At 41.6% G+C, this 254,025-nt stretch overlaps 10 protein-coding genes, 1 long non-coding RNA gene and 1 pseudogene across 19 annotated transcripts; 8 read left to right on the forward strand and 4 right to left on the reverse strand.

The window, feature by feature from the left end:
- Positions 1-8,735: 8,735 nt before the first annotated feature.
- On the forward strand, positions 8,736-16,598 carry LOC136691092 (zinc finger protein 665-like). Of its 2 annotated transcripts, XM_066663405.1 has the most exons (3): positions 8,736-8,875; positions 9,869-10,777; positions 14,827-16,598. In XM_066663405.1, the coding sequence occupies exons 2-3, from the start codon at positions 9,972-9,974 to the stop codon at positions 15,617-15,619; spliced, it is 1,599 nt and encodes a 532-aa protein (XP_066519502.1). In that variant the 5' UTR covers positions 8,736-8,875; positions 9,869-9,971; the 3' UTR covers positions 15,620-16,598. The 2 variants fall into 2 exon arrangements, with proteins under 2 accessions (XP_066519502.1, XP_066519501.1); XM_066663404.1 differs by lacking the exons at positions 8,736-8,875; positions 9,869-10,777 and adding an exon at positions 12,161-12,242 and having other exon boundaries at positions 14,602-16,598.
- Positions 16,599-30,585: 13,987 nt separating this feature from the next.
- Positions 30,586-51,586, forward strand: LOC136691087 (zinc finger protein 850-like). Of its 2 annotated transcripts, XM_066663394.1 has the most exons (4): positions 30,586-30,644; positions 32,757-33,524; positions 33,774-33,857; positions 49,522-51,586. In XM_066663394.1, the coding sequence occupies exons 2-4, from the start codon at positions 32,860-32,862 to the stop codon at positions 50,756-50,758; spliced, it is 1,986 nt and encodes a 661-aa protein (XP_066519491.1). In that variant the 5' UTR covers positions 30,586-30,644; positions 32,757-32,859; the 3' UTR covers positions 50,759-51,586. The 2 variants fall into 2 exon arrangements, with proteins under 2 accessions (XP_066519491.1, XP_066519490.1); XM_066663393.1 differs by lacking the exons at positions 30,586-30,644; positions 32,757-33,524; positions 33,774-33,857 and adding an exon at positions 38,703-38,788 and having other exon boundaries at positions 49,131-51,586.
- Positions 51,587-53,715: 2,129 nt separating this feature from the next.
- On the forward strand, positions 53,716-56,750 carry LOC136691094 (zinc finger protein 660-like). Its single transcript, XM_066663407.1, has 2 exons — positions 53,716-53,801; positions 55,190-56,750. Exon 2 carries the CDS (start codon positions 55,265-55,267, stop codon positions 56,114-56,116), a length of 852 nt encoding a protein of 283 aa, XP_066519504.1. The 5' UTR covers positions 53,716-53,801; positions 55,190-55,264; the 3' UTR covers positions 56,117-56,750.
- Positions 56,751-71,991: 15,241 nt separating this feature from the next.
- LOC136691091 (zinc finger protein ZFP2-like) lies at positions 71,992-76,370 on the reverse strand. 4 transcript variants are annotated; one of them, XM_066663399.1, is made up of 3 exons: positions 76,140-76,370; positions 75,787-75,823; positions 71,992-74,166 (listed from the first exon to the last, which is right to left on the reverse strand). In XM_066663399.1, the coding sequence occupies exon 3, from the start codon at positions 74,095-74,097 to the stop codon at positions 72,943-72,945; it is 1,155 nt and encodes a 384-aa protein (XP_066519496.1). In that variant the 5' UTR covers positions 74,098-74,166; positions 75,787-75,823; positions 76,140-76,370; the 3' UTR covers positions 71,992-72,942. The 4 variants fall into 4 exon arrangements, with proteins under 4 accessions (XP_066519496.1, XP_066519498.1, XP_066519497.1 ...); XM_066663401.1 differs by lacking the exon at positions 75,787-75,823; XM_066663400.1 differs by lacking the exon at positions 76,140-76,370 and having other exon boundaries at positions 75,787-75,961.
- A 30,196-nt stretch (positions 76,371-106,566) lies between these two features.
- LOC136691093 (zinc finger protein OZF-like) lies at positions 106,567-111,459 on the reverse strand. Its single transcript, XM_066663406.1, has 2 exons — positions 110,970-111,459; positions 106,567-110,394 (listed from the first exon to the last, which is right to left on the reverse strand). Exon 2 carries the CDS (start codon positions 110,330-110,332, stop codon positions 109,364-109,366), a length of 969 nt encoding a protein of 322 aa, XP_066519503.1. The 5' UTR covers positions 110,333-110,394; positions 110,970-111,459; the 3' UTR covers positions 106,567-109,363.
- Positions 111,460-112,646: 1,187 nt separating this feature from the next.
- On the reverse strand, positions 112,647-204,754 carry LOC136691099 (zinc finger protein 585A-like; annotated as a pseudogene).
- Positions 130,316-134,239, forward strand: LOC136691089 (zinc finger protein 665-like). The gene is made up of 2 exons (XM_066663398.1): positions 130,316-130,390; positions 132,042-134,239. The coding sequence occupies exon 2, from the start codon at positions 132,148-132,150 to the stop codon at positions 133,378-133,380; it is 1,233 nt and encodes a 410-aa protein (XP_066519495.1). The 5' UTR covers positions 130,316-130,390; positions 132,042-132,147; the 3' UTR covers positions 133,381-134,239.
- LOC136691098 (zinc finger protein 501-like) lies at positions 176,644-181,494 on the forward strand. Its single transcript, XM_066663410.1, has 2 exons — positions 176,644-176,737; positions 180,203-181,494. The coding sequence occupies exon 2, from the start codon at positions 180,307-180,309 to the stop codon at positions 181,036-181,038; it is 732 nt and encodes a 243-aa protein (XP_066519507.1). The 5' UTR covers positions 176,644-176,737; positions 180,203-180,306; the 3' UTR covers positions 181,039-181,494.
- On the forward strand, positions 191,600-198,595 carry LOC136690792 (uncharacterized). Its single transcript, XM_066662773.1, has 3 exons — positions 191,600-191,617; positions 192,704-192,785; positions 193,681-198,595. Exons 1-3 carry the CDS (start codon positions 191,600-191,602, stop codon positions 194,496-194,498), a joined length of 918 nt encoding a protein of 305 aa, XP_066518870.1. The 3' UTR covers positions 194,499-198,595.
- A 2,172-nt stretch (positions 204,755-206,926) lies between the features above and the next one.
- LOC136691095 (zinc finger protein 3-like) lies at positions 206,927-209,721 on the forward strand. The gene is made up of 2 exons (XM_066663408.1): positions 206,927-207,035; positions 207,290-209,721. Exon 2 carries the CDS (start codon positions 207,362-207,364, stop codon positions 208,202-208,204), a length of 843 nt encoding a protein of 280 aa, XP_066519505.1. The 5' UTR covers positions 206,927-207,035; positions 207,290-207,361; the 3' UTR covers positions 208,205-209,721.
- Positions 209,722-212,040: 2,319 nt separating this feature from the next.
- LOC136691096 (zinc finger protein 436-like) lies at positions 212,041-216,684 on the reverse strand. The gene is made up of 2 exons (XM_066663409.1): positions 216,574-216,684; positions 212,041-214,123 (listed from the first exon to the last, which is right to left on the reverse strand). Exon 2 carries the CDS (start codon positions 214,021-214,023, stop codon positions 213,271-213,273), a length of 753 nt encoding a protein of 250 aa, XP_066519506.1. The 5' UTR covers positions 214,024-214,123; positions 216,574-216,684; the 3' UTR covers positions 212,041-213,270.
- A 7,624-nt stretch (positions 216,685-224,308) lies between these two features.
- Positions 224,309-240,688, forward strand: LOC136692901 (uncharacterized). Of its 4 annotated transcripts, XR_010801996.1 has the most exons (4): positions 224,309-224,575; positions 225,146-225,281; positions 235,249-235,303; positions 239,978-240,688. It is a non-coding gene; the product is annotated as an uncharacterized lncRNA (long non-coding RNA). The 4 variants fall into 4 exon arrangements; XR_010801995.1 differs by lacking the exon at positions 235,249-235,303; XR_010801994.1 differs by lacking the exon at positions 239,978-240,688 and having other exon boundaries at positions 235,249-236,311.
- The last annotated feature ends 13,337 nt before the right edge of the window (positions 240,689-254,025 follow it).

The following is a 254,025-nucleotide window of genomic DNA, read 5'->3' on the forward strand; positions in this document are numbered from 1 at the left end:
TTCTTAAACTATTTTTTGGAAGGCAGATTGGCATTCAGGAAAACCAAGTGTCTCAGCTTGGAGGGTTGGAGCTTGCCTTAGAAAAAAATGGCTCGGTCTTAGACGGGAACCGGCTCTCATCGTTCACTTACAAGAGCCGGCTTTTTGAACTGGTTTGTTCGCAACCGACACATCACTAGTTACTTCTACACTTTTCTTTCACACTTCTTTTTACGCTCTTCCTTTTGTGTAGCTGACGGAGCCGACACTCAAGAAGACTCTTAAAAGACTGATCTTCATGCAAACTAATAGGGGATGCTTTGTGTCAGTTAGCATTGCAATATAGAAGTTAAAACGGTGAAAAAGTTGATTAGCTCTGTCAGTAACTTTCAACTTATCTTTTATTTCGTGTTCAAAGTTTAATTTCAATCAAAGTTTAATTTCATGACTGATCAAAGCAGGTGAAACTTATTTTGGCCAGAATAAGATACCACCTCTGAGATTAGTTGATAGCTGATATGTTAGCGTTATACTCTGACTTCTGAGGGTGTCGCTTCTGAGAATTTGAGGAAACAGCGAGCTTCCTTTTGATGGCCCCCCTCACTCCGGGGACTATCCAGCCAGGCCAGCAGTTCTCTATGAAGGGAATCCCCGACTGACGTCATACCGTCTAAGGATGCCAAAAGTGGCTTACTCATCCTGGAGGGAATCTCCTCCCTAGCAAGCCTACCTTCAGCCGTAACAGAACCAGAGAACGGAGATTAAATCTACTGGACCCATCGGCTTGTTTATAATAGCAACAAGAGTAAGCAAGCATAAATTCCTCATTTTCAGAAGCTGATGCCTAATTAAGTCTCTTGATAAATTTACACATTAATTAAATCTCATTTAGCAACACATATTAGTCAGAAGTTATATAACCTAGCCAATTATTAAAACCAGAATGGTTTCACCTGCATTGATTCTGTTGAGACTTTTGATGATTATGCTATGTTTATCAGATTATTATCATTCCTCTTAATAAAGTATTTTTGATTTGAAATAAAGTTTTGAATAAAGTCTGAAAATCCCGAAACTCACCCCTAGCGTTGACAGTATTTCAATCTCTGATAAATTATTAATATTGTTATCTAAATTCAGTTATAATAATAATGATTATAAGTTATAATCACAATTAAACATAACTAATTCAAATACTGTTACTACGCTACAATGGGACTGCAGTACGGACAAACTAGGTCTGTTTAGTCCTTACTTGCTGTTTTTAATTATTTTCTTTTCTTTCTTGGTACCTCTCTTATCGTGACGTCATCACGTGTGCAACCTTTGAGTCCTGCCTGCTCCTTGCTAAGTGAACCCTCACTTTTTCAGCCGTACCCTCCACACTTCAACTCAAACATCCTTTCCAGACTTACTAATTTTTAATTTACAATTTATTTATATTTTACACAGCAGTCAGTGTGTTCTGGATCCTTTACACTCCATGTGCACTTGCTGGGTCTGCCCAGTCTCTGTGTGCCCTTACCTCATGATTTACAAATTAAGCACTACTCACTGCTACTAGTGCATTAATGTGTGTTTACTGCCACAGTTGAGTTAAATGCAGAAAACATTTTGCACAAAAAAGTTTGTAATGTTTTAATGTTTATTTTTTTAACCAATCTCTGATAATCTTACAGGCATCAATATCTGTAAGGAATGAACTGAATACCCCAGACCTTTCTTCGTTTATTCAGCAATGTTACTGTCCCTTTATCACCCAAGCCCACCCAGAACTGACGTCACTCAAGGGGCATTCCCGGTGGGGAGTGTTTGCATAACAGAAACGCCCTTAGTTGGTGCTGCAAATGTACCTGTAAGATGATCAAATAAAAATCATAATTGAAAATAAAACAAATGTCAACTTGTTTTATTTAAAGCCAAAGGTTATAACTGAGGTCAAAAAACACTTTTCATAAAATTCAGAAGATGTTTCCTCACCGTTTGCAAGTGGTCTGATGTATTTATGAAGCCCCAGTGTCTGTAAATGAGTGAAAAGACAGACTGGCTTTGTTTGGTATGCTAGGTTTTCTATCTCTCTTTTTCTGCTCATGGCAGAGGCATCTGGAATAGTGTTGCATGGTATACCGATACTAGGAATGTATCTCAGTACTAATAAACATGGTACAATACCCCATATAATAAGTACCAGTACTTTAAGAAGGAGTGTTTTAAAATAAGAGTGGTATTTCTAGCAAGCACCACAGAGGGCCAGTGTGTGCCTGCCGCGCTTTGTCTCCTCTCCCTCCCTTAATGATTTTGCCACTAATTTTATTGACTTTTCAGACCTTCTAGTGAGTTATTTAAAAAACAAAACAGCCGACTTGCACCAGCGACTTTCTGTTCAAACCTTAGCTACTTTTAATAGAAGAGAATTGCTGGTAGCACGACTCCTTAGAACATCAGGACTGACTGTGAGTGGGAGAGACAGCTCACTCTCCGTGGCTTCTCTGCTCCCGAAGACGGAGCTCAGGAAGACAGCTCCCACGACATGGCTCGTCTGCTCCAGAGATGGAGCAGCACATTTGATCCGCGCAGCAGCACATACAGATTAGAATGAGCAAAAAGTGCTACCAAAGACACATTTGCTTTCTTTTATGTGTATTTCTTTTCTTTCTTGGTACCTTTCTTTGAACTCCTGAACTGAGATCACATAATTGATTGAGGCATTCAGCTTTATCAAAAAGTAAATACATCTTATGAATGTATGACACGGGACTGAAGACAGGATTGGACCCAGAAATGGCACAATGTCACGTGTGGCGTCACCCTTAACAAACAGATACCAGCGATTTTGCCGACCGCCCTCAGCTTGTACAGAAAGTACAATCATTTTCCTGGCGTCTAAGGTTTTTACCATGGTTTCGTTTCAGTATCTGTATCAAGATATTTAGGCATGTATTGTATCAAAAGCCATTTTATACATTTTAATCTGGAGTATTTTTATACAATATAGAGACCTCCAAATGTTGAAAAGCATGAGTCAAAATTAGGACATTGTTGTGAATGCTCCATAGATGGGTATTATAGACTTAATGTTGTTTTGGATCACTTAAGGTGGAAATGTCTCTAAACTCAGCAGAAAACTGCTAAAAAACTAAACAACTCAAGTTACAAATGAGTTTCTGTGGTAATTCAATAATTGAATAAAAACTTACTGACGTTACCCTTCAGATATGTACATACAACAGTCGTTTTTTCTATCAAACATGCTGTTCCACATTAAAAGACACTTAGCCCGTAATAGCAAGGAGCTGACAGACCACTGTTGTCAAAGTTGGAGGTCCACTAGTTTTACACAGCGTTTTCTGATTAAACAGAATTTTAGACAAAATGCCACATTTTAGCACTTTTCCATTCACACTGCAATTTACAAATTTTTCCTTCATTAGGTTCTTTTGTTATTGTTTATAAATAAGATTAGCAAATAATTTTAATCCAGGAAAGTGTCAACATTTTTAGCATTTAATAATTTTATATCAGGCTTATACCCATTATTATATCTCTCATAGTTGTTGGTAATATTTGTATTAGTGTGTTTTTCAGAATAAAAGTCCCTGTGAATTTAAAATCTGTTTGAGGAGATTAATGATCTAAATGATCTTAAATGGCACTGGGGAACAGTGGCGGATGCTGGTCGTTCTAGGAGGGGAAGCTCAATTTTGGCCTACAGCATAAAATGTGTCGGTTTATTTATACGTAGATTTTACCTGTCATGATTAGCAGGGTGGACTGACGGAGGCGGACGCACTTGCTAAAACACAGTGAGATTTAATTTAACAAAAGATATACCAAAACAAAGACAAGCAACAGTGGAAACAACAAGACTAGAAATTTAAACTAAACGACAGGACTTGGAATGGAGAGAAACAACAGGACATGAACAGGAACAAACAAAGGTGAAACAACACGACTGGGAAACTAAACGAAACGACATGACTTAACTTGGACAGAGCAAAACAACAAATGGCCGATAACAGGAAGAGATACAAGGGGACTTAAATACTAAACACAGACATGTTACACCTGGACAGCTAACGAGGGGGCAGGTTAACAAATGACACAGACGAAGAGGCGGAACAAGGGCGGAGACAAGAATAATAACAGACAAAGCCATGTGCAGATAAAGCACATGACGGGGAAAACAGACCTGACAGGACGAGGGCGTGACAGATGCTCCCTCCTGAACGCGTACACCTAGACCCCGCAGGAGAGAGCATGGAAAACAAGACAGACTAAGACAAGACAAGGAACCATGGGAGACAGGACTCAGGACAGGACAGGAACAGACACAGGAACTGGGGGCACGACAGGACCGGATATATGAGACGGGACACGGGACCTGACAAGAGACTGACAAAGGGGAGCAACAGGAGACTGAACAAGAGACTGGAACAGACTGGACAGGACGGGAGTGGACACATAAGACTTGACTGGAGACTGGGGTTGTATATTAGACAGAAACTGTGACAAGACTGGGGACTGAACAGTTTTGGGGACAGAAGACTGGACATGGGCAGGTGACAGGACAGGGGACTGGAATGGAGACAAGACAGGTGACTGAACACTGGGCGGATACAGGGACTGGACATGAGGCAGGACAGGTGATAGGACTGGGTGCTGGGAATGGACAGAAGACAGGGCAGGACCTGGGACGGGACAGGGGCATGTGGCTGGACAGAGGCTGGGTGCTGGGACTGGAATGGATTAACAGGGGTCTGGACATGAGACGGGACTTGAGACAGGACAGAGGGTTGAAAAAGGGACTGGACTGGACAAACAGGGGACTGGACATGAGACAGGACAGAGGGTTGAAATGGGGCCTGGACAGGACTAACAGGGGACTGGACAGGACTTGGCAGGGGAACAGGGGCCAGAACATTTACAGGAACAGACACAAACACCGTGACAGGGACTGGGACAGAGACAAAGGCAGACACAGGTACAGGAACAAGGAGAGAGACAGGAACCAGGACAGGGACAGACAGGGGAACCAAAATAACTGGCGGGTGCCCAAGACTGGCAAATGTCTGTGGGGAAGTCTGATGAACCAGCCTGGGCACAGTTCTGGAGGTCGGCCCCGAAGTCCTTGGGGCCGACCTACAGACATGACCAGGAGCGGCTGGGGCCACAGTCACGGGTGTAGAGGCGGCCGGAGCCACAGTCACTGGTGCAGAAGCAGCGGGAAACGCCGCCTTCTCGGAGACAGGGGCGGCTGTGGAAGCGGGTGCCGCCTTCACGGAGACAGGAGCGGCGGGCGCTGCGTTCACGGAGACAGGAGCGGCTGGAGGCGCCGCGTTCACAGTGACAGGAGCAGCGGGCGCCGCTCTCACGGAGACAGGAGCGGCGGGCACCGCGTTCACGGAGACAGGAGCGGCGGGCACCGCGTTCACGGATACAGGAGCGACTGGAGGCGCTGCCTTTGCTGGGACAGGTGCGGCCGTGGGAGGCGCCGCTTTCACTGAGACAGGAGCAGCGAGTGCCGCGTTCACAGAGAGAGGAGTGGCTGGAGGCGGCGCGTTCACGGAGACAATAGCGGCCTGGCTGGCCACCTTCTCGGCCTTGGCCCATGTGAGCCTGTGCTCCCACGGATCTTTACACCAAAGGATCGCTGATTTGCTCACTTCGCTGTCAATCAAAAAGGGATTCAACCTCAGACAGATCATCCAATCATCATGCAGAAGCTGAGCGTCCGGGCCAGCCCACTGCCCCATAGACCCCAACAGACGCATTTATCCAATGACTCGTCTCGTTTCGCTGCTTCGCTATTGAACTCTGTCCACACTGTTTAAAGCACTGTGAAGCTGCGGGAATGATTGAGAGGAAAGCCGTGTCTTTACCAGTGACAAGAATTCTGAACAAAAGTTGAGCGCATTGTAGTGCATATTTATTCAATGACATGTACACACAACAGTATACACTTTTGGAAATTAACATTCACTGCACAAACACCGGATTCACGCATCAGTTCGACTTCAACCAGCTTCCACCAGAGATGATCCGAACACCGGGACCAAACGATTCAATCTTGCCGACCGGAAGGACCCGACAGCGACGACGCCAGCGTAAACAAAGACGGGGTAAGTGCGGTGGCTTACGTGCTAAGCTAAGGCTAAACCCACACCGGCCAGCATTACCTAGCGTTTTTCTCGCGAATGTTCGCTCACTGCCAGGGAAGCTGGATGAGTTAAAAATTTGGACCCTCACACAGAGCTGGCTCAGGCACTGTAATTTAATTTTTTTTTCACGGAAACGTGGCTAAGGGACGATGTGGCGGACAGCGTTGTGGAAATGGAGGGATGAACACTGTTCGGAGCTGACCGGACAAGCACGACTACGGGCAAGACCCGCGGCGGGGGAAACTGTATCTACATAAACAAAGCGTGGTGCATGGACTCTGTTGTTATGGAAACCCACTACTCTGCAGACCTGGAGTTCCTGATCATTAAATGCAGACCCTTCTACCTGCCCCGTGAGTTCAGCTGTGTTGTTTCAGCCGTATACAAAATACACAACGACGGAGCTTTTATTGTATCAGGATCTGGACTACCAAAATTTTTTTCAGAATGTCTCCTGCACCACAAGGGGACAAAAAAACGTTGGACAAAGTTTACACAAACGTGACAAATGCATACAAAACAACACCCCTCCCCCATCTTGAACTTTCCGATCATCTTTCTTTGTTCCTGCTTCCCAAATACACTCCAGTCATGCAGAGGATTAAGCCTTCAACCAGAACTGTAAAGATCTGGATGGATGGGGCTGACTCCTTCCTTCAGCAAAGTTCCAGCACACCGACTGGAGTGAGTATGCTGCCCGAGCCACCACAGGCTCACACATCCACTTGGACACCTACGCTAACTCTGTCCTGAAACACATCAACAAATGTGTGGACAGAGTGACATCACAAAAGACAATAATAACATTCCCTAATCAGAAGCCCTGGATGAACAGAGAGGTTCGCACTCTACTCAAAGCCAGAGATGCTGCCTTCAGATCAGGTGACCGGGAAGCATACAGCTTGGCCAGAGCTAACCTGAGGAGAGGAATAGCTATAGCCAAGCACTGCTACAAACGCCAGATTGAGGAGCACTTTACCTCCTCTGACCCTTGGCATATGTGGCAAGGAATTCACACCCTGACTGACTATAAACCAGCTAGCTTTGTTCCATCTACCAAGAGTGCTTCACTCCCTGATGAGCTGAACAATTTCTACGCTCGGTTCGACCAGGGCACATCACATCACTCTGCCACTGGATTTTAGACTTCCTGTCTGACAGACCCCAATCTGTTAGATTAGGCAACGTTCTTTCATCAACCATCACCTTGAACACTGGCGTTCCACAAGGTTGTGTTCTGAGCCCGATTCTGTACTCTCTCTTCACCCATGACTGTGTACCTGCCTATGGTTCAAACACCATAGTCAAATTTGCAGATGACACCACCATGATAGGCTTGATTACAGACAATAATGAAACAGCCTACCGGGATGAAGTACAACATCTGTCATTGTGGTGCCATAACAATAACCTGGTACTAAATACGCTCAAAACAAAGGAGATCATCATGGACTTCAGACGGACTAGGAACCAAGCTCATGCCCCCATTTACATCAACGGAACTGCAGTGGATCAGGTGTCGAGTTTCAATTTTCTTGGTCCCCACATTTCCAATGATCTCACCTACTTGAACTCCTCCGTCCTCATCAAAAAGGCGCAGCAGTGCCCCTATTTTCTTCGGAGTCTGAAAAAAGCTCACTTGTCTCCCAGGATACTGGTGAACTTTTACTGTTGTACCATCAAGAGCATACTTACCAACTGCATCTCTGTATGGTACGGCAGTTGCTGTGCTGCAGACCGCAAAGCTCTCCAGCGGGTGGTAAAAACAGCACAGCGCATCATAGGCACCGAATTCCCTACCATCGAGGATATCTACCATAAACGCTGCCTGGGCAGGGCAAGAAACTCCGTCAAGGACATCACCCACCCAAATCATGGACTTTTCAGCCTTTTACCATCTGGCAGACGTTACAGGAGCCTCCGTTCCTGCACTAACAGGCTTCGTAAAAGTTTTTTTCCTGAGGCTGTTATCCGGATGAACACTATTCAGGCACTTTAAACAAACATTGCAAAATCATTTCACTGCACCTTCTGTAAAGTTGTATTTATTTTATCCTTCAGTACATAATGCATCACCTACACAATGTTACTTTTTTTTTGTTACATGTTTTATATTTCAATATGTATATATGGTTACTTTAACTTCCATAATCACAATGTCATATCACAACTGCACTTTAATCACAATCCATAATCGTAATGTCATATCACAACTGCACTTTATGTAAATTATGTAAATAATGTTATATATTCCACTTCTGGTTAGATGATAACTACATTTCATTGGCACTGTACTTGTACTCTGCACAATGACAATAAAGTTGAATCTAATCTAATCTAATATATCTGATCACTTATTTTTTTGACATTTTAGGGGAAGCTGAGCTTCCCTTGCAGTCTTAGAGCAATCGCCTCTGCTGGGGAACAACCACTGTGACAATATCACACAGCCAACAGGAAGATGTTTAAAATGGAGCCTGTTCCTTTAAAATAAATTTCATTTTGAGTAGCAGTGCTTTCTAACCTGCTGCCGCCCGCTCTCCTGTGGACATGCCCTATAGTAACCCCCTGACAACGGCTATTAGCCAATCAGAGAGCTGCTTCGATGAAGCCCCAGCCAATGGTAGCGCAGGAGGCGGGTGTTATGGGAGTGCACTGTGTGAGGAGAAAGCATCAGAAGGAGAGCGGTGTTTTGGAGCTGAAATAAGGACGTGTTTTTACTGAAGGGAAAGAGCTGTGTAAGACTTTTCTACGCTGTTTACACTGGGTTTGGGACTCTCTCTCTCACAGGAACAGGGGGAGACATGTTCTCTTTTGAAGAGGAGTTTGTAAAATGGGGGAAATGTGGGAGCTTGGGCAGTGTACACTTTTGAGAATTTAAATTTGCTAATCCAGAACTCTGACAGCTAAAACCGAGAGACTCAATTTATAAATTGTATTTTACAAAACGTCCAAACGTTTAGGAAAACGATGTTGTAATTGCAGTATGTTTTTACAAGCATTCTAGATAGGAGTTCCATACAGGGATCCTAAAGGGACAGGGGAAAGAAAGATTATGGATGTTGTGTTTCTTCATATATGTTCTGTGTTCCCTCGCAGATCTGGATAGGGATATTAGCTTTGTTCAAACAAAGCTGTAGATTAAATTAAGTGAGACTTCAAGTGAGAAATGTATCATGTCAACACAACTATGGTTATGTTTACATGTTTGTTTTGTTTTGTTCAGATGGGATTTGGGATTTATAAAAGAGTTTCAGTGACACTACGTTTGGGAGAAAAAAGTCAGATCGTTTCTAGATTGAAGTTGGAAAAAAACTAATTAAAATTGGAATAATTCAGATAAAGTCAGAGTAGTTTGGAAAACACTGGATTATGAGATATATCTAAATATCCAAGAGATATACTCCCAGTTTTTGCTTGTGAACAGTATCAACAAAATTTGTTATACTAAAGTATAATGAAATTAAAGACTCTTATCTCTCGTTTTACTCACCAAGAAAGACTCAAAGTTTAAAGGCCTCTTACTAAGATTATTATTATTTTTTAATTATTAGCTTAAGATCCCAAATGCTAGCGAGAGTCTCAGTGTTCAGACCCACTCTCAGGTGTGCACAAAACACATGGCACATAATAAACATGTTCTTACACATGCCACAGTCATATAAAAATATTAGGACTCACCAAATGCAGATTCACATAACACTCATATCCGTGTTCTTTATCTCTTCCAGAAAATATGACCATCCCATTGCATATCGTCTATTGAAGCCGATGTCCTAAACAGTTAATCTTTCACAAATTCATGAAGAACTTCACCAAGAGGAATATATCACAATGCTGAAATCAGAAGATATTAAATGTGAGGATACCATGTGTGGAAACTCCACTTCTCATGAATTATCTTCGGATACACCAAACACTAACACATCTGCCAGAGAAACACAGAAAATTACAAGCAAATGGAAAACATACTCCTGTTCAGAGTGTGGGAAGAGTTTTACTCAACAGAATAATCTCCAAAAACACCAGCGCATTCACACAGGAGAGAAACCGTTTCAGTGTTCACAGTGTGGGAAGCAGTTTAATCGACAGTGTAATCTCCAAAATCACAAGCAAATTCACACAGGAGAGAAACCATATTCCTGTTCAGAGTGTGGGATGAATTTTACAAGAATTAGTTCACTCAAAGATCACCAGCGCATTCATACAGGAGAGAAACCGTATTCCTGTTCAGAGTGTGGGAAGAGTTTTACTTTTAAAAGTATTCTCCAAAGACACTGGCGCATTCACACAGGTGAGAAAACATATTACTGTCCAGACTGTGGGAAGAGTTTTAATACTGAGTATGCGCTCCAAACACACCAGCGCATTCACACAGGAGAGAAACCGTATTACTGTTCTGAGTGTGGGATGAATTTTGCAAGACTGAATACTCTACAAACACACCAGCGCATTCACACAGGAGAGAAACCCTATTCATGTTTACAGTGTGGGAAGAGTTTTACTCAACACAGTAATCTCCAAAGACACCAGCGCATTCACACAGGGAAGAAACCATTTTCCTGTTCGGAGTGTGGGAAAAGTTTTTCTGCACTGAGTAATTTCCGCAAACACTACTGCATTCTACCTGAACAGAGACAGTAAAACTGCACAGATTGTAGGAGTACATTTTACATGTCTGAATTTAAAGAAGCATAAATGCATTAAAAAAAGTTTCTGATGAAGCTGTGCTGCTGATTGAGGCATTTTAATAAGTGTCAGTTTTCGTTTTAATTGATCTGATGAAGTTATATAAACTTTAGTGAGTTAGAAACCAGCCAGGTTATGTGAACCGTTATCCACTTTTGGTTGATTAGCCACGTTTTGCTTAGCCACAATCATAGATGTTCCCTTTAAGACATGAACTCTCATCTCTGCCTCGTCTTCTATTCTCAGGACCAAATGAAGATAATACAAAAAGGAAATTCTAAATAGGATCTGGCTTCAAAACCAATGTGATGATATATTTAACAGTAATTGTTAAATATCAACCCGGTCTCACACTTACTCGTGATATAGTCACATATATAGGAGACCGCAATTTTCAGCCTTTTATGTGACAATACCACGATCATAAGTGTATGGTAATTACATACAAACACTGTGCGACAGTAACACTCTTACTCATTACAGGTGTCATTACTCATAACATAGAAAAAGGCATAATGAGAATTATAACATAGGTTGTTATTCCAACAATGGCATAAAGTATTTTATTATAATATTTACCTTAAGCAATGCTTATTATTGGTGTCCTACTTTAGCTTTAACGCTAACTAGAACATTTTTTTTCACTTAACATTATTTTGAATAATTTTCAAAAGGTTAATACTGAAAAGGATTTTTTGCTTCGATATTTTAGCAAATAAATTAGTAAGGTTATATTTCCTTAAAAATAAGTCGATAGTATTAGCGGATGGTAATGACGCCTTAATGAGTAAGAGTTTTCCCAATGAGGAATGAGTTAGTTTACTATCGCATAACATGGGGCATGGATATGACAGTTTGTATGGTAATTACCCATTCACTTATAATTGTGATATTGTTGCAGAAAATGTCGAAAATATGTGACTATGTCATGAATTGCAGTCTCCTATATATGTGACTATATCACGAATAGGTGTGAGACCGAGTTGTATATATGGGTAACTGTGTGTGTGTGTGAGAGAGAAAGATAAATTGTCCACAGGTGTGAGCGTGTAAATGTTTTCTGGTATATATTAAGTCTAAATAAACTTAAATAGCACTGAGGAACAGCCAGTGTGACAATATCACACAGACATCTGGAAGACATTTAAAATGGAACCTGTTCCTTTAAAATTCGTGCGAGCAGCAGCGCAATCTAACCTGCTGCCGCCCGCCATCCTGTGGACACGCCCATAGTAACCCCCTAACAACGGTTAAAAGCCAATGACAGAGCTGCTTCGATGACGTTCCAGCCAATGGTAGCGCAGGAGGCGGGTGTTATGGGAGTGAACTGTGAGTGAGGAGAACGCAGCAGAAGGACAGCCGTGAGTTGGAGCTGAAATCAGGACGTGTTTTTACTGGGGAAAGGAAAAGAGCTGTGTAAGACTTTTCCACACTGTTTACACTGGGTTTGGGTCTCTCTCTCTCACGGGAACGGGGGAAACGTTCTCTTTTTGAAGAGGAGTTTGTAAAATGGGGGAAATATGGGAGCTTGGGCCGTGTACAGTCAGAATGAGGTGTTTACCAGCTCCACAGAGTCCAGTGTTTACAGGAGAAGAGCGGGAGAGTATTCTGACTGGATGAGTTTACTACAACATGGTTATATTAAAAATCTGCCTGAGGACGGCTGTGTTTATACTATAATTTGTTTTCACTGTGGGAATTTCAAGACACTATCTGGCATTGCTATTTCTCCAAATTCTCACAGTAATAAATATACTTTGTACCTAAAATAAATAAATAGATTTTTTTTATTGTATCTTACAAAATGTTCCTACTTCTTAGACATTGCTTATGGCATACTGCAGAAATTTGGATTAATTGGATTTAAATTCTAAAAAATTGCTGCGTAAAGTTTCATTTGACCAATATTAATGTTCTAAAAACTGAATTCACCGGGTGAAGGATCCTCTGCATTATTGAAAAACACCATCTGACCATACACTAAGTTGTGGTATTTTTTGTAGATATTTCCACATAAAATGAAGTATATTTAAAATTACTTTCTAAAATGTGCTGTCTTGTAACTTTATAGTCTTAGGTCAGCACCAAATGGTTGATTGTCCAGTCTAGCCCAGTATTTACAGTGTAAATATAAAGAAGATCATTACAATACCTGCTCTCTGCATTATTAATGGGAGAGGGTGCATTGTTCCTTCCACTTTTCAAATACTTATGTCACAGAATAAACTTATTCGTTCATTTGTTCGTTCATTCATTCATTGTCTGTAACCACTTTTCCAGTACAGGGTCATGTCAATCCGGATTAGTGTTGCACAGTATACAGATACTAGAAAATAATCTCAATATTTTGTCTGTACAATATCCTATATAATTAGTACCAGTACTTTAAAGATGAAGTGTTTTAAAATAAGAGCAGTATTTTCAACAAGTTCCACGGGGGTCAGTGTGCGCCCACAGTGCTTTGCCTCCTCTTCCTCTCAGTGATTTTGCCAATAATTTTAATAACTTTCCAGCTCTTCCAAAGAGTTATTTTAAAAACAAAAATACCTGATTAGCATCAGCGACTTTCTGTACAAGCCTTCACTAATTTATATAGAAGAGAATCACCGGTAGAACACCGGGACTGACTGTGAGTGGGAGGGACTGAGCTCCTTTTATGTTCAGTTTATTCCTATTTTTTCAGAACTCCTGAACTGAGATTACATCATTGATAGAGGCATTCAGCTTTATTCAAACAGTAAACACGTCTTACAACCGAAGGCACGATTGGACCCAGATATAGGGAAACGTCACGTGTTGTCACATTGAACAAGCAGATACCAGCGATCTTGCAGATCGCCTTCAGCTTGTAGAGAAAGTACACTACTTTTCCTGATGTTTTAGGTTTTTGCCATGGTATCATTTCAGTATCGGTATCAAGATATTTAGGCAAGTATTGCATCAAAAAACAATTTTGTTATCGTGACAACACTAGTCTGGAGGCTACCCGGAATCACTGGGTGAAAGGCAGAAACGCACCCTGGAGGGGGAGCCAGTCCTACCTTATATTTTAAATGTAAATAAACCAACGCATACATAAACAGTCTTGCATTTTCCTTACAGAAATCTATTTTAACTCAGGACAACATATACCTGAAAACAAATATTGGTGGGCTTAATGTGTATACTTATTCTAAATGCTATTAATGCTTGTTTCTAATCTTCTCCAACACCTGAAGCAATGACTCTCATCATCAGAAACATAACGCAGAAATGTAATCAGATATTTAACACAGAACAGCTCATGAATAAATGATGTATTATAATTTCATTTCATGCAGTTATTTTATTAATTGATTTTGTTGGTTTTAGTTTGTTTTTGTATAGGGGCTATATTCCCTCCCTTTTCTTTTTGTATGGGTATGTGTTCACAGCCCCTAATGCACTAGTGTGTATGTGTTCACTACTACAGATGGGTTAAATGTGGAAGACACATTACGTTGTACGTTGAACAATGACAAATAATTATACATTATTACATTATCAATGTCAGACAGCTTTTATAACAACTTTAAGGTACAATACTGTAGCAGATTGTTTATAAAGTTACACTTGTTGGTTTCACTTACCAATAAAAACTGCCTCTTACTAGATTATTTCTTTTATGAACTTGATATCACAAACTCTGGGGAGATTCTTGGTGTTCAGACTCCATACCACATACCATAGTCAAATTTAAAAAATGAACACACATGACTTGCCTGACTTTGATCAGCCTGATCTTTGTCTTTTCCAGAAAAGAAGAACATCTCTTTGCAATTATTCTCCTGCTGATGGTGTCAATGACAGTTTTAACATACAACCACAAATACATGAAGAAACATCATCAAGAGGAATATGCCACAATGTTGAAGTCAGTAGAGGTTAAATGTGATGATACAGTGTGTGGAATCTCCAGTTCTCAGGAATCATCCTCGGCTGTACACCATAGCAACACATCTGGCACACGAGCAAGGAAAAGTCCAGGCAAACATAAATCTTACTCCTGTTCAGAGTGTGGGAAGAATTTTACTTTACAATGTCATCTCCAAAAACACCAGCGCATTCACACAGGAGAGAAACCGTATCAGTGCTCAGAGTGTGGGAAGAGGTTTAATCAACAGGGTCATCTCCGAATACACCAGCGCATTCACACAGGAGAGAAACCACATTCCTGTTCACATTGTGGGATGAATTTTACGAGACTTGATTCTCTCAGAGTACACCAGCGCATTCACACAGGAGAGAAACTGTATTCCTGTTCAGACTGTGGGAAGAGGTTTAGTCATCAGCATTCTCTCAAAACACACCAGCGCACACACACAGGAGAGAAACTGTATTATTGTTCAGAGTGTGGGATGAATTTTGGAACACTGAGTACTCTCCAAACCCACCAGCGCATTCACACAGGAGAGAAACCGTATTACTGTTTACAGTGTGCAAAGAGTTTTACTCAACACAGTAATCTCAAAAAACACCAACGCAGTCACACAGGAGAAAAACCATTCTGGTGTTCGGAGTGTGGAAGTATGTTTACTGAACGCAGTAGTCTCAAAACACACCAGCGCATTCACACAGGAGAGAAACCGTATTCATGTTCAGAGTGTGGTAAGAGTTTTAGTAAACTGAGTGCCGTTCAAAGACACCTGCGCAGTCACACAGGAGTGAAGCCGTATCAGTGTTCAGAGTGTGGAAGTATGTTTACTGAACACAGCAGTCTCAAAGTACACAAGCGCATTCACACAGGAGAGAAACCTTATAATTTTTCAGACTGAAGAGTTTTACTAGAGTGAGTAAATTCCATAAACATAACTGCATTCAACCAGAACAGAAGGAGTAAAACTGCTGTTCACACATTGCATTACCTAGTGTCCTGGGGATCTGATCGTAAGTGGTTAGCCCAAAGTACAGGTGTGTACGGAGTACAATGGGTCTCGAGGACACATAGCTATGTGATTGTTCAAACCACATTTGGAGGTGGTCAGAGATGTATATGGCCACGTTATTCCAGTAGTGTGAAAAATAAAGCATCTCAATATGTCTCCCACAGCAATAAGCCTTGCCCACATCAATCCTGTCGATGCACAAGCCAGTGTTTTATTAATACATGAGTTTCAAGCCATAAGTGTTTGTGTGTGTGTGTCTATACGTCCATCCATCAGTGAGAGTGTCTTTGTGTGCGAGAAATGTGCCTCTAGTTCAGGAGTAGCCAACCTTAAGTTTATTATCAGACACATAATAAAACATAAAGCTGTCTATTCAGTGTGTTCGGTACACAAACGGTTAAGATCTCATTCTCTACTGGGAGTCCTGCCTCCCAAACCCACATTGCTAACAGCATTGGCTTTGCAGATTCTCGCTAACTGTGCCAAGGCAGTGTGAGACGCCATGAAAATCACTTCTCGTATTGACTAAGGAACTGTGCACTTTATTTTAAAATGAGGAATGATTCCATGGTTGTTATATGGAACTGGTGGCAAACCTATACGTTTGTGTGCATTTGTGTTTGTGTGTATGCTCAGTCAGGATGGCATCCAAAAAGAAAAAAGTGGATATTATGGTAAGAAAACCATGTTTTTCCAAGCCCAAATCTCCCCACAGATTTCACACACAATCTCTTCAGCGTAGACCTGAAACTGCACAGCCTTAAAACCACAGCAAACCCCAAAATCAAAAAAAAATAAATCAAATTGCAAAGACAGGAATAAAAATTCCATGGATCGTATGTAAAAATTGCTGTAGTATCGCAGTTATGTGCGCTATTTGTGTAAATAAAATATTTGTGGCTTCTTGTAGTAATGTGTTTGTTTGTCTGGCTCTTTATGTCTGATAGGTTGGCCACCCATTCCCTATGGTGTGTTTATTGCCAGTGTGTGTTTACATAATTATTGTGAGCAGTGGTGGACAAAGTACACTAACCATGTACTGAGTAATAGTACAAAGGTAAAACAATACTCAAAAAAATGTATTTACCTTCAAATGTACTTAAGTATCGAAAGTAAAAGTAGCGTGACTTATTACGGCTCTAATGTTCTATTAGCATTTTTGTAACAAGACTCATGTTTAACACTGTAGGTGAAAAGGCTCGAGTGTCGCTCTTGGTTCTACAGTCTTTTAATAGAATATCATTAATGAGTCTGACACTGAACACTGAAGTTGTGGAATGTTTCTTCTGGTTCTGACCTCACTTCACGTGTTGTTTAATGAACCTCCAGCTGACTGTCGCCCTCTGGGGGTGATCTGTGACATCTACAGCTCCGTACACCGTGTTTATGAATGAATAGTAGTCACTGACGACTCAAACACAGCCCAATACTAAACGCTACAGTCATTGTGTTGATTCATAACGGCTAAGAACTGAAAGTGATTACAGTCTCAAATTCACTCAACACTTGATAAAAACAAAGTCTGCCTTCGGTGTTATTGGTTTTAGGCGGAGAAACATTTTCACTTGTTTTAGAGCCGCGATTGTGTTTGTTTGTCTCCTAGCAACAAAGTCACTGTGTGTCGTGTGGAGAGCTGTGCGGAGCGTGGAGATTTGTTCACGTTACGGTTTTATTCACACACACACCAAAACGTAATGGCAGATTTTCATAACATAGTGGAGGAAAAAGTAAGATGTTTGACTTTGAAATGTAGCGGAGTTAAATGAAAGTCGCCCAAAATGGAAATACTTCAGTAAAGTACAGATACATGGAAAAAGTACAGTAACGAATTACATTTATTTTGTTACTGTCCACCACGGATTGTGAGTGCACACTGAAAGCTACAGAGTGACTGAAAGTAGTTTGTATTAAAAAACAAACTATAAAATAGAGTGATTTTCAGTAAGAGTCAGCGACAGGAGGGAGTTGAGCTCTGCAAAGTGCTTGAATTCAGCGACACAAACCAGTACAGCTCTGCTTAACCAGAGAACAGGCTTCCTCAGAACCGCTCCACTACCTTTGGTTCAAACTGAAGGTTTATTTCTTTCTTAAAGTGAATAAGATCTGGATAATATTTAAAAAAAATTTTATTTTTTATTTAAATCTGCAGTTTATTCTCCTTTCTACGCGAAAAGAGTGTTTTAGGTCACTGCAAGCAGAATTTGTAAAAAATGCAGGTGAAAACTTACTGCCATATAAAGTACTTACTCATAAACACAAATAAAAAGTGGTGTTTTTAATGTTCCTTTTTTCCTGTTCATGTTTAGTCCTAATTTAGACATTAAAATTAAATAAAAATATGCTTGTATCCCATGATCCATTTATTCATGTGACCTTTTGCATGATTAAAGGGTTTTTCTGCATCATGAAGGGGTTCCTCAGATTGATGGAGAATGTGCTAAAAATGGTTCTATATACCACCTTTCATCAAAACAATTTTTCTGTTGTTATAACATCAAACTGTAACAAGAGAAGAACCATTATTGATGCTATATAGAACTCTTTTCCAAAAGGTGCTATATAGACCCCTCTATAGAATATATCATCAGTCTGAAGAATTTTAATCAAGGTTCTTTGAGAGTCCAGGGATCTTTATCAAACCGTTTCTTTACTAAAGAACCCCTGAAGAACACTAATTTCTAAATGTGTACATTGTGCCCCACGGAACGAGTAAAAGACTGAGACGGAGGAATACGGGGCTGGTGTCTGTCATCTCTGATACACTACAACAACTCAGCAGTGAAATAAGATGATGACTGAAGCTTGTGTGTGAATAACTCACTCAGATACAGACAGAAGAGCAGAGAGTTGTGCTGGAGGCTGACGCTAACAGTTTTCCATTAGACAAAGTTGCTAATGACTAATGGCTAACAGCGGATAACTGTTTTTCTCTTCATTATGCAACACACTTTGATACTTTCTACCCTGACATGAAGAGGTGTACCTAATATGGTGTCCATATCAAAAATATTATGTGACTAAAACCATAATTACGAGCAATCCTGTGACAGGATATAGTGTACTGTGTCTGCTGTACGATATTGGCTCATGTGCCTCTGCTTCAGAGTGTCAATTCATTTAATACCTTTCTTTTGTGAATACAAACAATGTCAACAATAGCTGCAAAATTTTACTGACGATGTTAAGAATTTGATTAAACACTTTTCAATAAATGGTAATATTTATATATTCACTGTCCAAACGTAAGTGTATGTTTAAAGCTATAAAATAATAATAATACAAATCAGGGAAATAAACAAAAACAAATAATTCAGATGATGAATTTTAAAATGACTGATAAAACGTCCAGCCCTACTTTTACTTAGTAAATCTGCACACCCCAACACTGCAGTGAAAGTTAAGAATGTCTTCTGAAGTGTCCTGTGTTCACTGGGTGGACTTTAATGAGGACCTCCGGGCTCCATTTAGGACAGCGCTTTAAAATGGAGCCTGCTCCTTTAAAATAGAGTTTGAGTGAGCAGCAGTGCAGTCTAACTTGTTGCCGCCCGCTCTGCTGTGGACACACCACGTTGAAGCCTCCTGAACGCCTGATTGGCCAATCAGAGAGCTGCTCTGTTGAAGCCCCAGCCAATGGTAGCGCAGGAGGCGGGTGTTATGGGAGTGAACTGTGTGTGAGGAGAGAGCAGCAGAAGGAGAGCGGTGTGTTGGAGCTGAAATCGAGACGTGTTTTTACTGAAGGGAAAGAGCTGTGTAAGACTTTTCCACACTTTGCACTGGGTTTGGGACTCTCTCTCTCACAGGAACGGGGGGAGACGTTCTCTTTTTGAAGAGGAGTTTGTAAAATGGGGGAAATGTGGGAGCTTGGGCCGTGTACAGTCAGAATGAGGTGTTTACCAGCTCCACACAGCCCAGTGTTTACAGAAGAAGAGGGGGAGAGTATTCTGACTGGATGAGTTTACTCCATTTAATGGTTTCATTAAAAATATGAAAACGGCTGTGTTTTTACTGTGATTGGTTTTCACTGTGGGAGATTTGAGTAATGTTTTGCATTGTTATTTCTCCATATTCTCACAGTAAAAACTGATGACATGTATAAGCTGTGTACAAGAGAATATATGAGATACATTTTTGTATTTTACAAAATGCAACAACTTCTCAAACAATGGGTTTGTTACTTCATTGTGTTTGCTCTACAGGAATTCTTGTTAGGATTTTCAGGCATTTTTACTGTGGAACTTTTTAGAAATGGATCTCAAATTCTTGAAAACAGATGCTCAATTCTTTGTGTCAAATTTTAATACTCATAATTTAAGATAAGGTAAAATAATTATTTGCTAACAACTCATTCTTGGTGTGTTTTGTTTTGAAGGTGATATTCAGTTAATATCAAATGTATTTAATTATTTAACATAACATTAAACCAAATGATACAAGACACTGAGATCATTTCAATACCAACTTTCTCCACAATGCTATTAGCATCTACATAGACCATAACCTGGGTGTGGGGAACATGAACTGCCAACAGGTCACGTTTCAGAGCATTGTATTATCTCCCCCAACTTCCTCACATCTCTGGTTTAAAGGCAATGTCTACGCTTGTAGGGGAACTGCCACTGATCTTTCTGGTCTGTTTATGTTCAGAAGCTCCCAGTCTCTTAAGGTGGAACGGTGCGTGGGCCAGTATGTGGATTGTTTTAGTTATTGTAATCTGTCTGAATTTTAGCCAATATTACATCTGATATCTTGCCGCATATTTTTGTGCTTGCGCATGCACACTGATGCCTGTAAATGGACATATTTCTGCTGTGTGGACGTTTTCACTGTTTCTGCTGAGAACATTCTCTGGGGTTAAATTTCTCTGTGGTGAAAACTAAAATATCAGCAGTACCTAGTACATGCACAAACAGCAGGTGAGATAAAGATACTTTAAACCAGCACAGTACATCAGCCCTTCTGGTGTAAAACACTTGAAAATAGAATTATTCAGTGTCTGAATTTATTTACTGAAATAATGATAAGTGATAACTCACACTCACTCATTCAGAGCCGCTTTATGCCGCGCTCGAGTCTCTCCCTCACTCTTCAAAACAAACCTGGTGTTGCACTAATACCACCCCTCAAGAAACCATTCATGAGGAACCAGTAGTGAATTGTTGATAGAAATATAAACAGAAAACAACTAAAAGAGGAAAAGGATTGTCCTAGGACAACCTATGATAAATGTAATTAATTTTATTTATGTAATTAATTTTTTTTTTATTTATTTATTTTTAAATGTTCTCAGTCCAAAAAAAGTTTCTTGATGTTCACACCCACGGGTGCATAAACACATATACGTGCCTCACACGTACAAGCTGTGGACTCAATTGACTTTTCTCTTATCCCTTCCAGAAAAGAAGAACGTCCCTTTGAGAGTCTTCTCTTGCTGTTGGTGTTCGACAGTTCTACATTTACTTCCAGAAATACAGGAAAAATAATCAAGAGGAATTTGTCACAATGTTGAAATCGGAGGAGATTAAATGTGAAGATACAGTGTGTGAAAGCTCCAGTTCTCAGGAATCATCCTCAGTTACATCTCACACTATATCTGGAAAACAAACACAAAAATGTACAGGAAAACGGAAAAAATATTCCTGTTCAGAGTGTGGGAAGAGTTTTAATGTACACATTGCCCTCCAAAGACACCAGTTCATTCACACAGGAAATAAACCTTATTCTTGTTTAGAGTGCGGGAAGAGTTTTACCGAACGCAGAAATCTCAAAACTCACCAGCGCATTCACTCATCAGAGAAACCATATTCTTGTTTAGTCTGCGGCAAGAGGTTTAATCATCCAACATCTTTCAAATCACACCAGCGCATTCACACAGGAGAAAAACCGTATCAGTGCCCAGAATGTGGGAAGAGTTTTAGTCATCAGAAGTCTTTCATAACACATGAGCGCATTCACACAGGAGAGCAACCGTATCAGTGCTCAGAGTGCGGGAAGAGGTTTACTCAACAAACTAATCTCAGAGTACACCAGCGCATTCACACAGGAGAAAAACTCTATCAGTGCTCAGAGTGTAAGAAGAGCTTTACTCAACAAACTAATCTCCAGACACACCAGCGCATTCACACAGGAGAGAAACCATATTCCTGTTTAGAATGTGGAAAGAGTTTTACTACACAGAGTAATCTAAAAACTCATCAGCGCGTTCACACAGGAGAGAGGCCATATTCCTGTTCATTGTGTTGGAAGGGTTTTACCAGACTGAGTCGTTTCCAAAAACATCACTGCATTAATCTAGAACAGAAGCAGTAAATGTGCAGTGTGTGGATGTGTCTTCAGACGTCTGGATTCCAGGAAGGGAACACAATCCCCCAGTTTTTTTGTGAAATCCATCTAAAGAAAGCCCAGTTTCAGTTGCTTACTGGACGTAAGCAAAGGATAGAGACAGACGTGAACAGTTTGGACATTTATAACGCAAAGGAAAAAGCAGAATCAAGAAAAAAAGCCCAACACCAAGCCTGAGAAATACTCTGGAGCCCAGAAGAACTAAATCCAGAGGCAAAATGAGAGAGAATGCTGTACACACAAAGACAAAACAGGAAAATGCTCAGCTGAAGGGAAAACCAACACGGCCATTATTTGCATCGTTAGAGTTCTTAAATAAAACTTTACCACAGTGCTGCGCCTCTATCACCTACTGCTACAAGCGCCAAGAACTGCTATGACCTGCTAGAAGCGCCGAGAACTGATGTGACCTGCTCCCAGCGCCACATGGTTTTCACCTGTAGCCTATTAAATCTAACTGATATTAAATTGACTTCTAATCATTTTTTATTTCTTTCAAAACGGTAATTTCCCATAAATATTATATGTTCTCATATATTCAGGTCTATTTCTGTCTAGTTTTTAGTAATTATTTTATAATAATTTTGTGTAACATAAGTGTAAAGTAAAAAGAGCAACAAAAACATGCCAAATTTAAGCAAGACTGTGCCTTGTGCCCCCACCTGCCTCATGAACAGAGGAACAACCAGGGCTTCACATGATTTTGTGGCAAGACTCATAGATGGTACTTGGGGGTTTGGTTTAATAATGGTTGGTACTTGGTCTAAAAAGTTACCACAGTTGTCATGCAAAATAGACTTTACAGTGACCGTAACAAACCTCTTGCATATGTCTGTTCTTTTTGCCTTTACGGTAGTAGCATTGTTAAATATCCAGCTGTCAAAATGTCGAGCTCCTATTTTGCCAGTCACCCGCTTGCTGAGCAAATGTGATATAAACAGAAGTAACCAATAAATGATCAAGTATGTTTACCAGGACCTTTTGAGAAATAAATAAGGAAAACTATTTTCCACGGATTTAAAACACTTGCCTGAGGTGACATGCCCTGATGTGTATCAGCGCACACACTGTTTCAAAGAGGTAATACTTGTTCTCATAGTGCCAAGGGCATCAGTATTGCATATTGTGAATTTGGAGCAAGTCAAACACTGTCTAAAACATACTCTGCATTGTTTGTGTTTGTAGTTAAGGAAGGAAGGATGTGCATGGCATTGTGAGTCAGTGGTGTGACCCAGACATGTTTAAAATCAAGTTGTCAGAATTTGCCAACTGTATCATTAACAAATGAAAGCTTCATATACATTTATAGAACTGACTATACTTACAGTATATCTGGAATGCATTCTATTACTAGCTCGGATGTTTGTTTGTTTTTTTTAATCGCTGAAAGTGCTTATATACACCATCAACCAAAGAGCAAAAAAGATAAGACATTCACACTACAGAAACTAAGTATGAGACATATACATCCCTGAGAGCAAGGAGGCGGTGGACCACTGTTGTTCCACTGAGGGCAAAGTTGGAGGTCCACTAGAGTTTTACACAGCGTTTTCTGGGCGGACCACTGCTAATTAAACAGAATTTTAGACAAAATGCCACAGTTTAGCACTTTTCCATTCAGTCCAATTTACATTTTTTTTCTCCTTTATTGGGTTCTTTTTGTTATTGTTTATAAATACGGCTAGTAAATAATTTTAATCAGCACAGTGTCAACATTTTTTATCATTTAATCATTTTATATCAGGCTTATACTCATTATATCTCTCATAGTTGTTGGTAATATTTGAATTAGTGTGTTTTCCAGAATAAAAGTCTCTGTGAATATCCTGTCCTTATATACTGTACAGGACAGTAATCTGAGTGCTCCGATGGTGGACCAGCAGTGGTTTACAGTCAGTGGTGCGACAGACTTTTTATGACAGTGGACAGGTTTCATTGTTACCAACTTGGTGATTTTTGTCACTAGACTTGGTGATCTTTCAGACCCCTTTAGTGAGTTATTTTTTAAAAAGCAACTGGCGATGTTTTGTACAAACCCTAACAACTTCCCGTCCAAGAGAGTCTCTAAATCTGCCCCCGAGAGAGACTCGGTTCTCGCACTCTCTCACCGTCTCCTCTCACTGCCTAGTGCCGACAGCAGCTCACACAGATGAGAATGAGCTGCGCATGTGCAGACACTTACATGCTGCTCCTCCTCTTTCACATTTAGTTCGTTCCCATTTCTAAACTTCTGAACGGAGATCAGATGATTTCTGTACACATCTGTACGCTGTATTTCATAAAAACACAGAATACGTTCAAAATTAAAATTAAGATGAATGTGGCTTGGCTATTGTGGGTTCAAACACTGATTAAAAGCTTTTGTTTTTACATTTTCTTTATGCAAAAATATCTTAAATCTCATAAACCCTCATCTCTCTGTCTTTCTCTCTCACACACACTGCTGCTGCTTCGCTCTATAATAAATTTGGTGTGTTTCTGCTCCTCTTATAATTTATATTTCTCAGATGTTTAAAGAAGTTGTCGTTTGTGAATATGCACATAGTTTGTATGGTTGATCCTGTACCGCTGGGGTGTCCTATCTTACAAGTTAAATGCTGCTGTAGCTGCTGGATTCTACAGCATATCTTATGGACCCCATTTGTAGTTAGTTTTCATTTTAAGTTAAAGTTGGTCTCAGAGTAAGAAGTTAAGATCAGTGCCAGGTTTAGGGTCAGTGCTCAGTCCCAAATGTAGGGATCTCAAGTCTCTTCTTTTAATGAAGTTAATTTAAGAATGCCTATAAAGACATTCCTGTTGTTAACAAAATTTACTATATTCTCATGGCAAAGAATAGATTAGTTTTCCTCACAGTAATTTAATTTTTTCCATTATTTTTTTATGCGGTTAACCTTTACTGTTTTAATCTCTTTATTTATGCCTAAGTCTAATGTTGTAGAGGTTTCAGGTTTTAAATATAATCCTTCATCAGGCTTAGACTTGGTATGTGAGGTAGTTCAACATTCCCAGTCATCTCCAATTAACAGAGCTCAAAAACAGATATTTCCTGTAAGTCTTTTTCTCATTTTCAGGTAAATACTGAATTCTCATTGATAAAAATACATCCATATTATTTACTCTCCTCCATTTCAACAATATTCTCCTCGATAAGAATATATCGGTCTTATTTATTTTTTTAAGGTAAGCATATATTTACAGGAAGAACAATATTCTCATGGATAAGAATATGTTCATTTTACATCTGTTACCATATTCTTTATTCTTATTGATAATATGCTTTTCAAGGTAAATCAGTTTATTTTTGTTTTATTTTATTTATTTATTTATTGTTTATTTTAGACCAGCTACTTACTGTCACAAGAAAAATAACCAATCCCTGATTATATATTTATTTACTAAATACTTTGTTTTGAAATTAATGGTTTAATAACCCTTTAAATTCCAGTTTTGGAGGAAGAAATGGTGAAATAGAGAGCATGAACAGGTCCAGGATATCCAGAACTGTCCTGCATCTCTGTTGTGTCTGCCACACTACCCTTACTTACCACTCCCAAATCAAAATCCTCAATGTTACATAATACATGACATTATATATACAATACATTGTCACCAATCACAATCTACACATCATCCCCATGTTCCCCTTTGCTCCTGTCCTGAGACACTGTAATATCCTTTTCTGCTCATTCAGTCCCCAAGGATGCATTGATCCCAGTTTGCTAATTTAATTATTTTCAATCTTTTTTCTGGTGGTGTGAGACCATAGTGTGTTACACTGTAGTCCCATCACCCACAGAGATTCACAACCATGGCTGATAAAATGCTGGACCAAATAGGTGTGAGCCTCTTTCCTGTTCTTAATGTTATGTCTAAGCTGATACATTCTCGTGGCCAAGGAGTTCCTGGTCTCCCCCACATATTGTTTATTGCATTTTATGCAGTAAATCAGATAGACACAACTTGAAATACTAGGCTTTAGAGCCGGCCAAATAGAAAATGTGTGTTTTGTGCATGGATTGGAGATCCAGCGTTTAGATCCAAATTCAATGATATTAGAGGGTTTGGCCCTCACCCCCTGTGTCTGGGGTAACTTAGTATGGACCAATAAGTTCTTCAAATTCTTATTTTTGTGGTAGGCAGAGATCATCCTGTGATGGTCCAGCATTCCGTCAGTCATGGTGAAGTTGGTATAATTATCCTTCAGTTTTTTATTTAATCCCACACTCCCTTTAGGGAATGTGGTGATTAAAGGATCTTCTCTGTGTTCTGTTGTTCCTTTTTGGACAGAAATTTCTCCAGGCATTCCCGGAGGAATGAGCGAGAGTATCCCCGATCTCTGAGGGCTCGGAAGAGAATTCTCTTTGCCATCCAGAAATCCTCTTTTTGGGTGCAAATTCTGTGAAATCTCAATAAAATTATGATTAGGGTGATAACTGGATTTGAAGAGTAAGGCATGTGTGTCGGTTTCTTTAAAATAGACCTTGACATGAAGTTTTAGGGAAGTCCCTTCCTTTATATGTGCCCGTGTCTAAGAATTCACCTCTGTCCTGTGTAATGTAAATTTTATTTTGATTGACCAAGGTTTGGTTTGCAACGCAACAAGTGCCGCTTCCTCCCATTGAGCCATAAAGATGTTGGCGTATGAGGGGGCAAACCTTTTCCCCATCGCAGTACCCTTGACCTGAAGGTAAAATTTAGAGTTGAATTCAAAATCATTTTTAGTTAGGTGGATTTCTAGTAATTTTAATAGAATGTTATCTGGTCTGGTTTTGTCAGGGTACTAAGAGAACCATTCCTTTACTGCTTCCAGTCCCACAGGAAGCAGTCAGATGGGAGATGGATGTTCTTGATCTATAAAATCATAAGTGTCCTTAATGTAGCTAAGGTGTCTGGTACTAATCGGATTCAGAAAGTGTTCTATGTATTCTGTGCCGTAGGTCTCACTGCCACAGTCAGAAACGATCGGACGGCCCGTTGGCATTTCAAAAGGAATGCCAGGACAGAGGGTCTTTATGGATTTTGGGGAGGAGATAAAAAAATCTCTGACATGGACTGTCAGGACCCCTCAGGTAAGTCTCCTGTTTTATATATATATATATATATATATATATATATATATATATATATATACCCTTTCCCGTAATTCTGTGAGGATGCTGTAGATTTCTGGGACTGGGTTCAGGGAGTGTTTTGTAATAAATCTCCTGTTGGAATTGTCTTTCTGCTGTTGTCCCAGAGCCCGCTGTTCCTCCTCCGCTGTTCACCCCCTCTGTTTAGACCCGGTTTCAGGTTCACAGGGCTGGGAAGTGTTTCCCCCAGTGCTCTAGCATTGCCTTGCCACAGTCTCGTGTTCAGTGTATCATGTCCTTTGTTACACTGAACTGAGCGGCTGGAAGCAGTCGAAGGTGAGGCATGTTTTTCATGATGTGTTTATTTATGCCTGTTAAATTAATTTATTCATCTGCTTTCAGGGCCCTGGAAAAATTGATCAGGGCGATCCAGATGATTGCATCCGGTAATCTATCCTCTGCTGCTTTTAAAGCCCACTGAATTTGTTTGACCGCGGTCTCCTTACATTTTTTGTTTCAATGATTGATCCCAAAAGAAAGGATGACCGTTTCCACGTTTGTATGTTCCTTTGCCCCGAGAATGATACTCTCTGCGTGTCTAAATGTAGCCCCTGGTAGCTATCTATCTGCACATCCTTATGGGTGTGTTCTGTGATTCTCATTAAGGTTCCATGTGGAAAGTTTCCTTAAAGGTCATTGCTGTATTTTTATGCAACACCACTGGTTCAATGGGGGGGTCCAGCAAGAGGCTCACCTCCCGTTCCTCCCTGGGAACACTGCCCAAACGGTCGAACGGTGAAATAACTTCATCCAGCTGGGACCCTCTAGTCCTCCCCATTGGAGTGAAGGGTATTTCCGCATTTAATGCAGAGTCAGAATCTTCCAGCAATATCACCCGAGGGTCCTCCTCGGCTCCCTGGGTCTGTGTGGGAGTGCTGCTCTCTGCATGCACCTCCACTATTGCTGGTGACAAACACAAGGACTCCCTCCGTGGCTCCTCAACAAGCGGCAGGTTCCTCGTCTCTTGTGTGTCAGCACAGGGCACAATCTGAACTAAATCCAGACAGTCCTCTGTATGGACGACTGCTGGATTTTTAATTACAGGCTCTTGTCTCTTAATTTTTTGTCTAGGCTGTTTCCTAGGTGGACGAGGTGGCAGTGCAATAGGGGAAGGGGTGAGAGGTCCCCATGGCGTGGACCGTGGTGAGGGAGTACCCACATGTTGGGGTAAAGGTGGAAAATCCTCTTCATTCAGAGGAATCTCTGCCACTAGAGTAGAATTACCCCCCTCTTCTTCCCTTATACCCTATGTTGTGCTTTTTAATGTGGAAAGAATTTTTTCTACACTTTTGATTGCACTTTCCATGTATTTCTTCATGTATTCCATGTATTTCTTTGGACCTCTAGTGCCTCCCTTCCGTGTTGCACCCCCATTTTTTTTTCAGCTCTGCAGTTTCCTGGCTGATATGTGTTAGGTAATGTTCTGTACGTATGAGCCGTGTGGTGTAGGCCCAGTTTTTAGCATTACCCTCTAATATTGTTCTGGTCTGGGGTGTTATATTAGCAGGTTTCACCACCTCTGAGAGGTAAGTCGTCAGTCTGGAGAAGGTAAGGGGCTCTGGTTCAGCGTTAGCCACAACCTTCTCCATGTGGTGGTGAGACCACATTAGATTGAATAGAGTCCTCACCAGACCGGTACATTTTTTGTAGTTAGGGTTATTTTTGTCTTGTGTGTTAGTTTGTGGGTGAGAGGAATTTGGGTTTGATATCAGTTGACAGCTCAGCACCTCTCTTCACCCGAGTGTCCAGAACATGGCCACAGGTCCGATGATTTAACTATAAAATCGGTCATCGAAGTAACTGCTCGGATAAGCGGTGGAAAATGGATGGATGGATGAGTAAGGTTTCAGTTCAGTTTTAGGGTAAGGTTTTGGTTTAAGGGCTTTAGGATTAGGGTAAAGTTTAGATATAGGGACTTTAGGTTTAGGGTAAGGTTTAGGTTTAAGGATTAGAGTAAGGTTTAAATTAAAGAGTTAGGGTTGGGATTAGGGATAGGGATACTCGAAAGTAAGTAAGTAATCTTTATTTGTATAGCACTTTTCTAAGACAAAGCTACAAAGTGCTCCACAATTTATAATGTAATGGACACACAATAGTAACAAAAAAAACAACAACTTAAAAACATTAAAAATGGGTCTAAAGGCGTTTCTTAAAAGATGAGGACTAATTAGATGATAGTCTAATCCAGGGGAAGGTTATTCCACAATGTAGGTGCACACACGGCAAAAGCACAGTCTCCCTTTCACTTTAGTTTAGTTCTTGGAAGAACAAGCCACCCTTTATTTGTGGATCTCAGTGACCTTGTACTTAAGCAGGGAACTGACAATTCATAAACATATTCAGGCTCCTCACCATGTAATGCCTTATAGGTTAGAAACAAAACCTTAAAATCAATTAGATACTTCACTGGCAACTCGAATTGTTTTAGTTAAAAGCCAAGCGGCTGCATTTTGCACCAACTGAAGTCTTGCCAAAGTTCCTTGACTAAGGCAGGGTTAGGGGATAAAGGGCATTACAATAATCCAAAATGTGAGGAATTAAAAGCATGGATAACTCTCTCCAATTTCAGAAAAGACAAAATCCATTTGATTTTTTGCAATTTTTCTTAGCTGCAATAAACAGGACTGAACAAAATTGTAACCAGGGATCAAAAACAACACCCATATTTTTAGGAAAAGCATTCATTCTTGATGTGAGTGAACCAAGAGTTACCTCCAAAATCCCTAGGAATGCTGTCAAAACCAACAACCATTACCTCTGTTTTGTCATCATTTAACTTAAGAAAGTTGCTGTTCTTCCACACTTTAATAACGTCAATGCACTCAGTAAGATTAGCTCATCTACTGAGGTCTTTCCAGCCAATGGAGAGATACAACTGTGTATCATCTGCACAAAAGTGAATAGAAATATTAAAATGACTAATAAGGACACCAAGAGGATGCATATAAAGTGAAAATAAAACTGGACAGAGAATGGAACCTTGAGGCACTCCACATGTAAGATCAGCCACAGAAGACAATGTATTTCCAAAAGCCACAGAGAATTTTCTATTTCACAAATATGATAAAAACCAATCTAGTGTAGTCCCTGATATGCCAACCCATTCACTAAGCCTGTTGCTCAAAATATCATGGTCTACTGTGTCAAAAGCTGTACTAAGATCAAGCAGTACCAGAACAGAGAGCTTGCTCCTTTAAAATAGAGATTGTGTGAGCAGTAGTGCAGTGTAACCTGCTGCCGCCCGCTCTCCTGTGGACACACCCCTTATAAACACCCACACAACGGGTATTGGCCAATCAGAGAGCGACTCTAGGGTCTTCCAGCCAATGGTAGCGCAGGAGGCGGGTGTTATGGGAGTGAACTGTGTGTGAGGAGAAAGCATCAGAAGGAGAGCGGTGTGTTGGAGCTGAAATCAGGACGTGTTTTTACTGAAGGGAAAGAGCTGTGTAAGACTTTTCCACACTGTTTACACTGGGTTTTCAAAAGAAGAGTGTGAGATTATTCCAAGTGGATGAATTTACTCCAACATTTAATGCTTTCATGAAAAATCTGCTTGAGGACAGTTGTGTTTTTACTGGGATATCATAACTTTTTTGGTATTTTCAGACAATTATTTACCTTATGTAAAATAAGAGGTTCATTTTACATTTTGAAGTGTTAAGACATGATATTTTGTCAGTTTATGCTATTTTCCTTGCTATGGAAATTTAATTGTATTTGGTAGTTAGCATTTAAAGCTAATCTGAGGGTTAAGACTTTAGCTTAATTTAGAGATACACTGCTAAATAATTAACCGATAATTAACCTGGCCAAGTATGAACACTGAAGGCTTTCTGATTCATTTTACATTAGTCTACAAATAAACATATGCTTGTTCTGGACAGCTGGATGTTTCTATAAATTTGCTTTGTTTTAAGGTGGGTTTAAGTGGTACAATGCTACAAAAAGCAACCAAGCTAACTTTGAATAACAATAACAATATTTTTGTATGTGGGCACATTAATTAATATAATGCTTAACCCACTTTATATTTAGGCTTCTTGCAATGATTGTGTAAATATATCTTTCACATTTGGTCTTTTTTTCAGCTTTAGTCAGTTTGGAATAATTTTAGCCCAACTCTGTGTTTCAGTGAGGAGTTTAATAATTTTACTGCACTCCTCAGTGACAGAATTTAACAAACAATATGGATACTCTTAATTTACAGACCTCATTTACAACAGTAAAGAAATAAAAATAAATATGTTGTTGAGAACCATATTAGAATCAGCTAATCTGCCCCATATTTTTTTCAGTGACAAATTGACAAAAAACAGGAAATATAGACCTTACTAATAAACTAATTAACTAATAAAGTAAGTGCATGGAATGGAATTACAATGAATTCTTGGTTCATGAACTCATCTGAGTTAAATATCTTAAGTTTCTGATGAGTCATTGTTTCAAGTGATGGACAAGAAAGCAAACAAGCATTAATATAAGCTAATAAAAAAAATAATTCATTCATTCATTATCTGTAACTCTTATCCAGTTCAGGGTCACGGTGGGTCCAGAGCCTACCTGAAATCATTGGGCGCAAGGCGGGAAAACACCCTGGAGGGGGCGCCAATCCTTCACAGGGCAACACACACACATTCACTCACTCAATCAGCCACTCACTCACACCTACGGACACTTTTGAGTCGCCAATTCACCTACCAACGTGTGTTTTTGGATTGTGGGAGGAAACCGGAACACCCGGAGTAAACCCACACAGGCACAGGGAGAACACACCACACTCCTCATAGACAGTCACCTGGAGGAAAACCCACTCAGTCCGTAAGTGTGAGTGAACATGTGTGTGTCACCCTGTGAAGGACTGGCGCCCCCTCCAGGGCATGATCCTGCCTTGTGTCCACAGAGTAGGCTCCGAACCCACCGCCGCCCTGAACTGGATAAGATTTACAGATAATGAATGAATAAATAATGATATGGGCAAATAATAAATCAGGTCAATATATATTAAATATACCTGAAAACAGATTTTGATCGGCTAAATGGGTACAACACAGACACATTTTGCTTAATATTTCAGTGCATCCTACTTATTTAGCAGCTTCTCACACATTTGTTTCCATGGTTAAACTTGTTGCTTTAGCTGGTTAATGCTTTATCCTGAACCATGCCCACATACATGTTATCTGCTGAGTGCCCTCATAACAATGCAGTATTTTTTTTATACCTTATGCAGTGTGGTGTTTGGGATAAAGCAGAAATAATGCAGTGGGGATCATGGTTGTTGAACTTTTTATATCCTGACAAGAGCATCATGTAATGAAAACAAGACAGTAGCTGTGTGAGACTGGTGAATGGTGGCATTTTTAATTTTATTATTATCATTATTTTTATTGAATATTTTATTCTGCCTCCTGTTAATAAATCTGAACCTTAAAACATGATTAATTACACTTAATCTGCACTTTAATTAAAGCTTATACATTGTTGACAACCTCCAAGAAAATAAACTAAGTTTCATTGTACTCTTAGAATTTTATCTTCCTGTTCTTTATCTCTTCCAGGAAACAAGAATATCCCTTTGAAAGTCATTGCTTGAGCTAGTGTCCAAAAAAGTTACATTTCCACCAATTATTGAAGAAACGTCACCAAGAAAAATATACCACAATGCTGAAAGCAGTAGAGATTAAATGTGAAGATACAGTGTGTGGAAGCTCCACTTCTCAGGAATCATCCTCGGCTACACCCCACACAAGCACCTCTAACAGAAAAACGCAGAAAGCTACAAGTGAACGAAAAAAGCACTTCTGTTCAGAGTGTGGGAAGAGCTTTACGCAAAAGTGTAATCTCCAAGCCCACCAGCGCATTCACACAGGAGAGAAACCATATTCCTGTTCAGACTGTGGGAAGAGTTTTAATCATCATAATAATCTCAAATATCACCGCCGCATTCACACAGGAGAAAAACCTTATCAGTGCTCCCAATGTGGGAAGCAGTTTACTCAACAGGGTAATCTCCAAACACACCAGCACATTCACACAGGAGAGAAACCGTATCAATGCATGGAGTGTGGGAGTGTGTTTGCTGAACGCAGTTCTCTCAGAATACACCAACGCATTCACACAGGAGAGAAACCGTTTCCCTGTTCAGAGTGTGGAATGAAGTGTACAACACAGAGTTCTCTAAGAGTACACCAGCGCATTCACACAGGAGAAAAACCTTATTCATGTTCACAGTGTGGAAAGAGTTTTACTCAACTGGGTAATCTCCAAAAACACCTGCGCATTCACACAGAAGAGAAACCCTATGAGTGTTCAGAGTGTGGGAAGAAGTTTACTGACTGCAGTCGTCTTGAAATGCACCAGCGCATTCACACAGGAGAGAGACCGTATTCCTGTTCAGACTGTGGGAAGTGTTTTACTGTACTGACTAATCTCCAAAAGCACCAGCGCATTCATAGAGAAAAATTGTATTACTGTTCAGAGTGCGGAAGGGGATTTACTGAACAGAGTTGTCTCCAAACACACCAGCGCATTCACACAGGAGAGAAACCGTATTACTGTTCAGATTGTGGGAAGAGTTTTTCTCAACAGAGTAATCTCCGTACACACCAGCGCATTCACACAGGAGAAAAACCGTATCAGTGCTCACAGTGTGGGAAAAGGTTTAATTATCAAAATTCACTCCAAACCCATGAGCGTAGCCACACAGGAGAGAAACCATATTCCTGTTTAGAGTGTATGAAATCTTTTACTACACAGAGTAATCTCAAAACCCACAAGTGCATTTACACACGAAAGAGAACATATTCCTGTTCAAAGTGTCAGAAGAAATGTACTACACTGAGTAAATTAGTAAGACATGAGTGCATTCCACCAGAACAGAAGCAGTAAAAACTCTGGGAGTGCCTTCGGACATCCGGATTTAAAGAGGCATACATGCATTAGAAACTCATTAAAGAGAATCTGATTAAATTGTGCCGCCAGTCATTTGCCTGCTCTACACACAGAGAACCGCAGAGCGACCAGAAGTCATTCATTTTCATGTAGAGTCAGGGACTCTGGTAGTGGCCACCATCCCAATCAGAAAACTAGTTCTCACGTTCTCAGGTAGAGACTTATAACTGCTGGTTCTGGATTGTTTTGAATATACAGTATGTGTAGTCTGTAGTTTGTGCTTAGTACAACAAAATATTGTTTATTACAAACTGAAATATTGTTACTTTTGAATGAAACATCCCAAAGTTACAATGAATATTTTTTTGAGTCAGACTCAAAAGACCCAAACCCCTATAAATTTCATACTTTTTTGTTTTTCTTTTTTTTTTTTTTTTTTTTTTAAAGATAATTAATATTTTTACCTGAAAATGACTGCTTCACAATCATTGTGATGCTTCACTGATGTGTAACAGGGAGAATAGAGCCCGTGCCATTGCTACTCTTGGCTCAGCACTGCAGAAACACAGCTATGTTGCTTTTAGAGGACAGTAGGAAGCAGTGAAGAGGGGTTACAGGGGCAGGTCTGTTAAAGTTCAGGTTAAAGGCATTACCAGCTTTGTGCCTCAGAGGATGTTAGATGGCACTTCTAGCACCGAGCAGGTCGTCTGGCCAGTGAGACACTCCATAACAAAGAGAAGAATGTTTAATTAAGAACATTTAGTCAACTTTTGTACCTTTTTATTGTACTGTTTAGATTTTTTGTGTAATAAATATTGTTGGAAATAAATTACTCTGTGTGTGAATTATGAAGACAATATATTAATGGCAGCTTTAAGTCTGTAGGGAAATGGAAAAAAAATCACAAAATGCATCATTTTAGCCACAGCTGCTCTGCCCACAAGTTGATGGAGAGTCTGATACTTCCAATGAACTAATATGGGCTTGCTGTCAGGATTCGCCAGTTGCGTTCTAATAAGCTCCATGTACGTCCACGCATATACAATTCCATGTGTTGTTTTGTCCTGGCTCTTACTGATCTGACGTGAATCACAAAGACTGTCTCCTTCTACACGTCATATCAACAGAGTAGAACTTTTATTGGTCCTTTTGTGTGTTAGTCACATTTCTTTTCCTGCAGAAGTAAGCAGTTCTTGGACACATTAAATGGCAAAAGGCACCAGACAATACTTAGAGATTTTGGCAATGCATGACTACACACCTACCTAACATTAACTTTGTTTTATAAGGATATATATATGTGAGCCAATCAGTGCTTCATACATTGAATGATCAATCAGGTTCTGATTATTTATCATATGACTGCAATGCTTGGTGGCTGAGGTAAAAGCAGAGAACAGCCCCTCAGAATTTGCCTTCCGAATTGGAAGTGAGAGCTTGCCACAGGAATTGAGGGGTGGAGCAATGAGAGGATCATTTGAGAATAGCTCTCCATTTACTCCCATTCATTTCGGGGTTTTTTTTAACTGATTTTAAAGGTATTTCTGAGCCATTTCTGATTATGAAACTGCCCAGGTTCTTTTCTACAGAAAATGGATTTCTATCATTTATTCCCCAAAGTAATGTTTATCCAAAACTCTGCTAATTGTTATGTCATGAATCGGTGACCCCAAACACAGTGTTGTAATCTTTGAAGAAGAAGCTCACAGATTTGCCCAGCGCTGCTCAAAATGATTTGACGGGCTTGTGTCAGTGGAAAGTGTAGATTTATTTCACATACCTGTAAAATGGCTGTTCAAAAGGCAATAAAACTGATTGTGACAGACATTTGCTGCTGTTCATTTTATGAATTCATGCTCTTCATTCCTTTTGTAACATTCAGATGTTCAAATCTATCTGGATCTTCATTGAAGACCATTGTTTGTTTGTTTTATAATATCATCTTAATATTTCATTTAATTTCTATGTCAAACCATTCCCATTATTTATTTGTATAAGAGAACAGCCAATGCCTGGCTCAACAAAACAACATAAGAAACTTGCTAAATGCAGTGAGAATGAGGAAAACACCATTGTGAGAATATGCCAGAATTATATGGGGAGAAAAAATATGATTAAATTTCCTATAAGGATCCTTGCTGGTGATACGAGTTAGCATTGGGAAAATGCATCGGTAATATATTTTAATGGCTTGGTTTGGTAAAATTGGTCACATGGTGGTGCTTGAATGCACCAGTTCCTATAACCTTGACTCTGAGCCATTGCCATATCTGTAGTGCACATTAACATTGGGATATTCTGTAATAAACAAAATGAATTTGACTTTCAAGGAACTGATTCCAATGCATCTTAGGGTTGTCCGTTTGCTGGAAAATCATCTACTGTGGTGTGGTAAGCCACAAGTGTCTGTTAGCGCCAGCTGTGATTCTAAATTAGATTGTGTCTTATTTTGCTTTTTTTTTAACTCCTGTTCCTCTAGCACCCATCTCTGAAATTTGCTCTCTCATAATCTTTTTTTTTATGATCATGACTGTGTGCACTGCCGGGCTTACAAAGCTGAACTGCACAGTGCCAAAAACCCTTTGACTCACACTCTTAGATATGATGCTCACGCAGCCTGACAGTGCACACCCCCCACCTCGCTGTTATTCTATATACCATGTTAATATTTGGAGATGTTATGAAAAATGAATTAATATTAAAAATTATAAAACTTATTACTTTAAAATGTAAAAAGAAAACTACAAAGTATACATACATGTGTAAAACATGTATATAAAACTATTAACCTAATAACAAATGTCGACACCTTTCAGAAAGACCAGCTACCTGGGGAGACTCTCCCTGCACTGCCAGCTGGAGGGCTACCACCTCTGTGGCTTCCTTTGGGTCATTCAGTGGCACCTAATACTTTTCTGACAATGACTGTGAGTGGCATATGGCCCGCTCTATCCTCCTCTTTTTCTTGAGCTTAATGTTTTTTGTCTAAAAGAGAAATCACAAATTATAAACCATCACATGCTAAACATGGCTCTTCTATTAGTGGCAAATTAATGTATACTTACATGGTGGAATATGGTAATTTGAAATTGGTGGAAGCTAAACCTTCTGCCAAATCCCATCCTGCTCCATGCTTGTTGGAAATACAGAAGGATTCTGGGGCATGGGATACCCGAGGTGGACAAGAACACAAAAAAGTTGAAGCAACAAGCTTCCAGGAGAATGTCAAGGAGTGGTGAACTAAGCATAGTCATCCATAGTCATATTGAGCTGGGCCAACCCATAGGTCCCAGCAGATTTAGGGTGAGCAACCTTTAGACACAAAAACACATAATCAATAATCCTAAGCCAACCTATAAGGAAATAATTACTTAAATATAAAATTTACACTAATCACATTTCCCTCTCAAACTACTGCATCGAGGACCTCAGACTCTGTCATGTTTTTCTACAACACCTATTAGGTGCCCTGTGCCCACAGTAAAGTACCTTGCCAGCAGCCCGAACAGTTGGGGCACCAGGTAAGTGGACGGCTCCTTTGCAAATTGTTCTATACATAACACAATCCAACTTATGTTGCTACGAAGGCAGAAGGACTAATTGTATATGGACCAACACTTTCTCAGCTTCTTTGGGATGATTTTTCTGGCCTCCCTACTGAAGGTCTTGTGGTCATCCTGAATGATGAGCTTTCTGGAACATAAACACAAATAAACATATACAAGTCAGACATCAACAATATAAGATAAGTTATAACCCAAAATTGTTCTCTATTCAATATGATATTAAAGATGAGTCACCTTTCTTACATACTGGAAGTGGCTGGTGACACAGCTCTGAGCTCCATCAGCTCTTTTTTCGTGGATTCAGCCACGGAAAATCTGATGCCCCACACTTTATTTTTGTGGGGTAGTTAAAAAAAAAAAAAAAGAAAAAAAATCAAATTTATTAGGTTCACCCTAATTCTTTCACAACCATCACCTGCTTGTCCTCCTTCTGCATATCCATAAACCTCCTCTTTGGCCTTCCTCTCGTCCTGCTGTCTGATGGTTCCATCTTCAGTGCTCTTCTTTCAGTATGACTCATCTCTCCTCTGCACATGCCCAAACAATCTTAATCTTGCTTCCCTAACTTTGTCCCCAAAACCTCCTACTGTCGCTGTCCCTCTAATCAACTAGTTCCTAATCCTATCCTTCCAATGAAAACTTCAGCATATTCATCTCTGCCACTTCAAACTCCCTCTCCTCTCTTTTTGTCAGTGGCACGGTCTCCAGGCCATACAACATAGCAGGTCTTATAAACTTCTGTTAGGGAAAGTAAGGGTCAGTGTTGTCCAAAGTCCAGCCCCTTGCTGTAAAGCCCTGTGTTAGTTTGTAACTTCCACTTGGACCTGCCTTCAGCCTGCAGATACACTTCTCGAAAGAAAAGCTTAAATTGGAGGCTGCTCCTTTAAGAGTTTGTACAAGCAGCAGTGCAGTCTAACCTGCTGCCGCCCGCTCTGTTGTGGACACGCCCCATAGCAACACCCTGTCAACGAGTATTGACCAATCAGAGAGCTGCTCGGATGAAGTTCCAGCCAATGGTAGCGCAGGAGGCGGGGGTTATGGGAGTGAACTGTGTGTGAGGAGAAAGCAGCAGAAGGAGAGCGGTGTGTTGGAGCTGAAATCAGGACGTGTTTTTACAGAAGGGAAAGAGCTGTGTAAGACTTTTCGACACTGTTTACACTGGGTTTGGGACTCTCTCTCTCACAGGAACGGGGGGAGACATGTTCTCTTTTTGAAGAGGAGTTTGTAAAATAGGGGAAATATGGGAGCTTGGGGCATGTACGGTCAGAATGAGGTGTTTACCAGCTCCACAGTCAGGGTGCGAATTATACAATGACAATTTGGGGGGAGTAAACTTTTTCTTCAGGTCAAAATTAGAAGCTGAAGTTTTACAATCCTTACTGAATCTTGCTTGTTTACTGTAAATGTCTGCTGTGCATTAATAATAAATCCATTACCTCAGCTAATGTGTCAAATACCACAACACAACCTTTGTAGTCAGGGGTCACCAACAGTATATTATAAATCACACAATGATACTGTGTACTACCAAAACAACTGAGGTCTATACGTGGCTTTCATTAAAAGCATAGACCACCCAATTATCAAAATCTGTCAGCAGTTTTCATGCCCTGAAAATGAAATTCATATTATAGAGAGTCTCTTCCACAGGAACCATGTGTTCATTAATTCAGAATAAATGGGAGTAATGTCACTGAAAGTCACTGTAGCTGAGGCTTGTGTCCTGTCTCCTCCATTCACACTGGGACTGATACAGTGTGAGATGTTAAGGGGTGAGTGGTGGAAGGCCTTTTTATAGACGCATTGTTAGTCTCCAAAGTAATCTTTCATTTAGTGAATCAAAATAAGTGAAACAAGTTTGAAAAGAAAAAAAAAACATTGAATTTATTTAGTTTCATTCCAATCATCTTAAAAAAAACAGTGGTGGACACACTCAGATCGCTAAAACAAGCTAATCTCAAGTCTAAAACCAAGTAATAAAAAAGGCTGGCATTTTATTTAACTATAGTGTATATTTAAGACGGTAAGTAATCACTTGTTTCAGTTCTAATTTGTACTGCTTAGTTAGAGTCAGAAATGACTACTATTCATTCATATTACATTGTTTACGTATCTGTAGGCATCATTAATGACTCCAAACCGAGAGGGAGACTCATTTGTAGGTTTATTAGAAGTGGTTAACAACTTACAAATCAAAACCAGAAGTATTCCAAAACCTGTAAATTAGTACAGTGAGTTAAACAAGTCCAAATGGCATATCCAAAAGGAAACAAAACAAAACACAGTATTAGGCAAAAGTCAAAAAAACTTATTCTTAAAAATTATTTAAGAAACAGATGGCTCAGAATTACAGAAATAGCTCAAACAATAGTCCTGCTTTGAAACTATGCATAGAATAGAAAAAAATAATAGAATAGCATAATTGTCGCTGTGAAAACAGTGTTAAGAACAATGTTAAAACAGTGAAATACAGTTTAGCATCCTCTCCAAGGCAGTGGTTAAAAGAAAAAACTACATGAGCAAAACAACAATAAGGATAATAAAAAATATATTAACACTAAGAAAATATACGCTAATAAGCTTGAGATTATTTAAAGTGATGTGTGCAATCAGTAGGGAGCCTGAGCCTGAAGGAAGAAGCTGTGTTTCAGCCTGTTTGTGTTTGCTTTTAATTGACTAAATCTCTTTTTAGAGGGAGGGGATAAAGAGTGTCCAGGGTGAGTAGTGTCCATTGAAATGCAGATAGGCATTTTCTGGAGTTGGCTGTTGTTAATGTCACTGGGGGGGGGGGGGTTTCTCTCTCACCACATGCTGCAGGTATTTCCTGTCCTGTGCTGTACAACTGGTGCAACAAACTGTGCAGCAGTAGGTCAGGAGGCTTTTGATGGTGGGTCTATAAAAGTTCACCAACAAGTGTTGAGGTGGAAGTGCTTCAGCTTCCTGAGGAAGTAGAGTCTCTGTTGTGCCTTCCCCACTTGGAATCGGGTGTTGAAAGCCCAGGTGAGGTCAGCAGAAATGTGCGCCCCAAGGAAGTTAAAGCTCTCCACTCTCGACCATTGATGTAGAGAGCTGTGGTCTCAGTGCATGTGGATCTTCTAAAATCCACAACCAGCTCCTTGGTTGTGTTAGGGTTCACTTCCAGATTATTATTATTGCACCATGCTGTCAGATGTTGGACCTCCTCCCTGTAGGCTAACTAGTTGTCCGTGATCAGTCCTACAATGGTGGTGTCATCAGCTAACTTGATGACCTTATTGGAGGTGTGAATGGGGGAGCAGTCTTATGTGAAGAGTGAGTAGAGGAGGGCACTTGTAGGGTACCTGTTATCAAGATGAGAGTTGAGGATGTGCGGTCTCCCGCCCTGACGAATTTGTGTCTAATGCTCAGGAAGTCCAATATCCATAAGCATAGTGAACTGCCCAGGCCCAGATTGCTCAGTTTTTGGCCAGATTATGTGGAATAACTGTATTAAAGGCTGAACTAAACAACATCCTTACATATGGATTTTTCCATTCTAGATGGGTGAGGGCTGAGTGGAGAGCTGTGATCACAGCATCCTCTGTTGACCTGTTGGTCCTGTAGGCAAACTGATGTTGCTCAAAGTCAGCTGGGATGGCAGATCTAATATGAGGAACAATTAGTCTTTCAAAGCTTTTAGAGATGATGGGAGCAACTGGGTGGAAGTCATTTAGGCAGCTAACTGCGTTTTTATTTTCCACTGGGACGATGGTGGCTGATTTGAGGCAGGTGGGAACTACAGATTGTTGCAAGGTGAGGTTGAAAATTGTTGTGAACACTCCTGACAGCCAGTGTGTGCAGACATTGAGAATACGTCTGGTGACACCATCTGGTCCAGGAGTTTATTAATGTTTATCCTATGCAGAGCAGATCAGACCTGGTTTCGGTGTAGGTGAATGGGGGTGTCTTCAACTGCCCGCCTAGGCTGAGTGGTGGCTTCCAGGTTGCTATTGTTCTTATGGTTGAAGCGAGCAAAGAAGTGATTCTGTGTGTCTGGGTGGTTTCTGTCTGGCAGTTGTGCATGTGACTCTGTTACCAGTGAGTGGATTTATTCCTTGCCACATACCTCAGGAGTCATTTTGGTTGAAGTGCTCCTGGAAGCGCAGTTGGTATTTGTGCTTGCATTTTATGATGCCCCTCCTCTGGTTGCTCCTCGCTCTCTTGATGGTCCCCTAGTCTGAGATCAAAGTTCCTAGCTTTGAGCAGGGACCTCAGTTCTCCGTTGAACCATGGTTTCTGATTGGGCAGCATTTTCACAGTTGTGGTCTTGGTCACACATTCAGCGCAAAAGTTGATGTTATCCAGCACAGCTGATGTGTGTCCATTCAAGTCTATCCCCTCAGTGTCCTCATAGCAGTCCTGCAAGGCTGAGGTGGCTTTTTCAGTCCATACTCTAACTGTCTTTGTAGCTGGTTTTTGTCTACAGATGTGTAGTTTATATGCTGATGTTAGAGACAGGGTCAGCTGATCAGAGAGACCCAGATGTGTTAAGGGTCTAGCTACAGTGATGCCCTAGACCTAATCTAAAATGGACGACGGAGTTTTAGGGCCACAGCGTTAAAAAAAAAAAACAAGATTCTGAGATTAAAGTCAGAATTCTGAGGAAAAAAACAAGGAATAATTCTGAGAAAAAAACTCGGAGTAATTCGCTCTGTATAATGGAACGGACACAGTGTAACTTAAGTTATGCTATGGTATAGATTTCAGGAATAAACACTCTTCTCTTCCATATCAGGGTCACAGTGCGATTAGTGTTTAAACCCTGAATCGGTGCACGAATTCATGGCATGTAGTTTCACATGATACAATTAATGATCACGAAAATGATGGATCCAGAACGAGTAGAACTCCGTTGCCCATGAGGCTCCATCGCGTTACGGCTCGGACTCGTACAAAAAACTAAAGCCTTATGCATGAATTATTTATTAAACACATTCACACGACATGACGCAGCCCCTGACTGAAATGCATAAAGGCTTTAGTTTTTTGTACGAGTCTGAGCCGTAACACGATGGAGCCTCGTGGGCGCTGGAGTTCTACTCTGTTACACTATGTCTGCTCCATTATACGCAGCAAATTATTCCGAGATTTTTTCTCAGAATTATTCCAAGTTTTTTTTCTCCGAATTCTGACTTTAATCTCGGAATCTTTTTTTTTTTTTTCTCAATGCTGTGGCCCTAAAGCTCCGTCGTAAAAATGTTCCTCTCTCTTGTGGGAAGTTTATATATTTGTGCAATTTTGGCAGGGCAGATTTCAGGTTGGCGTTATTAAAGTGTCCGGCTATGATGACCATGCTATCTGGTTGTGCCGCTAGATGTTTACTGATGGAGGAGTATATTTTCTCTATGGCTAGTTTAGCATTAGCCTGCATTGGTACATAAACAGCAATGATGTTCACTGATGTAAACTCTCTGCACAGGTAGAATGATCTGCACAGCAGCATAATAAATTTAATGTCCAGAGAGCAGTAAGTGTCTTTAATAGTGATGTTGCTGAAGTCAACATGAAGGTTAAAGTCACCCAGCAACAAGATAGCAGAGGAACTAGATGAGACTACTGTGAGTAATTAATTTAACTCAAACAGAAAATTAGATGATTTGGGAGGACAATAAATTAACAGAAGCAACATTAAGTAGGGGAGATTACCCTCAGAGTTAAGTATTCGAAGGAAGTAACATCAAGCTAGTCCAACTCTTGGACCTTCAAGTTATTATGGAACACCGCAGTTAGTCCCCCTCCTTTACCTCTGCTGCGTGGCTTAGATATATAAGTAAAGCCTGCAGGGGTTAGGAGATTCAAATTCAGGAAGTCCCCTGTTTGTTGCCATGTGGTACGCTGTGCTGTGTATGTGTATGTTTTCTCTCTCCCTCTCTGTCTCCGTAGAACCCCGTAGGTTCTGCAGTCTGTTCCAGTGTGTGTGTTTGTTCACCCATCTAGAGTTCGTTCCAGATTCCAGTTCATGTATTTGTTCAGTGTCCTGAGTCCGTTCCACAGTCCAGTCCATGTTTTCCTCTACGTCATCTCGGCTGGAATTATAAATACGTCTGTAAGCTGCTAGTCAGCGTGTTTTTGTGCTCTGTGCTTCTGTGATTTTGTTGTGTATATTGAAATCTGTTTGCTTGGCTTTGACATTAGATCTGTTGTTTGTAAAGTATTTTAAACACTGTGAATATATTTCACTAGAGTAGGGTTGACTGCTGTTTGTTTTGGCAGTGTGTTTTTGTGTATATATAGAGAGTGAGGTCATTGGAAGACATTGTCTTTTGTTTCCTTTTGTTTTCACTTAGGTAAGTTAGAGCTGTCTGTGGGTCAGTTAGGAGGGTGTGTGTTTGTTATTTTTGTCGGCATAAGGCCATCCCGATGTTCACTGGTGTTTGTATATATATATTCTATTTATTATACATTCTCTGTTTCAGTTTGGGTCCTTTTCGTCCACATTTTTTTTTCACATTCTCATCTCTGCTACAGTTATTCCTTTCCCATACACACCTCATTCTGTTACAGCTCAACCCTAGACTGGGTTGTAACACGTTTCAGTTAAAAGAAGCATGTCCAATTTTTGTCAATGATCAAGTCATTTACAAGTGTTGCCTTATTAGTGATGGAACGAGAGTTCAGAAGGCCTATGTTCGAGGGAGAGGGTGCAGCAGGCGTGAGAGACCTCAGACTTGGCATGGAGTTAAGATGAAATTGGTTAATTCCTCGTGAGTTTTTATAGTTCTTAGTAATCCGTTTATGGAAATCCAAGACATAGTATACAGAGGGAGTCCGCAGGGACCTGTGAATCTATCTAGGTCCATGTGTAATTCCCAGACAATTACATAATTTAATGATGAGACGGGGATGAGTGTTCAAACATTTTAGTTCAGTTGGAGTAGGTGGTAATTGTGAGTAAAAAGCAAAGCAAAACAATCCAAAACATAGTTTGCGAGATGAGGACCACGCCTGATGTAAGCAGGGCAAGGAAGGGGAACTCAGAAGATATTGGGCTGGAGTTCTGGGCAGCTTCTGCTAGTGGAGAGTTAAGCTGGACCCCCCTTGCCTGGCAAATTCATTGGTGAAATTGGAGGAGTGGGGTGCGAATTTCATCACGAGAAGGTGAGGAGAGACGAGTGGTTTTTATAGGGTGCGTAATGGTGAAAAGGAGGAGACTTGGCGTAGTCCTTCTCCCAAACTTAAGTTATTTCATAACTCCATTTTGCGAGGTGAAGACTATGCCTGATGTAAGCAGGGCAAGGAAGGGGAACTCAGAAGGACTTGAGCTGGAGTTCTGGGTGGCTTCTGCTAGTGGAGAGTGAAGCCGGACCCCAAAAGCTCCAGTTCAGAGAGAAGCTAGTCTGAGATCATTGATTTGGCAACGGATGTAGCTGTGGTACGCATGAGTTCTGAATGATTCTGAATGTATGGCCTGAGAAATGGCGTGGAGAGTAACCACTGAGGAAGAGAACATGACGGAGATGTTATGCAGGGTATGGAAATTCTGGAAGAGTTTCCATTCTGACCAGTAGATGGAGAGTGTTTATGGTGAGATAGCTGAAAGTATTGTTTCCTGGGCATGAGATATAAGTTGTTGCAGATGGGAGTTAGGTAGTGTATGGTTTCCGAAAATGGTGGCACTGGCATGGGTTGATGGTCCGCTTGAGGTGCTAAGGTTCTGCATTTCTGAAATGAAAACAAGAAAGTGATTCAGCTATTGCATTTGAGTGGCCTGGAATATGAACTGCCTTAAGAATTCATTGGTGGAGTATGGAGTGCCAGGTGAGGCGACGTATGAAGGGCATGAGTGATAGGGATGTGGAACGGCCTTTGTTAATTATTTGAACAGTTGCAGAATTGTCTGAGTGAACTAGAATTGTGTTTCTTGTCCACTCGTGGCCCCAGACAAGTGCTGCGATGACAATGGGGTAAAGTTCCCAAAGAGCAGAAAAGTTGTTGGTTTTGGCAGCGAAGCTAACGAATTGTGCGAGCCAAGGAGAAGCGAACCAATGGCTTCCATAGTAACCACAGAAGCAGATTGAAGGAGCAGCATCTGTAAAAAGCTGGACATCCAAGGGGTTGGAAATAGTATCATTGTAAAAAAAAAAAAAAAAAAAAGGAGATGCCATTCCAGTGGCGAAGAAGGGTGAGCCAGAATTTCTGCTCAGAAAGGCAAGAGTCGTCTAAAGTGACTGAATGGTGCAGTGAGCAGACTGAAGAGGCAAGATGAAGGAGATGGGAGATAAATGAGCGTCCCTGAGGGTTGATTCGAATGGCATAGTTAAGGTGGCCCAAAAGAGAGAGGAGTTGCTGTTCTGTACAGATAGGATTGTCGATAAATGCGGAGAGAGAATGGGTGATACGTTCGAGTTTATCCTGGGGAAGGGAAGCTTGGAAGGAGACAGAGTTTAAAGTGATGCAGAGAAACTCGAGAGAGGTTGAAGGGCCTGCAGTCTTTTCCCTGGAGAGAGGAATCCCGAGATGGTAAAAGGTGCTGGATAAGGCAGTGAGGCCTCGAGCTGGAGGTGAAGAAGGGGGATAAATAACAAGAAAATCATTGAGAAGGTGGAGAACGAAAGGCAGTTTTTGTACATTGAGCAGAATCCAATAGAGGGCTTCTGCAATGGTATTGAATATTTTTGGACTGGTTTTACAGCCAAATGTAAGATGGACGGCAAAGTAATATTTATTGTTCCAGCAGATTCCGAAAAGATGCCAAAAATCTGGGTGGAGAGGCAGAATCTTGAAGGCAGAAACAATGTCAGCCTTAGTGAGCTAGGCGCCATGACCAGCAAGTTTGATAAAGGTGATGGCATGGTCCACGGTCGCATAGTGGAGCGAGAACTCAGAACTGGGAATGAGACAGTTTATGGAAGGTTCAGAGGCACCACGTGGAGCTGAAAGGTTGATGATGATCCGCTTCTTGCCTGAATATTTGCGGGTAGCAATGCCGATAGGGTTAAGTCCTGTACGCTGAGAAGGGGGGAGAAGAGAAAGGCCCGATCATGAAACCGTCAGAAACTTCTTTAGCCAGAAGGGATGAAACGACGTCAGGTTCGGACAAAGTGGAGAGAAGGTTTGGGCAGGTAAAAAACGAAGTGTTACAAGCCCTGAGAAAAAACAAAAAGTAGACCATCCAAGAGGTAACAGACGAAAGTGGAATCGGCATGCATGGCTAGATCAGAGGCTAAACCGGGCACATTAACCGGGGTAGAGAGAAACCGAAGAAGTCAGCTACTGCCAAATTTAGGAGGCCACTGGGGGCAGGTAATTATGGCCAGGTAATCATCCAACTCCTGGCGACGAGAAGGGAATACGGAGCACAAGATGTTGCGGTAGGTGGAGAAGGCGACAGCAAATTCTGGGACTGTGAGGGATTTGGAAACTTGTGCTTCAGAGGGTCGTAAAATGAAGGAAACATCACAAGGGTAATCACGGCATCTATGGTGCGGGGAGCAGAAGGAGTGGAAGATGAGAGCAACATCTGCACCTTGGATAATGCGTTGCCGTAATGAAGGCGAGACGAGAGGTGGGTTGAATATGCATTAGTGGGTGGCACAGCTGGAGGAGCAGTGGAGAGGGGGAATGAAGTATCCGCAGAAGCAGTCCAGGGTGGAGCAGGAGGCATGGCAGCAGGAGGACCTGGAAGAGAGACGGGGAAAGAGTTGGAATGATTTGAGGGAAGGGGACTTGGGATGATTGAGAACAGAGGGGGTGGGGAGAGCGACGAGAAAAGACATCAGAACCAGGCAGAGGGCCAGAAGAGGCAGGCATGGTGCGGGTAGTTATGGCAGTAGAGGTAGATTCACGCCACGTTAACGCGGAAGCGGCAGCGAAATGACACCCAAAAGGAGCCCGGAGGGATCGACTGCGCCAAAGCGAGCGGGAGGTGTGACGTCATTAGTTTGCGTGACCGGAACTGCGACGCGCACCGGTTGTTTTCCTCTGAGGGAGGCCAGGTACAAGGAAAAAAGTTCGGCCTTGAGGGCGGTGCCAGCGAAGGGAACATTGGCTAAACTACAAAAGATTCTGAGGGAACGCACTGTCCAGTCCATGATGCGAGATTTGGAGGAGGAAGCACGAGGAGGATCGGGAGGCAGGCAATGCGATGTCGAGCAGGCAGGAAGAACGTCTCGGGCAGGCAGATCGGCCTTGGGAAGCCGGGGAGGCAGGTGAAGATCGGCGGGAGCACTGAGACCCGGAGTGAGGTAGACAGGAGTGGCCATGCCAGGAAGATGATCCTGACGAGGCAGGAGTAGCAGGGACATAGACAACTGATCTCAGACGCGGAGTAGAACGAGGGGGAACAGGAGGAGGAACGGGTTGGCTATCCGAGAAGAGTTCGGTATCTGAAGCGGTGATGTCGAGGTCCATGACGGAAGAGAAAACACAGCTGAATGGGAGACAGCTTCGTCGGTGAGAATTTTGTCGTAGTAGTAGGTGAGGAGAGAGGAGTGGTTTTTATAGGGTGCATAATGGTGAAGAAGAGGAGTCTGGGTGTGGTCCTTCTCCCAAAACTTAAGTTATTTCATATCTCCATTAATCCACATGCAAGAACAAACAGCTATCCAAGGCAAAACATCATGGCTTTTAATTAACCATCTACTAAGGCCAGAGAATAAGCCACAACAGGTGCACTATAGCTACAAGCATGCACAACGTTAGCCAACCCATCAACTCAAAAACCAGCAACTGATTGAAGGGAAGTAGTAAATATACCCAACACATCAGATATACAGACAGCAACTTAGCAAGAAGTGGAAATTCACTCAACAGGGAGAAGGTAGCGGGCTCGTGTGTAGCTAGCTAATAGTGACAAAAGTTGGGCAATCGGTCCAAGAGAAACAGTCCACAAAAAGTTCAGAGGAAACAAAGGGGCAAAAATAGGCTGACGAGAAATGTCAAGACATAGGATCAGAAGGGGAAAAACAAATGGACAAAAAAATACCAGAGAGAAGAGGCAGCAACAGACACGTACTTCGTCCTCTCGACCGCTGTATGTACTTACTTGGTTACCGCATCCGCCTCCCTGCTGAATGTAAGCTGCACTAATGTGCCATGTTTTCTGTTCTATCCCAGCAGCATAGTGACTCTAGTAGGGTATGAACTCTATTGACCTGTCTTGGCATCCTTTACTAAACCTGTGCTGTACAGGCTCTTGTAGAGGTTGTAAAGTGAGATGACGTTTACGATAAGTCTGACAATAATGGTAATCTTTAATATACTAAACACCATAAAATGACTAACCTTGCAATTACACTTGTTTGTTTCACTCACCAATAAAACTCATTTAATACTTGCTTATTTATTAAAATTAACTATTTTATTTGTTTAAGATCACAGGACATCCTGGTGTTCAGACCCACCATCAAGTTTATAATAAACATTTTTCTCATATACATAAAGTAGTTACATAATTAAATTAACACACCAGCTGCAGACTTGCTTGACTTTCATCTTCCTGTTAATTATCTCTTCCAGAAAAGGAGAACATTCCAGTGTGAGTCTTTTCCTGCTGCTGGTGTCTACGAAAGTTCAACTTCCTTCCATCCTTCATCTGCCACTTATTTGGGACCCCATAAAAAAGAAAGGTTGAACATCAACAAATACCTGAAGAAACATCAGCAATGTTGAAATCATTGGAGGTTAAATGTGAAGATACCGTTTCTGAAATCTCCAGTTCTCAGGAATCTTCCTCGGCTACACCCCACACTAACACATCTGAAAAAAAAACACAGAGACGTACAAGTAAACGGAAAACGTTCTCCTGTTCCGAGTGTGGGCAGAGTTTCACGTTACAGAGTCATTTCCAAAGACACCAACTCATTCACACAGGAGAGAAACCATATTCATGTTCACTGTGTGAGAAGAGGTTTATTTATTGGAATTCTCTCAAAACACATCAGCGCATTCACACAGGAGAGAAACCATATTCCTGCTCAGAGTGTGGGAGGAGTTTTACTCAGCAGGGTCATCTCCAAACACACCAACGCATTCACACAGGAGAGAAACCTTATCAGTGTTCAGAGTGTGGGAAGAGATTTACTGAACACGGTAGTCTAAGAATGCACCAGCGCATTCACACAGGAGAGAAACCGTATTACTGTTCAGAGTGTGGGAAAAGTTTTTCTCAACACTGTAATCTCCGAACACATCAGCGCATTCACACAGGAGAGAAACCATATCAGTGCACAGAGTGTGGGATAAGATTTAAACATCACAATTCTCTCCAAACACACCAGCGTATTCACACTGGAGTGAAACTGTACTCCTGTTCAAACTGTGGAAAGAGTTTTAATGTAAAGGGTAATCTCCAGAGACACCAGAGCGTTCACAAAGGAGAGAAACCATATTCCTGTTCAGATTGTGGGAAGAGGTTTGTTCATCCGAATTCTCTTATAACACACCAGCGCATTCACACAGGAGAGAAACCCTATTCCTGTTCAGAGTGTGGGAAGAAGTTTAATTATCAGAATTCTCTCAAAACACACCAGCGCACTCACACAGGAGAGAAACTCTATCAGTGTTCAGAGTGTGGGAAGAGGTTTACTGAACATGGTAGTCTCAGAATACACCAGCGCATTCACACAAAAGAGAAACCATATCAGTGTTCAGAGTGTGGGAAGAGTTTTGCTCAACAGGGTCATCTCCAAACACACCAGCGCATTCACACAGGAGAGAAACTGTATCAGTGTTCTGAGTGTGGGAAGAGGTTTACCGAACAAGGTAGTCTCCGAATGCACCGGCGCATTCACACAGGAGAGAAACCGTTTTCATGTTTAGAATGTGGGAAGAGATTTATTCAACAGAGTAATCTTCAAACACACCAGCGCATTCATACAGGAGAGAAACCATATCAGTGCTCAGAGTGTGGGAAGAGGTTTAAGTACCTGAATTCACTCCAAACCCATCAGCGCAGTCACACAGGAGAGAAACCGTATTCCTGTTCAGACTGTGGGAAGAGTTTTAATATAAAGGGTAATCTACAACGACATCAGAATATTCACAGACGAGAGAAACCTTATTCCTGTTCACTGTGTGGGAAGAGTTTTACTAGGCAGATTCAATTTCAAAAACATTACTGCATTCAACCAGAACAGACGCAGTAAACCTCTACAAAGTGTGGGAGTACCTACGGACATCTGAATTTAAAGAAGCTGAAAAGAATTAGGAAATAAATATTCTTATGATGTTGTGATCCTAACTGGACAATTTTATTGTCAGTTTTATTTTAACTAGGAAAGTAACATAATTTTAGTAATTAATAAAATTGTTATTGCTCTCTTAATTAATGTGATGGACTGGCTCTCTGATCAGCGTGTGTTCTTTCCTTACATCCAGTGAACCCTGATAGTTGACAGTCACGTCTCAAACTGTGACGCAGTGCCGCAATTCGTCAGTGTCAGACGGTATGAAAGACAAAAGGCATTTGTTTACAAAACTTGCATTTTTCTAGTCCATAAAAACTGGACTCGGTCTGAAAAGGTCTTAAGTTTGGTTGGCTGTTCAGAGACCTTGTCCAGTTTCATTAGTTGGAAAAACAGCAAACTATCATTACTTTGCTTTATAAAGTATACAGTTCTGTGCAATGTTTAAGTAATTAACATAAACAATCCCTGCAATTGTTCTTTTTTTCATGATAAGTGAAATTAAACATTCTAAAATGGCCTTTTCTAATAAATAGTGAATCCATCAGATATACATTCATATGTGGTATGAAGTGATTGTACTGCAGTTTTTAATTTAATGGCTTCCATTGCAAACATCTGCATTTTTAGATGGAGATTGATCAAAATATTTAGATATTTTGACTCCAACTCTGTGCCATAGATTGAGTTGCGAATGAATTGACAGTTAACAGAATCTTATATCTATGTTTAATGTTTATTAATGCACCATGTGTTACAATCCACTGTATGTCTTGTAAATATTGTAGTATAGACAATAAAACAGACTTTGACCAAACCTGTCTATTAACCAATGACTACTGAGTTCTCATGGCTTTACCATGCAAATTGTACAGAGGCCGTGCCTCAGTATGAGATTTGTTCCATTGGCACAGTTGACTGTTGGGTGGGCCTTAGCAAAAGTGGCTGCGAACATCCATCCATTATCTGTAACCGCTTGTCCAGAGCCTACCTGGAATCATCGGGCACAAGGCGGGAATACACCCTGGAGGGGACGCCAGTCCTTCACAGGGCAACACAGACACACACACTTTCGAGTCGCCAATCCACCTGCAACGTGTGTTTTTGGACTGTGGGAGGAAACCGGAGCACCCGGAGGAAACCCACGCGGACACAGGGAGAACACACTAACTCCTCACAGACAGTCACCCGGAGCGGGAATCGAACCCACAACCTCCAGGCCCCTGGAGCTGTGTGACTTTTAATTGTGTTGTGCAAAGTTGCGTCCTTTTCTAACCCAATTTCTTGCACAATCATTTCAGCGTTCAATTACTTATAACACCGTCCTGATATGCCAGGGAACTATTTATTTATAGAGATAAAAAATATATATAATTCATCAATATGCAGTGTTCACTCATTTTCACTCCAAATGTTCAAAATATGCTGCATTTATTCTCTAAGATATTGTGACATTATTTTTGGAATTAGTCAGGATTTTTTCTCAGAATCACAAATTTTTTAACCACAAAATTAAAATCACATTTTATGCCCTGTTTTATATTTTTAATCGCATTTATTTTTTATTTATTTAAATGGTGTTTGGGTAATTTAATTTCTAACTTTGCAATTCTTTATTTATTTATCAATTTACTTTTATATTTACACAGTCCAGCCATATATTTTGACCACCTCCTTCTTCGCTCACTGTCCGCTCTCATCTCCACTGACCACTCTATCACTCTTACAGACTGTAGTCCATCTGTTGCTCTGCATACTTTGTTACCCCCCTTCCCCCCTGTTCTTCAGCGCTCAGTGCTGGTGCGAGTGGATCAGACACAGAGTTTTTAAATCCTGTGTCCAATATCTGTCCACTCTGCGAGACACTCTCATCTGTGTGAATGCTTGTCTGAAACTGTCAGTGATCACAGTGTGACAAGATTTTTACTGAATATTGTAGTCTCCAAAGACACCAGCTCATTCAACAGAACTGAAACCATTCACTTGTTGAGTGTATGAAGGGAGGTTTACTACAGAGTTATTTTCAAAAACATCACAGCATTAACCAGAACAGAACAGTATCTCTGAACAGAGAGTGGGAGTACCTTCAGATATCTGGATTTAAAGAAGGATAAATGTGATAGGAAATATTGAGAGTTTCTGATTAAACTGATTACTAAATATGAATTTGAGCACTGGATGATCTTGGACTGTGGATGAAAAGATGATTGTGAATCAGCTGGATGACCCTGATGTTTGCAGATGAACTGGATGAATGTCTGTGATTTAGATGAAAATGAATCTGAAGACTGGATGAACAAAGATATTGTGTGTGTCAGAAGTACAAACTGTTGAGTACATTCTGTGAATGTATAGCGATGCTTGTTCTAAAACACCGAGGTATAGACAAATACCTAAAAAAAAACATTAGGGCATAATATCAGTTATTGTTGTCTGATGTTTGTCATAAGCTCAATTTAAAGCTTAGAGGGGCAGGAAGAGAGCAGTTTCTGCCAGTGAATTCTACCTTTGTCAGATAAGCAAACATGGAGGACATGAACCTTTCAACCATTTGAGATTTGTTCTAAAATGAGAACAAGAAAAACAGTATACGACCCGTTATCTGAACGAATTTCTATCAGGCTTTCGACCCAACCACATACAAATGTATCTCTGGAAATAAATCTGAATTAATTAGCTGAACTGTATCGACTGGGTGACTGATTAATTGAGTGAGTGATTGAATGATTGGGCGACAATGGAGCCTTCTCCTTTAAAATACGGTTTGTGAGAGCAGCAGTGCAGTCTAACCTGCTGCCTCCCGCTCTCCTGTGGACACGCCCCTTAGTAACATCCCCTCAACTTATATTAGCCAATCAGACAGCTACTTGGATGACGTTCCAGCCAATGGTAGCGCAGGAGGCGGGTGTTATGGGAGTGCACTGTGTGAGGAGAAAGCAGCAGAAGGAGAGCGGTGCGTTGGAGCTGAAATCAGGACGTGTTTTTACTGAAGGGAAAGAGCTGTGTAAGACTTTTCCACACTGTTTACACTGGGTTTGGGTCTCTCTCCCTCACACAGGAACGGGGGGAGACATGTTCTCTTTTTGAAGAGGAGTTTGTAAAATGGGGGAAATGTGGGAGCTTCCAGCCACAGTTCCACATTTGCATTGCTACTTCTCCAAATTCTTACAGCTAAATCTTATGAGAGTTCTACCCTGTGTACCCAAGAAAATCAGTTTTTTTTTAAATTATATTTTTAAAAATGTCCCAACTTTTCTGAAAATGGGGTTGTAATTGCACTATGTACGTTTACAGTAATTATTGATAGGAGTTTCTTTCTGAGACCCTAAAGGGGCAGGGGTAGGGGAATTAAGGACATTGTGATTACTCGTATTTCGACAAAGTAGAGTCTCTAAACATTGAAAATTGAGAACCGAGATGAGAATGTTGCTCTATTTTTGTATTTTAGCATTGAATTAAATTTGTTCCAAATGGAGTTAACTCTAAATACAGAAGAGAAATAACTAAATGTAAGTAAAAACAGACAGAAAATGCTTAACTTTTTATAAATGAGTTTCTGTGGTAATTAAAAATAAAAACAAACAAAAAGACAACCACAACTTATAGACAAGTTAAATCACATACAAATAACAGTCTTATTTTCTCCTCAAATACACTGTTCCACCTTAAAAGACATGGCATCCCCTTTAAACGGAGGTGTGAGGAGGTCCCTAATGTGCTATTTAAGGTAGATCTGAAAATGCCTTCAGAGTAAAGACTGGTGGGAGAGAGAACACTGAAGGAGTTCAGAGTTTTTGAGTGAACAATTCTCTGGATTATTAATGAATTATCATGTTGCATTTGATTGTTTGAAGATGATTAGTGACTGCTGCAGTTTGTTTACACACACACAGAGCTGATTGACCAGCATGTAATTAGTATTTGTTCAGGTGATTTTCATGATTTTAATCAAAACTTTTTTTCTGCCAAAATTAGAAGATATTTCTTTATTGTTGTTGGGTTTGTGCTGAACATTAGCAGGTGTCGCTTTTTGGGAACAAATGTTTTTAGGTGGGAGAAATTTGGGAGAGCTGTAACTGCATGAAAATAAACACACAACCAATGTGCTAGACCTGTTTTCAACCCACAGACTGGAGAACAGGAAATGGAGGGGAAACTTCCTCTGAACATTTGTAGTGATTTTGTTTTACTACATGTATAGTATTAACCTCACTTTAAAGGATGAAAAAACAGTAAACAGCCCAGTATTATACAGCCTGACAACAGTATTAAACTTTACTGCCCCTAACCCAAGAATTATTATCATGAAGTTACAGTGGTTTGTTTCTTTTAAAGAAAAACTCAAAGTAAACAACTGCTCCTAATTTTGAACATGTTTCTTTTGTCTTCCAGAAAAGAAGAGCGTCCCTTTTGTGAGTCATCTTCTGTTGCCGTTGTCCCACAGTTCGACCGTTCTCCTCCAAATACATGAAGAAACACCAACAACAGGAATATACTACAATGTTGAAATCAATACAGATAAAAAGTGAGAATAGAGTGTGTGGAAGCTTCAGTTCTCAGGAATCGTCCTTGGCTACACCCCACATTAGCACCTCTGACAATAAAACACAGAAAAGTACAGTCAGACGCAAAACTTACTCCTGTTCAGAGTGTGGGAAGAGTTTTACCCAAAAGAGTAATTTCCAAACACACCAGCGCATTCACACAGGAGAGAAACCGTATCAGTGCACAGAGTGTGGGGTGAGGTTTACTCATCTAGGTACTTTCCAGGTACACTGGCGCATTCACACAGGCGAGAAACCATATTGCTGTTTAGAGTGCGGGAAGAAGTTTACTCATCGGAGTCATCTCTGTAAACACCAGTTTGTTCACACAGAAGAGAAACCTTATTCCTGTCCAGACTGTGGGAAGAGGTTTAAGCGTCACAGTAATCTCCGAATGCACAAGCGCCTTCACACAGGAGAGAAACCATATCAGTGTTCAGACTGTGGGAATAGGTTTCATCATCGAACTACTTTAAGAACACACCAGCGCATTCACACTGGAGAGAAACCGTATTACTGTTCTGTGTGTGGGGAAAGTTTTATTACACAGGGTAAGTTCCAAACACACGAGCGCAGTCACACTGGAGAGAAACCATATCAGTGTTCGGAGTGTGGGAAGACGTTTGCTGTACGCGGTAGTCTCAAAAGACACCACCGCGTTCACACAGGTGAGAAAGCATATCAGTGCTCAGTCTGTGAGAAGAGGTATGCTGAACGCAGAAGCCTTCAAAATCACCAGCGCATTCACACAGAACAGAAACCGGCTTCTTGTTGAGTGTGTGAAAAGGGTTTACTGGACTGTACTGGAGTCATTTCCAAAACATCACTGTGTTCAACCAGAACTAAAGCAATTTGGGAGTACCTTCAGATATCTGGATTCATAAACAAATTAGGACATACTCGAGTTTCTGAAAATAGCTGATGACTGCAAATAGATTTGGTGATTGTGGATTATTCTAATGTTCTCAATTTACTGCAAATTAAGCTGCTGATTGTGAATAAAACCAAGAGCTGCAAATTAACTTGACTGTTGATGAAGGAAAGGGAAAAAAATACCTCAGGTACATTTCCAGTGTCTGTAAGAAGAAGAATCTATTGAATACAGAATGTTAGCTAAGTCTAAAATTATATCAGTTCAGAAGCTCTGAATAGAAGAGCTGGATTCAGAATGTTCATGGAAAAGATCACTATTACTGCTGTCTAATCATTGTTATAAACTGTCCCAATTATTTTTCCTTCCTTTGGCTCATGTTTACAACCTTTGATTTTGTATTTAATGTTTCCAATTATTCCACATTAAACAACACTCCAATAATCTAAGTACAGTGATTTTTAGGAGGTGAATATGATGCCAAAATGACATTTAAATGTTTTTTTTAGACTTTGTTGATAACATTTCTGTAACATATGGTGCCTTAAAAATATGTGTTTTAATTTTTTAATAAATTCACACAAGTCTGTAGTACCTGATTTTTCCTACAGTTGTCCACATGTTAATATTTTAAAACTGTTATACAAGAGTGTTTTCAAACTTGGGCTAATCATGACTTGGACAGGGCCAAGTGATGTCACAGTTTAAAAATGTATTAAAAAAAACATAATAATGTATACATTTTCTGGTGTTTAGCCCTTCCCCTTATGTAGAAGAGGCCACACCCACCTTTAAATCCAGACGTGGAATGGGGCTCCTGGGACCTTTGGTGCTAGAGAAATTTTTGAAAGTTCTGCAGTACAAAATTATACCAACAGGATGGAAGAACCAATTTCACTTTTCCTCTTTCCAAAGCTATGTCTATTGGGATTGTTTAAATAAAACATTTCCATAATAAGGGGATATAATTATTAAAAATGTAAATAAGTATTATTAAAATTGGCTTATTGGACAGTATTACAGTTTTTCTCAATTGCCAAGACATTTCCTGAAACCATGCATCCATTTCTCCAAACTGTAAACACAAAACCTAATTCACACACTAAATTCACAAAACCTCTGACTCTTCCTGCAAAACCAAACTATTGCCTCAAAACAGTCCAAGCAGTGCTCAAAAACAAACAATTTTGTCAAATCAGGCCTCGAGTCAATCACAATGAAAAACAGCACTGAACAGTCATTACACACCACACTGAAAAAAGGAAAACACAGTGATCAGATCATGAAGCTGTAGAAAATGTAGTAATTGTGTAATGTGTAAAAAAAAAAACATATATATATATATATATATATTTTTTTTTTTTTAATATGAAGAAATACACCACCACCATACAGCATCTACTCTAGTGCAGCATTATGATAATGTGCTGGGTCAGGCCATAGGACTTCAACTACATCACAGGCCACATTCTCCTTGGCCAAACTGCATGGGAAATAACTCCTAGTAAGCCGGATCCATCCACCCCTATGTCATTACAGGCCAGTTCCATGGCCTGCAAGAGGGTTGCTGGTCACAAACTTTCCAACACCATGAAGAGAAGAACTCCTCTGTTGGGTTGAGGAAAGGGGAGTATGGTGGAAGAAAAACATTTAGGAAATCTTGGTTGATATTGAACCACTGTCTGACCTGGACGGGACGGTGAAAACTCACATTGTCCTACACAATGACATGGACAGGATGTCCTGACTGTTCATGATACTGCTGCTCACACCCTAACACAATATCTCAAAGATCACTCATAAAAGCCAAAAGATGTTGAGTGTTGTATGTCCCCGATGCGGGATGATGGTGGAGAACCCCATGATTGCTGATGGCAGCACATAACATGACCACGCTGGCCAGGGACTGCAACAATGGCTCGTTGGCCAATCACGTTCCTGCCTCTCCTCCTCCTTTTGGCGAGATTGAACCCAGCTTCATCCATATAAATATATTCATGTGGACAATCTGAGGAATCTAGTTGGAACATTCTCTGCTGTATTTCATGCAGTATTATTACACTTGTCTTTGAGGGACCATGTCAACAATGAGGGTCTCTTGGTGTAGGTTCAACATAGACGTCCTCCCCTGCGATGTGGCAGTCTTGCGATTCTACAAAAGAACATGCCGTTACAAAATATTGCATGCAGCACTAAGCCTACAAATGTTTTAGGAAAATCATGTAATGAAAAGCCTTTTTACAGATCTGTACTGAGTCATACTGTAAACATATACAAAATGAATAAAGCAATTACCTGTTTTCCTCTCTGAATGTTCGGATTATAGTGGACAATGTGAATCTACTCAGGTGGGGCTGAATTTGAAGTCCTGCTTCCCTCATAGTCAATCCATGGACAAGAAAGTGGTCAATGATGGTTGTCCGTATTTCATCTGAGATTATCATTCTTTGTCTCGTCCCTCCTCTTCTTCCACCTCTTCCCCTTACTCTGCCTCTCTGTTTCTATCCATAGTGAAACCTCTACGACCGGGACCCTTGTACTGGCTTATATTGGTTTCTTCACATCATTGGTCACATGTGTGATCAATTTAGAGTGGCTGTGTTTAAGTTGTGACACAGGTGCTTTATTTGAGTTTCACTTTTGCTAACTGTGCTTACCAATATGCAGCCCACGTGCATCACAGTGCAAAATGTGTTTTAGTGGGTGAAAATACGTTTGCAAAATGTGTCTTAATAGGTGAAAAGTGCTTAAGGTTCTGCTAAATGGGTGACAATTTCAATAAATGGGTTTAGGACACTGAGAATTTGATTCAGACAACAGAGTTTTGTGTTTTAGCAATTGAGAAAAACTGTAAAATACAGCAACTTTAACTTCTTAAACAGGGTCGTACTACCAAAATGGAACCTGGACCTGTCTGTAACATAGTTCCTTAACTTTACCTGAGAATGGTATGTTGACACTTTGTTATTGCATGGGGCAGGAGATGAATCAACACGACCCACTTTTCTGAATTTCCCTCTGGGATCAATAAGGTATCTATCTGTCCATGTATCCAATCACCTTAAATCTCTTTTAGTATCTGTGCAGAGGTCTGACAGTGGTAGTGTTGGAGTAGTTACTCAAAAAAAAGTATTTTATTACTGATTACTCACTACTTTTAACTAAGATTGTAATGGGATTCCTTTACTCATCACATCCTGGAATTTTTTTTAATCTCAAACCTCATTACTTTTAAGTTATATTCTAAACAACCCCCCCCCCCCACACACACACACACACACATGCACATGCGATCAATGAATAAATCTGGAATGTATAAAATGATAGACATTAATCCTTTACATAGTTTATTTTGTAGAATAGAGCAGTAGCAGCAACATTAACATGTATAAAATCACTTTCACTATACTTGATGTCACTGTTTTTTCTAAAAAATGCCGGTATGCATTTAAGTGATATAAAATTGTCCAAACTTAAGTGGTCAAAAAAAAAAAACTTGTTCCAAAGAATTACAATTGAATTAGTTAAAGCAAAGTCTTTATATCTCCTCCTTGGATCACCACCTTAACGTGGTGGAGGGGTCTGCGTGCCTGCGTAAGCCTAGGAGCTATGTTGTCGGGGGCAATAGCCCCTGGTAGGGTCTCCCAAGGCAAATTGGTCCTAGGTGATGGGCCAGACAAAGAGCGATCCATAAAGACAAGGATGAAAAAATCAAGAACATGGACACAGCCTCCCTCGGCCGGAGTAGGGTTACCGGGGCCTCACCCTGGAGCCAGGCCTGGGGGAGGTGCTCCTTGGCGAGCGCCTGGTGGCGGGACTTTCATTCATGGAGTCCGGCCGGGCTTAGCCCGAAGAAGTTACATGGGTCTACTCTCCCATGGGCCCATCACCTGTGTGAAAGGTGGTAATCCGGGTTTGGTGCATTGTGGATCAGGTGGCGGTCGGGGTCGGGGGCCCTGGCGTTCTGATCCTCAGTTACTGAAACTGGCTTTTGGAACATGGAACGTAACCTCTCTGGTGGGAAAAGAGCCTGAGCTGGTGCGCGAGGTTGAGAGGTACCGGCTAGGTATAGTTGGGCTCACCTCGACACACATTATGGGTTCTGGAACCAATCTCCTTGAGAGAGGCTGGATGCTCTTTCACTCTGGAGTTGCCCAGGGTGAGAGGCGTAAGGCAGGAGTGGGCTTACTCATAGCTCCCCGGCTTAGCGCCTGTACGTTGGGGTTTACCCCAGTGGACGAGAGGGTAATTTCCCTGCGCCTTCGGGTTGGGGAAAGGGCTCTGACTGTTATTTGTGCTTACGCACCGAACAGCAGTTCAGAGTACCATTTCTTCTTGGGGACCCTAGAGGGGGTGCTGGAGAGCACTCATTCTGGGGACTCCATTGGACTTCAACGCTCACGTGGGTAATGACAGTGAGACCTGGAGGGGCGTGATTGGGAGGAACGGCCCCGCTGATCTGACCCCGAGTGGTGTTCAGTTATTGGATTTCCGTGCCCATCACAGTTTGTCCATTACGAACACCATGTTCGAGCATAAGGGTGTCCACAAGTACACCTGGCATCAGGACACCCTAGGCCGCATTTCGATGATCGACTTTATAGTTGTGACCTATACTTTATATATGACTTTATACCTGCGGCCATATGTTCTGGACACTCGGGTAAAGAGAGGCACTGAGCTGTCAACTGATCACCACCTTGTGGTGAGTTGGATAAGATGGCGGGGGAGAATGCCGGACAGATCTGGCAGGCCCAAACATGTGCTGAGGGTTTGCTGGGAATGTTTGGCAGAGGAACCTGTCCGAAAGATCTTCAACTCCCACATCCGGCAGAGCTTCGACTGCATCCCGGGGGAGGCTGGTGACATTGAGTCTGAGTGGGCCATGTTCCGGACCTCCGTTGTTGAGGCGGCTGAAAGGAGCTATGGCTGCAAGGTTGTCGGTGCCTGTCGGGGTGGCAATCCCCGCACTCGGTGGTGGCTCGTCTATCACTGGGGCTGAGGTGGCCGAGGTTGTAGGGAACCTCCTTGGCAGTAGGGCCCCGGGGGTGGATGTGGATGAAGTTCGCCCTGAGTTCCTCAAGGCTCTGGATGTTGTGGGGCTGTCCTGGCTGACACGTCTTTGCAACATCGCGTGGACATCGGGGGCAGTGCCTCTGGACTGGCAAACTGGGGTGGTGGTTCCCCTTTTTAAAAAGGGGGATCGGAGGGTGTGTTACAACTATTGGGGGATCACACTCCTCAGCCTCCCCGGTAAGATCTATGCGGGGGTACAGGAGAAGAGAGTATGACTGATTGTTGAACCTCGGATCCAGGAGGAACAATGCGGATTCCGCCCCGGTCGTAGAACACAGGACCAGCTCTTTACCCTCGCTAGGATCCTGGAGGGTGCATGGGAGTTTGCTCAACCAGTCTACATGTGTTTTGTGGATCTGGAGAAGGCATTCGACCGTGTCCCTCGGGGTATTCTGTGGGGGGTGCTCGGGGAGTATGGGGTACTGGGCTCTTTGCTACGAGCTATCCAGTCCCTGTACAAACAGAGCAGGAGTCTGGTTCGTATGGCTGGCAGTAAGTCCGACTGGTTTCCAGTCGGAGTTGGACTCCGTCAGGGCTGCCCGTTGTCACCGGTTCTATTCATAATTTTTATGGACAGAATTTCTCGGTGTAGCCAAGTGGCGGAGGGTGTCCGGTTTGGTGGTCTCAGGATTCCATGTCTGCTTTTTGCAGATGATGTGGTCTTGTTGGCTTCATCGATCCAGGACCTCCAGCTCTTGCTGGGCCAGTTTGCAGCCGAGTGTGAAGCGGTAGGGATGAGGATCAGCACCTCCAAGTCCGAGTCCATGGTACTCGGTCGGAAAAGGGTGGAGTGCTCTCTCCAGGTTGGAAGTGAGATCCTGCCTCAAGTGGAGGAGTTTAAATACCTCGGGGACTTGTTCACGAGTGAGGGAAAGATGGAGCATGAGATTGACAGGCGGATCGGTGCAGCGTCAGCAGTAATGTGGGCTCTATACCGGTCCGTTGTGGTGAAGAGAGCGCTGAGCAGAAAAGCAAACCTCTCGATTTACCGTTCAATCTACGTCCCAACCCTCACCTATGGTCACGAGCTTTGGGTAGTGACCGAAAGAACGAGATCGCTGGTACAAGTGGCTGAAATGAGTTTTCTCTGCAGGGTGTCTGGACTCTCCCTTAGAGACAGGGTTAGGAGCTCGGACATCCGGGAGAGACTTGAAGTGGAGCCGCTGCTCCTCCACGTCGAGAGGAGCCAGTTGAGGTGGTTCGGACATCTGGTCCGGATGCCTCCTGGACGCCTTCCTGGTGAGGTGTTCTGGGCATGTCCAACGGGGAGGAGGCCCCGGGGCAGACCAAGAACACGCTGGAGAGACTACATGTCTCGACTGGCCTGGGAACGCCTCGGTATACCCCCGGAGGAGCTGGAGGCGGTGGCTGAGGAGAGGGAGGTCTGGGTTTCTTTGCTCCGACTGCTTCCCCCGCGACCCGGACCCGGATAAGCGGCAGATAATGGATGGATGGAAAGTCTTTATAAATTAAATGTTACAAAATCTTCACAGGGCTCTTTTAAAACATGAAGCGACCTACATCTATGCTCAGAAAAAAAAGAATAAGCAATTTTTGCTCACTCACCTCGATAATAGTGGATGTATATATATATATATATATATATATATATATGTATATATATATGTTTTGATACAAAGACACACATATGTGGAAACATGCACTCTCCTTGAGGAGTACTGTGCTCATCACAGTCCACACGTGACCCAAAGCATTCTAAATTTAAATTAGTTGCTATTACTTAAAAACTGCGTTGAGGCAAACTCATTGCCTCAAAGTAACTTTGCATTTGAATTCCTTTAACTTGAGAATTTTAACTTTCCTACACTTCTACAGCTAGTAAAGTTAACTCAAGCAGCCTAAGTATACTAAAGTGACTTAAATTGAGTTGACAATACATTCATTCATTGTCTGTAACCCTTATCCAGTTCAGGGCCGTGGTGGGTCTGGAGCCTACCCAGAATCAAGGCGCAAGGCGGGAACACACCCTGGAAGGGGCACCAGTTCTTCGCAGGGTGACACTTGAGTCGCCAATCCACCTACAAATGTGTTTTTTTTGGACCGTGGGAGGAAACCAGAGTACAATGTTTTTTGCTTAATAATATAATACCAGTCCATGCAATTAAATGCAGAGCCAACAGTATTTATTCTGCAACATTAGGTAAAAATAAACCAAGCAAATATTTAGTTTGAGTTTTGCTCTATAAATTTCAGTTTTGGAACACTTCAGTGTGACAAAATGTATTCTTTATATACAAAAAATAGCAGCAGCAAAGGGAAACAAATGCATATTTTGTAACCAATTAGTGGTCTACATAACACAAGTTACACCCAGTAGGAAATAAAATTTATTTTAAAAAATTATTTTTAATATATAGCTGATTAGCTGATGTCTGAATTGAAAAAAGTAAATATAACAGCAAGCTACTTAATAAAATGCAATTTCCTGTTAATGCTGATGCACAAATAAGTACAAAATAAAGTAATATATAAACTAAAATGTATTTGTAACTAAGTTTCAGGTAGATGTGAATTGGCCTCTAATGAAATGATTTTGAAATGAAATTTTTGAATGAAAAAATTTTAATCAAATGCAAACCAAAGTTTTACTAAGGCTCAGAATTTCTTTTTAATTATAAAATCAGGCCTAAGGCAAGTCAGCAACCCTGGGAACAATCAACTCAATCAAACAAACAAGCTTTATGAACTCTCCAACAGAGAGATTCAAATATGAAAGAGACAGGATTTATATAACACTCCCTGCCTGTTAAAGGTTTTCAGCTCGTAATTTTTATACTTCAGAATGTTATTAAGTGGCGTTTCAGGAGAACTGTATGTACAAGAGTTTGGCCTCTAAACTGCTTCTATGCAGGCAAGAAAGGCAAATCAAAACCCTATTAGAAAAGTCATGGAAAATAAACCTCACCTGTCTTCAAACTGAGCATTGAACTTTGCTTTTGACCATCCAAACAAAACAGATGAGCGTAGAGAACAAAGAAAACCAGTGCTGTTGAATTTTTTTTTTATTATTTTATCCCTTCCAATAAAAAAAGTAAATCATTTTCTCTTTTTGTGAGAAATCAGTTTTGCTTTCTTATTTCATTTTATTTTTTAATATAAATTTTCAAATTATTTTATTTAGACTTCCATTCCACAATGGATAATGCAATAACATGCGGTAGTGATTTTTACAAAAAAATGTCACATAAAAGGTTCTTTGTTGCAAGGGATTAATTAATAAAGATCTGTTTATGTGGAAAAATGAGAAGAACAAAAATGCTCTTCATTAAAAGTACACATTACCAACAGAGAAGCACAAAGGTGGATCTTATGGATTTCAAAAAAATATCAACAGATTCTGGAAACAAATGTCAAACCAGCATTGAATGGCTAATACTGAAAAGAGCATGGTTCTACAACAGGGGAATTATCTGCACAAGCCTCAGAATCAAGATGTAATATTGTAAGGTATCAATACATAAGCATAGGCCAGAAAATATTGTGTTTTATATTTGATTAATAGTCAGTTGAAAAAAAGAAAATTCAGCAAAAATACATGTAACACTGCTCATCTAAACTTTTCTCTACAACAATAAAAAGTATTCAGCAAGTAATGATGTGCATAGATACCTGAGTGAATACATTTCTGTGGGCAGTGTGTCAGAATTTAGTCAATTTCAAAGCATAGAGTCTAAGACAACATTTGGAAGTGCTTTAAAAGAGAAAATGATTTTCAACCATTTGGTTAATAAGCTGCTTGTAAATGACTTGGAATTAACGTCCCTAATAGCAACAGCTAAATATTTTGGAAAATCTGGGGCTTAAAATATTGATTCTAAACAGTCCCACTAAGTACTACGAATGCAAGCGATTAACTGATTCATTATTTACTGACATGTTAGTACATTTTGGAAACAATCAAATCTATATTACATTTTAGCTTCAAGCAACAGCATACACATTTTTTTATTAATGGTTAGCCAATGAAATGGACAGCATATTAAACTAAAGCAAGTTAGCCTTGAACACTTAAGCTTTACTTGAACATTTAAAGCAGTTTATATTGATTTTGACTAGTGCTACTAGTAGGTGTGATTCATGCTCCGGGTGACTGTCCGGGTGTTTCTTCCCACGGTCCAAAAACACATGTTGGTAGGTTGATTGTTAATAAATCATTAGTTACATCATCCTTTAAATGTAAGAATAATGTAAACATACATTTCTAATTGGATAGATCCACTACGGTCTGCAGATGTGCATTTACAATCCAGTGGACTTGCATTTTCCTGAGTTCACAATAATTTGACTAAAAAATCCACACCAATTGAAAACTCTGGTATTTTACTTACTCCTCCTCATCCTATACAATACGTTCCACATTAAACATTGGGGTAGTGTCTGTCCTCTTGTACTTGTTCCACCTTAAATGAGGCTGCTGCTTCATTAAGACATCCATGTACTCGACTTTTTCTTCCACATTAAACAGCTGTGTCCCTCACTGGATCAGTCAGTATGTTATGTATGCATGGTTTGTTTTACAATGACCGTAAAGGTGCATGGTACAGCTATATATACAGCTATAATTCTGAAGATCAATGAACTTAACTGCAATAGATTTATGAATGTGGAGGCCTCCCTAACAGTATGCAAAGATAACAATTACAAGCATTACTTCTGTGGTTAAATGGCAAAATAATGAAAACGAGAAGTTTTATGAAATACAAATTAGAGTGAAAACATGTATAAGTGCTACACCTAGCAAATCAGTCTCAAAAATGTACCTATTGAAATAGGACAAAACCATACTTACAGCTATCACAAATAAACCATCATTACCTTTCAAAAAAGATATGTACATGGATGGCTCAATCGTATTTCGTATTAATAGTATTTCGGACTGGATTCAGAGCGCACCCCACGTTCTCGGAAAACTTATCACAGAAGAACAATAAATGACAGTACACCACCTAGTCGCCCTTAACATGTGCCTGTAGAGTTTTAATATGCTCCAGTTCACACAAATATACTTAATATTTTGGACAAGCTGTTTTATAAACATATTTCAATAAACAATCAAATGAATTCCTGAATACACCATTAAAACATACACATTTACTAAAGTTAAAACAAAAAAAACAAAACAAAAAAACAACTATATTAACTTAACTGCTAATTGCAATCATTTATGTATTTATTTTTAACATTAAATTAATGCTTAACACTTAAACACAAAAAGTAAACATACGTACTTGTGCCATCCTTCTTCCTCCAGCACGTGCAGGGTTGCAATATTAATGTGGTGTATAATTAAAATATATTTAAAAATCAGCAAAATACTTCTGAAACCACCTGAAATATACATGAAAAACTGCTCATTTTCAGCATTTCAAAGTAAACCAGTTATAGCTTTAAGTTTCAACCAGATTTAACCAAGTTAGATCAAGCCTAATATAAACTGCTGTCATCTAAAACATGAATTCTTAAGTCATTTTTATTTGCGAATCTTAAAAGATTTAAGTTTTTAATGCATTTTCTTTGAAAGAAAACCTGACCATATGCAATCTAAATAATAAATCTGTCAAGGTAAATGTATTCATTATCTGTAACCCTTATCACAGGTGTGTGTGTGAGTGAATGTGTGGTGCCCCCTCCAGGGTGTGTTCCCAGTGCTCAGTGATTCCGGGTAGGCTCTGGCCCCACCGCCGCCCTGAACTGGATAAGGGTTACAGACAAAGAATGTTTTCTTCAGTGTGATAGTAATATAAATCAATGCATTTGACTCACAGTCAGATGTCCTACTCTTTCTGTGAGCCATCACAAAAAAAGAAAAAAAAAACCCTATGTATTTCTGTCTCTTTTTTAAAGTCACTTTACTAGTCCCAAGTTAGATAAAGGAGGAAGGTGGGGTAGATCATAGATTTGGGCCCCAGACAAGGATTACGCCTAGTCCTGGACAACAATTTACTACCTTCAAAAAAAAAAAAACACAATTAAAAATGCTAGGTAGTCTGTCTCCAACTATGACACTGGGATAGGGTCAAAGTCCATAGGGCTCCTAAAGCCGAAAGAACTGCCTGCTCAGTCTCAGACGGCTTCATGGCTCAGTGTTGCTCTCTGCGAACAGTCGGTAGTAAGTTTTCCCAACCATTTAGCCACCTTTCACAAACTTTGTTCTGCCGAAATTGAGTTTGTGTTGGCTCTAGAACGCTCCCGTGACTCGCTATGGGAACAAGACTGCCCAATTTGCATGGAAAACAAAACATTCCAAGACCATCTCTCTGTTAGCAGCATTAAGGAAGGGACAGTGCGACCGTAGCGGTAAGCCACAAAAGCCTCAGGCTTCAGCGGAGCTTGGAGGATCTTCACCTAGATTCACCTTCGCTAGATTTGGATGGAGAGAATGCTACGGGTACTCCCATTCGCCCCTCCACGTTGGGTCTCCACATCGGTGGTCCATGCGATCCGAGCCGCACCCAAAGCTCAACTTCCAAATCCGACGCTGATGATCCGCTTACCACAACCGGTCCTCCCAGGGGGAGACTGGTTGTTCTATGCCGATTCAAGGACACCTTTGTCGGCAAGTAAATTTCTGCCTTCGCTGCATTTCACCTATAAGAGCAGACCCATCACCCAAGGACTTAGAAAACTCCAAACAACGGGAATCTCATATAGTGAGGTTTTTAATACACTGTGTCCCAAAACAGTGCGATTTCTCGGATCTATCTTTCGTTCACCACCGTAAAGTCCGCACTTGGTCAGAACATCTCATACAGCTTTGGGAATGCTTATACAACGGTTAAAATGTTCTTGTATGATGCAAAGTTATTTGTAGCGAATGTAGCTGCATTCACGCTGGACGCTGCCGGACTTGCCGGAGAATGAGAGCAGATCAGACTGAGTTTCACCAAGGCCCACCGAGACATCACCTGTAAAATCATAGGTCACCGACAGAGAGTGAAGCATTTCAAACTAGGACTAATTCCGCTAGCCGATGATTTTGTACAATTTCTGGGGAAGGCAAACAAACGTATACCGTGACTGATACATAGGGATGGGACCACCCCAGTCAGCCGTTCCACCGTGAGATTACTCCAAGGCTATTTTGTTGGGAAAATTAGCCATTCTAACCGGACACCGAGCCTTAGTATTTGTGAATATGCTCGTCCAAGAGCTCCAACAGGCTGAAATATTGGAAGGAGGCTGTGTGGTCTATGTGCAGACCCACAAGACCAAAGGAACGTTTGGGGACACACCCATTGCATTGTCTTCAAAAGAGCTTGACTAGCTTAGGTCTTTGACCCATGTTTACGATATTAAGCCACACCTTGTATTAGAAAACTGGGGACGTCAACTGAGAAAGCCAAACCATCTGTTGCGGGAGGCCTGGCATAGGTCACGTCTGCATGGGAGAATTAGTTATAAACTCATTTGTACTGCCATTTCGAACCAGGTAAGTACAATTGCTTTATATCTGAATTTATGTGTCTTATTCCTGGGCAAAATTTCTGTGACTCATTGGTATGTTATCTCTACCCACAGATATCCTGTCAGGAACAGCGGGCAAATATCACCCATGCGATGTTCCATGACGCGGCAACCGCTCAGAGGTTTCTCACCGGGCTTCTCTATCCGGTCCAGAGCTATTAAAAGCCCGGGAGCACCGGCTATCGGCACTAACCAGACCTCACTTAGCCCCATCACGGTTCTCTTAATTTCTGATCCAACCAAATGCACGTAACCGCCAACGGGATGGATGTGTGGTGAGTCCGTAGTCCCCCCCCTCCCCACGAGAATCGAGTCGGCCCGCCCTGTCCCCTCCATACTCCACTGTGGAGGGAAACGCACGTAGCCACCAACGGGAGTGGGGAGTCCGTAGTCCCCTTCCCCATGAGAACCGAGTTGGCCTGCCCTATCCCCTTCACGCTCCACTGTGGAGAGTAACACATGTAACTGCCAACGGGTTGGGAGGAGGTACCCGGCCGGAGACTTTCAGAGCCCAGAGGGTCACCACTCCTTGGGCATATCGGTTCGCAGCACCGGGGTCTTTAAAAGTTACTTAGACTTCCAGGGAGGTTGAGCAGACCGTCCCTTTAAAGCCCAGAAGGGCATTCATCTTTTGGGTTTATCAGTTCAAAACATAGGGGTATATGGAAGTCATTTAGACTTCCAGGGAGGTTGGTCAGACCGTCCCTTTAAAGCCCAGAGGGTCATCACTCCTCGGGCATATTGGTTCGAAGAACCGGGGTCTGTGGAAGTCACTTAGACTTCCAGGGAGGTTGAGCAGATCGTCCCATTAAAGCCCAGAGGGTCACCATTCCTATTATATTGGTTCCCATCACCGGGGTATACCGACTTCCGGGGCTAGATGGCCAGGGATCAAGCCTCCACAGCCCAGTGAAACTCTCTCTTAATCAGGTTCACTCATTGTCATTTGCTGTTCACATAGTTCTGGTTCTCTGTCACTTTTTCAAACTAACCCTAATATCCTGACGGCACTACTCTGAAACGGTCCATGCCCCTTCGTTCATCTAGGACAAGGGGGCCTCCGAATTCATTGTCCGAACATGGTGCACCCCCCTCGTACTAGCCACTAGCACAGAGGGGGTCAGACTTCCAGCCCATTACCCCTGTTATAAAGCCATTCCTTAACGTACAATTCCTTAAACTGGATTTTTCTGGAAAATGGAATTCCTAAAAACGCAAAAATCCAGGACTGCACCTTTAAATCTACCCCAGGAAGGAACACTCAAACCCAGCTACAGACTTCTACAAGCCCCGGTCCCCACATACACCTCCGGGGAAAATTTAAAATGGCCCCGGGGCAGGTCACCCGTTACCTTAGCTCGAACACCAGCGAGTGCAAATACATTCGAGTCGGCGTGCGTTTCGCACCGGGCCTAACCACCTCCAAGGATGGTGGTCAGCGAAGCAACGAGCTGGTTCGCTCATAACTCAATGGCAGGGAACTAACCACCTCCAGGGATGGTACTCAGAGAAGCAATTCCAGACTAACCGCATCTGAGGATGCCGACCGTGGTGAGTTATGATAAGTCAACATCAGGGAACTACACACATCCAAGGATGCAACCCGTGACGAGTTATCTGAATGCCCAAAACTCAACGGCTGGGAACTAACCACCTCCAGGGATCATATTCCCATTCCCCGGCCCCCACCACCTCCGGGGGATAATGCCAACTTCCACAAGACCCAGGCTCCCATTCTCCCAGAAGACCCAGGCCCAAGACACCCAGAAGGCCCAGGCCCAAGACTCCCAGAAGACCCAGACTCCCACAAGCCCTGGTCCCAACATCCAACTCTGGGGGATCATATTCCCATTAGACCCCCACACTACCACAAGCCCCGGTCCTTACATCCACCTCCGGGGATCATATTACCATTCCCCGGTCCCTACATCCACCTCAGGGGCATCATATTACCATTACCCGGTCCCCACATCCACCTCTGGGGCTCCCATAAGCCCTGGGCCCCCAACACCTCCGGGGATGACCATATGGCACCTCCAGGGAACCCAGTGCACAGGCCGAACCTTTCTGGCTCACACTTAAGCCCCCATCCTTGGACTAAACCAATTCAAAACCAGGGGCTCTGACGGTTCTCTATTATCCTATGTACGAGGCACTATTCCCGGGCCTCCAGGAGCATCCAGAAATTACATAGGGAGCTACCTACCTACCTACCTATACCCGCCTCTGGCTCCCTCGAACCGGGGTACGGACGCATGGGGCCAGCGCCCCCATCATCCAAAGATCCCTACAATGCACCAAGTCCAAATTGATTTAAGGCACTTCGACCTTGCCTCTGCCTGCCCCCCCCCCCCCCCCCCCGGCTCCCTCTAACTGGGGGACGAACGTTCAGGGGCCCGCACCCCTGACTTCCAATGGTACCCCCACAGCCACACACTAGCTGTGGGGAAGACGTTCATGTCTGTTCGTTTAATTTCAACTCTGGTTCTATTGACAACCGTAATTCGGATGGACATGCACGCCCACCGGTTCCTTTGCCCAGTCCCCGGTCCCCCTACCCCGGTTTAGCATACCAAATGATGTAGTAAACTAAAATGGACATACATGTTTTTAATGGACCAGCGACAATTAATAAAATTATGCAATTTGTCTGTATCTAGTATTTTAATGTGAATATTGCTATACTTTCACATTGAGCTAATATACTCTGTGTTCAGTAGGCACTAAATTACAGACAATAACACTGTTTTTATTAATCCATTCATCAAGTTCACTTTTGGTCGTCTGCTGTCATCAAGTTCATTTGCAATCATCAGGAATCCTTTGACTCAAACAGGACATTGTAGTAATTGCAGTTCTCTCTGGTTTGTTTATGTTCAGAAGCTCCCTGTCTTTTAAGATGGAACGGTGTGTTTGAGAAATAAATAACTGCTTGTACACAGCTGAAGTGCAACTTGTCTATGTTTTTAGTCACTGTTTAAATTCCCACAGAAATTCATTTGTAATGCATGGAGCAGGAATAGAGGAAAATCCTCATCTCTGTTCATGCTTTTCAAAAATTTGGTGGTCTCTTCATTGTCTAATTACTTCAAAAATACTGATCTTTGCCGTGAGCAGACAGACAAAGCCTAGCATACTGGACAGAGACTCTGTCTCTGGTTTCTTAAAAACATTAGACCCGTTTTGATCACACAAACATCCTCAAAATGTTAAAAAGAGTGTTTTATGTTTTTGTTTATTAAAATCATGAATGTCACTTTTAACTCAAATGTAACATATGTATAGGGTGACCAGATCCAAGATGGTGAAAAAGAGGACACGTCTTTGGGGGTGGGGGGGTGATGAGCTCTCGCCCCTCGCTGCCGTTGTATGCTTAGTTGAACTATATGTGCTTTTAGGTCCTTTACACCTTTATTTGCTACACAAAACATGGGAGTTTCTTTTTAAATTCATCCTAGAACTTACATTTACATTTCGGCATAGCTGCTCAAGATGAGTGTGGGTACATGAGCTTTGCCTGACGTAAACAAGGACTACTGACATGCAGACTGACCAATTAAATGTTTACAGAGAAGGTTATCAACCAATAACGGTAGCTCTACAATCAGACCGTGCAATCAGAAGATTTTAGGCTACTTCACCACGCCCCCTTCTCACTCAAGGGAACCAAACGGAGTAGGGGAGGGCAGGACTAGTTTGTGAACGAAATGCTTCTCGAAATTCTATGTAAGCTCTAGAAAAACTCCTGGACGTTTGTGAAATTCCACCTGAACATTTTTTAAGGCTAAAAAACAGGACGTTTTTACAGGGTAAAAGAGGACGTCTGGTCACCCTACATATGTACAATACATACACAATATATACAGAATATATACACAGTGGTGCCAGGAAAGTGGGTAATGGGTTAGGCATTTGTGGCACCAGGGGTGATTATGGGGCTTAAGCCCAGGATGTCCTCTGAACCTAGCACTTTCCCTGAGCAACAGTTTGATCCACATTATCCAGTTGATCCACAATCATCTTCCAGTGAACAAAATCATTCACAATCATCAAAAAAATCTAAATTGTTCTTAATCATGTTTGATCAGAAACTCATATTTCCTAATGCATTTCTGCATCTTTAAATCCAAATGTGTGAAAGCACTCCCAGATTCTGTACAGGGATGATTTCACCCACTCGAGGATGAGTTCTCTCCTGCATGAATGGTTTCCTTGTGTCTTTGGAGACTACTGCGTTCAGTAAAACGCTTCCCACACTCTGAACACTGAAACGGTTTCTCTCCTGTGTGAACACGCATGTGTCGTTGGAGAGTACAGTGTTGAATAAACTTCTTCCCACAGACTGTACATTCATGTGGTTTCTCTCCATTGTGAATGCGCTGGTGTTTCTTGAGCGTTCTCTGATCAACAAACCCCTTTTCACACACTGAGCAGGTAAAGGGTTTCTCTCCAGTGTGACTATATTTGTGAGCTTCAAGACCACGGCATTCAGTAAAACCCTTTCCACACTCTGAGCATTGAAAGGGTTTCTCTCCTGTGTGAACAAGCAGGTGGGATTTGAACTGACTCTGTGTAATAAAACCCTGACCACACTCTGAACAGTAATACGGTCTTTCTCCAGTGTGAAGGCGCTGGTGTGTTTTGAGAGAACTCAGATGATTAAACCTATTTCCACAGTCCGAGCATTCATACGGTTTCTCTCCTGTGTGATTGCGCTTGTGAAATCTAAGGTGAGCCTGAAGAGTAAACCTCTTTCCACACTCAGTGCACTCATATGGTTTCTCTCCTGTGTGAATGCGTTGGTGTCTACGGAGGTGACTCTGATGACAAAAACTCTTTTCACACTCTGTGCAGGAAAAAGGTTTCTCTCCCGTGTGAATGCGCTGGTGTATTTGAAGATTACCCTGATCAGTAAACCTTCTCCCACACTCTGAGCAGGAATACGGTTTCTTTCCTGTGTGAATGCGCTGATGTTTTTGAAGAGAATTGTACTGAGTAAAACTTTTTCCACACTGTGAACAGGAATAAGGTTTTTCTCCTGTGTGAATGCGCTGGTGTGTTTGGAGATTACTCGGTTGAGAAAAATACTTTCCACACTGGGAGCACTGATACGGTTTCTCTCCTGTGTGAACCCGCCGGTGACTTTGGAGATTGCACTTTTGAGAAAAAAACCTTCCACAATCTGAACAGATGTAAGTTATCCGTTCGCCTGTACTTTTGTTTGTTATTCTAACAGATATATCAGAGTGGTGTGTAGATGAGGAGGATTCATGCTCTGCAATTTCATGTTCTGTATCCTCACATTTAATCTCTACTGATTCCATCGTTGTGGTTTATTCCTCTTGGTGATATTTATGTATTTGTGTGTGTTACGTGGAACCCATTCTTCTTTTCTGAAAGTAAAAAGGAACAATTTCAAATTCATGTTTATGAACCCAAAATATTTTCATAATAAGAAGCAAATTGTCTACTATGTTTTTCTTGGTGAATAAAACAAATGAATATGAGTTTGATCGATGTCCTTGGGTCTAGTAAATTAAAGTTCAGACATATAGAACCTGTCACTTCACAACCTCTACCACAGTTCATACAGCACTGTACAGTGTGTTGTCTGTGGATTGGTAGAGGCTGCCTAAACATGCTATTTATGAAGCTAACAAAAATGGAAGAAAAACATGACAGTAATAAACAGACTCTTTCAGTAATTTCATATACGGTCATTTTGTGTGGCAAAGCCCACACTACAGTACACAAAGCCTTTGTTATATACATGATAAAATACAAGTATTTACATATTCTAAGACCTTGCCACAAGAATAAGGAGCAACCCTATACAAGATCCCAATCATGCCACAAACAAACAAATAAATACAGTTCTGCTAGTACGGACCACGCCTGTGTGACTGAAACGGGGAGGTGAACTCAGGGCTTAGGGAAGGAGTTCAGGGCGGCTTATCACCCCCCCTGTTGGATAAATGAATATGATAAAAAGGGTGGAGGTGGGAGCGAGTTTAAAATGAGGCTCGGTGGGTTTGATAATGGCCGAACACGGCTCAGAATATGGGGATCAACAGGAATGACCCAGCACAGAGGAGCGAGCTGACGTAGTGAAGCGAGTTTGTCTGACACAAAAATGACGTGAATTTGCGGGGTATATATAGGGCTGAGAGGACCAGTTTGGGCGTGGTCCTACTCCCAAAATTATGTTATTACATAACTTCAATTATACAGTACAACTGCCAGAATTAAAAAAAAAAATACCATGATCCATATTTCTGGATATACTGACCAGAAAATTAGCATTAAAAACAAGAACCAGAGGACTGTTTCTGTTTGAGGTGGGGGCAGGAAATTCTTGGGTATTGTCTGCCTCAGAACAAACAGTTTACAGGTATGATTCTGTTACCATTTGCATTATATATCATGTAGACGTTAATGAGACATAATGTTACATTCACATTACAGAGAAGAAAAGCTACGCTAGCAAGATACACTAAAGCCCAACAGGGAATTAATTTTTCAAGATATTAAGGAGTTTTTAATAATATATATATATATTAATATAATGTTCATACATAGCGTGAACAAACCAGGTTACACAAAATGAAAACAAAGAGTCCCAAACCCTGTGTAAACAATGTTGGAAAATTCAGAACATACTTCAAACACCGGCCAATGCTCTGCACACTCCCGATCCAGCTGTACACACACAATGTGTGCTCTAATGTTACTGTGGCAAAACGTATTATTTCTGTGGGGGTAGGTTTAAACAAACTCTGTAAACCCTAATGCATGTGATTCATCAGATTTAATTTTTCTTTAATCTAAACTAATAATTTTACCAAATTCAGCCACAACTTCCATATTTCACTCTTTTTACAGAACCTACTGTGTAGTTTTATTCAGTGATTGTAAACAATACATCTCTACTGTTGAGTTTAGAAGGCAGATAACATTTTTCTGAAATATGTATACTCAAAAAAAACAAACAAACAAACAAAAACAAAACTCACGCTTACTCTTGCCTCCTCCTGTTTGAGTTTCCCAGCTCTGGATGTAAACACACACACACATTTCCACAAGCTGCATGTGGGCTCTCCCCAAATTTTTTTACTCAGCAAATTTTACTCATACAAATAAATAAAAAAAATCACATCTACACTGGGGTATTGTATTAAAGTAAAACAAACAAATAAACATAAAAAAAACATAACACATTTTTACCTTCCACACAAAATTACAAGAAAGTTAGCATATAGCTAATTGACTGATCACAAAATATTGTGATAAACGCAACTAATTTTAATTTACTTTTGATGCCACTAAATTAAACATGTGGACAGTAGAGGAGTGTGTGTGGCTTTACCTGTTCCTCAGGCAGAAAACAAAAGATGTGACTTCTCAGTGGAAAGATGAAGAATGTGTAAATTATTTCTACGAGTGACTAATCAAACTGGTCTGTCATGACAGTTCACTAAACTATGTGACACTCGATGCAGCACTGACTGACATGATATATTAGTAAACACAACTACGAAACACGGTCTGTGTAGTTTGAAACATCTGTGTTCCTATCCTTGCATTAAGTTTAAGCAGCAAACACGTCCTGATTTCAGCTCCAACACACCACTCTTCTGCTTCTGCTTTCTCTTCACACACAGTTCACGCCCATAACACTCGCCTTATGTGCTACCATTGGATGGAACCTCATGTGAGCAGCTCTCTTATTGGACAATACCAACCAAGAGGGCGTTACTGTGAGGCGGGTCCAGAGGAGAGCAGGTGGCAGCAGGTTAGACTGCACTGCTGTTCACCCAAACCATTTTAAAGAAACAGGCTCCCATTTAAACACCAATTCTAAATGTGTATTGGCGTGTTGTTGTTTGGGACTGAACACAGCTCCGTCATCAGTTCAGACAGATCAGTAGAGTTTGTTCCTTCTTTGTTGCAGTGTCCAGCTCTCACTGGATACTTTCACCAGCCAAAAAACCACAGCATAATTTTATGAGCTGCCGCTTTGAGTAAGATAGAAACAAATGTGATCTCTGCTGAACCTAGGAGATTTTCCAGATGACTCCTTTGTGCTGGAAGTCTGCAATTTGTTGTGATTGACAAGTCTCCCTGGCCAATCAGTGATTTGAAAAGTTTACATCTCAAGATACTCAGTTGGTTTGGATCCATGAATCAAAATCTGAGAATCTTAAATGGCCACATACACATACAAGGGATAATTTTAGGTTACAGTAGCTCACATGTCATGTCTGTAAACTTTAATTTAAAACACGCACAAAGGAAAGTGCTGAGTGCAGTTATATGAGTGACAAGGGCAGGTGGTGAAAGAAGTACTGAAGTCGCACTGGTTGGAGAGTTACGTACAGAGGATGGAGTGTTTTGCCCCCTCCAGGGTGTATTCCTGCCTTGCGCCCGATGATTCCAGGTAGGCTCTGGACCCCCCGCGACCCTAAATTGGATAAGCGGTTACAGATAATGGATGGATGGATGGATGGAGTGTTTTGTTTGCATTTTACACCAAGAAATGTAAAGTGCAGAAGAAAGAAGAGACCAGAAGATGTTGTGGTTTGTGTAACTATAATGTAAGCTGTTCAGGAGTGTGATGGCATGTGGGAGAAATTTCTCCGTAGCCTAGTTGTCCTAATCCTCATTTGGCTACTGCGCTGGTCTGAGGGAAGGTGCTGTTAGGTTTGTGATGGATCAGAGGTAATGCTCTGCATGCTTCTTGGTTCTGGAGGTGAGCAATAAGTGAACAGGTACTAAAAGAAAAAACAGGTTCCAGGTATTGGATACTAATGGTGCAGTCCTTGTTTCTGGATTTATGGTCCAGAAATATATTTTTTTATAAAAATATTAATATCGGGTTTATCAAAGTGAGAAAATAGAGTTTAAGTGCTAACAAATGTAACAAGCTGATATCGGAGCACTTACACTTAATACTTGACAGCTGATACCTAACAACAGAAACCTCACTACTGATATTTGGGAACTGATACCTGACTGCTGATAAATAATAACTGGTAACTAGACAACTGACAACAGATACCCAACTATTGACACAATATCTGACAACTGATACTTCACAACTAACACTTGTCAATTGACTCCTGACCTCTAACATTTGATAACTGATACTCCTGACAACTGTTACTTGGCAACTGATACCCAATTCCTGACAAATGATATCTAGCAACTGACACTTGACAACTGATACCTGACACATGATATATGACAACTGAGAACTCTAATACCTGACAACAGATGTCTCACTACTCAAACTTCATACTGATACCCAAAAAACTCATACCTGACAACTGACATGTGACACCCAACTACTGACACGATATCTGACAACTGATACTTCACAACTAACACTTGTCAATTGTCTCCTGACCTCTAACATTTGATAACTGATACTCCTGACAACTTACAACTGTTACTTGGCAACTGATACCCAATTCCAGACAAATGATATCTAGCAACTGACACTTGACAACTGATACCTGACACATGATATATGACAACTGAGAACTAATACCTGACAACAGATGTCTCACTACTCAAACTTCATACCGGACAACTGATACCCAAAAAACTCATACCTGACAACTGACATATGACACCTGACTCCTGAGTTTTAAAACAATGTTGTATGATATTTGAGTACATTAGAGAGGAGGCACAACTTAAATTTATATGAAACGTGATTACTCTGATACAAGACAACTTATTAGAGCAGAACTGAAACTTGAGGAGGATGTCTGATGTCCTAAATGTTTACAATAGATTGTGTTCGTGAATAGAGAAAGTCATTTGTTGTGTCTTATGCTGTGGTTACAGTGACGTTATCTCTCGTAGTTTTTTTGTTTATGGAGTTTGTATGTTCCTAGGTAGTATTTCCTTTTAATGTTTCATTCCTCAACCCCATGTGACATAAATTTTTGGCACAAACACACCATTCCACTTTAAAAGTAGCAGAGATTTTCCACAAAATTGTCGACATTGCATTGTAACTGTTTGGTTTTAACCAGCCATTTACTAGAGGCATATTTGTGCCCCTATGACTGACTAGCAAGCAAAAGCGAACAGCTCAGCCCCTCAGAAATGCGTGTGCCACAGTACAACATGTAATCTATGTTCCTCATATAGGGAGGGCATCACAAGTGATTTTGTTGGTGTAAATTCTCAATCCGAGCTACGTCCAGAGGAGGAGGATCCATTGGCTGAGCTGCATGAAATAGTAATGTGTTCTGGGCTTGGTATATGGAAGTAATTCTGCAAACACTGACCTTAGATGACTTCTGCGGAAGGTTTCTGTGATACATGAGGGACTATGAAAATATAAACATCCATCCATCCATTATCTGTAACCCCATCCATCCATCCATTATCTGTAACCGCTTATTCAATTTTAGGGTCGCAGGGGGTCCAGAGCCTACTTGGAATCATCGGGCGCAAGGCGGGAATACACCCTGGAGGGGACGCCAGTCCTTCACAGGGCAACACAGACACACACACACATTCACTCACACAGTCACACCTCCAGACACTTGAGTCTCCAATCCACCTACCAACGTGTGTTTTTGGACTGTGGGAGGAAACCGAAGCACCCGGAGGAAACCCACACAGAGACAGAGAGAACACACCACACTCCTCACAGACAGTCACCCGGAGGAAACCCACGCAGACACAGAGAGAACACACCACACTCCTCACAGACAGTCACCCGGAGGAAACCCACACAGACACAGGGAGAACACACCACACTCCTCACAGACAGTCACCCGGAGGAAACCCACGCAGACACAGAGAGAACACACCACACTCCTCACAGACAGTCACCTGGATGAAACCCATGCAGACACAGGGAGAACACACCACACTCCTCACAGACAGTCACCCGGAGGAAACCCACGCAGACACAGGGAGAACACACCACACTCCTCACAGACGGTCACCCGGAGGAAGCCCACACAAAAACAGGGAGAACACACCACACTCCTCACAGACAGTCACCCGGATGAAACCCACGCAGATACAGGGAGAACACACCACACTCCTCACAGACAGTCACCCGGAGGAAACCCACGCAGACACAGAGAGAACACACCACACTCCTCACAGACAGTCACCCGGAGGAAACCCACGCAGACACAGGGAGAACACACCACACTCCTCACAGACATTCACCCGGAGGAAACCCACACAGACACAGGGAGAACACACCACACTCCTCACACACATTCACCTGGAGGAAACCCACACAGACACAGAGAGAACACACCACACTCCTCACAGACAGTCACCTGGAGGAAACCCACACGGACACGGGGAGAACACACCCAACTGCTCACAGACAGTCACCCGGAGCAGGATTTGAACCCACAACCTCCAGGTGACTGCAACACTACCTGCTATGACATGGTGCCGCCCAAAATATATTCCAATAAGTTTAATTGAATACTTTTATGAAAAGCCCATTTATATCTAGATTCCTTGACTCAAAATCATGGTGATGACGTCAAGAGGTGTAATTTTGTAAATTTTGTTTCTTGCCACATATTTACTAGGCTGCAGTCTTGACTTTGAGAAAGAGGTTGTTGTCAATCAATTAAAATGCAGCATGGACACGGCCAATAAAAAAAAATCAAGTGGACCACAATACAACCCAGAAAGGAACAGCAGTGAAATCAGTTTGCATTTGGATAAATTTAGAGGAGCCAGAGATATCATCACTTCATATCTGGAAAAATAAAACATAATTCAGCAGACAATAGTTCATTTCAAACCTTACAACAGCCCAAATAATGAGAACTATAGTTCCGTTTTTCTGTTGGAGTTTTAATAAAATAAAGGTATTTATGACAAATCGCCATGTAACAAAAATATACTCAACTAAAAGGCTAAATTGGATATATGAATTAATTACAGTCTATTTTAACACAAGATTCACCTCTGGAAATAGCTGTACCCAATTTTTTAACTTTGTATTTAATGTACTGGCCTTTGTTCTGGCAGTGTCTGTGCTCAAAGGGAGTTTGGGCCCAAACCTGTTTGTATTAGGTAGGATACACATTGTGTGAACATTAAGCACTTTTATAAGTCACTCTGGATTATATATATATATATATATATATATATATTTATTTATTTGATAAAAATACTCCAGTATATTCATTATGCTACATTCAAGTATGTATGAAGTATTAATTCATTGAGGTTATAAATTCGCCAAAACATAAGTGATCTTTTTATATCTCTGGAACTTGAGACGGTCACGTGGACTCCCCAAACCCAGGAACCAATCAGAGGACCTCCCAAATGGGCATGACCGCGCCACCTATGAAAAAGTAGTTACTCGTTACGCCCTTTACTTACTCCTTACGCTCTCTCTTACACCCTTGTTTTCTTGACGCTCTTGTCTCTTGTTTTTCTTTGTTTTCTCTCTACACTGACGAAGCCGACTCTTCCAAAAGACACTTAAAAGATTTCGTGTTGTATGTGTGTTATTGTTGAAAATCTGTTCTGTGGTATATACTGTCGAAAATAAGCTTGGTTGCTTTTAAAGTGTGCGGCTCTGCGCTATTTTGTATGCATGAACTGTATAGGCCTCAGCATCCCCATTGCGCGTTTTCCGCGGTGGGTTATCGCTATGGTTCGACACTCGGCCGCGAAATCCGGCGCGAAGGACCACCGAACCGAACTCCCCCGCTCATTTTAAAACTGGGTCACTCCCAGCTTTAAAAACGAATCGCGCGCTTGGCGATTGGAGGTTACTGAGAACACAGCCATAGAGAAAACGTGAGCCAAACGCCAGGAAAAATACGGCCTGTGTGTTCTCTGTGTAGAGCAGTCTGTGCTCTTCAGCCCCTTCCTTGCGGACTGAACGCAAATTCAGGAAACAAACGACCCCTTTCAAGGGGCGGAGCTAAAACTAAGGAGGGAAATTCAAAACGCCCCCAAAACAGAGGAAGCCTAATTCCCTCTCGTGGTTAAAGTACATGATTACAGGGAAATTGCTTCATAACTAGCGCCTATTGAGGAGCGTATTTTTTCGTGCTCCCCCTTGTGGTCAAGTGTGGTGTTACCCTTGATGTTTGATTCCCGCACATCCTCTAGTGGTTGGGAGGTTGTCCGCTGAGGCAACCTGAAGTATTTGTCAGCTTTCTGGTGCTTAAAAGTTGTCATTACAAATGAAATCCTTTTAATGTACCTTAGTGTTTGAAATCTGTGTTCCCATTTTAGATTTTTTTAGTTAACGCCCTCTAGTGTTAAAACTTCCCACTACAGTTGAAATTCCCGTTTGTGTTACATTGTGTCTACTTGTGCTGTGTTTATTTGAATCCCCACAAGCCAACTGGTGTTCATTGTTACTATTGCATTATAAACTTGCTTTGGTGTCCTGGTCTGGTATTGCAATTTAAGTTCAACTCCGATGCTGAAGCTTGCTGTTGCCATTCAGATCTCCTTTCAGTGCTCTCTAGTGGAGAAACTTGCTATCGCAATTAAAATTGTTTGATTATTTCCCACTCACAAAACCCCAAGTACATATCTCTGCAGGCCGGAGGCCCGCAAGTGGGCGGAATCCAGCAAGTGGGAGGGGCGTACGCAGCAAGTGGGTAGAAACCAGCAAGTGGGGGATCTAGATGTTTTGTAGGAAGGCGAATGTAGGAAATGCAGCCTTTGTGATTTGAAAAAAGGGCATAGTTTCTCTCCAACAGAACTAGGTACCCTCTACTAGTTGTAGTTCAAAATATTACGTTTCAGTGAAAACAAAATACATAGCACTCCTGATATTTTAATTATATATTTTTGGTAATCTGATTATGGGGTGAACTGCAGACTTATGAAATCCATTAGGTCTCTCATGTCTATAATCATTATTTTAATTTGATTACAGAACTATAGGACTGTATTATTTGTTTTGTACTCAGCACAGTATTGGATTATAATCAGTTTAAATGTGTAAACCCTTAAGTAACACTTATGGCCCACTATTCAAATAAATATTTAAAGCAGCTCCTTTCCATTAATGGACATGGGAGAAATGGTGCTAATAATTTGCAAATAATCATAATATTCAGCAAACCTACCATGAGCAATCAGTCATAGTGGGTGTATATGACATTAGAGTCAGTGCATGTAGCTACAAGTGAGGTGAACTTAATAAGATGGAAATTCACTGTAATGTAGTTATGGTTTAATGAATTCCAAGATAGTGGTGCAACTTTTCAGGAAATTTGGCTCAATTAAGAATATAAACAGACATTCAGAGAAGTTCACTGTACTTCATTTAGTTCCTTTGTGTGGTTTTAAATGATTCTTTATAGAAGTATGTCCTTGTTGTAGAGTATTGTGTATTGTTCTTTGTGTTGAGATGATCACATATGCTTTGATTTGGCATCAGAACCAGGTCCTGGAACACCCTACTCACAAAATTAGTTGAATCAAGTTTGTTTGAACAGGTAGAATAGGATCAGAATTGGATAACACTGGCTTAGACTGTCAGAAAGCCTTCCTTTATTATTACCTGGATTGTGCATGTGAATTTGTAGAAGGACTATCATTCATTCATCCATTGTCTGAAACTGCTTATCTAATTCAACTCCTCACAGGCCGTCACATGGAGTGTGGCTCAAACCCACAACCTGGAGCTGTGTGACTGCAACACACTACCTGCTGCACCACCGTGCGGCCCGAAGGGCTATCAATTTATTTTAATATAGTTCATTTATTCAGTTTATTTCAGAAATACACCATATGTACAAATATTTGAGGACAAATTTGTAATGAATATATTCTATATTAAGTTGCAACCGTTACTAACACAGATGTGCAGATGTGCACACACGCACCTCTCTAATCCTTGTAGAGAAATACTGACAATAGAACTGGATTCTCTGGAGTAGAGAAACATGAACCTAATGCCAGGCGAAGAATATATAGCACCCCAGCACTGAGCTGTGCTGATGAACCCATATTTACTGTCATGTCTCTTGTTAGGAAGTGAGTAGTAGCCTCTATGTAAGCAAACATTATCATTCTCAGCACATGTGGTGTCAGTTAAATGGTTATTCTCTTTATTTATTGCAAGAATTTCACATATTAAGCCAACCACAAACAAGCCTGTAAATCACATGATGCTGAAAATGTACTCAATGTTTACAAGGTATAATATTAACACTGAAAACAAAACAGTTATTACATGGTCACCAGGCACACAGCTGTACTACAAAATACACAATAATCTAACATAATATCCCAAAGAACTCACTGACATTCTCTTAAACTTCCAAACAATGCTCAAACAGAGCAATCTCAGCTGCATTAGTTATAGAAATCTGTTAGAAGAAAGAAAATAACTAGGATAGCTATTTTGTGCAGGGCATTTTAAGCAAAGCAGGACGTCACAGTTAAACAGACAGCCTAGGTTTCTAAGTATCAAACTATACACACTGTCTGAACTGTGGTGTATAAGGGGCCCTGCAGTCTAGTATCTGTGCCTTTAAGAATTGAGGTGAGGGGCCAGCTACAGTCCAGTTTACATGCCTTAAATATTCTGGGGTGAGGGGCATGGCGTAACCACAAACATCACATTGACCCTGAGACCCTACTCATCAACACAAACTTTTAGAAACAGCTCCATATCAGCCCTGTTTTTAAAAACAAATAAAAAGGGTTCTTTAGCCTCTGGGTCATCTCCAGAGCCTTTACAACAACTACATATCTCGAAGCCAGCGACGTGCTTGAGTCGCGTCCGACGCCCTGGAGTGTGTCCTCGGCCGGTCACGAGACCCACTGTGGCGTCTTTGGGCCGGATCGGTTCGCGGGCCTTCGCGGGGGGGCTGCAGAGAACATTGGGTGGCGTCTTTGTTGCTAGAAACTGAACATAGTTCTCTGCATTAATGGTGCCTTTCCAGACATGCAAGCTGCCCATGCCACAAGCACTCATGCAACCCCATACCATCAGTGATGCAGGCTTCTGAATGGAGTGTTGATAACAACTTGGGTTATCCTTGTCCTCTCTGGTCCGGATGATATGGCGTTCCAGTGTTCCATAAAGAACTTCAAATCGTGACTCATCTGACCACAGAACAGTCTTCCATTTTGCCACACTCCGTTTTAAAAGACCCCTGGCCCAGTGCAAACGTCTGAGCTTGTGGATCTTGCTTAGAAATGGCTTCCTCTTTGCACTGTAGAGTTTCAGCTGGCAACGACGGATGGCATGGTGAATTGTGTTCACTGACAATGCGTTTCTGGAAGTATTCCTGAGCCCATTCTGTTATTTCCTTGACAATTGCATTCCTGTTTGAGGTGCAGGACGTTTAAGGGCCCAGAGATCACGAGCATCCAGTAGAGTTTTATGGCCTTGACCCTTACGCACAGCAATTGTTCCAGATTCTCTTAATCTTTTGATGATGTTATGCACGGTTGATAATAAATTAAAAGTCTTTGCTATTTTACGCTGGGTAACACCATTCTGGTATTGCTGCACTACAATGGTGGAATTGGTGATCCTCTTACCATCTTGGCTTCAGAGAGACACTGACACACTGAGAAGCTCTTTTTATACCCTATCATGTTGTCAATTGACCTAATTAGTGTTAATTGGTTCCAGTTGTTTGTTATATGCTCAATTTCCTTTTTCCAGCCACTTATTGCAACTTGTGCCAACTTTTTTGGGATTTGTTGACACTGTGAAATTTTGAATCAACACATTTTTCCTTTAAAATGTTACATTTACTCAGATTAAACTTTTGATCTGTCATCTATGTTCTATTACGAATAAAATATTGATATTTGCCATCTCCACATCATTGCATTCAGCTTTTATTTACAATTTGTTTAGTGTCCCAACATTTTTGGAATCTGGTTTGTACCTACAACGGTTCCCCGGAATCACAGTAGATGACCAACTATATGTGATTAAACTGACCTCCAGCCGAGACATGAGTAACTACATTGAACGTTAGCCAGACTATGTGAAAGCGCAATACGATGTGCTTTGCCAAGCACTGGAGGAAGAATTCTCCAATTACCTGTCACAGACAGGACTGGCCTCTGCTTTGAGTGTAAAACAGCAACGCCAGGAATCCCCTCAGCAGTATTATAACAGACTCAGACAGGCATATTTCGGACCTAGAAATGACTCCGGAATGGAAGAAGAGTTACATTTTAAATCATTATTTATCCAAAACCTCCATTCCTACACTAGTCATCAGCTGGGAGTCTCAGCTTGCCCTCGCACCCTGTCTAGCAGACAGTTGCGTGACTTAGCACTCAGAGGTTTCCTAAAATCACAACAAAATACAAACAAATGGTCTGAAATACCCCAGGTCTTAAATGTTGACTCCAACTCTCCACCTTTAGAGTTGGAGGGTGCTATCCAGGCTGATCCACAAAGATCCGCCCGGGACCCTTCACCAACTCCGTGGTCCAGTGAGGGCCCGAAATCTCCTCCATCCTCTCACCACTACAAACACTACCCTCCTCGCAGGCCAGACAGAAATCGCAGCAAAGATTTCTAGAACCCTTGGGACAGGGCTGGGTATGGTCGTGACTATTACCCTGCCGAAAAGAAAACCAGCAAATCACCATAAGGTATATGAGCCAACCGCTCAGAATCAGCCTTCTGATTCTAATAAAGAAAAGAAGGAAAATACTGGTATTAAAATAAAGAAAATTATGCCAAAGACAAGTTTAAAAGCAAGTTAGAGGACATCCGCCGAATGCTTGCAATGATTTGCAAAGAGAAAAAGAAAAAAACCTGACGTTCTCTCTATCACCTCTGTGCAATCTGACCTAGAGCCATCCTCTAACACCTCAGAAATGGAAGAGAGTTATGTAGGAGAGGTGACAAGCGAAGCTCCGTCTTCTAGTGTACAGTGCGTTTTCCTTGTAACCCAGACAAATGCTGAGGACCAAATGGTACAGGGGGGTGACTCACAAACACCCTCCAGTGCTGTCTTGGTTGTTCAGTTAGACGGCAAGGAAGGTTTAACGCCAGATGACCCCTCAGTCATTGAAGGCGACACACCCGTCCAACAATTCATGGGACACTTAACTGAAAAAGGAGTTGCATGCAAGTTCTATTTGTCCACCATTGTGGAGGGAAGGCTAGTACATGAGGCCCTGCTGGACACTGCATCAGATGTCACCCTAATGTCTTCCACCTTGTTCCGCCAGGTTTGAGCCATTGCGCGGCGTGAAAAAGCTTTGACCTTCGCGAACCGACAGTGTACATTCACTCGGTGCCCCTTTGGGTATGCCAACTCTCCAGCTGAGTTCAACATTTTCTTGAACAAAGCATGCCCTGATGCCCGCGAGCGAGGCACCCTCATATATGTGGATGACATACTTATGCGTAACCACTCCATACAGGCACACATTGACGAGATTGATCATGTTCTTGACCAGCTCACAACAGCAGGTGCGAAAATATCACTCTCCAAATATCAGTGGTGCAGAACAAAGGTGAATTATGTCGGTCTGCTCGTAAGCACTGATGGCGTTGAACCACAAGTGAGTCGAGTGCAAGGGGTAACAGACCTCGCAGCACCAACCAATCTTAAGGAACGCCGTAGTTTCTTAGGAGTATGCAACTACTCACGCCAGTTCATCAAAAACTATGTGGACCTAGCCCGTCCACTTTATGACCTACTAAAAAAGGATACTCCTGATCTGATACTCCAGGATATTGATCTGGGGCGAAGCCCAGGAACAAGCCATGCAGGCACTGAAATCAAAACTGTGCACGGCCCCATGCCTTGCCTACCCTGACAGTAGCAAAGAATTCTACCTAGAAGTGGGATTCTCTGACCACTGTCTCAGCTACGGTCTGTATCAATTACATGACAAAGACAAACGTGCCATAGCCTATGCTAGTAAAACTATGCTGGCTGCTGAACACAAATATAGTGACTGTGAAAAAGCACTACTAGCAACAGTGTTGGCAGTCAAACATTTCTCCAACTACCTTGGTGGTCAGAAGGTGATTGTTGAGACTCATCATCAGCCAGTCACTTTCCTGAACAGCCAACGAATTCGAGAGGGTGTAGTAACTAACGCTCGAGTACCCTCCTGGCTAATGGCTCTCCAAAGCTTTGACTTGGAGGTACATTACGCACAAAACTACTACCCTCTAGGCACAGGCCTTGCCTCCTGCAGGCGATGTGAAGGAGACGTTACTTCCCAAGTGCCACAGACTCCGGAAACCCTCGTACCTACCGTGGCTAACCACCACTACTTCGACCCTAACACATGCAAAGACTTTGTCACTCAAAGACTTTTGCCAGTCAAACACAAAGAGCTTTTTGCGGCGTGTGAACACTTGGTAGATACACATGACCTGCAGATCTACTGGAAGAAAGGGGCCACTCCCAAATCCCAGGAGATGACAAAGAATTCAATGACCAGGCAGATAGCTTAGCCAAACAAGGTGCCTGCGAAGGCATATCATGGACATTCGATCCCTCCCTTTATCCAAACCCACCCGACATCGATGTCCTAGCTATTACACGGTCTCGAACTGTAGCAACAGCATCACCTGACAATGCTAAAAGTACCATTGTCTCCATTAACCCTGCTTTTTCTGACGCCGACTTAGTTACTCTCCAAGCTCGGGACACGTCCATTTCTAAAATGCTTATGCATGTCTCTGACCCATCTACATGTCCCATCTCTGCTCAAAATCTTGACACCATTCCAGGCCTTAAAGACCTATACGGCGCCGTCAAAGGCTTGCTTGTTCATGCCACTGACTTGCACATTTCACCTGCGTTCATGGTTCCTCAGTGCCACAGGGGGGTGATGCTGATGCACGCTCATGACTCCACATCTGCGGGACACAAAGGGGTCAAAGCAACACACCATGCACTCCGGCAGGTGGCATATTGGCCCCACATGGTAAAAGATGTGGCTGATTACATTAAAGGCTGTCTGGTATGTTGCCAATTTCAACCCTCAAATCCTCTTCATAGAGCCCCCTTGCAAAAGAAAGGGTTATCGTTCCCTTGGTCAAACCTCCAGATAGACTGGGTTGGACCACTCACCCGAACAGTGAGAGGTAACAAATACTTCCTCACAGTCACGTGTGCATTCACTAAATGGGTAAAATGCCTCCCCACAACGAATGACACAGCGCTAACCACGGCCTACTTACTAATGAACCATGTCTTCTCACGGTTTGGCCTACCCAGCCGTGTCGACTCTGACAGAGGGACACATTTCACAGCAAAGGTCATGCAGCAGCTCTGGCAACTCTTAGGAGTAAAAGCCAGCCTCCACATTAGTTACCGTCCTCAAAGCTCAGGTCAGGTAGAGCGAGCCAACAGAACTGTTGTTAGCATACTGAAAAAGTATGTAGCAACAAACCAGTGAGACTGGGATGTTAAGCTACCCCTTGTACTGATGGCCATACGTGCGACACCACATGATGCGGTCAGGGTCTCACCCATTGAGTTGATGACAGGGAGACAGATGATTCTGCCTCTACATCTGTTATATCAGCCAGGTGAAGCTAGCATAGCAGTAGCCTACACCACTCATCAGTATATGGAGGATCTGCAGAAACATCTCAAAGCCACTTTTGCCATTGCCCAGCAGAAACTGGAAAAAAGTGTAGAAGGTCACAAAGCGTACTATGATCACAAGGCATCCCATGACGAACTCCAAATAGGGGACAAGGTGTGGTACTACATCTTTGTCCAACCTGTTGGAAGGTCGTGAAAAATGGGGGAATCTGGCCCGCAAATTCCTACCCCAATGGTCCGGTCCCTATGAGATCACAGACAAACTGTCCCCCGTTGTGTACCAGATCAAAATCAACAAAGGTCACGGCAGTGCTAAGCTCAAGTGAGTCCACCGCAATCAAATCAGGCCACACAAAACCCCCATGGGACTTGTAGGGGACACTAACGTTTGTGTTAGGTCATAAACAATAGAACCAAAGGCAAGAAGGGTGTTGGTTAACAAACAACTACAGCCTTCTACTAACACCTTAGTCCTTCTATCTCTTTTCCCCTCTTCCTCTCACTCTTCAGCAGGCAACAAGCTTCTAACCAAAAGGAAGATCCTAGTCCCTCATCGTCAATTATTGTAGAGTGTTTATCCTAGACATAAAACTTTTATCAAAAGGGGGGTATAGTGGTAAACTTTTCTAAAAAGCGACTCGCCGTAAGTACCCTAAATCTAATCATGAGCATTTCTCCCGGTAGGATGGCCCCGCTGCTCATTCTCCTGATCGTCGGCTCCCTGAAGTGATTGAACCGGGTCCTGACTCCGGGAAAATACTCAAAGACCAGCCAGGACCCAAATAGAGTATTTGTACGGTTGAATCCTGCTGAAGCATGTAGGAAAAACCTACCGATAACTGCCTTGCAAACTGGCCGGAATAGAGCTAGATGGACTGAAGAAGCTATCAGCCATGCTGTAGTGGAGTATGGATCCAGATCAAGAAATGAAAAATAAGACTCTGACTCTACATTCTGTTTTATAAAAAGGAGGGGACGGGACCTGCATTCCACAGAGTGTGTGTATGCTGAAAGACTACGCACCCCCACCCACACACAAACTCACGCACACACCTATATCTGATAGCGAAGGCTAAGCTTGTGACCCCCAGGATGACAGTGAGTGGTCCTCTTCAAACTTTATGACGACCAGATGACTAAGACCCCCTTTTTCTTCTGGACACTAATTGGTACCCCCCAATTTTATGACCCCATTAAGCCTAAAAGATCAATCAGAGCTTTGGAGACCGGGATTAAAGAACCCCAGCGTTTATTATCGTCAGTGTCGGACTAACGAACCTTATCTTATCCAAAATCAACAGATGGCCCAGGACTGCCTGATGGTGACCTCGCAACGCGAGTTCAAACCAGACAAACAGCATGGACCAACAGTGCCCCCAAGTGGACATTTGTGAAATCATTTTTCGCCCTCTCTCCCTCTAACAAAGGATATCGGACGCATATGTTTCTGCTGAAACTAAGCATGTATTATGCAATGTATTATTAATGTTGTCCTCTGTTTTGCTCAGGTGACTGTCTACTAACTAACCAAGTGATATGAATTACTGTTTTAATCACGAGGAAAAATCCCTGTCTCAATTTAGAAAAATGAATTAATCTCTAACATCTAGAAAAGTTGATAATATACTTGATGTACTTGCCCAAAAAATGTGATCTTTTCTTTCTCTGGAACTGGAGACGGTCACGTGGACTCCCCAAACCCAGGAACCAATTAGAGGACGGAAACCTCCCAAATGGGCGTGACCGCACCACCTATGAAAAAGGGAGTCGCGTTCCCTTACGCACTCTCTTCTCCCTTACGCTTCTTATACTTCTTTTTGCTTCTTACGCTCTCGTTTTCACTCCTTCTTACATTCTCCCTTACGCTCTTTGTTTTCTCTCTACGCTGACAAAGCCGACTCTTCTGAAGTCTCTTAAAAGAAGACAGACCTTCATGCGAACTAGCAGGGGATGCCTTGTGTCAGTTAGCATCGCAATACAGAAACTAAAAGAGTAAATGGTCGATTAATTGTCAGTAATTTTTTTTTTTCATTTGTCTTCGTTGTTGCCCAATCCAAGTTTAATTTTACGACTGATCAAAGCAGGTAAAACTTATTTGGGCCAGAATAAGGACCACCGCTGAAATTGAGTGAAAATCGTAAAATTTGTATTAGTTAATTAATTCTGAGCACATCGCTTCTGAGGATCAGAGGAAAACAGCAAACTTTTAATCTGACGCCTCTTCCTTCTGGAGGAGACTCCCACTCAGGACAGCGAGCCAGAGGAAATCCTTCAACTTACGTCACCACGCTCTGAGGGCGCCTGAAGCGGCCTGAATCTCATATTTGAGATTTCACATTAATAAAATGTTGTGAATCCTAGTGCATTTCATATATAAATACAAATATGAGCAAGAAACAAAATGCCTAGCATGCCAGTATTGAGTGGTTACAAATTAGAAAAACATATAGGAAGGCATTTCTTTAGTTGTGCTGGATATTTATTTCATAGAAATAATGTACTATTTCTACCCCTGGTGTTGAAGAGCTGTCAGCCTGCAGTCTGGTTTAAACACACCTAGGTCCATGTATCCAGAACAAAAAAGAGAAAAATATAAAAAGTGTTAAAAGTGTTTTTGCTCCATCTGTTGCCAGCAAGATCAAGCTTACATCAATCATTTTTGGTGTTTAATCCTTATTGTGTTATAAAATTGCTAAATTGGATAAACAAAATTTGAGCAAATTTGTCAAGAATATTACAGGTTCTTTAATGAACTACACTGATTTGTAATTTAAGTACATTTACTGAAATTTGATTGGACATTCTCCTCACATTCAATTTGTATTCAAAGCTTTTAGACATGTTATGTTCAAAGACAAACATGAGAAATTATACATACATACACCATATGTCAATAGGACTGGGTTTTTTTTTTTTGGCTAAAACTGGTCAGTTAGTCATGCTGTTTATTTACTTCAGAAATAGTTGTAGAAAATTGGAATGTATTTAGTATAATTTGGTCCGTTTTTGAATACATATACCCATAATATAGGCAGGAAAATAAGACTGATGAAAATGCTGTGTACAAACTCAGATTAGTCTTTCTGAATATTTTTTAACTCAACTCAAACTCCCTGCTATTAAACAGGCACGGATTCCCAGATGTTGTAATATTTTTGTACTAGTTTTTGTTAAGCAAACTGAAAAAGATGTCTTTTCACCTTTCATTTTCAACCAATTCTCAATATTGTTATGATGCAAGACAAAGAGTTTTATCAATGTCTTTTCAATTGGTTTTTGCTGGGTGTGTTGAAATGTAAATCTGTACATTCCAAAAGTCCATTCTAAACTATGTAAACTTATTGGTGGATTTTTGCATAATTCCATATCTGATATTTAGTTCAATATGTGTAGGACTCTTAGGTGTATTATCTATGTACTGTACATCACTATGGGGAATAGGACATGATTTGACATTCCACTATAAATAGACATGTGCAGCTTCATGATATGACTTTAGTGTTTTTGAAAAGCTCAATTGTCTGTGATGTAGATATGAGACAAAAATGCAGGAAACAATTTGTTTTAATATTGACTAGAAAGAGGATAGCATTCAGATGTTAATATATACCATTATGTAATGACTATAAATAAATAATAATCACACTACATTTCACAGCACAACCCTTCTTATTAAGTGCTACGTGTACAGAACACTTTTATTTGTAAGCTTACTTGTTAAACAAATTGGCTATCAAGCTATAATCAAATTCAAAAATCTTTTTTGTTCCATTGTTGACAAATATATATTGAAGCTGATATCTGATGAAGTTGGATATCATATTGCAATAAAACAAACATCAGTCTTTCTGTGTGTCTAGATGATAAAAACCTCTATTTGAACCTTTTGTTCTCTGTAAATTTTCAGTGTTGCATTTCATGGTAGTCCTGATCTGAGCTGCTATTAGTAGAATTCTCTAGTTATGGCTGCATACAAATAATTTTCATGTTTTTGCTAATAATTATTTTGATACTAAGGCAAAATCTTCTAACCATCTGCTGATGTATGAATGAGTCATTCAGTTGCTCACATGCACAAGAATATTTAATTAAATATAAAACTTTGACTAGTTGTTTGGAAAAAAACAACTAATTTATCTAATTATTATTCTTATTTTTGCTCTCTTACATGTCTCTCACTGGTATGTCTCTCACTGTCTCTGTCTTGCTCTCTCACTGTGTCTGATTTATTTAGGAATGCCAGGACGAGAAACCACTTTTAAGCAATGTGTGGCTTCTCTCAGTATAGCTTGTAAAATGTGCAAAACTTGCAAATCAGAACAGCCATATAAATTGAGACTTAAAAAAAGTTAGAAAAGTTTGACATAAAGTGCAACAAATGGGTTCAGACCCAAAAGAAGAATCACACCTCATCCCACATAAAGGATGAAGCTTCACTATTAGTATGCAGCTAATTTTAATATGACATTGTGCTTCAGTATACAAGTTTAAAATTATTTGTATTGTTCTTGGACAGATTTTTCATTTCTCATGTTTAATTTCTCTGTTGTTTCAGCTTGAGAAGTTGCAGGCTTTAGGAATAAGAGCTACCATATTTTTGTCAAGGCCCGGAAGGAAGCCTGGCACCTGGCTGTCAGAGTTTTTGTCACCTAGATGCAAGCTTTCTGAGACATCCTCTGCCTGTCTTAAATGCATGCAGTCTCAATATGACATCGTAATTCAAGGTTAGAATGTTCTGCAGTCTGTGTCTTTTTATATATGATGAGTATTAAGCACAAGTGTGTCTGACATTGATCTCACTTGCTTAGCATGTGAATGTTGCATCTTTAAAATTTTCACTCAAATTTAGGCTGGATTCAGTGTGTGCCAGACAAAGCCCCAGAAAGCCAAATGGAAGGTCCAGCAGCAGCAGCATCAACAGCGCAGGGTCCAGCAGCAGCATCAACAGCGCAGGGTCCAGCAGCAGCAGCAGCAAAGAGTCCAGCAGCAGCAGCAGCAAAGGGTCCAGCAGCAACAGCATCAACAACGCAAGGTCCAGCAGCAGCAGCATCAGAAGCAAAGGGTCCAGCGGCAGTGCAGGGTCCAGCAACAGCAGTAGCTCAGCGGTCTAAGGCAACAGCAGTAGCTCAGCGGTCAAAGGCAGCAGCAGTATCTCAGCGGTCAAAGGCATCAGCAGCTCATCATTCAACTACAGCAGTGCCAGGTCCACCATCAGCAGCTCAGGGTCCAGCGGCAGTGCAGTGTCCAGCAGCAGCAGTAGCTCAACGGTCAAAGGCAGCAGCAGTAGCTCAGCGGTCAAAGGCAGCAGCAGCTCATCATTCAACTGCAGCAGTGCCAGGTCCACCATCAGCAGCTTAGGGTCCAGTAGTAGTTTTATGTAAAATCATTACAAATGTAATTTACAGTGAAGTCATTAGGGATGTGCCGATGTGGGAGTTCTAGGCCAATGCCAATATCTGATATTATACATGTATATATCTGCAGATTCTAATGCTAATATACACTGATCAGCCACAACATTAAAAACCAACATTGCCCTCAAGTGGTGTATTAAGTATGCACTAATATTTAGGTAGGTGGTATGTATTGAAGTAACACCCACATGAATGCTAAGACCCCAGGTTTCCCAGCAGAACATTGTCCAGAGCATTACACTGCCTCGTCCAGCATCTTGTCACTGTCTCTTCTACAGGTCACACTTTTCTATTGCTCCATGGTCTAGTTCTGATGTGTTTGTGTTCTGTGTTCTGATGATCACTTTGACTGATCTGTGCCAATGCAGCCCCATACACAGCAAGCTGTGTAATGCACTTTGTGCTCTGACACCTTTCTGTCAAATGCAGCATTAACTTTTTCAGCAGTTTGTGCTACAGTAGATCTTCAATGGTGTCAGAATAGACAGGCTAGCCTTCGCTTCCCATGCACATCAGTGAGCCTTGAGCACCTATAACTCTGTCATCGGTTCATAGGTTGTCCATCCCTGGACCACTTTTGGTATGTACTACCCACTGCATACCTGGAACACTCCATAACACACCACCTTCTTTATTTATTTATTTAATTTCTTTAAGCAGGGATGCCCAGTCGTCTATCCATCACAATCTGACCCTTGTCACAGTCACACAGATCCTTACACTTGACCATTTTTACTGTTTTCAATATATCAACTTCAAGTACTGTCCCCCTGTAACAAGATAATCAATGTTATTCACATCACCCCTGGCAGTGCTTTTAATGTTATGCCTGATCAGTGCACATATTTATAATTACCTCAAGTTTCCCACTAGTAAATACAGCCTTGCTGTTCTTGTGTTGTTCATAAGATCTCGTCTCATAAATACTACATTTCTGGGATATCTTGAATATAGCATAAGATAAAAGCAGTGATAATGAATGATATAATAGTCATTGCAGTCAGACATTTTAGCTAACCTGCTGTAGAATAGGCAGTGCCACTTAGTCTTCTTCTGGCACACAAAAAGTGAGAGCAAGAGGACAATATTGGTTTGAAATATTGACCAAATTTAAGCATTGGGCTGAAGCAAATTATTTTTAAATAAGCAGCTATAATATATATTGATATAATACCAGTATCATTGTGCATGAAACAGAAATAGCTTTTGACTGATGTCTCTTTTTTCCCATTAGATAAAACAAGAAGGAGCAGGAAGAACACATAAAAAGGTGGGATATGTCTAAATCCATTCAAAATTAACTCTCAAATTTACATCATGTGTGCATATTTGCACCTAATGGTATTTGACATAATGATACTGGATCAAGCACCTAACTTCATACATAAAGTTAAAGGCTGACAGAGCTTTACTTAGCTCATCAAAATGGACAAGACCACAATCATTTCCTTATTGGTGTTGCAGCCTATCATTTAAGCATCATTTCAAGTTTCCATCTATGTAACCACAATAATGCATTGTAAACATAAACATATTCAACTAAGTGGGTTATTTTGGATTTACGTTACATACCTCACAAATATGATGTGGAAAATATGTTATTAGGATGATTTTTGGCTATTTGTAAGCTTAATTGTTGTAATAAGATAATATATAAATGATATATATTGTGATAAATCGTATTGCTTTTTGATAGATTACATGACACATTAGTGCCAAATATTGATATTTTTACTTAATCAAGTAGGTGCATGTTTACAATTAGACAAGTTTCAGTTTGTGTGTTAAAGAGGCATAAGCTAGAAATCTATGCACTTTGTTGTATATTTTCATACTGGGTGTCAAATTCTGTGAAAATAACACTAATAAATACATAGTTCCTGCTGTTTGCCAGTTTAGGAATATTGTGTCTTCTTCAGTTACAAAGACATGGTCATGTATAATAGAGGATTGTCTTGCAGTATATTGAGTATAGCAGCATTGTGATATCATTGTTATTGTCAGCAATGTATCATGACAATATTGTATTTTTAGATACTCTGTGATTCCCACCTCTAGTACCAACAAAAGAAGACTTTCTCTCTCAATAATTTCAAAATGATTGTGTTAGTTCCATTTGTCTAGAATTAGATTTAAATTATCATTTAATTGTTAATATATATTAATTGCTCACAGTATTAACTTAATTCTTGTTGTATTTTGTCCCCTGTCTCTAAACAATGTGGAAGACCCTGGTCATGTTGCAGCAAAAAAGCAGAAAAAGACACCCAAAAAGAAAGGTTGGTCATGAAGAATAGCAAGGCATTACTTAAAGGCATTTGTGCATGGTCAAATCAGAGGGGTATAGTCACAATGAAAAATGTATCTATTATCTAGATAAATTAAGCTCAACAGTGCCATTTGTACAGTTGTAATATCTAGAGATGGGCTGAGTCACCAAACCCTGTACTCAAGAAAATGTACTGGTACTTTGAAATAATAATTACTCAAGTAGAAGTAAAATTAGCCACTAGGATTATTACTTAAGTACAAGTAAGAACCTATCTAGTAAAATGTCTACTTAAATAGTGATTTACTTGATTTAGGCACTCCATAGAAACATGAAATTGAGTCCAAAATATAATTTCCCTTTAAATTAATTGCAATAAAATAAACTGAATGTAAATTTAACATTTGCAAATTTAAGAAAAGGTGGTAAAAGTCACTGCCACTCATGTTCCTTCTCCGTCATCTCATTTGGCATTTAGTCATGCACCAATTAATTTTAAGGGCTACTCACATCCCTGGCCATTCCAATCCAATAGCTGACTCACTCTCTCATTTTCAATTTCAGATTTTTTCTTCATCATCTTTTATATCCATATGCTGTCTGAAGGTATTCTCAGATATCGTGCAGTGGTACTGCTTCAGTTCTTTTTAAACGCAGTGAGTTTTTCAAAAACTCTTCCCACAGTCTGAAGAGTAATACAGTTTATTTTCTTTGTGAACATCTTGGTGTCTTCGGAGATTACTGCTTTCAGTAAACCTCTTCCCGCACTCTGAGCACTGATATGGTTTCTCTCCTGTGTGAATGCGCTGGTGTCTTTGAAGATCACTGCTGAGTAAAACCTTTCCCACATTCTGAACAATAATACGGTTTCTCTCCTGTGTGAATGCGTTGATGCCTTTGGAGAGAATTGTGTTGAGTAAAACTCTGTCCACACTCTGGACAGGAATATAGTTTTTCTCTTGTGTGAATGCGCTGGTGTCTTTGGAGTGAAATATAAATACCAAACTTCTTCCCACATTCTAAACAGGAATACAGTTTCTCTCCTGTGTGAATGTGCATATGTATTTTGAGAGAATTCTGTATAGTAAAGCTTTTCCCACATTCTGAACAGCAATACAGTTTCTCTCCTGTGTGAACACGTTGATGTCCTTTGAGATAACTGAGTCTCACAAAATTCATCCCACAATGTAAACAGTAATATGGCTTCTCTCCTGTGTGTATGCGCTGATGTTGTTTGAGGCAACCAATTCTGGCAAAATTCATCCCACATTCTGAACAGGAATAGGGTTTCTCTCCAGTGTGAATGCGCTGATGTTCATGCAGATAATTCAATCTCGCAAAATTCATCCCACACTCTGAACATAAATATGGTTTCTCTCCTGTGTGAATGCACTGGTGTCTTTGGAGATGACTCTGTTGAGTAAAACTCTTCCCACACTCTGAACAGGAGCAAGTTTTCTGTTTGTCAGAACTTCTCTGTGTTTTACTGTCAGCTGTATTAGTGTGGGGTGTATACGAGGATGATTCCTGAGAACTGAAGCTTCCACACACTGTATCCTCACATTTAATCTCTTCTGATTTCGACATTGTGCAATGTTCTTTCATGAATCTGTGCAGGTAAAGTAGAACGGTCTTGGTCACCAGCAGCAGAAGACTCACGAAGGGATGTTCTTCTTTTCCTAGAAGAGGAAAAGCCAGAGTTAAAAAATCAAAATCATGTGAGATTGCAGCTGATGTGTGTTTATTTGTCAGGATATGATTATTTTTTCCCTTTATTTTGGTACACACTCAAATTAAAGAATGTGTAAATAAATAAAATGATATATGTTCAAATGTCAATGCAAAAATAAAACATTTACTTGATTATGCCATGTGGGGTGTATCTGAAGATGATTCATAAGAGCTGGAGATTTCACACACTGTATCCTCAAATTTTATCTCTTCTGATTTCAACATTGTGGAATATTCCTCTGTGGAAGTAACGTAGAACGGTCTTGGACACCAGGAGCAGCAGAAGACTAGAAGAGGAAAAGCCAGAGTAAAAAATCAAAATCATGTGAGATTGCAGCTGATGTGTGTCTCTATCAGGATATGATTATATTTTTCACTTTTCTTTCCATATACACTCAAATTAAAGAATGTGTAAATAAATAAAACAATGATATGTTCAAGTGTCAATGCAAAAATAAAACATTTACTTGATTATGCCATTTATCCTCATGTCAGGAATCACGGAGCGGACTGACTGAGGCAGACGCATTTGCTAAAACGCGGACAGTTTAATAAAGCAAAACAAAGACAAGATACAAAGGAAACAACAAAACACGAAATGAAACAAAACTATCACAGAGACAGACTAGACTGGGAAACGAAACGACGACGAGGGAAACTACGGAGACAGACAGATAACATGACCGACATGACAAAGGAGAAATGAGAATGTGAAATGAACGACAAACAGGACACGAGACAAGAGGGCTTAAATACTAACACAAACGAGACACACCTGGACAGATAACGAGGGGACGGGTTAACAAATGACTGACGAGGCGGCGGGACGAGGGCAGAGACAAGGACATAAACAAAACATAGCCATGTGCTAAAAGCACATGGCCGGGGACAACAGACATGACGAGACGAAGGCGTGACACCTCACTACAAACATTCTCTCAAAGCTCGAAAAATATTTTAAAATGCCATAACAAATTATTCAGGAAAGGGGCTAAAGGGTGCAGACTAAAAAACAATTGTTTTTCAAAGCAGTTTAAAAACACGATCATTAGGCAAAAGTCTTGTTCATATTACAAAAAATTACATTGAACTCTGGGAAGCATTGTACCCTCCCAGTGCCAAATATATTCTCATAACAGCTGTGTTTGAAACTATTTCAAATTTTAGAAAGGGGGAAATTATCTACCTTCTTTATTTCAATTAAATCTCTAGGTAAATGTATAAAAGCTTTTCTAAAGACGTTCTCTCCACTCTAGCAGTTTCCATTCCAATAAAAGGAGGTATACTGGACAGTGATAAAACAGTGAGGAGTGAGACCTGTTGGAAATTTGATGTGATGGGTCCTGATGTATCCAGATCTGACCGGCTGCAGCTTAAAAAGGTACCCAATTAAACTGGTACACACATTTCAACACGTTTTATTTAAACAATAATTTGAATAAAACAAATCACAGTAAAAACACAACTGTTCTCAAGCTAATTTTTAATGAATCCATGTTGAAGTTGTTGTAGAAAACAATTTTATTACTTTGTGTTTGTTGACAAATATCCTTAAATGATGATTAGTTAAATTAGCATTTATAACTACATACTCATTGTGTGAAATCCTGTACCCTATATGTATTTATATGAATGACTAACCAGTATTTACATTATGAATTACTTACACATGTAGTTAAACATTTTTTTGCTTGATTCTGCACTACTAACTCATATGATAATTACTCCTAAAGACATATTATAAGCTAACTTCACTATATGGCATGATAACTTGATATTTACCCATTTTTAATTCTTAACGTCTAACCTTGAACAGATGTGCACTCCAGGATTGTAACACACTGACATCATAGTGTTGGTCACGGAGGCGCTGATCGGTAGCTTCTGTTTGTGGCCTTGAAGTGTATATTTCGGACTCCCTAAATTTTAGTCTCTTGAGAAAAAGTGCTGGGAAGAGAGGCCCATTGTCAGCCTGGCCAGATAAAGAATGTCTTCAGGGTCACAACAGGCACCTGAATATTGCACGTGAAGAGCTGAGTACTAACACATGAAATTATGCATATTAATATACGCTAATCAGCCAGAAACACCTCACCACAGGCTATACGTCATCTGGGGTATAACTGTTGGAGTCAGATGGGGGAGAGGTCAGAGCTTTACTTGGGAGGGGTATCACACTGTTCTCAATGTGTTAGTTCTCCTGGATCCAATATTGTTAAATAAATACTTTGATTTGCTTTGAACTTCACTCGACTGGTGTCTGCGACTCTCTCGTAAGAAGAGGGAGGGTGTATTTTGGACCTTTTTGTTATTTTCTCATGAGTTGGTAAATTTTAAATACTTTAAGAACGGTCCAAAGAACATTTTTATCTTCAAAGTAAACTCATCCAGTCAGAATACTCTCCCCCTCTTCTTCTGTAAACACTGGGCTCTGTGGAGCTGGTAAACACCTCATTCTGACTGTACACGGCCCAAGCTCCCACATTTCCCCCATTTTACAAACTCCTCTTCAAAAAGAGAACATGTCTCCGCATGTTCCTGTGAGAGAGAGAGTCCCAAACCCAGTGTAAACAGTGTGGAAATGTCTTACACAGCTCTTTCCCTTCAGTAAAAACACGTCCTGATTTCAGCTCCAACACACCGCTCTCCTTCTGCTGCTTTCTCCTCACACACAGTTCACTCCCGTAACGCCCGCCTCCTGCGCTACCATAGGCTCCTGCTCACTGATTGGTCAGTACCCGTTGTCAGAGGGTTACTATGGGGCGTGTCCACAGCAGAGTGGGCGGCAGCATGTTACACTGCACTGCTACTCGCACAAACTCTTAAACAAGCAGGTTCCATATTAAACCTACCCTAAATGGAGCCCCTCACCCAAGTCCACTAGGGTGAGCACCTGTCCCGCTTTATGTTGTAGTACTGTACAACTTTTTACTTTTTATTTTTTACTGTACAACTTTGCAATTTTACCCTTTTTCCCACTTTTTCATTTGAACCCACCTAATTGAAAAATTAAAACATGTACAAACCTGTGGATAGGTTTATTCTTTGTCAGTGTAGGCAGCCATAGCCAGTGTGGCCACAAAAATGGGAAAATGAGGTTGCAGTAGTGAATGGAGCACAATATATGCCTGGTTAAGACCAGCGGATGGTGAAGCAGGGAGCTTTTAGCATTTTATATAAAAGCAGTTTTTCTGTTGGGCATGGTGGAGAATATGATGCGACGTGACATGGTGCATGTGAGTCTCACAGGACAAGAGCACAACAAGAAACATGCAAATTGATGCTATCATTTTTCATTTAACCAAATGACCCCAACTTGAAGTGACAAGCATTTATCATGCAGTACAACATTCATATCGCTTTACCAACTGGAATAACAAATTAGCCCAAGTCATTTTTCCAGACTCTGAGATGTTGATTAATTTGATAGCCTCAATAAAGACAATATGTTGCAAAATTAGAGTTTTGTCTTGTATAGGCATAGGCCTTAAACTGTAGCAACTTTGGGGGTTCATGTAATGTTTATCAGTTCAGTTTCTTGATTTGTCTGAGGCTAAATACAAATATAGGACATTGAGTTTAAAACCTAATTTTTCCATTTGGTATATTAAGAAAATAATGGGTTTTCTTTGTTTATACCATTTTCAAATTTTTCAATTCTGTTCCCCATTATAGAGGAAATATACACATTTCCTCTATAATTAGGTGTCTCATTTAACTAAAATACATCATTAAACCTGTCCAAAATTAGGTAGTGTGCATTTTTCTGAAGGAAACCATTTTAAGTTGTATTGATTTCTGTAGGACTGAGTTCAGTGCAGCCGCTTCACCACATCACAATCAGACAATAACAATCTATTAGTATAGTGATTTTACCTGTTTGTCATGTATTTTAAAAACAACAAAATGTTTTTGTTTTGTGTTTATACACAATTTGTTAATATTATAGCACATGTATACAATCTTAAGTCTTAACACTTTCACTTTAAATCTTAAATTAAGTACTAGTCTTTTGAATAGCACATATTTTTGTTTACACAAATGTAGTTAGAAACAGGGATACATTTTATTGTAAAAAATCACAATAAAATAAACTGTTTCTCTGTGCAGGTTCCATTCATATCACCCTTACTGAGGGGCTCTGTGTGAAAGGTGTGGCAAATCTTGTGAAGGAGTACATAAATTCTGAAGAAGATTACAAATCAAATTTATTTATATAGCGCCTTTTACAACTGACGTTGTCACAAAGCATCTTCACATAGTTAGTATCAGAAACACCATTTGTGACTGCAAAGGCCTGGAAATAGCTGATTCCTCTGAAACCAAAGGTAAAGAGTATGTGCTTGAGTTATTATTGGTTTCCTTTAATAAATAATTTTGAAGCCGTTCTAAAAATATTAATTCATTCATTATCTGTAACCGCTTATCCAATTCAGGGTCGCGGTGGGTCCAGAGCCTATCTGGAATCATTGGGCACAAGGTGGGAATACACCCTGGAGGGGGCGCCAGTCCTTCACAGGGCAACACAGACACACACACACATTCACACCTACGGACACTTTTGAGTCACCAATCCACCTACCAACGTGTGTTTTTGGACTGTGGGAGGAAACCGGAGCACCCGGAGGAAACCCACGCGGACACGGGGAGAACACACCAACTCCTCACAGACAGTCACCCGGAGCGGAAATCAAACCCACAACCTCCAGGCCCCTGGAGCTGTGTGACTGCGACACTGCTGCGCCACCGTGCTGCCCGTTCTAAAAATATTTTTTTTATTGTGTTCTGTAAAGTCCCTAGCTGGAAGGGGTGTGCACTGAAGTCAGCTGTGACCTGATGAAACGCCACAGACCTGACCTGCCAGCAGCAAAAAAGAAATGGTATTCATAACAGCCCCCGCAGGAATTTTTTTTCAAATTCTATTTTCTAATATAGGATAGTGTAATAAAAACAGACAAAAAACTTGGATTTATTTAGGTCATGTGTATGCTAAAGTCATTTCATTTTAAAGTATGATAAAATCACTTCATAATGAATTCTCATAAAAGTTGCTTTGTAAATGGTTTGTCATATTACAGGACAGAAAATGCAGAGAGAAGCATGTTCATCAAGTTAGAGATCAACAGTTTGTCATCAGGTCTGAAGTTACTTTGGTGAATCAACTCAAAAGTTAGTGAGCTAGGGTAATGTCAAGCTTCAGATGCTAGATACTATTACTGAAAATGTTGCAGATGTGTATTACTAAAGCTCTTTGCCAAGCGATGACATGCCAAATTTGTTTTGATATTCCAAAGTCATTGCTACTTGTTGTGGTCAGGTCGCAGGTTGCGGCGTTTGTATTGAGAGGTATCTTTCTGACAATGTTGTCAGTTTTTGCTGTTCTGGTTGCATATTAAAAGTTCACTGCAGTTTTCAACGTCTGAGACTTGTTTTCATGTCCAATAAAACATGACCATATTCAGTAGTTCTTAACAATAACTCTTAACAACCAAAATTGCTTAACGTGTAACTTGCATATTGTTGCTGTCAAAAAAGAAAGTATCTTCAATGCTTGGTGTTGCATTAATGAAATTAAAATGAACATTAACAAGGTAAACATGGCAAACAATCAAACGCAAAGTATATCTGTAAGCTAACACTAATAACACTACCAAAATCATGTAATGATCCAACTGCACATCCTGCATGCGGTGGAGAAAATAAGTACAAGTATTAAGAATTGGAATCTAACAGAGCATTTGCAATTAGAAAGTAGTAAGTAGTTTATTAACCTTAAGGTGGTCAACACAAAAAAGCACAGAGTACTATGTGAATGTTTAAAAAGAAGATGTTTTCACAGAGAGTTTATAGTTTATATGTCATAAGCATAAGATAATCACTCGATGTTTCTTCAAGCTTAGTTTCCTTAGAGACATCCCAGTTTGATAAACAAGATGAGGGACAGAATGTTTTGTTCTGATAAAGCACTGACCTCGAACCTACACTTAGTTTCTGAGTTCTGTTGACGATTAGAAATTAATATACAGATAAAACCATCAGACAGGGTCTTTCAACAGAGACATATAAAAAATACCATTACAGCATAGACCTTCTTATTCTTCTAACCTTTGAGTAATGTCAATAAATGTCAGGGGAGCATCTCTGAACAAGTCAATACGACCCACAACAGCACTGCAAAATATTTCTTCAAAGTTGAGGTATGAATTTGAGAAGAGCTCCTCCCTTTGACACTGGAGGCCAGGACAACCATCTTCAGGGTCGCAGAATTCCATGCCTGTTTCAGCAAACCATCACTGGCCAGGTTGCACAGTGCATGTTTGATAGGATAACTGACACGTGCATTCACTTCAACCCACTTTCTTTCTGCACAGTGGTTCTGTCTTGATTGGCTCTGGATAGGCCTGGAGGTTTTTTTGTTGGTAAAGACAGATAAAAAATTTTCAAGTTGATCAAATTTTTCTTGTCAATGTTTGATGCAGATTTCACAAAAAAAAAAAAAACTCATTATATATCGTTAGGTTGTTTTTGGTAGGCATTACTGAAATGCCCAGAATCTTTCCACTGAAACCATTACATGCTAAGATCTGAGTCACACCAAAATTAATTGTTTCATACTCAGCATAGTACACATGTGGATTTGTTTGCCTTGCTGTGCCTTCCCTCATTTAAGTATATACAGTGATAGTCATTTCAGCTAATGCACATCTGATGCTCTTTTCACCCAGCCTAAATCCAGCAGACATTCTCAACATTCCTGTCATGATTGTCCTGTGACACACCATCTCTTCTAAGTTTCAAATGGTCAAAATGATGATTATCTCGCGCTGCACAGAACTGGTAAATCAATTAAGTACTTCTTTCAAACCCTTGTTTTGGCTGTAGAACATGTTGTAATTCTCTACAAGTAAAACCCTGATGTTCAATCAAACAGCGAAGGACGTCTATCACCAAAGTCACCGAACTGGAGGATCACCTGATTGATTATTCTGTCATGTGAGAGACTTGTGGTAATGCAACCATTAGTATTTTAACAATACTAAATGGGATGTAAATTAGTTTATAAAGAAATCTACAATATTCCTCCACCACTGGCTTGTTTTTAGATTATATTTGCTTTATTTCATACAAGATATATTTATCTATGACAAATATTATTAATTCATTCATACAGCTTCTTCCGCTTTCTGACCAGTATAAGTCCGCTCTCAGTGACATGTCGGCCAATCACACGCAGACGTGGTGTATACCCCCCTCCCGGTTCCCCCCCAAAGTTACAGTCTTATCATTTTCATCACAAGGTGCAGTAAAATGAAAAATGAGAAAATGGAATAAAGCGTTATTTTTTTCTTCTGAAATTCAGAATTTGAGAAATGAAAAATTTGAAAATTGGAAAAACAAAGAACAACACATTATTTTCTTAATATATCAAATGAAAAATTAAGTTTTAAACCCAAGTTCATATATTTGTATTTAGCCTCAAATTGAAAAGAATTTGAACTAATACATGTTACATGGACCTTTGGGCTATCTTTTGGGTCAGGTGATTAATGTCTTAATCTTTTTAAATGTTTCTTAGTAAATTATTCATACATTATATCTTATGCTTAAAGTTATTCAGTCTGTCCCACATTGTCTCACTTACACTTGCTACTTGTCCTTCATGTTGTCTGTCTGGAGGTGGTCACCCTGAAGTCCACCCAGTGGACACAGGATAATTCAGAAGACAGGTTTCCCTGATGGTGGCCCTCAGTCTAAATGCAGTTTAATTTGAGATCCAGATTCAGTGAACCGCGGTGAACAAAAGGGACTGTTCGATGTGAACATAATAATGCTACACACATTGCTTTTTAATCGCATCACGGACAAATGAATAGCACCAAATACAGAAAGTAACAAACTGTTTATCCTCACAACACACAAAACAAGCCAAAAACGTACAAAATATTTCCTTTCTTCCTTTTCTCAATTGCTGTTTAGTTTGTTCATTTGATCCTAAAGGTCTCTGCAGTTTAAAATACTTTAAAGAACTTTTATACATTATAAAATTATATATTGTATGGTATATAAAGATTTCAAATTAATTAATTCTTATTTATTTGCTTGAACAGTAAAAATAAAACAGAAAATAAAAGGCATGTTAAATAGATATTTAAATATTAAACAGAGGGACTGAGTTAAAGATACTATCAGGTAGGGACACCGCAGTTCTCATCCTAAATACAGTCCTATTGCCACACATAAAAAAAAAATGTATTTAGTCAGGCCCAGGCTGATGACATTTTCTCTGGGAACAAATCATATTAAGACATAGTATTATTATTACTTTTACAATAAATAAGTTCTATCTTATACAAATAGACCAAAAAAGTGACTGGAGGGAATTTGAGGCTTAAACATTCACACATTCACACACATCACTCATGACCATGGACAGTTTCTCACACACACACGACTCTGGAATTCATTATTTTAAATATATGAAAAATAAATAAATAAAAATAAACAATATATATATAATGTCATTCTGTCATATGACATGCTATGTTTACAGGGCCAAGATGTAGAACCAAGCTCTGAACATAGTCTAAAAATCAATAAAAAATTATTTATATAGCACTTATACAACTGTGAACTACAGCTATTGTAGACATTGTGTGTTATCCATAAAGAAAAACATGAAAAAGCATGACACCGTGAAGCAGCTGCACATGAGCTACTGTTCTTCTGTGTGATGGCACACCAGCCAGTACATTTGGGACAAGATGGAGTGGTGTTTCTGATCCAGAACTAATCACCCAACATCAGCACCTGACTTCACTGATGTTTATGTATCTATCAAAGGCCATCAAATCTTCACAGTAACGTTACAGGAATTCTGTGTTCATAAGTTATTCTAAATATATAATACATTAGAAAGGACACATGGCCAAAACTAAAACATTTTCTGCTCATTACAAAATAAGAGTTATTCATACACAGATCATATACAAGAGATTACAGACACAAGGCAGATATTTTTATTCCTATTTACAGGTAAATTATCAGAAAATATTGGCCTAAATTATTTCTCAGATTTGGCTTAAAGTTTAATAAATTAATTCCCCATGTCTGAAAGTGTGAGTAATATTTCTGGGTTCAGTGAAGCCAAGGCCAAATTCCAAAGTGGTCTCATTCGTTAGTGCCTTATTTGTGCTGTTAAAATAAATGTTTGTGCCATTTTATTTCGTGCCAGTTATTCACCAATAAAGATTCAACGAGTGACATCATTCACCCCCTCATCAATATCCAAATCGCTCCAAAGTGTTCTCATTCCATATTGTTGCGTTTGTGTCGTTTAAAAAAATATTTGTGCTTATTTACTTCTGGAGTTATAGACTAAGAAATATGTACTTGAGCCAGTGACATACGTCCTAATTGCACAAAAGTGGTCTCATTAATCAGTGCTGCATTTGTGCTATTAAAAAACACAGCGCTAACAATTGAGACCCATTTGGTGCAATTTGGATGTTGATGACACTGCTTGATGTCACTGGCTCAAATAAATATTTCTTAGCCTTAGCTTGATCATCAGAATTCCTTAATAATCACTTATTAAGTAATTCTAACACAAAACACAAATATTATTTTTTTCAGCACAAATGGATCAATAATGAGACCACCTTAGTGCGATTTGGCCTGGGGGGCAGTGACATCATGTATAGAAATATTCCTTATATAATTAAATAATTACAAGAGCACAAATATTTATTTTAACAGCACAAATGAGGCACTAACGAATGAGACAACTTTCTGTCATATCACATGCTATGTCCACAGGGCCATTACAAAAAACATTTCCAAAGTACATTTTCTTCATCTTCATGATATCAATAGTCTGTTATATTGTGTCTTCAGTGAGCCTTTCAGATTTTTGAGACACTTTGAAAATAAAAAGATAATATCCGCAGAAGGAAGCTAAACGTGTAGTCTTCCACGGTGTGGAAGTTGTGTTCGTATTTCGCCATTTAGCAGTGACAGAATGAACCTAGTGCAGCATTTAAGGTGAAACAGAAAATCCTAATGAATCGATTGCTCATCGTTGGTGTCCAGGATGTGTATCTGAATTTTTTGTAACTGGTATTTTGGCATCTGAATATTGCCTACCGAATTTGACCAACTTCCAAAATATATTGTTTCAATTTTTTTGAGCTTGAATTTTTTTATCTGAATTTATTAACCTTGAATAATAACTGAAAATGTGTTCTTGAAAATTCACGAGTTCTATTCAAGAGCAATTATATGCAGATGCAAAATTTCAGTGCAAAAAAACAAATCAGTGCTACTAATTCAAGGGAGTAATATTTCAAAGTCTAATGAGACAGATTTGCTTCCATTGGCTGCCTTACGTTACAGGTAATAAGATAATGTCTTATTCTTCAAAAATGGTACCAGCAAAAACAATGATTTTTGCAGCACAAACGAGCACAAATGCAGCACTACTAAAAGAAACCTATTTTTTATCCCGTTTCTGATATGAGGGGGCGGTTTCATGGAGGTCTCTGATGGCAAGAAGGAGGGTTATGTCCTTTGGTTCTAAAAAGTTCAATCATGTTAGTGATAGACTTCTTCTGTAAACTCTGAAAAGGAAGAGATTCTATTTTCTGTGAAGGCACTTGTGATGCTGAAGATTACTCAGCCCAAAAAATTTTTTCCCACATCTCGAACAGTAATACGGTTTCTCTCCTGTGTGAAGGCGCTGGTGTATTTTGAGATAATTCAGAAAATTATACCTCTTCCCACACTCTGAACAGATATATGGCTTCTCTCCTGTGTGAAGACGCTGGTGTATTTTGAGAGAATTCTGATATTTAAACTTTCTTCCACATTCTGAACAGGAATACAGTTTCTCTTCTGTGTGCACGGGCTCGTGTGCTTGAAGATGACTGCGGTCAGTAAAACTCTTCCCACACTGTGAGCACTCGTACGGTTTCTCTCCTGTGTGAATGCGCTTGTGTTTGTCAAGATTACTCTTGTTAGCAAAACTCTTCCCACACTCTGAACAGGAATATGGTTTCTCTCCTGTGTGAATTCGCCGGTGTGTTTGGAGATTACTGGGTCCAGTAAAACCCTTCCCACACTCTGAGCACTGATACGGTTTCTCTCCTGTGTGAATGCGATGGTGTCTTTGTTGAGAAGCCTTTGAAGTAAATGTTTTTCCACACTCTAAACAGGAATATGGTTTCTCTCCTGTGTGAAAGCGCTGGTGTCGTCTAAGATCACACTGTTTAGTAAAACTCTTCCCACACTCTGAGCACTGATACGGTTTCTCTCCTGTGTGAATGAGCTGGTGTTTTTGGTGACAAGCCTTTGAAGTATATCTTTTCCCACACTCTACACAGGAATATGGTTTCTCTCTTGTGTGAATGTGCTGGTGTCGTCTAAGACTACTCTGTTTAGTAAAACTCTTCCCACACTCTGAACAGGTAAAGTTTTTCTGTTTGTCTTTTCTTTTCTTTGTTTTTCTGCCAGATTTGCTAGTGTGGGGTGTATCTGAAGATGATTCATAAGAGCTGGAGATTTCACACACTGTATCCTCAAATTTTATCTCTTCTGATTTCAACATTGTGGAATATTCCTCTGTGGAAGTAACGTAGAACGGTCTTGGACACCAGGAGCAGCAGAAGACTAGAAGAGGAAAAGCCAGAGTAAAAAATCAAAATCATGTGAGATTGCAGCTGATGTGTGTCTCTATCAGGATATTAAAGAATTAAATTCAAATTAAAGAATGTGTAAATAAATAAAACAATGATATGTTCAAGTGTCAATGCAAAAATAAAACATTTACTTAATTATGCCATTTATCCTCACTACAAACATTCTCTCAAAGCTCGAAAAATATTTTAAAATGCCATAACAAATTATTCAGGAAAGGGGCTAAAGGGTGCAGACTAAAAAACAATTGTTTTTCAAAGCAGTTTAAAAACACGATCATTAGGCAAAAGTCTTGTTCATATTACAAAAAATTACATTGAACTCTGGGAAGCATTGTACCCTCCCAGTGCCAAATATATTCTCATAACAGCTGTGTTTGAAACTATTTCAAATTTTAGAAAGGGGGAAATTATCTACCTTCTTTATTTCAATTAAATCTCTAGGTAAATGTATAAAAGCTTTTCTAAAGACGTTCTCTCCACTCTAGCAGTTTCCATTCCAATAAAAGGAGGTATACTGGACAGTGATAAAACAGTGAGGAGTGAGACCTGTTGGAAATTTGATGTGATGGGTCCTGATGTATCCAGATCTGACCGGCTGCAGCTTAAAAAGGTACCCAATTAAAAAAAATAAGCATAAAGTCAATCACAATAAAAACACAGCCATCCTTCGTTTTTTAACGAAAAGTTTGATTTCATTTAAGATTAAGATTTTTTAAATGAAATGGAGTAAACTCATCCAGTCAGAATACTATCCCCTCTTCTTCTGTAAACACTGGGCTGTGTGGAGCTGGTAAACACCTCATACTGACTGTACACGGCCCAAGCTCCCACATTTCCCCCATTTTACAACATGTCTCCGCCCGTTCCTGTGAGAGAGAGAGAGTCCCAAACCCTGTGTAAACAGTGTGGAAAAGTCTTACACAGCACTCTTCCTTCAGTAAAAACACGTCCTGATTTCAGCTCCAACACACCGCTCTCCTTCTGCTGCTTTCTCTTCACACAGTTCACTCCCATAACGCCCGCCTTCTGCGCTACCATTGGCTGGAACTTCATCCAAGCTGCTCTCTGATTGGCTAATAGCCGTTTTCAGGGGTTACTATGGGGCGTGTCCAGAGTGGGCGGCAGAAGGTCAGACTGCTGCTCGCACAAGCTCTATTTTAAAGGCGCAGGCTCCATTTTAAACAGCTGTCCTAAATGGAGCTCGTTTCTTCATCAAAATCGGGGAAAAGACAGACTCCTCTGACGGTGGCCCACAGTCCAAATGAAGTTGAATTTGAGACTTTTTAAAGGCCTTTTTCTGATGGATGTCTGATATCCTAGTGGCTGTTAATGTCATTTTGGTTCACATTAATTTTTATATTCATGAGAACACATTAATATACACCCCAGTAACACCCAAATGGGGGAAAGGTGTGGAATCAAGCTCTGGATATAGTCTATCCATCAATCAATCAAAATGTATTTATATAACACTTTTTACAACTGATGTTTTTGCAAAGGACCTTGCAATAGCAAGTAAAAGATTGCAGCTACTGTGGACATTGGGCTGCGGTGGCTTGGTGTCGATCACAAACTCTCAGCGCTGGGATCTTGGGATCAAGTCTCATCAGAGTGGAGTTTCCATGTTGTCGCTGTGTCCTTTGTGCGATTTCTGGTTGAGAGTACACTGTGTGTGTGTTTGGCTGCCTTTTCTCGCCAGTGTGTGTATGGATTGAGCGTTCTTGTGTATCTAAAGAGGTGCTATATTAGTGTAATGATAACTAAATAACATAAATGAAAGTGTGTAATGCATAGAGAAAATATGGAGAAAAGAAGCAACAACAAAACAGCACATGCTAAAGCAGCTGCACATGAGCCAAGTTCCACATGCTCAATGCTAATTATGGACTAGAGTGATATAAAGTCCATCATTGTGCTGTGGAGCTGTGGTACTGTTCTTCTATGTGATGGCACAGCAACCAGTACAATAGTGACAAGATGAAGTGGTGTTTCTGATCCAGAAATAACCACCCAAAGTCAGCACCTGATCTCATTGATGTTTATGTATCTAAAGGCCACAAAGTCCTCACAGCAACATTACAGGAATTCTGTATTCATAAGAAATTCTAAATATGTTGTTTGCTCTAAGGTAGAGCTGGGCGATATGGACCAAAAATAATATCTCAATATTTTTTAGCTGAGTGGTGATATATGATATATATCTCAATATTATATATTTTTTTCTCATGAGGTAATAACAAAAAGGCATTTCTGAGTCAAAGCTACATGTCCCAAATGTCACACAGAAACTTTTATTAACATTCAGCTGTAGATGTACATGAGAAATTGCTCAAAATTAATAAAATAATAATGCTCCTTAAATAAAAGTGTTATTTTCCTGCGTAACAAAAGTCTCATAGCTGTGCTATTAAACTGTAAACAGAAAACATACAGAGCAAAAATAGCAAACAGTTGATTTGTTCTTTAAAAGTCAGTTTCCTGTGAAGAAGACTTCACCAAAGTGCTTCCTCCTGTACGTCTGGTACTTTGTGCAAATAACAAAACATGTAAACAGACTGAATGAAAAAATAAAAAATTCCATTTCAGTCATCATTAGGGCTGGGCAATATGCACAAAAAGTCATATCTCAATATATTTTAGTTGAATACAATATATGTTGTGAAAAAATGGTTTATGAACATTTTATAAACAGAACATTCAGTTTTTTCAACCTCATCTCTCAATATTCAAATGAAAATCAAATGTCCATGTTTAAATATGTTTAAGACAAAGGTTTTCATTAACTTTTCCACATTACTGTCTATTGAAAAAAAATCAGTTTAAAAGCAAAGCAAAAAAGATATCAGGAAAGCATTTTTATTTATCAAAATAAAGACTGAAGTACATGACAAATAACTTAATTAATTTACAGACCTACAGCATCTGTAATAAAGTGCTTTTAAGAACAGGCTTCGGCTCTGCGCTCCCAGTGTGGTATCCCAGTGGAAAATAGCTCGTCTGCAGACACGCATTTTAATCTCCCAATCTTCAAGAAAATGGATAGTGGTGCTCAAATATGGCTCACAGGTGAGACTTGACCATGTCTTTCGTCAAGGCAAAACGTTTTACTCTCACGAGCCGGTTGGAAAGGGTCTGTCGGACTTAAATGTACACATTAGGCAGCGTTTCTCATGCAAAGAAATTGCGACTGGAACATTATTATTATTTTTGTTTATTTTATTTATATACTGTTATTGTGTGTCAGGAGTTTAATCAGCCTTTGGCTCTACTGTTAAGACGGGGATCATACCCTATTTCTCTGTAGTAAACTACCGCTTTAGTACCACACCTCTTTTCGTAAGGCACAGCGTTAGCTAATGAAACTTGCAGTGCTCTCTGAACTGGTTTAGGGAACTGTACTGGGACGTGAATACTTCAGAATAGAAGCAGCAGCACCTCGGTGTTTAACAGCTTCATACAGAAGTTTGTGCTGCTGTTGTAATCGCTGTTCTTCTTTTTCACACTGTTTTTATTGTTTTAAATTTTACTACACAGCATTTCATCATTTTTATTTTATTTTTATTATATATTCTGTTTTAATTCTATTTGATCATTTCTAATTTTTTTTATTTTCTTTCACTTTTTAAATTCTTCTGTAATTTTTCTGTATCGCTCAGTAAAGCACTTTTAACTGCCACTGTGTATGAAAGGTGCTCTATAAATAAACTTGCCTTGCCTGTGTTACTCAGCTCCATTGTGTGTGTGTGTGAGAGCCCTGTATGAGAATTAGATTTTTAAAAACTTAAAATATCAATATAAGCGATATAGCCTTACTCCATATCCAGCCCTGTTCTATCTCGATATATTTCAATACATCAATATTTTTTCTGAGATTTAGTAAATAAATAAGGTTTAAAATGTCTCTTTGTGTGTGTATATGTGTGTGTTTTACATTAATACACAGAGAGAAAAAAAGAAAAAGAGAGGGCTCTGTCTCAATGGCCCCATGTATGCATTTATAAAAACATTTGAAAGTTGATGGCTCTGATGACTGGCAAGGAGTGTTATGTCATCTAGCTCAAAAAAGTTCAGTCACATTAATGATAGACCTCTTCCATAAACTTTGAAGAGGAATAGTTTCTAATTTCTGTGAAGGCGCTTGTGTCGATGGAGTTCACTGTGTCGAACAAAACTTTTCCCACAGCTTGAACAGTGATACGGTTTCTCTCCTGTGTGACTGCGCCAGTGTATTTTGAGAGAATGCAGAAAATTATACCTCTTCCCACACTCTGAACAGAAAAATGGTTCCTCTCCTGTGTGAAGACGCTGGTGTATTTTGAGAGAATTCTGATTTTTAAACTTTCTTCCACATTCTGAACAGGAAATTTTCTCTTCTGTGTGCACGGGCTCGTGTGCTTGGAGATGACTGCGCTCAGTAAAACTCTTCCCGCACTGTAAGCACTCATACGGTTTCTCTCCTGTGTGAATGCGTTTGTGTTTGTCGAGATTCCCCTTGTCAGTAAAACTCTTCCCACTCTCTGAACAGGAATATGGTTTCTCTCCTTTGTGAATGCGCCAGTGTGTTCGGAGATTACTGGGTCCAGTAAAACCCTTCCCACACTCTGAGCACTGATATGGTTTCTCTCCTGTGTGAGTGAGCTGGTGTCGTCTGAGACTACTCTGTTTAGTAAAACCCCTTCCACACACTGAGCACTCATACGGTTTCTCTCCTGCATGAATGCGTTGGTGTCGTTTAAAACTACACTGTTCAGTAAAACCCTTCTCACACTCTGAGCACTGATACGGTTTCTCTCCTGTGTGAATGCGTTGGTGTCTTTGGTGAGAAAATTTTGAAGTAAATCTTCTCCCACACTCTAAACAGGAATATGGTTTCTCTCCCGTGTGAATGTGCTGGTGTCGTTTAAGTCTATTCTGTTTAGTAAAATTACTCCCACATTCTGAACAGGGAAAATATTTGTTTGTCTTTTCGTTTCTTTGTTTTTCTGCCAGATGCGGTAATGTGGGGTATATCCGAGGATGATTCCTGACAACTGGAGATTTCAAACACTGCATGCTGCCATTTAGTCGTTCCTAATTTGGTCATTGTGGTATATTCCTCTTGTTGATATTTCTTGATGTACTTGTGAATGTAAAGTTGAATTCTCTTAAGCACCAGCAGCTGGAGAAGACTTCCAAAGGGACGTTTTATTTTTGTTTTTTTTTTCCCTAAAAGAGATAAAGAACAGGAATCAAAGTCATATGAGTCTGCAGTTTGTGTGTGTTATTTTCTTTATAGATTTATAGCATGTGTGCGAAGAAAGTATTTATTATATACTTTGTATTTTATACACCATTGAGTGTGGGTCTGAATACCACAAGTCTTATGGAGCTATATTAGGGTAAAAAGTTCTGTTCATTTGAAAAAAAAAAATAAAAAATCTGAAACTGAAAATTTAAAAAAGTGTAGTTTGATTTTTTTCCCATTTAAACAGAATTTTGATTCAATTATTTTATGTTTTGGAAAAAATATTTTATTTTCAATTGTCACTTTCCTGTATATTTTTCAATTGCAGATATTTTGTTTACAGATTCAAATCTTAATTTTAGTCTCATATCTTTTTTTTTTCAAATCTATTGACCCCTCCATGGATCACCACCTTATTGTGGTGGAGGGGTTTGCGTCCCTGCGTGAGCCTAGGAGCTATGTTGTCGGGGGCAATAGCCCCAGGTAGGGTCTTCCAAGGCAAATTGGTCCTAGGTGATAGGCCAGACAAAGAGCGATCCATTAAGACCAAGATGAATAGATTAAGAACAGGGACACAGCCTCCCTTGCCCGGAGCAGGGTTACCGGGGCCTCAACCTGGAGCCAGGCCTGGGGGAGGGGCTCCTTGGCGAGCACCTGGTGGCCGGACTTTCACTCATGGAGTCTGGCCGGGCTCAGCCCCAAGGAGTAACATGGGTCTACTCTCCCATGGGCCCACCACCTGTGGGAGAGATAGTAATCTGGGTCTGGTGCATTGTGGATCGGATGGCAGCCGGGGTCGGGGGCCCTGGCGTTCTAATCCTCAGTTACTGAAACTGGCTTTTGGAACATGGAACGTAACCTCTCTGGTGGGAAAAGAGCCTGAGCTGGTGCGTGAGGTTGAGAGGTACCGGCTAGATATAGTTGGGCTCACCTCGACACACAGTATGGACTCTGGAACCAATCTCCTTGAGAGGGGCTGGATGCTCTTTCACTCTGGAGTTGCCCAGGGTGAGAGGCGTAAGGCAGGAGTGGGCTTACTCATAGCCCCCCGGCTTAGCGCCTGTACGTTGGGGTTTACCCCATTGGATGAGAGGTAATTTCCCTGCGCCTTCGGGTTGGGGAAAGGGCTCCGACAGTTGTTTGAGCTTATGCACCGAACAGCAGTACAGAGTACCATGCTTTCTTGGGGACCCTAGAGGGGGTGCTGGAGAACATTCATTCTGGGGACTCTATTGTTCTGCTGGGAGACTTCAACACTCACGTGGGTAATGATAGTGAGACCTGAAGAGGCATGATAGAGGAACGGCCCCACTGATCTGAACCCGAGTGGTGTTCAGTTATTGGATTTCTGTGCCCGTCACAGTTTGTCCATTACGAACACCATGTTCGAGCATAAGGGTGTCCACAAGTACACCTGGCATTAGGATACCCTAGGCCGCATTTCGATGATCGACTTTATAGTTGTATCATCTGACCTGCGGCCATATGTTCTGGACAGTCGGGTGAAGAAACGTGCTCAGCTGTCAACTGATCACCACCTGGTGGTGAGTTGGATCAGATGGCGGGGAAGGATGCTGGACAGACCTGGCAGGCCCAAATGTGTGCTGAGGGTTTGCTGGAAACGTTTGGCAGAGGAAGCTGTCAGAAAGATCTTCAACTCCCACATCTGGCAGAGCTTCGACTGCATCCAGGGGGAGGCTGGTGACATTGAGTCCGAATGGGCCATGTTCCGGGCCTCCATTGTTGAGTCGGCTGAATGGAGCTGTGGCTGCAAGGTTAGTGCCTGTTGGGGTGGCAATCCCCACACTCGGTCGTGGACACCCTGGGTAAGGGGGGGCTGCCAAGCTGAAGAAAGAGTCCTATTGAGCCTGGCTGGCTCTAGGGACTCCGGAGGCAGCTGACAGTTACTGAAGAGCCAAGCGACTCGCAGCTTCAGCTGTCGCTTAGGCAAAAAGTTGGGTGTGGGAGGAGTTCGGTGAGAACATGGAAAACGATTTTCGGCTCCGAGAAGTTTCTGGCAAACCATCAGGCGACTCAGGAGGGGAAAGCGGTTTTCCACCAACACTGTATATGGTGGGTTTGGGGAACTGTTGACCTCGAATGGGCACGTCATTAGACGGTGGAAGGAACTTCGAGGATCTTCTCAATCCCACTAGCACATCTTTCGCAGAAGAAGCAGAGTTTGGGGACGCCGGGGGGGTGGGGGGGAAACTCCTTGGTGGTAGGGCCCCGGGGGTGGATGAAGTTCGCCCCGGGTTCCTCAAGGCTCTGGATGTTGCGGGGCTGTCCTGGCTGACACGTCTTTGCAACATCGCGTGGACATCGGGGGCCGTGCCTCTGGACTGGCAGACTGGGGTGGTTATTCCCCTTTTTAAAAAGGGGGATCGGAAGGTGTGTTCCAACTATAGGGGAATCACACTGCTCAGCCTCCCCGGTAAGGTCTATGCGGGAGGTACTGGGGAAGAGAATCCGACTGATAGTAGAACCTTGGATCCAGGAGGAACAATGCGGATTCTGCCCCGGTCGTGGAACACAAGACCAGCTCTTTATCCTCGCTAGGATCCTGGAGGGTGCATGGGAGTTTGCTCAACCAGTCTACATGTGTTTTGTGTATCTGGAGAAGGCATTCGACCGTGTCCCTCTGGGTATTCCGTGGGGGGTGCTCGGGGAGTATGGCGTACTGGGCTCTTTTTTGTTGCGAGCCATCCAGTCCATGTATAAACAGAGCAGGAATCTGGCTCGTATGGCTGGCAGTAAGTCAGACTGGTTTCCAGGCGGAGTTGGACTCCGTAAGGCCTGCCGTTGTCACCGGTTCCGTTCATAACTTTTATTGACAGAATTTCTTGGTGTAGCCAAGTGGCGGAAGGTGTCCGGTTTGGTGGTCTCAGGATTCCATGTCTGCTTTCTGATGATGTGGTCTTGTTGGAATCATCGAGCCGGGACCTCCAGCTCTTGCTGGATCAGTTTGCAACTGAGTGTGAAGCGGTAGGGATGAGGATTAGCACCTCCAAATCCGAGTCCATGGTACTCAGGGTGAAGTGCTCTCTCCAGGTTGGAAGTGAGATCCTTCCTCAAGTGGATGAGTTTAAATACCTCGGAGTCTTGTTCACGAGTGAGGGAAAGATGGAGAGGGAGATTGACAGGTGGATTGGTGCAGCGTCAGCAGTAATGCGGGCTCTGTACTGTTGTGGTAAAAAGAGAGCTGAGCAGAAAAGCAAAGCTCTCAATTTACCGTTCAGTCTACGCCCCAACCCTCACCTATGGTCACGAGCTTTGGGTAGTGACCGAAAGAACGAGATCGCGGGTACAAGCGGCTTTTTCCGCAGGGTGTCTGGACTCTCCCTTAGAGACAGGGTTAGGAACTCGAACATCCGGGAGAGACTCAAAGTGGAGCCGCTGCTCCTCCACATTGAGAAGAGCCAGTTGAGGTGGTTTGGGCATCTGGTTCGGATGCGTCCTGGACGCCTTCCTGGTGAGGTGTTCCGGGCATGTCCAACGGGGAGGAGGCCCCACCAAGAACACGCTGGAGAGACTACATGTCTCGACTGGCCTGGGAACGCCTCTGTATCCCCCCGGAGGAGCTGGAGGCGGTGGCTGAGGAGATGGAGGTCTGGGTTTCTTTGCTCCGACTGCTTCCCTCGCGACCCGGACCCGGACAAGCGGTGGATAATGGATGGATGGATCTTTTTTTGAGTCACAGATTTTATTTTCACGTTTAAATCCTTTTTTTTTGTCCAGTTTCGGATCCTTGTTTTTCAGTTTCAGACTTCTGACCCTTTTTTTGCGTGGGAGGCGGGACATCAGTGGACAGGCGCGTGGTCTAACGACAGCATAGCAATAAAGGCGGAGGAGCTTCCTGTTTGTTGACAATGAGAACTGTTGCTGAACCCTTTCACGTTATATGCAATATTCAGTGTAAAACACTGGCCAAGCCAGAGCTAATACAATCAGTTAATACAAAACTGCATGAAATTAAATTTAATTAACTGTACATGTGCAACAAGGCGCCCTCCGTGGTGAACGTGTTTGCTCGCTCTGCTCTTGAATGCCGATTTTTCTCTGTCTAAAGTGCACAAAGGCCATGCACTGCTAACGTATGACAGACAAATGCTGCTGGACATTGCATCTCATAATCACTTTGGTTTTACCGGTTTTATTCCACTGAAGCTACAACACACTGTTCGCTCCCACAGCCGCAGCCACCACTACTGCCAGGAAAGCCCCGAGACACCGACCTCGAATGAGCATGCTGACACCAGGAGAGCACTTCAAAGAAGGTGACGTAAGCGAGGCAAGAGGGGAGGGCTACATGCGAGGCTAAAAGCTTGCGCCAGCCGACCACCGGTGCCCAGCCTCCTGCTAGCTAACGTGCATTCTTTGGACAACAAGCTGGACGAATTGAGAGCAAGGATTACAACACAGCAGGAAATGTTAGTGCTGCGCTCTAATTTTCACCAAGACCTGGCTCACAGACAAAGTGCCGGACAGGGCCATTCAGCTTGAGACTCACTCCGTGCACCGGGGAGATCGGACAGCAGCCTCCGGTAAGGCTAAAGGGGGAGTTGTGTTTGTGGACTGTTTATAGGCACTGTTCTCCAGACGTGAAATTCCTAGATTTAAAATGTCGTCCCTACTATCATGGGAATTCAATGCTGTGTTTCTAGTGGCTGTTTACATCCCCCCGTGGGCTAACTCTATGGCAGCGCTCGGCAAACTCAACGTCATGAGCAGGTTAGAGACCGCCCCAAGAACCCCCCCACCTGTCTGAATTACTACAGGATCTCACTCCGATCATTATGAAATGCTTTGAGATGGTGCTGACCCACATCCAACGCAGTATACCGGACCCCCTGCAGTACGCCTACCGTGCCAACAGATCCACCTCGGATTGCATCGCTGCTGCCCTCCACTATTCTCTCTCTCACCTGGAAAATAAAGACTCCTATGTCAGGATGCTCTTTATGGACTATAGTTCCGCCTTTAACACGGTCACCCCCCCCCCCCCCAATTTTGAAACATCAAATATGAAAAATATTAAAACTTTATACATATATTTTGTCAATTTATCAAGATGTTGGCTTATTTGGAGTACACAAAAGCTTAAATTATGCCACGGCAGCAATAAATCACACATTTATATTTTAAAGAAATCTACTTATATTCGAAACTGTACATGAATTAACAAATACACATTTAAACAAGAGCTTAATCTTGCATGCCCCAACAAATATATAAGTATAAATCATGTAAATCTCAATTAAATGAACCTGAAAAAGAAATATTGGTATTATTTTTAAATAAATATGAAGTTTATCATACTCATCAATCCACTCAGAATACTCTCCCCCTCTTCTCTGGACTCTGTGGAGCTGGTAAACACCTCATTCTGACTGTACACGGCCCAAGCTCCCACATTTCCCCCATTTTACAAACTCCTCTTCAAAAAGAGAACATGTCTCCTCCCGTTCCTGTGAGAGAGAGAGTCCCAAACCCAGTGTAAACTGTGTGGAAAAGTCTTACACAGCTCTTTCCCTTCAGTAAAAACACGTCCTGATTTCAGCTCCAACGCACCGTTCTCCTTCTGCTGCTCTCTCCTCACACACAGTTCACTCCCATAACACCCGCCTCCTGCGCTACCATTGGCTGGAACATCATCTGAGCAGCTCACTGATTGGTTAATAGCCGTTGCTATGGAGCGTGTGGTCGGCGGCAGGTCAGACTGCACTCCTGCTCGTACAAACTCTGTTTAAAAGGAGCAGGCTCCATTTTAAACAGATATCCTAAATGGAACCCTGCTGCCCTCATCAAAGTCCACCCAGTGGACACAAGATTTGTCTAACATATTAATATTTACAATTTAACGTCAATATAAACATCCATAAAGCTAACCTAAAATTAATTTCTGTGATTTTTTATTTTTTAAATCAGGTTTTGTATGTGTTTTAAAATAGTCAGGTCAAGAGAGTTTTATTGTCAATTCTGCATATATACAGGACATACAAAGGATTAAAATTACGTTACTCTCCAAGATGCAGTAACATTTAACAAAAATAGACTAAATTCAACTAAGCTAAGTATATAAATATATGAAAGTGAACAAACAAGACAAGTGCAGGACATACAATACCAGCAGCACACTGATAGACATACATGAGACAATGGGACACTGACTGAAGACAATAACCTGATTTGGAGGTAGGATAATGGATGTACAAAGCAGTGTAAACAATAGTGCAAAAAATTGTAATAGAAGAGGTAGGATACTGGATGTACATGGCAGTGTAAGCAATAGTGCAAAATAATCGTAATAGAAGGAAAGATACTGGATGTACAGGGCAGAATAAACAATAGTGCAAAATAATTGTAATAGAAGGAGATAGGATACTGGATGTACAAAGCAGTGTAAACAATAGTGCAAAAAATTGTAACAGAAGAGGTAGGATACTGGATGTACATGGCAGTGTAAGCAATAGTGCAAAATAATGGTAATAGAAGGAGGTAAGATACTGGATGTACAGGGCAGAGTAAACAATAGTGCAAAATAATCATAGGAGGAGGTAGGATACTGGATGTTGTAACTTTAAGAGACTTTGGGTTAATTGCTTGCACCCTGCAATGTAGGGGGAGGGGGAGTTGAGAGAAACACAAAAGAGAAGCAATCTGTTTGTTAGCACTGGGTTGTAGCCTGTTTTGCTTTACCTTCTGCAGCTATTCTGGATTGTACTGAAGGGAAGGGTGTGTGGGTGCTCCTAAGCCCAATAAATGGTCTCTCTCGCATCACACTGGATGTTTCCTGTGTTTTCTAGATAGGGCTGAGCAACTAGGTGTCGACCGGTTATAACTCCCTCCAGGGGAGCATCCGACCATCCACGCTGTTCATTACAAATTAGCGCCCGAACTCTGTGTTAACTGGGGCCTCCGTTTTGTGTTTTATTATAGTCTGGCGCTAATACGCTGTATTTTTGTGGTATGGAGTGCATTTTTTCTGTGGTTTTTCTTTTTCCCTTGATTTTTGGCACTCTACGCTGTCGTGAGCTTTAGCTCGGTTGTTGAACTGGGCCTTGGATGACGGTTTGTGTCTTTGGGATTCACTCGACGTTCAGAGTTTTTGCGGACTTTGGTTTGCCTTTGTTGGGGATTACTGTTTTTCAACGAACACCTCAGCTGGTTTTGCTCTTTATGGATGTCTGCATTGTGCGCTTCTGCTAAGCTAAGGGCGCTGGCACTTAGCCTCATTCTATTCGCCATGGACTACCGTTGCTTCGTTTCACTTTGTGCCCTTGGGCTTCTCGTTGTGGGACATGAATGGACACTAACCACATCCAAATAAGGATATTACTGTGCTGACTGCAGGTGGGTTCGTTCACCTTGCAGCATATGGTGGTCTGAACTGCCTTCATTGGAGACCGACAAGTAAGGCTGTTCCTGCTATAGTCGACTCTGTGGTTTATTATTATTATTATTTTGTTAATTATTATTGTTTTTAATTAATGTTGTTTTTCTAACTCTTTATCATTTTTATTGTTAATTTGGTATTGCATTGTTTATTGAATCTTTGTTAGTTTAATATTGTGTATATATTGTAATTGGGGATCGGGAAATTTTCATGGGGTTCAAATAAGGTTTATGCTGGTTTACTATTTTACTGTGTTTGTGAAACTGCTGGTATTGTTCAGAATGTCATGTGAAATGGATGCTTTTGATGGTTTTGTTTCAAACGACGATGACTCTATGCCTCGGGGTGCCATGCCTGCTCCTCTTTCTAATACTTTAGAAAGTCAAATTTACTTAATGCAGCAAGAAATGGAAGTGTTAAGGGATTGTTTTTATTTCTCATTGTAAGTTCAGACTGAAATTCTTAAACAGTTGTGGTGACATGGTCTGTTCCAGTGAGTACCCCTATGCCTCACGTACCTGATTGCACTCTAGGCTCCCCTGACTCTTGCCGGCCTTGTGGTCATGCAAGTTCCCACTTGCTCGGTGCTCAAGCTGATTCTTCTGCTGCTGCGCTTGCTACACAAGGAAAGTGTAATTGATGTTTCACCACCATGCCATAGTGGTCCGAACACCCAGTTCATGGGCCGTGAGAAGTCTAAATATAAAAGTCTGCCGCAACGGAATGCTAAAGGCGGGAGTAAGCTTCGTGGTGACCAGAAGTCCTCTAGGGGTTCTGATGGGTCTTCTGATCAAGTGACCATTACTGCAGAAAATCACCATTTAGGGCATATAGTAGACACATCTTCTGATGTTTTGTGGAACACGCCCTTCTGTGTTAGTGTTAAATTAAGGAACAAGGTTGTGTCAGCCACACTCGACATTGGTGCCTCATTGTCTGCCGTGTTATCTGATTTTATTGACAGATGAAAGATGTTGCTGGAAAGTTAAAATGTGAGCCGTGGACAGCTCCTCCATTGAGATGAGCTGATTCAGCTCTCTGCGACCCACTTGGGATTACATGGTTGCCCATCTGGTTCCAGGGCCAACGTTTTTTCCATCGTTTTGTGGCCTTGGATATAATGTCCTCTTCTCTTATTCTTGGGATGGACTTCATGATTAGAGCATCAATCTCTATCCATATCCCAAGCAGAACAGCCACTATAGGGACGCGAGAAATGCCTTGTAGGGGAGGTCAAGATGAAGAACCCTCAACTACTGATGTTATAAGTTCACTAGAAGGGCCATGCTTATCTTGCTCCCAGCCTAGTGACTTTTCAATCAATCTTGATGGCTCTGTTCTCGATTCCCTACAGAAAGACAACCTGCAAAGTGTACTAACAAATTTCCATGACCTGTTTGCAGCACGTCTTGGTCATACCACTGTGGCTGTTCATCACATTGAGACAGGAGATGGGAGACCCATAAATCTACCTCCTTATCGCACCTCTCCACTTAAAAAGCAAATGGAGCAAATCCAGTCAATGCTTGATGATGGCATCATTGAGCCTGCTTCTGGTCCTTGGGCTGCGCCTATTGTTATTGTTCCTAAGTCCTCTAGGGAGGCTAGATTCTGTGTGGATTACAGAGGTCTTAATCAAGTCACTGTGAAAGACAGATATCCTCTACCTAGAGTGGATGAGTCCCTTGATTTTCTTGCTTGTGCGAAGTTCATTTCAACACTTGATTTAGCCCTAGGGTATTGGCAGGTCGGGGTAGATGAATGCTCCAGACCTAAAACTGCTTTCACATCTCCCTGTGGCCTATTCCAGTTCAGGGTCCTGCCATTTGGACTTTGCAATGCCCCTGCGACCTTCGAGCAACATCTTTTGGACCTAAGAGAAGTCTTCTCTCGGCTTAAGAACGCTGGACTTACCTTGAATTTGGGAAAATGTCAGTTTTTCCGGCATGAGCTGAAATTCTTGGGGTACAAGGTTTCACTTGATGTGACCCTCCCAGACACTGAAAAAATGCATTCTGTGCTAAACTTTCCAATTCCCTCTGATGTTAAGCAAGTAAGACAGTTTCTGGGACTCACAGGCTATTACCGCAGGTTCATTCTCAATTATGCCCAACATGCAGAGCCCTTATTTGCCCTCACCAGACATGACATGTCATTCATTTGAGACAAAGACTGCCAGACAGCAATGGATTACCTAAAGAAATGCCTTACCTGCGCTCCAATCTTGAGTTTTCCAGATTTCAACTGGCCATTTAGTCTCCACACGGATGCCTGCAATCTGGGGCTGGGAGCAGCTCTCATGCAGCGTGGCGATGTTGGTAGAGAAGCTGCTATAGCTTATGCTAGCCGAACTTTGTACAAATCTGAAAGAACTAACTTTACTACTGAGAAATCACAGTATATACTGACCACAGCAGCCTCAAATGGCTCATGTCCCATCCGAATCCCTCTGGATGTTTGGCCCGGTGGTGTCTCAGACTCCAGGATTTCGACATACAGGATGTTCATAAACCTGGACCTCAGAACCCCATTCCAGATAGTTTGTCCAGGAACCCACATCAAGGAGATGCTGACCCTACAGACGTACTCCCTAGGTATGCTGTTGTAGCGGGCCTAGATTTGCATTCTCAATCTTTGGTTGTACTCAATGACAAAGAGCAGCTTCACCGCCTACAGAGGGAGGACCCAGTTGTGGCTGAGATTATGAAAAAACTGGAAGAGTTGCAAGACACCGGCTCAGATGATGAATGGGAAAACAAGTTTGTTGTCCATGATGGTCTTGTGTATTTCCAGGGTACGAGACAGACTTGTAGTCTGCATCCATTGAGTGATTTAAAGCTGTTCGCTCCATAGTCTTTGAGGGGGGCACTTCTTAATTATTATCATGACCACCCAACAGCTGGCCATCTTGGACTCACCAAAACTCTAGCCAAGTTAAAATTGCAGTTCTTCTGGCCAAAGATGAGGAAAGACGTTAAGTCTTATGTTCTGTCATGTCCAGTATGCCAACTCACACCAGAAACATGCTGGAATGCTTGTTCCAGTGTGTGCCAATGAGCCTTGGGAAGTGGCAGGAGATGATTTTGTTGGGCTACTGCCACGTACCCAAGCAGGCAATGCTTACTTGTTGGTCTTTGTTGACTATTTTAGAAAGTGGGTGGAAGTCGCTGCTGTGAAGGAGGCAACAGCTCAAGTTGCAGCTAGTAAGTTCCAAAGTGATATTTTTGCCAGACATGGGGCCCCAAAGTTCTTGATCTCCGATCGAGGAAGACATTTAATGGGTGAATTCTTCAATCATGTGGTGGAAGGTTTGGGAACAAAACACCGCCTCACAACAGCATATCACCCACAAACAAATGCCACTGAAAGAGTTAATCGAACGCTGAAAACTGCAATCAAAGCTTATGTTGGTGATAAACATAACACCTGGGATAAAAATATCCCACAAATTTGTTTTGCTCTGCGTACTTCGCCACATGAGAGTACCGGGTTTAGTCCTGCTAAAATGCTTTATGGCAGAGAGTTGAGTACTCTCTTGGATCTCCTGACAAAGCCGTCTACGGATGGATTGAATGACCCTCTGTCAAGTCAACCTGAGACCCCTGAGGGGGCCATACAGAAGATTCATGAGCATGCCCAAGTTGCTTTGCAGTCGAGTCATGAGCGACAGAAAAATCACTATGACAAAAAGCGCCATTTTGTCACTTTTGAACCTGGGGATCTGATTTGTCTGAAAAATCATCCACATTCAGATGCTGTTGCTAATCTGACTGCTAAACTAGCTCCTGTGTATAGTGGTCCATACAAAGTTGTTCAGAAACTCTCAGAGTTGAACTACCGCCTTGCGAAAGAGGATGGCACTGACATGGGTGTAATTCATGTAGTTAACCTTCAGCCTTTTCGTACATGGTCTACAGCTCACCCTCAGTCACAAAGTAGCCTCACATCACACCCTACCACTAGCCAGGAAGACTCCCCTAGTAGGTTCACTGGCCACTGTTTAAGTACTGTCTCCTGTGTGGATCCTGAGTCAGTTGAACAAACTCCAGTCAAGAGTGCACTAGCCTCAGGTGAATCAAAGTGCCTTAGCCCCAGTGAATTTTATATGTCACAGCCTCTGGCTGATTTGTTTGTTGAGGACAGTGACGTACCAGTTGCTCACAACCATAACTTAAGACGCAGAGACGATCACTCAGACAGGGTCAAGACTCACTATAACTCTAAGCCTGGTCATGACACTGGTAGTATTATTGATAGTGACAGCCCTAGGCAGTTGCAGGTGACAGACTTCAAGTTTTCTGTTACTCGCTCGTATGACCTTAGACCACGCTGGTATCCTAGGATGACATCTGACTGGAGTACAAATAGATGGACTAATAAGTTCCATGCTAAACGCTTGGACATAGACTAAATTTTCTAGCCAGACTGTACTTTGTTGTTTTCAGACAGTAGATTGTTTGTTGTGTTGAGTACGTATGTCTACTGTAATTCCATGTGTACATGTGTTTCATAATTCATTCAGAAATAAAAAAGAGAAGACCTGGAAAAAATCCAACCGTAAACAATAGCGCAAAATAATCGTAATAGAAGGAGGTAGGATGCTGGATGTACAGGGCAGAGTAAACAATAGTGCAAAATAATCGTAATAGAAGGAGGTAGGATACTGGATGTACAAAGCAGAGTAGACAATAGTGCAAGATAAACGTATAACAACTAAATAAAGTGAACAAGTACATACCGGTTCTACTGAAAAAGTCAGTTAGATCTGATGAGGTGACAGTACCAATATAAACAGAACTGGTGTCAACAGTAGTGCAAATAAAGGTATAAGAAGCCTGGAGGCTGGTTAAAGTGGTTGAGCTTGTCACATAACCAATGTACAACATTTAAGGAAACATGTTCAGTATAAATAATTTTTTAAAAAGTCTTTTAACTCATGTTATAGGTGTTTGGGGTTTTGTGGCCAAGTCTATCACAACCCTACTTGTGCAGTTCGGCATCAGGGGCCAGAAATTAAGGGCAGCTGTGAAGGAGTTTTCAGAAACAGCTGAAATGTCTAGTCAGTGGTTGTGGATAAGGAGAGCACAGTCTTCTTGGGGAGATGCACTGTAGAGGTCCTGTTGTGTTTGTTTGTGATGTAGTACATACATTTCACATGGAACTGGTGGCACAGAGCATGCATTAATGGTACCAGTGGGGCTCTGTACTGCATTCATCACCAGTGAGGCCAGTGTGGATTTACAGTTGTTGATGGTTATGGGAAAGGTAGGGCTATAAAGCGAGCATAGAGGGGGGTGGGTCTGGTACGCCAGACTTCTGATGAGCCTTCCGGAGGTGTCGTGGGCTTAATTCAGTGAAACACATTGGAGAGGAGGTGCCTACCTGATGACCCCTCTGGAGAGCTACTGATGCAGTGGGGTGAATGGTTGCTTTAAGTACTCATGTGATGAGTAACCGTGATGGTTAAGGATAGCTGGTTGCTGGTCAGATCATACACGACTACAGCGAACGTAGGGTTTAGGTGTAGGATATTATTTCATTTAAATTTTGCTAGATATATCTGGTTGATTAAATCATAAAGTGATACTTAACCTTAGGCTTAAATGTAAGATTTAAACAACAGAAATGTTGTGGCTGCTGTAAGGAAGAGAGTGGGGTGGGCCCTGTGTGAAGCTCTAATGAACTGGCATAGAATACTTTACATCTTATCCGGTACATGATTATAATTACACAAATTTTTATTAAACACATCAAGGTTTGCCATATATATCATTACCATCATGCCATTTTAAGAAATATTTCGTTTATTTAAAAAATAATTTATCACAAAGATTTTGGTCACTGGTGATATCAGGACTCTTAAATGGTTATTTATTATAGGAAAGTGTAGCTAGGTTAAACTGGTTTCCTGGGTTATACAGGATTGTATTACTTTATCAGGTGGCACATAACATCTATGTGTCACTGGTGTTAGATATATTACGTAACACCAGTGACATGTTGTGACACCACTGACCAGTGATGTTATAAATGATCAGAACACTTGACAGTTTGATCAATATTTCAATAAATATTGCTCAATATTTTAAAATGTCAGTGTTAATTTTGTATTTTTGGAATCATGTCTTTTTAATGCCAAACACTGCAGCAAAACATAGGGCAATATGCATAACAATCCAACATGCCATGTAAGTGTTTCTAATGCACAATCATAAAATATAAAACATAGTAGGTATTATCTTTATAGAAATGTACAGAAATACAGTTAATATTATTTATTTTCTCATGTTTTTTTCATATTTTTCATGAAATATTGACTTCTAAGAATTTTTATTTTGTCTTCATTACAAAAAGTTTAGAAAAACATTTTTTTAAATTACCTTTGTTTCTCATGATTACATTTTCAACAATTTATTATTTTATTGAAATATAGTAAATTACGTTTGCCTTTAAGTATATAAAATACAATTACTTGTACTTGTACTTTTTTTTAAAACGTATGCCTATAAAAGTACGTTAATAACATGTTTATTTAAATTGCTTTTTTACATTTTATTGGGGTACATTGAAATTATTATTAAAATAAATAAAATGGTTTTTGATGGGGTAACAGCAGTGACAAATTGACAAAATCTTTCCAATTTGTATTAAAATATACTAAAGTCAGTTTGAAATTAAGCTATTTTGCATGTGATACCTGGAGTGTTGTTTTTTGGTTCTTGGACATAAGAATTTGACTTTTTAGAATGTATCCACATGAAGTCCCACTACAAATGGAGAATGACCCATCCTTATGATGTTACCTATGATATCACACAGCCCCTTTCCTTGCCATGTAGGGAGTCTCACAACACTCAGAAGCCTACTGACTGTGTTTCATGTCAGAGAGTAAAAGTGTTTCATAGTAAGATTTTGCCACCTCGCAAGTTTGTTTATCAAATGCCAAATAATCAAATAATTAAATATAAATCTGATAAATATAATTCAAATGTTCAGCATTCAGATTCAAATACTTGTGTCAGTTATTTATTTCCACAACTGCAATCCTCAGGGCTCTGTGTAGGACAGCTGTTTAAAATGGAGCCTGCTCCTTTTAAAATAGAGTTTGTTCGCGCAGCAGTGCAGTTTATCCTGCTGCAGCCTGCTCTCCTGTGGACACGCCCCATAGTAACCACCTTTCAACAGATATTGGCCAATCAGAGAGCAGCTCTGTTGACATTCCAGCCAATGGTAGCGCAGGAGGCGGGTGTTATGGGAGTGAACTATGTGTGAGGAGAAAGCAGTAGAAGGAGAGCGGTGTGTTGGAGCTGAAATCAGGACGTGTTTTTACTGAAGGGAAAGAGCTGTGTAAGACTTTTCCACACTGTTTACACTGGGTTTGGGACTCTCTCTCTCACAGGAACGGGGGGAGACGTGTTCTCTTTTTGAAGAGGAGTTTGTAAAATGGGGGAAATGTGGGAGCTTGGGCCGTGTACAGTCAGAATGAGGTGTTTACCAGCTCCACACAGTCCAGTGTTTACAGAAGAAGAGGGGGAGAGTGGATGTGTTTACTCCAACATTTTAGGGTTTCATTAAAATATGCTTGAGGTCAGATTTATTTTCACTGTGGCAATGTGGAGAAACAAACCCGTCAAATTCTGTTTCTCAATTCTCACAGTAAAAATCTTGGTCATGTCCTTTGCAACTAAGACAATCTTATCACAGTTTCAGAAACAGCAGGTTATTGCACTGCATTCACCCCTCTTTTACACACAGGACATTTTATAATGGCACGCCTCTGTCTGGTTACTTTTAATGTAATAAGTGATTGTGCATAGATAAATCAATTTTGTGGGCAAAAGTTTGTACTCTCCTTTGTCTTATGATAATACTCTAGCAACCCTATAGGAACCACTTGGGAACAGCATAGCAACCATGTGGAAAAGCAGCCACCTACCAAGTGCATAGAAACACTGTATTTCCATATATTAAAATGTAGTATAAACAATTTTAAATAATCAATTGAAGGCTGCAAATGAAACATAAAAAATAAAAAGTCCAGAATGAGGAATGACGGTCAACAAATAGGGCAAGTGTATCAAAATCTATTAGCAGGTATGTTTCACATACTTTGTCCAGATTTATAATGGATACCTTTTGGGGAAATGCAAGAGTAATCTTTCATTTAAAAATGTATACATTGGTTTGTTTACATTTTAGAATATATATATATATATATATATATATATATATATATACACCTAATTGATACTGAGGCACTTTCTGTGATTCTCATTGTTGTAAAACAGTGTAGTGAGAGGAACTGTGTATGAGCTAAACATCTCTCTCATCCCTCTTTATGTTAGTGCTGCAATCTTAACTACACAATCAGTCCCCAATGTTTCACATGCCAAAAAAAAAAAAAGGAAATCATGAATGCAACACATCGATATAAACCTTATGCAGTTTAGTAGTGCATGCTTGTCCAACAATAGAAATTAATATAAACTGTTTGTTTACATAAAAAATAACATTAAACATAACAAATACTTTAGTGACTGCTTAATTCCAAGTAGAGGGCGAAGAAACTGCCCAGAGTTAATAGAAAAGCATCACTAGTACTTTTAGCTAAAAATGACAGCTTCAAAATCATTCTGATGTGTCACTTGAGAGTCTCTCATGATGCTCTTTTAGATTCAGCACTGCAGAAACTGCACTATGTAACTTTTGGGGAGGATAGGAAACCACACTACCCCCTTCCCCTTGCTTGATTTCAGGAGAATGATGTAAATTAAATTACACTTTATCAACTGTAGAGTCCCGAAGCAAAAATGCCAACTCATACCTAGCGTTACTTGAAACTTTTTGTTCCATGTGTCTGTATTATATAAGATAAAATTTATATACATGCATTTAGGTAGCCTCCACAAAGAAATTTACAACACACTGTGTACAGGTTGTGTTGAACAACCTGAACTTATTGCTGACTTTGCTCTTCTGGTTCTTTTTTCTCTTCCAGAAAAGGACATAACTTGCAAAAGTGCTCCTCCTTCTCATGTTCAAGACAATTCGACTTCACCTCTACAAATACATAAAGAAACATCACCAATGGGAATATTCCCACAATGTTTAGGTTATTAGAGATAAATGAGAGTATGGTTGCTGGAAGCTCCAGTTCTCAGAAAGTATCATCTGCAACACCCCACACTAACACATCCAACAGGCAAACAGAAAAAAGTACAGACAAACGGAAAACATATTATTTTTCAGAAAGTGGGACAGGTTTTACTCAACACAGTAATGTCCAAACACATGAGAACATTAACACAGGAGAGAAACCGTATCCATGCTCAGAGTGTGGGAAGAGGTTTACTACACAATTTAATCTCAAGACACACCAACATATTCACACAGGAGAGAAGCCATATTCCTGCTCTGAATGTGGAAAAAGATTTAATCATCGGAGTGATCTCCGAAAACACCAGCGCATTCACACAGGAGAGAAACCATATTCATGCTCAGAGTGTGGGATGAATTTTGCAAGACTGTCATATCTCAAAGAACACCAGCGCATCCACACAGGAGAGAAACCTTATCAGTGCTCAGAGTGTGGGAAGAGCTTTAGTACTCAAAGTAGTCTCCAAACGCACAAGCGCATTCACACAGGAGAGAAACCGTATTACTGCTCAGAGTGTGAGGATCGTTTTACTACACAGAGTAATCTCCAAAGACACCAGCGCGTTCACACAGGAGAGAAACCTTATTCTTGTTTGGAATGTGGGACACATTTTGCAAGACTGACTTATCTGAAAGAACATCAACGAATTCACACAGGAGAGAAACCGTATCAGTGTTCAGAGTGTGGGAAGTGTTTTACTACACAGAGTAGACTCCAAACACACAAACTCATTCACACAGGAGAGAAACCACATTCCTGTTCAGAGTGTGGGACAAATTTTGCAAGACTGAGTTATCTCAAGGAACACCAACGCATTCACACAGGGGAGAAACCACATTCCTGCTTAGAGTGTGGGATGAATTTTGCAAGACTGAGTTATCTCAAGGAACACCAACACATTCACACAGGTGAGAAACCACATTCTTGTTTAGATTGTGGGGCTAATTTTGCCAGACTGAGTTATCTCAAAGAGCACCAGCGCATTCACAGAGGAGAGAAACCGTACCAGTGCTCCGAGTGTGGGAAAAGGTTCACTCAACGAAATAATCTCCAAACACACCTGCTCATTCATACAGGAGAGAAAGTGTATTATTGTTCAGAGTGTGGGAAAGGTTTTACAAGACTGAGCCATTTCCAAAGTCATCACTGCATTCAACCTACAACTGATGCTGATTATTGAGGACAAAATGGATGATTGCCTTTGAACCTGATGTTTGCAAATTAATTGGAAAACACTGCATGAACTTCGTAACTGTGGATGAACCTGACTGTGAATTAATCATGATTGTGGATCATCATATTTGTGAATTAATCTGAATACTGCAGCTGAACCTGATGAGTGGAGATGAATAGAAATATATTGTAATGAAAATTTCCAGTTCTTGTGATATGAAGAAACCGTTTTGCTTTTTTTAATACATCATATAAGATCAGTTAGCCAATAGGAACAGAGCTGAAGAGTGTTCAGTAGATAATACCCCAGTTATTTCAGGCTATGTCATGTTGTCTCTCTCTAAATGTGATACTCTTCCTCCATGTGGCTCCTGTTTCCATCTCTTGTTTTGAAGTAAAATTTAGTGTGTTTACCATAATCTGATAAAAGAAATGGGATTTTTCTGTCTGAATACAAACACACTACTTTGAGGTCAGAACAAACAGACAATGGTTACCATTAAAAATACTCTCAAGTATTCAGTTATTTTCAGAGGTGAATATTATGGTAATATGAAGTCCATATCATACCACATTTTATTTGACGATAATTTTGTAACAAGATATGGCACCTTGAATAATGTCTTTGTTTATTAGATTTACAACATTGTGTGATATGCCCTGTAAATTTTAAAATGCTAAAGGTTAAGGAATTATTCAGATAAGCATGGAGAAGCTTCTGACTGCACCCTGCTGGAAGGCAGAGATGGACATCCAGGCCCTCCCGTTTTGTAAATTACTTTCAGTGCGTCCAGTCCTGCCCATCTGTGATGAGTCATTCCAACACTTTAAGGAAGAAAACGACCAAGGAAATGTTTCTCACAGCATTTGTGGCTTCATTTTTATTGATATTAATCGTAAAGATTAAATAAAATTTGTTTATATACATGTTGAATCTTTTCATCGGTAATAAATTACTAGAAATATCATTGTCTACAGATGGCAAACTACGGTCAAAATAAGTTTTGTTGTGCAAGCATGTTTTAACCAGTTTGGTGTTTACCTTCTTCCTCTTCAAATTATTACTTCCACAGCTAGATGTAACTCCTCGATATGGGTTGGTCTCTCTTCTACTCAGGAGTTGCACAGGGCAAGAGGCACCTGGTGGGTGTGTGGACACTCACAATTTCCTGGCTGGTGGCTGTACAGTGGGAGTTTGTCCTGGTAAACGAGATTTGGAAGGTCACTTCAATTTGGCTTCAGCTAACAGAGAGGAAACCTTTGACTTTTGTGTGTGCATATGCACCAAAAACAGTTTAGTATTCAGCCTTCTAGGAGATAATGAATGGAGTTTTAGAGAGGATTCCGTACACTATCTCTATTGTTTTGCTAGGGGAATTCAGGGCTCACATCGGCAAGGAGTTTAGAAAGGCCATGAGGAATGACTTCCGGGTGGCCTCAAAGAGGTTCTGGAAAACACACTGACAGCTAAGAATGAGAAGAGGGGACACTGTCCAAGCTGTGCTCAGTTAGAATGATGAAACTCTAAACTGAACTGAGCATATTGTTGGGCATTGGAAGGAGCACTTTGAGGAACTCCTTAACCCCAGATACATGCCTCCTGTGGAGCAGGTAGGGCCAGAAGTGTCTGAGGTGTCAGGTTCATTTCCTTGGCTGAAGTCACTAAGGTGGTTAAAAAGCTATGCAGTGAGAATTCCCCTGGAATGGATGAGATTTGTCCATAGTTACTTAAGGCCCTCAACACTGTGGGGCTGTCTTGGCTGACACATCTTTAAAATATTGCATGGATCACAGGAACAGTACCTTTGGATTGTCAAACGGGTAGTGGTTTTTAAGAAAGGGGACTAGAGAATGTGTGCCAATTATTGGTGCATCGGACTTCTTAGCCTCCCTGGGAAAGTCTATGCCAGGGTGCTGGAAAAGAGAATCTGTCTGAAAGTCGGACCTATGATTTTGGAGGAACAATGCAGATTTCGTCCAGACCGTGGAACTATGGACCAACTCTTTACGTTACAACAGATGATCGAGGGGGCATGGGAGTTTGCTACTCCACTCTACACATGTTTTGTGGATTTGGAGAAGGATTATGAGCGTGTTCCCCAAGATATCCTATTGGAGGTGCTCCGGGAGTATGGGGAGCAAGAGCCGCTTTGGCAAACCTTATTGTCCCCTTCAGTTAGGGTGTGAGAACCTACACGGGATGTTGTTCATGAGTGACGGGAAAAGGGATCATGAGGTTGAACATAGGTTAGGTGCAGTGTCTGCAGCAATGCGGTCACTATACCAGCTCATCGTGGTTAAGGGAGCTGAGCCATAAAGCTCTCAATTTTCCAGTCAGTCTACATCCCCATTCTCACCTATGGCCATGTGGCTCTGTGAAATGGTGGAAAGAACAAGAGTGCAGATAAAGTGTCAGAAATTAGTTTTCTCAGATGGGTTGCTGGGCGAACTCTGCGTGATCATGTGAGGAGCTCAGTGATTAGGGAGGAGCTCAACACCTCTTGGACCTGTGCTAGACCTAGGACACGCTGAAGGGATTATATCTTCTGGCTGGTCTGGGAATGCCTGGGCATTGATGAGCTCCTGCCCCTCGCTGCCGTTGTATGCTTAGCTGAACCTATGTGTGCTTTTAGGTCCTTTACACCTTTATTTGTTACACATGGGAAAACATGGGAAGTTCTCCAAGAACTTGCATTTACATTTCGGCATAGCTGCTTGAGATGAGGGTAGGTACATGAGTTTTGATGTAAACAAGGACTACTGATGTGCAGACTGACCAGTTAAATGTTTACAGAGAAGGATATCAACCAATAACGGTAGCTCTATAGTCAGACCGTCCAATCAGAAGAATTTAGGCTACTTCACCACTCCTCCTTCTCACTCAAGCAAACCAATCGGAGTAGGGGAGGGCGGAACCAGTTTGTGAACAAAACGCTTCTCGACATTCTATGTAAGCTCTAGAAAAACAAAATCCTGGACGTTTGTGAAATTCCGCCCAGACATTTTTTAAGTTTAAAAAAGAGGACGTCCGGTTAAAAAAGTCTGGTCACCCTAGATGACACTAAGCCACCCATTAGTGGCCAAATTGCAAAAAATGACTTGATTGTGCTGTTTTGTGTAATAGAGGTATTTTAAAAGTATTTTTAAACATCACGCAGCCCAGCTCCCTATCAGCATCCAATATATTTGTAAAGCTAGCGAGGTGTTGAGAGGTGTTGTGGGCTTAATTCAGCAAAACACTGACACTGGTGGTGCCTACCTAATGACCCATGTGAAGAGCTAGTGGTGGTTTGAATACATACATATAAAAATGCATAAAATGAATACTCATGTAATGGGCTCAATGGGCAATTGGAGGACAGGGGTGATGTGGGAGGATTGCTTAGATTATTTTAAGACTCTGTCCACTGTGTTTTGAATGTACTGAAGAGGGTGGAGTTTATTAGCGGGTAAGGTTTTAACTAGTATGTTAGCTCCTGAATACAGGATAACAGTAAGGATGGCGGGAATAATTCAGTGGGTTTGAGGCAAAGATATATCTGAATGTCATCAGCATAACAATGAAACTTGAGGCTATGGGAATGGATAATATTACTAAGAGGAAGTAAATACATGATAAACAGCAGAGGACCTAGAACAGAACTTATTTGTGTTACCTTGTAAGTAAGAAATGAACCAGGATAACAGAACCGGAAAGGACAACAGAAGAGAGATGTGAAATTAGTAAATTATGACTGATTGTGTCAAAGGCAGCAGTCAGATCCAGCATGAGTAAAACAGATGCACAGCCAGAGTCAGAGGATAACTGCGGATCAATAAGGACACAGACAAGAGCAGTCTTAGTACTATGATGGCAGCGAAAACCTGACTGGAATGTCTCAAACAGGATATTGCTTCTCAAATAATCTTGTAGCTCTGAGGCAACAATCCTCTCAAGGATTTTAGATGCAAAAGGTAGGTTAGATATAGGTCTAAAACTCTCCATAAAAGTGCAATCAAGGCCTGTTTTTTTAACAGTGGGAGTAATAGCAGCCAGTTTCTGATCGGGGAGCATGTGACCAGTAGAAAGAGAAAGATTTATGATACGTGAAGTAGGAACAGAAAAGTAAGCAAGACAGAGCTTCTAGAGAGAAGTTGGAGCAGGGTCAAGAAGACAAGATGAAGATTTAGATAAAGATATGTGCTACTGCATCAATCTCAACATGAAAAAATTGTTTAAAGAGCTGATACAGGGATTTAGGGAAGAGGCAAAACAACCAAAAAGGTCAGGGTTGGGAGAATCCTTATAGATAGTAGTGATTTTATTCTGGAAATTATTACATCTATCAGAAGAGCAGGGAACAGCTGTGGTAGGAGGATAAAGTAACTGTTAAAAGTTTAAAACAGTCACTTAAGATCATGACCGGATTCATTAATTAACTAAGAATAGTAATTAGAATGAGCAGCTTTGATCATGTGATCAGAGAGAGCAAAGAAATGTAAGCCAGCATTTTTATAGAGACACTTAAGACGTCTACCAAAGGTTTTCATAGTACAAAGCTCCAGAGTGAACAAGGGAGAGGAGTGAGTTGAAGGCACACTTCTAGTATTTAAAGGAGCTGCAGAATCAAAGACAGCAGCGATAGACTCATTATACAGAGAGATAGCATCATTAGGAGAAGAAAGATTACAGATTCTAGGGAGAGAAGAGGATCTGATAAAGATAAAGAAATTACGGAGTGAGATGGCGGTTGTAGAGTGTGATTTATAATTGGGGAGACATAGGTCAGCTGTAATAAATTTGTGATCAGAAATAACATCACACAGACCTGATACCCTGACAATCCACAAATGAGTGGCAGTGAACAGAGCTCAGGAGATACAGTAGGTGTAAAATCCAAGGAAACAAAAAGCCAGGCGAAAAGTAATGAAAAGTTTAGAAAATCCAGTGAGAAGCGCCAGCTCAGGTGCACACAGTGTTATCTCACCGGAACTGATGTATTTATTGGTAGAAAAGGCAGGGTTTTCTGGTCTTGCAGGATGTTTGGAACATAGCAGCATGATCTGGCATCATCAGATTCAGACAGCAAAGAAAGAGGGTAGGGATTTTCATGAATTCAGCTAATGCATTTGGCTTAGTGCCACAGAAACTTATTTGGAAAGCTTTTGAATTCTTCCACTTGCCAGATAAGATTACTAGGCTGGTAAAAGCATACTTTGAGGTTATTCCATTTTGTTTTAGTACTGGTGAATTTTTGTTACATCGTGGCAGTGATTAGAAGGTATAATGGTTTGATGTACAACTTCACTATTAGACTTAGACTTGACTTTATTGATCCCACATCGGGGAAATTCACTTGTTACAGCAGCACACAATCTTAGGCATTGGACAAGAAGTGGGGAGAAAAAAAAAAGACAGTAACACAATAAAAACAATGGAGGAAAAGACTTAAACTTACATACTCACAAAACATATAACCCATACAGAGATGTTTGCACATGAGAAGTTATTGCACATGATTATTCGCATTGTAGGGAAAAAAATGATGTAGTAAGACTGATTAAGACAGATAGTGCAAAAATATATGCAGATAATACACTCTAAAAATGGTTGGGTTGAAATAACCCAAGTTGGTTCAATTTGTCAACCCAGCGCTGGGTCCAATAGGGACAAACCCAGCATTAGTTATTTTAACCCAGCTATGCTGGATTACCAGTTTAACCCAACAGGCTGGGTTATTGACATTGACCCACTATTGGGTAAAAACAACTATGTTGTAGGGTTACGGCAACCTTTGGGTTGGTTCATTTTTAATCAATTTAATGCAAGAATGCACACAAATATTATTCCAGAATATTTTTATTAATAAGCCAACAAACTAAAATAAAAATATAATCAGTGTCTAGCTGGAATAAATGACATACGTACAATAGTGGAGTTATCAAAATATTGTAGATATTTATACATTTAAAATATTCAAAAATAAAATGTAAAGTGTATTTATATTGTTTATACACATGAACAACAGGAGAATCAAGCAACACAAAATAATTTACCAAGAAACACATCTAGTTCAGGTTATAAATGTTATTGAAAATACAATTAATAAATGACAACAAGATATTGGAGGTCAAATACGTAAAATGCTTTGAAGCAAACATCCACTGCTCTCAGTAGTGTGCTCTGCTCCAGAGCTTCTCCACTGATGATTACAAAAGCTTGAGAACAACGACTGCAGTCCCCAAGCATCAGAACATATGTAAGCTCCCTGGTGTCCTTGGTATGTCTTAAATACTCAGCCATATTACTTCCAACCTAGGAAAACAAGATGAGCAAAGGTGGGAAAGAGGAAATTGAATTAATGTATGAATGAGTGAATAAATTAACAAAATCACAAACTAACTCACATGGAATTCCAGGGTACAGCCCACAATAGGTTAAGCGTTTGTACTATATAACAGAAATAAAAAGCACCTGCACATTTGTGGCCTACAGCCTGGACACCTGTAAGCTTTTAGAGTAATGATATGTTTGGACAGATGCTAGCTTTGATAGCGTATCAGTTGCCTTTCTTTGTTATGTTTATCCCAACTTTACATTATATTTTACTGATATTTTTCCCATGTTCGCACATTTAAAATAAAAATGCTTTAAATGTAATTGTCTAAAGCCCATAAGAATAAAAAAGACACAGACAAAAATACACTAAGCCTAAATCAAGTGGCGCTGTTTCATCACTTACATATATTATTTAATATAATACATATTAAGGAGTCTATGTTACTAGGTAACATGACAGACTTTAAATTGATTATGGCCAGCAAGAAGAATGTATTGGTCAATGCATTCATTATGCATTACATAAGAAAAAGAAATCTATTTTTTCTGTTTCTAGGGAACAGCTTCAAATATACCTCTATATTTTCCTGTTTGAAAACAAAAATTGTGAATAAAAAGCAAACATCTGCCTTTTAAAATGAGGATGTGGATAATGTTCTGAATGTGGAGTGCACTACTCATTTTAACCACTTGCTGTCAGCATTAAAGATTACTCCTTTAATTAAAGTGTATAATTAGCACATTTCAACACACATTTCTCATGACTAATAAACATACATCTATCAGATATTGAACATTTTAATATTTGTATTCCAAACTGGCTATATATACTTTGCCAGTATATATATAGGCGAACTAGCGGTGGCTTGTTCGCCTGCTGGCCACTTTTGTGGATCAGCTGCCCACGCTCCAGCAACCACCAAGTGCCTTGAAGCTGTCCCTACACTGAAGTTCTCATGGACTACTATCATCACCAGTAGATTGACCAGAGGAGGATGGGTCACCCCTTGTGAGCCTTGGTTCCTCCCAAGGTTTCTTCCTCAGCTGGGGGAGTTTTTCCTTGCCACTGTCGCCCCTGGCTTGCTCACTTGAGGGTTTTACATTTGTTTTTACATTTCATGTCAAATCTTAGTCTTACTGGAATTCTGTGAAGCTGCTTTGTGACAACATCAGTTGTGAAAAGCGCTATATAAATAAATTTGATTTGATTTGATTTGTATTTGGATCGAGTGAAATGCGAGAGGAAAGTCTCAAAACCTGCCAGAGGAAATGAACAAATGCACGTCACGGAAAACACGTGAGTGACTCTATTCACAAACGCAGATTCAACCATTTACAAATAAATGTTAAATTCGAGACTTCGACTTTACAAATATTTAAAATGTAAATTTAAACAAATGTATTTATTTTTGCATAAAATTGTGATATATCTATGAAAAACAAACACATGTGTTTATGAATGTAACTGTATTTGTACAAACTGCAGACTATGAGACACAGATTGGGATGTGTTCATTTGTGAACAGTGAAACAAATTTATGACTTGTGTTTAATTTGTGTATTAACATTTACACATTTGTAAAGTATTTTGAGACTAATCTCTCTCCATATGCGGTGTCCAGCAGACGTGGATATTCTTGTAGTATTTCTACAACTGTTTTGGTCCGATTCTCCCTTATCCATTAGCTCTATGGATTGCTGTCACCTTCATGTATTGTCTAACCTGGCTTGATGGCTATGCAAGAGTGGCTTAAGGACAACATTCATCCCTGTCCACAGTCACAGCAGATGCTGAGGAGTAGAGGTAATAAAATACATTTTTTAAATATATTTTTAAAAAAAAGAAATGTGATTAAAAAATAAAAGATTTTAAACCTAAATATAAAACAAAACTTTCCGGGTCAGTGCTCTGGGGACAAATACATGCTTTATACATACCTCAATATGCGTACAAAAGTTTAAAGTGTTGTGTACCAAATAGTTGTCATTTAAAGGTCATCACTGATTTTTAAGGTAACTGTTATGTAGTATTAAAAACGACATTTGTCTTTTAATGAAAAAAATATATATTTTGAAAAGGAGAGTAAAGAGTTTATTTACCGAAAGCGCTACAAAACTACTCGAGTTACAAATGTGTTTCTGTGGTAACTCAAACAAAGAATAAAACTTCTCCCCCTCAAACATGGCGTTTTACCTTAAAAGACGCAAAACTTACGAATGTAAACAAAACGGAGAGAACTGTGTTTTCCAACAAATGTAGACATTCCCTTTAAGCGAGACATCAAAACACCATGAAGCCTGAGTTTTAATCCCAAATCACTCAATACTCCCTATGTAGTGCACTATGTAAGTCATTAACTTACTGAATCTAAATCTTAACAGTGCATTATATATTCCTAATACAACATCATTTATATTTATTCATATGTGGGCATCTGAAATCTATTGCTATCTGCTTGTGTACAGTGTAGTGTATGACTGATGTAATTTAATATAGAGAAAGTGAAAAGCTATTTGTATTTCAGACAAAGACAGATGTGCTGTCTCAGTTTTCCTCATCCACGTGAGCACAGTGACAACCATGTTTTTAAAAGTCTCCACCGTCGGAGAGCATTTTTGCAAAATCTCATTTTTCAATGACCCAAAACACTGTGTGGGGATGGGAGGCCAAAACCGAGACAAAACCTTGGTTTTTTTTCGTGTATAGACAAAACGTCTATACCTGAAAACTCACTGTCCTTAAACATTATATACATTGTTGCAAAACTAAAATTGAGTAAGAGAGAGAGAGAGAGGATGCACACAAAAATTTTACATACCTTCGATTTTAGGAATTAATGTTTGAAGATTCCAGTCTTCGTTTGAACAAATTCATCCATGTGTCACTGCAGATATCAACATAACATTTTAGAAAGACATGTACAATACTTCATAGTACAAGACCAAATAAAAAAAACACCATGTGTAAAGTTAGAAAGTCAAGATGATCCACTGTGTTGACATAATATTGTTGACATAGTATTACGCATTTATTAATGGGTTGCAGCTGAGTCACATTGCCGAGTACCCGTCATGTTCATGGGTTGAAATGACAATCTTTTTGGCGTGGGCACCATATTGGGGTGCGATTGTCTGGTTTCAAGGTGCAACACTAATGAATATGAATAGGAAAGATGAATATATTTATCTCATACACAGTTCCTGTTAACAACTAGTTAAAGTTAGTGTAGTGCATGTTTTATAAGAGGTACATGAGGAATAAAGGGTATTAAAAGGTAAAATATTTGTGGTTTGTTTTTTTACGAATATAACGAGTGGTATTAAAAGGTGTTTAATACATTTTGAACAAAGAAAAAGAGGAAAGAGACTTTTTTAAAAAGCTAACAATCATCACAGTTACCCTTTTTAAGATGGAACTACTAATTAAAACAAGAAGCTAGTGAATTACGCCAATGTTAGCCTCATATACTGACAGGTTTAAGGTAGAAATAAACATTTGAATACGAAAAATGGAGAATAAGAAGCAAACGTCTTCCGAAAATATCATTTAAGGTGCAAGGGGGAAAAATAAATAAGGAAGGCAACATCAGCTTCGACTAGTGACAATTTTAACACTAGGAGCACAGAGCCGGTGTGTATTTGAGTGCTGTGACTGACTTTACTCCGTGTGTTGTGTTGGTTTTGGTGTGGAAGGGAGTAGTGATGTGTCGGTCACGAACGAACCGGTTCAAAGAGCCGGCTCTTGTAAGTGAACGATGAGAGCCGGTTCCCGTCTAAGACCGAGCCATTTTTTTATGGCTTGTCATTCAACCAATCAGAGAACAAGCAAGCGCCAACCCTCCAAGCTGAGACACTTGGTTTTCCTGAATGCCAATCTGCCTTCCAAAAAATAGTTGAAGAAAATGTTAAATCAGTTAAACGTTTGTTGACAGTTGTGGTTGTTTTAGTCACTACTGGTGAATGCTACTGTTTTGCACTTTGCAGAGTATTTGTTTAGTTTATTACCCAGAAATGGAGGATTATTTAATTTAATAAGCTATTTTGTAATACCTACCTTTTGGGTTCCATTGGCTATATTTCGAAGTTTACAAGTGATTTTTTATTAAGGTGTTTAAATTGAGTGCAATCAGTGAGTTATTACAAGACAGCCATAAAAACAATTGGCCATTGCAACACTATTTATTATTTTTAATATTGAACAATATTTTGTCCATATAGTCATGTACAGTGTAGATAATATTGTTCTGTACCAGTGGAAATAAGTGGTAAAACAAAGAGCCGGCTCCCCAAAAAGAGCCGAAATTCCCATCACTAGAAGGGAGACTTTAGTTACAGCTGTCAAACCAGCGGCTCTCTTTGCTCCGGTCCCAGTCGGTCAAATAAGCGCGATGCTTCTAGTGTTAAGGTGGAAATTAAAATTCCAATATGAAGATGGGAAGCTATTTTCTGATTTGACATCGTAATTTTTATCACTCATTTCATATAAGTAAAAAAACAAGCAAAGGAGGTATTCATTTCAAAGGAATCACAAGCACTGGTTAAGGAGTGCTGTACAGATTTTTTTTAGTGCATTGGCTTTCATTTAAAAAGCGAACATCCCAATAGGGATAAAGCATGACATACCCTAAGGCTACCACACACGGGCCATATCAGTCCAAGAACGGCAGAAGTAAACTTAAGTCAGGTAGAAGCTTATTTAACTCAGCTAACGCTAGCTAGTGCTACCTCACGGAGGCGCAGAGCAGGACATTTATCTGAGGTATCGCTAGCATAACTGACCTAGCGTTAGCAGGCAAGAAATAACATCAAAGCAACGCCAATGTTAATAAAAACAGTACTTCCAAATTGGGTACACTAAAAGATACAGCGATAAACATCATAAATATAAGTTTAGTAAAAATCAACCTGAGTCTGGTAGATAGTCACGTTAGCCTGGGTCTTTAATTCCTTCGGCAGAATGTTAATGTCCGTTAGTCAGGAAACTGGGATTTACTCGCTGACCGGAAACATGAACTCAACTAAGATCCCGATTAATACAAAACGGTTTTTAAATTTATGTAAATTAAAAAAATACTTACAAATATGCTCACGGCAGTGTTGTAAAACGTCTTCAGCAGTATCCTGCACACCCCAAAGGACCTCAGCCTCCTCAGCAAGTGGAGACGACTTTGGCCCTTCTGTGTTTATTCACCAGTCTAGTTTATTGCTAAGGTGAACACCCAGGTATTTATACTCCTTCACAATCTCAATGTCCACACCCTGGATGTTCACTGGTGCAAATTGGATAGGATTCTTTCTGAAATCAATCACCACCTCCTTTGTCTTGCTGGCATTAATCCACAGTTTGTTCAAGTCACACCAGTCCACAAAGTTGGTGATGACCTCTCTATACTCCAGATCATTCCCCCCTGACAACAATGGCCGCATCATTAGAGAACTTCTGGAGGTGGCAGCTGTCCGAGTTATAACTGAAGTCTGATGTGTAGAGTGTAAATAGGAAAGGAAAGAGAACTGTACCCTGGGGGGGCCACCACGTACTGCAGTCTGTTGGTGAAGTAATCAGTGATCCATGCAGCCAGATGACAGTCGACAATAGCTCCCTCCAATTTCCCCCTTAGTAGTGGTGGCTGGATTGTATTGAAAGCACTGGAAAAGTCAAAGAATAATACTCTTACAGTGCTCCCCGTGCCCTCTAAGTGCGAGAGTGTTCGGTGTAGCAGGTAGATGACAGCATCCTCCACACCAATGCCCGGTCGATACGCGAACTGCAGGGGGTCCATCCCGTTATTAACCAGGTGTCGAAGGTGAGTGAGGACAATTCTGTCCTTGGTCTTCATTAGGTGAGAGGTTAGAGCTACTGGCCTGAAGTGGTTATGCTCCCTAGGGTGCGCAGTCTTTGGAACTGGAACCACACATGAAGTTTTCCACAGAAGTAGAACTCTTCTCAGACTGAGGCTCAGGTTAAAGATGTGCAGGAGTACCCTACAGAGCTGGTCTGCACCGTCCTTAAGCAGCCTGGGGTTGATGCCATCAGGGCCAGCCGCCTTCCTCGTCTTTATTCTCCTAAGTTCCCTCCTTACCTGATCAGCTGTAATGGAGAAACGGGAGGTGGAGCTGTGGTCTGTCTCCCGTTGGGTAAGGTCAGGGCTAGGGTGTGTGGATCGGTTCTGCCAGGAACACAGTGGGGTGATGTACTGTGAGAGGGGAGCCATTGGTGACAGGGGCATTTGGGTGGAGGGGAGATTAAGGTGTGGTTCTACAGTGGAATCTGGGCTTTGATGACTTGGGGAGGGTGGGATGACACAGTCGAATCTGTTGAAAAAAAGATTCAACTCATTTGCCCAGTCCTGTCCTCCCGATTCGGGACCCCTCCCACCATTTTTTGCTTGGCCAGCCATGATTTTCAGGCCTCTCCAGACCTCTCTGGTGTTGCACCCCTTGAGGCTTTCCTCCAGCTTCCTTCTGTATTTGTCCTTCCCCTTCTTTACCCCCTCTTCAGCTCCTTCTGCACTCTTCTAAGCTCCTCCTTGTCACCAGACTTAAAAACCCTCTTCTGTTCATTTAACGGTGCTTTTAATTCAGGGGTCACCCATGGTTTATTGTTGGGAAAACACCGTACCTTCCTGGTAGGCACAGTATTTTCCACACAGAAGTTAATGTAGTCCGTGGTGCATCCAGTCAAGCTGTTGATATCTTCCCCATGAGGTTCACATAACACATCCCAGTCCGTGGTGTCAAAGCAGTCCCTCAGTGCGCTACTTGTTTCCTCAGACCAGATCCTTACATACCTCTTGGTGGGTGGTTGTCTATTCACCACCGGTATGTAAACAGGGGACAGAAGAACCAGGTTGTGATCAGAACGGCCCAACGGGGGAAGGTGTGATGAACAATAAGCATCCTTAGTATTCACATACATTAGATCCAGGGTTTTATTGTCTCTGGTGTGACACTTAACGTCTGTAGTTTCGACACTACAGTGTGTAAGCACTCACAGGCTGTCACAGCATCGGCCGACAGGGGGATGTATACAATTATCGCGATAACATGCAAGAATTCCCTCGGGAGACAATATGGCCTAATGCTAACCGCTAGCAGTTCAATGTCCTTACTGCAGTACTGCTCCTTCACCCAAACGTGCCCTGAATTACACCATTCATGGTTCACAAACATCGCTAAACCCCCTCCTTTCCTATTACCACTTTCCTTTACTTTCCTGTCCGCTCTCACGAATTCAAAACCTTCCAAAGTGATGTGTGAGTCCGGTGTGAATTCATTCTGCCAGGTCTCTGTGAAGCACATAATGCTACACTCCCGGTATTCCCTCTGCAGCCTGGTTAGCACCGTTAGCTCATCCATCTTATTAGGGAGAGATCTTACGTTCCCCATGATGACAGATGGTATACACGATTTATACCGTCTTTTCTTCTCCTGGCACTTCGCTCCAGCTCTGCACCCCGTCTCCTTCTCCTTAGTTCCTCAGGGATCACCGGTCTCATCTCAGGGAGAAGCTACACAGTGCTAACAGCTGTTCTCGAATGTAAACAATGGAGCCATGGCTGAAAGGGTCCGCTAATGTGGATTTAAGTATTCCCAACAAGAGAAAAATACAAATCCACAGTCTCATGAGTTGTCCGTCCTTCACCCAAGTGGCGCCATCTTGAAGGCTGTATTAGCACTTACAATGGTAATAGAGGTGGTAAATCGGGCCTCTAAAAGGGTCGTACGCGGGAGAGCTTGCATGACAGTACTCTGCTCCCCTGATTAGGGCTTACATGGATGACATAACAGTGCTAATGGCCACTGTGTCTAGCACACAGTGGTTGCTGGAGAAGTTAAATTATAATCTAAGGTTGGCTAGGTTGAAAGTTAAACCAAGCAAGGCTTTATTTTTTGATGGAAGGAGAAATTATCCCTACAGTACTGGTGAGACCAGTGAAGAGTTTAAGTAGATGGTATATTGTAGAGCTAAACAATACCCAAAACAAATTTTGGGACTAAATGCTGACCTGGTGAAGGCTGCTAATAGCTTTGATAGATCATGTTTACCAGGGAAGTTTAAATTGCAGTGTGCAGTTTGGCTTATTGCCTTGTATAAGAAGGCTGTTGACAGTTTATTATGTTTCGATCACAGAAGTAGAGACGATGGAAAGATTATGAATAAGGCCGTAAGGAAATTGCTAGGTGTGTTTAAGTAGTGTGGCATGGTATGGGAGAGGGGTACTGGAGCCACTACTCACAAGTTTAGTTCATGAATTTAAATGTGCATAGGTAAGTCATGATGGTTTGTCAGGGTCGAAGGATGCAGTGGTTAAAGCAGAAGCGCCCCTAACAAAAAAGCAAGAAGGAAGTGAAACCCATTAGGTTGGCCAAGTGCAATGCAGAAGAATGGGCCTTGGGACAGGTGATTCATGGAAAGCTTTTAGTAAGGTCACATCACCAGAAAGCAGAAAGAAGGCAAACAAAGACTAGATTTATTCACAAGAAGGAAGAGGAGGCATGGGAAGCAACAGCACAGTCACAGGCACAACAAGGCCAGCGACTTTGCTGGGCGAATCTAGAGAAGCAGAAGATCACTTGGCAACAATGGACTGTGAGTGTAGAAACAAGGAGCTGCTCATAATGGTATGATTCATATATATATATATATATATATATATATATATATATATGTTTATATACATGTATGTATGTTGACTTGAACCTACAACCTCTAGGTCCCTGGAGCATGTCTTAGGCTGACTGCTGTAAGCAGTGGGTACTACCCGCATTCAAAAAAGTACCCCAATTGGAATTCATTTCTGCATTCCCCCCCCCACAGTCTAGCAAGCAGCATGCTAATATAGCTAACTGCATGTTGTATTAAGGTTAAGCATATATATGAGTATATTTTAATTCCACTGTAGTATAGTTAACAAATAAACTCCATAAAATAAAATAGATATTAGAAAGACAATCCTCATTCTGATGTAACTTAGAGCATAACAATGTGTGGCCTAAAAGCCAGATACTTTGTTGTGGATGGTTTGAGTGTGCTCCCTATTGTCAAATTTTACAGTTGTTGGTTTTAAGCTGCATTTTCTCAGGTTCTCGCAATGTACTCTCAGGTTATGCTATTCTATATTATTTTTGTATTGCTTTAATACTGGTGTTTGTGACACAACCCGACAGAGCAGACACACGGATAAAAGTGGGAGGTGTTTATTTACACAAGTCCAGAAGAGTTATCAAACACAGGCAGGGGTCAATAACAGCAAACAAAAATAAAACCTGATGTACCAAAATTGAAGAGCACAAACAGGCAAAGTTCAAAACCACAGAAGCAAAAATGCAAAGGGGCAAGGTGATAGACAGTAACCAGGAAGTCAAGTAAAAAGTCGGCAATGAGAACGATAAAATAAACAATGAGCAAATGCTTTATATACAGTGATAAACCACAGCAATACTCAGCAAGGACTGAGAGCAGGGGTTAAATAGGGTAGTGAACAGGTGTGTGTGATCAGTACTCAGTGTCATGTGAGTGTCCGGTGCATTCTGGGATATAGAGTTCATAGGAGAGAGTCCTTGCAAAACAGGATTAGGCAAAACCATATTGATAGGAGTACCAGCCTGACAGTTTGCTTTATTTGATGTTGCATGAATTAATGTCCAAGTGCATTATGAAGGAAATGTGACTTTTCAGCATTGCGTATGCATAATTAAAGTCCTTTGTGTGTGAAGTTTCAAAATGTTTTAACAAATAACCTGATAAACAAATATTAATACCTGCTGTTGTTTGGCTCTTAGAGGTGGTGTTTCAGAGTACATACTGAGTTATTCCCCATATAATGAGCACAATTTTGTCTTGTGTACAATGTCTCAAAATACCATGATACCATGAACACATTCTTGTCAGTTTTATACAGATGATATCATAAAAAGGAATAACTGGATTCCCATAATATGCTCCCCAAAGTAGCCTGTACATCTGTAGAATGATGTATTTTTGGGGATCTATTGCATCAAAGGGTATTGATCTACCATGCTTGAAGATTCTTCACCTTTAACAGGTTCTGAGATACTTTTCTCATTGTTGGCAGGTTTGACTACAGAGGAAACTCACATGTTCCCTTCAATGAACGCAAGGTATCTGGTGACGAAACTGTCCAAACGATTTGGCAAGTTTTCAAGTTTGAAGAGACCCCTGCTTTAAATTCTTGAGTTCAGCCTCAACATGGGATGAACTGGCAGTGAATTTGTTACTACTGAAAAAGTAATTATTGCACCTGTCCAGAGAGGTAGGTAAGAGCATGATCTAATCAAATGTGGGAATAGCTCTGGAAGATAATTTGCATTATCCCTATCACCATCATGCACTGCAAAGTCACCCAGTTTCTGACATCAGTGGTGCATTCTTAGATAGACTCCTGAGTCTTCCCAGTGTTCAAACTTTCATCAGCCCATGTGAGTGAAGCCAATTAGGCAGTTCAACTGCAGAGTTCCAGCACGACTTGTCCCAGAGTTGAAAAAAGAAGTTGAAGCTATGATCAAAATGGGAGTAATAGAACCGTCGCAGACGGTTACCAAGTTCCATTATTTTGTATGCCTCTGCAGCTCGCCAAACATGTTCTCCATGAGTTCTTCAGAGACCTCCACTCTTATCCAGACAGTATGCACTTTGTTTTTTCCAGTGTGAAGACTGTCATCAATACTGTTTACTGTGCATTGCAGCACTGCTGGTGTGCTCACCTCTGGCAGTTTGTTACTGGAAATGTACAGTTTTGCATTGCACTCAGTACAGAGGCCAGTGATGCCAGTGCATTTGATGCACTGTGTGGGTACACTTTTGCACTCTTGACACAAATTGTACAAGCTAATTTTGTCATGTTCCATACATTTTCATTCAGGGCGAGTCCAGGTACCACACTTCAAGGGGGTTCTTTCATGTGATGGTGCAGATCTGTTCTCATATATAACGTCCTACTGCCAGATTTTTCCATTCCTCAATAAGGAATGGTGAGATCTAAGGTGATATCATAAACCCTTTTTGTGCAATATTCTTCAACGTTAGGTCTATCATTCTCTTCAGCTACTTCTACACCTAGAATTTGCCAAATGTTGTGCCGATTTGTTGTACATGCATTTTGGTGACATTTTTCCTCCAAGATGTTCACTAATTTCTGTCCCCTTATCCAGTGATAGTCATGTATTGTATGCAATAGAGTTGTTTCCATAACCATAAATTGTATTAATAGTCAGTTTTGAATCTCCAGTACACATTGATTAAACATAACATTATGACCTTCTCCTTGCTTCTACACTCACTGCCTATTCTGAGTTCCACTGACCATACAGGAACACATTGTAGTTTTATAATTACAGATTATAGTCCATCTGTTGCTCTGTATACTTTGTTTGCTTGCTTGGGATATTTGGGGTTGCCTGACTATTCTCAGTCCAGCAGTGACTGGGGGTGTATAAACGGGTATCTGATCCACTCTACACCAGCACAACACACACTAACACACCACCACCGTCACTGCAGCGCTGAGAATGATCCACCACCACATCACACCTGCTCTGTGGGGGTCCTGAGGGTGTAGAAACAAGAAGGTGCTCATAATGTTATGGTTGATATATATATATATATATTGACTTGAACCCACAACCTCCAGGTCCTTGGAGATTTGTGACTGAGACACCTGCCTGATACAAAGCACCACAACTAACAGCAGCATTGTGGTCTGAAAATGACCAGTGATAAGTGAGGTACGAAGTAATGGATTACAACTGAGTTATTTCAGTTTATAATATAAGAAGTTCATACTATTCAGTGAGTGGCATGAGGGAGGTAGCTATAGGTAAAGGTAAGCTTTTCTACTAATGCGATGATGTGTATAGTGAAACTGAATTACATTTCACAAAGGCCTTTTTAGGTTTCCAACTTTACTCCAGTCACATACATATGAGAATCCATTGCCCCAAGCAAAATTCATAAATGCAGTAATATGTGAAAATAGTTTACCGAGTATATCTGGATCATCATTATGATTCTTAATAATATTTGTAAAACTATTTTACAGGTGTGGGATATTGTTTGTGGGTTTGAGTCCTGCTCCAGGTGACAGTGAGGAGTGTGTTGTGTTCTTTCTGTGTCCCCGTGGGTTTCCTCTGAGTGCTCTGGTTTCCTCCCACTGTCCAAAAACACACGTTGGTATGTGGATTGAGAAAGTGTCCGTAGATGTGAGTGTATGGATGTGGCACTGTGAAGGACTGGAGCCCGCTCCAGGGTGTTTTTCTGCCTTGCGCCCCCAGTGATTCTGGGTAGGCTCCAGACCCACCGTGACCCTTAACTGGATAAGTGGTTACAGACAATGTATGAAGGAATTAATTAACTTATTGTACTTTGTCTTTAGTACATACAATTTCATATATAACATTATGTAAATTCAAGAAACAATGACATGATCATGGACCAACAAATTATTAAATAACGTGATCTGGCATCAGATTCAGACAGCAAAGAAAGGGTAGGTATTTACATGTCATTTTCCTAGATTTAGCTTGTTTTGGTTTGTTTCCATGTTTGCTTTTCTGTCTCATCTGTTCCTTGCTGGGTGGCACGGTGGCGCAGCTGGTAGTGTCGCAGTCACACAGCTCCAGGGGCCTGGAGGTTGTGGGTTGTATTCCCGCTCCGGGTGACTGTCTGTGAGGAGTTGGTGTGTTCTCCCCTGTGTCCGCGTGGGTTTCCTCCGGGTGCTCCGGTTTCCTCCCACAGTCCAAAAACACACGTTGCAGGTGGATTGGCGACTTGAAAGTGTCCGTAGGTATGAGTGTGTGTGTGTCTGTGTTGCCCTGTGAAGGACTGGCGTCCCCTCCAGGGTGTATTCCCACCTTGCGCCCAATGATTCCAGGTAGGCTCTGGACCCCCCGCGATCCTAGAATTGGATAAGTGGCTACAGATAATGGATGGATGGATGTTCCTTGCTTCGTTTTTGCCCAAGTCTGTCTGTCTTTGTTTTGTTATATTTTGTTTAAATAAATAGTCTGTTATTAGTTATTGTGTTCGTCCGCCTCCGTCAGTCCGCCCCACGATCCTGACACTGACATTGAAACTGTGTGAAAATTTTATGAGGACCAATAGAAATGCTCAACAATCACTTTTTTACACTGACATTTAATAATATATTTCTTCTCTTATAAAATGACTTGTTTTGAAGATGCATGTTTTTCATTGGGCAACAGTATTTCACTGTAATAACTGCAACAAAATTTTATGTAGAACATGTTTGAAAGTTTTTTTTGTTTGTTTATTTGTGTAATTAATTATTTTACAGATTAACCAAAAGTTTTGCTGCTGGGTGACAGCTATATTCGCTGTAGGGACGAGAGAGTGAAGGGGACCGTGAGAGGCACCATGTGTCTAGTCAAAACCTAGGTGTCAGTGCTCAGGAGTGGCTTGGCTGGGGTGGATTGAGGTTGCCCCCTTCTTCAACAATTGGCTTCAAGGAGAATTACCCCCAGATGTCCTACTGATCCAAAGCGGTGGAAATGACTTGGGTGGGGGGGGGGTCTGTACATCCTAAGAAAATTGAACGTTCCGGTATGAAGGTAAACCATGAAGTAACAACATTTACCTTTGGCATTAATTGGGGTAAAGTGCATCACCAAGACATACTTTTACAAGCCTGAGCAGTTTCTTAGGGATGAGCTTCATTTGAACACTTTGGGCAATGACATTTTATAAATGATATATCAAGGTGTCCCAGAGCCTTGTTCCCAAAAAAGTGAAATGGGATTAATCCTCTAAAGAAGCTTTTTACCTTGTTATATGAGCTCAGACATGTTACACTGTATGTAATTCCAGATGTTATTGGGGTTCATATTAGCTTTGTAATTATTACATTTGTAGCCATAACACTGTTCATTTCCTGACCCGTACTCATTAATCAGCTTTTCATTGGCCTTCCCTCTCCCATAAATTGATCATAACCCAAATTAGTTTTTGATCAAACTCCCTTCTCCTGATGTCAAAGCCATCTATTCACCTGAACCACACAATCACTGCCTCTTGGTTGTTCTACCTGTCTGTCCCCATGACAAAAGGAGCTTGAAGAATAGTGTGTGAAACCCTCCACTATAACCACTTCATTTGCTTTTATGGTGCCCCACCAAGTAACACACGAGCAGCCAACTATTCTGCAATAACATTCTTCAATAAGGAGTCTACCATTTTTATGGTAAATGTTTTTCCAAATTCTATCCTACTGTTATCTTAAATACACTGGATTTGTGTTATATTTTAATCATACCGTATGCTTTTTCTTTTTAGCAGTATATCTTACACTCTCCTTTATTGACTCCCCACAGTGAGTCTAGCTTGGAGGATGCCACTAACAGTGGGGGAGAAATGCATTTCTTAACTGATGTGTGTCCCAATAGGCTGACATTCCTGGTCAGCAATATGCAAGCCTCTACAGTGTAGCCTACTTTCAGATAAATATGTTAGATGTTGTACTGCCTGCCTGCACGCAGACTCAACATTCTAACTGATTTGACCCACCACAGTCATGTTGTTTGCAAACTCGATGATTGGTGTGTGCTGTGCATTGCTGCACAATTGTGCGTCAGCAGAGAGACCAGCAGTGGATTGAGCCCCAGTGGCCTGCATTGTTGTGCTGAAGGATCTGGACTTTCTGAGGTCTCCTGTTCAGGAAATGTAGGATGCAGTTGCAGAGGCAAATATTCAAGCTGTAAGTTCAGCTTTCCAATCAGATGCAGAAAAAGGTTTGTGTTGAATGCTGAGCTGAAATCTATCAATTGCATTTGAACATAAATGCCTTTTCAGGAAGCAAAAAGACTTCCTGCTTCCTTGCCGTTCAGACGATTTGCTGCTTAGCTCTGCTATCTTCTACTTCTTTCCTTTTATTTTTTTGAAACCTACTTGTTTGTGATAGAGTATCTGAGCTTTTTAATATACACAAGTCAGCAGCACTACGAAGCCAAAACTGGATATCTTCTGCTTTTGATACAAACCGGATTCCAAAAAAGTTGGGACACTAAACAAATTGTGAATAAAAACTGAATGCAATGATGTGGAGATGGCAAATGTCAGTATTTTGTTCGTAATAGAACATAGATGACAGATCAAAAGTTTAATCTGAGTAAATGGAAAAATATGTTGATTCAAAATTTCACAGTGTCAACAAATCCCAAAAAAGTTGGCACAAGTTGCAATAAGTGGCTGGAAAAAGGAAATTGAGCATATAACAAACAGCTGGAAGACCAATTAACACTAATTAGGTCAATTGACAACATGATAGGGTATAAAAAGAGCTTCTCAGTGTGTCAGTGTCTCTCTGAAGCCAAGATGGTAAGAGGATCACCAATTCCACCATTGTAGTGCAGCAATACCAGAATGGTGTTACCCAGCGTAAAATAGCAAAGTCTTTTAAGTTATCATCATCAACCGTGCATAACATCTTTAAAAGATTCAGAGAATCTGGAACAATTGCTGTGCGTAAGGGTCAAGGCCGTAAAACTCTACTGGATGCTCGTGATCTCCGGGCCCTTAAACGTCACTGCACCTCAAACAGGAATGCCACTGTCAAGGAAATAACAGAATGGGCTCAGGAATACTTCCAGAAAGCATTGTCAGTGAACACAATCCACCGTGCCATCCGCCGTTGCCAGCTGAAACTCTACAGTGCAAAGAGGACGCCATTTCTAAGCAAGATCCACAAGCTCAGATGTTCGCACTGGGCCAGGGGTCTTTTAAAATGGAGTGTTGAAGTTCTTTATGGAACACTGGGACGCCATGTCATCCGGACCAAAGAGGACAAGGATAACCCAAGTTGTTATCAATGCTCCGTTCAGAAGCCTGCATCACTGATGGTATGGGGTTGCATGAGTGCTTGTGGCATGGGCAGCTTGCATGCCTGGAAAGGCACCATTAATGCAGAGAACTATGTTCAGGTTCTAGAACAACATATGCTCCCATCTAGACGTCATCTCTTTCAGGGAAGACCCTGCATTTTTCAACAAGATAATGCCAGACCACATTCTGCAGCAATCACAACATCATGGCTACGTAGGAGAAGGATCCGGGTACTGAAATGGCCAGCCTGCAGTCCAGATCTTTCACCTATAGAGAACTTTTTTGGAATCCGGTTTGTACTTTTTAAAGTAGTGCGATTGCCCTAGGAACCAGGACTGCTCCAACAACCAGGACATTTTCATCAGGCTACAGTAGAAGAAACTTGTAAAATGCCTCATCATTTTATTCAACACGTGCTGTCAAAATTGTTACGGACTTCTACAAAGAATGTCAGCTTTGGAAAGGGATTTTCGGAACTTGCTATCAGAGTTTAAGGACTGGCATTTCGGAGCTGTGTGAGGAGTAACAGTGAGTGGGAGTACGGGCAGCAGACAGTGGGCTGAGGACCTAACAGAGCAACGGACAGTGGAGGGACACAGATCAGAGGATCGAGTGGATGGCAACACTGGCGTGAGTACAGCTAGAGATGGGCAATGGGTGCAGATTGAATCTAGACCCAAGCGCCGTGCTTTGTATAGCTCTGTAGTCTCGTCTTCTAAACCTGCTGCTAAACCTAACACTGCTGCTGAGAGAGCACAGCACAGACCCAGACCAGAATACCGGTCTTATTCACTTCAGCTGAAAAACTGATCTGAACCACTGCATGCCCTTTGTGAGAATCACAAATGCAGTGAACACAGCACAGAAAGTGCCAGAAGTGTCAGCCGGTCACAAAACCCTAACAAACCTACTGCAGACACCCTGATCTTTGGAGATGACACTGTTAATGGGGTAACATACCCAAAACTCATAGTGAGATGCGAGCCAAACATCACAGTCCCTGAACTTACTGCAAAGCTTCCAGTTTGTACTAGCTGAGTACACAAATGTGAAGAGGATTATTGTACACGTTGGAAAGAACGACACTGTCAAGCAGGAGTCTGAAGTTTTAAAAAGAGACTTTAATGACCTCCTTAACACACTCAAGTTCAATTTTTCATCAGTGGACCTGATGAGGTGAACATCACCTCAGCAGCCATGGAGAAGCTGGTTTCAGCTGGGACAAGGCTGTCACTTTCCCTGTCAGCCAGCCCTCTGGTGCAAAGAAGAACCACCCCAGCTTCTACTCCACCCTCGTCTACTGCCACTACCCCACTGCAGTCCCCCAGACTGTCCCCTAAGAAAAATCACGCTCCATCACCACCTAGAGCACCTCAACGGAAGAGACAAGCTCCTCGACCCCCGAAAAGGCAGCTTTGCTCACGGCCCCATCGCCAGTAGGAGCTTCACACAGTTTCATCAGCTGATTAGGGCGAGGTAAAGTGATGTTTTTCAGGTCCTGGCTGCTGCAGTGATGATGTCAGCAGTACATGTTTTCAAAACAAGCTTGGACCTTTGGTCCCTGTAATCTCTCCCATTCCAGTACTTATCAGAGAGAGAAAGAACAGAGAGTTCAGGTCAGATTCTGTGAATGTAGCCAATCTACAGCATATAAAATGTGAGACAGAGTTTCTGTGGCAAAGTGCACGAGTTACTAAGTTCGCTCTTCTAAATATCAGATCTCACAAACAAATCACACTTAATTAATGATTTTATTACAGCACATGGGCATGATTTTATACTTTTAACTGAGACTTGGCTAAATGAATGTAGTGCTGCAATTGTTTTATTGGAGATGGCTCCTCCAGATTTTCATTTTTTAAATGCATCTTATGCCAGTAGAAAAGGTGGAGGTCTAGCTGCTCTGTTCCATGGTTCTTTTCAGTGCAAGCAGTTATCATTTGGTGACTTCACAACATTTGAGAATCTCTGTGTAGTTCTGAAAGGGACACCACAGATATTACTACTAACTGTCTACAGGCCTCCGAGGTACAGTGCTAATTTTATTGATGACTTTACAGAAATGTTGTCTTTTATTTCTACTGACTTTGACCATTTTGTTACTGCTGGTGACTTTAACGTACATATTGACAATCCCAAGGACTGGTTTGCCAAGGAACTGCACGCCATATTGAACTCATTTGGCGTTTCGCAGCATGTTACAGGGAGTACACATTGTCATGGTCACACGCTGGATATTGTTATCTCAAAGAGTCTCAACATATCAGTGACTGTGAAGGACGTCGCGCTGTCAGATCACTACTGTGTGTTCTTTGATATGTGGGCCTCACCAGTCATCAGAGACAGAAGAGTTTGTGTCAAGAAAAGGATTATAAAGGACTGCACAGCTACACTTTTCATGAGTAAATGTGTACTATACCATGTGAACGATCCAACTCTGTTAATGATCTGCTGAATAGTTTTAATGCAAAAATTGTTAAGGTTGAGATCGCGCCAGTTAAAGTGAAGGCTATGCCTTGCAAACAGAAAGCACCATGGAGAAATGCTTCTGTTGTTCAAATCCAAAAGAGGGAGTGTCGCAAGGCAGAATGCAGATGGCGTAAAACAAGTCTTTATATTCACAAAGAAATCTACAAAGATAAGCTACGTGAATACAACGCAACAATATGCAAAACACGACAATCCTATTTCTCTAGCATCATCAACAGTAACACTAACAACAGCAAAATCCTCTTCACCGTGGTCAACAGTAACCCACCCACGGTAACCCACCCACACCAATGGCCCCTGAATTAGTATCAACTGAGATGTAATTGCGGAGATGTAAGTTTGCATTATTTTTTAACACTAAAATCCAGAATATCAGACAAGCGATTAGTACATCTATATCCAACAATGAGTCTGTACCTTCTCCATCACCTCATAAAAACTCCTTAAAATGTCAGAGTTCAGTACTGTTGATAATATAATTTTAATCGACACAGTTAATCATCTCAAATCATCCACTTGTAGTCTTGACACACTACCAACCAATTTTTAAAGAGTGTTTCACACTATAGCACCAGACATACTCCACATTGTAAACACCTCACTCATGTCCGGGGTTTTTCCAAGCTCACTAAAAACTGCAGTTGTAAAGCCTCTTCTAAAAAAGAAAAATTTTGAATCATCTTTGATAAGTAACTACAGGCCAATTTCTAATTTACCATTCATTGGCAAAATCATTGAGAAAATAGTTTTCAGGCAAATCACTAATTTCTTGTCCATTAACAGTAGCCTAGACAAATTTCAGTCCGGGTTCCGGTCTAATCACAGCACTGAGACTGCTCTAATCAAGGTAATTAATGACATCCGCTTAAATACAGAGGCTGGAAAGGTATCTCTTCTATTACATCTTGGCCTTAGTGCTGCCTTTGATACCATTGACCATAAGATTCTTATAGATAGACTCGCAAACTGGGTCGGACTCTCAGGAACAGTCCTGAAGTGGTTCGTTTCTTACCTGGAAGGCAGGAACTACTTTGTAGAAATAGAAAATAATATTTCAGAGAACATGCCAGTAACCTGTGGTGTCCCCCAGGGCTCTATTCTTGGTCCACTTTTATTAAATTTATATATGCTTCCTCTTGGCCAGATTCTACAGGACTATGGGCTGTCATATCACAGCTATGCAGATGATACTCAGATTTACATGGCCCTGTCCCCAAACGACTCTGGCCCAGTTGACTCATTAAGCAAGTGCCTTGAACACATCACTAACTGGATGGGACACAATTTTCTGCAGCTGAATAAAGATAAAACTGAGATTATACTATTTGGGAATAGCACTGAGAGACAAAGATTGGCTACATATCTGGACACGAGGGCCCTCAAATCTAAAGAAATGGCTTGCAACCTTGGTGTATTAATGGACTCAGATCTCAGTTTTAGTCTCATATTAAAGCGGTTACTAGATCAGCATTTAACCATCTTAAGAACATCAGTATCATTAGAGATTTTCTGTCTAAACCAGAGCTGGAGAAACTTATCCATGCCTTTTCATTTCTAGGAGGATTGATTACTGTAATGGTCTCTTAGCTGGACTTCCAAAAAAGACCATTAAACAACAACTTCAGCTGATTCAAAATGCAGCTGCCAGAGTTCTCACTAGGAGCAAAAGAAGAGATCACATCACTCCCCTGTCCTCAAATCCTTACACTGGATACCAGTCTGTTACAGAATAGACTTTAAGGTGTTATTACTGGTCTATAAATGTCTAAGTGGGGTAGGACCAGCGTATTTATCAGACCTGCTACAGAGATATGAGCCAAGCAGAGCTCTCAGGTCTTTAGGAACTAGTCAGTTAGTCCTGCCTCAGGTCAAAACTAAACATGAAGAGGCAGCGTTTAGCTACTATTCTGCTTTTAAATGGAACCAGCTGTCTGAGAATATTAGAAGAGCCCCAACTTTAGATACTTTTAAATCAAGACTTAAAACACTCCTGTTTGAGCAGCTACAGCTTAGTTTAAAATATTCTGCACTTTTCTGTAACGGCATTTTATTTCTTTTATTTCTTTTCATTTATTGTAATTTTAAATTGTTTTAATCATTTTACTCTTTTTATGTAATTGTCTTATTGGAAATTTATGATTTTATTCTGGCTTTTAATTTAATTGATTATTTTTCTGTAAAGCACTTTGAATTGCTTCTGTATGAAAGGTGCTCTATAAATAAACTTGCCTTGCCTTGCCTTTTCATCCAGATGATTGAGAGAAAGATAAAGGGTGGGGCATCATCTATTTCTTGGTTTGAAAAATTCTTGAAATGAATGGAAGTCTTATGACGGTCCTGGTCAACTTGTACTAAAGCAGAAATATTTGCTGACTGTTGAAGTGTAGTTATGAGATTACTGTCTGAAATGAATCCAGAAAGAACATTTATGATAAAACAAAGCTATGGGTTTTTGCGCTGTACAGCTGTACAGCTGCATCAAATAAAATTCCAGTAACAACCCAGCTGTAACTGTAAGGTATGTTTAAGAAATTTGGTACAATATTGTGTGTTTGATAAAACTGATTAATTTGATATTAAGACCATTTTGTTCAAGCAGGGCGGCACAATGGAGCAGCCGATGGTGTCTCTGTCACAGCTCCAGGGAGTGACTGTCTGTGAGGAGTGTGGTGTGTTCTCCCCCCGCTGTCTGCATGGGTTTCCTCCGGGTGACTGTCTGTGAGGAGTGTGGTGTGTTCTCCCTGTGTCCGTGTGGGTTTCCTCCTGGTGACTGTCTGTGAGGAGTGTGGTGTATTCTCCTTGTGTCTGTGTGGGTTTCCTCCAGGTGACTGTGAGGAGTGTGTTGTGTTCTCCCTGTGTCTGCGTGGGTTTCCTCTGGGTGCTCCGGTTTTCTCCCACACTGCAAAAACATTGACGATGGATGGATTGACGACTCAGAAGTGTCCATAGGTGTGAGCGTATGTCTCCTGTGAAGAACTGGGTGTGTTCCTGCCTTGTGCCTGGTCATTCCTTGTTGGCTCTGAACCCACCGCCGCCTGAACTGGATACGCTGTTGCAGACAATGAATGAATGAAAAAGCAAGACTGATACTTAAAATTCCCCAGCCATCGGCAAAGACCTTAAGAAACTCTTGACTATTTCTGATTTCAGATGTCTAAATAAACTCCCACACTTGTGCCTTTGTACGGCTTATGTTCTGGTTGAAGGCATGATGTTTTTTGGAAAGGACTGAGCCTTGTAAACATCATCACAATCTCTAATGCATTACTGTATCTCTCCTGTGTGAATCCGCAGATGCCTTCTGAGATGTGTTTGTTGAATAAAACTCTTCCCACAGTCTGAACACAGTCTTTGGAGATGTGTTTGTTGAGTAAGTCTCCCCACATACAGAACAGTTAAATGGTTTCTCCCCAGTGTGAACGCGCTGATGTGAATGAAGATGAGTTTGTTGATTAAAACTCTTCTCACACTCTGAGCACTGATACGGTCTCTCTCCTGAGTGAATGTGCTGGTGTCTTTGGAGATGAGTCTGTTGAGTAAAAGTCTTCCCACACGCCGAACTGTAATATGGGTTCTCTCCTGTGTGAATGCGCTGGTGTCTTTGTAGATAAAACTGATGATTAAACTTCTTCCCACACTCTGAACAGGGATAAGGTTTCTCTCCTGTGTGAATGCGCTGGTGTGTATTAAGATGACCCTACAGTAAAAAACCCTTGCCACACCCTGAGCACTGATACAGTTTCTCTCCTGTGTGAATGTGCCAGTGCCTTTGGAGATGAGTCTGTTGAGTGAAATTTTCTGCACATGCTGAACAATAATATAGTTTTTCTCCTGTGTGAATGCGCTGGTGTTTCTGAAGATTACTTTGATGATTAAATCTCTTCCCACATTCTGAACAGGAAAATGATTTCTCCCCAGTGTGAATGTGCTGGTGTGTTTGGAGATTACTCTGCTGAGAAAAACTCTTCCCACATTCTGGACAGTCATACATTTTCCATTTGTCTGTACTTTTCTGTGTTTTTCCATCTAAGGTGTTATTGTGGGGTGTAGCCAAAGATGATTCCTGAGAACTGGAGCTTCCACACACTGTATCCTCACATCTGTACTGTAATCTGTACTGATCTCAGCATTATCATAAATCCCTAATTTGAAACTACCATAGACACTAGCAGCAGGAGAAAATTTGCAAAAGCATGTTCTTCTTTTCTGAAAAAGAAAAAGGAACAGGATGATCAATGTCAAGCAAGTCTGAATCTAGAGTGTTAATTTCTTTCTATGGCTATGATGTGTGTGCAAAAAAAAAAAAAAAAAAAAAAAGGTTTATTATAAGCAGTTATGAATCACTGAGAGTGAGTCTTAAAACCAAGAATCTGTTCAGGATTTGGTATTTTAAGCTGAGAATTCAGGCACCTCAGGCAGATAAGATGTTTTGAGCACACATTATTGAGCATGGTGGCTTGGTGGTTAGCACGTTCGCCTCCCAGCACTGGGATCTTGGGTTCAAGTCCCATCTGGGTGGAGTTTCCATGTTCTCCCCGTGTCTGCGTGGGTTTCCTCCGGGGTCTCCAGTTTCCTCCCACAGTCCATAAACATGGAGGGTGGGTGAATTGGCTTCTGTAATAACTGTCCTGGTTGAATGTGTGTGTGCCCAGATATGGATTGGCTCTCTGTCCTGGGTGAAATCCTAGTGCCCGATGCAGTGTAGATTGTAAAGCGTCGTTGGGTATCTAGAAAGTTATCTATGTAACGATAACTAACTAAAAAAAAATTATAACACAACATGTACACTGCTGTCTGCAAGCTCTTTTCTGTCTTATACAGTTTTTTCAGGTCCAAATGTGGTCATATCCTTTGTATCAGCAAACCATTGTGAAAGGGGGATTTAAACCCAAGCATGAAATCTCATTGGCTGGTGGCGATTTATGATATTATGATTCGTTCAGATGTGTCACATGGCCTGTCTTGCTTTCCCTCTGTTTAGAACATTTATAAAATCAAAATGGCAAAAGAATTGTCTTAAAATATAAATTTTATATTATATAGGAGAGACAGTATTGTCTGATTTATAAAGCGATAAAACGTTTGATTCAGAATTTCCTCTGTAAAAATTTCAGCAAAATCAAAGAAGAATCTTGAACCTGACACTGCTCCACTGCCTGTTCTTAAAATGTATGCAAATAAGCAGATATTTAAGTACAGAATGCCTCATTTAGGTCAACTTGCAATACAAATTTATAATAGATATTTTAATGGAAGTAATCAACTGGGTAAGTTTACCCTATTCACCTGTAGTGTTTCGTGTTAAACAACTTTTCATGGAATCATGTATAAAGATATTTAGCATTGCAAGCGTCTATTTCCTTTTTCACCTCCTCTGCTAATGTAAAAACAGCTATAAACTCTTCACAATATTAAAACATTTTTTAACTTAAACCATGTTTAAAGTTAAAGACTTGTCTGCAAATGTGCCATAGGCCCTAATTTAACAAGTTTAAATTTAAATGAAAATCTACCAAATTGAAAAGGTACTGAATTATATTTTTAATGTTGTGTTCAAACTTGCATGAATTTGAGGAACATTTAAATCCAAAATTGTATTCCCATTCTTTCACATTTCTAAATTTGGTGCTGATATTCTCCAGTCAAAAACCCATTACGTCTGAAAGATCGGGACATTCTGTGAAATGAAATAGACAAATGTACAGAGAATATAATATTAATGTGTTTTTACTTTAAGACTTTGTAGAAATGCTAATTAAAATTTCCACAGTGGAAAAAAATTATATACACCACAGTAACAGCTCATCCTGTCACGCAGGCCTCTCTGAACTCCAGATCCCAGAATTCATCAGACAATCACATGACACCACACCGTTCTCACTCACCAGAATTCTGATCAGGAACACCTGTTTCTCTCTCTATTTAAGCTTCACTCACTCACCAGTCATTGCTGAGTATTGCGTGATTTATATCCAAATACAAAGCGTTCTCTACTTACCTGGCTGTCCTGAATTCCAGTTACCTACCTTATGCTCGTCTTTCGGTTTTCGTCCCTGTCCTGCGCCTTTGGATTTGTTTGCTCTCTGGTTCATGACCTCTGCCTGGCTTTTCGACTACTCTTTTGGATTATCTCTGATGTACTTTTTGTTTCCGGTATTTGACCCTTCTGCCTGGCTTTTCGATTACTCTGTTGGATTATCTCTGAGATACTGCTTGTTTCTGGTATTCGACCCATGCTTGTTTTTGTTAACCCCTTGTGGATTGTTGTCTATAAACTCTTTATACTGTTAACCGCAAGTGTCTGCCTTCTGTCCAGTCGTGACACATCCACTCAGAATACTGTCAGGGGGTTACTATGGGGTGTGTCCACAGGAGAGCAAGCTGCAGCAGGTTTGACTGCACTGCTGCTGTACGATTTTAAAAGAGCCGATTTGATTATAAACAGCCCTACACGTCTATATTAAGCCTACTAGATGATTTATTTACCATGTTGTTCCTTAGTCTATGTCTAATTGGCTGCTGCTATTGGATATGGATTATTATTTATTTTTTTTTGCTTTTTTCTTTTGACTATTTACGTGTATTTTTTCCTAAGATGATCACACACTCAGCACCTGAAATATAATGTTTCAATACTCCTGTTCGTTTGAATCCTCTGACATTTAACTTGCGTCAGAATTTTGGGTTTGCACTTTGTCCCAGGTATATTCAGCTGTCCCAGTGTTTTCACATTTCCTACTGTGCTTCGGATTCTCATTCCGGTTATTTGGTCACAGAGACGGATTATTAAAAATCATAAACAGTCCCATTAACACAGTTAATCTGAGCTCTCTCGCAGAGTTCAGCTCTGACTTATCCACTGGAGCTTTCTCATAGAAAATAGCTCTTCTGAACTCTCACAAGACGTCACTTATAAATGATTTAATCACTGATAAGAGCCTGGACATGCTCCTTCTCACTGAAACATGGCAGCAAGCTGGGGATTTCCTGAATTCAATTTGTTAGTGCCCCTAACATTTACTTATATAACCAAAACTTGTCTCATAGGTAAAGGTTGTTGTTTGGCCACAGTATTCTACTCGGTCCTGAATGTTAAACAGTTGGACTTCCATGATGTCACTACCTTTTGAATACCTTGCTCTGAAAGTTTTGCTGTTGAACAACTTTCTCTCTGATTTCAGCGAACTATTCACTATTGCTCTATCTGTGTCATGTTGTTATTTTGTTGGGTGATTTCATATTCATGTTGATTCAAACTGTGCATTCTCCGCTGAACTTTGCAAAGTTTTTGAATGTCTTGGATTGACTCAGCATGTGGATTTTCCTACTGATGCTCATGGACAATCACTTGACTTGCTTTGTACTCGTGGTCTAGATAATGTTTCAGTCTCTGGTTCTGTTGTCGTTTTTCTGACCATAAACTCATTGAGTGTAGTCTAGGTTTACGCCCTTCTAAAACCTATGTAATATATCTGGTCTCCTTTCATAATCTTTCCTCTGATTCCACCCAATTTTTCTAATCTTCTCCAGATTTCTGCTCTATCTGATCTTTCTAAATTGTCCTCTCCTGAAGACGTAGTCATACACTTAACACTCTAGCCCTCTCAGGACAAGATGTGTCCCTGCCATACGTCCTTCACCATGGTTCACCCCAGAGCTCAGAATCTTGACAGTTAAAATCAGACGTTTAGAGCGACTTTACAAGAAATCTGTTTTTTCAGTTAATTTATCTCTTTTTACTTGAAAGGTTTCCAAATACAAAGCTGCATTAAATGCTGCCCTTTCCTCTTACTGCTCAAATTTTATAAACTCTGGTAGTCACAGGTCTAAAACTCTTTTTCGCACAATAAACAATCTTCTCTTACCTCCTTCTCTACCCATCCGGAGCTCTTCGGCCCAGTGTCAAACATTTATGGATTCAGGACAAAATCGATAAACTCTATCTACACTTCCTTATAGTGACATGTTCTTCCTTTCCTGAGGCTTTTTTCTCGCTCTAAAAAAATAAAAATTTCTTCAAAAAGTTGTGAAGGACGTCTTGTGAAAATGTGAGTGCGTTATCGATTACTGTCATAATCTTTCTATCAGTATAATGCTGATTTTGCATTTGAAATCAAAACATCAAGCTCGACCTGCATTCTGGGCGAGCGAGTGAGTCAGGGTTTGAAAAACTCTGGCGCCATTTCAGTCTGTATCCTACAGGGCGACTCTGAGTATGGCCCACTCACCATGGTTCAGCTTTTTTTCTGTTCATGCAGTAATTGCACTCATTTCAGTCTTATAAGGTGCTTCAATTAGTTAATTTCAAAAAGAATCATGGTCAAATACAAAAACAGTCCAATAGGATGGGCATCACGCACATTTAGATTTGAAAAAAAAATATCGGTGTAGGACTAAAGCTACATTATTTAAAGTTAGTCTTTCTTGAGCCCTGCAGAATATTCCAGTGTACAAAGAGAAACTTTCAATCTTCCAGTCCAGGTAATGACTATTTTTGGATTAATAGAATGGTATTTTAATGTAATTACTGTATGTAGCTAAATGAATAACATTAGCAACAATCATGTTTGAGTGTGGATTTTGCAAGTTTTTCAATGCAATGCAAGGTTTACTTATTAAAAATTACAGATTAAAACACTGGCATCACTTGTATAACATACCACTGCAGTGTTTGTATTTGGACAGCGTTTACATTCCGGACCATTGGTGCTTTAAAAACTAATTTAAGTAGGGCACATTCTAAACGTGAACAAACACACCATGTTACACTGAATTGTGAAACATGTGACTTAAAAGATATCTGTGATGAGAGAACATATTTCCAGCATGAAACAGTAAAATGCCCATTTTCCAACTGCAGGTTTGAAAGCAATGTCCTCTCAACTTTCAGAGTTCATAAAAACAGAAAACATAAAACAGACTTGAAAGACTTTAAAGTATCAGTTTTAAGTGCAAAAGGGGGTCAAGCAGTCAGACATTGTTCAATGGCTGAGGAGAGTGATGAAAGTGTTTCTGCTAGAAGTAATGTTGAGTCAGATTTGTTTGTTGAAGATTTTGATTCATTACTTGAGCACAGACTTGCTGCAATGTTTATGCGCATGCAGACTGTTCTGCATGTTTCAAGACATGCAACCCAGAAGATTATAGAAAATCTAAATGATATTGCATCACTTTACAACTCCCACATAATCAAAATAATACAGGACACTTTAAAAACACACAATTGTGGTGTCAGCCAGTTGGTTCTTGAGGAAATTTCAGAGGCCATTCAGAAAGGCAAATCCTTTTTTAAAAACATAAGGAACAGGACCCTTTGCCACTGATTAGAAGAAAGACTTATTTTCAGACCAATTTTAGTGTTGTACAGCCCACTGAATATGTATTCAGTAAAGCGAAAAGAAAGTAATTTGTTTATGTTACATTTCTTAAGGCTTTGAAGACTTTGCTTGATCGATCAGATATTTTGGAGAAGACACTGCGTACAAGGGATAGCATACCAGAGTGGATCCAGTCATTTTCAGATGGATTGTATTATCAAGGAAACAAGCTCCTTAGTGGCCAATATCCTAAAATTTCTATTGGGCTGTTTATTGATGGTTTTGAGGTTGTCAATCCACTAGGTACATCACGAAAGAAACATAAAATAACAGCAATATACTGGGTTATACTCAGCTGGCCCCCAGAGCTTCGAAGTGGTCTTCATGCAATTCAGTTGGCACTGCTGGGCAAGAGTGACAATGTAAAACAGTTTGGGTATGAGTTGTTTTTGAGTCCACTTATGAGTGATCTCAAAGATCTTGAACATGAAGGGTTGTATATTGAACAGCTTGATGGCAAAATCAAGGGAATTGTCTTCAATGTGTCAGCTGATAATCTGGCTGCACATAGTCTTGGATGATTTCAAGACAGTTTCAAAGTGGACAAATTCTGCCATTTTGTTTGGCTTATTTACATGAGATTCAGAATACTGAAGTATGTAAATGGAGTTTTCAGTTGAGAACACCATAATTACATGATAAATTTGTTCTTGAGCTTAAAACAAATCAGGAACTACCGTGTGTCAGTGGTGTGAAGGCAGAATGTGTCCTTGGCAAGCACTTGTCCTATTTTCATCCTGTAAATGGATTTCAGCCCTGATGTGCTGCATGACTTCTTTGAAGGCATTGTCCTGTTTGAAATACGGTTATGTCTTCAGAAATTGATTTCAGATATATATTTCAAGTTGGACAGCCTTAATTCTATTATTGAGTCATTCCCATATGCACATTCTGATAGAGTTAACAGACCACAAAAATTCCAAAGAGCTTTACATAAAAGGAAACTATAGGTGGGAACGGACATGAGAACTGGACATTGCTTAGGCTCCTATCCCTCATGGTAGGTAGTCTAGTTCCAGAAAAAGAGAAGGCCTGGGAAATATTAATGGATCTGAAGGACATTTTAGAGAGTGTCACTTCTTCAAAATTTTCAGAGGAAACCTTGTGCTATTTAGAGACCAAGATTTCTGACTTACACAAAGGGTATGTTTGTGACTGTAGGGTCCTGTTCTGGTTTACAAGAGTTTGGCAAAATCATTAACATTATGATGGTTGACAGTGAAGTTTCATTTATTGTTGAAAAGCAATGTTCGTGGTACATCGAACATCGCCAAGCATATGAGGTTTTTGGGAGTACATATGCAGATATAGCAGTTGTTCACCCATGTGAGCTTAAAGACAACCACCCTCTCACAGCTTACAAAGTTGGTGGAAGACTACTTGTGACACTAAAGAGATTTCTAATGTGTTAATCACTGTTTTGCTTTTGTTTTTCTTCTTACAGTGACATCTGCAACAATGTTACTTCGAGTGGTTCTTGGAGCAGATAATATAAAGAAACTTGCAATTCCCCAAACTCCAGCAACTTTAGAGGAGCTTAAAGAAATTCTGTGTGAAAAACTGCAGCTAGAAAAAGGCTTCTCTTTGCAGTATGAAGATCCTGATTTTGATAATCAACTTTGCAACTTGGTGGACATATGTGGATTGCCTGCTCGCAAAGCCACCTTGAAAGTATTTTGGGGCATTATCATCACACCTGTTGAAAATGTTGCCCCAGAACAAGATGACACTTAGAATGATATGTCAGACTTCACATTAGACACAGCAAGTCAATCTTCATTGTCCTCATCCAGCTCTTGTCAGGGGGCAGAGCCGTGGCCACCAAATTTCATTTGATGTTGAATTTCGTCTCCAGAAAGCAAATGAAGATTATGAGAAGAGTAAAGCCACACTAAATGTGAGTCGTGAAATAAAGATGGCAATACTGGACAAAGTAATAGAAGCAATCTATTCATTTAAAGCTTATCCAACTGATTCTGAATTTGAGAATGTTGCTGCAGCCTTGGTTCAGAAGCATCCATGCCTCAGAGAGCCAGGGTCTGAGATGGGATGGCAAGGATGGAAAATGAGCCTCAAGTATAAAATGGGAAACTACAGACAGAAGTTACGCAATGCTAGATGCTTTGAAGTGCAGGTGGATAAAAAGGACAAAGCCAAGAAAGGTGTGAAGAAACCAAAGTGTTCAGAGATTAATTTTCTTCCAGATCATCCAGCAGGGGTTGATGAAGAAGTCATTGAATGAGACAGAAAAGCAATGGAGGAAGAAATTAAAAAGAAGAACATTAACATGACACTTAACAACCAAAAGAGAAGAGAAGAAGAGAAATTATTAATCATTAATGATGAACCCCTGTTGCAGCTGTAATGGCAAGATGGCCAGGTCTTTTTCCAGAGAAGCAGGTAGGACACTACTATTATAATTATCATTTTTCATCATTATTTATCCCTTCCTGGATCAGGGCCTTGTCGTGGCGGAAGGGCTTGTGTGGTCTCATGACCTCCAGGGCTATGTCATCGGGAGCTATTAGATCCCAGTAGGGTCTCCCATGGCGAACAGGCCTGGAGTGAAGATCCAGACAAACATGATTCAAAAGCATTCCTATGAGTACACCCATTAAAATTCAGTGTACCCAGCCCGGGAAAGGGTTACCGGGACCTACCCCTGGAGCCAGGCCTGGGGGTAGTGTCCGACGGCGAGCGCCTCATGGCCAGGCAGCCCACGTAACCCTCAGGAAGGGGAGGGGAGACACTGTCCAAGCTGTGCTCAGCAAGGATGGTGAAACTCTGAACTCAACTGAGCGTATTGTTGGGCGTTGGAAGGAGCACTTTGAGGAACTCCTTAACCCGAGAGACATGCCTCCTGTGCAGGAGGTAGGGCCAGAAGAGTCTGGGGGGTCAGATTCCATTTCCTTGGCTGAAGTCACTGAGGTGGTGAAAAAGCTTCACAGTGGCAAAGCTCCAGGAGTGGATGAGATTCGCCCAGATTTACTTAAAGCACTCGATACTGTGGGGCTGTCTTGGATGACACGCCTATACAACATTGCATGGACCTCGGGAATGGTGCCTTTGGATTGGCAAACCGGGGTAGTGGTTCCTATTTTCAAAAAAGGGGACCAGAGAAAGTGTGCCAATTATCGTGGCATTACACTTCTCAGCCTCCCGGGGAAAGTCTATGCCAAGGTGCTGGAAAGGAGAATCTGTCCGATAGTCGAACCTAGGATTTTGGAGGAACAATGCGGATTTCGTCCTGGCCGTGGAACTATGGACCAACTCTTTACTTTTGCACAGATGATTGAGGGGGCGTGGGAATTTGCTACTCCACTCTACACATGCTTTGTGGATTTGGAGAAGGCATATGACCGTGTTCCCCGAGAGATTCTGTGGGAGGTGCTCCGGGAGTATGGGGTGCCAGGGTCGCTCCGGCGAGCCGTACGGTCCTTGTACTCTCAGAGTTTGAGTTGTGTTCGCATCCTTGGTAGTAAGTCAAGCTTGTTCAATGTGGGCATTGGACTCCATCAGGGCTGTGCCTTATCTCCACTCCTGTTCCTGATATTCATGGACAGGGTGGCGCAGCGTAGCCTGGGGCAGGAGGGCTTCCGTCGAGGAGCTCAGGAGGTGGCATCTCTGCTTTTTGCAGACGATGTTGTTCTTCTGGCTTCTTCGCACGGAGGCCTCCAGCGTTCACTTGAGCAGTTTGCAGCTGAGTGTGAAGCGGTCGGTATGCGGATCACCTCCAAGTCTGAGGCCATGGTTATCTCCCGGAAACAGATGGCATGCTCCCTTCAGGTAAGGGGTGAGAACCTGCCCCAAGTGAAGGAGTTCAAGTATCTCGGGTTCTTGTTCACGAGTAATGGGAAGACGGATGGTGAGATTGACCGTAGGATGGGTGCAGCGTCTGCAATGCGGTCACTGTACCGCACCGTTGTGGTGAAGAGAGAGCTGAGCCATAAAGCAAAGCTCTCAATTTACCGGTCAGTCTGCGTCCCCACTCTCACCTATGGTCATGAGCTCTGGGTAATGGATCGCAGATACAAGCGGCCGAAATGAGGTTTCTCCGACGGGTCACTGGGCGTACTCTCCGTGATCGGGTGAAGAGCTCAGTGACTAGGGAGGAGCTCGGAGTAGAGTCGCTGCTCCTTCACATTGAGGGAAGTCAGTTGAGGTGGTTTAGGCATTTGATCAGGATGCCTCCTGGACGCCTCCCACTGGAGGTATACCAAGCACGTCCAACTGGAAGGAGGCCCTGGGGTAGACCCAAGACACGCTGGAGGGATTATATCTCCCGGCTGTCCTGGGAACGCCTTGGGATCTCCCAGGAGGAATTGGTGGATGTTGCGAAGGACAGAGACGTCTGGGCTTCTTTGCTCGCCCTGTTGCCACCGCGACGCGGAAAAGAAAATGTATGTATATGTATCATTATTTATAGCATTATTTAAATACTTACATGCATTGTGTATATCTCTAGTGCTGATGAAGTGCAATGTTGGTTGCTGCTCCTTTGTTTTTTTTGTGTCTTGTTTGTCAGGTATATGCAGGATTCAAGAAAATCACTGGCGTGGACCTATGTGAAAATTTTCACACCTCTCTTTACAAGTATTCAAATGCTCTTATCCGGATGTTTAGAGCAAAAAGTGATGGTCACCTGAAGGTCCTGTTGGAAAACCTGGATGCACAGGTACTTGAGACACGAGTTACATACATCATTGATGTAATTGTTGATATTCAATATTTGTTTTCCCAGGATGATTTTGTTATTATCATGATATGCATTCTTACAACACTCATAGATTTTCTGTCCATTTCGGAGATGTTAAGCTAGGAATGATAACTCACCACCTGCTGCACACTTTGTCATCCTCTAGTTCAGCAGTGATAATGAGGGGTTTAAAAACTCCAGCAGCACTCTCTGCACTGATCCACTCCACCACCACCACCACATCAGTGTCACAGCAGCACTGAGAAATATCCACCACCCAAATCATACCTGCATTGTTGAGCATACATTATTTCTGTCTTGTTAAAGAAGCAAAGTACATATGTGTTTCTAGTGCTTACAAAAGTCATTTGTGCACCCGCATTGATAATATTTACATTAGAGACTGTATTGCCAGCCAAAAAAGTACACGGTTATACTGGAAAATATGGGGTGTAATAGACAAAATGGACATGACGTAAGCCCAGTGATACGCTACAGAATATATTTGTTGACATGAATCAGTGTGTCTGTGTAGCTCACATTTGGAAATAACGGTAAACATTAAATATGTTGGAAAATAGTGATCCTATCCTTTAAGGCAGTGCTGTAAAAGTCCAGTTTTGAATTGTTAGGTGTCTACCACAGTTTAGTGCTTATCATGTTATAGCTCACATGATTCAACTCATTTGTTAAATTCAGTGTTTAGTGGGTGTTTTCAGCAGGGGAACTATCAAAAATACTGGCTAGTAGCCCTCCAGGTCCACTTCTGTAAAAGGAAAATGGATTTAGTAATCTATTAATTGAATGATATTTTTCTGTATGTATTTTCCATGCTCACCTATTGAAGACAACTGATATAAAAAACAACGTAGACTAGCTGCACTAAAAGGTCTTGTTACCTGAGAGAGTACACCCCTTTGGTGAAGACGTGTGGAGTAAGTAATTTTCTTTATGGAAAAATACTATTTAGATCTGGAGCAAGAATATTTTGTCACAAATTTTTCACTTTCCAAAAATTTTGGGAGATTTGTTACTCTTCTTGAACCTTTATTTAAATGGCATAATCACAAACAAAAATTTCCAGTGTTGTCCCTGACCAAACTGAGTTGTGTTTTGTAAATATAAAGACATTTAGAATTTGATGCTGTCTACACACTCAAAACAGTTGTGACAGAGACATGTACAATGTCTCTTGTTACAGCTCCCTTTTAATGACACTAGTACTTGGGAACTGAAGGTACTAATGGTGAAATTTTTATGGGTGGAATTTTGTCACATGTTTGCTTGAGAGATGACTTTAGTTGCCTAACGTTCCATAGTTACCGTAATCTGATTCTCCTATTCATGATGCACTGTGCATGTCAAATAAGGGACAGATCTGCACAGCAGGCAAGCCAGTCAAACATACACACTATTCCACGGCGTAAATATACACATAGCATGGGACGGGCTCTACGCAACTCGTCTAGGCTCGCTTAAAGCTTGTTGCTTTTGCAGTGGCACAGCTCTCCCGTGAAATGAAACCGGTGATGTCGCAAAATCCCCACCTATAACAGGAATTGCTCGACATGCATTCGTCATTGCATGTTGTTTTTTTTTTTTTTTTTTTGGACTGAACACGGCTCCGCGCCAAGTCCTCACAGATCAGTTACTTGTTGCACGTTCGACATTCACAGGAAATTTTCATTGGCAATTGGACCAAGGAGCGTTTAAACCTCTTTAATACACCTCAAGGTAAAGTTAGGATCTGCCATTGTGAGTGTGATAAAAATAAATGTGAAAGCTGCTGTAACTTAAGAGATTTTACATGCAGCGGTTTGTGCTGAATTTGAATGAGACCTACCTTTCATGGTGATTCACATGACTCTGGCCAATTATGCCAATACATAATCTGTTGAAGTGTAAGCTGTATTGCTCTGCACTCTCAGGAAAAAAAGGCACGGTAGAGGTTCATTATTGGTCACTAAAAGTACAAACATTACAATGTTAAAGTACAGCAAAGAGTCCAGATTCCAGTTGTGTTCCCTGAAGGTACATTACATTCTCTTCTCCAGAAGGAGAGGTGAATATTTGTAATCTTTCATTATACAGCTGTGTAAAATAAGAGAAGATAAAAGTCTTGTAGATAAAATGGCGATCAACACAATTTTACACAAATGAAATCAACACAATTTTAAAATCTAAAATTATAATATAATACGTTTGAATTATGTTCCCTAATTAAAGGTACGAAAATGTCCCCTTGATGGTACCGTGACAATTTTTCTAACAATGTGGAGGAGAGTTGATCCTTATATATTTTTTGGTTTAGGGAACAGACTTCTCTAATATCAGAGGGATCAAAATGGCTATCCTCGAGATGACAGATGTCAGAGGTGAGGTAGATACTTCAGGAAACCTTGCAGTTGTGATCGAGGAATGTCTTGCACTGGAAGGGCTTGCTGATTTTCCCACAGCATTCATGTTTGGACTTCTGTATGCACTGAACATCGAATATCCCAAAGAATGGCGATATACATTTGAAACTGTGCAGAAGGTGTTCCTTCCTCTTGGCGAGCAGTGCTCTGCTTGAACCTTGTCACTGAAAAACCGCCTGTTAAAGGCTTAAACTGTTGCAGTGTTTCAGGAATGCATGTTTCAAATTGGTATTGTACCAGTAGCTTAAAGATCTTTTTAAAAAGTTTTCTGATTTAATTTTTTATATATATTTTATGTTTTTTGTACAATTTGAGGTTCAGGCTGCCTTAACAGTGCTGGTTATAGGTGCATGCTGCTGAAAAGAGCTCACTAGCTTTTAGTTGTTTGTGAGGCATTTTTGAAACATGGACATTTTTCTTTATTTTTATTACAGAAATTGAACTGTATTGTCTACTGTGATCACTGTATGTTTTGTAAAAGTGCAACCTTGAATTGTGCTGTTAATAAATGTTTAAATATGTGTCTTTATTTCAACAGTTTTAGGTTAATACCGTACAATTTGTTCACAACTGTTGCCAACATACACGTTTGATAATCTAACTAAACATCTTTCAGTAACTAATTTCAGAGCATTGTTGTAGTTGACAAATGTGACTTGAAAATTGGAGTTACCTTTCCTTGATATTTCAAGTTCTGCCAGCTTAAAATATTAGGTTATGATTACTGATCTAGGAGTTGGTGTGTTCACCCAGTGTCTGCGTACGTTTCCTCCGGGTGCTCCGGTTTCCTCCCACAGTCCAAAAACACACGTTGGTAGGTGGATTGGCAACTCAAAAGTGTCCGTAGGTGTGAGTGAATGTGTGTGTGTGTGTGTTGCCCTGTGAAGGACTGGCGCCCCCTCCAGGGTGTATTCCCGCCTTGCGCCCAATGATTCCATGTAGGCTCTGGACCCACCGTGACCCTGAATTGGATAAGCGGTTACAGATAATGGATGGATGGATTACTGATCTGAAAGTTGAGATGACTTAGCAATATAAGTTGAGCTAACCTGGCAGGAATTGCTATGCCAACTTTAATTTACAATTGTGGCCAACAAATTGACCTTAAAGTTGTACTACCTTAAAAACAGTGATGAAATCAGTTACTTAATAATTTCAAGTTGGAGTTACCGTTTTTTTTTTTTTTTTTTTTTTTATATTTAAACAGTGTGGAGAAAATGAAGCTCAAGTCACTGATGGCTGTTGTGTGTTTAATATTAGTGCACTGCTTGCAGACAGTAATGCAGACATTCTGAATAATTTTACACAGCTTCAGTCTCTACCCTGCATTTCCTGTAGGTCTCGGCCTGTTGGAGACAGCATATTGTCCCTCCTGGAATGAGCTACTACCCTGCGTTTCTAGAGAGCACCTTTGAAGGTAAGGTTTTTAATGTTTTGCCAAATCTTCAAAACTCTGCATAATGCTTGATTATCTTTTTTTTTTTCTAAATTTTATCAATCAGTGATTATTATCATTATTATTATTGTACTTTTTCATGCACAGGTTTTATTCAGTTTATTTTGTATTGTTTTGTACACTTCATTGCTATTAGTGATACACAGTTCCTGGAATTTTCTTTCAGAATTTGGATTTTTGCAGAAATTTTTGTGCAAATCTAAGCCGTCACAGCTTTTCAAACAAAAATTCTTAATGAGAATGGAAAAAAAAAGATGTATTAAATACATGTATTTCAATATGATTAATATGATTATTTCTATTGTGAAATAGATTCATTAATAGTGTGAATTTGCAAAAGAATATCTGTGTTATTCCTAGCATTAAGTGAAAACTCAATGTAAAAATAATATACATCGTAAACAAGTCTTGTCCTGTGTCTGAAGTGTCCTGTGTTCACTGCGTGGACTTCAATGAGGACCTCAGGGCTCTATGTAGGACAGCTTTTAAAAATGGAGCCTGCTCCTTTAAAATAGTTTGTGCGAGCATCAGTGCAGTGTAACCTGCTGCCGCCCTCAGCTGTGGACACGCCCCCCATAGTAACGCCCTCTTAGCGGAAATTGATCAATCAGATAACAGCTCGGATGAAGCCCTAGCCAATGGTAGCGCAGGAGGCGGGTGTTATGGGAGTGAATTGTGTGAGGAGAAAGTAGCAGAAGGAGAGCGGTGTGCTGGAGCTGAAATCAGGACGTGTTTTTACTGAAGGGAAAGAGCTGTGTAAGACTTTTCCACACTGTTTACACTGGGTTTGGGACTCTCTCTCTCACAGGAACGGGGGGAGACATGTTCTCTTTTTGAAGAGGAGTTTGTAAAATGGTGGAAATGTGGGAGCTTGGGCCGTGTACAGTCAGAATGAGGTGTTTACCAGCTCCACACAGCCCAGTGTTTACAGAGCATTCTGAGCGGATGAGTTTACCCCAACATTTCATGCTTTCATTTAAAATCTTCCTGAGGACAGCTGTGTTTTTACTGTAATCTGTTTTCTACGGAGCCTCTAAAGGGACTGGGGGGAGTCTATTGATTTTGTGTTCCCTCGCAAATACATTGTGCTCCTTTGCAATTGTTTTATGATACCTAATTGTCTTTGTGGCTCAGTCAACACATCAGGACACTGCGGTTTCCAGGAAAATCCAGCCACTTGAGACAGAGAATGAATATGTATTTATTTATCTCTACTAACACAGTGTCGTTGCCAATGTGAATTGTTCATACATCTGTAAGGAACTGCCTCACATCAGAGGAAGTTGTAAACAAACAAGTTTATATACATTCGGTAGCATCCTGAAAGTGCAGTCAGAACGCCGTAGCTCCACGTATCTCCATAGTAACAGGTGTATGAGACGTAGGCGGCTTCGTGAAAGAAAGGAAAAATGTGGACGGCTGGGTTTTTTTTATTGTTATTGACTGGGGTAGGGGTCAAACTACGAATCTTAACGAAAAACCTTTACCAAGCAAAGTCTCTCTTAAAAATCCGGTCATTCAATTACAAGATGGAGGGTGTAAGGTAGTGACGCAACACACAGAGATCTCAGGGCACGCAGCGGACTGATTTTTACAGAGACGTGGCTCAGCACGATGACTCCAGACACGGCTGTGGAGCTAGAGCCGGTCGCTACACCATGCATTTCATTTTATCTGGGAATTCTGTTTTTTTTTAAGCTGGAGTAAAAACACCATTTTCTGCCAGAACTGACTTTTACACACGTTACTCCTATACACTACCAATAGCTACATATTTATTTAGGTGTTCACACCCCTTTCTCTCCCACTGTTTGGAAACTGTGTTCATTGTCTGTGTCTCTGTACTGTTCACGTCACCTTTGTCCATGCGCTTGCACTTTAAATTCTCTCATCCTCATTTCATAGCAATTAACAACACAGCAACAAAAGTTTCAGTTGGCGCTCCCCAATAACATATGCATGTTTTCTGCTGAGAAGTGATGCTATGTCTTTATATTTCAGTCCAAGATCAAAGTAAAATTCAACGAGCTGCTCCATAGTTCACCTGACACCCACAGCAAGCACAGTACTACGGAGCCCTACGGAGTATTTGCGAGGGAACGCAATTGTGTTTTCGAGGGAATGCAAATATTTGCCAGGGAATGCAAAACTATTTGTGAGGGAACGCAAAATCAATAGTGTTTTTTTTTTTTTTTTTTTTGTTCCCCCCAGTCCCTTTAGGGGCTCCGTAAGAAAGCCCAGCACACCAGACCGAGACACTTTTTTTTTTTTTTTTTAACCCATTCACAGACACTGGGGCCTCTTAAACACATTAGAGCAGCAGCATTTGGAGAGGAAACATCCTCAGAGTTTTATGCAAAATATGGGTTTGTTTAAATTATTTTTTTGTTTTTAAATTAAAACCATGGACAGTGCCTTTAAGGTGTGACACAACATGTTTTCTCATGCACTTGTTAATTTTGAGATATTCAGCCCGTTTGCATCCATGTCTACTTTAAATATACAGTGTTTATTTTCCTGCAGTTTGTTAGGATGCACCTGCAGATTTCTTCTAAATTCATAAACATTTTAAAGGGGCAGTATTGTACCTGTTGTATGTGAGCTTTTTCTTTGTCCTGCAGTGTTTTGTCGGATGCTAATATGTTCATTTTCTTTGTATCAGCAACCGAACTTAAGCATGAAATCTTATTGATTAGTTTTTGACAACATAATTATTTCTGACAATGCAATACATTCAGATGACAACATTGGCCTGTTCTGACACAGCAAGCTTTTGCTTTGTGTGGGACATTCATAACCTTCCATTCATCCATTGTCCAGTGCTGATCCAGGTCCGGGTCGTGGGGGACATATTCAGAATAAAGAAACCCAGACCGCCCTCTCCCTAGCCATTCCTTCCAGCTCTTTCTGGGGGATATAGAGGCGTTCCTGGACCAGTCGAGATATATAATCTCTCCAGTGTGTTCACGGTTTTCCCTGGGGTCTCCTCCCTGTTGGACATGCCCTACACACCTCACCAGGGAGGTTTCCAGGAGGCATTTTTACCGGACGCCCAAACCACCTCAACTGGCGCCACTCTGAGTCTCTCCTGGATGTCAGAACACCTCACCCTGTCTCTATTTGCCTGCAGAGGAAACTCATTTCAGCCGCTTGTATCCGCGATTAATGCAAGGAAAAACCAACTAATGAAATGACTTCAAAGCATGCTTTGATGCCTGAACATTAATTCAGAAAACAATAACGTTTAGATAGTGGTGGGAAAATAATGCGCCTCACAGCAGTGGCTGATCAGTGGGTTAATCTGTCCTTATTGCACAGGAATGAGGTTTAAAATGAATATAAATCAGCAGAATCGTTGTTTCTGTAGCAGGCTGCTTTGGAATAGACTCTGTGAAAGATGGTGCTTTAAAATGAGTTTCAAGATGCAACAAAGAACAATGGTGCTCTGAGCTCTTGTAGTTATTACATGTTCTAACAATTCTATATGGCTGTATTTTTGCTATTATATATTTTATACTGTTGTAGCTAAGGGTATGATTAGGTGGAATGATTAAGTACAAATGTATGAAATTTTATAATGCATATCTTTTAAAGGCCATTTTCTCAAAAACATTTTTTTCCTCTCACGCTCTGAGCCAGAAATGTACACTTCAGTTCAGTTGTGTCCATATCTACATTATAAAGGTTTTTTACAGATGGGGCTGATCATATGCCATTATTTGTTATAATGTGATAAAAAGAGATCTGAAAGTCCCTCTGTAAAAATGTTTACGCTAATATGAGAGTAAAATTGTCTCCTTTGCATTTTTAAGCTTAATTCAGAAAATACAAAAAGAATGCATGTTACAAAAAAATAATTCTTAATGCAAGTTATCTACAGTAGAATTTCATGGTGATGGCTATATTGGTGACTGGTTAATCGCACTGCCTCTATCACTGTTTTTTCTGTATCTATATACATATTTCTTATATATATACTTTTCTATATCTATATACTTATTTCTATTATATATATAACTGAATATATTTAAAAATAATTTAATAATTTTATATTATTTTCATATTTTACTCTTTTATGTGGAACAGCTACTGGATGTCTTGAATGTTTACCTTTGAGTTTTACCCTGTTCACTTGTAGTTTCTCCTTAAAGAAATTAACACATACCACCTGCAGAATTACTTGACTTTGACCTTCCTTTACCCTTTTCTCTTCCAGAATAGAAGAATATGCCTTGGCAAGTCTTGTGCTGCCAGTGTCCAGGACAATTTTACTTTACTTTCACAAAAACATAAAGTATCATCACAAGGAAGAATATGCCACAAGGATGGACTCAGTAGGGCTTAATGGTCAGGATACAGAGAATGGATGTTCCAGTTTTCAGGAATTATCTTTAGCTACACCCAACACATCTGGCAGAAAAACACACAGAGGTTCAGGCAAACAGAAAACCTATTCCTGTTCAGAGTGTGTAAGGAGTTTTACTCAACATAGTTCTCTCCAAAGGCACCAGCGCATTCACACAGGAGAGAAACCATATTCTTGCTCAGAGTGTGGGAAGAGTTTTACTCAGAAGAGTTGTCTCCATAAACACCAGCGCATTCACACTGGAGAGAAACCATATTCCTGCTTAGAGTGTGGGAAGAACTTTATTCAACAGAATTCTCTCCAAAGACACCAGCGTATTCACACAGGAGAGAAGCCATACCAGTGCCCTGAGTGTGAGAAATGTTTTACTACACAGACTCATCTCCAAATACACCAGCGCATTCACACAGGAGTGAAACCGTTTCAGTGCTCAGAGTGTGGAAGGAGTTTTAATGACCAGAGCAATTTCAGAAAACACCAGCGCATTCACACAGGCGAGAAACCATATCAGTGTTCACATTGTGGCAAGAAGTACAGTCACCAGAATTCCCTCAAAACACATGAGCGCAGCCACACAGGAGAGAAACCATTTTACTGTTCAGTATGTTGGAAGAATTACGCTAAACAGAGCCATTTCCAAAGACACCAGCTCATTCACACAGGAGAGTGCTCAGTATGGGAAGAAGTTTAGTCATCAGAGTTCCCTCAAAACACAAGAATGGTGCGTAGACTTTGATGAGCACTGTAAGGCTCCATTTAGGACAGATGTTTAAAATGGAGCCTGTTTCTTTGAAATAAAGTTTGTGCAAGCAGCAGTGCAGTCTGACCTGCTGCCTCCCACTCGCCTGTGGACACGCCCCATAGTAACTCGCTCTCAATCGGATTTGGCCAATCAAGGGACCTGCTTGGATGAGGTTCAAGCCAATGGTAGAAATGGGAATCCAGAAAAGGGGATTTGCATTGATATTTCTACAAATTAACATAGTTAATTCATGAAACTTATTCCTAGTGTACCTGAGAAAATCACAGCATTTTTAAACTAGTATTTTAGAATTTTGTCCAAACTTTTCCAATTGTTTGTGACTGCACCATTTTCTTCTATAGGAATGTTTTACTTCAGGAATTTGGGATCACAAATTTCTGAAAACAGCTACACATTTTGTAAATGTGATAATAAATTATATTCATTATTTGAAAACTCTTCTTTATTCTTGACCACCACCCCATCAAACACTCAGGCTTTGCATTTCATTTTGTTGATACATTTTATCACATCAAGTTTAGTATATTTAAGCCGAAACCCTTAATTTGCTGTTTTTGATTTTAAAGTCACATGTCAGATAAGCACCAAATAGTTTATTGTTCACTCCAGCGCACTGTTTACATGGCAATAAAGCAAAAGACAGCTCCCACTGTCCATCCATCCATTATCCACTGCTTATCTGGGTCGTGGGGGAAGCAGTCGGAGCAAAGAAACTCACACCTCCCTCTCCCCAGCCACCGCCTCCAGTTCCTCTGGGGGTATACCGAGGCGTTCCCAGGCCAGTCGAGACATCTAGTCTCTCCAGCGTGTTCTTGGTCTGCCCCGGGGCCTCCTCCCCGTTGGACACGCCCGGAACACCTCACAGGGAAGGCGTCCAAGAGGCATCCGAACCACCTCAACTGGCTCCTCTCGACGTGGAGGAGCAGCGGCTCCACTCCGAGTCTCTTCCGGATGTTCAAGCTCCTAACCCTGTCTCTAAGGGAGAGTCCAGACACACTGCAGAGAAAACTCATTTCAGCCACTTGTACCCGCGATCTCGTTCTTTCGGTCACTACCCAAAGCTCGTGACCATAAGTGAGGGTTGGGACGTAGATTGAGAGGTAAATCAAGAGCTTTGCTTTTCTGCTCAGCTCTCTCTTCACCACAACGGAGCAGTACAGAGCCCGCATTACTGCTGACGCTGCACCGATCCACCTGTCAATCTCCCACTCCATCTTTCCCTCACTCGTTAACTCCCGAGGTATTTAAACTCCTCCACTTGAGACAGGATCTCACTTCCAACCTGGAGAGAGCACTCCACCCTTTTCCGACTGAGTACCATGGACTTGGAGGTGCTGATCCTCATTCCTACCGCTTTACACTCAGCTGCAATCTGGAGGTCCCGGCTCGATGAAGCCAATAAGACCACATCATCCGCAAAAAGCAGACATGGAATCCTGAGACCACCAAACAGGATACCTTCCGCCACTTGGCTACACCGAGAAATTCTGTCCATAAAAGTCATGAACAGAGCCGGTGACAACAGGCAGCCCTGACAGAGTCCAACTCCAACTGGAAACCAGTCGGACTTACTGCCAGCCATACAAAACAGACTCCTGCTCTGTTTATACAGGGACTGGATGGCTCGTAGCAAAGAGCACAGTACCCCATACTCCCCGAGCACCCCCACAGAATACCCCAAGGGACCGAGTCGAATGCCTTCTCCAGATCCACAAAACACATGTAGACTGGTTGAGCAAACTCCCACGCACCCTCCAGGATCCTAGCGAGGGTAAAGAGCTTGTCCTGTGTTCCACAAACGGGGCAGAATCCGCATTGTTCCTCCTGGATCCGAGGTTCTACTATCAGTCGGACTCTCTTCTCCAGTACCCCCGCATAGACTTTACAGGGAAGGCTGAGGAGTGTGATCCCCCTGTAGTTGGAACATACCCTCTAATCCCCCTTTTTAAAAAGGGGAACCACAACCCCAGTCTGCCAGTCCAGAGGCACTGCCCCCAATGTCCATGCGATGTTGCAAAGACGTGTCAGCCAGGACAACCCCACAACATCCAGAGCCTTAAGGAACCCAGGGCGAATTTATCTACCCCCAGTCGAGGTCAACAGTTCCCCACCCCCACTATATACAGTGTTGGTGGAAAACCCCTTTCCCCTCCTGAATCACCTGATGGTTTGCCAGAAACTACTCGGAGCCGACCGAAAGTTGTTTTCCATGTTCACACCAAACTCCTCCCACATCCGAGTTTTTGCCTCAGCGACAGCCGAAGCTGCGAGCCGCTTGGCTCCTTGGTACCTGTCGGCTGCCTCCGGAGTCCCCAAAGCCAACCAGGCTCGATAGGACTCTTCAGATTGACAGCCCCCCTCACCCAGGGTGTCCACCACCGAGTGCGGGGATTGCCACCCCGATAGGCACAAACCTTGCATCCACAGTTCCGTTCAGCCGCCTCAACATTGGAGGTCCGGATCATAGCCCATTCGGACTCAGTGTCAATGCCTCCCCCGGAATGTAGTCGAAGCTCTGCCGGATGTAGGAGTTGAAGATCTTTCTGACAGGTTCCTCTGCCAAACGTTCCCAGCAAACCCTGAGCACACATTTGGGCCTGCCAGGTCTGTCAGGCATCCTCCCCTGCCATCTGATCCAACTCACCACCAGGTGGTGATCAGTTGACAGCTCAGCACCTGTCTTCACACGAGTGTCCAGAACATATGGCCGCAGGTCCGATGAAATGCGGCCTAGGGTATCCTGATGCCAGGTGTACTTGTGGACACCCTTATGCTCGAACATGGTGTTCGTAATAGACAAACTGTGATGGGCACAGAAATCCAATAAATGAACACCACTCGGGTTCAGATCAGCAGGGCCATTCCTCCCAATCACGCCCCTACAAGTCTCACTGTCATTACCCACGTGGGCGTTGAAGTCTCCCAGCAGAACAATGGAGTCCCCAGAATGAGTGTTCTCCAGCACCCCCTCTAGGGTCCCCAAGAAAGCATGGTACTCTGAACTGCTGTTCGGTGCATAAGCACAAACAACAGTCAGAGCCCTTTCCCCAACCCGAAGGCGCAGGGAAATTACCCTCTCGTCCACTGGGGTAAATCCCAACGTACAGGCACTAAGCCGGGGGGCTATGAGTAAGCCCACTCCTGCCTTACGCCTCTCACCCTGGGCAACTCCAGAGTGAAAGAGCATCCAGCCCCTCTCAAGGAGATTGGTTCCAGAACCCATAATGTGTGTCGAGGTGAGCCCAACTATATCTAGTGGGTACCTCTCAACCTCGCGCACCATCTCAGGCTCTTTTCCCACCAGAGAGGTTACGTTCCATGTTCCAAAAGCCAGTTTCAGTAACAGAGGATCAGAACGCCAGGGCTGCTGACCCGACTGCCACCCGATCCACAATGCACCAGACCCGGATTACTACCTCTCTCATAGGTGGTGGGCCCATGGGAGAGTGGACCCATGTTACTCCTTGGGGCTGAGCCCGGCCGGACCCCATGAGTGAAAAAGTCCGGCCACCAGGCGCTCGCCAAGAAGCTCCTCCGCCAGGCATGGCTCCAGAGTGAGGCCCCGGTAACCCTACTTAGGGCAAGGGAGGCTGTGTCCCTGTTCTTAATCTATTCATCTTGGTCTTAATGGATCACTCTTTGTCTGGCCCATCACCTAGGACCAATTTGCCTTGGGAGACCCTACCAGGGGCTATTGCCCCTGACAGCATAGCTCCTTGGCTCACGCAGGCACACAAACCCCTCAACCACAATAAGGTGGTCATCCAGGGAGGAGCTCCCGCTGTTTCTGAGGTAAAGTTAACTGCCAACTGGACACCTTTCAGGACGTTGTATTCCTTCCCCTAATTCACACATAGCTCTACTTTAAACACTATGCCAGACTTCCTCTTGGCTCCCTGTTATTTTTAGCAATATATAAAATGCTCTGATATTGTAAATACAGGTTAATATTTAACTTGGACATTGTGTTCACAGAGATGAAAATCTATTATAATTATTATGGTTAAAATTAAGACAGTTCAGTATCACAATATTGCTGAAATGTGCTAAATAGTTAAAATGACTGATCATTATATAAATCAACACAGATAACATCCTGAATATTTATTTGCAAAAGTGTATTGGATGGAAAACCTACTTATTTCTCATTTTTTCTGACGATATTTCTTAATTGTGCAGAACATTTGTGAACATTTTGAACCCAGCTAATATTGTTTTTCATGTCATAATACACCATTTGTGATGGCATAATGTTGCTCCAAGATTATATATATATATATATATATATATATATATATATATCTTGGAGCAACATTATGCCATCACAAATAATAAATAATCTTAATAAATAATAGATGGAATGACAAAATAGTGTTGGGGTGGGGTTAGGTGAATAGGGAGCAGGAGATGGATGAATAGGGACGGGGTGGGATGAAGGGGGAGGGGTTGAGCGGACAAGCAAGCAGTAAGGATGGGAAAATATATCCATAATGGCAGGAAAACAGTTGGGTGAGAAAAAAAAACGCAAGCAATGTTGTTCAACATGGGGATGGAGTGAGAGTGAAGGGGTATAAATGGAGCTGTGGAGCTCCCAAACCTACGTCACATGGTGTCTTCACTTACGGAAGAAACAGCCTCTGTATTTCTGGGAAAACTTTACACCAAATATGAGAAACTTGATTGGAAGAACCTCAAATATTATGTGGCTTGCCAGATAATTAAAGACAAAGATAAGATTATTTACCCAAATCTCCAACTTATCCAATGCTACAGTGGTAAAAGGTAGGGACTTTAATACAAGCATAGACACTTCTCTGGACAGTTCAGCTCATGTGTCAATGTAATTCCACAGAAATAATAAAGCAGTTTGAGCTTGACCTGGCTCTTAAATGATCCTAATACCAACAAATGTTCATATCACTCATTCACGCATAGACTGCGTGTTGGCAAAGCACACACCCACTAATTCACACCATCACAATCAGTGATCATACACACATACATTTTCTTTTCCGCTTCTCCATTTCAGGGTCGCGGTCAATCAGTGATCATGCACCTGTCAAATGAAATAATAGACAAAATAATTCTAATTTTAAATGGTGCTTCAATATAATCTCTTCTCAACAATTATACATTTCATACCTGCAGAAAGGGAATCCTAAAGAAAATTAAATCATTCTCCAGAAACGCCATCATTACTATTATGGCAGACTGGCAAAACTACTAAGTGGAAAGAAAAAAAAAAGAATCTTAAATTTCAAATTAAACTGACAAACAAGAATACAGAATTCTTACTATAAAGTAAACAAATATTTAATACACTAATAAACCCAGAAAAATAAAGACCAGGTCAATTTAATATTGAGAGTTGTATTTTATTTAGATTTTTGGAAAGGGACTGTACACACAAGTAAGTTCACACATTCACTGTCTGTAACCCTTATCCAGTTCAGCGTCGCGGTGGGTCCAGAGCCTACCTGGAATCACTGTATACAAGATGGGGACACACCCTAGTGGGGGCACCAGTCCTTCACACATATAGACACTTTTGAGTCGCCAATCCACCTACCAACAAGTTTTTGGAGCTAGGGAGGAAACCGGAGTACACGGAGGAAACCCACGCGGACACGGAGAACACACCACACTCCTCAGACAGTCACCCGGAGGAAACCCATGCAGACACGGGGAGAACACACCACACTCCTCACAGACAGTCACCCGGAGGAAACCCATGCAGACAAAGAGAGAACACACCACGCAGTCACCTGGTGCAGGACTTGAACCCACAACTTCCAGGTCCCTGGAGCTGTGACTGCAAAACTACCTGCTGTCACCATGCCGCCTCACAAAAACATTAAACATAAAAAACTGGTCATATGGAGAAGAAAATGAAAACTCCATGAAAAATTATTAGCCAGGACTAGCTGTGATATCCAGTGAAATTTTACTCTTCTAATATTTTTTATTTGTCCCCATTCATCAATTTAATCCACAATCAAGTTCAAACACCGTAATCAGCTTAGTCAGTAGCCATCAAAATAATCATCCACAGACATCCAATTCACAATCATCAGGTTCATGCTCAGCATTAAGGTTTATCCACAAAAATGAAGTTTATAAACAGTCATCAGTTGTATCCAATATAATCAGATTAATCCGCAATCATCAGGCCCATCCTCGATCACAGATTCTCTCCCAAGAATCTACCACTGGGCACAAGGCAGGAAGACACACCCTGGGCAGAACACCAGACAATAACATGACACAACATAGTTGTTAACAGAGCAATATTAATGTTTATTTATCACTAAAAACAATGTTACATTCTTATTTAAAACATGAATGACGCATTATTAATGTCCAAAGCCATCAAGCACAACTTCACAACCAGGTTGCCTCAAAAGTAAGGAAACATATTTAAAGGTGGCGTTCACAATTGTTTAAAAAAAAACAAAAAAACACTTGTTATAAAAGTTATATCCTCACCATTTGCTAGCTCTCCAGTCTGTCTGCATGCTAGAAACTACTCTGATGTGTTTATGAAGCCCCAGTTTTTGTACTCGGTGTGCTATGCTATGCTCATGGCAGAGGCCTCTGGAGTTTTTTTAGACTCCAAAAGTTGAAAGGCATGAACCAGAACCAGAGAACTGCAATTACTCACAATCGTAGATATTCCCTTTAAAGTGAAAATGCTTTGGCAGAGAGTGATACAGTTTTAGACACAAGCTGTGGAGAAGAGAGAACCTTACAACTTGGTGGCCATTCTGAATTTCATCATCATGTATTCATATTCAGTTTTACAAACAAACAAAGATACATTTATAACACTTTGAACTGGTAGAGAATTTCACCAGAAACCCTGTGATTCATGTCAACATAATTTTATTCCTTCTCATGACATTAAGCAGACCACTGTTGTTCTTGTTGTACACTCTACTGGTTTGATATCTCACACCCCCATCTTTCCAATTATAACTTATGTTGAAATCAAGATGGCCACTATGTTGACATAACAGGCTTCCCATTCCCTTACAGAGTGCATCAAAATGAATTGTCTGCTAAACAATTTGTACCTAATATAAATGTTTCTTACTTTTGACACAACCTTTATTTTCTATTGCATTTGTGTTTTTTTTAAATCCAGATAATGCTTATGTTCTGGCTGAATGCAGTGGTTTCCAAATTATCTGCAGTGCCTCTCTGTTGAAGAGGACAATCGTTTTTAAGCACCACCAGCAACAGGCACATACACATCTTTTGCTTCCAGACTTTACTGCAATTAATTTCTTAACATTGATATATATTGGAAAAAGAAAATCCACAAATCATCTTTACTATGGAATTATTACAAGTGACATGCATTATGTATCACACCCCCCATATTCTGACCCACTGGTCTAGTAACTCTTCTCACACTCTGAACATGAATACATTATTAATTTTTGTTATATGAGAAAACAGTCTCTTCTGTGCTGCGTGATCACTCTGGTGTCTGTGGATCTTACCCTGTTCAGTAAGCCTCTTCTGACACCGAGTATTGATACAGGTTCTCTCCTGTGTGAATGCAGTGATGTGTATGAAGATGACTCTGATGAATAATTCTTCCTGCACTCTTCACGTTTTTTTTTGGAGCTCACACAAATAATTCAACATCTTTCCTCATTCTGAACAAGTAAACAGTTTCTCGTCAGAACACAGAAATTCTGTTTGAATGCACTTGTGTGTTTTGAGAGAATTTTTTAGAGTAAAACTCTTCCCACACACTGAACAGTAATATGGTTTCTCTCCGGTGTGAAATCTCTGGTGCCCTTGCAAATGACTTAGTCTTGCAAAATTCATCCCACACTCGGAGCAGTAATATGGTTTCTCTCCTGTGTGAATACGTTGGTGTTCTTTGAGACTCCTCAGTCTAACAAAATTATCCCCACACACTGAGCAGTAATATGGTTTTTCTCCTGTGTGAATATAACTGTGTATTTTGAGAGAAATCTGTTGAGTGAAACTTTGCCCACATTCTGAGCAGGAATACGGTTTCTCTCCTGTGTGAACGCGCTGGTGTTTTTGGAGGTAACTCCGAAGATTAAACCTCTTCCCACACTCTGAGCAGGAAAATGGTTTCTCTGATGCGTGAAGGCGTGTGTGTATTCGGAAATGATTCTGTCTATTAAACCGTTTCCCACACTGTGTACACTGATACGGTTTCTCTCCTGTGTGAATGCGCTGGTGCATTTGGAGATGACTCTGTCTAGTAAACCTCTTCCCACACTCTGAGCAGGAATATGGTTTCTCTCCTGTGTGAATACGTTTGTGTGCTTGGAGATGACTCTTACAGTTGAATCTCTTCCCACACTCTGAGCACTGATACGGTCTCTCTCCTGTGTGAATGCGCTGGTGTGTCTGAAGATGACTCTTGCAACCAAATCTCTTCCCACATTCTGAGCACTGATACGGTTTCTCTCCTGTGTGAACACGCTGGTGTTTCCGGAGATTACTCTGATGATTAAAACTCTTCCCACATTCTGAACACTGATATGGTTTCTCTCCTTTGTGAAGTCGCTGGTGTGCCTGCAGAGAGCACAGTTGGGTATAACTCTTCCCACATTCTGAACACTGATATGGTTTTTCTCCGGTGTGAAGGGGCTGGTGTCTTTGGAGAGAACTCAGCTGAATAAAACTCTTTCCACACTGTGAGCACTGATATGGTTTCTCTCCTGTGTGAATGCGCTGGTGAGTTTGGAGATTACACTGACGATGAAATCTCTTCCCACAGTCTGAACACTGAAATGGTTTCTCTCCAGTGTGACTGCGCAGGTGTCTTTGGAGAGAATTCAACTGAGTAAAACTGTTACCACACTGTGTACACTGATGTGGTTTCACTCCTGTGTGAATGCGCTTGTGTGTTCGAAGATTATTCTGTTGAGTAAAACACTTTCCACACTCTGAACACGAATATGGTTTCTCTCCTGTGTGAATGCGCTGGTGTTTTCTGAGACGACTATTTGCAGTAAAACACTTCCCACATTCTGGACACTGATATGGTTTCTCTCCTGTTTGAATGTGTTGGTGTGTTTGGAGATGATTCTGTTGAGTAAAAGTCTTCTCAAACTCTGAAAAGGAGTAGGTTTGCTGTTTGTCTGTACTATTCTCCATTTGACTGCCAGATGAGTTTGTGTGGGGTGTAGCCGAGGATGATTCCTGAGAACTGGAGATTCCACACACTGTATCCTCACATTTAATCTCTACTGATTTCAGCATTGTGATAAATTCTTCTTGGAGAAATTTCTTTCTGTGTTTGTAGAAGTAAAGTAGAATTGGCCTGGGCACCAGCAGCAGGAGAACTTTGCAAAGGAATTCAATTTTTCTGGAAGAGAAAAATGAAAAGGAAGGTTAAAGTCACGCTAGTCTGAAGACGGTAGTTTTATTTCGTAGTTTTGTGTGTACCGGAGAGTGGGTGTGAACACCAAGAATCTCTCCAGAGTTTGTGATGTACAGCTAATAAAATGATCATCTTGGTAAAAGGCAAGTATTTACTTGGAATATTTTTAAATGCTGATTAAAACAAAGACAATTACTGGAAGCTCATTGTCTTTTATAATAACAAATATTTTACTATTTGATTATAAGGACCCAATATATCAGATCATAATTAATTGGGAGGTGATGGAGGAAACCATCCTTAATTAAAGGGTAGAGGGTGCACATTTGTTTTATTTCTCAAATATTTAATGTTAGATATACTGTTGTTTTTATTCACTTTGAAACTTTATTTTTATTATGCCCATTACAACCAGTGCCATATTATTATATACCGTGTAGCACAGTAAGGAGGCCTATGCGTACTCTCAGGTGTAATACTATTATTATTAATAGTCAGCCAATCACTAAATTTGTTTGTAGGCTAAAGATCCAGACAAAGCACTCCACTGACACCAGTTTTCCACACTTTACTGAAAAGTGTAGTAAGAAAAGTCAGGCATATTTAAATTCAGACTTGTGAGGGAATTAGAGGAGGGAAAAGATAAAACAAAAGACAACACATTTAAAAGTGAAACATCAAACATACCTAATGTAGTAAAATCATTCCCAAAATTCATAAGTTAATGTATGGTAGGATGATGTTCTTAAACATTTTAGAGGAGATTGCAAATAATGATTTTAAATTTAATTATTTATGGTATATTAGGCATATGAAATATTAAGTAACCGCTTTAAGGAATTTACTATCCCATAACTACAAATTCTTACAGCAAAAATGCCTTAAAGTCCTATCATGAACTTCTGTAGAATATAGTGCAGTTACAAACCCATTTTCTGAAAAGTTAGATATTTTTAAAATCTAATACATATAACAAGAGTAAATTAATCCACTCTCCCCTCTTCTCCTGTAAACACTGGACTCTGTGGAGCTGGTAAACACCTCATTCTGACTGTACACGGCCCAAGCTCCCACATTTCCCCCATTTTACAAACTCCTCTTCAAAAAGAGAACATGTCTCCCCCCGTTTCTGTGAGAGAGAGAGTCCCAAACCCAGTGTAAACAGTGTGGAAAAGTCTTACACAGCTCTTTTCAATTTTTTTCTCTTTTCAAAAAAACACGTCCTGATTTCAGCTCCAACGCACCGTTCTCCTTCTGCTGCTTTCTCCTCACACACAGTTCACTCCCATAACACCCGCCTTCTGCGCTACCATTGGCTGGAACGTAATCATAGCTGCTCTCTGATTGGCCAATTTCCGCAGTCAGGGGGTTACTATGGGGCGTGTCCACAGCAGAGCGGGCGGCAGCAGGTTACACTGCACTGCTGCTCGCACAAACACTATTTTAAAGGAGCAGTCTCCATTTTAAAGCGCTGTCCTAAATGGAGCCCGGGGTCCTCATTAAAAGTCCACCCAGTGAACACAGGACACTTAAGAACACAGGAACAAGACGGGTTTCCCTGACGGCGGCCCATGATCCAAATACAGCTGATGGCCATGCAATTTCCTCAGAGCAGTTTTACACAAGTCTCAGCATATTTATGTAATTTAAACACTGGGGTTTCACTAAAGACCTGATATGATGCTCTGAATACAACCCCATTTTAATATGCCTATTCACATGATATTCACGTTTCTAAACAACTGGAATGTATTGGTCACTTAAAATATATATATTTTTGTATTTCAATTTGTTATATAATAACATTTTAAACATATGTTGAGATTATGACTCATAGCCAGCTTCTAACCACTAATTTAAGAAGTGCATACACAAATTATTAAAATGCTAATTTTAGACAAATATATTTAGCTTTTTATGTTTCCTAAGTTCTTATTTATATACAGTTTTAATACACTGCTGGTTTTGCAAGTTTTCCCACCTATAAAGAATGGAGAGGTCTGTAATTTTAGGTAGGTACACTACAACTGTGAGAGACAGAATCTTAAAAAAATATATATCCAGAAAATCACATTGTATGATTTTTAAATAATTAACTTGCATTTTTTTGTAGATTTCTGGCTCTCACAGACATGCTAGTTTTTCTTTAAACCCTCCTATTCTGCACCAATTACCTGCAATAATTGCACCTGTTTAAACTTGTTACCTGTATAAAAGACACCTATTCACACATTCAATCAATCACACTCCAACCTCTCCACCATTCCCAAGACCAAAGAGTTGTCTAAGGACCCCAGAGGTCAGTAATCAGCCTAGAACTACACGGTAGGACCTGCTCAATGACCTGAAGAGAGCTGGGACCACAGTCTCAAAGATGATCGTCAGTAACACACTACGCCATCATGGATTAAAATCCTACAGGGCAGGCAAGGTCCCCCTGCTCACGCCAGCAAATGTCCAGGCCTGTTTGAAGTTCACCAATCACTATCTGGATGATCCAGAGGAGGCATGGGAGAAGGTCATGTGGTCAGATAAGACCAAAATATATCTTTTTGGTATCAACTCCACTTGCCGTGTTTTGAGGAAGAAGGTTGAGTACAACCCCAAGAACACCGTCCCAACCGTGAAGCATGGGGGTAGAAACATCATCTGCAAAGTGCTTTTCTGCAAAGGGGACAGGATAACTGCACCGTTTTAGGGTGGATGTGGTCATGTATCGCTAGATTTTGGCCAACAACCTTTCCTCAGTAAGAGCATTGAAGATGGGTCATGGCTGGGTCATCCAGCACAACAATGACCTGAAACACACAGCCAGGGCAACTAAGGAGTGGCTCTGTAAGAAGCATTTCAAAGTCCTGGAGTGGCCTAGCCAGTCTCCAGACCTAAACCCAATAGAAAATCTGTGGAGGGAGCCAAAACTCAATGTTGCCCAGCGACAGCCCCGAAATGTGAAAGATCTGGAGAAGATCTGTATGGAGGAGCGCGCTCAGTTTGTTTGTTTGCTTGCTGCTGTTTAGTACTGTTCCTAAGCTCTTTACTTAAAATCTTTACTTTACTGTTAATACCTTGTTAACTTATCCTTATTAGTTGTGCTTATTGTTAGTTGTACACTGTTAAATACCACTACCATTTTATTATTGTTGTTTTCATATTAATAACTTCTCTCAATTAATAACTCCTTCTCTCCTGATTAGCACGGAGAGATTGGCTCAGCACGGAGCTCGAGCAGTTGGGCCGCCGAATTCAGCGTCTCCAGGAGAAGCAGACAGAGCTCCAGCGGGAGAAGACGAGGCTCGAGGCCGCCCGCGATGCCTCCTACGCGGCCGTTGGCACGCCAGCTCCTCCATCGCGACGGCTCCCCGGGACGGCCATCTTCACTCCAGCCCCGAGTTGGGAGCGTCAGCGTGGGAAGCCGAGGTCGTCTCCCCCTCTACCGCAGCCAGTCTTCACCTCTACTAACCGGTTTGAGGTGCTCAGCTTCTGGCCCTCACCTGCACCGAGAACTAAACAGGACGGTGTTCTTATTATCGGCGACTGTATAGTCAGACATTTAAGAGTCTCAGGCACAAAGAGTAAAGCTACTGTGTCCTGTCTTCCAGGTGCTCGTGTCCTGGATGTTGCCAGGCGACTTCCCTCGGCGCTGCGGCAGCGTGAGGATCTCGGCACCGTCGTTCTCCACGTGGGGACGAACGACACTTCCGCCCGCCGCTGCGAGGTCCTGAAGGAGCACTACCGTTCGCTTCTGGATACCGCTCGGAAGAAGACGGACGCCAGGATCGTCGTCTCCGGCCCCCTACCCACCTACAGGCAAGGATGTGAGGCGTACAGCAGGCTCTTCGCACTCCACTCCTGGCTTCGGGTTTGGTGTGGCACTGTCGGCGTGGACTACGTCGACCACTGGGAGTGTTTTCGGGAACGTCCTGCCCTCTACCGCCGGGATGGGCTTCACCCTAGTCGTCTAGGTTCTGCAGTTCTCTCTGGGAACATCGAGGATGTTCTTCGCCAGGCTTGACTAACCCCACCCACCAGCACAAACCAGGCAAGTAGATTACACAGCGAACAGGTAAGTGATTTTAAGGATACACTTACAGATAATGGCCATTTGTTTGCCCATAGTAAGGGTATAGCTACAAAGCTTGCTTTAAGAAATATAAAAATTTGTTACAGTATCAAGACTGTGTCTGTCCCCCGAATCAAACTTAAACCCAGAAAATATCAAACAGCGTGCCCCAATAACCTAATCACTATTAAACCATCAGAAACAGAGGGTAGTATCATCCCCACAGACCTAAAGTTTGGCCTACTCAATATAAGAGCACTTAACTCTAAAGCAGTCATTATACATGAAATAATAATGGATCAGAAACTTGATGTTTTATGCCTTAGTGAAACTTGGGTCAGAAATGATGAATATTTAGCACTAAATCAAGCCACTCTTACAGGCTATAAATATGTACACAGCCCCAGACTGACGGGCAAAGGGGGTGGATTATGTATAATTTACAAAAATAATTTAATTATTAACCAAAAACATGGTTACAACTGTACTTCCTTCGAAATCATGTACATTAACATAATTAACCCCACCACAAATAAGAACACTATCTCCTTAGACCACCAGGGCCCTATTCAGAATTTATAAAAGAATTTGGTGAACTAGCTGCTAATTTAGCAGTGTCGTGTGATAAGTTAATAATTGTAGGAGACTTTAACATTCATTTTGAGAAAAGTGATGATCCCCTAAAAAAGGCGTTCACATCAATCATAGATTCTGTTGGGTTCACACAAAATGTATCAGGTCCTACTCATTATTGTAATCACACACGAACATAAAAAACCTAAATATTCTCCCTCTCCCTTAGTCTTCCACTGTCTCGGACCACTACCTAATTTCATATGAACTGAGTTTAGATATTAAAAAATTTACATGCCCACATTACTATATAAAGTGCTCACTAACCCCATCTACAGCCCCTAAATTTACTGAAAACATCACTGATTTATTGACCTCAGTCAGTAGTCCAGCAGACCCACTGGAGCTGGACAGACTAACGGACTACTTAGATAACACTCTTCGATCAACTTTAGATAGTGTAGCACCGCTTAAGCGTAAAAAGCTACAACAGAAAAAACTCGCTCCCTGGTATAATGAAGAAACGCTCACCCTAAAACAAACCGTAAGGAAATTAGAGCGGAAATGGCGGTCGACTAAACTGGAAGTATTTCACTGTGCCTGGAAAGACAGCCTTATCCAATATAGAAGGGCACTCGTCAATGCACGTTCAGCACATCTGTCTTCACTGATTGAAAATAATAAACACAATCCTAGAGCACTCTTTAATGTAATCTCTAAACTTACAAACAATCGGGCACCTACTGATCCACAGATCCCAGCCATTCACACCAGCAATGCTTTTATGGACTTTTTTAACAATAAGATTGAAAATATTAGACAAACAATAAATACCATATTACTAAATCCAGCCTGTCTGTCATCTGGTGTGGATAATATAGAACAAAACATAGAAGAAAGACTAGAGGACTTTGACCCACTACCACAGCTAGAACTGGAGAAAATCATCTACTCGTCAAATTGTACGACCTGCACACTTGATGCAATACCAACAAAACTATTTAAAGAAGTATTACCAGTCATAATCAATCCCCTTTTAACAATCATAAATTCGTCCCTTAGACTAGGTCACATACACAAAGCATTTAAACTAGCAGTTATTAAGCCCCTGATCAAAAAACCGAATCTTGATCCTAGTGTACTATCCAATTACAGACCCATCTCTAACCTTCCCTTCATATCTAAGATCTTAGAAAAAGTTGTGGCCCAACAACTTAGGTCATACTTGCATAAAAATAACATATATGAAAAATTTCAATCTGGTTTTAGGCCACACCATAGCACCGAAACAGCTTTAGTTAAGATAACAAACGACCTTCTTCTCGCCTCTGATCGAGGCTGCATATCCATGCTAGTTCTACTCGACCTCAGTGCAGCTTTCGATACAATTGATCATACTATTCTGCTAGAAAGATTAAAAAACATGGTTGGAATAACAGGAACAGCCCTATCATGGTTTAAGTCTTACCTCACAGATTGCTATCAGTTTGTAAACGTAAATAATGTTTCTTCTACTCATACAAAAATGAGATTTGGAGTTCCCCAAGGCTCCATTTTAGGACCTTTACTATTCATATTATACATGCTGCCACTGGGCAGAGTTATTAGCAGGCATGGCATTACCTTCCACAGTTACGCAGATGACACACAGTTATACATATCAGCCAAACCAGGCGACAAACCAACACTAAAGAAAATGGAGGACTGTGTTAAAGAAGTGGAGCATTGGATGTCATACAATTTCCTTCTGCTAAACAGCGACAAAACCGAGGTTCTCCTTCTAGGTCCAAAACCTGCTATAAATAAGGTATCAGACTTAATACATAATTTTGACTTACCTGTTCTCCCGAGCTCATGAGCTAAAAATCTGGGTGTTATAATTGATTCAGATCAATCATTTGATCAGCATATAGGTAACATTACAAGAACAGCTTTCCTACATCTTCGGAACCTCGCTAAGTTAAGAAATTCCTTATCCCTCGCAGATGCGGAAAAATTAGTTCACGCTTTTATTATATCAAGATTAGATTATTGCAATGCACTTTTATCAGGATGCTCCAGCAGAAACTTGAGTAAACTCCAGTTAATTCAAAATGCTGCAGCCAGGGTCCTCACTAAAACTAGAAAATTTGATCATATCAGCCCAGTCTTATCGGCCCTTCACTGGCTTCCAGTTAAATGCCGTATTGATTACAAAATTATTTTACTCACGTATAAATCCTTACATGGTCTCGCCCCTGAATACTTGCAAGACCTCATCACACACTATGAACCACCAAGATTACTCAGATCTCAGGGCGCCGGCCTCTTACTAGTACCCAGAATTCATAAGACTTCAGCGGGGGGGAAAGCCTTCTCCTACAAAGCCCCTCAGCTCTGGAACAATCTTCCAGCTAGTGTTCGGGACGCAGACACAGTCACTATGTTTAAGTCTAGGCTCAAAACACACTTGTTCACTTTAGCCTTTGGCAACTAACCTCTGTCTAGTTTAAGGTTGTCATTTCAGGAACTCATGGACATTGAGAATCAGGGTAAACCTGGATGATGTGCTCACAATTTATCTTGCTTGGAATGAAAGGATGTCTTTGCCTGATCTCCTTCTGGTTTCCCTACTCCCAGTCTGTTACAGTCAGATCCCTCACTACACTAAAGAAAATATTCACATGCTGTTATTCTCTGCTGCACTCAACTAAACTAACTGCTTCCCTTTTACTGTTTTACTGTTTTCTGAGAGAATGGTGGCCCACTGATGGAAGATTGTTTGCTGAATTCTCCTGCAGACCAGACCAGCTGCTCACCTTATAATTATTATTATTATGTAGCATAATGACACTTCATTGGTGATCATTTAAAATTCAATCTATAGTTTGATCAGAGGAGGATGGGTCCCCTTTGTGAGTCTTGGTTCCTCCCAAGGTTTCTTCCTCCAGCCTCGAGGGAGTTTTTCCTTGCCACTGTCGCCTTCGGCTTGCTTGCATTGGGCTTTGATTTAAATGTTCTGTTTTGAAACTGTGAAGCTGCTTTGTGACAACGTCAGTTGTAAAATGCGCTATACAAATAAATTTGATTTGATTTTGATTTAGGAGTGGGCCAAAATCCCTGATGCAGTGTGTGCAAACGTGGTCAAGAACTACAGGAAACGTTTGACCTCTGAAATATCTCAAGAATTAAAAGAGCACAAATATTTCTTGTAACGGCACAAACGAATGAGACCACTTTGGCACGATTTGGCCACTAATGGGTGTGTGTGTGGGGGGGGAGATCTGCCTTATGTAACAGGTAATAAGATATGTCAAATTTTTCAAAAACGGATTTTTGCAGCACAGATGGAGCACTAACAAAAGGAATCGTTTTTATTCTGTTTCTGATCGTATGAGGGGCCAGCTTCACGGAGTTATATTTAGGCACTATGTGCTGGCGCTGTTAATATCCCCATGTACTGAGGTTGCAGACTTGGATTTGAGAAATATCCATTGCAGTATAGCAACCCTGCAATCTGTTAAAAAAAAAAAAAGGGGGGGGGGCAGTGTTTATGCTGTTGTATTAGCACTCTTTCACTTTATATATAAATAAATTTAAAAAAAACCCAGAACATGATTTAATGGACTGAGTTCAGTTGAAAAGTTTACACATCCCCTTAAAAATTTTAAACATAATATTTTTAAGGTCATAGGAATTATAAATACTACAGTTTATTACATATTTGAACATTAAAAAAAAAACTCCACAAAGCATGTTTTTCAAGGCACCATACAGTGATACAGAAACATCAAATAAATGTTTAAAATGCACAAATGCACTGTAATTTTGCCATAAGATTCACTTCTGAAAAATAACAACTCAGATATTTGAAACTATTATTTGTAATGTGGAATTATTGGTTATTTTGATTGTTCTAACTTCAATAGAAAAAATTAGCATGCGTATATTCACAAAAAATAAGCCAGACAGAGATCAGATTTCTTATATCACATTAAATACCTGGTAAATGTAATGTTGAGTTTGCATTCTACCATTTTTGTAGTTTGTGGTATGGGGTGGGGTGGTGTGGTGTGCACAATAAAGTGACACTAAAACTTTAAACCGTGCAAACATCCACAAAAATTTGAGTCATATTGAAGAAAGAAAATTATAACTGCAACATTAGCCTGGAATTATTGTTTAATATCCAATGATTTTTTCTGTTTCAACTGATCTTCTGAGTTTAGCTAAAATGTCTAGCATTCTAAAATAAACTTCACCCACAGAGAATGTAGTTAATACTCTTCATTCAAGACAATGGATTACTTCAATATCACATCTTATTTGTCCACATTTGTTAGGCCACAGTCATTAGCTTCATCAGTAACAATCAAGATCACCCATAGTCATCCCAAACATACAATGCCTTAGGGTACTCTGCAACCATCTGTTTCCTCACTTGCTCATCATGTTCATGGTTCAGATTTATGAACAATACATCCAAAATAATCTGGCATTGTGGCTTGGTGTTTAGCAGGCTTGCCTCTTAACCCAGACATCTTGGGTTCAAGTCCCATCTGGGTGGAGGTTCCATGTTCTCCCCATATCTGCATTGGTTTCCTCTGGGGTCTCCAATTTCCTTTCACAGTCCCAATACATGGAGATTAAGTGAACTGGTGAATGAATGTCTGTATGTCCAAATATGAACTCATGCTCTATCCTGGGCTAAGCCTCTTGTGTCTAATGCAGTCCTCCAGGTGGAGGGTGGTTCCTGATTGAGTGTGCTGTGTGAATTTGAATCTTGCCTGTGTGTGTGTGTGTTGATTGAGTTTGGATTGTAAAGCATTCCGGAGTAGCTAGAAAGGTGCTGTATAAATGTAACTATAAATAAATTAAATAAAACTCCAATTCAGCCATGGTCATTACATACATCCACAATCAAAATTTATCTCCCGTGAGCCTACCTGCAGTCACTGGATGCAAACCATGATCCCAGTCCACAATAGGGCACAATAAAATGGTTAACAGAGCAACGTTAAGGTTTGGTTGTGATCCAGAAACCTACTAGGCCATGCACTACTGTGCTGGTCATCTTGAATTTCAGCCTGTTGGATTCAACTTCAGTTTTACAAATAGGAAGATTTAGGAAGGTTTATAACAAAATGAATTCCGAATTTCACCAAAAAGTGGTGTGATTCATGGCAGCATAATGTATAATAATAGTAATAATAATAAAAACATGCAAATATTTGTCATTGGCAGGTGATATGGCCTTAAAATACTTTTTCTTTGAAAATACAAATTCTTTGAACCCAGAGCAAAATGCCACCATACCTGTCGCCTGTGTCTAAATGAATTACATAATGAATATATGCCATATTACGGGTAACTGCATGACATCATTACATTTACAAGTCAGAACATCATGGTTATTTCAGTTTATCATTTAAAAACATGGACACATTGTGCACAAAATTATATGGCGCAGTCCTAATGTATGATCAATCTGGTTTCAAATAATAATAATTATTTTTTAATAATACATTTACATGACACAGACCACTGTTTTTAGGTCGTACTCTCTGCTGGTCTGATGTGTCACACCTCTACCTTCCCATTTATAAAACTGAATTTCAGTTAAAGATGGTGTCATTCAAAATGGTCATCGTGTTGTTGACATAACATTTCCCACTTTCCCCACAGGTTGTGTCTAAAAGTGTATTATCGTTTTTACACCTTTTGCATTTTAAGCGCCTTTCACATATAAACACCAGAGAAACTCTAGAGCATATACCAGAGTGGTCCTTTACGCGTGTAGCACACAGTGGGAGATTTCCTGTATCAGACATGTTTTCACAGCGACAGAAGTTCCACGTGCCTTAGGCATGGGGCAGCAGCATGTGCAGGAGATACAAAACAACTCTCTGGGACATTAGCAACTCTAATCATACATGGGCTGAACCTAACTTCTGACTTCATGTGGATATATGCTAGGCCACTAGCAGGTCATTCCATTCACACATACAGCTCCTCAGGCAAGCTCTGGAAAAGTGTATATATATATATATATATATATATATATATATATATATATTTTTTAACTTTACATTCTGTAACGAAACCCTCTCCACACTGAACACTAACACGGTTTCTCTCCTGTGTGAAATCTCTGATGTCCTTGCAAATAACTCAGTCTTGCAAAATTCATCCCACACTCTGAGCAGTAATACGGTTTCTCTCCTGTGTGAATGCGCTGGTGTTCTTTCAGGTTACTCAGTCTCGCAAAATTCATCCCACACTCTGAACAGGAATACGGTTTCTCCCCTGTGTGAATGCGCTGGTGTTCTTTGAGATGACTTAGTCTCGCAAAATTCATCCCACACTCTGAGCAGTAATATGGCTTCTCTCCTGTGTGAATTCGCTGGTGTAATTTGAGAGATATTTGATGAGTAAAACTTTGCCCGCAGTCTGAGCAGGCATACAGTTTCTCCCCTGTGTGAATGCGCTGGTGTTTTCTGAGATTACTTTGATCATTAAACCTCTTCCCACACTCTGAACAGGAATAAGGTTTCTCTCCTGTGTGAATTCGTTTGTGTGTCTGGAAATTACTTGGTGTGGTAAAACTCTTCCCACACTTTGAGCAGTGATACGGTTTCTCTCCTGTGTGAATGCGCTGGTGTTTTTGGAGATTACTGTGATGATTAAAAAACTTCCCACATTCTGAGCACTGATACGGTTTCTCTCCTTTGTGAACACGCTGGTGTGTTTGGAGAGAGCTCAAATGAGTAAAACTTTTCCCACATTGTGAACACTGATATGGTTTTTCTCCGGTGTGAAGGCGCTGGTGTCTTTGAAGAGGACTCAACTGGATAAAACCCTTCCCACACTGTGAACACTTGTATGGTTTTTCTCCGGTGTGAAGTAGCTGGTGTGTTTGGAGAGAGTTCAGTTGAATAAAACTCCTCCCACAGTCTGCGCACTGATGTGGTTTCTCTCCTGTGTGAATGCGCTGATGTCTTTGGAGGTTACTCTGATGAGTAAAAGTCTTCCCACACTCTGAACAGGAATATATTTTCTGGTTGCCTGCACATTTCTGTGTTTGTTTTCCAGATGTGTTAGTGTGGGGTACAGCTGAGGATGATTCCTGAGAACTGGAGCTTCCACACACTGTATCCTCACATTTAATCTCTACTGATTTCAACATTGTAGTAAATGATTTTTGGTGATTCTTCTTCCTGGATTTGTGGAAATTAAGTAGAAATGGCTTGGACACAAGCAGCAGGTGAAGACTTGCAAAGTGATGTTCTTTTCTGGAAGAGAAAAAGGGACAGGAAAGTCAAAGTCATGTGAGTCTGCTGTTGGTGTGTGTTAATTTCTTTCTATGGTACGTGTACCAAAAATAAGTGTTTGTTACTTATTGTCTCTTCTGCACACTGAGCGTGCGTCTGAACAAGAATCTGCCCAGGGTTTGTGACCTTAAGCTCTTAAAATAATCATCTTGGTAATAGGCAGTGGTAAAATTCGATGTTATGTTCCTTGGTGCCTGAAAAAAATGAGTCTATCAGGTTTAGCAATTCAAGTTTAACAATATTATAATATTATAAAATCTATATATATATTCATATTCGTTTAGGAATAATTTTGCTATCAACAGATAATTGCTTATTTAAAGATCAACTGCATTGGGCCAATACTTTCATTTTGCCAATATTGCAATCCAGTAATTGCTGAGACATTTATTTTATGCTGGAAGAAGACTGGTGACGCTGATTCCATCTCTGACAGTGGTGCTAAACTCTAATACAGCACACACTTTATGTGGATACTAATGTCAGTACCCTGACTCACACCTGTAATCTGACAGCGCCAGTATTGAAAACTGTTGTAGAAAATAGGATGAAGCTGAAACGTTCTATTATGAGCTACTGAAATTAAGCCATTCCACCTTAAATGCGCTGCTTCATATGCTCTATTTGCCGAGGCACCACTAAAGTTAACTTTTTTACAAATTTAATATTGGATTTTCATTTCCATTAACACAGAATAAACACTCTACAACCCAGGGGTCGAGAGCCAGTTATTTGCTGTGAAGCACTGCGTTGACTGCGTGTATCAAAATCAACAGGGCACTAGTAATTAGTCACAGCGCTCAAATCACTGGCTCTCAACCTTTCCAGAGTCAATAGATGAGGCTGGGATTTTTACCTTCCACCTTAAGCATCAAATTAAGAGGCAGAATATTCTGCTTATTTCCATTCTTCATATTCAAAAACTTAATCAAATTATTTGCCAAATTCGTATTTGAATGTTCTGTTCTACCTGAAAAAGGTGACTATACAAGGCTCTTGAAAAACAAATGATTAATGATTGTCTTTGTTTAATGCTAATCCTACACTAGAAGAGTTAAAAGACTAAACCTTAACACACACACACTTAAAGACAATACGTTTTTTGTCAACAACTTGCAGGGTCACAATGTGTGAACCAAGACTTTAAATTTGTGATAATATTAAATACGGTTATTTTACTGGAACAAGACAAAAATTTTACTCCGAACAAGACAAATACTGTGTGTCTGTCTCTGGATGAAATTTAAAACAGCACTCGAGTTCTGATTCACACAGATGAATAAATATAAATGTGGTATTACAAATTTAAAATGCACTTAAGGTCTAAATTCAGTTCATGGCATGTGTAGTGCACTACATAGAGAGTATAGAGTGATTTGAGATTAAATCTTTGTGTTTATCTCATGCTTCATGACATTTTGATGAACTGCTACTGGACTGCCATAATAATGCAACCGTTTCCGTATTCATCTGGATGGATATTTTCAAATATGGACGGTGAAAATTTGAGTTTTAAAAAATATTCAGATACGTGTGGACTGTGCTTTAAATCAGAGATGTGAAAAGGATTAGGAGAGGGAATTCACTTCAACAGCAAAGAATTTCATTAGAAAAATATACCTAATACTGATGTGGTTAAAAAAAACATCAACAAAATAAAATACAACTCAGTGTATGGTGGGATTATGTTCGTCAATGTTTTACATCAGTTACGTATTTATTATTTACGGAGTGTTCAGATCTGACATATAAAGAACTGAGTGGCCTTTTTTTTTTAAGAGTTTTCAATCCTATTATTCCACATTCCTACAGTAAAAATAACTGGAAATCCTACCATGAATTCCTTGCATTGCATTTAATACCAGTTTTTCCTGAAACCTTATTATATTGTAAAATGTAATAATAATAATATTAAGTCTTTACCGTGAGAATGTGGAGAAAGGTCAATGCAAATCTCTTTTCTACAAATTCCCACAGTGAAAACAAATCACTGTAAAAACACAACTATCCTCAGATTTTTTATTAAACCATTAAATGTTGTAGTAAACTCATCCAGTCAGAATACTATCCCCTCCTCTTCTGTAAACACTGGGCTGTGTGGAGCTGGTAAACACCTCATTCTGACTGTACACGGCCCAAGCTCCCACATTTCCCCCATTTTACAAACTCCTCTTCAAAAAGAGAACATGTCTCCCCCCCGTTCCTGTGAGAGAGAGAGTCCCAAACCCAGTGTAAAAAAGTCTTACACAGCTCTTTCCCTTCAGTAAAATCACGTCCTGATTTCAGCTCCAACACACCGCTCTCCTTCTGCTGCTTTCTCCTCACACACAGTTCACTCCCATAACACCCGCCTCCTGCGCTACCATTGGCTGGAACTTCATCCGAGCAGCTCTCTGATTGGCCAATCGCCGTTGACGGGGGCTACTGTGTGGGGGGGGGGTCCACAAGTTAGATTGCACTGCTGCTCGCACAAACTATTTTAAAGGAGCAGGCTCCATTTTAAACAGCTGTAGTAAATTAATTTCGTTAATGTTTTAATTGTAATTGTAATGTAATCAATTAAACGTGTTCCCAAGACCATATACCTGTTTCCAAACAAATAGAATACATCAGTTAAATTTAGTGATAAATTTAGTGACATTTATCAGTTCCATATTTCTAGTTGTTAATGAGTAACATTTAAAAGATAAATAAATTAATATTATTAATATTACAAAGTAACAAACATTTCACCTGAGTGAAACTCAGTGAGTCACATGCGCACTGTTACTATAGCTCACTTTACACAGAAATATATAGTTTCTTAAACCGGTAGAGATAAAATCCAGTAAAATATTGAATAAAAAATAAAGATGTACACTTGCAATTTTTAATTTGGGGCAGTTTCCTGAAGTTTGCATTTAAGTATTATGCACAAACAGCATTTTTATAATATAGATTTATTATCATTAAATACAACATTATTATGTTATATAGTGGGTGGCACAGAATGTAACATCTGTCACACAGCTTCAGTGTCTCTGGGTCCTGGGTTGGATACTGTTCATTGGTCACTGTGAGAAATGTTAACACGTTTGTAAGTCGATTGGTTTTGTGAGCGACTGGGTGAACGTGTGAGACTGTTCACAGCTGTGTGTGAGTGTATATGAATAAATGAAGGAATAAAATAGGGCACCCACTCACAGATTTATGCCTATTTCAATTATAAATAAATATACTAACCTGTGTTCTTGTACTGTCCCGGAAAAACACTGAGGAAATCCCAGACAGCGAGCATATATCAGTCCACTGTCTTAAAAAGCCTGTCACACCACTGACTATAGACCACTGCTGGTCCTCCATCGGACCACTCAGATTACTGTCCTGTACAGGATATAACTCATTTATAATCTCCTCACACAGATTTTATATTCACAGAGACTTTTATTCTGGAAAACACACTAATACAAATATTACCAACAACTCTGAGAGATATAATGAGTATAAGCCTGATATAAAATGATTAAATGAAAAATGTTGACACTGTGCTGATTAAAATTATTTACTATTCTTATTTATAAAAAATAACAAAAAGAACCTAATGAAGGAAAAAAAATGTAAATTAGACTGTGAATGGAAACGTGCTAAACTGTGGCATTTTGTCTAAAATTCTGTTTAATCAGCAATGGTCCGCCCAGAAAACGCTGTGTAAAACACTAGTGGACCTCCAACTTTGTACTCAGTGGGTCAACAGTGGTCCGCCGCCTCCCTGCTCTCAGGGAACAATTTTATTCATTAAATTTTACAACTTGTGTTTATAAGTAATTTCTTCAATTTTATTTGGTTAGTTACATAAGCTCCATCTCTCAGTACTGTTCAAATGAAGCTCATATATCCATATGTTTAGAAATGTTCAAAAAGACAAAGGTTTTCATAGGGTGTCCTAACATTCACTGTGCTTGAATGTGGTTTCTCTCATGTGTGAATGAGCTGGTGTCTTTTAAACTACAGCATTCTGTAAAGCTCTACTTGCACTCTGGACAATAATAGTTTCTTGACTGTGTAAATGCGTTTATGCGTTTGGATTGTTGTACAACTTTTCGCACACTCTGAATAGGAGTAAGTTTTCTGTTTGCTTGTACGTTTTTTGTTTTTCTGTCATTTGTGTTAATGTTGGGTGTAGCCGAGGATGATTCCTGAGAACTGGAGCTTGTACACACTATATCCTCACTTTTAACTTCTACCCATTTTAGCATTGTTGTAAATTCCTCTTGCTGTAGTTTCTTTATTTACTTGTGTGAGTAAAGTAGAACTGTGTGGACACTAGCAGCAAGAGAAGACTTTAATTGGAATAACGTTTTTCTTGCTCCTGCTCCTTTAAAACAGAGTTTGTGCGAGCAACAATGCAGTATATCCTGCACTGGCCGCTCTCCTGTTTACACAACCCATAGCAACTCCCTGTCAACGGCTATTGGCCAATCAGAGAGCAGCTTGTATGACGTTCCAGCCAATGGTAGCGCAGGAGGCGGGTGTTATGGGAGTGAACTGTGTGTGAGGAGAAAGCAGCAGGAGAGCGGTGCGTTCGAGCTGAAATCAGGACGTGTTTTTACTGAAGGGAAAGAGCTGTGTAAGACTTTTCCACACTGTTTACACTGGGTTTGGGACTCTCTCTCTCACAGGAACGGGGGGAGACATGTTCTCTTTCTGAAGAGTAGTTTGTAAAATGGGGGAAATGTGGGAGATTGAAGTCCTATAAATTAAATAATTGATTTGGCAGGTCTGGTGCTCCATATACACACACACCATATACATGTATAGAAATGATCACACCTGCTGAAGATTCGTGTAACTCTGACCTTCTTGTTTCTTCATCTCTTCCAGAAAAAAAGTACATCCCTTTGGAAAACCTCTCCTGCTGTTGGTGTCCAAGTTGTTTTTTACTTCCAGAAATACATGAACAAACAACACCAAAAGGAATATACTGCTATGTTGAAGTCAGAAGATATTAAATGTGAGGATACAGAGTGTGGAAGCTTCAGTTCTCAGGAATCATCCTCGGATACACACCACGCTAACACATCTGGCAGAAATACACAGAAAAGTACAGACAAACTAAAAATTCACTCCTGTTCAGAGTGTGGGAAGAGTTTTAGTAAACAGAAAGATCTCCGAATACATGAGCGCATTCACACAGGAGAAAAACCATATCAGTGTTCAGAGTGTGGGAAGTGTTTTACTCAAAAGAGTTCTCTCAAACCACACCAACGCATTCACACAGGAGAGAAGCCTCATTCCTGTTTAGAGTGTGGCAAAAGATTTAATCATCAGAGAGATCTCCAAATACACCAGCGCATTCACACAGGAGAGAAACCATTTTTCTGCTCAGAATGTGGGAACAGGTTTAATCATCAGAGTAATCTCCAAAGACACCAGCGCATTCACACGGGAGAGAAACCACATTCCTGCTCAGTGTGTGGAATGAATTTTGTAAGATTGAATCATCTCAAAGAGCACCAGCGCATTCACACAGGAGAGAAACCTTATTCCTGTTCTCAGTGTGGGACAAATTTTGCGAGACTGAATCATCTCAAGGAACATCAGCGCATTCACACAGGAGAGAAACCATTTTGCTGTTCGGACTGTGGGAAGAGTTTTACTCAACAGAGTGATCTCCGAAAACACCAGCGCATTCACACAGGAGAAAAACCATATTTCTGTTCAGAATGTGGGAAGAGTTTTACTCTGCAGATTACTCTCAGTAGACACCAGCGCATTCACACAGGAGAGAAAAAATAGTACTGTTCTGAGTGTGAAAAGGGATTTAACTCGACAAGAGTCATTTCCAGAAACGTCACTGCATACAATGTAGACGTAACTTTGCCAATTTGGGAATATTATTGGGTTTATTATTAAGTGTTATTTTAAAGAAGAAAGCTACATTGTTTTACACTGTAAAAAAAGCTAAATCTTTGGAATTTAAATTATGTATCAAGGCAAAATGTTTTTTTTTGTGATAAATATTATGCTAGTTTAGATTTAAAAAAAAAAAAAAACTAATTCCTTGATCATTTTTATATTTTGCCTTATTTTAATAATTTTAGGGCTCAGAATATCACATTCCCAACCTGTTGGTTTTCTTTAAGGAAGGATGCTGTTGGCTGGATGGTTTTCATTAGTGGACTACGGAATCCAGCAGTGATTGTTAGACGTTTTAAAACTCCAGCAGCACTGCTGTGTCTAATCCACATGTACCAGCACAACACACTCTAATGCTAACTATACACACTAGAAGATTTTGAAAAGACTTGTAAAATACTAAAATCTGACGCTCTGTCACATAGACACAGACTTTGATTTTAAAAAGACAGAATGTTGCAGGGACACTAATTGCATGACTGTGACTAGATTCCTCAGTAGGGGTTGGATCTCTGCATTGAGTGACGGGCTTCACATCACTGCAGTTTTACAGTCCATTTTATTAGTGACTGCCAATTCCACATTCTTATTGCAGAAATGTGTAGTAATAAGAATGCAAAAAGAATCGCCAGATATCAGCGATACTGGCCCTATATTTACTTGGTATTGGATCGATATCAAAATTCCCGGTATAGCTCACCTCTAATAGCTGTTTGTTCAGATGTGTTTTTTTTTGCCAATTACAGTAATGTGCAATGTTTTTTACATGAGCAAAGACTAAAGGCTTGTGTTCTTTTTATTTAGAAACAGTCATGATCCATTTCTGGTGTGTATAGGCAAAAGAAGTTTAGTGTTATTCCCAGCAATTTATCACACCTTTTAGGAGAAAATCCAATGTAAACATGATACAAATATGTTATAAAACCATTATCCTGTGTCCACTGAGTGGACTTTGATGAGGACCTCAGGGCTTCATTAAGGACATGTGTTCAAAATGGAGCCTGCTCCTTTAAAATAAGAGTGCAGTGAAACCTGCTGCCGCCTGCTCTACTGTGGACATGCCCCATAACAATTTCATTTCAACATCTATTGTCCAATCAGAGAGCAGCTCGGATGAAGTTCCAGCCAATCGTAGCGCAGGGGGCGTGTTATGTGAGTGTGAACTGTGTGTGAAGAGAACGCAGCAGAAGGAGAGTGGAGTTGAAATCAGGACGTGTTTACAGAAGGCAAATGTTTACATTTCTACAAATTCTCACAGTATAAACTCAAAAGTTTATACTCCGCACCCAAAAATGGCACAAAGATATGTTTATTCTTCAAATGACAACATTTAATACTCCATAAAGTAGTAAATTAAAATGAATATCTGCAAACTCTAATGAAAAAACCATCCCCTCTTACACACGTGATATTTTATTTTGTAGATGATTTTATCACATCATGCAAGTATACTGTGGCAATTCTCAAAGATGCAGCCATTATTGTTCAAGTGTACCAGAGCAGTTTGGGCTTGGTGCATGGCGAGTCCCGGGGGCACGAGAAACCAGCGCACACCTCTTAAAAACGGGGGAAGACCCAATAACAAGAAGGCTTGCCATATATTAACCCCACACACCTAAACATATTACACAGCACATAACATGCACAAAGTGTACATATTTAACACCACAACAGCACAAATGATATCTAAACTCTACAAAGGAGGAGTGGTGCAAATTCATTCATTGTCTGTAACCCTTATCCAGTTCAGGGTCGCCGTGGGTTCAGAGCCTACCTGGAATCATTGGGAGCAAGGCGGGAATACACCCTGGAGGGGGCGCCAGTCCTTCACAGGGCAACACATTCACACCTACGGACACTTTTGAATCGCCAACCCATCTACCAATGTGTGTTTTTAGAGTGTGGGAGAAAACCCGAGCACCCAGAGGAAACCCACGCAGACACAGGGAGAACACACCACACTCCTCACAGACAGTCACCCGGAGGAAACCCACACGGACACAGGGAGAACACACCACACTCCTCACAGACAGTCACCAGGAGGAAACCCATGCAGTGGGAAAATGTCCAGTTGTTGGGAGTCATACTCAGATACACCCCACATTAACACGTCTGACAGAAAAACAGAAACGTACAGGCAAAACTTACTGCTGTTTATACTGTGGGAAAATGTTTACTTAGAATTCATTCATTCATTATCTGTAACCGCTTATCCAATTCAGGGTCGCGGTGGGTCCAGAGCCTACCTGGAATCATTGGGCGCAAAGCGGGAATACACCCTGGAGGGGGCGCCAGTCCTTCACAGGGCTTACTTTGAATTATAATCTCCAAATACCCAGCGCATTCACACAGGACAGAAACTGTATTACTGTTCAGAGTGTGGGAAGAGTTTTACAAGACTGCGTTATCTGCAAAGGCACCAGAACTTTCACACAGGACAGAAACCCTTTCCGTGTTCAGAGTGTGGGAAGAGGTTTAATTATAAAAGTGATCTCCCAAAAATAAAAAAATAAAAAAGTGCATTCACACAGGAGGGAAACCACATTTTTGTTCAAAGTGTGGGACGAGTGTTACTGGACTGAGTAAAAACATTACTACATTCGTCCAGAACAGAAGCAGTAAAACAGTGTAAAACCTTCAGACATCTGGATTTAAAGAAGCATAAATGCATTAGGATGTATTTGAGTTTCTGATAAAATCGTGCTGCTGGTTGGGGGATTTTTAAGTGTCAGTTTTGTTTTATTTAAGGAAGATACATTGTTTTTACACGGCAGAAAGCTAAATTTTATCAAGTAAAATTATCTTATAATAAAGGCACACAATGTATGTATTTATATTTGTATACATTTTTAAACCCTTTATCTGCCTCATTTAGAAATTGTACCTAATTTTAAGTACATTAGGGCTCAAAACGTAAAATATTAAATCTGAGCAGTTGAGATAAATTCTCAGAAGCTGCCCAAACACACTTGAGGTCATGCACTGTAAAAATGTCATTTTACATTTTTAAAGTAGGTTTGTATTTTAAATCACATGTATTCTGTTATCACAAACATGTTTAAATGATTTGAACAGAAAATTAAATTACACAAAAACTAAAATCTAATTTTTCAAACAGGTTAAATTCTACTGAGAATGTAGCATTAATCCTTGTCATTTTATGGTTAAAAAACATATGTATATATATATATATATATATATATATGTATATATATATATATGCACTACATCCTTTAAATGTAATAACTAATTAACTGTAACAACTATTAATGCAACTCATCCACAGTCTTCTGATTCATCCATGGTCATCAGACATGCGCCAAAGTGGCCAGCAGATGGCGAAGGAAGCTTCTCTGCCTCTTCCCTGTAGTGTGAAGCATTTTAGAATGTTTACCTGAAAAGTGTGAGCTGATATTTTCAGCAGCTTTCTATAGATTTCATATATACACCCAATGGGTGTTAGGGTTAGGGTTTATACCTGGGGAGGAAAAGAATGGGGACAGACAACTCTGTCCAGTGTTTTGAATGTGGAGTGCAATACCAACTTTAAATGCTTGCTGTCAGCATTACATATTTCTCTTTTAAAGAAGCTCTGAAAACACACACCAACACAATATATGAAACTGCATTTATTTAATATGACAACAAATGCAATATACAAACATATTAATAGATTATAACAACAATTTAAATTAGTTTTGTATTTGTCAAATTATATTACTTTCATTCATGTTTGAGGCGCCGGGGGTTCTGGAGCCCTTCTGCTCAACAGTTCAGGAACTCACTGATCTACAACTCTGTTCATCAAGCAGTAGTCTGTGCACATATTTTACAGATTTTTAGGGCTGCTGCCTTCGTTGTAACTGAGGAATTGGACAAAATTCAAATGGTTTAAGTCAACAGTTCCCTGGGTCTTAAATGACTGTGACATACTTTGGTAAAATACCACAAGTATCAAGCCCCAAAGCAGTGTTCTCTCACTGTCTAACCACACAGTTCAGAGAGTCAGGCTCTCCATTCAGTGTGAGAACCCATAAGCAAGGAGCAGAAGTTTTGCATTTTAGCTATTTAGCTTTGTTCTCTTCTTTCATTTTTGATTTTTGTCATATTTAATCAGTACACCTTTCCCTGTTCTGTTCCATTTAAAGCCATTTTTACGCTCATGTCAACACAGGTCCTGCACTGTTGGTTGGAGAGACACAGACAAGGGGGAAGGGCGATTCTACTGTGTCTGCACTCTGTGTAAAATTCAGCACAACATCAGAAAGGCTCATTTTATTAGATCACTTCTCAGCTAGACTAAAACAAGCTTATTGGGTTGTTTATGTCACAATTTGAGGGTTGGTGAGCTCCAGGTCCCCAAATTAACGTGCTAATGCTCAGAAAAAAAGAGTTTATAGGAATATACTTTAGTTATTGTATCGTAGAAATGCCGTAGTTTTGAGGCCAATGTATTGAATTTGTTGATATCATTATCCAATGGATCTACATCCGTTGGCAAATGTACATACATTCAATGAGTTATTGGCTCATGTCCGTTTCACACATACGCAGTAATCCAGAAATGTACCGGAGTTTTCCCTGTGGAGCAGGGAAAACTCCTCCTTGCCCCCTTGTAAAGACTCAGGATGAAGTCTACGTGCTGCACAGGCTCCACCCCACGCCTAAATCACGTGTTTCATCTCCTGCTGTGAGAGCATGCCTCACGCAGAGAATCTCCCGCTGTGCACTGCATGTGTAAACAACCGCTCCGGAACATTTATTTATGGATTGTGATTATGGATTTGAATCCATTAATGATGTGTACACACGTTTCAAACTTAGCTTGTCCAGACTCTTGACTGACAGTGTGAAAGCACCAATTCAGATTATTTAATTATGCATTTTTATGTCTGAAACCCACAGGTCTGTGTGAATGTGCAGGTCATTGATTTTTTGGAGATAACTCAGTCCCGAGTCTTCCCACACTCTGAGTAGGAATAAGGTTGCTCTCCTGTGTGAATGCGCTGGTGGGTTTGGAGATGGCTCAGTCTCGCAAAATTTGTCCCGCACGCTGAACAATAATACGGTTTCTCTCCTGTGTGAATGCGCTGGTGCTCTTGGAGATGCCTCTGTCTTGTAAACCTCTTCCCACAGTCAGAACAGGAATATGGTTTCTCTCCTGTGTGAATTCGCTCATGGACCTGGAGATCATTCAGTCTTGAAAAGTTAATGCCACACTCTGAACACTGATATGGTCTCTCTCCCGTGTGAATGCGCCGGTGTCTTTGGAGATGACTCTGTCTAGTAAACCTAGTTCCACACTCTGAACAGGAATATGGTCTCTCTCCTGTGTGAATGCGCTGGTGTTCTTTCAGATGACTCTGATGAATAAACCTCTTCCCACATGATAAACAGGAATAAGGTTTCTCTCCTGTGTGACTGCGCTGGTGTGTTTGGAGAGAACTCTTTTGAGTAAAACTCTTTCCACACTCGGAGCAGGAATACGGTTTCTCTCCCGTGTGAATGCGCCTATGTTGTCGGAGAGAACTCTGCAGGGTAAAACTCTTTCCACACTCCAAACAAGTATACCTTTTCTCGGTACATTTCTGTGTCTTTCTGCCCCATGGGGATGTTTCAGGTGTGGCCAAGAATGCTTCTGGAGAACTGGAGCTTCTGCACTCCGTATCCTCACATTTAATCTCTGCTGATTTCAGCATTGTGGTACGTTCCTCTTGGAAGTATCTTGATGTAATTGTGAAAATAAAGTAGAAATGTATTAGACTCTAGCAGTAGGAGAAAACTTGGGGATGATCTTTTCTGAAAAACAAAAGGGAAAAGGAAGATAAAATTGAACTGATTCTGTAGCTGGTGTAGGTTAATTACTTTTTATGTGTAAAACTTATTTTCCCCTGAGAGTATGGTCTGAACACCAAGGGTCTCTTTGAGGCTCTTAAATACCTTTCAGATCAAAAGGCATTTGTTAATTTCAGATATGATTTAGTCATCTCCATAATACAAAGACAGATCCGACATATTTTTATCCTTCAACCAAACCTATGTATTTCTGGTTTAGATTAAATACTTCTTTGAACTAAAAAAAAAAAAAAAAAAAAAAGCAATAGAAATATGACATTACTTCTCAACAGCAGCATGCAGAACTTTATCGAAAGAAAAGCAAAAACGTCTAGAATCAGAATTAGAATCACTTTATTGGCCACGGTGCTGCACACAGAGGAATTTGTTCTCAGCATTTAATCCAATCCGTGCAGTGAAACACACATTTACCCACTCTGGGGATGGAAGCGGCAACCTTCCAGTTCCCTACCCACCAGTCCACGGCTGCCTCCCAGTGTTTTTTTAATGCCAGTCAGTCACTGATAAGCAAAACATGTGGATTTGTATTTAAAGCATGAAAGTCAGATTTTTTTTTCAGACCAGACCGCTCACTAATACATTGCAATCCACAAAGTGAATATATATATATATATGAACATATAAACACAATAAAACAAGTGACACAATTAAATTTAATCACTATCCAATTGTAGCCAGTTGCCAAAATTGAGGTGTGTTTGAGAAACCAAGCAGAAACAATGGCTTGTTAGTGTAATAATAATAATAAAAAAACCTATTAATGACAGTGAAATAAATATTTTTTGTTTCACGCTGAGAATCGTGTAGAACTACAGATGTGCTTTTCAAAGTTGGGTCTATTTTGAAGAACATGGAGCAAATCCTTGCACTCAGCAGAGAAATCCCAAGGGTGTTGCAGACATCAAATTATAAATTTGTTCATATATTTAAAAAAAAATCCTATTTCCAAAATTGCTGGAATGATGTGCAAACTACAAATAAAAACAGAAAACGATCATGTGCAAATTATTTAAATGCTATACTGAGCTTAATTGTAAATCGTACAAAAAAAAATTATTAATAATTATTTGGGGGAATTTTTAATATTTGAAATACACAGTAGAAACCATGGGTGCAGTATCTCCTGAGCTAAAAGTTCACCTCAGTTCAAAATGACAATCCGGCTTATTCACACATTGTTAAAAATCCCAGTATCTGATATTATATATGTGCAGTAGTGCCGATATAGTGTCTTGAACATATGTGAGTGCAACATTAATGCTGAATGATACACGTTTGTGAGCAACAGGTGGTGCCATCCAGACAACATCCTTTCAGGAGAAGCCTTATTTCTTTAAGCAAGACAATGCTGAACAATATTCTTAATTTTATTAAAAGATCATGGCTCTGGGGTGAGGGTCTCGATCAGGAGTGGGCAATCGTATCTGCAAAGGGCCGGTGTGGCTGCTGGTTTTTGTCCCAACCAACCAGGAGGTCACATGATCAGTTACTAACTAATTAAAGGAGTGAAATCACGGGCACTCTGGCCTAAATGGACTAAAATCCAACCCTTTGCGGACAACATTGCCCACCCTTGGTCTAGATGCTAAACAAACATGTTACCCACTGAAAACACTGTCATAAAATCCAACGGAAAGTCTGACACTGGTGACCTTTTACTGTTGGGCTGCTAAATTCCTGTACGAAACAGAAATACGTAACTTTCAGAACGACAGCATTTGTTCCCCTCAGTTGCCAAACTGAACATTAGGAAACACTCTTACTTTCCTGAAATGTGTTGACAGCATAAAATTAAAAATAAGCAAAAACACTCCCAGTTTCAACATTTGATTTGGTGACTTTGTACTACTTTTGATTAACTACAGACTTTAAACATTTTCACATCATTGTGTTACGTTATTATTTTTTTTTAGGTTTTATTTACTAACCCCAACACTGTCCAGTTTGCCAGTTAAACAAGAGTCCCAGAAAATAAACAAATCGCTCATCAAATTCCTCAGAAATGTCAGGTCACAAAATAGGCCCAAAACATTTAATGAAACTCCATCGCAGTCTTGAAAATCACTCAGGTACACGTGGTATAACACAGTTTAACTGTAGGAATCTGGATGAATAACAATGTAAAAACAATCACAGTAAAAACACAGCCGTCCTCTGGCAGATTTTTAATTACACAATTAAATTTTGGAGTAAACACATCCACTCTCCCCCTCTTCTTCTGTAAACACTGGACTCTGTGGAGCTGGTAAACACCTCATTCTGACTGTACACGGCCCAAGCTCCCACATTTCCCCCATTTTACAAACTCCTCTTCAAAAAGAGAACATGTCTCCCCCCGTTCCTGCGAGAGAGAGAGTCCCAAACCCAGTGTAAACAGTGTGGAAATGTCTTACACAGCTCTTTCCCTTCAGTAAAAACACGTCCTGATTTCAGCTCCAACACACCGCTCTCCTTCTGCTGCTTTCTCCTCACACAGTGCACTCCCATAACACCCGCCTCCTGCGCTACCATTGGCTGGAACTTCATCCGCGCTGCTCTCTGATTGGCTAATAGCCGTTTAGACGCGATCTTCGTTTCCATAGGAACGCTTCTACTGGCGAGCAGGCGGTTCCAGGTTAGACTGCACTGCGGCGCACACACACTGCGCCTTAAAGCGACAGGCGTCCTTTTAGATATTTTTGAAATAATAATAATAAAAAAGTTTTGATAATATAAATTCAATTAAACCTAATGGATTACCAATAGCTTACAATTTTACGTGTGCAAGTAAAACAGTTTTTACCAGGGCTGGAGTGGTCCCCTTTATCAACCCGGGTGTTTCATGCCCAAACCCGACCAATTTTTTCCATGGAGGAGGAATTTGAATAAATGAAACAGGAGCTAGTTCTTACAATGCCTTTTAATTTTGTATAAGTTCAGGTATATGTTGGTAAGTTAACAGAAAACACTTAAACATTATGTTATATAAATTAAATTTAAATCAGATGAAATGTAGTTAATTTATAGTCTGTAACCTTTATTCAGTTCAGGGCAGCGGTGGGTCCAGAGCCTACCCAGAATCACTGGACCCAAGACAGGAACACACCCTGGAGGGGGCGCCAGTCCTTCACAGGACGACACACACTCACACATTCACTCACACCTACGGACACTTTTGAGTCTCCAATCCACCTACCAACATGTGTTTTTGGAGCATGGGAGGAAACTGGAGCACCCGGAGGAAACCCACACAGACACAGAGAGAACACACCACACTCCTCACAGACAACCACTCGGAGGAAACCCAAACAGACACAGGGAGAACACACCACGCTCCTCACAGACAGTCACTCGGAGGAAACCCAAACAGACACAGGGAGAACACACCACACTCCTCACAGACAGTCACCCGGAGGAAACCCATGCAGACACAGGGAGAACACACCATACTCCTCACAGACAGTCACCCGGAGGACACTTTTGAGTCTCCAATCCACCTACCAACGTGTGTTTTTGGAGCATGGGAGGAAACTGGAGCACCCGGAGGAAACCCACACAGACACAGAGAGAACACACCACACTCCTCACAGACAGCCACTCGGAGGAAACCCAAACAGACACAGGGAGAACACACCACACTACTCACAGACAGTCACCCGGAGGAAACCCACGCAGACACAGGGAGAACACACCACACTCCTCACAGACAGTCACCTGGAGCGGGACTCAAAACCACAACCTCCAGGACTCTGGAGCTGTGACAGACACAGTACCCACTTTTGTATTAATAAGGTTTAAATTGTATGTGGTTCCTCACACACCTCTTTTTTAAATATTAAATTCCTTTAAAACAATTTTGTTGCACCTTCATTTTGTAGAATGTATTATTTCTAAGACGCTGCTGGTCAAATGTCTTACTTTTCTATCTTTCTGTGCCACTATATTTGTGTCTTTCAATCTATTTTCATTTTCAGTTTTTCATTTCTTCAGATGACTGCACGGTCACGACACGACTTTTAGAGAGCTTGGTCACTGAGTGTGTGAGGTGTTGACCCCACTCTTGCCTGGGGTCAACTGCAGTAGGTCCATTTGCCCTGCATTCCGGCTCCACCAGCCTCACACACACACCTGCTGTGTGTGTGTGAGGCTGGTGGAGCCGGAATGCAGGGCAAATGGACCTACTGCAGTTTTCTAGGGTTTTCTTTTTTTCTTTCTCTCTTTTTTTTTTTTTTGAGACAGAGAAGGCCTTAGAGCCCCACGCAGGTACAGCTACTGACAGTCAGCCACACTAATAGAGCTCCATAACTGCAGAGAACACCGTCCTGCTGCTCTGTGCCGCTCTCTGTGCTTGCTGTCATCTGCTTTTTTTCAACTTTGAAAAACAGAGCGTGACTCAAAATAGCAGTAAACAAGTTTGAGGAGTGTGAGGCCTTTCTGGGTTGAGAGAAAACTCCAGTAAAGTGCGGGACAGTGTCACTGATGGACACTTTCCCTGAAAATCTCCCTTATAATGAGGCTCTGTTGGTGTGCGTTCATGAAGCTACAGACATTTATAGCATGAGCATAACAATGCCTGTCATTCAACAGCAATATTTATTACAGCGCGTGTACACACAGATTTAGAAAATGTAGAAGAACTGTGAGACAGTCCAAAGACTTTTATAAAGTGGCTCATCTGCTTTTAGGGCCGACCCCACTGACCGGACATCAAACGCTCATTCAGTTTAAAGTCTTGCAATTAGTTTTAGCCCCAAAAAAGGAGTAAAAATGTAATATTAAATCAGGTAAAATATCAGGACAGGAAACAAACCTCCCGTCTTTATTCTGAGGTCTTAATGTACCCAAAGTCCTGTCATGATTTCTGCCCTGTTCCTTTATGTTTCACTTGTCTGCCATGGGCTTAATGAGCACACAGCTCTTTTTTGTTTTGTTCCAGTCTCCTCCCATGTCTCTGATTTAGCCTCACCTTGTTGTCAGTGTTCCCACCTGTGTTTCCTTTGCTGCCCTACCTCTCGTTATCTCTCCCAGGTGTTCCTAGTCTGTGCTAACGCATTTATACCCCTTTAGTTTCAGTGCTCCCTTTGTCTGGTCATGTGTGTAGATGTATGTTTCTGTGTCTGAGTATTTTCTGTATGTCTATACTGGTTCATGGCTGTGTACTGTTCGTTCCTGTCTTGTTTCTGTTCAGTTGATTTTTAGTTTATGTTTTCATTTTCACTGTTTGTTTTGTTTGCTTTTGTTTCTGCAAATAAAACTGTTCCTTGCACGCACCTTTTTCTTCCCCTCAGCCAATACACCAATGATCTGAGCCCTTCATTTCCAGTGTCCTAATATTCTAGGGTTCTATATATTTCCAAATTCTCACATTATTGGGGCTGTCGTGGGACACAATTTTATTACTTTGTGTTTGTTGACAAATATCCTTAAATGATGATTAGTTAAATTAGCATTTACAATTACATACTCATTGTGTGAAATCCTGTACCCTATATGTATTTATATGAATGACTAACCAGTATTTACATTATGAATTACTTACACATGTAGTTAAACATTTTTGCTTGATTCTGCACTACTAACTCATATGATAATTACTCCTAAAGACATATTATAAGCTAACTTCACTATATGGCATGATATTTACACATTCTTAATTCTTAACGTCTAATCTTGAACAGATGTGCACTCCAGGATTGTAACACACTGACATCATAGTGTTGGTCACGGAGGCGCTGATCTGTAGCTTCTGTTTGTGGCCTTGAAGTGCATTTCTGACTCCCTAAATTTTAGTTTCTCGGGAAAAGAGGGCTGGGAAGAGAGGCCCATTGTCAGCCTGGCCAGATAATGAATGTCGTCAGGGTCACAACAGGCACTTGAATCTTGCACGTGAAGAGCTGAGTACTAACACATGAAATTATGCATATTAATATACGCTAATCAGCCAGAAAACGCCTCACCACCAGGCTATACGTCATCTGGGGTATAACTGTTGGAGTCAGATCATGTGAGGTCAGAGTTTTCACTTGGGAGGGGTATCACACTGTTCTCAATGTGTTAGTTCTCCTGGATCCAGTATTGTTAAATAAATACTTTGATTTGCTTTGAACTTCACTCGACTGGTGTCTGCGACTCTCCCGTAACGGACACGCCTCCCCCAAAGAGGGAGGGTGTATTTTGGACCTTTTTGTTATTTTTCTCATAAGTTGGTAAATTTTAAATACTCTGAGAATGGTCCAAAGAACATTTTTATCTTCAGGGCCTATGTCCTACGTTCCAAAAATCTTATATTAAAATTAGAATCAGAATCACTTTACTGGCCACGGTGCTACACACAGAGGAAATTGTTCTCTGCATTTAACCCAATCTGTGCAGTGAAACACATTTACACACACACTAGTGAACACTAGGGGGCAGTCAGCACACATGCCTGGAGTGGTGGGCAGCCCTAGCCACGGCGCTTGGGGATTGAACCAACAACCTTCTGGTTACACATCCTGTGTTCCCTAACCACCAGGCCACGGCGGCCTAAGTATTCTTTTAGAGTCCAGTTTTTACAGGGTCAAGTTCTGTGTTCTCAAGTGCCATGCCAAGTGTGGCTTAGAGGGGTATTAAAGGTCACCAGCATTGGGCTGTGGAGCAGTCATACGTTCTTTGGAATGATAAGCTTAATTAGCTTTTGGGATGATTAATTAATTATATTTTGAGATGATTTGTAATTTTTTTTTTTGCCCGAGCACCTACTTGGCCGGCCTTGAAGAGGCATTTTTGCCGACTGAGTTACTGAGTGACTGACTCCTAATGTTGAAAGGCACATGCGTGAGTAGGAACTGTTAGTTCAGCTGTATTTCACAGAGAGAACGTAAGGTGGCGCTACTACACCATCTGTTGTTAGTTTAGCCATATTTCACATTCCAGGCAGTAACCAAAGCTTCCAGTGACAAGGGTGTGTATTTTAGGCATTTCCTGTTTCTGAAATACCACAGTGCTCTTATTTCTCTGTGCTCGTTGAGTCTGTTTTGCTGAGTTTAACCTCGTCTTTGTGCTCTCACATAAACGCAGGTCCAGCGCTGTGATTGGACAGACTCAGACGAGGGGGCGGGGCCATTCTCAAGTCTCTGCACTTGACGTCAGAAGCAGAGCAGCTCGCTTTATCCTGTGTTTTCAGACTTGGGGCAAATTTTTGCTTAGTGTTTTTTAATAAACAAATTTTTTGTCCACATCTGCTTTTAAAGTGGAAATACAGAAGTATTAAGAAGACACTATAAAGGTGTTAAGAAGGAATTTCAGATATTAAAGAGACACTACATGTTCATTTAGTTGTATCTACAGAGATATTAAGGAAACATTACTGACTTATTACTACAGGGATTATGGATAAACAAAAATTTTACATATTTTTCTCCATTATGGGATGATATTATACATAACACAGGTGTGAGACAGGGTGCTGTGTGAACGCTGATTAACTGGTGGTTAAACTAATCACTGCAGCAGATGATTCTGCTGCTGAGAAAAATATTGTTTTTGGATTTATTTTCTCAGCCGTCAGAAGGATGGAGCTGAATTATTCATCTCTGAGAATGTGTTTGTTTTTCCTGAATGCACCATTTTAGATCTGCTACTCTGTGAAAATCTCACCATCAACATCAAATGTCCAAAAGAAATGATATCTATGTCTATGTATATATTTACACAAGGTCAAAAATGATTTGTTGATTTGTTTAAACTTTTTTTACCCCACGTCCAAACTAGACGACTGGCGGTAGAAGGCAGGCTCTGCACACCTTTTCTGTTAACCATCTGCGGCTAATAACCCAGTGTCTCCTCGTGTTAAATCAAATGCCCAACTACTGTGGCAGAAACGTCAGGACTATGTGGTCTAAACTCTCAACAATGACAGGATCACGAGGGTGGGATTGGCTGGTCTAAATTCCCCACAGTATCAAACAGTTTTTGTTTCTTGGAGTGAACTTCCCCAGTGGGCGTGTCCTGTGTGTGGAGAACTGTGGAGGCAGAAGTAATGGAAAGTAGCTCTTTATTAAACAAAGTAACATACAGAAACTAAAATAGAGAATAATGGCAAAAGCAAAGAATAAAGCACATATATCTTTGAACACACTTGGAAATAAAACAAAAACCATCACAGAGACAAACGAGGAACTGAACACAGGACTGAGACTAGGCCTGGACTGGCCATCGGGAGAACTGGGAGATTTCCCTGCGGCCTCAACAGCACAGTACCGCTCGTGAAAGCACAAGGGTTTGTATCCAAATACTTCACAAATACGATGCCAATACAGAAATATCAGCAGAAAAAATGAGAAATGAATCATGTTTCCATCCACTTCATTTTTGTGAATAAACATGGCTCTGTGATCAGGGGGCGGCATCGACACGAGGGTGACATGAGAGTTTTGTTTTGATCAGAATGTTTTTGACAGAAGTCTATATCAAAAATAAACTTTATACCAAAAAGTCTGATTTAATCTTTATTTGTTGGGGCTTGTTTTCTATCGTACACAACTTGTTCCTAAAGTTTTGACAGGAAAGTAATGGCAGGGAAGACAAGGAGGCGGATGTTCACACAAGGATTTTAATTAACAAAACGACAGCAAAACCAGAACAAAACAAACACTAAACAAAGACGGACAGGAAACAGCCGTGAACCAGGGTAGACACGTGTAAACTGAAAGACAGAAAATACACACATCTATACATTGAAACCAAAGGGGTATATATAAGGAGCACAGACAAGAAACACCTCGGAAGGATAACGAGAGGGCAGGATTATAAAGGAGGCCCAGGTGGGAACACTAATGACAGGGCAGGGCTAAGGCAGAGACACCTCAGACAGCGATCATATATCAGTCAGATAGAGTAAAAAGGCTGTCACACCACTACTGGTCCTCCATCGGACCACTCAGATTACTGTCCTGTACAGGATATAACTCATTTATAATCTCCTCAGACAGATTTTACAGATTCTGGAAAACACACTAATACAAATATTACCAACAACTATGAGAGATATAATAATGAGTATAAGCCTGATATAAAATGATTAAATGATAAAAATGTTGACACTGTGCTGATTTAAATTATTTACTAATCTTATTTATAAACAATAACAAAAAGAACCTAATGAAGGAAAAAATTAGTTAATTGCGCTGTGAATGGAAAAGTGCTAAAATGTGGTATTTTGTCTAAAATTCTGTTTAATCAGCAGCGGTCCGCCCAGAAAACGCTGTGTAAAACAATAACAAAACAATAACAAAGCCATGTGAAACAGAGCCAAGAAAACAGAACCAGAGCTTGTAACAAGAACCAAAGCAAAAATGTGTTGTTTTCCTTCAGCTGAGTATTTTCTTCTGTTTTGTCTTCACGTTTTCAGAGTTCTCACTGGGCTCTGGAGTTTCTCTCAGTGTGGTCTCGGCTTTTCTCATTTCTACTTTGCCCTTTTAATAATAAACTACAAACTGCTCATGTCTGTCTCTAGCCTTGTTTTACATTCAGTAAACCACTGTAACTGGGCTTTCTTTACACGGACTTCTCAAAAAAACTGGGCGATCACATTCCCTCCCTGGAATAAAGTGGCAGAACGTTGCCTCCCCACCGTTTCCTTAGAAATTTAATCAACTATGGTGTATGTGCAGCACGTTGTATTTTTTTTAAACACAAACAAACTTCATTGGGGCGTAATTGTGAAAACTGTGAAACTTTGTGTGATTTACACATGAACACTTTAGACTTTCAGTTATGAATAAATCCATTAATTATAGTCAACTTTTGGAGGTCATGTGGCGCACTGCCTCTTACTGCTTCACGTACCACCAGTGCTGGGTGTACCACAGTTTGAGAACTGCTGCTATAAGCAATACTTGGAGCATAATAAAAAAATGAGCCAGGAGCTAAACAAGAAAATAAAGAGCTATGACCTACAGATTAAGAAAGTCAGAAACACTAGGAAACAACATACCACAAGAGAGAACAAACCAACCAGGAACCACAAAACACTAATGATCAATAACACTGAGGCTGGGGACAGGGCTGATAAACCTTCACAAACAAGGGACACCTGTGTGAGTCACATGAGGAATGGGGCATTGATAGGGGCACAGAAAGAGAGAAGCATTAGGGAAAACAGTCAGAGCATGAGAATACAGGAAAACAAGACAGAGACAGAAGAGATAGGGCTGAAACCTGTCAGGCCTAGTGTTAAAGGCATAGCTCATGATTGTAAGAAAAAAACTTTTTTTCTTTCAGATGTTTCTTGGCATTTCGCTAGCTCTCAAATCTGTTTGCAAGTTCAAAACCGGTTTAATGTGTTCTGGAGGATTTTAGACAACGGAGAGACTCCAAACGCTGAAAAGCACCAACCGAGATGAGGATGTTGTTCTATCCCTGCTCCATAGGGGGGTAACACTGACTTATATTTGCTGTTACAGTTACATTAATTAAGGTGGAACTGACTCTAAATTCAGGAGAGCGCTCACTGCATGAAAGTAAACACAGAGCGAAAGTGCTTCAAAACTAAACAGCTCGAGTTACACGAGTTTCTGTGGGAATTCAAACAGTGAATAAACACTTACAATTTACACTTCAGACACCAACAAGATTTACTCACACACACTGCTCCACCTTAAAAGATACAGTTGCTTCTTACTCACACACACCGCTCCACCTTAAAAGATACATTTGCTTCTTACTCACACACACCGCTCCACCTTAAAAGATACATTTGCTTCTTACACACACACACCGCTCCACCTTTAAAGATAGTCGCTTCTTACTCACACACACTGCTCCACCTTAAAAGATAGTCGCTTCTTACTCACACACACCGCTCCACCTTAAAAGATACAGTCGCTTCTTACTCACACACAACGTTCCACCTTAAAAAACATTTAGTCGTGGAAGTGCAGATTACTACAATTGCCCACAACTGTAGAGGTACCCTTAAAGTTGTCCATTTACCTTTATCAAAAGATGCACAGTCCCAGGCTCGGTGAGGTTCACCTCTCAGCGCTGGGATCTTGGGTTCAGGTCCAATCGGGGTGGAGTTTCTGTGTTCTCCATGTGTCTGCATGTGTTTCATCCCACGGCCCAAAAACATGGAGGTTAGGTGAGTTGGCTTCTCTAAATACTGTCCTGGGGTTAATGAATGAGTGAGTGAATGAATGTCTGTATGTATGTGAGTGAATGAGTGAATGTGTATGTGCCAAATATGGATTGGCGCTCTGTCTTGGGTGAAACTCTAGTGCCCGATGTTCTCCTCCAGGAGGATGGTCGTTCCTGGTTGAGGGGATGCTGTTTGTGTTTCGCTGCCACTTCTCAGGTGTGTGTGTGTGGATTGAATGTTGAAGGGACTGGCGTTGTGTGCAGTGTTAATTGTAAAGCTTCCTTGGGTTTCTAGAAATCAAGCTGATACCACGCTGCTATCAAGAATGCAGCTCGGTATCAAGCAAGAGATTCCCCTTATGTCCTCTTCAATCAGGAGACAAGCATGTGTTAAAGCTCTCCACTCTGGTTCCAGCTCATCCTGATCTGGGGAGTGATCCTCACACTCACAAACACAGTCTGAGGATTAACCTCCAAAACCCAGATCACCGTTCAGGACACCCGCTCAAACAGCCACACTTTTTATTGCTCTTTTCTTTAAAGTAAACTCTGAGCTGCAGACCGTACACTGCCCTCTGGTGGAGAACAGGGTCCAGACAGTTCTTGACTCTGATTAAACCTGTAGATATTCCACACTGTTAAATTTCTTGTTGACCCTTATTCTTTCCGAGTCGAATGCTGGGGCCTCAGGATGTGGTGAGTTGGTTTTTAAAGGTGTTGGCACACGTTTGATGGCCCTGGGCTTGTGTTTTTGAGGTGTCTGAGCTCACCAAGTGTCAGTGAAGGGTAAAAGTCATGTAATCCGAAACAGCACAAGCTCAAACAGGATAATCGTTTAATCCATTATCTGCTTTAGCCGTGGAGGTGTGTGTGTGTGACTGTCCCTTAATTAATGATGAAAGGACTTTTCTCTCTCTCTCTCTCTCTCACACACACACATACTGGAGATGAAGAGGGATTTAAGGGGCAGGTTTCTCTTGAGTCTGAGAGCTTCTTTTGTCTTGACCCTGTTTAAACACTTGACAAACGACTGATAAAAGCATTTTATAAAATCATAGTGATGAAATACTAAAAACGGACTCGTCTCACCCCTCTTAAAACGTAATTGTTTGTTCGTTTGTTCATTAATTCATTCATTCATTTACATATTTGTCCATCCATGTTCTAAACAATTAATCCAGGTCTGGAACCCTGTGGGTCCACATCCTGGACTGAGCACCAGTCCACCTGAGGGCATCACACACTCACCCAGACACTCTCACCCTCACACCTGTGGACAGTGTCACACACTCACCCAGTCACTCACACACACACACACCTGTGGACAGTTTCACTCACTCACCCAGTCACTCACACACACCTGTGGACAGTTTCAAACACTCACCCAGTCACTCACACACACCTGTGGACAGTTTCAAACACTCACCCAGTCACTCACACTCTCACACACACACACCTGTGGACAGTTTCACACACTCACCCAGTCACTCACACTCTCACACAGTCACTCACACACTCACACCTGTGGACAGCCTCACACACTCACACCTGTGGACAGTTTCACACACTCACCCAGTCACTCACACACACACACACACCCGTGGACAGTTTCACTCACTCACCCAGTCACTCACACACACCTGTGGACAGTTTCAAACACTCACCCAGTCACTCACACTCTCTCACACACACCTGTGGACAGTTTCAAACACTCACCCAGTCACTCACACTCTCTCACACACACACTTGTGGACAGTTTCATACACTCACCCAGTCACTCACACTCTCACACAGTCACTCACACACTCACACCTGTGGACAGTTTCAAACACTCACCCAGTCACTCTCACCCTCACACCTGTAGACAGTGTCACACACTCACACAGTCAATCACACACTCAAGCCTGTGGAGAGTCTCACACACTCATCCAGTCACTCACACACTCACACCTGTGGACAGTTTCACACACTCACCCAGTCACTCACACAGTCACACCTGTGGACAGTTTCACACACTCACCCAGTCACTCACACAGTCACACCTGTGGAGAGTCTCACACAGTCACTCACACCTGTGGACAGTTTCACACACTCACCCAGTCACACTCACACTCACACCTGTGGACAGTCTCACACACTCGCACCTGTTGGCAGTCTCACCCAGTCACTCACACACTCGCACCTGTGGACAGTTTCACACACTCACCCAGTCACTCTCACACTCACAGCTGTGGACAGTCTCACACAGTCACTCATACACTCACACCTGTGGACAGTCTCTCAAACTCACCCGGTCACTCTCACACTCACACCTGTGGACAGTCTCACACACCCACCCAGTCACACTCACACCTCTGGACAGTCTCACACACTCACACCTGTTGACAGTCTCACCCAGTCACTCACACACTCACAGCTGTGGACAGTCTCACACAGTCACTCACACACTCACAGCTGTGGACAGTCTCACACAGTCACTCACACACTCACACCTGTGGACAGTCTCAAGAACTCACACAGTCACGCACACCTGTGGACAGTCTCACACACTCACACCTGTTGACAGTCTCACCCAGTCACTCACACCTGTGGACAGTTTCACACACTCACCCAGTCACTCTCACACTTACACCTGTGGACAGTCTCACACACTCACCCAGTCACTCTCACACTCACACCTGTGGATAGTCTCACACATTCACACAGTCACTCACACCTGTGGACAGTCTCACACACTCACACCTGTGGACAGTCTCACACACTCACTCCTGTTGACAGTCTCACCCAGTCACTCACACACTCGCACCTGTGGACAGTTTCACACACTCACCCAGTCACTCTCACACTCACAGCTGTGGACAGTCTCACACAGTCACTCACACACTCACAGCTGTGGACAGTCTCACACAGTCACTCACACACTCACAGCTGTGGACAGTCTCAAGAACTCACACAGTCACGCACACCTGTAGACGGTCTCACACACTCACACCTGTTGACAGTCTCACCCAGTCACTCACACCGTCACTCACACCTGTGGACAGTTGCACACACTCACCCAGTCACTCTCACACTTACACCTGTGGACAGCCTCACACACTCACCCAGTCACTCTCACACTCACACCTGTGGACAGTCTCACACAGTCACTCACACACTCACACCTGTGGACAGTCTCACACACTCACACCTGTGGACAGTCTCACACACTCTCACACTCACACCTGTTGACAGTTTCACACACTCACCCAGTCACTCTCACACTCACACCTGTGGACAGTCTCACACACCCACCCAGTCACACTCACACCTCTGGACAGTCTCACACACTCACACCTGTTGACAGTCTCACCCAGTCACTCACACACTCACAGCTGTGGACACTCTCACACAGTCACTCACACACTCACAGCTGTGGACAGTCTCACACAGTCACTCACACACTCACACCTGTGGACAGTCTCAAGAACTCACACAGTCATGCACACCTGTGGACGGTCTCACACACTCACACCTGTTGACAGTCTCACCCAGTCACTCACACCGTCACTCACACCTGTGGACAGTTTCACACACTCACCCAGTCACTCTCACACTTACACCTGTGGACAGTTTCACACACTCACCCAGTCACTCTCACACTTACACCTGTGGACAGTCTCACACACTCACCCAGTCACTCTCACACTCACACCTGTGGACAGTCTCACACAGTCACTCACACACTCACACCTGTGGACAGTCTCACACACTCACACCTGTGGACAGTCTCACACACTCACACCTGTGGACAGTCTCACACAGTCACTCACACACTCACACCTGTGGACAGTCTCACACACTCTCACACTCACACCTGTGGACAGTCTCACACACTCATACCTGTTGACAGTCTCACCCAGTCACTCACACACTCGCACCTGTGGACAGTTTCACACACTCACCCAGTCACTCTCACACTCACACCTATGGACAGTCTCACACAGTCACTCACACGCTCACACCTGTGGACAGTCTCACACACTCTCACACTCACACCTGTGGACAGTCTCACACACTCTCACACTCACACCTGTGGACAGTCTCACACACTCACACACTCACAGCTGTGGACAGTCTCACACAGTCACTCGCACACTCACACCTGTGGACAGTCTCACACAGTCACTCACACACTCACACCTGTGGACAGTCTCACACACTCTCACACTCACACCTGTGGACAGTCTCACACATTCACTCGCACACTCACACCTGTGGACAGTCTCACACACTCACACCTGTGGACAGTTTCACACACTCACCCAGTCACTCTCACACTCACACCTGTGGACAGTCTCACACAGTCACTCACACACTCACACCTGTGGACACTCTCACAAACTCACCCAGTCACTCACACCTCTGGACAGTTTCACACAGTCACCCAATCACTCACACACTCACATCTGTGGACAGTTTCTCACACTCACCCAGTCACACACACACACACACCTGTGGACAGTTTCACTCACTCACCCAGTCACTCACACACACCTGTTGACAGTTTCAAACACTCACCCAGTCACTCACACTCTCACACACACACACTTGTGGACAGTTTCATACACTCACCCAGTCACTCACACTCTCACACAGTCACTCACACACTCACACCTGTGGACAGTTTCAAACACTCACCCAGTCACTCTCACCCTCACACCTGTAGACAGTGTCACACACTCACACAGTCAATCACACACTCAAGCCTGTGGAGAGTCTCACACACTCATCCAGTCACTCACACACTCACACCTGTGGACAGTTTCACACACTCACCCAGTCACTCACACAGTCACACCTGTGGACAGTTTCACACACTCACCCAGTCACTCACACAGTCACACCTGTGGACAGTCTCACACAATCACTCACACCTGTGGATAATTTCACACTCTCACCCAGTCACTCTCACCCTCACACCTGTAGACAGTGTCACACTCTCACCCAGTCACTCACACCTGTGGACAGTTTCACACACTCACCCAGTCACTCTCACACTCACAGCTGTTGGCAGTCTCACCCAGTCACTCTCACACTCACACCTGTGGACAGTCTCACACACTCACCCAGTCACACTCACACCTCTGGACAGTCTCACACACTCACACCTGTTGACAGTCCCACCCAGTCACTCACACACTCACAGCTGTGGACAGTCTCACACAGTCACACACACACTCACAGCTGTGGACAGTCTCACACAGTCACACACACACTCACAGCTGTGGACAGTCTCAAGAACTCACACAGTCACGCACACCTGTGGACGGTCTCACACACTCACACCTGTTGACAGTCTCACCCAGTCACTCACACCTGTGGACAGTTTCACACACTCACCCAGTCACTCACACACTTACACCTGTGGACAGTCTCACACACTCACCCAGTCACTCTCACACTCACACCTGTGGACAGTCTCACACATTCACACAGTCAATCACACCTGTGGACAGTCTCACACACTCACACCTGTTGACAGTCTCACCCAGTCACTCACACACTCGCACCTGTGGACAGTTTCACACACTCACCCAGTCACACTCACAGCTGTGGACAGTCTCACACAGTCACTCACACACTCACACCTGTGGACAGTCTCACACAGTCACTCACACACTCACACCTGTGGACAGTCTCACACACTCTCACACTCACACCTGTGGACAGTCTCACACACTCACACACTCACAGCTGTGGACAGTCTCACACAGTCACTCGCACACTCACACCTGTGGACAGTCTCACACACTCACACCTGTTGACAGTCTCACCCAGTCACTCACACACTCGCACCTGTGGACAATTTCACACACTCACACAGTCACTCACACACTCACACCTGTGGACAGTCTCACACAGTCACTCACACCTGTGGACACACTCACAAACTCACACAGTCACTCTCACACTCACACCGGTGGACAGTCTCACACACTCACCCAGTCACTCACACATTCACACCTCTGGACAGTTTCACACAGTCACCCAATCACTCACACACTCACATCTGTGGACAGTTTCTCACACTCACCCAGTCACACACACACCTGTGGACAGTTTCACACACTCACCCAGTCACTCACACACTCACACCTTTGGACAGTCTCAAGAACTCACACAGTCACGCACACCTGTTGACGGTCTCACACACACCTGTTGACAGTCTCACCCAGTCACTCACACCTGTGGACAGTTTCACACACTCACCCAGTCACTCTCACACTCACACCTGTGGACAGTTTCACAAAGTCACTCACACACTCACACCTGTTAACAGTCTCACACACTCTCACACTCACACCTGTGGACAGTCTCACACACTCACACACTCACAGCTGTGGACAGTCTCACACAGTCACTCGTACACTCACACCTGTTGACAGTCTCACCCAGTCACTCACACACTCACACCTGTGGACAGTCTCACACAGTCACTCACACCTGTGGACACTCTCACAAACTCACACAGTCACTCTCACACTCACACCTGTGGACAGTTTCACACACTCACCCAGTCACTCACACCTCTGGACAGTTTCAGACAGTCACCCAATCACTCACACACTCACATCTGTGGACAGTTTCTCACACTCACCCAGTCACACACACTCTCACACATTCACTCACACACTCAAACCTGTGGACAGTTTTACACACTAACCCAGTCACTCACACACTCATGCAGTCACTCACACACACACACACACACACACACACCTGTGGACAGTTTCACACACTCACACCTGTGGACAGTCTCACACAGTCACTCACACACTCACACCTGTGGACAATTTCACACACTCACCCAGTCACTCACACCTGTGGACAATTTCACACACTCACCCAGTCACTCACACACTCACACCTGTGGACAGTCTCACACACTCACCCAGTCACTCACACATGTGGATAGTTTCACACCCTCACCCAGTCACTCACACACACACACCTGTGGACAGTTGTAAACACTCACCCAGTCACTCTCACCCTGACATCTGTGGACAGTGTCACACACTCACACAGTCAAGCCTGTGAAGAGTCTCACGCACTCACACATTCACTCACACATGTGGACAGTCTCACACAGTCAATCAAACACTCACACATGTCGACAGTCTCACACAGTCACTCACACCTGTGGACAGTTTCACACACTCACGCAGTCACTCACACACTCACCCAGTCACTTACACACACACACCTGTGGACAGTTTCACAGTCACTCACACACTCACATCTGTGGACGGTTTCACACACTCACACAGTCACTCACACCTGTGGACAGTTTTACACACTAACCCAGTCACTCACACACTCATGCAGTCACTCACACACACACACACACACACACACACACCTGTGGACAGTTTCACACACTCACACCTGTGGACAGTCTCACACAGTCACTCACACACTCACACCTGTGGACAATTTCACACACTCACCCAGTCACTCACACACTCACACCTGTGGACAGTCTCACACACTCACCCAGTCACTCACACATGTGGATAGTTTCACACCCTCACCCAGTCACTCACACTCTCAACCAGTCACTCACACACACACACCTGTGGACAGTTTCAAACACTCACCCAGTCACTCTCACCCTGACCTCTGTGGACAGTGTCACACACTCACACAGTCAAGCCTGTGAAGAGTCTCACGCACTCACACATTCACTCACACATGTGGACAGTTTCACACACTCACCCAGTCACTCACACACTCATGCAGTCACTCACACACACACACACACACACACACCTGTGGACAGTTTCACACACTCACACCTGTGGACAGTCTCACACAGTCACTCACACACTCACACCTGTGGACAATTTCACACACTCACCCAGTCACTCACACACTCACACCTGTGGACAGTCTCACACACTCACCCAGTCACTCACACATGTGGATAGTTTCACACCCTCACCCAGTCACTCACACTCTCAACCAGTCACTCACACACACACACCTGTGGACAGTTTCAAACACTCACCCAGTCACTCTCACCCTGACATCTGTGGACAGTGTCACACACTCACACAGTCAAGCCTGTGAAGAGTCTCACGCACTCACACATTCACTCACACATGTGGACAGTTTCACACACTCACCCAGTCACTCACACACTCACACCTGTGGACAGTCTCACACAGTCAATCAAACACTCACACATGTCGACAGTCTCACACAGTCACTCACACCTGTGGACAGTTTCACACACTCACGCAGTCACTCACACACTCACCCAGTCACTTACACACACACACACCTGTGGACAGTTTCACAGTCACTCACACACTCACATCTGTGGACGGTTTCACACACTCACACAGTCACACCTGTGGACAGTTTCACACACTCACCCAGTCACTCACACACTCACACCTGTGGATAGTTTCACGCACTCACCCAGTCACTCACACTCTCAACCAGTCACTCACACACACACACCTGTGGACAGTTTCAAACACTCACCCAGTCACTCTCACCCTCACACCTGTGAACAGTGTCACACACTCACACAGTCAAGCCTGTGAAGAGTCTCACACACTCACACATGTGGACAGTTTCACACACTCACCCAGTCACTCACACACACTCACATGTGGACAGTCTCACACTGTCACTCTCACACTCACACCTGTGGAGAGTTTCACACACTCACCCAGTCACTCTCACACTCACACCTGTGGACAGTTTCACACACTCACCCAGTCACACCTGTGGACAGTTTCACACACTCACCCAGTCACTCACACACTCACACTTTGTGGAGAGTCTCACACACTCACCCAGTCACTCTCACACCTGTGGATAGTCTCACATAGTCACTCACACACTCACACCTGTGGACAGTCTCACACACTTACACACTCACACCTGTGGACAGTTTCACACACTCACCCAGTCACTCACACACTCAAACCTGTGGACAGTCTCTCACACTTACACACTCACACCTGTGGACAGTTTCACACACTCACCCAGTCACTCACACACTCAAACCTGTGGACAGTCTCTCACACTTACACACTCACACCTGTGGACAGTTTCACACACTCACCCAGTCACTCACACACTCACACTTCAGGACAATCTCTCACACTCACACACTCACACCTGTGGACAGTTTCACACACTCACCCAGTCACTCACACACTCACACCTGTGGACAGTTTCACACTCTCACACAGTCACTCAAACACTCACCCAGTCACTCGAGGAGAGGTCATTGTGTTTTTAATACATTTAGTTTCATCTTATTGGTCCTTTCTTGAAAAAACAACAACAAATAAACAACAACAAATAAAAACAACAACAAATCAAAACAAAGCCTGGTCTGCTGCTGGAATCTGACACTTTTTCAGGAACAAATCACTTACAATAAAATGTTTAATAAATTCATGACACAGACGAATCAGTGACATTCAGGAAGTTAAACATATCCCCGTTCTTCTGTGTTAACAACAAAAATCTCATTCAGTTTTTCCAAAGAGATATCCAACCTGGAATTCCTGGTATGGGAATGAGGCCTAGTGCGGACTGACAGTCAAAGCTGCTTTAAAGCCGAGCTGGAGGAAGGATATTTTATATCTTTCCTCTTCCTGAGATTTTACAGTCGGTCTGTTTGACATTTATTTTCTGCCGGCAATGAGGGATGTGTCACCCTGTGTGTGTGTGTGTGTGTTCCCCTAGAAATCATGAAGAGAAGTGTGAGTGAACATTTTTCAGTGAGAAGATTAGCATTAGCCTGGGATTAACTATGGACGAGGGAAAATGAACACATAGTCATCCTCTCACACCGTCCAGAAGCCAGACGTGGGCAGTAACCAGAACTATCTGGACACCTGCTCGTCCAACACTTCCTCTGAAATGAGGGGCATTAATCAAGAGTGTGGTCTTCTTTGTTGCAGTAACAGCTTCTACTCTTCTGCGAAGGGATAATTCTAGATGGCGTGGAACACTGCTGTGAGGATTTTATATCATTCAGCCTCTTATTAATAAGATCATGGCCTGGACGATTAATTCTGGATCACATCACCCCAGAAAACACAGTTCCACTGTAGATGCTTTAACACAGCATGGCTTCAGCTTGGCTTTTCACGGCTCAACATGCCTTTCCCTGGTTGGTTTTCCATTCCTACAGCTCATCATCAAAATGCATCCGGTGTAGTCTCTAACCCTGTCTCTAAGGGGAACAGTGGGCTTTGGAAACCACAACAACGGCAGCGGTAACGTTAAGCGGTGTTTACTCATGGTGTATTGGCGTGTTGTTGTTGTTTGGGACTGAACACAGCTCCATCATCAGTTCAGACAGATCAGTAGAGTTTGTTCCTTCCTTGTTGCAGCGTCCAGCTCTCGCTGGATTCTTTCGTCAGCCACCAATCCAAGGAGCGTTTGAATCTCTTGAACCAAAAGTCCACGGCGTAATTTTACGAGCTGCCGTTGTGAGTCAGATAAAAATAAACGTGATCTCTGCCTGCAGCTGGAGATTTTACAGATGGAGAGTTAGTGCTGGTCGTCTGCGTTGCGTGGCGTAGAGTGACGACTCTCTCTGGACAATCAGCGCTCTGCAAGGTTTACACGCCACGGTTTAGTCCCTACTCGACTCGCTCTGAACCACGAGAGAACAGCCACTAAACAAGAACCCGCTTCCAGAACTAGGACCACAGGACACAGCCCAAAAAAACACAACCCAAAGAACACCTCCCACAGGATGCTGTCAGCTGGATGTTTTTGGTCGGTGAGACTGTTCTCAGTCCAGACACCGAGGGGTTTAAAAACTCCAGACACTGTAGTGTCTGATCCACTTATGTGTGCGTTACAAAGATAGACATTGTTTTGTTTTGTTGTTGTGTTGCTGTTGTTTGTACATTGTGTGTGTGTGTTCACCCTCATCCCCTCCTCGCGTCTCGTCCCTTTTTGTCACCCTTTACGTGAGGTGTGTGTGGATTATTTGCCGATCTGTGGATTTACTCAGCCCTTGTAAAGGCACCTTTCATTAAAAGAACATTGTGCCTAAAAACATACTTTTTTTGGGTGAGTGGTGTTTAACCATATGATAGGAAATGGTGTGTGTGTGTGTGTGTGTTGTAATGATTTAATAACTTCAAAAATGATTATTTATATATATATATATATATATATATATATATATAAGAAAGAGAGAGATGAGAAAAGAGAGGAAGAGATTAAAGGAAAGATGGAATGAGAATGGGAAAGACGGAGTGAGTAAAGTGAGAGGGGGAAAAAGAAACAGAAAAGAGGGAAAGGATATAGCGAGGAAAGTATGTGTGTGTGTGTGTGTGAGAGAGAGAGAGAGAGAGAGAGAGAGAGAGAGAGAGCGAGAGAGAATGATTACACAGCATTCACCCTATCACAGTCTCATCACAGAGCTGATACAGAGGAGAGGAAATCAGATAAAAGTGCCATTTATTTTTCATCTCCTCCTCCTTCTACCGTTCTGCTGCATCCCTCTTTTCTTCCTGTCTTCAGGAGAATAAAATGAAATGCTGATAGCAGTGATTTCAAAGAATGAGACACAGAGAGAGAAAGAGAGAGAGAGCGAGCAATGATTAAATTATTTTAAATGTAGTGAAAACCTCGAATGATTCTTCTGCTGAAGGTTTTATGAAACTATTCTCCTGTTTCTAGACTATTCATGTTGTATTAAGAATTTTATCTGAGTAAAATCATTGCTGTGTGGATCTGATGGCATTTGGAGCTGTTCCTGTTTAAATCAAAGCGTTGGGTTCCAGACAGAAGAGCAACACACTCAGCTTCATCAGAACTGACTTGTTACGGTCAGTAATGAGTTAATGACTCAGGAACAGTGTTCCGCACTTGCCTCAGGTTTGTTGTAGCAGAACATCTCCAAGTAGTTCCCTTGTGGAATTTCGGAACACAGAGAATCAGTTATGGTGCTTTTCTCCTTTTTTCTCCTTGACTCATTTTCCACTTCTCCACCAGGTAAATCAGGTCCTGGTTCTGGAAGTGGTTTCTCAACAACAACAAAAACACGCCAATACACCATGAGTAAACACTGCTTAACGTTACCGCCGTTGTGGTTTCTAAAGCCCACTGTTCCCATTAGAGACATGGTTTGAGACGACACCTGATAACTTTAGGAGTCAAGAGTCAAGTCAAGAGAGTTTTATTGTCAATTCTGCATATTTACAGGACATACAAAGGTGTCAAGATGCAGTAAAATACAAGATGAAGTAACATTTAACAAACAATAGACTAAATTCAACTAAGCTAAGATTATAAAAATATGAACGTGAACAAACAGAAGACAAGTGCAGGACATACAATACCAGCAGCTCACTGATAGACATACATGAGACAATGGGACACTGACTGAAGACAATAACCTGATTTGGAGGTAGGATACTGGATGTACAGGGCAGAGTTGACAATAGTGCAAGATAATCGTATAACAACTAAATAATACCTATTGAAAAAGTCACAGTTAGGTCTGATGAGGAGCTTAAGTGACAGTACCAATATAAACAGGCCCGGTGTCAACAGTAGTGCAAATATAGGGATATGAAGCCTGGAGGCTGGTTAAAGTGGTTGAGTGGCTGCCTGATTTTCAAAGTCACAGTTGGGTATTGGTGGTAATTGATGAGGTTGCTGAGTAGTGTGTGTGGGGGGCAGAAGTTGGAGGGGGGAGGGGGGGGGGGGGGCAGGGAGAGAGTTCGGCATTCTCACAGCCTGATGGATGGAGTTATCCCTCAGTCTGCTGGTACTAGCCTTGAGACTACGCAGTCTCCGCCCTGATGGCAGCAGGCTGAAGAAGCTGTGTAGCGGGTGGGTGGGATCACCTGCCAAGCAGAGGGCTTTTCTTAGGAGACGGGAGCTGTATAAGTCCTGAAGGCAGGGGAGAGAAGTACCAATGGTCTTCTCAGCAGTTCTCACAATACGCTGGAGGGTTCTGCGGCAGGAGGCCGTGCACGCAGTGAAACAGCTAGTCAGGATACTTTCGATGGCCCCGCTGTAGAAGGTGATCATGATGGGGGAGCTCTTTCTCTTCTTAGCTTGCGGAAATGTAGAGCTGTTGGGGAGCCTTCTTGGCCAGTGTTGCTGTGTTGATGGTCCAAGAGAGGTCCTCTGTGACGTGCACACCCAGGAACTTGGTGCTGCTCACCCTCTCCACAGCAGCCCCGTTGATGGATAGAGGGGCATGTTGTGTGTGGGTTCTCCTAAAGTCCACAACATTCTCCTTGGTCTTCTCAGTGTTCAGAAAGAGAGGCCAGCCGGCTCATGTTGCTCCTGTACTGTGACTCAGCGTTGTTGCTGATGAAGCCTACCACAGTCGTGTCATCCGCAAACTTGATGAAGAGGTTGGAGGTGTGTGATGGAGAGCAGTCGTGGGTTAGCAGAGTGAACAGAAGGGGGCTCAGCACACATCCTTGGGGAGCCCCCGTGTTCAGAGTGATGGTGCTGGACGAGTTACTGCCAACCCGTACTGCCTGTGGTCTTCCAGTCAGGAAGTCAAGCAGCCAGTTGCACAGTGATGTGTTCAGTCCCAGTCTGTCCAGTTTCTGAATGAGCTGTTGGGGGATGATTGTGTTGAATGCAGAACTGAAATCAATAAAAAGCATTCTGACATAGCTGTCTTTCTTGTCCAGATGAGTAAGGTCTGAATGGAGAGCAGTGGAGACAGCATAATCAGTCGAACGATTTGAACGATATGCAAACTGGTAGGGTCCAAGGAGGTGGGGAGGGAAGACCTGATGTGTTGCATGACTAGCCGCTCGAAGCACTTCATGAGGATGGAGGTAAGTGCAACCGGGCGGTAGTCGTTGAAACAGGAGGGTGATGACTTCTTTGGGAAAGGGATAATAGTGGTGGCTTTAAAGCATACAGGGACCACAGCCTGACTCAGTGAGGTGTTGAAGATGTCAGAATACACCTCTGCAAGTTCACCAGCGCAGTCCTTCAGCACACGACCAGGTATGTTGTCAGGTCCAGGAGCTTTCCGAGCGTTGATCCTCACTATCTGAGGACAGTGTGAGCACCTGGTCTCCAGGAGGGGGGGTGGATTTATGTCCCAGGGTGTGGTTTAGTGCCTCAAACTGAGCGAAGAACCCATTTAGGTTGTTCAGCAGAGAGGAGGTGCTGTCACAGGTCTGTGGCGGGGGTTTGTAATCTGTAATGGACTGAATTCCCTGCCACAGGCTCTGAGTGTCTCTGCTGTCGCTGAAGCGTTGGGCTATCCTCTTGGAGTGCTGCCTTTTTGCCTTTCTGATGCCACGAGACAGGTTGGCTGTCTTCAGGCCAGCCTGTTCTCCATCTTTGAAGGCAGCATTTCTAACCTTCAGCAACTTTTGGACCTCGCCTGTCAGCCATGGCTTCTGATTGGCATGAATGGTGATGGTCTTGAGGACAGTTACATCATCAACGCACTTGGTGATGTAAGCAGAGACAGCTCGATGTCCATATGAACAGCTTAAACAGGAGAGCTGTGGAAGTGGAAAACCCATCCTGGGACCAGGACTGAAAAGTGTGTTGAGCTGTGTTGAGTAGCTACAATGGAAAAGTACCATTACGCCACACTTGCATACCTCTCCCTTGGTGTGATCTCTGTTGGTTGTTGGAGGGTAATATTGGACTTAAATTTCTCCTATTTGTTTACAGTCTCTCTGAGTGTGGGTTGGTGGAGCATGGACTGCTGACTGCGCTGACACACAGGATTATGGGAAAAGTAAGGCAGCAAAAGATGCAGAAATTGGCCCAACGGAGGAACCTCAGGATTATATACAGAGGCTCGGTTGTGACCCGACTCATGTCTTCTTCCCTCAAAGCAATGCCTCAGGAGACAGTATTTAGAATGTTTCAGACACAGATGATACCAACCCCCCCCCCCCCCCCCCCACAACCACCTGACACACACACACACACAAAACCAAGCCAAGCAACTCCGTCCACAGCAATCGCTCTGAGGATAATTACAGAAAAGAGGACTGAGCTTCCAGCTAACATTAGTGCCCCAGGCCCCTTCATCTGGCCCCAGGAGACAGTGGAAATGGATGGAAAAGAGCCCAGAAGTAAACAGACGCTTTCTGAGGGAAATGTCATGTCTGACACCTGCTCACGTTAAGCGTGAGACTCCAGCTGTTCACGTCAAACTACAGCGAATTACACAACGCGCTTATTCACACACAGCAACAGAGAGGGGCTTGAATAGAGAGGGGGTTTATAATTGTACTGCTGCCATATGGACGTCAAGCTTTTCTGTCTGCCGTGCTTCGTCACCTGTGGCTCCGAAAGCATTCGGACACCGTGTCTGTACAGGGACGGGTAACAGTGACTTTAACTGGGTCTCGACAAATACAAACTCAATTATTAAAGGAGCTTTAGATCCAAATGGCTGAATGTGGATGATGTGTGTCTCTGGACTGAGACACAAACACAATCACACAGAATCCTGCTTTTAGCCTCATTGCACAGAACTAAAACCCAATTTGTAATGAACCGATCTCTGACAGTGAACACACACACCAGTGTTTAGGGGCAATGAACACACAGATACACACATATACACCCCAGGAGCAGTTGGATGTTAGGTGCTTTGCATAAGGGCATCTCAGTTGTGGATGCTGAGGGAGGATAAAGCACTGTTCCTTCACTCTCCCCTGCCTCAATAATTCTTGGCAGTCGAGGGGATCGAACCAGTGACCTGCTTATTTTCTGTGTGCTGCCTGAGTCAGAAACACGGGATAAAACAAGTCGTTCAGATTCTGCTCCACTTCAGACCTCAAGTGCAGAGACTTTAGAATGGCCTTGCCCCCTCGTTTGAGTCTCTTCAATCACAGCGCTGGACCCACAAATTTAGGGATTGTGGATCAGGTCGAGCTGTACCTGAGGCTGGAAGGGCTGGAGGTGCAGTCCGACTCTTGATTGTTGCCAGGGAGGGGCTGGTCTGTTCCTGGCTTTGTAGGCAGCAGGAGAGTTTTAAACCTGGTGCAGGCAGCTACAGGGCGCCAGTGAAGAGTGATGTAGGTGAACTTCAGGAGACAATAAATATTATGAGTGATTGGCGAGTGGAGGTGTGCAGCAGCAACTTTAAACTCTCTGGAGGGGGCGCCAATCCTTCACAGGGCGACACACACTCACACACTCACACCTATGGACACTTTTGAGTCTCCAATCAACCTACCAACGTGTTTTTGGAGCGTGAAAGGATACCGGAGCACCCGAAGGAAACCCACACAGACACAGAGAGAACACACCACAGTCCTCACAGACAGTCACCCGGAGGAAACTCACACAGACACAGAGAGAACACACCACACTCCTCACAGACAATCACCCGGAGGAAACCCACGCAGACACAGGGAAAACACACCACACTCCTCACAGACAGTCACTCGGAGGAAACCCACGCAGACACAAAGAGAACACACCACACTCCTCACAGACAGTCACCTGGAGGAAACCCATGTAAGACACAGAGAGAACACACCACACTCCTCACAGACAGTTACCCGGAGGAAACCCATGCAGACACAGAGAGAACACACCACACTCCTCACAGACAGTCACCCGGAGGAAACCCATGCAGACACAGGGAGAACTCACCACACTCCTCACAAACCGGAGCGGGACTCAAACCCCCAACCTCCAGGACCCTGGAGCTGTGACAGGGACACTACTTTAATTTATCTTTCAATTACTTCACATCAGAATAAACACACACACACACACACACACACACACAAACAACTATTTATAAATTCCTAGCTTGTGGCCACTCAACTTCAGTTATAAATTTCTTTGGACAGCTTTGCAGGAGTCATCGTTATTATTCAGCTCCTGAAATAAAGTTTAACAACTCGCTGACAAACTCTTCACTGTTCTGTTGACTTTAAAGTTTGTAAACTTCCAGTTGTGAAGAATGAGGTGGGGGTGGGACACCAAGGATGTCTATTCATTCAGTCATTTATCTTCTGTAAGCAGTTCATCCTGTTCAGGGTAAATGTACATTTAGGACATCTTTACCAGAATCAAGGAGGCATTACACACTCACCCAGTCACTCACACACACACACCTGTGGACAGTTTCACACACTCACCCAGTCACTCACACACACACACCTGTGGACAGTTTCACACACTCACCCAGTCACTCACACACTCACACCTGTGTACAGTCTCACACACTCACCCAGTCACTCACACACTCACACCTGTGGACAGATTCACTCACTCACACCTGTGGACAGTTTCACACACTCACCCAGTCACTCACACACTCACACCTGTGGACAGTCTCACACACTCACCCAGTCACTTACACACTCACACCTGTGGACAGATTCACACAGTCACCCAGTCAGTCACACACTCACCCAGTCACACACACACACACACCTGTGGACAGTTTCACACACTCACCCAGTCACTCACACACTCACACCTGTGTACAGTCTCAAACACTCACCCAGTCACTCACACACTCACACCTGCAGACAGTCTCACACACTCACCCAGTCACTCACACACTTACACCTGTGGACAGATTCACACAGTCACCCAGTCACTCACACCTGTGGAGAGTTTCGCACACTCACCCAGTCACTCACTCACACACCCAGTCACTCACACATTCACCCAGTCACTCACACACTCACCCAGTCACTCACACCTGTGGACAGTTTCACACACTCACACACTCAAACTGTCGCTCACACACTCACCCACTCACTCACATCTGTATACAGTTTCGCACACTCACCCAGTCACTCACAAACTCACTCAGTCACTCACACCTGTGGACAGTTTTACACACTCACCCAGTCACACACACCTGTGGACAGTTTCACACACTCACCCAGTCACTCACACACCCACACCTGTGTACAGTCTCAAACACTCACCCAGTCACACCTGTGGACAGTCTCACACACTCACCCAGTCACTCACACACTCACACCTGTGGACAGTTTCACACACTCACCCAGTCACTCTCACACTCACACCTGTGGAGAGTTTCGCACACTCACCCAGTCACTCACTCACACACCCAGTCACTCACACATTCACCCAGTCACTCACACACTCACCCAGTCACTCACACCTGTGGACAGTTTCACACACTCACACACTCAAACTGTCGCTCACACACTCACCCACTCACTCACATCTGTATACAGTTTCGCACACTCACCCAGTCACTCACAAACTCACTCAGTCACTCACACCTGTGGACAGTTTTACACACTCACCCAGTCACACACACCTGTGGACAGTTTCACACACTCACCCAGTCACTCACATACCCACACCTATGTACAGTCTCAAACACTCACCCAGTCACACCTGTGGACAGTCTCACACACTCACCCAGTCACTCACACACTCACACCTGTGGACAGTTTCACACACTCACCCAGTCACTCTGACACTCACACCTGTGGAGAGTTTCGCACACTCACCCAGTCACTCACTCACACACCCAGTCACTCACACACTCACCCAGTCACTCACACCTATGGACAGTTTCACACACTCACCCAGTCACTCACACACTCACCCACTCATTCACATCTGTGGACAGTTTCACACACTCACCCAGTCACTCACTCACTCACACACCCAGTCACTCACAAACTCAATCAGTCACTCACACCTGTGGACAGTTTTACACACTCACCCAGTCACTCACACCCGTGGACAGTTTTACACACTCACCCAGTCATTCACATACTCACCCAGTCACTCACACACTCACCCAGTCAGTCACACACTCACCCAGTCACTCACAATTGTATACAGTTTTGCACACTCACCAAGTCACTCACACCTGTGGACAGTTTTACATAATCACCCAGTCACTCAGACACTCAACCTGTCACTCACACACCCACGCAATCACTCACCCAGTCACTCACACACTCAAACAGTCACTCACTCAAACTTGTGGACATTTCCAGTGTTGTCTCCTAAAAACTGGGTTGTGTTTTGTAAATAGAAACACATTTTTAATCTGATGCCTGCAGCGGAGGTTGTGAATGTTATCAATATTATATCCTCAGAATTCTACAAAGCATTCGAACATGAAATAAAACAACGTTTTGGGACAGTAGGAGACCAACGGTTCTCTTCGCACGGCTTTAATCCGTCAGTGCAGGGGGGCCTCTGTCCAGGGGTCCTGCAGATGGATTCAGGATGTGAGTCCACGGCGAGGTGTGTTAATGTGGCTAATCTGTATGAGAGGAGAGATTACAGTGCGGTGAATTAGCCACTGTAGCTGCAGGACAGTAAATAAAGCGAACAAATAAAAGCCTTCAGAAAGTCTGTGTAATCACTCAGGAGACAGGCTGGTCATTAAGGTTTCATTAAGCAGCGCAGAGACGAAGAGAGCCATAAATATGTGTGTGCACTGAGATGTCCATGAATAATGGATGAGCCGGCGTCCAGCGTATTGATTCTCTGGACGTGTGGAATGAGAGAGGACACAACAAAACTTTAACGGCGGAGGAGAAAGATTTACGGCGTGTGATGGGTTCAGGACGCTGTTTAAAACTGCTCAGTTTCCAGCAGGTAGTGTTGGGGTAGTTACACAATAAAGTAATCCATCACTAATTACTCACTACTTAACTAAAATTATAATGGGATTCGTTTACTCATTACGTCCTGGAAAATGTCTCAAACCTCATTACTTTACTTTTAAGTAACTTTCTAAAACCCACACAGACAAACAAAACTGGAAAATACACAAATGATAGACGATAGTCCTTTTTGTATTTAACAACATTTATCAGTCGCAGCAACATTAAACATGTATAAAATTACTTTAACCAAAACTTGATCTTACTGTTTAATTTAAAAAAAACTATAGAAAATCTAAAGCATATTCGAAGGAAAATATTACAACTGAATTCACAAAGGCAAAGTCTTTATAAGAGAGCCACAGTGCAGCAGGTAGTGTCCCTGTCACAGCTCCAGGGTCCTGGAGGTTCTGGGTTCGAGTCCCACTCCGTGTGACTGGCTGAGAGGAGTGTGGTGTGTTCTCCCTGTGTCTGCGTGGGTTTCCTCCGGGTGACTGTCTGTGAGGAGTGTGGTGTGTTCTCCCTGTGTCTGTGTGGGTTTCCTCTGGGTGCTCCGGTTTCCTCCCATGCTCCTAAAAACACACGTTGGTAGGTGGATTGGAGACTCAAAAGTGTCCGTAGGTGTGAGTGTGTTGAGTAAATGTGTGAGTGTGTGTCGTCCTGTGAAGGACTGGCACCCCCTCCAGGGTGTGTTCCTGCTTTGCGCCCAGTGATCCTGGGTAGGCTCTAGACCCACCGCCGCCTTGAACTGGATAAGGGTTACAGACAAAAAATGAATGAATGAATGAATGAATTATACTACTAAACCCCCTCAATGTGTAATACATAGTAAAGAGGAATATAACTGCAGAGTGATGTAGACACATGGGCTCACAGACAATGGAGAGACTTCAAACACTGAAAAGCACAAACCAAGATGAGGATGTTGCTCTATTCTTGCTCCATAGGGGGGTGACACTGACTTATTTTTGCAGGTTCGATTCCCAGAGCCGGCAGGTCATGACTGAAGTACCCTGAGCAAGACTCCTAACCCCCAACCGCTCCCTGGGTGCCGTGGCTAGGGCTGTCCACCACTCCGGGCATGTGTGCTCACTGCCTATGTGCCTATGTAAATGTCTAATTCTCATTTCTAATTACAAATGATTTTCTGTGGGAACTCAAACAGTGAATAAAAATTTACAGACAGGTTACACTTCAGACACACAAACTTATGTTATTTTTCAAACACACCGTTTCATCTCAAAAGATGCCGATCACTCTGGATGCAAACTGTTTAGTTTTGTAGCACTTTCGCTTTGTATTTACTTTCATGCATTTTGCACTCTCCTGACTTTAGAGTCAGTTCCAGATGAAGATGTATCACTGAAATCAAATCAAATCAAATTTTATTAACAGTGGCAAAGAAAAACTCCCTCAGCTCACGAGGAAGAAACCTTGGATGGAACCAAGACTCATACGAGGAACCCATCCTCCTTGGGTGTAAGGGAGATGATGTCGCTGCGCGTGATCACGTCTGTAGTGTGTTGTGTAGATGTCGGGGACGTTACTGATTGACAGCAGAGTAATGATTGACTACACACACAGTGAAAATGCAGCGTAAGGGTCTGTGGAGACACAGGAACTCTGTCTGCTCTGTTTTAAATTCATCTCTCTCAGTGTAAGGTTTAGGTTGGACTTTACCACCCCGACTTACATCAGACTTGCGCTCTGCTGCAGCAACTGGCCGCAGGACCCCAGGTTCTCCAGCAGGACGTCACCCGGAGCATCGCGCTGCTTCCACCAGCAACCCTTCTTCACACAGTGCACCAGGGGGCATCTCATGATGGACAAGAGAGCATGATCCATCAGAGCAGACCCTTTCTTCCACAGCTCCAAACAAAAAGCCAAATAAATCCAGTGATCACATTCATTTTCATTCTCATCCACAATCCAACCTTCAGAACTCCTCTGGAGCTTCATTCTGATTCCCAACACACACAGTGGGCTACTTTAAAACTCCTCTTTTTTCTGGGGCTTTCATTAAACACACCCAAGCAGCAAACAGGAAATTGTAGTCTAAGAATTGTGTGTGTGTGTGTGTGTGTGAGAGAGAGAGCAAGAGAGAGAGAGAGAGAGAGAGAGAGAGAGAGAGAGAATGATTGGACGACAGACGTAAGCTGAAGGTCAGACTTTTGGAGGATATTGAGGCTCCGAGGCTCAGTGACGAATCTTTCTTTAGGGGAACGTTCAATCAGCTTCTCTCTCTCTCTCTCTCTCTCTCTCTCTCTCTCTCTCTCCGGCCTCGGGATTACAGAGCTGACACTTTATTTATTTTTCATTCTGACAGGTTAAGGTGAGCTGACCAAATACCTCTCGTTCCGAACTGCTGGATATTTAAGTCTGATTTATGGCCCGTGCTCTGGAGGCAGTGCAGATCTTCAAGGACCCTCCACCATCTAATCTTCACCCTTGTATTTATCACGGCCCATTTTTGGACTCTTATAAAAGCCCTGTGTGTCTTCCTGAGGATACCTTCATGAATAAATTGCGAATGGATTTTAAGGCTCTATAAAAACCTCCATCGTACTTTTGTAGGCGATCAACAGCGGAGATTCCTGGCCTCTCCTGTTCAGGAGAAACATCTGAGCAGCAGGAGACACAAGTTACAGCCTTCACCTTCTCTGCGTCGGAACACGGTGTCGTCCAGAGACACTACTGAAATATTTAAGAGTGACATATTCTCCACATTTTACACAAGGATACACAACACCCTTCCTACAGGATGCTGTTTACGGCTCAGCAAATTAAATCAACAGAATTACATATATATACACAGCACATTCACATAAGAACTCTGGAGAAACTCTGGAGCATCAGGTCTGGAGATGTCCCGGGGTGGTCTTTTCTCACATGTAGCTCACTGTGCGAGATTTTCTGTGTCAGGTGTGTTCTCACAGCAGGAAATGTTCTGCATGATTTAGGTGTGGACTGGCATCTGTGAAGTTCCTGCAGAAGATATTCCGGGATATTAGTGGCACTGTTCTCATATGTGCTCACTCCAAGTTTACATGTAGCTTTTACTAGGCAAAGGCAAGTTTATTTATACAGCACCTTTTGAACACAATGGCAATCCAAAGTTCTTTATAAAACAGTGCAGTAAAATTACAGTAGGAGAATTAATATTTTACAAAATAAAACTATTTTAAAGCTAATAAAACTATTTTAAAGCTAATAAAAGTAGAATGAAACCAAATCCACACACACTAACACGCCACCACCACGTCAGTGTTACTGCAGCGCTGAGAATGATCCACCACCACATCACACCTGCTCTGTGGGGGTCCTGAGCATGTTTTTCTGTGGAGGACATCAGCTAAAGTTGGGGTTACGCTACACGACTTTTAGCCCAATCCTGGTGCAGTCGCAGGTGACAGTCGGGGGGAAAGTCATGTAGTGTGTGAGGGGCTCAGACTCAGACCAGTCGCAGCATATCAAACACGTTTGATCTGTTCGACCCAACTTTAGACGCAGTCACATAGTGTAAACTCTTCACCAACTCAATGATGAACATGTCCCTTCAGCAGCCAGTGAGAACAGAGAACAGAGAGTAAACACAGGCGCATGCACTGGAGGATGGATTAAACAATACAATTGTGACAACCTATGAAACATTACATAGAGCTGAATGCACATGTCCCCAAATAACCAGTATTACCTGTAGGAGAACATAGTGAGTCACAAAACACACCGTTACAGCCTTTACTTCAGTTTTTTTCTAATTTTCCATTCCACCTCCAGCTCTGCAGTGTGTGGAGAACGCGCCGACTGAGTCACACCCACAACCCAAAGACATTTTTACGTGCTTTTTCTTTGTGGATCTACAGAAATAGCAGCGCAAACAATAACTGCAGTGATGTGGTGATGTGTTTATGTGGGTATCCTAGGAAACTCGAGTGGCGTGTTTAGTTCGGGAGTTTGTGGTCCTGTAACGTGTTATCCCCCAGTTGTGTAGCGTGTTATCCTCCAGTCGTGTAGCATGTTATCCCTCAGTCGTGTAGCGTGTTATCCTCCAGTTGTGTAGCGTGTTATCCCCCATTTGTTTAGCGTGTTATCCTCCAGTCGTGTAGTGTGTTATCCTCCAGTCGTGTAGCGTGTTATCCTCCAGTCGTGTAGCGTGTTATCCTACAGTCGTGTAGCGTGTTATCCCCCAGTCTTGTAGCGTGTTATCCCCCAATCTTGTAGCGTGTTATCCTACAGTCGTGTAGCGTGTTATCCTACAGTCGTGTAGCGTGTTATCCCCCAGTCTTGTAGCGTGTTATCCCCCAGTCTTGTAGCGTGTTATCCCCCAGTCGTGTAGCGTGTTATCCCCCAGTCGTGTAGCGTGTTATCCCCCAGTCGTGTAGCGTGTTATCCTCCAGTCGTGTAGCGTGTTAACCTCCAGTTGTGTAACGTGTTATCCTCCAGTTGTGTAGCGTGTTATCCCCCAGTTGTGTAGCGTGTTATCCTCCAGTTGTGTAGCGTGTTATCCTCCAGTCGTGTAGCGTGTTATCCTCCAGTTGTGTAGTGTGTTATCCTCCAGTCGTGTAGGGTGTTATGCCCCAGTCGTGTAGCGTGTTATCGTTATCCTCCAGTCGTGTAGCATGTTATCCCCCAGTCGTGTAGTGTGTTATCCTCCAGTCGTGTAGCGTGTTATGCCCCAGTCGTGTAGCGTGTTATGCCCCAGTCGTGTAGCGTGTTATCGTTATCCTCCAGTCTTGTAGCGTGTTATCCTCCAGTCGTGTAGCGTGTTATCCTCCAGTCGTTTAGCGTGTTATCCTACAGTCGTGTAGCGTGTTATCCTACAGTCGTGTAACGTGTTATCCCCCAGTCTTGTAGCGTGTTATCCCCCAGTCATGTAGCGTGTTATCCTCCAGTCTTGTAGCGTGTTATCCTCCAGTCGTGTAGCGTGTTATCCTCCAGTCGTTTAGCGTGTTATCCTACAGTCGTGTAGCGTGTTATCCTACAGTCGTGTAACGTGTTATCCCCCAGTCTTGTAGCGTGTTATCCCCCAGTCATGTAGCGTGTTATCCTCCAGTCTTGTAGCGTGTTATCCTCCAGTCGTGTAGCGTGTTATCCCCCAGTCGTGTAGCGTGTTAACCTCCAGTCGTGTAGCGTGTTAACCTCCAGTTGTGTAACGTGTTATCCTCCAGTTGTGTAGCGTGTTATCCTCCAGTTGTGTAGCGTGTTATCCCCCAGTTGTGTAGTGTGTTATCCTCCAGTCATGTAGCGTGTTATCCTCCAGTCGTGTAGCGTGTTATCCTCCAGTCGTGTAGCGTGTTATCCTCCAGTTGTGTAGCGTGTTATCCTCCAGTCGTGTAGCGTGTTATGCCCCAGTCGTGTAGCGTGTTATCGTTATCCTCCAGTCTTGTAGCGTGTTATCCCCCAGTCGTGTAGTGTGTTATCCTCCAGTTGTGTAGCATGTTATGCCCCAGTCGTGTAGCGTGTTATGCCCCAGTCGTGTAGTGTGTTATCGTTATCCTCCAGTCGTGTAGTGTGTTAACCTCCAGTTGTGTGGTGTGTTATCCTCCAGTCATGTAGCGTGTTATCCCCCAGTCGTGTAGCGTGTTAACCTCCAGTTGTGTGGTGTGTTATCCTCCAGTCATGTAGCGTGTTATCCCCCAGTCGTGTAGCGTGTTATCCTCCAGTCGTGTAGCGTGTTATCCTCCAGTCGTGTAGCGTGTTATTCCCCAGTCGTTTAGCGTGTTATCCTCCAGTCGTGTAGCGTGTTATTCCCCAGTCGTGTAGCGTGTTATCCCCCAGTCATGTAACGTCCAGTTGTGTAGCGTGTTATCCTCCAGTCGTGTAGTGTGTTTACGTCCAGTCGTGTAGCACGTTATCCTCCGGTCGTGTAGCATGTTATCCTCCAGTCGTGTAGAAAACAGTGGTGTACTGTGAACTACAGTCTGTTTTTAATTTGTCCTGACTTTAAAAGTTGTGTAGTGTTCCCAGGTCTTTAAACTTGGATTTCTGTATCTATGCATGAGGGAGACAATGACCTCAGAGCTGTGTATAATGGAGGGGTGTGTGTGAGGAGGGGCGAGGGGGAGTTGAAATGTAGGCCATAAATATCAACATGACTCAAGCTGCTGTCTCCAATTAAACACTGTGTGGCGTCAAGGTTGGGTCGCACACAAAGTGAAGTAGAGATTGTAATGAAGGTCTGATCATCAGTCTCTACAGAAACCAAACCAAAGACATCTCGTATAACACAAAATAAACTAATACAGAAGTTCCTCTCTCTCTCTCTCTCTCTGGACTCTTCTCTTTCAATTATAGACTGCGTCTCTCTGGGAGCCCTTTAATGAGACGATTAATGTGAGTAACATGAGCATCACCTCTGAGTGGTGAAAGAGTCTCACTGCTCTTTTGACAGAGCCGAGTTTCTGAGAGACCCCCTGCTGGTCCTGGACGATGTAGAGCTCCTCTCCTCTGAACTACAGCCTTCACCGAACCAGACGAGTGTCAGTGGAGATGATCTGAAGTCCACTCTGGCTTTAATCAACACTCATTTCACTGCTGGGAGTTTGTTTAGGCTCCAGACTAAGAATCGTGTCCTGAATGTGGATCAGAGTGAGTTCTCTCTGCATGTGATGGAGTAGTTATTCACAAACAATCACCAAGTATTTTACAAAGAGTGGTCAGTGCACCGGCAAGTGAAACCAACTTAAAGGAACACTATGTGATATTTTTACCTACAGCTTCAAAATCATTGTGATACTCCACTGAGCTGTAGCAGGGTGAATAGGGCCTCTGTTGTTGCTACTCTGGGCTAAGCACTGCAGAAACGGCACTATATAAAACCAACAATCCCCCAATCAACTTTCCCATTGATTTCAGTACAGTGCTGTAAAAATAAATTACACTAGGGGGGTACCAGGAGCAGAATAAAACTGCAGCTCTTCTTGTTTCTTTAAAAGTGATGTATATTTTCTCCCCTCGTCTCCACAGTGGAACACAGTTCTGTTTCTTAATGAAACCCCACGAGCCCCACAGCAGTGTTCTCCCCCTGTGTAAACAGCCCTGTTCAGAACGTCCGCTTTCAGCACCTGTTCCTTTAAATGATAATGAACCGCTCGCCGTTCACCCAGACCCCGAGCGCACAGCAGTGAGGAGCGAGGAGCAGAAGCTCTGGTTTTTAGCCATTTTCACTCTGTTCTCTTTCTTCTCCGTTTTTACTCACTGCTCTTATTTCTCCGCGCTCGTTGTGTCTGTTTTGCTGAGTTTAACCTCGTCTTTGGGCTCTCACATAATCGTGGGTCCAGCGCTGTGATTGGAGAGACTCAGACGAGGGGGCGGGGCCATTCTAAAGTCTCTGCACTTGACGTCAGAAGCGGAGCAGAATCAGAGCGACTAGTTTAATCCCATGTTTCTGACTCAGGCAGCGAACAGTAAACTGACTGGGGTCTTGTTTCACAGTGTGTGGGACTCCAGATTCACACATTTTAATGTGAACTTGCACTGAACAAAAGACAATACTGTGCTGTTGGAGATATGACAGTGATGTTATTTTCTGAAGCCCTTGTGTGGGATCCAGTCTAAAGCAGTGTCTCTCTTGCTGTGAATTTGCTGCAGTGGTTTATAGTCGAGAGCTGAAGAAGTGCTGAGGAGTTTGATGTTAAAGATGTCAGCGGGAGGTAAATGCTTTCAGGAGTCTGTGATTTAAAACAGATTTATCACTCCTTTACCCGGCCGAGCCGATACAGAGCAGCAGAAATAAAGAATAAAGAAATATCTCCACAAAAACAAAAGTCTTTTCCTCCACAAACCCCCCGCTGAGATCTCGATTAGAGCCACGTCTGTGTGAAGGAAATAAGAGTCTGATGTCTTGTGGAGTTATGAGATTGGAGCTTGATTTGATGTGTGTGTGTGTGTGTGTAGGATATTGATCTCAACTTAGAGATATATGAGTTTATACATACTGCTTTAGAGTGTATTAGATATTTACTGCCTTTAAGTGAAGGTACGGCCGTTATTTATTATTATTAATGTATGAATAAAAGTACAAGGGCACATTAAGAGTTCATACTGCTGTCTTATGTCCAATTTATGTCTATTAAAGGAACACTACATTATATTTTTACCTCAGAATTACAGCTTCAAAATAATTGTGATGCTCCACTGAGCTGTGATAGGGAGAGAAAGGGCTCTGTCTTTACTACTCTGGTCTCAGCACTGCAGAAACTGCACTATGTAACCTTTGGCGGAGGGTAGGAAATTACACCAACTTACAGTAGCTATGGCCACTTATTATCAGTGTATATAGACATTTGGACACCTGGTGTAAACTGAACGGTAAAAACAAGTACCTGGACACCTGATTCCCCCTAATGGCAATGCTCATGTACTCAGCCAATCAAAGGGAGTGAATGAGCTGGAGTGGGTGTGGTCACCTGTGGTTATAACCCTCTAGACCAGGGGTTCTCAACCTTTTCTACGTTACAGCCCAACTGTTTACTACTTGTAAGTGTCAAGGCTCCTCCCAAAAAAACAAGTTGAGTCACAGAAAACATGTACAGATTTTAAACAAGAAGAAAGTGAGAGGGGATTTCTCCTCTTAGCCGTATCCCCAACAACAATAGCCACGTAAGAAGTCTCCACATCTGTGATGATCATAAACACACACACCATCATTTTTTTACTTACAATAACACATTCAGGCGGTGGAGCAGCAAGTAGTGTCTCTGTCACAGCTCCAGCGTCCCGTGTCTGCATGGGTTTCCTCCGGGTGACTGTGAGGAGTGTGGTGTGTTCTCTCTGTGTCTGCGTGGGTTTCCTCCGGGTGACTGTCTGTGAGGAGTGAGGTGTGTTCTCTCTGTGTCTGCGTGGGTTTCCTCCAGGTGACTGTCTGCGAGGAGTGTGGGGTGTTCTCCCTGTGTCTGCGTGGGTTTCCTCCGGGTGACTGTCTGTGAGGAGTGAGGTGTGTTCTCTCTGTGTCTGCGTGGGTTTCCTCCAGGTGACTGTCTGCGAGGAGTGTGGGGTGTTCTCCCTGTGTCTGCGTGGGTTTCCTCCGGGTGACTGTCTGAGAGGAGTGTGGTGTGTTCTCTCTGTGTCTGCGTGGGTTTCCTCCGGGTGACTGTCTGAGAGGAGTGTGGTGTGTTCTCCCTGTGTCTGCGT

Source organism: Hoplias malabaricus, chromosome 3, assembly GCF_029633855.1.
Source record: "Hoplias malabaricus isolate fHopMal1 chromosome 3, fHopMal1.hap1, whole genome shotgun sequence".
NCBI lineage: Eukaryota > Metazoa > Chordata > Actinopteri > Characiformes > Erythrinidae > Hoplias > Hoplias malabaricus.

Coding starts and splice junctions, on each gene's coding strand:
- LOC136691092 (XM_066663405.1), top strand. CDS start 9,972: ATGCTGAAATCAGAAGATATTAAATGTGAGGATACCATGTGTGGAAAC. Junction 10,778..14,826: donor ATTCTACCTGAACAGAGACA/GTAAAACTGCAC, acceptor AGCAAGGAAAAG/TCCAGGCAAACATAAATCTT.
- LOC136691087 (XM_066663394.1), top strand. CDS start 32,860: ATGCTGAAAGCAGTAGAGATTAAATGTGAAGATACAGTGTGTGGAAGC. Junction 33,525..33,773: donor TGTTCAGAGTGTGGGAAGAA/GTTTACTGACTG, acceptor TTGTGGGAAGAG/TTTTTCTCAACAGAGTAATC. Junction 33,858..49,521: donor TGCTCACAGTGTGGGAAAAG/GTTTAATTATCA, acceptor GTGTGAGAAGAG/GTTTATTTATTGGAATTCTC.
- LOC136691094 (XM_066663407.1), top strand. CDS start 55,265: ATGAAGAAACACCAACAACAGGAATATACTACAATGTTGAAATCAATA.
- LOC136691091 (XM_066663401.1), bottom strand. CDS start 74,097: ATGGAATCAGTAGAGATTAAATGTGAGGATACAGAACATGAAATTGCA.
- LOC136691093 (XM_066663406.1), bottom strand. CDS start 110,332: ATGTTGAAATCAGAAGAGATAAAATTTGAGGATACAGTGTGTGAAATC.
- LOC136691089 (XM_066663398.1), top strand. CDS start 132,148: ATGTTTAGGTTATTAGAGATAAATGAGAGTATGGTTGCTGGAAGCTCC.
- LOC136691098 (XM_066663410.1), top strand. CDS start 180,307: ATGGACTCAGTAGGGCTTAATGGTCAGGATACAGAGAATGGATGTTCC.
- LOC136690792 (XM_066662773.1), top strand. Junction 192,786..193,680: donor GTTGTCTAAGGACCCCAGAG/GTCAGTAATCAG, acceptor TCTCCTGATTAG/CACGGAGAGATTGGCTCAGC.
- LOC136691095 (XM_066663408.1), top strand. CDS start 207,362: ATGAACAAACAACACCAAAAGGAATATACTGCTATGTTGAAGTCAGAA.
- LOC136691096 (XM_066663409.1), bottom strand. CDS start 214,023: ATGCTGAAATCAGCAGAGATTAAATGTGAGGATACGGAGTGCAGAAGC.